At 39.4% G+C, this 246,407-nt stretch overlaps 4 protein-coding genes, 2 non-coding genes and 2 pseudogenes across 13 annotated transcripts; 2 read left to right on the top strand and 6 right to left on the bottom strand.

Moving 5' to 3' along the window:
- Positions 1-13,601: 13,601 nt before the first annotated feature.
- Positions 13,602-33,958, bottom strand: Mtch2 (mitochondrial carrier 2). The gene is made up of 13 exons (XM_027936559.2): positions 33,770-33,958; positions 31,441-31,525; positions 31,180-31,286; positions 25,658-25,684; positions 25,426-25,488; positions 22,719-22,776; positions 22,409-22,460; positions 21,950-22,009; positions 20,444-20,537; positions 19,055-19,102; positions 18,200-18,267; positions 15,937-16,012; positions 13,602-13,811 (listed from the first exon to the last, which is right to left on the bottom strand). Exons 1-13 carry the CDS (start codon positions 33,854-33,856, stop codon positions 13,725-13,727), a joined length of 912 nt encoding a protein of 303 aa, XP_027792360.1. The 5' UTR covers positions 33,857-33,958; the 3' UTR covers positions 13,602-13,724.
- Positions 20,963-21,035, top strand: Trnat-agu (transfer RNA threonine (anticodon AGU)). The gene has a single exon. It is a non-coding gene; the product is annotated as a tRNA-Thr (tRNA).
- Positions 29,090-30,434, bottom strand: LOC114093823 (sepiapterin reductase pseudogene; annotated as a pseudogene).
- A 1,616-nt stretch (positions 33,959-35,574) lies between the features above and the next one.
- On the bottom strand, positions 35,575-89,827 carry Agbl2 (AGBL carboxypeptidase 2). 6 transcript variants are annotated; one of them, XM_071616167.1, is made up of 18 exons: positions 89,292-89,827; positions 88,995-89,092; positions 88,669-88,732; positions 87,524-87,658; positions 84,838-85,023; positions 81,763-81,870; positions 75,259-75,412; positions 71,900-72,682; positions 69,253-69,409; positions 67,926-68,052; positions 67,527-67,627; positions 66,081-66,211; positions 62,109-62,175; positions 60,734-60,856; positions 60,137-60,244; positions 58,090-58,167; positions 56,085-56,157; positions 35,575-35,738 (listed from the first exon to the last, which is right to left on the bottom strand). In XM_071616167.1, exons 2-18 carry the CDS (start codon positions 89,028-89,030, stop codon positions 35,602-35,604), a joined length of 2,568 nt encoding a protein of 855 aa, XP_071472268.1. In that variant the 5' UTR covers positions 89,031-89,092; positions 89,292-89,827; the 3' UTR covers positions 35,575-35,601. The 6 variants fall into 6 exon arrangements, with proteins under 6 accessions (XP_071472268.1, XP_071472269.1, XP_071472271.1 ...); XM_071616168.1 differs by lacking the exon at positions 81,763-81,870; XM_071616170.1 differs by lacking the exon at positions 87,524-87,658.
- A 9,320-nt stretch (positions 89,828-99,147) lies between these two features.
- Fnbp4 (formin binding protein 4) lies at positions 99,148-140,210 on the bottom strand. 2 transcript variants are annotated; one of them, XM_027936467.2, is made up of 17 exons: positions 139,944-140,210; positions 138,864-138,956; positions 133,630-133,766; positions 133,117-133,303; positions 131,487-131,634; positions 131,273-131,393; positions 129,177-129,518; positions 127,555-127,765; positions 121,811-121,935; positions 119,507-119,611; positions 116,039-116,172; positions 114,881-115,068; positions 107,787-108,100; positions 107,519-107,663; positions 106,844-107,193; positions 100,433-100,590; positions 99,148-100,188 (listed from the first exon to the last, which is right to left on the bottom strand). In XM_027936467.2, the coding sequence occupies exons 1-17, from the start codon at positions 140,167-140,169 to the stop codon at positions 100,098-100,100; spliced, it is 3,075 nt and encodes a 1,024-aa protein (XP_027792268.2). In that variant the 5' UTR covers positions 140,170-140,210; the 3' UTR covers positions 99,148-100,097. The 2 variants fall into 2 exon arrangements, with proteins under 2 accessions (XP_027792268.2, XP_071472267.1); XM_071616166.1 differs by having other exon boundaries at positions 121,811-121,932.
- Positions 126,641-126,750, top strand: LOC114093849 (U6 spliceosomal RNA). Its single transcript, XR_003582938.1, has one exon. It is a non-coding gene; the product is annotated as a U6 spliceosomal RNA (small nuclear RNA).
- Positions 140,211-140,246: 36 nt separating the features above from the next.
- Positions 140,247-162,481, bottom strand: LOC114093529 (glutamine synthetase-like; annotated as a pseudogene).
- A 1,121-nt stretch (positions 162,482-163,602) lies between these two features.
- Positions 163,603-221,983, bottom strand: Nup160 (nucleoporin 160). 2 transcript variants are annotated; one of them, XM_027936650.2, is made up of 36 exons: positions 221,854-221,983; positions 221,474-221,585; positions 216,087-216,297; positions 215,158-215,380; positions 213,330-213,408; positions 212,664-212,778; positions 211,928-212,086; positions 201,755-201,832; positions 201,090-201,187; positions 199,274-199,358; positions 197,508-197,576; positions 195,549-195,644; positions 195,119-195,289; positions 193,637-193,736; positions 192,741-192,906; positions 191,859-191,986; positions 191,616-191,776; positions 188,847-188,980; positions 187,625-187,695; positions 186,764-186,923; positions 185,298-185,367; positions 183,933-184,031; positions 183,127-183,246; positions 179,153-179,248; positions 178,955-179,049; positions 178,765-178,861; positions 178,566-178,671; positions 175,070-175,230; positions 173,984-174,044; positions 173,168-173,278; positions 172,880-173,003; positions 171,417-171,518; positions 169,208-169,349; positions 166,513-166,638; positions 164,653-164,757; positions 163,603-164,244 (listed from the first exon to the last, which is right to left on the bottom strand). In XM_027936650.2, exons 1-36 carry the CDS (start codon positions 221,951-221,953, stop codon positions 164,155-164,157), a joined length of 4,221 nt encoding a protein of 1,406 aa, XP_027792451.2. In that variant the 5' UTR covers positions 221,954-221,983; the 3' UTR covers positions 163,603-164,154. The 2 variants fall into 2 exon arrangements, with proteins under 2 accessions (XP_027792451.2, XP_071472266.1); XM_071616165.1 differs by having other exon boundaries at positions 195,561-195,644; positions 221,854-221,966.
- Positions 221,984-246,407: the final 24,424 nt, after the last annotated feature.

Here is a 246,407-nt window from a genome sequence, read left to right as displayed (position 1 = left end):
AAATTACTGAGGTTGACTCCTGTCTCAGCCTTTTGAGTCACTCGGATTACAGGCCTGCACCACCACACCTGGCAGAGAAAATGCTTTTAAAGGGAACAACTCAGTTGGGAGACCCATTCTTTTTGCCCTCACTTCTCTTTTCCCTCTTTCTGGAATGTGGATATGAAGGCTGAAGCTCCATTTTCCACCTTGGGTCAGGAGACAACAATGAAGTCTTCTAATGCACAGTGCTAGGTAGGTGCTCTTGAAGAAGCTGAGATGAACAAGCCCCAGACCTTGCCCTTTGGAGCTGATCATTTAGTGAAGGCACTAGGGTTGGGCTGGGGTTGTGGCTCAGTGGTAGAGCACTCACCTAGCAGGTGCGAGGCCCTGGGTTTGCTCCACAGCACTGTTATAACTTTAAAATAATTTTTTTTAAAGGCAGTAGGATGTGGACATAAAGAACATATGGTGGCGCATACCTGTAATCCTAGTGGCTCTGGAGCCTGAGGCAGGAGGATCACAGGTTCAAAGCCAGCACTCAACAACTTAGTGAGTCCCTGAGCAACTCTGTGAGACTGTGAGACCCTGTCTCTACATAAAATTTTAAAAGGGCTGGGGAGGGCTGGGGTTGTAGCTCAGTGGTAGAGCGCTTGCCTTGCACATGTGAGGCACTGGGTTTGATCGCTGCCAGCACCACATAAAAATAAATAAACTAAAGACATGCTGTCCATCTACAACTACAAAAAAAAAAAAAAAAAAAAAAAAAAAAAAGTGTGGCTCAGTGGTTAAGTGCCCTTGGGTTCAATCTCTGGTACAAAAAAAAAAAGCAAATAAAAAAACTGAAATATCTGAAAAAGGCATCAGTGCCAGTAGCAGTAAGCCACAAAATACCAGGAGAACTCAAAGAGGGAGCAGTTTCAGCTGGGGGAGATCAGGGAAAGTGGCAAAAATAGGCTATTTCTAAGTAATGAGTAGGGTTTTGACATGAGGAGATGGGGGTGGAGATGGAAGAGTGAGCGGGGTATAAGGTCCAATTAAAGGTAAGAATATGAAGAGAAATGCGGAGATGGCATAGACAGGGACTTGGGGAGGGGCACTGTTCATGGCTCATTTCCCAAGAGAAGGGTTTGTGAAGGGAAGTTATGGCAGAGAAGATGTGTGGAGTTTCAAAGCAAGCTAAAGAGCTTTTATCTTGCAGCAGAGAGAAAGCAATGCTCAGAGCTGTATTTTCAGATTACTCTAGTTGCAGATTAAAAGATAGAAGACTGAAGAAGAGAGGAGAAGAAGGCAGATTAAGGAGAAGACAATAAAAAATGTCCAAACGAATCTGGACTCTGCAGGGACAGTCACAAAGAAAAAGAAGGGAAGAGACACGGGAGACTAAGAGATTTGGAGACTGTGACTGCACAAGCTCACAATTTAATTAGCCTCCTGGTTTGCCAGAGGATTACAGGGGAATTAGCAGAGCTCAGAGTCTAGGGACCTTGCTGAGAGTTGAGGGGAAGTTAATGAGAAAGACAACAACATGCCCCAGGGAGAAACGAAAGAGGAGGAATCTTTAGTCAAGCAGAGAAGCCAGCGGGAGAAACAGATGTCCAGGCAGAGTCTGCCTTCCCCAGAGATTCCAATCCTCCAGGAGAGCAGACGTTTTAGGCACCTGGGTCAGGCTCTTGGTCCCATTGCCCCAGGTTCTGATCCCACTGGGCTCCTTATAAATGACCCAGGAGCGGAAGAGCTGGAAGTGGCTGTGAAGATCAAATTCCCAACTCTCCGTGGGCCCTTTTCTCAGCAGGGGTTAGAGGTCCTGACACCAGCCCTTCTAGAAGGCAAGGCTGAAATGAATCCTTCCAGTCCCTTCTGCAGCTGGATGGGGAGGTGACCTAGTCATGACTGCATGTGGCAAATTTAATCTTCCAAAGATTGTAATAGTATCTCCCATTCCTCCTTGCTCTTCTTACAGTGTGACCTTGCCATTCCCCATAAAGGTTAGGTTAGGTCATCACTTCTTTTGCCTGGATCTCTCTCCACACAGAAAATCCAGACCACACGGAAAGGCCCTGTGGAGATAGATGTTGAGGTCAACAACACCAGTTAAATAATTTGAAGTTCGGTTCAAAATGAAATTATGGGGATTCTTGTTCAAAAACTCAGAAGGAGGCAACACAGCATTAAATCAATCATGGTAGCTGGTGAGTAGAGTGTTCCCAGCATGTGTGAGGCCCTGGGTTAGATTCCCAGAACTAATTTCAAAAATGCAGTGCTGGGGGTGAAACCCAGGGCTTCTTGCATGCTAGACAAGCATTCTACCACTGAACCACACCTGCAGCCCCATGGGGCCTGAGATGCCCAGTACATCTGTACAAGTTGCATGACCATGACGCTGGGCCTGGCTCCAGCTGAGTCCCAGCATCATTGCCAGCAATGTGAAGGAAGAAGACTTCTCGAACGTGGAGACCTCTGCGACAGCCATTGCCTTCTGATTCTGATGGGTGGGGTGGCAGTGGAGGGCTTGAATTACTTTGCCCATGTTTAGTCCAGGGAAGTCCCTGCCGGCAGGAGGAGTACTGAGTGAGGGGCAGAGCTTGGCATGGAAAGTAATACATAATCCAGTTGAGTAATCTCTGGAGCAGGAGAGGAGGGGACAGGGAGAGGACAGGAAGAGCATGAAATATATCTGGTAGTTTCTCATTGTCTCCTCAGATTTTCACTTTTATTTTTTTTCACTTTTATTTTTTGCAGTGCTGGGGATTGAGCCCAGGACCTCACACATGCCTGGCAAGTGCTCTATCACTGAGCCACATCATTTAGCCCATACTCAGATTTTTAAGGAATATCTATAAATAAAACCATAGGTAAAGTGCAATGAGAAATAGGAAAGGAAATTCATCCTGAGTGGAGGGCGAGAAAGAGGAGCTACCTAAAGAAAGTTGTGAATGCTGTGCTGGACTTTGTCAGGCACAATAGAAGGACCAGGGGCAGGTGTCCTTAGGGAGGTAATACAGAATTTTGGTTAAGAGCTGAGGCTGCCATTGGAGTGCTCTGGTTTGAATCCCAGCTTCGTCATTAATTGCATGATTTCAGTTTCCTCACATGTAAAACAGAGATAATTAAAGGATCCATGCCTCATGGGTTTGTTACAAGTGTTCATAGACATAATTGATGTATGTGTTGGTTACTATTACTGTTTGGTATGCTTGAAAAATGTGTAGGACTGAGGATGTAGCTCAGTGGTAGAGCAGTTGTCTAGCATGTGAGTTCTTCAGTTCTATCCCAGTAACACACATACACACACATTCATACATACACACAAATGAATATAATGAGCTGTGTGATATTAATCTATAATGAAATAATCATTATTATAATGAAATATTTGAGATAAGCACACTTTATTTAAAAAAGAGGCTTATTTAAAATAACTTTCATTGATTTATTTTATTTATTTTCATGGGGTGCTGAGAATCAAACCCAGTACCTCAAACATGCTAGATGAGCTACAACCACTGAGATACAACCCCACCCAAGAGGCTTATTTTAGCTCATAGTTTAGCTAAAGGGTATGTGATATCAGCATCAGGTCAGCTCTGGTGAAGACCTCATGGTACAGGGTATCACAATGGTGGGAGTAAGTGATCACATCAGAAATAGGAAGCCAGAGAGTCATTCAGGGGTCCAGCTCTTTCATTATAACTTGTTTTCTCAAGAGCCACCTGTGAGAACTACCTTAATCCCTTTCAAGAAAATATTTATTTTTCTCTGTACAATTTTTTTTCTTGTGGTAATGGAGTTCAAACCCAGGACCTTATGCATGCTAGACAAGAACTCTGAGTAGTAACTGAGCTACATCCTCAGCCCCTTTCTTAAAAATTTCATTTTGAGACATAGTTTTGCTAAGTTGCTGAGGCTGGGCTTGAACTTGCCATCCTCCTGCTTCAGCCTCCTGCTTCAGCTGGAATTACAGGTGTTTGCCACTGTGCCTGGCTCTGTGTAACTTTTTATATTTCCCAGACTTTGAACTTTGAATGTGTATTTATCACTTTCATTTGAAAATTAATTTAAGTATCAATAAAAACTATAATTCATTCAAATGTATCAAAAGAAGTGGATCAATCGAACAGAAAATAAAATATAGTATCAGATCCAAATACATACTGGAATTAGTAAAAGTCAGAGAGGAATAAAGATAAATGACTTAATAGATTATATAGGGACAATGAAATAGCCATCTGGAAAAAAACAAAGTTGGATCCATACATCACACCTTATCCAAAACAAATTCTGAAGAGATGGATCAAATATTTAATATAAAAATGAAACAACAACAACAGAACACCAAAAGAAATCAGGCAATTTAAAAAGCATTTTAGAATACGCACGCCTGCAATCCCAGCAACTCAAGGCTGAGGCAGAAGCATTACAAGTTCAAGACCTGCCTCAGCAGCTTGGCAAGACCCTCAGAAACTAAGTGAGACACCATCTCAAAATAAAACAAATAAAAGGGCTGTGGATGTAGCTCAGAGGTAGATCACCCCTGAATTCTATCCCTGGTACTCAAAACATATATAAAATAAAATAAATATATAAATAAAATAAGAAAGGATCTTAAATTATGACATAAAACAGAAATCATAAAAAATTAATGGATTAATTTAACTACTACTTAAAAGGAGAATATATTTACATGATAAAATTGCCAGAAATAGCTGGGTGTAGTGGCGCATGCCTGTAATCTCAGAGGCTCAGTAGGCTGAGGCAGGAGGATCATGAGTTCAAAGCCATCCTCAGCAAAAGCGAGGCTCTAAGCAACTCAGTGAGACCCTGTCTGTAAATAAAATAGAAAAATAGGGTTGGGGATGTGGTTTAGTGTCTGGGTGCCTTTGAATTCAATCCCCAGCACCGCCCCCAGAAAAAAATTGCCAGAAACAAATAGAAGACAAACTACAACATGGAAAACATATCTGTAACTCATACCACAAACTGCAAATTTTTTTTAATATATAAAGAGCTCTAACTAAAAAAGACAACTCAACAGAAAAATGGTACAAGATACATTTAATTTAAAAAAAAAAAAAGAGGGTCTGGGGTTGTGGCTCAGCAGTAGAGGACTCACCTACCACATGCGAGGCGCTGGGTTTGATCCTCAGCACCACACACAAATAAATAAATAAAGGTTTAAAAAAGAAGAAGAAAATAACTGTCAGAATAAGAAAATTACAATATTATCATTATTATTATTTTTTCACCTCACCAATTTTCAAAGATGAGTAAGATTTATAACACATTCTACTGGTGAGGATGCACAGAAACAGTCATTAGTGGTTAACTGATGCGATTGGGCAATTGTACGACACCTATTGAATTGAAAAATGTGTATGTCCTTCAATTTAGTGATTCAAAGATGTCCTTCAGATACATGCCCATGTGTTTAAAATTACATGTTACTAATTTTAGCATTGCTTTTAATAGCAACTGTTTGTAATAGCAAAAAGACACGTCATTCATTGCAGCATTGTCTGTAATAGTAAAATACTGAAAACAGCCTTTGCATCTAGCCATAGAGGGCCAATTATATAAATTATGATACATATATACAATAGCATATTATGCATCTTTTATAAAAGCATGAGGAATCACTTTATACCCTGAAATGAGATAATCTCTAAGAAACACTGTTAGGTGGAAAAAATACCAAGGTGTATAATATGCAAGCATTTATATGAACAAGAAAAATGCTCATATGTATAGATTCCTCTAGAAGGATCTACTAGAAACTGTTAACAGCAGTTGCCTCTTGGGAAGGGGAGTGATTATGGAAGACTTATTTTCACTATTTTCCCCCTTTATACTCAAAATAAAAAGGGGTGGGGAGAAGCACTATCTGTTAAAACAGCTGCTCTGTTCCTAGGGTTTCTATTCAACCTGAAGTCATTTTTGCATGCAACACTGTCAAGCCAAATTTCTTTCATCCTGGGCTTGTGCAGCTGATTTAAAAAAAAATCTAAATGCAGGTCTTTCCATTTATTTCTTTTAAATTTCATCCTGCTGGTTTCAGCCCACAGTTTTAAGTTATTTTAGAAGCTTGATTCTGACATTCAAATATTAGCTTTTCCCCCTAACAGTGACACTGTGTACAAACATGGTGAGTGTGAAGGCCATTGATGACGAGGGAACTGACCAAACAAGAGACTAGGAGCATGAACCTAAGATCTGTACTGACTGAACAGCCCACTGGAGTACAGGGGCATAACAGTCAAACAGGCTATAAATCCACCCGACTGGGCAATCTCTGAGCTCATTGTCTAGCTGTCCCATCAATCATGAGGAATTCAATGTTACTTGGAAACAAGGAACTGTGGTCCAAGGAATTCTCCTAGATTTAAAAAAAATACAGGTCTTTCCACTTATTTCTTTTAAATTACATCCTGCTGTTTTCAGCAACACAGAAAATAATAAATTCTAAACAATAATCATTGGCAGTATTTTCACCATATCTTGCTCTTTGTGAAAGCACTACTTCTTTTTCTAGGTCTTCTCAAACCCTTAGTTTGATATTGTATTCTAGAATAATTCTGGGGGAGGGGGGGATTCTCCTCAAATGTACCCGGCAAGAGACTTGAGAATCTACCTTTTTATCCTGGATGTCAGGACATTTGCAGTCAGTCAGCATTATGGCCCCTTTCCTTTTCACTCTGGCTTTCTCAACTCACTCACAAGGATTCCTGGATGTTATCTCTAAAGAATTATCAACACCTCGGGATTTGCTGCTCATTTTGAAGGGCTAGGTGCTTAGGTCCTCAGCCAACTCCAGCTGGGTGGAACCCAGGGCCTTGTGTATGCTAGGCAAGGGCTCTACCTCTGAGCTACACCCCTAGTCCAGGTTTTCTCTTATCTCTTCTATTCGAGGTTTCAGTTTCCTCTTTAAACCACATTTTAATTCTTTTCAGCTTAGCAATGTTTTTCCTTGGGGAAAAATGAAAAAAAGGGCTGAGTATTTTGCTTACCTTGATAACTGCCAACCAAACTCATTCCTAAGTGGAACTCTGTCCTCTCTTACTTCTCTTGCTCTGAATATAATCAGCAGTCTTTGCACCAATTCCAAGCCTTCAAGGACCTTACCTTTCCTCCCATCTCTTATGCCCCTGCTTTTTAAATTCTGAGCTTGTCAGAAACTCTACAGAGCTACACTGGTTTCTTCAACTGTATCCTTTTTTTCCACATTTTCTGCAAACAGGGTGTCTTCTTAGTTTCCATGTGCCATGTTCCTATCTAGTCTCTCTAAACTTGAGATCTTTTCTTGTTCTTAATTCATTTTTCTAGGGTTTTTATTTATTCAACCATCCATTCATTCTATACCCAACATGTCCTTCCCTCTCAATCCAGCTTTCTCCTGTGATTCCTGCCTTCCTGAAGACACCAGGTGATTCTTCCCTTGATCAGAAGCAAGGATAGGGGGAGCAGGCTTTGGTAGTGTTTTCGTCCCACTGTGAAGAAACTATCATTGACACATGTGAAGTTTGTCAGTTGCCCAGCTGGTAGCTGTGCAAGACTGCAGTAGCCAAGGCATGGGCGGTTTCCCAGTGTGGTGCGGCGCTGCCCTTAGAGCTTTCAGAGCCGTCTTCCCACAGGGATATGGCTTCCAAGGGCTCATCTATCAGTTTCAACCTCCACGTCTGGCTCCTCCCGCATGGGCAGTGTGCTGAGATACAAAGCTCCAAGGATTCGGAGTCCAACATCCAGGTTTGGATTCCAGCTCTGGCACTTACTAGCAAACTGACTGAATCTGAACTTCAGTTTTCCTCATTTGGAAAATAGGGCTATTACCTGCCTCATGGGGTGACCGAGTATCTTGTGTATAGAAGGTTCCAAGTATATCAACTCTCGTGCCAATTTTAGTTCATGGATTCTCATGTGTTCCCTACATATTCTTGGTAAACTGTTTTCTTTCCCCTCTAATCAAGTTGGGTTTTTTTTTGGACAGGGTAAAATGACACTGTCCAGGGAATTTTCCTTCGAGGAGCCATGCCCTTCCTGTTAGAAAACAGTCCAGCTCAATATGTATTGTTCTAGAGGGGCTGCTTAGCCCCTTCAGAATGGATCTGTGACTCAGGCCTGGCCAGCAGGGTACTAGACTAGTTCATCTCCCAGGCACACCAAATGGTTTACAGATGGGTGTGGGTTTCAAGCCAGAGTCCTCCTAAGGAATTTTCCTGGAGCACTTCAAGGAGATATTTGTTCTTTCTCTGGAATTACAAGCTCTAAGAAGCCATTAGTGCAGTTGCCAGTTGACATCTTCTAGCCACGTGGAAATGCCTGTCTGGATGGGGAAACCCCAATAGAGATGGGAAGACCCAAGGGATGCAGAAAATGAGAGTCCTGATGCCCTTGTTTGAACCACTGGATTAACCACTGACCATTGGTTATTTGAGCCAGCAAATTCCTTTTGTTAAATAATTAAGCCAGTTTGATTGGGCTTGAGTATGCAACAGTATCATACAATGTTGACCATTTCACTGTTACAATAAAATCATGTGTTCTCTCTCATGGTTTCATATTAACTCTTCATTAAAATCAATTCTCCTAATTATATAGAAAAACTCCTAAAACTCAATGCATGTACATGGCATGTTAGAAATTTTACAAATTTGGAGACCATGTCTAAGTTCTGGCTTTGCCATTTACATCTTGGGCAAATGAGTCAACCCTTCTGAGCTTCATTTCCCTACCACTAAAATGGGGGGTGATATTTTGTTTATATGGCTGTTTTATGGGTTGGAGCTAAGGGAAATACAGGAGAGGCATACAGTGGGCCATTAGCAAGTATTTTATTCTCAGGTAGTATCTCAATAGCATTTACTCTCTATCATTGTCTCTGGATGCTGAATTTTATGAATTTCCCACTTCATTTCGTGTTACATCTTTTAGCCCCCATGGTATTCAGGATTGTGGCTCTGACCAAGGACAGGACAGGAACTTACAGGCTTTGGGGAAAGATGGGAGATGAGGGGGTGGACAGGAATTTCAAAGCTTAAATGGGGGAAGAGGTGAAATTAGCCTTATTTAAAACATTTGTAACTGCAGAACTTTACACCCACTTTCCATTTATAAATATCCCTGTCTCTCAGCTTGACTCCTCCAGCACAAGACTTCAGTGGAAGATAACAGACACAGATCGCAGCTGCCACAGAAGCACAAATGTGCACAGCAGAGGAGGTTGCAAAAGAATTGAGACTATGTGGCTTGGGCTCGGGGTGAAAGGATTAGGATGTTAAGGCAAGAAATCTTAAGAAACTTGGGTCAGAAAAGGTTTTTGTCCTTTGCCAGCATAGGCAGATGAAAGTTGAAGACATCATCCATACCTTGGTCCCCTATAGAGCTCTGGCTTTATCTATTGCCAACTGACTGTCCTGCCCTGGTGGCAGGAAGACCAGATAGAAGGCTGTTGCCACAGCTGAGCAGAGATGATGCACCAAGGTGGTGGGGATGCAAGGGAGGTGACAAATTCAAGAGACATTTCTGAGAATCTAGCAGTGAGTTTTTAGAATCAGGGGGAGAGAAAGAGGCTTTTTTAAATTTTTATTTATTTATTTATTTTTATTTTGGTGGTGCTGGGGACTGAACCCAGGGCCTTGTGCATGTAAGGCAAGCACTCTACCAACTGAGCTATACCCCAGCCTGATCTTCAGGGTTTCTAATTTGAGATACAGGATTGGTGTCTGGGAGAAAGGTTTGGGAGAGATGCCTTCGATTTTGCCCATGTTATTGCTAATCTGTAAAATAACCTCTCAAGACTCTAACAATAATAGCTGCCACATACTAAATAATTACCATGCCAGAAAACTGTACTAAATTTAATACTTCCACATGTATCATTTCTCATTTTAGAGATAAGAGCATGATGAGTAAGGGGCCACACACAGTGGTACATGTCTGTAATCCCAGTGGCTCAGGAGTCTTGAGATAAAAGGTTTGCCAAGTTCAAAGCCAGAAAGCCAGCTTCAACTTTGGCCCTCAGCAACTTAATGATACCCTGTCTCAAAAAAAAAAAAAAAAAGAGTGTAAGGCTTTATATAGCTCTGGGTTTCATTCCCAGCACTGAAAACACAATTAAAGAAAACAAGAAAACTGAAAATTAAGTATCCTGCCCAGGGTCCCACAGCTAATAAGCAAAAGGGATAGAATTATTCCCATTCTACCATCCTGCCTCCCAAGGTCCTCACTATCCTTAGAACTTAGAAGACTAACTCAAGGGGTGGGGATATAGCTCAGTTGGTAGAGTGCTTGCCTCCGTTCACAAGGCCTTGGGTTCAATCACCAGCACACACACACACAAAGAAAAAAAAAAAAAAAAGACTAAATACCACTCTTTCATGATGTCTTCAGTGATTCCCCAACAAAACAGGAGATTTACCTCTTGACCCGACGGTGCTTAGTTTCAATATGTCCTGGCATATGCTGCTTCCTACAAGCAGGAAGTAATCACAGCAAGTTTCTCAGAGCTTCAGTGAGCATCCTTTTTCAGTGACTGTTTTGCATGTGATTACATGCAACTTCTCCAATACTCTGGTTTCTGTTTTGGGTACTAAAGCCAGGGGCTAAATCCACTGAGCAACATCTGTAGTCCTTTCTATTTTTTTATGTTGAGATGCCTAGGCTGGCCTCCAACACTCAGTTTTTAAATCTGTTTCTCAGTGGATAATAAGGGCCACGGAGGACAGGGATATTTATCACAGGCCTCTGTGTCCTCCATTGCCCCTAGCACTGGGACTTTGCCCAAACTACTTACTTAATAATTGACAGATGCATTTTTAAACTCTCAATGTGGGATCCTGGGGGAAGGAAAAGCATGAGACATTGAATTCCAGTGGAGGCGAGCAGTATGGAGCGAGGCGTGCTTCTGTTTCCTTTTTCACCCTCCTCTTTTGTTTTCAGCCAAAGGACATTCTTACCACTTTCTGACGCCAGCTGGGCAGGGCCCTGACTGGATAGAACGGTTCTTGTCTTTAATCTAACCTCTGACTTTTCATGACACTCTGGAAAGAAAAGTAATATCTAATAGATTTTCCATGGAAATATGGAATTACCAGCGATAAGTCCATTTTTTTTTGCTACCTTCATGAGGCAGAGGTTGGTACTACAAAATTTCCTGTCACCCATGTATCATCTTGGACTTGGAGAAGGGAAAGATAAATGTCAAGATTTACCCCTTCTCAGGAAGCTGGGAGTCTTCAAGAGCAGCCCCAGGTCCCTGTCCTTCTCCTTGCCTTGGTGCTCTTTAAAGTAGCCCTTTACTCACATTTTGGTATGTGATACTGATCAGAATCTAAGTGAAGAAATTCTTTCACGCTGCAACAAGTTGGTTCTGGAACAATACCAATTTCAATTAAAAATGTGCTTAACTATTTCTAGACAAGAGATCTGGGGCCCTGACAGCAGAGAAGTTCTCTTGTGAGACATGGCATAATAGGCTCTTCAAGACTTTGTCTCTTGGCCATGGGATAATGGCAGTTGAGAACATTGTGGAGACTTAACTCATATACATTGCTAGGGCCTCCCCAAGACATTTGTCTAGGCAGCAAGCGATGAGGAAGCTCTCATATGGACAAGATGGTTGGGAGAAAAACTTTCTCACTTGCTTTGGAAAAGTAATCCCCATTTGAGATACCTGAAAAACAGTTATGTTTGGTTAGGAGCAAAAGAACCTCTTACTTGCAACTTTCCCTCCAAGACAAAAATCAGGATGTAAGATTCTCTCTTAAAAACTAGGCAAGTGCCCAACTACTGAGCTGTTTCCCCAGTCCTCTTAAGTGCTTGCGTGTGTGTTTGGGGACTGAACCAGGGCTGCTTAATCACTGAGCCACATCCCCAGCCCTTTTTTTTACTTTGAAGTTGCTGAGGTTGACCCTGAACTTGCAATCCTCCTGCCTTGGCCTCCCTAGTCACTGGGATTATAGACATGTGCTACCACACCCGGCTTGCATGAGTGTATAAAGAGTATCTAGTTGCATTTACTAACCTATGAATAAACTTCAGTTATGTTAAAATTATTTTATGGAGGACCATAGCTACCGGGCCCTAATGAATCTATAACTTGGATGCAGCAAAAATGAAATGACTCAAATATTTTGACTGAGCATTTCCAGACATTGGTGAATTCAGCTGGCTATATCATTCAATTCACACAGACAAAACCAAAGCCTTGGTGCCCTCTGCTGGTGGTGGGTTATTACAGTCAGACATGCTTCTCAGAAAGAGGGAGACGTATATGTACACAGAAGCCACAGGATAAACATGGCAAAGTTTTCCTAGATCAGCTTTACTTGAAGATTTTTTTTGCGGGGGGAGGGGGGAGAAAAAAGTAGGTAATGTAAAACATTTTTATATTAAAACAAATTCTGATAATATCGAATAAAATATAAAACTTACATTACTTTTTAAGACAGAATATTTGACATCAAAGACATTTCGAGCTAAGCTAGTCTCATGAGCTTCAGGTTGTAGCCTAAACCCTGCAGGAGGGAGAAGACCCCTATGTGCCCCAGTTACCTAATATTATGGGTGCTGCTACTTTGATAGACAAATCTAGAAGCAGCAAATTAAGTGCTTACTCATTTGGCAAAGTCCCAGTAGATTAAATAAGTGAAACCATAGGCTTTCTCACTTTAGGGCATAACCTGTTTTCAAAAGCCCTGAATAAATAGGAGCTTTATGCTTGAGTTGAATTTTATTTCCTTTGAAAGTGATTTTTCTTCCAAATATTTATTAACATGCCTGAGGGTATGATATGCGAGGTGATAAATATCCTAAGAACCCTGTGGACTTACGTCCATATTCCCAGATACAAATACGCTTTCTGAGGGTGTCATCAGGAATTAAAACAAATTACTCACCTTTTGCAAAAATAACAAAAAGGAAACAAAACAAAAAACTTAGGAACAAAAGATCGAATATAATGAGAACCATATAGTGATGGAATTTAGGGACTGGCCAATACCTAGCTCTTAGAGAAGGGGGCTACTGCCACACTATTTGCTTTTCATATTTTAGGTAAAAACAAAAACTTCTTTACGTGGGGGAAAAAAATGTCATCATACTTTCTTTCCAAATCTTATTCTTTACAATCATTCTTTCTCTTTGTTGTTGGTGACATTTTTTTTTTTCCTCTACAATAGACATGGATGGCTCATGTAGAGATTTTTCTACGGTAATTTAGCAACATACTGTCTGTCCTTTCTTTGAAGTATAAAAGACAAGGTTTTAATTAAATGCTTAGAAGCATATAATGGGAGGCCAACTCTAATAGTTGTTGACTTATTATGGTCTATGCCAGAAAAAGTAATTCATGACCTCCTATATAATATGCCTTTTTAATTCCTTAAATTTTATAGAAGTATTTCTTCTTGGGATTCTACTCTTCATTTTACAAAGCCTTAAATTGAGACTCAAATCAACAACAACCTGCCGGTACCTTTAGGAAAATATAAGTTTTTTTTTTTTCCTTTAGTTTACATAATACAAGAATCTGGAGCAATAAATGTCCCATTTCAGAATAACTAATGGGGGAATATCAGTGGTAAATGATGTGCTAGGAAAAAGAACAAAAAAGGCAGACACCAGTCACCTCCATTTTCCCAAGATTAAATGATTATTAAAAAAGCGCGCCACACTGTATAGAAATCAACATTCTCTCCCATAATTCTGTGCGTCTGGGACTATAGAAATGTCACTGTCCCTGCCCCACATCTTCAAATTAACATTCTCAGGTCACAACAATAAGTCTTCCCAAAAGGGACCTTCCGGAAAAACAAGCTATTTCCTCGGCTCATATTTCCCTGGGGAAAAAAAAAAACAAAACACAAATATAGAATGAAGATGGAATAAGTCAAACGAAATCAGCAGAGATCCAATTGGACATGTTTCTTGAAGACACAACTAAAATGACCAGGACAAAACTGGGATCATCACTACCAAACAGGGCTCCCCCATTACCCCCAGTGGTGCTAGGTATCAAACTGAGAGCCTTGTTCAGGCTCCACAAGTATTCTACCACTGAGTTACAACCCTAGACTGCCAAAGGAATTCTCTTCTCTGACAGCCTGAGCTACAGTAGAACTGACTTCAACTTCTCCTCATCGATAAGGCAAAAATTTCTTATAGAGAATGTTCAGTTATGATTTGGATTATTAAAATAGTTATTAATAGCTGTTATTAAATTATTCAATCATGAAGAGCACTTAGAACAATGTTAAACACTCAGTTAAGTACTTTTCTTTTTCAGTGCTAAGGATTGAACCTAAGGCCTCACACATGCTGGGCAAGCACCCTACCATTTATCTTTTTAATGAAATGGTCAAGGTTCTAAATTTGGGGGTGGAGTGGTACTGGAAATTGAACTCAGGGGCACTTGATCACTGAGCCACATCCTTGGCCCTTGTATTTTATTTAGAGACAGGGTCTCGCTCAGTTGCTTAGCACCTCGATTTTGCTGAGGCAGGCTTTGAGTTTGTGATCCTTCTGCCTCAGCCTCCCAAGCTGCTGGGATTACAGACATGTACCACTGTGCATGGCTCAAATTTCTAATTAAAAGAAAAAACTTCATATGTGAAAAGGAATCATAATGAACAGTACCTATCCTGGTCTGGTTATTTTGAGAATTCCGTGGAAATTCCAAGTCTAATGTCTGATATATAGTGAATGCCCAATCCAGATGATCTGTTGTTAAGCATCTGTAGGATAACTGTTCCCTAGGTGTGTGTCTTGATACCCTAGTCCATTTTCTTTTATTTATTTATTTATTTTAGTTTTCGGCAGGCACAACATCTTTGTTTGTATGTGGTGCTGAGGATCGAACCCAGGCCGCACGCATGCCAGGCGAGCGCGCTACCGCTTGAGCCACATCCCCAGCCCACCTAGTCCATTTTCAACCTTCTTTCTATAGTAGGAAGTTAGTTAAAAGTGGGGAAAGAAAGGCCATATTTTGAAATGGGGACTATCCAATAAAGAAAATTCATGATTGGTCTGTATGAAAATAACTCGAGGGTTCTAGTGTGGCATATAGCGTATGCACGCTGAGCAAAACCAACCACAGCAACCCTTAGGCCTTTTCATCAATGCTCAGCTGTGAACAAAGGCCTTTCTTATAAGTATCACTGGAGTCATAAAATAATGCAACAAAGAGTGTCTTTATACACTTTCTTCTACAATCCTTTAAAAAGTGCCTCCCACTCAAAAACAGCCTTAAACTGATGGCAATTTTAAGTGTTCCATGCTGAATTTACTCCTCAGCTATATAAAATTTTAGTTTCTGACAGAGTTTGATTTAGACTGATGAAAAATATTTGGTTGCAAATGACATGCCTCCCAGTAAGTGAAAATCATAAACTGGAGTCTGGACAAAATCATTCACTAAGATTTTAACAAATGTTAAAAACAGTAACCAGCCCATTTTTAACATTTGTGACAAAATTTTTTCATAAACAGTAATTTCTTGTTTTTTAGTCTCCTCATCCCAACTGTGGGAAAAGACTTAAATATATAAGGAGATTCTGAGGAGTGAAAAAAAATGTGAATTTGAGGAGCTGGAGTATAGCTCAGTGGCAGAACATGTGTTTAGCATGCAAATGGCCCTGAGTTCAATCCCCAACACCAAAAAAGGCAAGTTTGAAACTGTCTGAAATGGAGGCGATCATTTGAATAATTAGGATAATTATCTATCTGGATCCTATTTGTAACTTGAATGTTATCACTCAAATGGCTTCCAGTTCACATCTAGGGATTCTTACTTCTTCCTTTCCCCTGCTGATGATTTCTAAGCATTACATTTTATAATTATGCTAGAGTGGTACATAGAACACTGTAAAGGGTATGCTAATTAGTAGTTACAGAGTGAGCTACAAGAATTAACCTAGAATTCCAGAGATGTTAAGAAAACAAAACAAGAGAGTGGGAAAGAAATACCTCTTTCTGTAGCGTGCACCAGCAATCTATCCAAGAACTATATATTGGGGAATAAGGAGGGCATCCACCAGCAAGCCTGAAACAGAAAAAAAAAAAAAAAAAAAAAAAAAGATTAGGTATTCACACTAATTTTACAAAACATCCTCAAGAGTCTGACAAATCTTTTACAAAATTTCTTTTTATGTAGAAGATTCTCTCCCAGGTAGTTTTTGTTGTATGAAACATATTATACTAGAGGAGAAGAAAAATCAACCCCAGAATTAGACTCCATATCAACAAATAGTAGGCCAAACTTCAACCTAATTTTCTACATTTGAGTTTCACAATACAGTTTGATTTAACTCTAGAACACAGAAACTGCATGGTAAAGAACCGGGAAGGGATTTAAAAACTGATTTTCACAAAGAACCTAAATATGACAATGGATATAAATACTGATGACTATGTGCTCCTACTCAAATATAATCCATAATCCACTTCTTGAAAAAATTATAAGAAATAATACATTAAACTCATTTTTCAAGTATGCTCTGGGCAAAAATGAAGTAGGTGCTCCAAAAATCAGAAAACAGAAGGTAACATGATAGTCTGTTCAAAACTCTACACAGCTAATGACATATTATGTCAGCTACCATAATGTAACGGTTTTGAATCAAAACAAAAGGCAAAACTTCTGCCCAACTTGGTACAATCACTTGGTATCTAGAAGTTGGAAATCAAGCCAGGCAAGGTGGTTCATGCCTATAATCCCAGCTGCTCGGGCTGAGGCAGGGTGATCACAAGTTCAAAGCCAGCCTCAGCAACTTAACGTCTCAAAATAAAACACAAAAAGGGTTGGGGATGTGGCTCAGTGGTTAAGCACCCCTGGATTCAATCTCTGGAACCAAAAAAAAAAAAAAGAAAGTACAATAATTTTATTTTTGGTACTGGTGATTGAACCCCGGGGCTCTTAACCACTGAGCCACATCTCCAGCCCTTTTTATGCTTCTTTTTTAAAATATTTTTTTAGTTGTTGATGGATCTTTATTTATTTAATATGTGGTGCTGAGAATCGAACCCAATGCCTTGCACATGCTCACAAGTGCTCTACCACTGAGCTACAACCCTGGGTCCCTTTTTATGTTTTATTTTGAGACAGGATCTCAATAAATTGCTGAGGGCCTCACTCAGTCCCTGAGGCTGGCTTTGAACTTGGAATCCCCCTGCCTCAGCCTTCTGAGCTGCTGGGATTACAGGCATGCACCACCATTCCCTGCTGTAAGTAGAATAATCTAATACTTGACCTTTTGAGGATAGGACCTATATAGTTTGTAAATGCACATCAATTTTTAAAAATTTATAAATATACAGGGTATTGTGGTACAGGCCTGTAATCCCAGCTATTTTGGGAGCCTGAGGCAGGAGGATCACATGTTCAAGACCAACCTGAACAACTTAGTGATATCCTGTCTCAAAGAAAAAATAAAAAGAACTGGAGATACAGCTCAATGGTAGAGTCCTCTTGGGTTCCACTGCCAGTAATGGAAAAATAAATAAATGTTTAAGAAATACTATTTATGCCTTTCTGTATTCCAAAAAAAGGATATGAGGTAGTTGCTTACAAATATAAATTAACACTGCTGCATGAGGGCATATAGAGAAAAAATTACAAATCTAATACTAGCATTAAGTACATTTTTACTTCCCAAATTCCCACCAGTACTGCCCTGTCAGGCATACAGGCAGCCAATTATCAGATAAGAAATGCAAAGTATAGGGGCAGGAGTTGTGGCTCAGCAGCAGAGCGCTCGTTTCACATATGTGAGGCACTGGGTTCGATCCTCAGCACCACATAAAAATAAAATAAAGATGTGTGTCCACCGAAAACTAAAATAAATACATACATACATACATACATACACAAAATAAAGGTATTAAAAAATTCTCTTAGGGGCTGGGGATATGGCTCAAGCGGTAGTGCGCTTGCCTGGCATGCGTGCGGCCCGGGTTCGATCCTCAGCACCACATACAAACAAAGATGTTGTGTCCGCCGAAAACTAAAAAATAAATATTAAAAATTCTTTCTCTCTCTCTCACTCTCTCTTTAAAATTTAAAAAAAAAAAATTCTCTTAAAAAAAAAAAAAGAAAGAAAGAAATGTAAAGTATAGGGGTTGGGGTATATAGCTCAGTGGCGGAGCACTTTCCTAGTATGCGTAATGTCCTAGGTTTTATCCCCAGAAATGGAACAAACAAACAACAACAAAAGGAATGCAAAGTACTTACCCACAGTTGTTGACAGCCATAAGGTTAGATACAAGCACAAAGGGATACGTCAACATACTGGCAAAAAACTGCAAAATGGCAAAAAGATAGCTAAATTATTAGGCCATTCCTGCTCTTCATTCTCTTCTTTTCTCTTAAAGGCCTAGTGCTATAATAATCAACTACTTCAGTTTCTCAGTATCCCCAAAGAGACCAAGTTACACAATTTTTAGCTTCTTCCTCCTAATATATCATTACAACCATTATTTTAACAAAGGCCACAAAATCTGCTTATCCTGAGACTAAGTTCTCATTCAAATAAAAATGAACTACATTATTTAAGAGAAAAAAATAAATATAATTCTACATCTATATACAGTACAAAGGAAGCATTTCAAACACCCTTGAGGAAAATAAGAGCTCTTTCCAAAGACTATGCAAACTAAAGGCCTGCTATTAGCTGGGTGTGGTGTGTGCCTATCATCCCAGCTATTCCAGGAGGCTGAGGATCACTTAGAGCCCAGGAGTTTGAGACCAGCCTGGTAACACAGGGAGACATCATCATACATACATACATATATAAAGGTCAATATTCCAAGACCCCACAGTGATTAAAGAGGGTAAAGTTCTCTAGTGTTGGATGAACAGGACACAGTATCTACCCTTTGAAAGCTGAATAGCACCAAACTATGTGGGCTGTTATTACTGTTGCTATGAGGCAGCAACTGCATCATTTCTTACATTTGACAAACATCAAATCTGAGGGAGATTTCCCAGTGAGACATCTCGTGGTTTTAAAGCAGTGATCAAACAGGCCAAATTTAAAAGAAAAACAAAACTATTCTTAGAAGGTTAATAGGATTAAACAAAACTCACTCCTGTGACAGCTTGGGAATAACTTTTCATTTCATTCATGGTGGAAACCTAGAACAAGAAAAGAGCCTCTATTAGAATGAATCAGAATATTAAGCTGATATTAAGATAACTGCCTCCAACATATCAATATATTTTATATCTAAATTATCAGTTTCTTTGACAACATGAAAATTCATTTTGAGAATAAAAACACAAAATATTGAGTACAAATATTAAAAAACAGCAGTCAGAATGATCAATCTGATTCAAGACTGACAAAGGCCTATTACATTAGGATGGTTTAAGAACAAATGTAATAGCCTCAATATTCCAAAAACAAAGGAGAACGAGATCAGTAAACTATCTTTCCATGTCCCAGTAATACAGTTCCTGAAAAACTTTGTTTATATAGCCAAGAGACAATTCACTACCTCTATATACAGATTTGGACCAGGCACCTTGGAGAAGCTCCATCCCTATAGACAAGAACCTTACAATGCTGGGCGCAATGGTGCAAGCCTATAATCCCAGCAGCTCTGGAGGCTGAGGCAGGAGGATAGTGAGTTCAAAGACTGTCTCAGCAACTCAGTGAGGCCCTAAGCAACTCAGTGAGATCCTGTCTCTAAATACAATATGAAAAAGGGCTGGGGATGTGGCTCAGTGGTTAAGTGCCCCTGGATTCAATCCCTAGTACCAAAATAAATAAAATAAAATTAGATATTGCTGGGCAAGGTGGCAGATGCCTATAATCAAAATGGCTCAGGAAACTGAGGCAGGGGGATCCCAAGTTCAAAGCCAGCCTTAGCAATTTAGCAAGGCCTTATGTCTAAATTAAAAAAAAAAAAAAAAAAAGGCTGGGGATGTGACTAAGTGGTTAAGAGAAGGGCCTCTGTGTTCAATCCCTGGTACTCAAAAAAAAAAAAAAAAAAAAATTTAGGTATCAATGAAGAGGTGATCTTAGCTGGGCACAGTAGTACATGCCTGTAATCTCAACTACTAGGGAGGCTGAGGCAGGAAGATTTCAAGTTTAAGGCTGCCTGGGTAACTTAGTAAGATCCTGTCTTAAGACACAAAATAAAATGGGCTTGGTATATAACTCAGAGGGAAAATGCTTGGCTAGCATGTACGAGGCCCTGGTTCAATCCCCACTACTAACCCTCTGCAAAAAAGTGATCTCTTTATAAACAACATGAAATAATGACAGGACTGGATCTCTCAGGAAAACTCTGTCATACCTCAGAGACTTTTTTAGGTGCATCTCTGTTAGCCTTGGAAAACTCACCTGATCATTTTTTTCTATATGTTTAGTTTGTCATATTAACAAACTCCTATCTTGCTTTAAAGCTAAAGGAGCTATCAGGTAAGTGGAAAAAGCCCACACCAGCACAAGTCACCAAGGTTACAACCTACCCCGCTATCCAGTGCATAGGTATTGACGAGGTAGGCCAGTGAGTTACAGAGCCACAAAGAAATGATGTCACCTAGGAGGCGAGGAATTAGACCCCTACATGAAGAAACAATAAAAATAAGAACCAAAAAATGTGATCAGTGAAAAGAAAATCCACTCAAACACTTCTCAAAACGTTCTAGGGGATTGAAGACATCAATTCCAGAATCTAGACCTCTCAGCTAGTTCAGTCTATCTGATACACTTGCACTTAGGCTAACCTCCAATGACTTTTGATCCCATTTTTAAAATGCAGGTCAGCCTTGCCCTTCTCAACTATGGCCAATGGCTCACTTTACTATTAATAACTGTAAGCAGGGAAGCCAAATATTTGTGAGCTACTTTGAAGAAAAGACTTAAATAAGGTTTTACTAAACAATTTGATATTCAATTTGGAGGGAAAGAAAGGAGAAAAATTGCCAAGTGAGAGAATGTCCAAATATATACAGATGAGAGACATCAAAAAACTTATTTCCAGGGGCTGGGGTTGTGGCTCAGTGGTAGAGCACTTGCCTAGTATGCATGAGGCACTGGGTTCGATCCCCGGCACCACATGAAAATAAACAAATAAAATAATAAAGGTATTATGTCCATTTACAACTAAAAAAAAAGTTTCCAGGGTCTGGGTGACCTAAGTGAGGTGGCATGGATCGGTGGGAAGAAAATTATTCTGTAGACTGAAGACCAGGGTTCAAATGCCAGCTTCATCCTTCATTAGCAGGTCATAGGCAGCAAATGAATGCTCTTTAGCATGAGTGCTTTTTCAGTTTTGAAAATATGACTAATGATGGCTGTCTGCCTATTTTCTAGAGTATTGATGATAATTAACAAACAAACAAATGAACAAATTGGGACTGGGAGTAGAGCTCAGTGGCTCAGTAGTAGAGTGCATGCTTAGAATATGCAAAGCCCTAGATTCAATCCCAATCAATCAATCAATCAAGTAGTGGAAACTCTCTGAAAATTCAAAAGGATCATTTAGTTATTAACATAAAGTTTTTCTTAATAGAAGAATACATGTAGTAGTCTAAATTCTTCCAAAGTAAGTTCAAGCTTTGCAAAAACTTACTCTTAGGACAGGGAAAATACATGGTAAAACAATCTTCCTGTTTTTCAAAAATTAATTTTCCTGCTGGGTGTGGTGGCACATGCCTGTAATCCCAGCAACTCAGGAGGCTGAGGGAGGAGGATCACAAGCTTGAGGCCTGCCCAGCAACTTGCTGAGATGCTATCTCAAAATAAAAAATTAAAAGGGCTGGGATGTAGCTCAGTGGTAGAGCACCCAAGGATTCAAGGGTTCAATCCCCAGTACCAAAAAAAAAAAAAAATTCAGAGAAGGCTAAATGGAGATTAACATGATCCAGGAAGTACCTTTTCCATAGGAATTAAAAAAGACTCACTGTCTTCATTCTCAAAAAAAGCTTTTCTACTACACAAAAATCACATATAGACAAATAGCATTTACTCACGCAAAAAATCCTAGAATGCCCTCTTCCCGATAGATGGTTACTATGGAGTCACAAAGTCCACTAGGTACAGAAGAAGGAAAGATAAAGTATGTTAAGATCATGTTGGAGCTATAAAAAAGCAATTTCAATGATCACTTGTGACAAAGTCAAATTTACAACCATCCCTAGCACTTTCCTAGCACCTTCTCACTCTGCAAAGATAGTTAAATTTAAAGAAAAAAGTGTAGATATCAACTATAAAGGGTGTAGGATACAGAGCTCGGGGTGAACTGGGTTTCAGTGGCTCTGCAATTTACCGTTCAGTCCTCAGGAGACTTCTAGCCCTGCCTGCCTGGGCCTATTTTGTCTTATTTTATTGCTTTTTGTACATATCAAATGATGCATTCACATATGAATTTGTTCTACAAATGCTAAGGAATCATAAAAATGTAAAGTAGCAAAGCTAAACAAAATACTTACCAGTACTTGGATTCTCTGCCAATGAACTGTACCATAGATCTCAGAGTGATCACTGTAGAACACAGAGAAAAGATTCTTAAAACTATGTTGAGATAGATTTTGATAGCCCTGAAAAAAAAAAAAAAGGTTTTCCACCTAAAGATACTTTGCTCTCTGGAAAAATCAGAGAAAAGCTAAAACAAACAAACAAAATACATGCATGTAAAGCACTTTGGTCAACTCCTATGTCAACCTATTTCAGTGGTCAGGAGAGATCAAGTTGTAAAAGAAAGATCAGAAATCAGATTTCAGTTATCAACTGCAAACATACCGTGGAAGGGATGTGTGATGAGGGTAGCAGCAGAACGAGCGATCATCTCTCGAGTTGTCTAGAAACAATCAACATACAACTTCTGAAATCTAAATAAACAATACTTGAATTCTTGTGAGAAGGAATGTGGGTAATATTACAATACAGGATTTTAAAAAGGGGGACCACAGCCCTCCTGCCCGGTATATGGATAATACTCATTTCATCACATCTCTCACTGATGGATTTCAATGTTATAGTTACTTAAAATCTCGCTGCAAACCAGATTTCTCAAACTGAATACTTAAAAAAATTTCACTCATAGAAAAAGAAACAGAAAGGGCCACCAGCTAAAATATTCTATGAGGCCTGTATTTAGACTGAATTGGTCTCTCATTGTGAGTGATTTCAGGGAGACTATATCTATGCTAGACAAATGTCAGACTGCTCTATGAAATCTGCACCAACATCTCAATGAGAATAGAAGAGCTTTGATTTTTAATCATAACCCTGTAACTGTGCAGTCTGAGAGCTGCTGTGATTATCCCAATTTATCTTTTTAGTTTAGGACTCTGTAAAAGGAGATGATAAGGAAAGTTAAATTACAACACATGGAGGTAGGGCCTGGTGTCATAAAGCAAATTTGTCATTTTTTTTTGGGGGGGTGGGGTGGGTAAATAACATGCACAGGGCCTGATTCTTATTTTAGTACTTCTGCACTATAAGTTTTCAACACTATTAGAAGACTTTCAGTAAAAAAAAAAAAAAAAAATCTTGTTGAGGGGCTAGGAGGCAAAAAGGAGGAAATAAAGAAGCACAGAAGAGGACAATGAGATATGACATCCTTAGCAGAAGGCAAGATTTCACTATTGCCAGAAAAAACTCTGTTACTCATTTTTGCATTTAATCATTCCCTTCAGTTATGGAGTTGACATTCTTCACCTCTATACTAAAGGTAGTTCTGAGAAGATCCTATGGGACAGGATGGCTAACTAAAATTAAGCAAATATCCCTACATTTTATTTATTTATTTATTTATTTTTGGTTACTAGGGATTGAACCCAGGGGTAGTTTACCACTGAGTTATATCCCTAGCCCTTTTTCTTTGCCATATTCCCAGCATTTTAAAATTTATTTTATTTTATTTTTTGAGACAGGGTCTCACCAAGTTGCTTAGGGCCTTGCTCAATTGCTGAGGCTGGCTTTGCACTTGTGATCCTCCTGCCTCCTGAGCTGGTGGGATTACAGATGAACCCAATACTCGCACATGCAATTACTTTATCACTGAGCCAGACCCCCCCAACCCACTATATCCCTACTTTTAAACAAACTGATCTCACAAAAAGTTTCAGAAGACATCTGATTTATCTGATATCTAGACCTTTAGAAATGTCTGTTTTAGAATAAATATTTTAGAAGGTAGTAATTATTGAAAAGTTGTTACATCATAGAAGACAAGACAATGTGATGTCTAAGAATTAAAAGTGGTTCTGAGCCGGGCGTGGTGGTGCACGCCTATAATCCCAGCGGCTCGAGAGGCTGAGGCAGGAAGATCATGAGTTCAAAGCCAGTCATAGCAAAAGTGAGGCACTAAGCACTACAAAATAGGGCTCAGTGGTCAAGTGCCCCTGAGTTCAATCCCTGGTACCAAAAAAAAAAAAAAAAAAAAAAGTGGTTCTGAAAGCCAAGCATGAAATAAACCTCAATGGGGGGTGGGGAGGGGGGAGACTGGAGGAACTTTGATTGGGCAAAGGGGAGGGAGGGAAGGAGACGGCGCGAGGGGGCATGGTAGAATGAGATGAACATCATTACCCTAGGTACCTGTATGAATGCACCTGTGGTGTGATGCTACATCGGGAGTAACCAGAGAAATGAAAAATTGTGTTCCATTTGTGTACATGAATCCAAATGCATTCTGCTATCATATATAACTAATTAAAACAAATTAAAAAAAGAAACCTCAATGACAGAAGATGGAGGTGGGAAATGAGTGATAAGACACCCTTCAGAGTCAGAATAACACAGAAGCATCTCTGAATAAATAAAACCCAATACATACAGGGTCTGACCCCAATTTTAACACTTCCGTATCATAAGTTTTCAACTCTATTAGAAGACTTTCAGTAAAACCTCTTTGATTTTTTTTTTTTTAATTAGAGCTTTATGGGGAGAGGGGGGGTGTAAATAATTCCAACACATAGTAGTTGGAATCACCCCAACAAATTCATACATGCACGGAAGTTAATTTCAGTTCATGATCCCCCCTTTTCTATCCTGTGCTTTCAGCAAAAACCTCTTCAATGTTAAATAGGAAATGAGTGGACATGCTGGGTGTGGTGGCGCACTCCTATAATCCCAGCAGCTTTGGAGTCTGACACGGAGAATTGAGAGTTCAAAGCCAGGCTCAGCAACTGTGAGGCACTGTCTCTAAATAAAACACAAAATAGGGCGGGGGATGTGGCTCGGTGGTGGAGTACCCCTGAGTTTAATCCCTGGTACCAACCAACAAACAAACAACAACAACAAAAAAAAAACAAGTGGGCAAAACAAGTTCCCTTGACTCGCTAAGCAGCAAGCACTCACTGCTCCTCTCTTATTTATGTCATGCATGTAGGAAAGCCCAATTTAAACTGAAGGTTTAATTTCATTTGGAAACACAGGTCATGTGATGCCACACCACTTACAGTTTGAGCTACGTAAATAGCAAGAAATATTATTCATCTCTTACCTCTTTGATAACTCGGTCAAAGGAAGATGAACCTTCTTTTTGTACATTTGCAGGTCCTAACTCCTACAAATTAAACAAACAAACAAAAAATCTTGGAGATCTTGGAGGTTTTAAATAGAATTTCAACCAAGATAAAAATGAAACTACTTGGCTTTTCCCCCAAAGAAGCCCAAATGGCAATAATAACTTGAAAGGGAAAGGGGATCACACATAGAAATCAGCTTCAACATACCTCAACCTTGTCGAATTCCTGGTAATGCTACAGAAGAAATGCAAAGAAAGAATAATTAGGCTGTTAACATGTCATGTGAGAGACGACAAATGAAAATTCTACTGGCATAAAATAGGTGATTTTTTTTGTGGGGGGGAGGGAGACTACAAATCTATTGATTTCTACTTCTAATTAATCAACTGGAAATAAAAGTCTCCAAGATGATATTATTGCTAAGTTTAATCTATTAGTCTACTGGAAAAACAAGCAAATGATCATGAAAAAGCTATTTTTCTTGTGGTACTGAGGCCTGAACCCAGGGGCACTCTACACTGAACTACATCACCAGCCTTTTATTTTAAGACAAGGTCTTGCCTAGGCTGGCTTGAACTAACAATCCTTCTGCTTCAGTCTCCTGTGAAAATTTATTTTTAAAAAATTTAACCTTTATTCATTTGTTGTTTTGTTTTTATGTGGTGCTGAGGATTGTACCCAGGGCCTCACCTGTCCTAGGCAGGCGCTCTACCACTGAGCCACAACCCCAGCCAGAAAACTAAACAAAACAAATCCAAGGATGGTGGAGCACACCTGAAGCCCCAGCACAGGAGGGTTCCTAGAGTCCTGGAGATCAACACTAACCTGAGCAACATGGAAACCCTCCCACCCACCCTCATGGTCTCAAAGAAAACAAAAAATAGGAAGCCAAAAAGAACATTATTTACTAAATATACAAGTTCAACAGAAAATAAGTTGGTAAAAACACAGTTCCCAGGCTGGGGCAGTAGCTCAGTGGCAGAGCACTTGCTTCACTTGTGTTTGATCCTTAGCACCACATAAAAATCAAACAAATAAAATAAAGGCATTCTGTCCCTCTACTACTACTACAAAACAAAAACAAACAAACAAAAACCATAAAACAAAACAAAACAAAAAAAAACACAGCTCAAGGTTCCAAACCCTCTCATGGAAAAAAGCAGAATCAATACCACATTAGGACAAAACTCTTTTCTTCACTACACAAAAGAACAGAGAACTGGTGCTAAGTTGAATAGCTGAAATCATCTCAGTTTTCCTTTAGTATCTGACTTTCTAAAATAGGCAAGTGAGATTTTTCTTCCTCTTCTGGAGAAGACAATATGAACACCACTAAAGCCCAGACTATATCAGATGAGGAAATATTGTTTGTGGGATATTACAGAAATAGAAAGTGGGCTAGGTGACAAGAAAAGAATCAGACAATTGAGTTTCTTATTATATGACAATAAGTTTTCTTTTCTTTTTTTTTTTTTTTTTTTTAATATTTTTATTTTTTAGTTTTCGGCGGACACAACATCTTTGTTTGTATGTGGTGCTGAGGATCGAACCCGGGCTGCACGCATGCCAGGCGAGCGCGCTACCACTTGAGCCACATCCCCAGCCTCAAGTTTTATTTTCTAGTCATATCAGATTTTAAAAGAGATATTTTGTAAAAAGAATTACTTAAAAAAAAAAAATCAAGGGCTGGAGTTATGGCTCAGTGGTAAAGTGCTCACCTAGCAAGCACAGGGCACTGGGTTCAATCCTCAGCACCACTTAAATAGAAAATAAAGATATTGTGTTCACCTAAAACTAAAAAAATAAATATTAAAAAAAAAAAAAAATCAGAGGCAAGAGCTGGGGGTATAGCTCAGTGGTAGAGCACTTGCCTAGCTCTGGGTTCAACCCCTAGCACTGCAAAACAAACGAAAGCAAGAGAAGAAATGTTAATATTAAGCAAAATTATGTGCTTTGGCAAAATTTTGGGTTTGTGGCTAGAATTAATTCTAATGGTTTCAGATCTCTTTAAACATTTTCACTCATTTCCAGATTTTGTTTTTTACCTCATTGATAAAATTGTCTACTTCATCTCTTCTATATTATCATGAACAAAATAAAATTCTTATTCAGATATACAGAACACTCCTTGTAAAGATTACTAGTTTTCTTCATCCTGAATAGGTCTTTCTTCAAACTGCATAAGTGGCTTTTGATACTAGTGCTATTATATTTCTTCTTTTCCACATTTAAAAAATTGATATATTATAGTTTTACATAATGATGGAATCTGTTATGTATTTGTACATGCACACAATATAAAAATGCAATTTGGCCAATATCACTCCCCAGTAAGTACTGTTACATTTCACTGCACTGTACATGTGAAACATCTTCAGGGTACCTGGCTACCTCAAGTTTGTCTTAGTTTTCCTGTACATAAAGAAACTTGTTCTCAAGCATTAATTTTGCTTTTAGTTAGGTCTATACATAAACCTCTATGAATAGATAACAACTGCCTTTCCGTATGTAAATCTCACTGAGGTGAGAACACTTTCACTGAGCCCAGAGCAGGGTGTTGTTGGAAAGGATAGAGTGTAAACACCCACCCAAACACGGGCCCATTAACACTCTGGCACTCGGCCTGGTGGTCACCTGAAATGATGCTTCTAGATTGAGCAAAACAAATGAAGGGTAAAAGAGCCTCTGTGTGAGGAAAACTAAAAAACCTCTCAAGGTCAACAAAGCCTGCACAGAATTAAAAATCTGAGTCAACTAAGTAATGAAACTGACCAATAAAATCATGATTTGTTTATCAGATGATAAAACCATAGAACTGGGGGCAACTCTAATGGCTTAAAAAATACACTGAGCCGGGAGCAGTGGTACACGAACGGAATCCCATCAGCTCAGGAAGCTGAGGCAGGAGGATTGTGAGTTCAAAGTCAGCCTAAGCAATTTAGTGAGGTTGTAAGGAATTTAGTGAGACTCTAAGCAACTTAACAAGACCTTGTCTAAATAAAATATTTAGGGGATTGGGATAATGGCTCAGTGGTTAAGAAACCCTGGGTTCAATCCTCATATCAAAAAAAAAAAAAAAATACACCGAAGATTGTATGAAGTACTATTTAAATGAGCAGTTAGTAAACACATTTTAATGTGATATATATACTATATAGTTTGAAAATATTATAGAGATTTAGTGAGCATATATCTGCTTGTGCACATGCCCTCTCTCTATTGCTTGTTTTGTTTGGTGTAGGGGGTTGAACCTATGGTTTCCCGCATGGTTAGGATGCACTCTTATCACTGAGCTTCAGCCCTGCTGCTACACTTTTTTAAGAGTTACAGTAAAGAAGATAACTTACCCCTGGTGCTAGTAGGAGACAGAATAACCAACTAGAAAAACCCATGTTTATATTCTCAACCATATTCATGCTGTACAACCTTCTTTTGTACTGTTTTGATACAGAATTTTCATTCATAACACCTTTATAAATATAGCAAAGGACAATTGTGCCTGCAGAAGCACTTTCTAAACACTAAGGCTGCCTTTAAAGTTAATTCAGCTTGAGCTACACTATACTAGGTGCCACTGAGAAATCAGTACAATCAAAATGATAATACAAGCTTTCCTATTAAAAGTAAAAAGCTGGCAAAACAAAAGGATCACTAAGAAAGAAACAAATGTAACTGATGTTTGTAACTTTTGACTTTTCTTCCCTTTTGGGGAAGGATAATCCACATTTTACTTGTATATGCCTTTGCCATGTTTATAGACTCCCTATGGAGGAAGAGGAGGATATAACCTTCAACAGAAGGAGCAAGGAAGGGGCATACACATGGGCTGGAACTAGTACTGTCCTCCCTTCCTTTCAAGCCATGTGCGAACCTACATGGGTTTTTTGACGCTAGATTGCTCCCTCCCGTCCCCAAACTGACCACAGACAGAGACCCAAACTTCTCTCTTTGATGCTTTAGCTCCTTTTGTTTTTCTTTCTTTTTTTTTTTTTTTTTTTGCTCCTTTTGTTTTTCCATCCCAAAATTCTATTCCTGAAGTGAGAGAGAACACCAAGACACCCTGACCCAACCTCTCTTCCAAGCCTTCTGTAGAAGCCACCTCATCACCCAGGCTGACAACACAGACTCCTAACAACTGGTGACACCATCCACCCTGAGACCAAGACAGTGGGCATGAGTGCCTTATGTGTGTTAGGCAGGGCCACTATGGCAGGATGTGGAAAGTCACAGGGCTCCTGGGGTGTGCCTGAAAGTGGGGGCCAAAAGGTCCAAGAAGCCAAGGACATACATTTATTTGCCATGGAAGTCCACATGGGCTCCAGACTTGAACACTTCTTTTGCAGAAAGCTCCATAATTTCTGGGCAGACATTCTGCACTCCACCAGCTCCCTCTTTGTCTTCAACTCCTGCAGTCTTTTTTCTAAGTATGGGTCTCTGGAGGTTTCCCAGGCCAATTGCTGCATATCTGTGTCCAGGGAACCTAGGGCATAGCTCAGTCTCCTCAAGCTAGGTTTCTCGGTGGCAAGACTGGAACATTATGTCACAGGCAATCTTCCATGCACAGTACAATGTCCAGCCCTTGAAAGACTACAGGGCACAGAGGTATGAGATGTTAACTGCAGTCCTGCTGAGAACAGGACTGTCAAGGAAGGCCTTCAGGATGCTGGTCCAGAGCCCAGTAGCTATTCACTTTAGCTAGGTCATCCAGGTTCATGGAGCCTTTGGAAACGCTGCCAAGAGTGCCCATATTGTTGATGAGCAGCACTCACGGCAGCCTCTCAGGCTTGAGGAGCTCCTAAAAGGTTGCCTATCGGCCAAGAAGCTCAGGTTGGCAAGCACCTAGGCCACATGCAAGCCAGGTGATCACAGGTCTAGCTTGGCCTCCAGCTGCCATAGCACCTCATCACTGTGAGAACTTAGGAGGAACACCAGGTTCAAGGCTGGGCCAGTGACTTGCTGAAGCCACTCTTCTTGCCATTGCCATTTTTCAGGTCATTGACCTCTGCCTGTTGGCACTGGGAATTAAGATCTAGCACTAACCACACAGTTGTAGTAGAAGCCTTGAGTGATATGATAGCATGGGCCAGGGTGGGAACCTAAAATTTAGGGGGCTCAGCCCTGGGAGTTGATGTTTTTAAAAATATTTAATGGGCTGGGGGTAGCCCAGAGGTAAAATCCATGCCTAGCATGTGTGAGGCACTAGCATAATTAAACAAACAAACAAAAAAGAAAACCACACATCTCAAATATAGGGAAAAAATTTAAAATACACTTACTTATATTTCCATCACCAGGGAACCATGACTTTCAAGGAACCTAGTATGAGGGTGCTGAGCTATGCCTCAGATCCCTTGGGGGGAACCCTAAACACTTTGCTCAAGATCTGTTACCTTCTTAAAGTGCCACAGATATAGCTGAAGTTCTACCACTCATCCCTTTCCCCTTCCCCAAAACAGGTACCATGCATTAATGTACAGTTTGATAAGTTTTTAAAGAACTTTAAAAATTAATGCATACACAGAAAAATGCATAGAACACCAATGTACAATATAATAATCAAAAGGCCAATGTCCATATAGCCATGTCCATAGTGATTAAAATCCAATGTCCATATAACTCTTATAGCTAGAGTTATAAATGTTACATTGAAATTGAAATTTTAATTAGTAGAATAAATTGCATAAAAGGCAACTAAAACCTGTAGGAAGATTAGTTGATTTACCTCTTACCTGTAAAACTTTACCATGGACAACAGTTCCAAGGACTCCTGAACACAGTCTTGGAGTTAAGCCTGTGAACAACCCACGCCTCCCATCGATACTTGCAATGTGCTGAGCTAGGAACACAAGTTAAGAGATTTAAGTTCTAGTTCAAAGAAATGATTACATAGAAATTTCAAGACAACATGCCTTCCACATATTTTCTTTTAGTAACTTTTGTCTACCACAGTCTCAATGTCACCCATTTCCCAATAAATCAAAGTTACTTACCGTAACAAAAGAGACCAGGAAGCTGACATACTTGCCGCCCAAAAATATTTCGTCCTATTGTTGGGGCAAGAGGCTCATATCCCACCTTTAAAAGTAAGGGAATAAATACATTAATACTAAGCAATATTCCCAGAATGCTTTGGCTGCAAGGTCTTGAACAAAGAATAAAATCAGGGTCATAATTTTTAACACGCTTTACGTTTTCCAAAGCAGTGATGAATTGTCATCTCTGTCAGTTTTTTGTTCTGTCAAACTGATTAAGACTGGGTTCAATAAACTACAAGTTGCTTTTTAGTTCAAAAGTCTTTAAAGTAAAAACCAGGTAGCCAAGATAGACTAATGTCAGGGTTGTTTTTGTTTTTGTTTTTTTAGTGCTGGGGATTAAACCTAGGGGAGCTCTACCACTGACAAACACTTCCTAGCCCTTTTTATTTTGAGACAGGATTTTGCTAAATTGCATACGCTAGCCTTGAATTTGTGATGTTTCTGCCTCAGCCTCCCCAGTAGCTGGGATTACAGACCAATACAATAATATCAGTTTTTTGAGAACTGAAAATAGAATAAGGAAACTTTTGTGTTAGGAACATTTTACTGAAGAGGCTCAAAAAATATATTCTAGAGAAAATCTAGGGCATTTAAAATATTTGAACAAAATAAGATAATATCCATCAACTGCCATTTGGCTAACTAGACAAAACACTCAAAAGACAAAAGCAGACATACCTGAGTAACTGACTTAGGAAAAAAATTACAAGTTAGGTTCATATTAAATGAACACACTCATTAACAGTCTAAGGAAAGTCATTTATACAATTAATGACTGACATTTTATTTGTACAATATATGTAGAATTTCTAGTGCTATGAGGATATTTGAGAGAATAATGCTATAGGACTCAATTTTGGCTCTCGTTGCTGTTATTCCTTACAATTAAATAATTCCAGAGAGTGCTGCCATGTAACTATTTTTGAAACCAGTATTTGGGAATTTCACCAAAACCCCTGAGATACTTGGCAACCCATAGATGTTACGAAATCAGAATTAAGGCTATTCAAGTTATTGAGGTAAGACTTCTGAATGTCACTAAAAAACGTCTCCTGAAGATCTATTGAGTGGTGGGTTCACATTAGGTATACTAGAGAATGCTGTCATCTCATGCTATCTAGCCTGAAAGGTGTCAATTCTCTATTTTAGACATCACAGTACATTTCAATCAGTCTTTGTCCTAGTTCAAATAATTTATTTTACAATATCCTTTTACATATGGAATCTGAATCTACAGGAGTCAACTGAGCAACAAATAATTTGGATTAATAACATCTCAAGAATAATATATATCCCTGGTGAACTGTATATTTTTTAGGGAAAGGTAGAGGACAGGGATTCTAAAATCTGTTTCCCTCCTTATTACAGCACAAGATAATTAGTCAATGCTCAATGAAATTTAAAAAGAAAAAAGAATGACCTGGCCATACAGAGGAAATTTGGAAAAGCAATTGAAAATACTATCTATCATCAGCTAAAATCTGGCCTACCGGCCTGTGAGTAAAAAATACCATTTAATAAATATTTAAGGTAGATGAAAAACTAAGGACAGGCAAGAGAAGACATCAGGAATTTAATGCTCATGTTTAAACTCGCCAAAACTCTTTTAACTGAACTGATTTCCAGCTCTGGCAAACGTGATTTTCATTGTCATGAACCACATGGGCTGCTGCAGGACAGCACTCAATGGATTCTTTCGAAATTTGACTTCATTATCACTTCTGAAAGAACTCCTTGTGTTTATCTGAGTATCTGGTGTTAAAATCTCTGAACAGAATAGCAGCAGTAACAGTAGCAAGGAAAAAAGGAAGAAAAGCGAATAAAAATAATAAAATGTCGGGTTCCCTCTGATTTCAAATTTGTCTTCAACAAATACTTCCTGTCCTGCATTTGGGAATTTTTTGCCGGGGTGGGGGGAGAGAGCCAGGTAAGGTGAATGTTAATCTCAGAGGGGTGAAGGGGAGAGTCTGGGATCCCTAGGTGGCGACCCGACAGGATTAACCTCGGGGAAGGTAAAAAACAAAGTTCAGAGGTGCCACTGAGCAGGACAGGGTGGCAGTTGGCTGTGGGAGGAGGAGTGGGCCTCACCGCCTGGAGGGGAGGCGAGACCTCGGAGAGGCCCAAGAGAGAGGCTCCGCGGGTCGGTGGAGAGGGAAGAGGGCAACAGAGAAGGGGCAGCATCCCGGAGGTGGAAGGCCAAGGCAAGGCTGGAGCCGATCCGCAGCCGCCCTGCGCAGGGGCGACCCGGCGGGCGCTGGAGGGGAAGGGAGTGGACGACTCATACCTGGATGAGCACTTTCACGTACATGAGCGGCTGAGACAGGATGGTGAGACCGGAGCCCAGGAGAACCTGACTGGCCGCGTCCGCCATGATGGCACCCGCGGACGGACAGACAGACCAAGCCACCAAGCGACAGAGCCGGTCACAGATCACGTGCCGGGGCCGCCGGCTCCACTGGCCCGCCCGCGGCGCGCGCGCACGCACGCACCGGCGCGCCCCGTCCCAGGCCCCGCCCACCACCCCTCCCAGGCCCCGCCCACCACCCCTCCCTGAGAAACGGCAGGCGCTCGCGAACGGGCTCTGGGGGCGGGGCGGGGCTTAGGGGCGGGGGGCGCACGCGTAGTGTAGTGGGACCCACGCCCTCCACGGGGAGTGACAGTTTCTCTTGCGCATGCGTGTGTGGAACTGTCCGGAAAGAGAAGCAAGGGTGTGGCAATGGGGTGTGTGTGACCCTGACAGCAAAGGCAAGGTCAGAGGAATAAAAAGCATTGAATGGGATTCTGCGATTTGCTTCCTCGGTGCCTGCCCGTGGGCGTCAACTACGTAGGATGCCAGGGGTATTCGGCGTGATTCTTAAAGACTGGCCAACCAACGCCAAATAAGGCTGACGTCGAATAATGAGTGGTCTGCGGGTTGCTCCTCTTGCACGCATGCACTCCTTCCTTCTATTAATGTATCTTCTCAGAACCACCTGTGACCACTCTAGTAAATTCACCTCCCCGTCTCCTGTCCCCTCGGCTGGAATGCGAGCTTCTTGAGTGGGGGAACCCGACGGCCTTCGCTCCCAGTTGTTATTTCCAGTTTCTGGCACACATTACGTGCTCATTAAACATTAATTACAGCAGTGAACGACCATTTCAGTGCCGACGGGCTGCAAACTGTTAGAAGCAAAACTGAAAGAAAAAAAAAACCTGTCCCTACCCTTCAGTCCTCAGCTTACATGTTCTATATCAAAGAACACTGAGGCAGAGCAGCACCAAGAATGAGGAATTAAGACTCTTTTGAATCCAGGCTTTTCCTTTATATCTGTCAGTTTATACTTTGCTTTTGAGAGTGTAGCTAAGTCTAAGGTTAACACTGCTACTTACCTCCCAGGGTTATTATGAGTATTAATTGTGCATTGAAATTGTACATAGAAAAGGAGGTTTTCAAAACTGTATTGAAATATAAATACAATAAAACTGTATTGAAATATAAATATAAATTTAACATCACCCTGTACTACCCCCAGAGCTAGGTGATACTGGGAGGCAGTTTGTAGAGCAGAGGGTACATGGGCTTTGAAGTCTAATGGACCTGGTCCAAATTCTACCTCTGCCAGTTAACTGTGTGACCTTAGATCACATTACCTCCTTGAACCTTAAACAGATGAGTTTAGTAATAATGTTGTGGGGAATGAATTATATAATATGTCTACCTAGCCTGGCACACACACAAAAAGCAATATAAAAAAGAAGAAGGAAAAGGAGAAGAAGAAAAGTAAAGAAATCAAATGGTAGGTTTTAGAATTACAAGAAATTTCCAAATTGCCTTTCACTAAATCCAGAAACATTAATTTTGGTGGTTATAGGGATTGAACCTAGGGGTGCTCTACTACTAAGCTACACTCCAGCTCTTTTTACTTTTTATTTTGAGTCAGGTTTTCACTAAATTGTCCAGGCTGGCCTCAAACTTTCGATCCTCCTGCCTCAATCTCCTGAGTTCCTGGGATTAGGCATGCGTTATTAGGCCTGGCTTCCAGAAACTTTTAGACATCAATCAGAAGCAGAGAGACAATTTAGTAAGGGGACTCTTTATTTATAGGTTTGTGCATTAATACTGTCAAAATATATCCATTACCTCTGTCCCACTGAAGCCTGTGGGCAACGAGAGGCACAGTGTAATTTGCAAGGGGAGATGGTTAATTCAGGCTGCTCCACTACATTCTCCAATGGTGCAGGGCGGAAGCTGCACAAGAAGTTTTGGGAAGACTCTGCAGAGGGGAGGGAAACGAAGACAGTATTATAGATAAGAGAAGTGCAGCAGGTACAGAACTGCTATGTTCAGCTGCTCAGGCTGTGCACTGCACAACTCCAAATGGGGCCATTCGTAAAAACTATGATCTGAATGGCATTCCCTGATATAGTTCAATATGGTGATCCTACAATGGCTTCTATCGGGTGACTCAAGTGGTGAGAAGAAAAGCCAAAAAGTAGCAGAACTAATTGGGAAGGGAAAGAACTAGGACAATATAATGTTACTGAAGTCAAGACAATTCCAGGTGTTTGTGGTGGCACATGCCTGTCATCTCAGCAACTCGTGACTGAGTTAGGAGGATCACAAATTTGAGGCCAGCTTCTGCAACTTAGCGAGACCTTGTCTCAAAATAAAATAAAATGGCTGATGGTGTAGCTCAGTGGTACAGCACCCTTGGGTTCAATCCCCAGTACCACAAAACAAATAAACAAACCCAAAATAAAACAAAACTTCCAAAAGGTCATTAATAGTGAAGCCCAGGAAAGATAAAGTGAGTTTACCAGTTAAGAGATTCCTGGCCTGGGAGGAAGTATGACTTGGGCGAGGTCAAAAGACCTCCCATTTTTCAATTCTGGTTCTTCTACTTGCTAGATGACCTTGTTGTTGTTGTTTTTTATATTAATACATTCATTTATTTATTCATTCATTTATTTATTTTTATGTGGTATTGAGGATGGAACCCAGTACCTCATACATACATGCAAGGCAAGTGCTCTACCACTGAGCTACAATCCCAGCCCCATGACCTTATTTTTAATCTCTTTGAGCTGAAGTTGGGTGAACAAACCCTCCTTCACTTTAAAAAAATTTAGAAATAACTTGGCATTCCCTGTACTCCTTCCTTTTTATTCTCCTTAGCCTTTATCATCTTTTGATGGACTGTATCATTCATTTTAAAAAAGGGTTTTAGCAGTACTGGGTGTTAAATTTTTTATTTTGAATCTCGCTAAGTTTCTGAGGCTGGCCTTGAATTTGGGATCCTCCTGACTCAGCCTCCCTAATAGCTGAGATTATAGGTATCTGCCACAGATCCCAGCTAAAATAGTTTTTTTTCCTACTAAAAAGTCTATGAATTTTATTATTTATGGGCTTAATTAGGACTATTATTTATTGACTTAATCAGGACTTTCTGGGTACAAATTCTTACCCAAACTGGTTGGGAGTAAAAGTGGGAAGAAGGGAATTTATTGACTCGCAGAAGTGCACTGGCTTCAGACATGGCTGGATCCAGGGTCTTAAAAAAAAAATGATACCTGGATTGAGTCTTTCTCAATTCTGCTTTCTCCTCAAGGGAGCCTCCTTGTATCTCTCACCTTACACTGTTACAGTCTAGGACCAGACAAAGGAACCACTTTCAACCCAAAAGGCCTATCAAACATCCTGATTGAATTGCACACACGCTCCATAACTACTGGGTATGATAAGGCAGAAGAAATGTGCAGCTCAGTTGGGGCATGGGTCACATGTTTTCCCTTGGAACTGGAACAGAATATGAAATTGAGAGTGGAACAATTTTCTCCAAAGTTGGGCTTATGATATGTGTGTGTGTGTGTGTATGTGTGTGTGTGTGTGTATACATACATATACACACACACATACACACACACATGACCAATGATCACCGAGAAGATAAAGTTAGTATTGATTTCTTAACTAAAATACTGCTATGAGAGTTAACTTATGCCTGAATTTGGTAGATCTTCAAAGAGTTGGTTCATGATTCTTTAATCAGTCCACACAGTTGAGCCTATGATAAGACCCCTGTGTCACATTTTCAGAACAGGTTGCAATTCCTAGTGCTTCTTCACACATGCTATTATTCTACTGGATTGTTATAACAACCTTGTGAAGTGGGCTGGCAGGTGACTCTCTGTTTTTATTTTTTTTCTTAATTGAATTCATGTTTAATAATTACAGGCACTGTGCCCCCCCTTCCCCCTGACCAGGCAGCAGCAGGGGTGGTGCAGGGGCTGGGGCATATGCCCCCAGCAGCGAGGACGGCAGTCCCAAGAATGATTTTCAGAAAATAAAAAAGGACCCCAGGGGCATGTTTTTATTTTTATTTATTATTTATTTTGCAGTACTGGAGATTGAGCCCAGGGTTTTAAGCATACTAGGCAAGGGCTCTATCACTGAGCTACACCTCCAGCCCTTCCTCTTTATTTTTATTTATTTTTTTGGTACTGGGGATTGAATCCAGGGGCGCTTTACCACTGAGCTATATCCTCAGCCATTTTTATTTTTTATTTTGAGACAAGATCTCACTAAGTTGGTTAGGGCCTTGCTAAATTGCTGATGTTGGCCTCAAACTTGAGATCCTCCCGACTCAGCCTCCTGGGTTGCTGGGATTACAAGGGTGTACCACTGCACCCTGCTTCTCTTTGTTGAAAAAGATGCAAAAATGATTTTGGAAAGATCAATGACTCTTCCAGGGTCACAAAGCTACTCAGTGTGGTCTTGCAACTAGACATAGGTCTTCCAACACAGGGCTGGGAGCTGAATTTCAGGAAATTATATTTCATTTGGGGCCTGCAGAATTTGCAGTCCAGTTAGGGACACCAAGCTGTTGAGGACTACATCTTGTTGTAAATGCTTGCATGCAGCGAACAGAGAAATCCCTAAGGACTAGAGTTTGGAACTGATAGTGCTTGTGTCAGAACTGAACTGAGAATTGAAGGAGAGAAAAGTGATCATTCACTCACTCAACCAACCAATATTCAGTGAGAGTCTCCTAGTTGCTGGTCCAGGCTAGAGAAAACTGCATGAGCAATGCTGTGTGGCTTCAGTGGAAGGAAATTTGTGTAGCAGGGAGGGTTTGGAATTAAGGCAGGATAGCTGAGGAAGAAAGGTTCTGGACATGTTGGTTATGAGCCCTAAAGGTGTTTTCTTTGTTTTGTTTTGTTTTGTTTTGCTGTGCTGGGGGTTGAATCCAGGGTCTCCAGCATGCCAGGAAAGCCCTCTACCACTGAGCCACATCCCCAGCCCTTTTTATATTTTACTTGGAGACGGGGTCTCTCTAAGTCGCTTAGGGCCTCTCTAAATTGCTGAGGCTGGCTTTGAACTCGTGATCCTCCTGCCTCAGCCTGCTGGGATTACAGGTGTGCACTGCCACACCCAGCCCCCCATAGTTTTTTTTTAATATTTATATTTTAGTTATTTGTAGTTGCACACAATACCTTTATTTATATGTGGTGCTGAGGATCGAACCCCGGGGCCTCCCACATGCTAGGCAAGCGCTCCACCACTGAGCCACAACTCCAGCCTCCCCACCCCCATAGGTTTTTAAACAGGGAATAGATAGTAGAAATGGGAAGGCCGCCTGGCTGGAAGTCAGAAACCCAGAAGTTTTGCTCTTGTTTGCTTTATGACCTTAGGTCCCTGCACCTCTCCAAGCCTCAGTTTCTCCAATTTGATCAAATAGGGAGGCTGAGGAGCTCCAGAGCACCATGCAGGGGGAGATCTGTGGGTTTACAGGGCTTCAGCAGTAGGCTGGTCCTGGGTTTGTCACAAGGATGAACTGAACAATGAAAATGCTATTTGCTTCTTTCCTGCCAGGCCTCACCTACAAGCCTGCTCCTCACCCCTCTCCTCCCTGGGTCACACAGGGACCATCTTCTCCTTCGTGTTCAACCTACCACTTCCCCCACCCCTCTCTCTCATTCTCTTCTGTGTTCTGTAGGCTTTCTCTAGGCCTTGGCATTGTGCTTTCCGTCTTAAGTAATTAAATCTACTCCAAATGAGCTTCAAGAATAGAGCATATGTTTTGTATTACAGGAATTCAGGAGTTCAGGTGGCCTTCTGAGTTGGATTAGTCTGTGACTAAAGGATGTTATCAAGGGCTGGGAATATACTTCAGTAGTTGAGTGCTTGCTAGCATACCCAAGGCCATGGGTTCAATCCCAAGAAGTGCAACAGAAAAAAAAAAAATGTTATTGAAGTCTGCCATGGAACATTTGGCAATACCTGGAGATATCAGTAGTGTGGTTGTTAAGAAATTCTAGGATCAGGGTTGCTGAGGCACCAACTAAAATGTTCACTGCAGTGACCCAAGTCATGCCAGCGGGGGTCTTGAATTAAGTCTAAGAAGGACCACAAGGGGGCTGGGATTGTCGCTCAGTGGTAGAGCGCTTGCCTAGCATGCCTTGGATTCTCAGTACCATGTATAAATAAATAAATTAAATAAATAAAGGTCCATCGACAACTGAAAAAAATTTTTTTTAAATGACCACAGGGGTCTTCTAGCTAATGGGACAGGGAAACTCTCTGCTGGACTAGCACCTTCCTCCTTCTATAAGCTTCCTAAGGCATATCTAAAACTTATCTCACGCCTCTGAAGACCCTTTAATAGAGCAGCCTTTGCAAAGCGTCCATGACGGCTCCTCTCCATTACACTAAGTTCATGTGCTTTAGAAATTTATTTTCAGATCTAAGAGGGGCACAAGGCCATTCAGCAACTCAGGAGGCTGAGGCAGGAGGATCACAAGTTCAAGGTCAGCCTGGGCAACTCCGGGAGACCCTGTCTTAAAATTAAAAATGCAAAGAGATGGAAGTGTAGCACGGTGGTAGAGCACTGCTAGATTCAATCCCCTGCACTGAAAAAAAAAAAATGTTATTTTCAGATCTCTGATGATGGAAGGTGTATTTATACTATATTCTCCCTTTCCTTCCTTTCTTTTTTTTTACAGTTATATAAGTTTTATTTACTTTTAGATATTCATTTATCCAGCAACCATACTGAGGAATGCAATTCTTTTTTTAAATTATTTGTTTTTTACATACATGACAATAATGGAGTGCCTTATACTCATTCCTTTCTTATTATAAGACAAGGATTCACTAAATTGCTGAGAGTCTCACTAAATTGCTGAAGCTGGCTTCACTTGTGATCCTCTTGCCTTTCCAGTAAATGGAACTACAGATGTGCACCATGCAACCAGCAAAATATTTACATCTTCTAAAATGGTTCATAGCTTAAAAACAAACTTTTACTCTGTGAACTGTTTGCTTTATGTTTGTGTTTTGAAAGACCACACTTTATATTATTCTCTTATTCTCTATTTTTTACACAGTATCTATTGATTTCCTACTCTGAGCAATGTTAAAATAAATTTACATTCACTTCTTTCTTTTTCCTAGCTCCAATGGTTTCCCACTTCAAAATTTCACATAATTGATTTTTGTGTGTGTGTGTGTATGGACGTGGTACTGGGAATGAAACCTAGCGCCTCATACATGCTAGGCAGGCATTCTACCCTTGAGCCACATCCTCACACCCTAATTTCATGTTTTGAGTAGATGGATATTCTATTTACAAGACTGAAAAATGCAAATACAAAAGGTAAAGACTTAAAGCAGGTTAAAAAATAGCCCATACAACATGCAAAAAATACATTGGTATTTATATTAAAATATTTGGAAATATTTTAAAATATTTAGTGGCGTTTCCCTGTAATCCCAGTGGCTTGGGAGGCTGAGGCAGGAGGATCGTGAGTTCAAAGCCAGCCCAGGCAAAATCGAGGTGCTAAGAAACTCAATGAGTTATACAAAATTACATATAAGAGGTTGTGAGGGGAATGGGAAAATAAACAAGGAGAGAAATGAATTACAGTAGATGGGGTAGAGAGAGAAGATGGGAGGGGAGGGGAGGGGGGATAGTAGAGGATAGGAAAGGTAGCAGAATACAACAGTTACTAATAGGGCATTATGTAAAAATGTGGATGTGTAACTGATGTGATTCTGCAATCTGTATTTGGGGTAAAATTGGGAGTTCATAACCAACTTGAATCTAATGTATGAAATATGATATGTCAAGAGCTTTGTAATGTTTTGAACAACCAATAAAAAAAAAAAGAGATCAGTCTCTAAAAAGAAAGAAAAGAAACTCAATGAGACCCTGTCTCTAAATAAGATACAAAAAAGGGCTGAAACCCAAAAGACTTTAAAACAGCATTCTACAGGGACACAGTCACGTCAATGTTTATAGCAGCACAATTCACAATAGCTAGACTGTGGAGCCAACCTAGATGCCCTTCAATAGATGAATGGATAAAAAAAAATGTGGCATAGGGGCTGGGGATGTGGCTCAAGTGGTAGCGCGCTCGCCTGGCATGCGTGTGGCCCGGGTTTGATCCTCAGCATGGCATACAAACAAAGATGTTGTGTCCGCCAAAAACTAAAAAATAAATATCAAAAAAATTCTCTCTCTCTCTCTTTAATAAAAAAATGTCCTTTCAGCATATTTCAAACATTGGTCAAAATGCTGTTCCTTCCATATCTGAAAAGTGTAAGAAAAGCAAATCTTTAAAAAAAAATGTGGCATATATTCACAATGGAATATTACTCAGTAATAAAAGAGAATAAAATCATGGCATTTGCAGGTAAATGGAGAAGATAATGCTAAGTGAAGTTAGCCAATCCCCCAAAACCAAATGCCAAATGTTTTCTTTGATATAAGGAGGCTGATTCATAGTGGGGTAGGGAGGGGGAGCATGGGAGGAATAGACAAATTCTAGATAGGACAGAGGGGTGGGAGGGGAAGGAAGGGGGCAATGGGTTAGAAATGATGGTGGAATGTGATGATCATTATTATCCAAAGTACATGTATAGAGACACGAAGAAAAAAAAGATAAACTAAAAAAAAATCAAGTTTAATTTTATAATTAATAATTTTTAAAGCATGTATTTACCTATATTAAATATTTTAGCAACATGCTAAAAAAAAAAAGGCTGGGAAATGTGGCTTGGTGGTTAAGTACCCCTGGATTCAAACCCCAGAACCCCCACTGAAAAAAAACCTGGAATGATTAAAAATTAGTTTACTATGATTAATATTGGAAATTAAATAATTCACTTTTTTGTTTGTTTTTGAAGTGCTAGGGATTAAACCCAGTGCCTCACAAACACTAGGCAAGTGCTTTACAACTGAGCCACATCCCCAGTCCCCAAATAATTATAAACATCCAATGATAAGTAACCCAGTTATAAAGAAAAACCATAAAGGAAACTAGAAAATATCTCTAACTGAATGAAAGCAAAAATTCCAACATATCAAAATTTGAGATGCAGCTGAAGTGGTGTGTAAAGAAAAATCTATAGCTTTAAATATTTATTTTATTGAGAGGAACAGCGATTCAAAATCAATAGGCTTCCATTTCAAGAATCTACAAAAAGAAGATCAAATCAAATTCAAAGTAAATACTAGGGAGGAAATAATAAAAATCAGAGATCAAACAGAAAGCAGAAATAATAGAGAAAATCAATGAAACCAAAAGTTGGCTCTTTGAAAATGAAAATGATAAAAAAAGCTGATGAATATTTGTTTAGAGTCATCAAGAAAAGAAAAAAGAGACAAACTCCCCAAATAAAAAATTTAAGACCTTGTAGAAATGAAAAAGTATCATAAAAAACTTTATGCCAAGAAATTAGATAATTTGGATGAAATACACAAATTTCTATAAAGATACAAATTATCAAAACTGACTCTCATGTAGGGGCTGGGATTGTGGATTAGCAGTAGATCGCTCGTCTAGCACGTGCGAGGCGCTCAGTTCAATCCTCAGCACCACATAAAAATAAATAAATAAAATAAAGGTATTCGGTCCAATTACAAATATATATGTCTCATGGAGAAATTGAAAAGCTGACCAGGGTATAACAAGCAAATTATCTGAATTATAATTAAAAATATTTCCACAAAGGAAAACCCAGACCCAAACAGCTTCACTTTTGATTCTATCAAATATTTAGGGGGAAAAATTAATATAGAAATCAGAGAAGGAATGAATATTTCTCAACTTACTTTACTAGATTTGTATTACCTTGAAACTCAAGCCAAAAATATTACAAGAAAAGGAAACTAAGGACAAATATCCCTAAACAAACATAGATCTAAAAATCCTAACAAAGTACTAGCAAGTTGAATCCTGCAGGTATTATACAACATGACCAACTTGGATTTATCACATAAATCCAAGGTTGATTTAACATCTGAAAAATCAATTCATGTGATACACCATCTTAATAAACAACAAAACCATACAATCACTTGGCATGGTGGTGTATGCCTGTGATTCCAGCTACTCAGGAGGCTGAGGCAGGAGGATCACAAGTTCAAGGCCAGCCTGAGCAACTTAGTGAGAACCTGTCTCAAAATAAAAAATGAGGGCTGGGTTGTAGCTCAGTCATAAGGCGCTTGTCTCACACGCAAGGCCCTGGGTTCAATCCTCAGCACCACATAAAGACAAATAAATAAAAATAAAGGTATTGTATCCATCCACAACTAAAAGAATAAAAATAAAAGAATAATAAAAAATGAAAAGGGCTTGGGATATAGCTCAGTGGTAGAGTGCCCCTAGGTTCAATCCCCAGTTCAAAAACAAATACCCTCTACATAATAATCATCTCAATAGATGAGAAAATTGTTTGACAAAGTTCAATACTCATTCATGAAACACATTCAAAATAACTATGGGGCTGGGATGTAGCTCAGTGGTAGAGCCCTTGCCAAGCATGCATGAGAGCCACAGGGTCCAATCCAGAGAACCATGAAGCAAACATACTAGGGAGAGAATGGATTATCCTCAACATGAAAAAGGGCATCCATGAAAAAACTTTAGCTAATAAAGATACATGATATAGGATCAATATACAAAATTCAACTGTATTTTTATATACTAGCAATAAAAAAATCAGAAAATGAAATTAAAGAAATAATTCACAATAGCATAAAATAAATACATAGGAATAAATTTAACAAAAGAAGTGTAAAACTGGTACACTGAAATTTACATAAGATTGTTGAGAGTTTTAAAGATCTAACTAAATGGTGAGACATACCATATTCATGAATTGGAAGAACTGAAAATGATAAAATGGTAGTTCTCCCCAATTTATCAATAGATTCAATTCAACCCTTATGAAAATTCTGGCAGGCATTTTATTGTAGAAATTGACAATTCGATCCTCAAATGTATACGAAAATGCAAATGACCTAGAATAGCCAAAACAATTTTCCAAAAGTAGAACAACTTGGAGGGTTTACATTACCTTATCTGAAAACTAAAGATACAGTTTAGGGCTGGGGATGTGGCTCAAGCGGTAGCACGCTCGCCTGGCATGCGTGCGGCCTGGGTTCGATCCTCAGCACCACATACAAACAAAGATGTTGTGCCTGCTGAAAACTAAAAAATAAATATTAAAAAATTCTTTCTCTCTCTCTCTTTAAAAAAATAAAAAAAAAATAAAGATACAGTTTAAATAATGTCAAGATGGACATAATATTGGTGTCATGGAACAGAATTGAGAGTCCATTAAAATGTTTAATTTTTATTTATTTGTTTGTTTGTTATTTATTTATTTATGGTGCTGGGGATTGAACTCAAGGCCTTATACATGCAAAGCAAGCAGTCTAACAAATAAACTATGTCCCCAGACCCATTAATGTTCAATTAATTTTTAACAAAGGTGCCAACAGAATTCAGTTGGGAAAAAGATAAACTTTTCACAAAATGATGCTGGGACAATTGGCTACTAATATATAAAAATATGAACTTATACAAATAATTAACTCTACTATATACAAATACTGTACTATATACTATATACAAATAATAACTCATACTATATGTGTGTGTGTGTGTGTGTGTGCTGGGTAAGGCAAGCACTTTACCAACCGAGCTATATCACCAGCCTCCTAGCTGTATTTCTGCAGTGTTATTGGGGCCATGTTTGAAGGTGTCCACATGCTTTCACAGAAGGGGAAGGGACAGATTAGACAAGTGTGTCAAGAACCATGTCAGTAGTTTCTGTCCTTTCTGGAAAACAAAGTATAGCAGATAGCAGATACTTCTGGGTCATTTGGCTTCCAAGTGAGGCAGATAAGAGAAGAATCTGCTCTGTAGGTCCAATCTTAATTTTTTTTTTGTGCCAGAGATTAAACCCCAAGGTGCTTAAACTGAGCCACATCCCCAGTCCTTTTTAAAAGTATTTTTATCTTTTTTTTTTTTAAAGAATTTTAATATTTATTTTTTAGTTATCAGCGGACACAACATCTCTATTTGTATGTGGTGCTGAGGATCAAACCCAGGCCGCATGCATGCCAGGCGAGCGTGCTACCGCTTGAGCCACAACCCCAGCCCAACTTGGTAGCTTTTGAAAATACCATATATAATTACTAATGAAATATGTGTCCTGGTTGGGCACTGAGCAACTTCATTTGGCTACCAAATTGGACAGTTCTGGACTGAGGTAGATCTAAATTCAAATCTTCTCTGAGCTGGGTATGGTGGCACAGATCCATTAGGCCAGTTACTCTGGGAAACTGAGGCAGCAGGATCAGAAGTTGGAGGCCAGCCTGGGGAACATAGAGAGACCCTGTGCTAAAATAGAAAGGGCTGTGCATGTATCTCAGTGGTAAAGTGCTGACCTAGCATGCACAAGGCCATGGCTTCAGTCCCCAGTACTACAACAAACACACACAAAATAAACAAAACAAAATTATCTGAATCCAAGGTTTCTTATCTGTGGAAAAAGGGGCATAATAGCTATCTTCCAAAGGAAAATAAAGTTCTTGAGAAATAGTGGGCCTACTATCAATGGTGGCTATTATTAAGGGAGGTGAAAACTAAAAAGGGAGGAAATGAAGACACTAAGGAATGGAAGCTTTACAGGAACTTGGTTAAGGGTTTCCTGCTTTCTTTAAAGACAGGAAAAGGTTGACATGTTTTTAGCACTCACAGAAGTTGCTGGTGGAGAGGGACAGAGACAGAAGAGGGAATAAGGCAATGAGGAAAGCTTGGGAAGATAACGTGGGGACATGGAATCGAAGCATGAGATAGAGAGATTAGACTTAACCCCAAGTTGGGCATGTTTATTCTGTAAGAACAAAGGAAAGGGAGGCAACTGAATGCTGTCCACTCGCCATCCCTGAGTGATTCTGTGAGCCAGGCACTCCACTGAGTGTAATGCAAGCATTCTCTCCTCCATTCCACCCAACCTGGAAAGGAGGGTCCTGCTAGTGTTTCCATTGTGCTGAGGAGGAAATTCAGTCTTTGGGAGAGTAACTTGCCCAACATCACAGAGCTGGTAGAACCTAACATCACAGAGCCTTTCAACATGGGCACCCCGATGCCAGAATGTAAATTCTTCTTGGTAGAATGTTCCTTCTTTGCCATTGTCTGATGTTTCCTTATGATTAGATTCAGGGCATGCATTTCCAACCAGAATACTGCATAAGTTATGTGTCCTTCTCAGGCTTCACATCAAAACATATAGGATGTCCATTAGCTTCTCACTGATCGCCTGGGTAAGGTGCTGTCCAATTTGTCTATTATATATACTCATTATTTTTCCCTTTCCAACTAATAAGCAATCTGAGGAGACACTTTAAAACCATATAAATATCCTTCTCCTCATATTTCCTCCTAAATTTAGCATTGTTAGAGGATTCTTGCCTGACCCATTTTAATATGAGAGTTGCAAAATGAAGAATTCCTGACTCTAGAACTCCCTCCACACTGACCATTGACCCCCAGATTCATTCTCCTTGATGAAGAGCTCTCCCCCACCTTCTCTCCCTTTCTCATCAATATGAACTCGTTGATACCCAACTTTTTCAATAGGCTACAATTTATTAATGTCCTTAATCTTCTTGGCGCCTAATGATACAGATTTGGCTGGTAGAAGCCCCTTTAGGGTCGTTCCTTATTCTGTGACATGCCTCCTGTTTTTAAGTTCTTTTATATCTTTTGGCATAACAACATGTTTCAGGCTCCTCATCTCATATCTATAATGCTCTAGTCCCAGAATCAATCAGTTCTCTAATGAACCCTGATTCTTTTCAGTGGGAATGGTATTAAAAACCAAGATCTCAGTGCAAAATGTGCTTATTACTAACAGGATGTATTTGATTTATAGGCCCTTTTAGCAGACAAAGCTGAATATATATACATACATACATATATATACACACACATATACATATATATATATATATATATGTATATAAATTCAAAAACACATATGCACATATATACTTGTATGTGCATACATCTGTATATTCATACATATACAACTAACCTTCCAAATTCATGGGTTCCACATCTGTAGAGTCAACCAACTGCACACTGAAAATACTCAGGGAAAAATCTGCTTCTATACTAAATATGTTCAGAATTTTTCTTGTTATTATTTTTTTAATATTTATTTTTTAGTTGCAGTAGGACATATACCTTTCTTTTTATTTATTTACTTATATATGGTGCTGAGGATCGAACCCAGGGCCTCACACTTGTTAGGCCAGTGCTCTACTGCTGAGCCACAACCCCAGCCCTTTCTTATTATTATTTCCTAAACAATATGGTATAGCAAACATTTACATAGCATTTATATTGCATTAGATATAAAGTAATCTAGAGATTATTTAAAGTATATGGAAGGGTGTGGGTAGAGTATAGGGAAATACTGTATCATGGGTTCAGTCCCCAGTACTGCAACAAACACACACAAAATAAACAAAACAAAATAAAATTATCTGAATCCAAGGTTTCTTATCTGTGGAAAAAGGGGCGTAATAGCTATCTTTTTTTTTTTTTTTTTTTTGGTGGGGATACTAGGGATTGAACCCAGAGCCAACTGCATGCTAAGAACACTCTCTACCACTGAGCTACACCCCCAGCCTACACCATTTTATGTAAGGACTTGAGCATACTTGGACTTTGGTATATACAGAGGGTCCTAGATTCGACCCCTCACAGACATGGAGGGATAGATGCATACATTTTGGAAATCATGAGTTCATACAGATACCTCTAATTCCACTGAATCCATTCTCATAGTGGTTTTTTCGTTTGTTACCCTCTGTACATTTTTTATTAACAACATCAACACATTTATTTATTTGTTCCATCATATAATACATGTAAAACAGTTTTGGAATAATTTTGCCAACATCACAACAAAAACAAACTTGCATGGGCTGGGGATGTGGATCAAGCGGTAGCGCGCTCGCCTGGCATGCGTGCGGCCCGGGTTCGATCCTTAACACTACATACAAAGATGTTGTGTCCACCGAAAACTAAAAAATAAATATTAAAATTCTCTCTCTCCCTCTGTCTTTAAAAAAAAAAAAAACCTTGCCAAAGAGAGTTCTGCAGTTTACTCCTCCCCCCCCCCCCCCACTCAAGCCTGGTTGTGAACCACCACCTCCTAGCAGGGCTAAGCTGGAGGAAGGTGGGAGCAGAGAGGAAGCAGGGGACTTGAAGCAAGGGAGAAAGTGTGACCTAACCATGGAGGAGGAAAAGCAAGGGAATTTCAGTTTTAGAAAAATAGGAGACATTTCAGAGCTGGAGGAGATATGTGTGCCGTGGCCCTGGTCCACTCAATAGCATGTTTTCCTGCAGCCATCTTGGCAGCCTAGGCATGAAAGTAGAGAAGACAGATGGTTGGGAAGCTGGCTGATCCAAAGCTGGGGAACTACCAGGTGGATGTGGCAGAAGGGCAGAAGGTGAGGACACTGGGATGCTGGCAAGTGAGTGACTGATGTCATGAATCCTGGAGTCTGGGCTGAATGGGGGAGGAAGTGAAGCCACCGGGGAGAAAGGGGAATGAATGGGGCTGTGAAGAGGATTGCTGGACTGGCTCTGGTCACTGAATCCAATGATCTAGGACTGGCCAGTCCAGGGGGCTATGAGATGAAGTGACTTGTAACAAAATTAGTTGGGGATAACATGGCAATGGGTGTACTCAGTGGATACTATTTTTTCTTTTTCTTTTTTTTTTTTTTTTGTGATGCTAGAGATTGAACCCAGGGCCTTGTGCTATATCCTCAGCCTGGGGGTGTACTCAGAACAATCAAAGAGACCTTGTTCCCTCAGGAACCAGAGATTGAGTGTTAGTAGATCTAGGTGGTCTAGGCTGAAGAGGGACTCCTATTAAAGGCACATTATTGCAGTGTTATGACCAGTAGCTGATGAGTGTTCAAATACACACTCTTTTTTTTTTAAATTATTTTTGTAGTTGTTAATGGACAGCATGCCTTTGTTTTTTTTATGTGGTGCTAAGGATTGAACCCAGTGCTCACACATGCTACAGTTAAGCTACAGCCCCAGCCCCATACACAAAGTTTTGTGAAAACAAAGAGACCTTAGAGATTGGTGACCTGCATAGTCACTTTACTTTATTTTTATTTATTTATTTAGGTACCAGGGATTGAACCCAGGAACACTTAACCACTAAGCCACATAAAGAACTTTTTATTTTTTATTTCGAGTTGCTTAGGGCCTAAATTGCTGAGGCTGGGTTTGAACTCACAATCCTCCTGCCTCAGCCTCCAGAACCTTTGAGATTACAGGTGTGCACCACCACACCTGGATGTTACTTCACTTTAAAAGGTCAGGAAGTGAGGGGCTGGGGTTGTGGCTCAGCGGTAGAGCGCTTGCCTGGCACATGCGATACCCTAGGTTCCTTCCTCAGCACCACGTGAAAATATATGAATAAAATAAAGGTATTGTGTCCAACTACAACTAAAAAATAAATATTTTTTTTAAAAAAGGTCAAGAAGTGAAGATCCAGAGCAGTTAAGCAACTGTCCTACCTCTCCCCACCCCAATCTGGGGGGATTCAAACCCAGGGGTTCTAACTGCTAAATTGGTAGCTCTTTAACCCACTGCTGCATTCTGAAGCTCGCAAAATGTCTGATGGGCTTGTTTTGTATGCTAGTTTTGATTCTCCACTTGGACTTGAAGCACAGGGGCAGGAATGGAAGCTATGCATCACTGTTCTCTCCATAGTTCCCGAATCAGTCCCTGTTCCGATTCTTTTATTTTTTGGTACTGGGATGGCACCAAGGAGTATTCTACCACTGAGCTGTATCACCAGACTGTTTTTTATTTTATTTTGAGACAGGGTCTCACTGAGTTGCCCAGGCTGGTCTCAAACTTGCTATCCTCTTGTCTCAGCCTCCCATGTAGCTGGGACTACATGGGAGTGTCACTGCGCCCAGCTCCACACATTCTTTTTGGTTCATGAATTAGTGGGAATAGCCGGTATCTTAGGGTAGAAGTGCCAGCAAGGAGTCAGAATTTGTAAGCAGCATTACAGATTATCTGAAATGTTTGGGGCCAAAGTGTTCTGGACTTTATTTGTTTGAATTTTGTATATGTACATATACAGAAGGAGGTATCTTGGGGATGGAAACCAAATCCAAACATGAAGTTCATTTATTCTCATATATACCTTATGCACATAACAAGAAGGTACTTTTATACACCATTTTTCTTTTTCTTCTTTCTTTTTGGCAGTGCTAAGGATTGAACCTGGGGTCTTGTGCTTAGAGTTTATTGCTACTGAGCTACATCCCTAGCCCTTCTTTCTTTATTTTTTAAACAGGGTCTCACTATATTGTCCAGGTGGATCTCAAACTCCTGGGCTCAAGTGGCTCCTGTTCTCAGCCTCCTGAGTAGCTGGTACTACAAGTGCATGCCACTGCACATGACATTACACTATTTTTAATAATTATGTACAGGAAACAAAACTTTATGCTGGGGATGTGGCTTAGTGGTGCAGTGCTTGCCTAGCATGCATGAGTCTCCTGGGTTCAATCCCCAGCATCACATACACATACACACAAGTTTGTGTATTGCAGCAAGAGGGGCTGAGAGGATCTCTTCCCCCTTGGGGACACTGAATAAACTTGATCACAACCCATAACATGAGGTCAGGCACAGAATTTTCTACCTGTGGTATCATGCTAATGCTCCAAAAATTTCAGATTTGGGAGCATTTCAGATTTCACACTTTGGGATTAGGGATGCTTAACCTATATTTCTTTCTGTATTCTTAGGGGATTTTCCTTTCTTCTGACCCTAATTAAACTCTGGACATGTGGTGTGCAGTTTGTCACTAGAGCTTTATAAACATACACATTAAAACAATGCCTCTCAGAACCTGCTTTCATGAGGAAGCTTGTTTTTCACAGAGCACATGACTCAGCTGCACAGTGCCAAGGTAGAACCCATTCAACAGGGGAAATAAATACGGGGTTTCTTACTAGTTGATCACACAGTATGAGGGTGAAGAAAAAGGGATAAAGATGTTGGACTTTGGCAACAGAGGTGAGCTTGCCCTCCCCAGAATAATCTGCTATGAAATGGACATAAATGATACTGGTTAATTTAATTTAACAAACCCTCGCCAAGTTGCACAGTTTGTCTTTGTAATTTAAAGAACAGCGTAGAGGGCTGGGGTTGTCGCTTAGTGGTAGAGCACCACATAAAAATAAACAAAATAAAGGTGTTACATCCATCTACAACCAAAACAATTAAAAAAAAAAAAAAAGGACAGAGTAGGCTCTGTAGCTTCAAAGTCATCTTATGCAGAAGGTGCCAAATCTCTGTGACCTGGAAACATCTCTGCTATTCTACATAATGAAACCAGAATTAGTCTGAGAACAGCTTGGAAAAACAGAAGTTTGTAGTTCTATTTCTGCAAAGCAGAGCATTTTGTGGAGTATTCTTGCCAATACTTGCTTCTATGGTTTAACTGTGTGCACCAAATCTCATGCATTAGAAATTGGGTCCCCAGGGAAGCAGCATTAATGGCACTGAGAGGTGGATCAAGGGAGTGGCTTTGTTATAAAAGCAAGCTCTCTCTGGCGTGCTTGCTCTACCTTTCCATGCGAAGCCCTGCACCACTCTGGGACTCTGCTAAGTCCCCATCAGCAACAAGGCCCTCACCAGAGCTGGGGATGTAGCTTAGTCATAGAGTGTTTCCCTGGAACATGCAAGATTTTAGGTTTGATCTCTAGCACTGAATAAAACAAATAAATAAACAAACATAAAAAGGCAACCCTCACCAAATGTGGTCACTAGACCTTGGACTTCCCAACCTCCCAAACCATAATACATTTCCTTTTCATAAATTACCCAATCTATGGTATTCATTTATGGCAACAGAAAATAGAATAATATAGCTGTGATCAAATTTGGTGACAATATAACTAAAGCCAGTGATGATGGTCATTTCAGAGTGGCTAGGTATCCAGAAAATCTCCAGATCTCCAAAACCCTTGCACTTAATGACAAATGGGGGGAAAAAAAAAACCTAGAATTTTTGTTCTCAAAATAGCCTCTATGTCTTTTCCTATGGTTAATGTTTCACCAAAAACATCTTAAGTGTAATGCTTACTGTCATTGCCTTACCTATTTATATTTATGGCACTTTCAAGAGGTGTTGTCACTTCTCCCAAAATAGAAAAGGGGCCAGTCTGGCGCATGACTGTAATCACAGCAGCTCAGGAGGCTGAGGCAGGAGGATCACGAGTTCAAAGCCAGCCTCTGCAATTTAGTGAGGCCCTAAGCAACTTAGCGAGATTCTATCTCCAAATAAAATAGAAAAAAAGGACCGAGGATGTGGCTCAGTGGTTCCCTGAGTTCAATACTTGGCACCAAAAAAAAAAAAAGGATGTGCTGCCACTAGATGGTCAAATGACACCCATTAGTCCACATGGTTCAAAAAGTTGACCTGAGGGCTGGGATTGTGGCTCAGTGGTACAGAGCTTGCCTAGCCTGCACGAGGCACTGGGTTTGATCCTCGTACCACATAATTGTAAAATAAAAATATTGTGTCCACCTAAAACTAAAAAATAAATATTAAAAAAAGTGTTGACCTGAAATCCATTTTGAATCTTAAGAAATTACTTCTATTAGTGAATACACAGTTGGTTTATAAAGAAAACAAAGCACCAAATATATTCATGGTTCTTCCCCTATGCCCTTGACCTTCATCAAAAACTGTTGAATATAAGTTGTCCTTATATATCTGAAGACCTGATTAAAATGCTTATTTTCTGATTTACTCTAGTTTCCTTCTCCTAGCTCATACTCAGTGTGATGAAGATGCGTCAAGCTGTTTCTCCAGCATCCTGAGGTGGATTTACACTGTGCAGGCCCACCTGTTAGAATGCTATCAAAGCCTTTTTTTTTTTTTTTTTTTTTTGGTACCAAGGATTGAAGCCAGGGCATTTAACTACTGAGTCACATTCTCAGACCTTTTACATTTTTATTTTGAGACAGGGTTTCTCTAAATTGCTTAGGGCCTCACTAAGTTGCTGAGGCTGACCTCGAACTTGCAATTCTGCCTCAGCCACCTCTTACAGGTGTGGACCACCACGCGCAGCTGCTGTTCAAAATTTTTTGTGTGGGTTTAGTACTGGGCATTGAATCCATGGGTGGTCTACCACTGAGCTTATATCTCCAATCCTTTTTTTCTTAACATTTTGAGACAGGGTCTCGCTAAATTGCTAAGAGCCTTGCTAAAGTGTTGAGACTGATCGTGAACTTGCAATCATCCTGCCTTAGTCTCCTCAGATGCTGGGGTTATAGGTATATGCCACTGTGCCCAAGTGACATTCAAAAATTTCTAGCCAGAGTCACTCCTTTAGCCTCCTACTAAAGCTTAAGGAGAAATGACAGGCACATTGGCTCCTAGATACCATAGCATGAAAATTCCTATGTGGTACTTCTTCCTCATCTGAGGAGGAAAACTTGCCACACTCTTCTGAGAACAAACAAACAAATATCAATCCTTTAGAACAAATGCCACTTCAAATGAGCTGAACAGAGCTAGAAATTTACTATAATGGTCTTTTAGAAGTTACTATTGTTGTTGTTATTATTATGTATGTGTGTGTGTGTGTGTGTGTGTGTGTGTTGCTGGGAATTTAACCCATGGGCTCAGGCATACTAGTCTTTTAGCAATTATTTGATGTGATGCTTCTCCTGAGTTTCATAGGATTATCTTCTTTTTAACCCTTCAACACACATGCAAGCCACATATTTAGGAAGTTTAGTGTTCAAAACACTTTCTGTGCGTGTGTGTGTGTGTGTGTGTGTGTGTGTTGCTGGGGATTGAACCCAGGGCCTTGTGCATGCAAGGCAAGCATTCTACCAACTGAGCTATATCCCTAGCCTCAAAACTTTTTTTTTTTTGAGATGGGGGTCTATATTGCCCAGGCTGGTCTGGAACTCTTGGATTCAAGTGATTTTCCTGTCTCAGTCTCTCCAGCAGACACAATCATTCCTGGCTTCATAAAGCTCACATGATCAGTGATAAAAACAACTGATCATGTGTTCTGATATTTGATTCCAAAAATAATATCATCATACTGGGATGCTTTTTACAAATTTCTTCCAAATTTATTTGGAGCAAAAACAAGTATTTCTGAACAACTTTCAAACAAAGTTTGTCTCCAGCATTTTATAATTCTTGTTTTTTTGGTACAAGGGATCAAACCCAGGGGCCCTTAACCACTGGGCAACATCCCTAGCCTTTTTATATTTTATTTAGAGACAGGGTCTCTCAAGTTACTGAGGCTGGCTTTGAACTTGAGATTCTCCTGCCTCAGCCTCCAGAGGCAGTGGGATTCTAGGTGTGTGCCACTGCACACTGCCAGAAAACTTTTAATCCAAAGTGATAGGTAAAAGGAAAAGTCAAAACTAGAGGTAGCCTGTTATAAGCTATAGTGACTCCTCTTTAATATGACTCTAGCATGCTGAGACAACATGCTGAAAACAGCAGACTATGCTTGGTGTTCATGAGGGACCATTGCACAAAAACTGCTACAATAAGATATCTGTTCACATAAGATTATGCAGTTAACCAATCAAAGGAAACAAGTGGTTAGAGAGAAAGTACTTTAATCATCGAGTTAAAAATTTACATAACCTTGTTGAACATAATATATGCAATATTAAATTTTGAGTAAAACATGAATTGTTATCTTTCTGTGGGAATAACTCACTTTGAGCAAACCTGATATATATATATAGTCTGATTGTTTATCACTTGAAAGCTTTGACACAAGGCTTATTTTAACATAGCACACTCCCCAAACATGTTTATAACAGAATTTGATCTATTAAAATTGATTTGTAGCTAATTTTAGAGAGCATATCTATTAGTTAAAAATGAGGTTTATCTGTGTGGTAGTTCCATGAGCACAGATGTCATCACAATAAAAATCTTAGGAAAAAATAACTGAATGCATAAACGATGCATCTGAGGACATGCATGTGGTGTAAGTAAGTACAAAGTGTAAGGTCATCATGGTGTGATGAATGCACAGCACAACATACCACAACCCCTTACAGAATGCATAGGACCCAAAGACTCTGAGGAAGTGCCTGTGTGGCACAGCCAAGGCACATCTACGGGTATGTGTTTACGTGCAAGGATGGGTATGCTGCCATAGCAGTGGTGCTTCTTTTTGTGACAGGATATCTGTTCCTAGGCCAGTTTGGCTTCATACCTGGAGCTGACTCTTGGCTGGAGTCTGTGCTTCCTCTTTGGGGGCATGATGGTGTAAAACCTGGCCTCTTACTCTGTGCAAACAAGATAGAAGAGTTGAACTCACTTTCTTTTGCAAATTCTACAGTTACAATTAGGACTCAGGTTGGCCTTACTAGGAATTAGTGGCGAGTATTTGTGTTTTCTCCCCCATGCCCAAGTGGTCAACATTGTTACAGGACAGAGGTAAATTAAGCATTTGTCCTAGTCTCTCAGATACCCAAGTCAAGGTCCAGAAGCAACACTTGAATTGCCCCAAGAAGCAGAGGGACTGTATTTCATAAGTTGTCTAGAAACATCACACAAAGAGAAAAACTTGATCCATCAAGATGGCTGCCCCACATATTCAATTGGTTATCTGATATGCCCATATCCCCGTTAGAGAAATATTCCACTAGAAATTTTAAGCAAATTAAGTAAAGATTAAAGTTTGGATGGCTTTCATCCAGTATATTGTATTTAATTTAATCCATGGTTACTTGTCACAATCTAACTAGTATGTTTCATTTTTGGAATATGGATTTAGTTACCTACAGACCTTGTGAAATGAATGCTAAATGAGGAAAAAGGACAAGTTCCTCATTTACCAGTTTCTTTACGTCCAGCCCTTTTTACTTTTTATTTTGGGACAGGGTCTTGCTAAGTTGTTCAGGCTGGCCTCAAAGCTGCAAGCCTCCTGTTTAGTTTAGGCATGTATCATAGCACTTGGAAAATTTTCTGATTTGACTTCATTGAAACCTCTTTTCTTTGCTCTTCAGTTTCTGTCACTCATAGAGGATCTTGTCTTTATAGTTCTTTAGGAGCCCCACACATAGAAGCAGGTTCTCCAGAAGACCCTGATAGGTAAATGAGAGCATCAACCCAGGAATTCCCAAACAACAGACTTTGGAAAACAGCAGGGTCACCCTGGAGGACTGTCCACTCTGTGTCTAATATGCCTAAGTTAACCTGGTGATTCTCAACCTTTGAGTCAGACTCGTGTGAGCCACACCTTCCCACAGGTATACCCAGGGCTATGTGAAAGGACAGCTTACTAGCTGATGCCCTCTTCCTTCTCCTCCCTCTTAGAATATGCACGTGTAAATGTGCATGAGAGATTGTGAAAGGGACCAGGTTAATTCTGATGAGACTGGACTGGTTACCACAAAAGCAGGTTGTAATAAAGTGAGGCTGCCTCCTGTGCTTTGCATTTTTTGCTTGTCCCACTTGCCATTCCATTTTTCTGTTATGTCATGATGCAGCACAAGGCACTTGCCAGAGGTATTGCACCCAATCTTGGACTTCTGGCCTTCAGAACTGTGAGCTAAACAAACTTCTTTCATTTATAAATCACACAGTCTCAGGTCTTATAATAACGGAAATGGAGTAAGACATTCACAAACCTCAGATTGAGTGACCAGTGGTAACACTGGCTGTGAGGTATACCTCGCAACTGATGGTGACATCCCATGTGTTGCTGACATCTCCTTGGGCTGAGAACTGCTACATTATGTATTCTCTATCGCTATCTAAACTGACATGTTGCCATACAATTACAAAACAACGGCAGCCTAACAAATGTTTGTTAAAATAAAATTAAATTCTTGTTAGCATGCTTTCAGATTTGGGTGCTCTTTCTCAGTTCTTTAGTACCATGTGGACTAAGTCCCAGGGTGGCCACGTGATGTGTAGCCTAAGGGCATAAACTGCCTTAGATGTTCACCCGGGCAGAACAAATCTGGGAAGGTCAGTAGTATCATTCCTCCAAATCACATAATACATTTGAAAACTAATATTAATTGCTCATTTAATTGCTGGTATATGTACACATATATGTATGTATGTACATATATATATATATATATATATATATATATATATATGCACCATATATATGCCAGCAATTTATACACGCGCGCGCACACACACACACACAGTATGTGAATATACATATACATGTATATGCACATATATATTATGTGAAGTACCTGCATTTTCTCTTTATTCTTACGTAGAATCAGTGTCATTTTGGAGTCCATGGAGGTGCTTCTCTCTCCTCCATTTAACTGTGTTTAAAATAAATGAACATATCCTCACTAAATTTTCCATGTGAATGTGATTTTATTGAATATATATTACTTGTGTGCATTTTATTCATGCATGTTTACTCATGATGATATTCTAACACAAAAAGAAAGGCAAGACACAAATGAGTAACAAGTCAATGAAAAGAAGGAAAGGGGACCCAATGTTTATTGGGTGGCTACCGCATGCCAGGTACTTTATAGCTTCACTTCTAATGCTCACAATAAGTGATGATTAAGATATCATTATCCCAATATTTTAAATGCAAAAACTGAGTCCTTGGCTGGTTATGTAACTCACAGAATATAGACTGAGCATTCCTTATCAGAAATGCTTGGAACCAAGAAGCCAGGAACAGTGGCACACGCCTGTAATCCCAGTTGGCTCAAGAGGCTGAGGCAGGAGGATTACGAGTTCAAAGCCAACCTCAGCAAAAGCGAGGCACTAAGCACCTCAGTGAGACCCTGTTTCTAAATAAAATACAAAATAGGGCTGGGGATGTGGCTCAGTGGTCGAGTGCCTGTTAGTTCAATCCAAAAACAGAAAAAAATAAATGCTTGGGACCAGAAGTGTTTCAGATTTAAGATTTTTTTTTTCCGATTTTGGAATATATGCATATACATAATGCGACAGATATCTTAGGGGAGGTGACCCAAATCTAAAAATGAAGTTAAGCCAGGAGTGGTGAGCACACCTGTAATCCCAGTGGCTCAGAAGGCTGAGGCAGGAGGATTGCAAATTCAAAACCAGCCTCAGAAAGTTAGAGAAGTCTCAAGCAACTTATTAAGCCCTGTCTCTAAATAAATTTTAAAAGGCTAGGGATGTAGCACCCCTGGGTTCAATTCCTGACACCAAAAAAAGAAAAAGAAAAATTAAGTTCTTTTATGTTTCATATGCACCTTATACACATACCCCTACTAAGGTAATTTTATGAAATACTTTTAAATATTAGAAATTTTGCATGAAACAAGTTTTGTTGATACAGAATTTCCCCTTGTGGTGTCACGCTGACCCTTAAAAAGTTTCAGATTGTACAGTATTTCAGATGATGGATGCTCAACCTGTATTAAATTGTGGGGATGGAAGAGGAATTTAATACAGACCCAAAACCTGTGCTCTTGCCACCATTAAACTAGACATCAAATCATCCTCAATACTGAACAGGAATGGCTATGCTCTGTGGAGGTTCCCCAGTATAGTGTGATGAGATCTCACTGTACCACTCACTGTTAACTATAGGGTGGCATTCCATGCAAGGGCTTTTGCACCATATCCACTAAGAATTAGCTACTATTGTACCAAAACCTATTTTTATATATAAAAGAACCAAGGATTTTATAGTCATAAAACTTTCAAGTACTAAAAATTGGGTGCCTCTCTTCTGTTTTTTGCCACTGCATACAACTGATATAAATTCCTGATTCGTTATTAATATCACCCCCAGACTTGAAGGCTCCTGGTATTTTATTCAATGTTGAATTCTCAGCATTCAGTAAAGGGCCTGTTGTGTAGTATGCACATAATGAAATCTGTTAAGTGGGGTGGATAGATGGTGAATTCACAGCCTGTTCTTATGTTATTGGTATGAAATCACAAGTCACCAGTATTTTATATTAGAATTCAGGGGCTGGGGATATAGCTCAGTTGGTGGAGTGCTTGCCTTGCATGCACAAAGCCCTGAGTTCAATCCGCAGCAATACACACATACATACACACACACACACACACACACACACAAACACACACACAGAATTCAGCAGTGTCCAAACAAAGCAGTGTCAATGTTGTCCTCCTACCACCACACACACACCAAATTTTATGTTCCCTGCTTCCAGTGGCACTAACAGGTACAGGTAACAGAAATGGCTATTGCATTCTTTACCCTGTGAGAGACATGCTAACTGGAGACATAAGAGAATCTGTGTGACAGAGTCAAACAAAAAATATTACCTCACTGAGGCTTAGTTTTTCATTTTTCATTGCTGAAGATCTGAAATTCTCCAAAGTTTTGTAAAATGTAGACTGCTTTTGCAGAGTAGGAGCAAGTTCTGCCCTGTCCTAGAAAAATTAAGTGAAAAGAGAATATTTTTCAATCAATTCATTGATAATTGACCCAATGCACACAATAACAAAACTCCCACCTCTGAAAGCATTTTTGTTTTTGGAGAGCAGAGGGTTGGAGGTGGGTGTGGCATCTAGAAGCAGAATAGAGAAGGAGCTGTCCAGTGTCCTTATCCTGGACCAGGCCTAATCCCTCAGCTACCCAGCCACTCTGGACTAGCTCTAGCCACCTCTTTTCCAGTACCACCTCTTTCCTCTGGAAATCTAGACTTGGTCAAAATCCAGACTTGCTATACCAGACTGTAGGAAATGATCAGTGGGCCATGGCTGAAACCTACTCAAAATAGTTAGAGGACCCAAAATACAAAGTCCCCCCACTTGCTACACCCTACTCTTTCTGGATTATAGTAAACTTTAGATTTTTTCCTGCTCCCTCTGTGGAACATCAGGAACCAGACAGCAGAGTAGACATTGGGGCTTTCTTACGGAGGCATCTTCTGTTAACTTGAACTCTGGCATCAACTTATTTTTCTGATGCAGCTCATTTCGCTGTTTCCTAGTTTGAAGTGGCTTCTTTTTTTTCTTCTTAGACATCATCTTTTGATTCAACTGTTCCAGAAAGTACAGAGAAACTGCTCACTGGGGGTTCCAGAATTATGCTTACCCTTACATGGCACTCTTCACACAACGGTCAAAATAAAATGTGGGGGCTGAGTGCAGTGGCACATGCCTGTAATCCCCAGCAATTCAGAGGAGGCTGAGGCAGGAGGATTGTAAGTTTAAGGCTAGCTTCATCAACTAAGCAAGACCCTAAGTAGCTCATGGTAGAATGCTTGCCTAGCATGTGTGAGGCACTGGGTTTGATCCTCAGCACCATATAAAAATATAAATATAAGTAAAATAAAGTTATTGTGTCCATCCACAACTAAAAATATATTTTTAAAAAATTAAAAAGGGCTCATGATTCATCTCGGTGGTAGAGCATCCCTCAGTTCAATTTTGGGTACCAAAGAAACAAAACAACAACAAAAACTCAAAACCCAAAAATGTTGTGGCCCTCATGTTGTTGGCTTGGAGAATAAGCAAATGGTTATCTTCTTACCAAAGGCTATTCTTTACTTAACACACCTGAATTCCACTATTACAGGTATACTGCCAAAGGGGCATTTATATCAATAACCAAATATCTATTATTTACAAGATAAAATCAGATGACTATGGCAATATGTCAGGTCTGGATCATTAGACGTGTGGTGGAAAGATTCAGTTTTATTGTTACCAAAAAGTGGCTTTAATAATTAAGCATAAAAAATTATGAAGGGGGCTGGGGCTCAGTGGCAGAGTGATTGCCTAGCACGTGTAAAGCACTGGGTTTGATCATTAGCACCACATAAAAATAAACAAAGGCATTTTTTTCATCTACAACTCCATTTTTTTTAAATTATAATAAAGGCAGGGTTTGTGGCTCAGTGACAGAGCACTGGCCTAGTATATGCATGGCCCTGGGTTCAATCCTCAGCAACACATAAAAACAAACAAATAAAATAAAGGTATTGTGATCAACTACAACTAAAAAATAAATATTTTAAAAAAAGTTATAAAGGACAAAACAAAAGACTCTAGGGCAGGGTGACCCAGTTAGAACCCTATTGCTCTTTCTTTTTTTTTGCAGTTCAGGAGATGGAACCCAGGGCTTTGCCCATGTTAGGTATGGCAAAGCCATTGAGCCACACCCCTAGCCCTATTGCTATATTTTCTGTAGATATTAAGACTTTTGGAAAACTCGCGAAATTATGCAGGAATGGCATGATTTTTTTTAAAGATTGCTAGTTCCTAGGTATAAAACTCAACATAATCTTACCTCATCTACTATGTTCAGTAGGTGAACAGGGAGACCATCTGAGAGGGAGCTGTCAGAACCACTGGTGCTAGTTCCAGAGAGAAAGAAGAAAGGGAAATAGCTGTTATTAACATATGCAGGATGTCTAAGATTTACCAGACCAGCCACGTGGGATTAGATGTCTAGTCCACTATTTGCTGAATTGTCTATGCACCAGTTATAAAATCTTCTTGACAAACACATTCATTTATTCCTTCTGAACACCTGCTGTATGCCAGGCAGTATGTTTAGCACAGAGGAGTCAGAGGAGTGAAGCAGAGCCCCTACTAGACCAAGGAGTTCACAATCCATGTGACAAAGGGATACTGGTCCAAAGCGCAAAGTTGCAGAGGGTGTGAGGCCACAGGATTCTCAATGTGCAGCCCCAGAGAACAGCAGAGGCTTTTCCTCATTCATTCCTGTCTAGCTGGTACTAGTTTTGAAAGTCAGGATCCTACCAGGAACTCTGTAAAAATGTGTTGAATATATAGAAAAGTAAATCTAACAGTTTACTGACCACAGACCAGGAAATACTTTTTCTCCCCCCTTGGGTAGAGAACCAGGGCCTCGTGCAGCTAAGCAGGCACTCTTTCACTGATGACCCCCAGCTCCAGGGCAGTATTCTCCCTTCAAAAGTTTTAGACACATATCTAGACTAAAGTCTTCTCCAGAAACTGTCCCCTCCTCTCTTTTACAGGTGCTAGAATGAATGGGGTCTCAGATAATCAATTCTTCCTTCCTTCATCATGTCCTTTACTTGAATGTCACATTATATTTTGCCTTTCCTGGGGTTTGATTGGTTAGAACTGATAGCTCTGATAAAGGCTCCAAATATTAAGTGTCTTAGGGACAAAAGTCAGACCTCATTGGAAGACAAGATTTGAAATCATTCTTTTGCCCAGCCTTTCATTCTTTTAGCACCTCCTCCCACCCTACCCCCCAATACACCTGAGGAGCCCTATGGCAAGACAGCAGGAAGAAAGCCCTGTCTTCTGTGATCTACTTTCTAATTCCCTGTTCTCATGAGGCTTTTCCAATCCAGTCAAGCCTTTGCTCTATTAATAATCTGAAGTTCCTTTTGGAGATAATAGAAAATTTTAACGAAATAGTATATCCCAAAGAGCGTCAAAAATCATGTATGTACACATATAGACAGTAAACTCAAACTGGGCTTGTACCCTCCCAGGCTGCCTGTCTGCACAGTCATAAGAATGGACAGGTGGCGCCCTCTGGAGGCTTGTGTTATCTGGCTTCCTGCCAAAGAAGCCAGCAAATTGTTTTCAATAATTTTTTTTTTCTTTTTTCTGAACCTGGGGATTGAACCCAGGGGCACTATACCACTGACTTATATCTCTAGCCCTTTTCTAGTTCTTATTTTAAGACTGGGTCTTGTTAAGTTGCTGAAGCTGACCTCAAATTTGTGATCCTTTTGCCTCAGCCTCTCAAGTCTGTGGGATTACAGGTGTGCACCATTGAGCCGAGCTGTTTTCAATACTTCTTAACTTCATCAGTTTCCCTACTGAGCCAACAAGAGTGGAGAGTCTGGCTCTTTCTGAGCTGATTCCCCTGGGCTCTATATGCATGTGTTGACATGCAAAGAACATTTTGTTTTTGAGGCTAAAAGTGGAGAGGGGTTGTTGCAGTGGGTTTGGAGAGTTTGGCAAAGGACTGAGGAAGAGTGGAAGGGGTGATGTGATTAATGGGGAACCCTACCTGGCTGACGGTCTGGTTTAAGGTTTCTAAGAAAACATTTATGAGACTCAGCCAAACCTGCTTTAGGGTCCAGATCTCAATGTGCCACATAGAACGAACCGATAGAAAGCCAGCCCTTTCCTCTGTGCTCCATGGGCCAGAGTGCAGACTCCAGCAGAACTCCAAACCCAGCCTAGCAATCTTTTATTTCTTTATTTTTTATTGTTTAGTTATAGGTGGACACAATATCTTTATTTTATTTTTATGTGGTAAGGAGGATTGAGCCCAGCACCTAATGCATGCTGAGCCACAACCCCAGCCCTCAGCCCAGCAATCTTTTAAAGGAGCTGGGGCAGCCTAAGGCACCCTGGCAGGTAAGGTGGAGTAGAAGGTATTCTTGCACACTGTGAGATACTCACCCACAGAGGGCTTCTTGAAAGAGCTGGGGATACTATAGGGTAGAAGTGAGATCCTGCATCCTAAATTAATTCAACAAATATTCACTGAACTCTCCCTCTGCTAGGTACAGAACAGGCCTCATTCCAGGCACATGAGACACATGTGAACAAAATAAAGATCTCCACTGCCTACTAGGGAGAAAGACAAGAAACAACTGACACAATAAAGATTTTAAAATGATAAATGACAGGAGGTGATAAATGCTATATATATATAAAAAGGTAGAGCACGGAAGTGGGAATAGGGGTAGCAAGTTGCAGGATGAGAGTAAGGAATGTGGGCCACGTTGAGAATGGTAACATTAAGTGAAGACCTGAAAGAGGTGAAGGGATTAGTCATGTGGATATCCGGGGAATTAGGCATAATAAATTATTAGTTCAGGGGCTGGGGTTGTGGCTCAGTGGTAGAGCACTCGCCTAGCATGCTTGAGGCACTGAGTTTAATCCTCAGAACCACATAAATGTAAAATAAAGATATTCAGTCCATTTAAAACTAAAAAATAAATATTAAAAAAATTAATTATTAGTTCAGTCTCTGAAGCTGGAGAGGGCCTGGCAAGCCTGAGGAAGAGTGAGAAAGCCAGTGTGGCAGTAGCAGAGTGTAAAAGGGAGGGTGGAAACCATGGCGGCATGGCTCAGTGGTACAGTGCTTGCCAAGCATGTGCAAGACGCTGGGTTTAATCCTCAGCACAACCAAAAAGAAAAAGAAATACGTGTGTGAGAGTGTGTGTGTGTGTGTGTATGTGTGTGTGTGTGGTTGGTTAGTTAGAAGCACTATCTTTCATGGAGGTTAGACTGAGTGTCCACGTTTGCTGGGAATCCAGCTCCTCCAGAGCTATGGTTGTCCCATCTGCTTCAGTGAGAAAGAGGACACCAGAAATAACCACACACTGGCGGGAGGACCCAGATCCTGAGGACAAAAACCTCTATGAGAAGAATCCAGACTCCCATAGTTTTATGACAAAGGTCCTGCTGTGAGTCTCTGGAACACTCAGGTGATCTTCTCTGGCTTCTCTATCATCCTGGTCTTTGTCAGTTCCTTTGTGACTTATCTGCCTGACTATGGGTTGCAAGAGTGGGCCTGCTGGGAAACTGAGAGGCTTGTGAAACACCAAGAGGCCAACAGCCTCCCAATCTTGGAAGAGGAAGAATATTGTTGCTTTGGCCCCAATGATATTCAGCTACTGGAGGATGGGACTGACTAGCCCCCAGAGGGGTGGCTCTGGAAGCACCACCTTCCCTATTCACTACTGCCATTCTGCCCTCTCCTAAGAGCATCAAATTAAAGTGACTGCAAACTTGGGTGGGGGGAATCATGAGCAAATTCTAATGTTTGTAATTTCAATCTAGAATCCCAGTACAGTCACGATTCACACACCTCTCCCTCAACCACACTACTGCCTTGGTCTAAGCCACCATCACCTTTCACCTATATTGTTGCAAGAGAGCGTCACAGTCCATTTTTCACAGAGCAGTCAGTGTTCCTGTTGAAACTAAAACCTAAGTCAGATCATGACACTCCTCTACTCAAAACCTTCTGAAGACTTCCTATATCCCATGGAGTCAAGAGCAAAGGCTTTACGATTGCTCCAACGCCCTCCATAAACTGTGTGCTCAACTCCCTGTTTATTTCTAGGGCCCAGAACAGAGGCTGGCATGGACATGTGCTCAGTTTGTAACTGCCAAAGAAATAAAGTGTATTTAAGTGTGCCATGAACTGAGGATATGATTTCCTCTGTTATTATTGAAGCTCAAAATCAACTAAATATATATATAAAACTTATTTTTCTTTGAAATTTATTACCTGGACTCAATATCAGACAAAGAGATGTCACTCCAACTTCCTTCTAAATTCACTTCTTCTCCACATTCATTGAATTTCTTGTGGATTTCCTGTTGTAAGAGTTCCTTGAGTTCTGCTAGACACTGAGTAAACTGTGACAGTGAAAAAAGAACTATTTTTGATCATCTATGTATTTATTCATCAAATACTTCCTGAGTATATGCTGAAAGGGGGAAAAGATGAGTTAAATTGCAACCTCTACTACTAAAGACAGGTTAACAGATAAATTCCATAAGCTATAGAAATAGAAGTATTTTTAGGGCAGAAAATACAAGCACTCCTTTAGCCTCTTTTCTCTGGCTATGGCCAACTTCTTAAATAATGCAATGGTCTGACTTATTTCATTTTTTCTGAGCAGCAAAGAAGAAAAAGTTTGAATGGAGTTGTTTAGATTTTGGCATATGGTAAGGATGACTTGGCTGGGGGCATAGCCAAGTACACTTGCCTAACTTGTGGAGGCTCTAGAATCAATCTCCAGCATAGCAAGCAAACAAACAAAAAAACCAATCAAAAAGAAAAGTTAAAGCCAGGCACAGTGGTGCATGCCTGTAATCCCAGCAACTCAGGAGACTGAGGCAGGAGGATGGGAAGTTTGAGGCCAGCCTCAGCAATTTAGCAAGACTATATCTCAAAATAAAAACAAAATGGGCTGATTTAGCTCAGTGCTAGAGCACCCCTGGGTTCAATTCTCAGCACCAAAAAAAAAAAAAAAAAAGGAGAGAGATTAAAATAGGCCATGCTGTGGACAAATTTTACTTTTCTTTTACAGTGCTGGGGGTTAAACCCAAAGCCTTGTGCATGAGAAGCAAGTAGCACTCCATCACAGAGCTGCACCCTTAACCCCCAGATTTTCCTTTTATTTTTTATTAAACAATTGTATCCAGAATGGTGCACACCAAGCCAACATTTCAGAAGGGGTATGAGAGATGAGTTAGGGAGATAGAAATAACCCACTGGCGAAACATGGCCAAAGAAAGTCTTTGTGTTTTAGAAGGGGGCTGCTTGAGAACACCCACAGTTGAGGGGAGAGGAAGAAGAGGATAAAGTCCACCCACGCACAAAAGACGGATTACTTTGGGAGAAGAGCAAGGACACTGATTTTCTGAAATACCTGTACCAAGTTGCTCTTTTTCTAAAATAGGAGAAAGGAAAGTAAGAACTGGTGCTGCCATGGGCAAGGCCAGAAGTGAGGGAAAGGGGTGCCAAAGGACAGTCTCCAACTCTAGAGGATGATGAGGTCTTACCATTTGTTGACAACACTGCAGGCTGGGGCTTTTAAATTTTCCTTAAATATAAAAGCTTCAAAAAATATTAAGATGAAAATAAAGAACACATGTAATCCCACTGTACTGACTTTGAAACTGATCACAGTAAAAGCACCATGTTTCTTGAAAAAAACATTTTTACCTTTGTTTTATCAGGATCACAAAAATCCAGAAGGGTGTCACAGACATGATAACCCAGGGACTTCAGGTCCTCAATAGTAAAGTGAATGTTTCTTTTACTGCCTGGAGAAAAATCCACAAACATTTCTTATTATATCTTAAGGATTGAATGGAAATCTAATTTATGAATAACTTTAAAAAATACCACCTCTGATTCTAGATCAATATGCTTCTAAACAATACAATACTTTCAAATATTGTATTGCGCATTCACATGCAGAGTACTCAAACTCAGTAGAGGGCCAGACAAGGAAATCCTCTAAATCACTATCTCCCCAGCAATCCCAGGCCTTTCATCTCCCCAGGTGCTGTGTGTGGCTTCCCCCTGTGGGTGACTCATGATCTACAAAGGAGAGCTCACCTAGGGTAGACCCACTGAAGGTAGACTCCATGGTATAGCTGTTTAGGATTCCCATTCGCCACATCACTACTCTTCCTGTTCCTTCTTTGCACTTTTGGACCTTAAAATTACAACTATGAAAAGAAAACTAAAGAGAAATCCAAATTCTCTGTTAATAATAAACTGACAAATATTCATTAACATCAAAAATTCATTTTTTAAACAAGAATGGCTTCCTTGGTTGTCTATATACATTATTTCCTAAAGTATGTTCAATAAAACATTAATTCTGGGAGATGTCAATAGTCTTAAGGGGGTGGGGGAGGAGGAGTTCTGTGGTCATGTCAGTCAGGGAGGTGAGGGTGAACAAAACTGAACAGAATTCCTCTGCAGGACCACTCAGAGCACTGCACATGGACTGTGATCCTCCAAAGGCTAGAGAGCGCATTTTTTTTGTTTTCAGTCTTAATTGCCCATTCCTCCCTTTCTTCTTCCCCTCCACCAATGTGCATTTTGCTGGACTAGGGTTCCTAGGACAACTGGGAATACTGGCTTACTTCACCAACCACAGGATTAAAGGTGATAGATAACTTTGCCCACAAGAGTTTCAACTAATGCCCAGGTGGAATAATCAAGAGCAAATTTCAAAAACTGAGCTTGGGCTGGGGGTGTAGCTTAGTGGTACAGCATAAGCTTAGCATGAATGAGGCCCCGAGTTGTTGCCAGCACCAAAAGCTAAAAAAAATCATTTTTATTAAGATATAACTCACACATCATAAAATTCATTCATTTAATGTGCACAGTTCAATGTTTTATGGAGTTGTGTAACCATTACCATAATTGAAGTTTATAACATTTTCATTACCTCAAAGGTAAACTCAAGGGCTGAGGATGTAGCTCAGTAGTAGAGCGAAGCCCTGAGTTCAATCCCCAGCATTGCATGCACACACACACATGCACAAAAGAAAATCACTACTCAATGGCGGTCATGCCCCATTCCACCCTCCTCCAGCAGCCCTGCTGAACCACTTTCTGTCTCTAAATTTGCCTCTTCTGAACACTGCATAGAATGGAATCATATGTTAAGTGGCTTCTTGTGTCTGGCTTCTTTCACTTAGCTTAATGTGTTCAAGGTTCTTCCTTACCCTAGAGTATCAGCACCTTAATCTTTTTATTGCTAAATAACATTCCCCTGTGTGGATATATCACATTTTTTCCTCCATTGACTGATGGACACAGAGCAATTCCTAAATCTATTTTGCTGGGATTTACCAAACGCTACTTCTAGGAAGCAATAAGCGCCCTTGTACCTAAGTCTAATGGACAGAAAATTACCTCATGTGCTTACCTTATCTGGTGCATTTTTGCTTAACATTAAAGGAAAGACTCGCTCATGAAGCCAGTACTTCCGGTCGTTGTTATTGCAGCCATACAGGAAGATATTATTCTTACGGCTGTGACCATGAAAATCACAATATAAAAGAACCTCTCTTTCTTCAAGAAGTCTGGTGAGAGGGCAAACAAAGGACTCAGGGGACCTCCAAATGCATGCAAACAATCCAGGATCATCTGGATTCTTTTAGGAGTATGGCTGTTGATACCTTCCCTCCTCAGAAAATGTCAGTTGCTAGTGGCCTCCAATGGACACTATCCCCATCCATTGCTGAAAACATGCTCTCAGGCCAGGTGTGGTAGCACATGCCTGTAATCCCAGCAACTCAGGAGGCTGAGGCAGGAGGATTCCAAGTTCAAGGCCAGCCTCAGCAACTTAGTGAGGCTCTAAACAACTCAGCTAGGCGCTGAGATGGTGGCTCAGCGGTAGAGCGCTCGCCTAGCACAGGCGGGACCCGGTTCGATCCTCAGCACCACATAAAAATAAAGGCATTGTGTTGTGTCCATCTACACCTAAAAAATAAATATTAAAAAAAAAAAACTCAGCGAGACTCTGTCTCAAAATAACTAACTAAATAAATAAAATAAAAAGGGTTGGGGATGTATCTCATTGGTAAAGCAACTCTGGGTTCAATTCCTCTTATGGAAAAAGAATAAAATAAAAATAATATATGCCCTTGCTAGAAGGACTCATAATGGAAAAGTAGTGGGTAGACCTGGATAAGTGGACAATAAGTGGAGAAAACCTATTAAAAGAAGCCCACTGTGAAGAACGTGAGGAAGGGAGAGAGACTGCAGTTGTAGGGAATCACAGATTGCCTTTGCTTTCGACTTTCTAGGGCCCGTTTCCTACAAGCCCTTCTTTGTCTCTGGATCACTCAGGACACTTATTCCAACTTCCCAAACATGCTCACTTTCTCCATGATGATGATGATTGGATGAAGAGGGTCATAACAATAATCGTACACATTTACAAGGTGCTTGTACTATGCTAAATAAATCACATGGATCATCTCATTTAATCCTAACAGTAACCACTCAATGCAGGTATTACTATGACCATTCTACAGATGAGAAAGCTAAAGCTCACTGAGGTTAAATCACCTGGCTAAGATCATAGATCCCATCAATAGTGAAACAATGTCTCAAACGCAGGCCAAGCTGACTCCCACACACATGCCCCTAGTTACTCTACCAGCCCAACACTACTCACACCTGTTCACACAGGTATGGTTAGAAGGTGTGCATTTACTTTTTTTTTTTGTACTAGGATTGACCACTGAGCTACATTCCTAGTCCTTTTTATTTTTATTTTGAGACAGCATCTCACTAAGTTGCTAAGGGCCTCACTAAGTTGCTGAGGCTGGCCTTGAACTTGTGATTCTTCTGCCTTGGACTCCCTAGTCACTGGGATTGTAGGAGTGTGCCACTGCACTCAGCTTCATTTGCACATTCTTATCCACTGCATTTTCACTCCTTTAAGGTGGGCACTATTACATTTTAACCTTTGACTGCTTTTACACAGGCCTGAAAAGTGCTGACTGATTTTTTATTCTTCATGAGAGGTAACATAAAATGGTAATAAGGGACTCGGACTGTGGAACCAGAGAGACTGTGTTCAAATATACACCCTGTCACTCACTAGCTGTATGATTTTGTTCAGGTCATTTAACATTTCTGGTCCTCAGTTTCCTCATTATATACAAGACAGGATATTAATCCTAAAGGATCTCATTAATGTGGAGATTAAACGGATCATATAAGTAAAGCACTAACATACTGTCACTTCATACATAAGCACTAATTATTAGCCGCTATTGTTACTATAAGTTTCTTTTTAATATTTTATTTTTGTTGTAGTTGGGCACAATACCTATTTTTTATTAATTTATTTTTATGTGGTGCTAAGGATCGAACCCAGGGCCTCACATGTGCTAGGTGAGCACTCTACTGCTGAGCCGCAACCGCAGCCCCTAATATACAAGTTTCATCATGAAGACCCACAACTTCCCTGACCTCTGATCTTTTCCACTCAGTTGTTTGACTTCTAAATGAAAAGACTCTAGCCAAAGTGTTGCATATTTAGTTTACATCCAAAGATCTGACAAAGCCATGTGACGTCAAAGGGACTGGTAAAAACCATCCAAAGCCATATCTAATGACAGAACAACAAAAGAGAGGAGTTGGGGTTGTGGCTCACTGGTAGAGTGCTCACCTAGCATGCATGAGGCACTGGGTTCAATCCTCAGAACCACATAAATGTAAAATAAAGATATTGTATCCACCTAAAACTAAAAAATAAATTTTTAAAAATATTTTTTAGTTGTAGTAGGACACAATACCTTTATTTCACTTATTTATTTTTCTAATTTATTTTTTAGTTGTAGTTTGACAGAATACCTTTATTTTATTTATTTATTTTTATATGGTGTTGAGGATTGAACCCAGGGCCTCACACATGCTAAGCGAGTGCTCTACCACTGAGCCACAACCCTAGACCCTAAATATTTTTTTTTTTAAAAAGAGACCTCATTCCCCATAAGACAGAGTATATGACAAAAGGCTCAGCACTCACAGAAAGACCAACGGATAAAAGGTCTCACCTTTTGATCATGTTCCTCGTGTGCCAGATGCAAGGAAAAGACTCCTTCAGGATGGTTTTATAATGCCTGTTCAAGTCCCTTCCAGCCAATGAACACCTATAATTCCCCACAATCACGCCATCTGGATTTAACATGGGAACTACCTTGAAGACAAAAATATCTCTAAGGAGCTGGGCATCTGGGGAGTTGCTAAGGATGAAATCCAAAAAGCCTTTCATAATCCAGGAGGCATTACTTTCCCCAGGGTGCACTCTGGCACTCAAGACCACAGCTTTCTTTGCAGCAGCTTCATGAGGGGTCGGGGATGGGTTGGTGATGGTGAGCAAGTAGACAGTATTTCCTGCTAAGCTCCTGCATAAAGTTCGGAGCTTGCAGAACTGAGACTGGATGGGGTTCTTTGCCACTGACAAGAGGTAGCACTGCAAATCAGTGTATGTATATGGGTAAAAGTGTGCAAAGAAGCAAGTGTCCTGGTCATGTGGAAACTGAATGGTCCACGTAAGACAGTAGAAAGACTGCTGCCCATTGTCTGTGTTATTCTTGTAGTACTTGATTTCATTTCCTTCTCTCCTCCAACCAATGTTGTAGATGTTGGCATCCAATTGGGAGTACATGAGTGGTTTCATGCCTACAGTATACAGGCTCTTAGGCTTCAGCAAGTTGACAATGGTGAAGCGATAGGTGACATCTTTTCTGGTGTTTTGAACTCGAAAATAAAACCACTGAGTGTGTTTATTGGTGTAGAGGTCAGTTCGCAAGGTGAGTTCATACTCGTAGGTGTCTCTGTAATGGAGAGAACAGAAGATTATCTCTATAATCTCACACTCCCTTCAAAAATAAATTTGAGAAAACATCGTATTACAACAGAAAAACCTTCTATATCATGTTTATTTTCTAATTTGCCTAACCCCAACCCACATAATTAGACAAGCAGAAACTTGGGGAAGGAAAGTTTGGTGTGAAGAAGGAAGAATTTCAAACTCACTGTTACTCAGGATTTTTTAAAATTCTTTTGGCTTTTTTCTTCTTTTTTTTTTTTTAGAGAGAGAAAGAATTTCAATATTTATTTTATTTATTTTTTAGTTTTCGGTGGACACAACATCCCTGTCTGCATGTGGTGATGAGGATCAAACCCGGGCCGCAGGCATGCCAGGCAAGCGTGCTACCGCTTGAGCCACATCCCCAGCCCCTCTTTTGGCTTGAGCCACATCCCCAGCCCCTCTTTTGGCTTCTTGATAGCTTTCTAGAGTGTCTACTAGCAGTTTCTAACTACTGCAGTACATTTCTCTGAAACATACTGAAAGGTAGGGGAGTCAGAGCCCGCTTTTGGTTACTAGCTGTTTATCCTAGAGCTCACACTTTGGAGAAGACCTATAAGCCTCGGTGTTATTTTTATCACTAGCCATCAATTATTTCAAGATGAGGGGGCACCTGTGGAATGCATTCACCTTGTATAAAAGATGCAAGACTAACTTGAAAAAGAGGAAATAAAAATGGCAAATAAAATTAAAAAATAAAAAGATATTCACACACATTGATAATAAAAGAAATGCAAATCAAAATAAGATGTGGTTTGGAGGTTAGTTCAGTGGTACGGTGTATTTTTAACACATGGGAGGCCCTTAATGCCTAGTACAAATTTTTTTTTATATAACTTTATTTTATTTATTTATTTATTTTTATGTGGTGTTGAGGTTCGAACCCAGGGCCTTGTACATGCAAGGCGAGCGCTCTACCACTGAGTCATAACCCCAGCCCCCCAAAATTTGTTCAAAGTTAAAAAAAAGATGCAATTTCCCCCTTTATCTGCTCATCATCCCAGCTTTGGAAAAGAAGCACTCTTATATATTGAAGATGAGAAACAGAATCATATTGGAGGGCAATTTGGCAAAAACTAGTGTTCAAACCCTTTGACCTCACAATTTTATTTCTAGAATTCATCACCTAAACCACCATAATTAAAAAGATAATGCGTAAATGTGTTAATTCTGCTAAGTGATTAAGCAAAACTATAAACATAATTCATACCAGTTTAGAGCAAAGTATGGAATATCCATACAATAGGATAATGTTCACTAGTTATATATTGGGATGAGTTCTCACTAGTTGTCCAGGCTAGTTCTGAACTCTTGGGCTCAAGTGATCTTCCTGCTTCAGCCCCCTGAGTAGCTGGGAATATAGGTGCATGTCACAGCTCCCAGCTGGCACTATTAAAAATAAGGAGGCAGGACTGCAGTTGTAGCTCAGTGATAGAGCACTTGCCTAGTACGTGAGGCCTTGGGTTCCATCCTTAGCACTTAAAAAAAAAAAAAAAAAATAGAACAAAAACAAAACCAAGGAGGCATATCTGTGATACTCCCCTAGAAAAATACCTAAAATTTATCAAATGGGAAAAAAAGCAATTTGTAAAACATTACACCATTATCCAATTTTTATTTTTAAAAATATACACTTTGTGTATATTATACACACACAAATATTAAGGTATATACACAAAACTAGTTACTGTATCCGGGAGGTCTGATTATAGGACTTTTGGTGGGGGGTACTGGGAATTTTGCCCAAGGGTGCTTTATTATTGAGCTACATCTCCAGTCCTTTTATTTTTTGAGACAGGGTCTTGCTAAATTGTTGAGGTTGGCTTTGAACTTGTAATCCTCCTTTCTCAGCTTCCTAAGTAGCTGGGATTACAAGTGTACACTACCATACCAGATTTAGAAGAAACAATTTAGATAAATGCTTTATTTTGGGGGGAAAACAGGAGTCATAATTATTATATTCTCTACAGGGAGCCACCCATGAATTACTTCACTGGGTATTGAGGCAGGGGGATTTAGGTTTGGCAGTGCAAACTAGTTTGTGGCTCCTCCCATTTAATGGATTGCCCAATGCATGTGACCTCTATTTCTGCTCTACTAGGAAGACCTCTCTCATAACTCTGGCATTGGGAGTAACCCGTTGGAAACTGGACAGCCCACCTCCTATCTTATTTGGCAATAAACATTCCATGGAAAACCTCTGATGTTCCCCCATATAAATAAAGCAAGCACAGGCTCCATTGCTCTTTTCAATGTGGAAAAGATCAGTTAGTCTGACCCACGCCTGCTTTTTTAAATTATTTTCGTGTTCTGTACTTTTTTTGCTGTTTTGTCTTTCTTAGCTTTTATTTCAAAGCTAGCCCATTCCACCAAGAGGAACCTCCATTCCATCGCCTGTGCAGGTCCCAGCGAGAATTCTCCACCCTTGTAACCATTTCTCATCACCCCTTTTAGCAAACATTCCTCACTCCAGAAATCATTCCTGAAGATACCTCTAAGGCTCTCAATCATCATTCTATTGGGAAATTCCTGGTTACTCACACTTGGACAGCTTTTTGCAGATTCCCACTCTCAAATCTTGACTCAAAGAGTAGAGTATCATCTTCTGGTCCTTCCAATGTGACAGCAAGTTCCTTGATAATTCCTTGTTTGCCTCCCACTCTTGAACTGGTGAAATAGGAACCTTCAGTGGGCACTGTAGATAAAGAGACATCTTTAAGTCAGGTTCCACTCAGAATCCATTCATTCAGCACATATTTACTGAACCCCTCTACCTGGTCAGCACTACCCTAGGTTAACAGCAATAATATTTAAATTTTCAACTGGGGACTCATCCTGGATAGAAACCATTGACTCAAAGAGACAATTAAACTTCAGATGGTGCTACAAATGGAGTCCCCAGTGGACATCCCTCTAGACTAGGATAGACCCCTTGATCAGCCTGCTGCTTCCCACTTGTCCTAAACCTTCCTCAGAAGAATATTCCAGTTATTTCAATGATACCTCTTGTCAGCCTTAAATGGCTAGGGTGGTTTTTGCCCCAACTCCCAACAGTAGCTGGGTATCCTCTGAGATGGGGGATTGAGAGAGATATAGAAGGACTTAGGCAGCCAGGGCAAGATGGCAAGTGAGGAGGATGGGGGCATGGCCAGAACAAAGGAGCATGAAGAGGGTCTTCTGATGAGATCAACTTTCTGCTTAATGAAAATACTCATGGACATAAGCTGGGGCCCAATCAGACAGACATTTCCATATTTATGCTCTGAAGTGGGACGTGGACACAAGAGGGGACCCAATCAGACAGATACTTCTGTACCTATGCTCCTAAGTGGGAATCCAAAAGAAAAACTAAAACAGACACATGGACAGAGGGGGCACCAATCAATAATAGTGAGGAGACCATGGAAAGGAGAGGAGATAAGGAAAGGAAGAAATTCCAGAGACCATAAATAGAACAGGCCAAAACTCCCCTGCAGATTCCCAGTTCTGGGGCCCTTTCTCTTTGGAGAATTGAGTCTCTGTGGCTTGCTTGCTTAAAAAAAAAAAAAGGTACAATTAATGTCAAGCATGGTGTCATACTCTTGTAATTCCAGGTACTACTCAGGAGATTGAGTAGGAAGATTGTAAGCTGGAAGTCAGCCTGGGCAATTTAGCAAGGCTCTGTCTCAAAATAAAAAATTAAAAGGGTTGGGGAATATAGCTAAGTGGTAGACTGTCACTGAGTTCAATTCCTGGTGCCCTAAAAGAAACAAAAGAAGTTGATTTGCAACTATTTTTGTCCTATCATTTTTTTTTAAGTTGTAGGTGGGCACAATTCCTTTATTTCATTTATTTATGGTGCTGAAGATCAAACCCAGGGCCTCACACATGCTAGGTGAGTGCTCTACTACTGAGCCACAACCTAGTCCATCCTGCCTATCATTTTTTTTAAATTTATTTTTTAGATGTAGATGGACACAATACAATGCCTTTATTTTTATGTGGTGCTGAGGATGGAACCCAGGTCCCGCCGGTGGGAGGCGAGTGCTCTACTGCTGAGCCACAATCCTAGCCCCTGCCTTTCATTTTTAATGATATCTTTTTTTGTTTGTTAGAACAACTCAGCAAAATAAAATTCTGGTTTATTGTTGGACAACATTGTTTCACAGGCCAAAAATAAGTAAATAAATAAACAGCAACTTCATAGACAAAAAAAAGAAAAAAAGAAAAGAAACCTTTTTATCTTTGGCTTTTTTAACCATCTCATACAAACCAACTACTTATAGTACAGCTAAAGTAAATACACAAAGTTATTGGAATGCTCGGAATAAGAATTTTTTGTTGTTGTTTTTGCAAGGTTTTTTTTTTTCTCCTTTGAGATTATAATGAACATGGTCACACCACAGGTAAAGTCAGAAGTAGGACAGAGAACGCTCCAAAGGCTGGTTTGGTCATCCGAGATCATTAAAAATGGCTGACCCCTAACAATATGTACAAAAATATAAAATGTAAATTAAAAATACAAATTTTCCTTTTTAAAAGTACTTTTAAGAAAAAAAGTAAGGCCTTGGAAGTTTTGGTTCTTTTTTTCCTCCCCTGTTGCAAACTCACGTTGTGGTTTTGGTTGGGTGGTGAAGAGCGCGTGTCACTGTGGGTGTCACTGCCCGCGGTGGGCGGGCCCGTGGGCCTCTCCAAGGTGACCACGTTTAGATTCTGAGATGGGAAGTGGAGGGTGAATAGGTCACGGTGGCCTCTTATTTTTAGTTTGACTTTTCTTTTTGGTGTCTAGTCATCCTCCTCGGTCTTCTGCTTCTTGGTATCAACATCATCATCCTCTCATCTTCAGCTGCCCTTTTGCCCGTAGCTGCCTCAGCCTCCTCATCTTCATCTCCATCCTCTTCCTCACCATCACCTTCCTCCTCTTCCTCCCCACCGTCTTCCTCTTCCTCATCTACCTCATTGTCAGCCTCCTGCTCCTCCTTTTCCTCATTAGCATCCCCATTAGCAGGGGCGTCTCTTCCATTCTCTGCCTCCTCCACAACTTCCTTCTCCTTTAAGTCCTTGGTGTCCACAGCCGCGTCTGACATGGTGGGGCATGCTGGTGATCCGATGCAGAGGGTTAAAAAGGAAACTAGTTCAGGGACTCTGGCGATAAAGCTGCGGAGTCCGCAGCCCGGGAAGGTGGTTGTGGCGAGTGGGGCGCTGGACCCAGGAACAATGCAAGATGGCTTTTCAGAGCAGCCAGTGGGGGCTTAATAATATCTTTTTTTTAATATTTATTTTTTAGTTGTAGTTGGATACAATACCTTTATTTTATTTATTTATTTTTATGTGATACTGAAGATTGAACCCAGGGCCTCACACATGTTAGGTGAGCACTCTACCTTTGAGCCACGACCCCAGCCCTAGTAATATCTTTTAAATAGTGAAAAGTTGGGGCTGGGGTCTTGGTTCAGTGGTAGAATGCTCATCTAGCATGCATGAGGCACTGGGTTCAATCCTCAGCACCACATAAAAATAAATAAAGATATTGTGTCCATCTAAAACTAAAAAACAAATATTAAAAAATAAATAAATAGTAAAAAGTTCTTAATTTAGATAAAGTTCAATTTATCAATTTTCCTTTTATGAATCATGCCCCTTTTTTTCAGTGTTTGGGATCAAACCCTGGGCCTTGCCCTGCTAGTCAATACTCTTACCACTCTGAGCTACATCCCCAACCCTCTGAATGTCTTTGGTGTTACATTTAGAATGTGTTGCCAAATCCAAGGTGAAGTTTACATCTGCTTTTTGCAGTACTGGGAATTGAACCCAAGGGCTTCCTGCGTGCTAGTCAACTGCTCTACTACCAAGCTACATTCTCAGCCTTACACTGTTTTCTTAAAATATTTATAATTTTAGCACTTCCTCTTAAGTCATAAGATTCATTTTAATTTTTTTACATGTATGAAGGAGAGATCCAACTTCATCCTTTTGCATGTGCATATCCAATTGTTTCAGAATCAACAATTAAAGAGATTATTCTTTCCCTTATTGAAAAGCAACTGACCATTTATGTATAGATTTATTTCTGGGCTCTCAATTCAAGTTCATTGATCTATATGCTAATCCTGTGCCTTTACTATACAGTTTTGTAGCATATTACAAAATTAGGAAGTGTGAGTCCTCCAACTTTTCATTTCTTTTTTAATACAGACTCCTGCAATTCCATATGAATTTGAGGGTCACCTTTTCCATTTTTGCATAAGAGGCCATTGGAAATTTTTCTTTAAAGTTATTGAAATTCTGATAAGGATTTTTATGTGTAGATGTTTGAGTAATACTGCCATTTTAACAAATTTAAATCTTCCAATCTGTGAACATGGAATGCCTTTCCATTTTTTAGGTTTTTTTTTTTTTCCCGCTGATCTAATTGTTTCTAGAACTTCCAATACAATTTTGAATAGAAGTAGTAAACTGGGCATATTTTCATCTTTTTCCTGATCCTAGAGGGAACGCTTCTAGTCTTTCACCATTGAGAATGATGTTACTCCTTGCTATGTGTAGTCACTAAATCTTTTTTTTTTTAATTTTTTTTTAGTTATACATAGGCACAATATCCTTATTTTATTCATTTTTTATGTGGTGTTGAGGATCCGAACCCAGGGTCTCACACGTGAGAGGCGAGTGCTCTACCACTGAGCCACAACCGCAGCTCGTCACTAAATCTTTGATTCATTCAATCAGTGGTCAGCCATGATCTGACAGAGATATCCTTAAATACCTAGAGTTAAAAAACAAAACACAGAAAAACTAGGTGTGTGGTGGGACATGCCTGTAATCCCAGCAGTTCAGGAGGCTGAAACAGTAGGATCTTAAGTTTGAGGTCAGCCTCAGAAACTTAACAAGACCCTGTCTCAAAAAAAAAAAAAGAAGGGTATGGGAGGTGGGGTAGAGTGCCCCTGGATTCAATCCATAGTACTGTAAACAAACAAACAAGTTTTAAAAAAATTAAAATCATAAATCTTTCCTAGTCTTTCCAGATTGGCTCTGAGGCAGTACACTCCTCAATACTAACCCAGCCTGTAACCTCAGGCTTTACCTCCTTCCCACACAAAGCCCAAAGCCCAACCAGAGGTGCAAGTCCAAGGATCTTCTCAGGTCTTTTCCGAATGGGTTGAGCCTATGCACATCACATTCTTTGACTTATGTGGTAACACTTCCAGAACTTCATCTCTCCCCAAAATCTTCCTCCTCATCTCTTCCTCCCCAGGCTTTTGGGCCTGTTTGTTGCTTGCCCCATCTGCCATCCCTTGCCTCAAGAGGCAATAGGCAGTTGTATGTCTTTAAATGTTTTGTCAGATGCCACTTGGTAAAACTGTTTCAACCAAAGGAGAGAAATAAAAGCCAGTCTTTGCTCTGGGTCCTCACAGAGTTTAAGACAGACAAAAGAAATCACAACCACAGAGTTTTGAGGATGAGGCCCATGTTGCTCTCCCCAGTACCACCATGAGCATGCCAAACCACGAACGAGGACTTCTGTCCTCATGGTCTCCACCAACCGGGGATGGGGACAGTAGATGGGTAAACAAACTGGCGTGCTTTACCACTGAGATACATCCCTAGAGTCTCACTAAGTTGCGGAGGCTGGCTTCGAACTTGTGATCTTCTGGCCTCAGTCTCCCAAGTTGCTGGGATCACATGTTTACAACAGTGCACCTGAATCTTGTGATTCCTTTATCACATAGATTATTTAGAAATATGTATTTCCAGCTGGGCGCTGTGGCACATGCCTGTTAATCCCAGTGGCTCGGGAGGCTGAGACAGGAGGATAGTGAGTTCAAAGCCAGCTTCAGCAAAAGCAAGGTGCTAAGCAACTCAGTGAGACACTGTCTCTAAATAAAATACAAAATGAGACAGGGGATGTGGCTCAGTGGTTAAGTGCCCCTAAATTCAATCCCCAGCATGCCCCCCCCAAAAAACGTAGTTCAATTTCCAAATATTTGTGGGTTTCCCAGATTTTATTATGTTGTTGATTTCTAACTTAATTTTGTTGTAGTCAGAAAATATAGGATATTGTATTATTTTACTCTTTTAAAATGTATTAAGACCTGCTTTGTAGCTTAGATTATGTCTATCCTGGGAAATCTAACAGGTGTTCTTGAAAAGAAAAGGTATTTTTTTGTTGTTGGTTATAATCTTCTGCTTTCCTTTTCCATCTTCTCCTTTTTTTCTTTTTTTTTTTCCTTTCAGTGCTGGGGATTGAATCCAGGATCACCATACCACTGAGTTACATCCCAGCCATTCTTTATTTTTTGGTACTGGGGATTAAACCCAGGGATGCTTAACCACTGAGCCACATCCCCAGCCCTTTTATATTTTTTTATTTAAAGACAGGGTCTCACTAAGTTGCTTAGGCCTTAAATTGCTGAGGCTGGCTTTTAACTGGTGATCCTCCTGCCTCTGCCTCCAGAGCTGCTGGAATTACAAGCGTGAGCCACTGTGGCCAGTTCTCAGCTTTTTCTTTTTTATTTTAAGACAGGGTCTTCCTGAGTTGCCTTAGGACCTTGCTAAGTTGCAGAGGCTGGCTTTGAACTCGCTATCTTCTTGCCTCAGACTCCCCAGCTGCTGGGATTACAGACCTGCATCATTGCGCCCAGCAGATATTCTTCATATTTTTATGAAGGACATGGATTCTGTCCTTAGAAGCCTACAACTTATGTAGGCAACCACATCTTAAGTGACAGTCACATACACAAAGCAACAAAATACTCACTAAAGTATACTCAGGAAGTAGAGAAAAGAAGGGCAAGCTCCCCATAATGTAATTCAGTGTCTGATTTCCAGGGGGAATAAGAGAGAAACTATAAAATGGACTTCAAGCTACTAAGAAAAATGTACAATGTGCCATCATTTCAAAAAAACTATTGAAATTTTAAAACTGAGTCATGACTATTGGGGCTCCCACTTACATTGGTCTGGTAAAGACAGTTTATCCATTAGTAAACTAGGATTTTAAAATCACTTCAATTATGGGAAATAAGTTTATTATAACTTTGTCATGATTAATCATTCACTTTTCAATACCTGGATTTAAATGGTAGACAACTGTGCCTTTTTCCTCTCCTACAATTTCTGGTACCTTTTCATTTCCTGTAGGTTGATAGAAATATTCTGGCTGAGGTGGAACCCACTCTGAAAGAAGGCATTTTAAAAAGCACAAAATAAGAAATATACAAGGTATTATCAGAACTAATAAAAAATATCAATTATTCAAATGACTAGTTTGATCAAATCAAACCAAATTCTTATCCCAAATTTCCAGCTTATCTGTAAATTAATTATGTCTTGCTTCTTTCCATAAAAATATATGAGGAAACTTTTCACAAAAAAGCATATACAATGAAATAATAAATTTTAAATAGAATACTTAAGCCTGAAAGGTCAATACAGTTGCTACAACAACTCTTCAAAATAGCTCTGTACTTCCTTGAAATCAGGAAAATGGGGCCAGCTATATCCTTTTTATTACTATAAAGGAACAACTCTATTATTTGTTTCAGAAGAAACAAAGCATTTACATTAGCACTGAATTAGAAAGATTTCTCACATGGGATGAAAGCTAGAAACATTAAAAAAAAAAGAAAAGAAAAGAAAAAGAACTCAGTAAAAGATGATGCTAATTTCTTTCTTCTTTTTTTTTTCTTTTGTGTGTGTGTGTGTGTGTGTGTGTGTATGTGTGTTAGGTACATTCAGGATTGGACTAAGGGGTGTTTTATCACTGAGCTTCATCCCCAAGCCTTTTGAAAAATTTAAATTTTGAGAAGGGGTCTTGCTAAATTGCCCACACTGGCCTTGAACTTGCAATTCTCTTGTTCAGTCTCTAGTCACTGGGATTGCAGGCATATACCACTGCACCCAGCAGATGATAATTTCTTTGAGGCTTTGGCAATTCAGTTTAACTATAAGGTACTTGGTAATAAATTTCCTTTGGAAAAAAATTGAGGTGGGTGGATACTGGGGATTGAACCTAAGAGCACTTTACCACTGAGCCATATCCCTAGTCCTTTTTATTTTGAGATGGAGTCTTGCCTCAGTAGGATCACTGATGCTGGCCTTAAACTTGTGATCCTCCTGCCTTGGCCTCCTGCGTTGCTGGGATTGTAGTCATGTGCCACCAAACCTGGCTGCTAGGATTTTTTTTTTTTAAGAATTGCTTCACCTGTAATCCCAGCATCTTAGGAGGCTGAGACAAGAGGATTACAAGTTCAAAGCCAGCCTCAGCATCTTAGTGAGGCTCTAAGCAACTCAGAGAGACCCTGTCTCTACATAAAAATATAAAAAGGTCTGGGGTTGTTGCTAAATGGTTAAGCGCACCTGGGTTCAATCCTTGGTACCAAAATAAATAAATAAATAAATAAATATGAATTGTTAGCACTGCAATAATGTGATTATTAAATTCTAGTTTCCCAGTTTTTTTTTTTTTTTTCTGTACTTCTTACAGTCAAGTTCCAAATTCCCATATGAAGGCTGGGGATGTGGCTTAGTCGTAGAACACGTGCTTACCATTCATTAAGTTCTGGGTTCAATATCCAGCACTGGGGGAAAAAAAATCTTAGGAATTCTATCTTTGTTTAGTACCCACTCATTTTTGCTTTTTATATATGGAATAGCAAAATCCTATTGTCTGGTCAGATCAAATTGAACTTGTATATAAAAACTACAGAGTACATGATGATTTTAGCTCTCTTAGTTGTTGTACCAAATCAAAATGCCCTCTTCCATTCCCAAACACCCCAAGAGCAGTGCTATCCCTAGTTGAGAATACTGAGTGGGTCCCTGCAAGTATTTTCAGCTTCTCATCTCTTGTCTCTCATGCTCAGTGCCCCACGGTTCCTAAAACATGCCATGTTCTTTGTGTTTCTTCCACATGTACTACTTTTATCTAACTCTCTCCAGTTAAAAGGGTCACTTCTAAATCATCTTTCAGATTTCAGCTTTCATGTGCACTCCTTTTGGAAACCTGAAGTGATCTCCAGGCTGGTAGGTGTCCCTAGAGGGACATAACTCCATACAATTACCTAGTAAATGCTCAATGTCCCCACTAGTCTATAAGCTCTCGGTACCTCCACTTGCTCATCATTGTAGTTCTAGCACCAAGCACTTAGGTTAGCATATGGTGAATGCTAACATGCATTAATCGAATGAATATTATAAGGAGACAGTGAGAAAATATGAAACAACCAATTATTTATCCAGAAGTTTAAAGCACAGATTTATTGTTTGGTAGATTAAATATTCTAGTAGTTAGAAGTCTCCTTTTTCACGCAAGCCACTTCTGTAAATGCTTCATAAAATAGAGGCAAAAGATTGTGGGTTGAGGGTAGAGTTCAGTAGTAGAACATTTAACTAGCATGCATGAGACCCTGAGTTCAATCCCCAGTATCACACACACAAGAAAAGACTGTGCTTGGTATGGGGTTGTAGCTCAGTGGTAGAGCGCTTGCCTAGCATGTGGCATGCATTAGGTTCGATTCTCAGCACCATGCACAAATAAAAGTCCATTGATGGGGTTGGGCTTGTGGCTCAGTGGTAGAGTGCTCGCCTAGCATGTACGAGGCCCTGAGTTCGATCCTCAGCACTACATTAAAAATAAACAAATAAAACAAAGGTATAAAAAAAAAAGTCCATTGACAACTAAAAAAATATAAAAAAAGAAAAGATTGTGCTTACATCATCTTTATGGTTACTAATATCATAAAAAGACCCTATCATTCCCCCCAAAACTCAAATAAACTCAAAATATATTTAAAAACAGTAAAAACTATTCTGGAGTATATATCTTTCATCAATTATATCTATTCCACTCTAGTTTACAATTTGATGTAACTTTTTTTTTCTTAAATCTTCATTTATTTTTATGTGGTACTGAGGATCAAACCCAGAGGGGCAAGCACTCTACCAAACGAGCTACATCTCCAGCCCTTGATGTAAGTTTTTAATGGTGAAATATATCAGTTTCCCAGAGCTTAACCATTTCAGGGTAAGTTATAGATGTTGACTCTGTCCTGTCTCATACTTCAGCGTATAGGACTTTAAATTCTAAGGCCTTGAAATAAAGTCAGGCAAAACAGCAAGACCACCACACATAAATCATATTACCAATATGATGAATGCTTTCTTTGATGACCTCACATTCTATTGGCCATCTTGGAGCCTGAAGTGTCCCTTTGCTAGAGAAAAAGGCAAAGAGTTCTCGAGGTTCTCGAAGACGTGGGTTTACTTGGTCCAACTCATCAAAAAGAAGCTGTCTGCTCCTAAGAAGTGGTGAACTCAACATAAGTGAATCTGTCAAAGGGAAGAGGAAATGCATGAACAACTTTCTTTTTCTCTTTGGAAACCTTATTGCTCATCTATACCAGCTAAGTAATTCTAAGCACTATATTAAAATATTAGCATATATGTCTAGTGCTAATGATAATATTTATCCTTTAAGAAGGAGACTTAATCCAGGATGATAGATTTGAAATTATAAAATGTTATATTAAAATTCTGCATAATCCTTTAAATGTTTTAATATAAAGCTTCAGAGTAAGTTAGAAAAAATTTTAATTATTAAGTCCAAGACATTTCAACAGTAGGTTACACAAATAAAAGGATATTTAATATGTCATATTATTTTATTTTGTTTGGAATGACAGAATTTTCAATTCACCGACTAGCATAAAACTTTATTAATTACAGTGAAACAACCTATAAATTAAGTTTCAGGCCCATGATGTATTCATCTGAAAGTTCAAAGTGGCTTAGAAAATAAAGAGGATGGAAAGGAGCAGAAGAGAGAAGAGCTTGTAGGGAGAGGTGGTGAGAAAAATGAGAGTAAAAAAGCTTTCAGGAAGGCCGGGGAGGAAAAGAGACAAAGAAAGAAAAGAAGAGGAAAGCAGAAACTGCAGTCTGAAGGCCTCTCAGTTCACAGCAGATGTGAATTCCAGGCCTGGCTTAGGCAGGGAGAGCAGGAGGTGAAGACACATTCCCACCAGAGAGTCTGAAATTCCTGGTCTGGAAGGACATGAAACACCTCTGCTTATAGCCTCTATCTGAATATGCAAGCTGAAGATAAACAGGCCATAGAAAGAGAAAGAAGGCACAACTTGTCCTAAGGTCTTTGTCCTTCTCTTTTTTGCCCACTGTCCCTCACCTCATTCCTTCTCACCCAAATGTTGGGCTTCCACGTTTCTTTCTTTTTATCTTTTTTTTTTTTTTTTTTTTGGTATTGGGGATTGATCCCAAGGACACTTAACCACTGAGCCACATCCCCAGTCGTCCTTTATATTTTTTTTAGACAGGGTCTCACTAAGTTGCTTAGGGCCTCACTTTGAGTTGCTAAGGTTGGCTCTGAACTCATGATTCTCCTGTCCCTGCTTCCCAAGCCACTGGGATTACAGGCATGCGCCACCCTGGCCAGCTACATTTCTTAACTGTATCATAATTTAATGGGGGAGAAAAGGCAATGAAAAAGTGGTAATAGCTGCTGGATTTCACTCATAATTATAGAAATGTAAATCAAAGTGGGCTGGGGACATAGCTCAGTTGGTAGAATGCTTGCCTTGCATGCACAACGCCCTGGGTTCAATCCTCAGCACCACAAAAAAAAAAAAAAAAAAAAAAAAAGAAGAAAGAAATACAAATCAAAGTCACAAAGAGATCCTTTTTTTTACCTAATGGGCAAGACTTTACATTCATCCCAGCAAAACAGTACTCTCAGAACTTGCTGAAGGGCTGGGGAAATAGCTCAGTTAGTAGAGTGCTTACTTCACATGCACAAAACCCTGAGTTCAATCCCTAGCATCACAAAAAAAAATGGATGGATGGATGGATTGGGAGGGTGCAGCATGGAATGAGGAGGAGCCAGGAGGCAATTTGTAGGCTGTTTCAATAGTGAAAAATGATGGCAGCTTGGACTGATATGTACAGTTGAAAGGGAGCTTATGAAGGGCTAGGATTGTGGCTCAGTGGCAGAGTACTTGTGTAGCATATGTGAGGCACTGGGTTCGATTCTTGGCACCACATATAAATAAATAAAATAAAGGCCTGTTGACAACTAAAAAAAAATATATTTAAAAAAAAGAAAGAAAGAAAAACAAGGTAGCTTATGAAGAAGACAAGTTGCAGTTGGACACAATACCTTTGTTTTATTAATTCATTTTTATGTGGTGCTGAGGATCAACCCAGTGCCTTACATGTGCTAGGCAAGTGCTCTACCACTGAGCTACAACCCCAGCCCTGGCTGGATATATATTGAGAGAAAAATTCAACTGCATTTTGGACCTTAGATTTAAGATGAAAATACCCCCTAAAAAATTGCTTTTACTTAAGCTAGCTGGAATTGGTTTCCTCTACTCTTATGCACAGAGCCTTATAAGCACACTCACCAAAACTGTGTGCAAAAATTAATATATTCTCTTGATAAAAGAATCTTAATACATTTTTGACATTTTAAGAAAATTTAGAACATACAGCATTTTATTTTTTTAAAAATATTTATTTTTTAGTTGTAGTTGGACACAATACCTTTATTTTATTTATTTATTTTTATGTGGTGCTGAGGATCAAACACAAGGCCTTTCACAGCTACCGCTGAGCCACAACCTCAGCCCCAACATACAGCTTTTTAATTTAAATCTGTAAACCAAAGAAGATCTAGAGAACATTTTTGAGTGAGGTCAGAAATAGGAGCCAAAGCCCCTTCCTTGGCCTCTCCCCACATAAGGCCACATTTTCCTGAATTTCTGGAGGAGTTGTCAAGGCAGAAACATTCTGGGGACCACCCACACTGTTTACTACTCACACAGAAGTTTCTCCTTTTGCAGAGTATCTGGTATCAAATCATTTCTTTCTCCAAAAGAGACATTCAGTAGGTAGTGAGGATTATTCTTCTGAACATGCTGATGTGTAGCTGAGTTTGGTAAACTGCCTTTCTGGGCTAAGAATAAATGGTTTAATTAAAGTTGTTAGCAGGCTGGCTCATCACCTCTAACATCAAGGTCAATACCTAAACCACCACTACTATTATTGCTGCCTATTACCTTGGGCCTTTATTTATTCCATTTTTAAAAGAGCTTTCACATTCCAATTTATGTGAATTAAGCAAGATTATCTCTATTTACCACAGAGGAAATGAGAGAGTGAGGAGACTAAAGAAGCATTATGGTATAGTGGAATGAGAAAGGACTTGGGAGGGAGAAAGAACAGTGGCTGCAAAAGTTGCCAAGAGAGCCAAATCCAAGTGAAGGCAGGTTAACATGATGGAAGCAAAGCACTGAAGCCAGAAGACACTTGCCCTGAGGGCATTATGTTCTGAATCTGGTAAACCAGAAATTCAGTTTGACAAATGAATAATCACTTAGAAAATGAAACAGTCAAGCCAGGCATGGTAGGGCACACCTGTAATCCCAGCAACTTGAAAGGCCGAGGCAGGAGGATTGCAAGTTCAAGGACAACTTAGTGAGAGCCTGTCTCAAAATTAAAAAGAGTTGGGGATGTGGCTCAGTGGTTAAGTGTCCCTGGGTTCAATCCTCAGTTAAAAAAAAAAAAAGGAGGAGGAGGAGGAGAAGAAGATAGGAGGAAGAAAGAAGAAGAAGAATTGTGGTTGTCAAGACACTTCTGAAGAATAAGTAAGTACAAGGGGCAAGGTGGGAGAACATGCCTTTCCAGATATCAGGAGTATTTTAACTTCACATAGTAATTAAGAGATGGTGGAATTGGTGGCAAGGATAGACAAATACACCAATGAAAGAGAAAGCTTAAAATAGACCTTTGTATAAAGCAAGTCTCTCACTTGATAGAGGTATCATAGAAGATCATTGGGGGAGGACTTTTCACTAGTGGACTGGAAAAACGACTTACTAGTCTATCCAAGCACAACTCTTCCAATTAATGAAACAATTCACCTCCTGAACCCAGGAAAGGTGATGTTGGATGGGAACGTATTACCTTTAAAGTAGCCATAGTATTGGAGGTGACGGTACATAAAGTCCTCATAGGGATCAGGAAGAGTCTGTGAAAGGAAAAGCCATCTAAGTCAGGAAAGCCCTTTCAAATGACACTGAATTCCTCACGGAAAGCTCACAAGCCTTGTTGCATAGGACAGTGTACTTGAGGGCCTTTGTAAACAAACCAAGTGAAATCCATGCTACTTATTCTACCTTGAGGACCAAGATCTTCAGCTGGACAAAGGTATCACCAGAATATACCTTCTGATCTAGGGTTGGATTTCTGTGGAGTTTTGCGGGGATGGGTTGGAGGGGGCGTGTACCGACCTCTTGCTTTCGCTCGGTTTCCAATGCCGGGAACATGTTACTTCTGCATGGTATGCTGAAAGCCAGTCAGTGGCATCGCATGCAGCCGCAACCCCTGCCTAATTTCCAAAAGAGCAGCTGATTACACAGGAGAAGCTAAAAACCAGAACAGGAAAAGTCAAAGCACTGTGCTTACTGCCGGGTCACACGCTCCTCCCCCTCTCCGGCTCCCACTGGGACCGACTTCAGGAACCCCAACCAACCCAGCCTCTCAAACAAGAACCAGGCGACGTTCCCACCCGAGGCCGGGCGGCGCACCTGAGCAGTCAGGGGCGACCGCATATCTTCCCGCCTCCTCTTCCGGAGGCACCGGGACCCCGGCGGGCCCCATGCTTCAGTCTCCCTGATAGGGGAGATCCTCCACCAGGACCCCCCAGGCAACTGAAAGAAACGGGGACAGGGGACGCGGCGCAGGAGTCTCGGAGCGGTTGAAAAAGTAAGGTCAGGGGTCGAGAGTGGGTCCTGAGAACGGAGCAGAGGTTCAGAGCCACCTGGTCAGGGGCCTCCTGAAAGGTCGAGGAGGGAAGCAGGACAAAGTTCGCGGCAGGAGCCTGGGTGAGGCGGAAGCCCACCGCTCGCAAGGCAAGAAGCTCGGCAGTCCCAGCAACCGGGTTCACCTGCCACCGCTTTCTGCGCGGGCGCGCGTAGCTTAGCAACCGCCAGCGGCAACCGGAAGGACTGAGTGCCGGCATTTCCGGAAGCTAGGCCCCGCCCGAAAGCGCCCGCGGGAAACCCGAGAAGGTGGGCCGCTGGCAAGGCAGACACCAGAGACATTCATTCTTCCTCTCTCCTACTTTACACCTTGTAAGGAAAATGGAGTCGATCAGCCTCGCTCACCCGGATAACTAGGAAGAAATGGTTGAGATGCCTCCTGTAAGGCAGGAAAACGGCGCATGCGCATTCTTATACAAGCGCAGGGTGGCTTGTTTGACCCGCCGCCGGCTTTGTTGTAATTCTGTCTGTAAACTGAACAGGGCTTTCCTCTCAGTGGATTGCCCACCCATCGAATAAAGGCATGTCAGATCTCCCTGTGGCTCGGCCTTTGGACTTCGGCGTACGCACATCTTCAGTCAGCCTGCCTGGGGTTGAGCGGTTGCACTACAGTTGAGCCTAGTTGGCAGGACTAGCAGCAGCCGGGTATGGAACCCGCTCCACCTATGGAGGAAGGTGTAGATGGGTGGCCAGCCACGAGCATGTGGTATTCTGTGGCCGAAGCTCCTTGTGGTAAAGATTTTCTCAGAGCAAAGAAAAAGATAACATGGAGCTGTTAGGTAGTAACTAGTAGTGAGCGGTGGAATGCAGGCAAGGTCGCAAGTGTTCTTTAAATCACTTTAGGGTCTTTAAACAACTTACAAAGTGCCGGGGTCCAGCCCCATCAGGGCAGGGATCCAGGGGTTCTGAAGAATGAGTGGCATCGGCCAAAGAAGAGATAGGACAATAGGTTGCAAGTTAGGAGCAGCCTCCAGAAGGATCTGCTGCCCTTAGAGGGGCCTTTATTTTTATATCTTTTGCAGGTATTTTTTCAGGTAGTTAATGGATAGCCTCAAAGCCCGAAACTTCTTTGATTTACATAATTTTCAAGAGTTACAATCTTTTATGGCACATATTGATTACCTAAGATATTGAGTACATTGTTTAAAATATTTTTCTATAACCTTTGCCAATCATAATTAAGCTTTTACATTTTCACCTCAACCACTAGGTGCTAGGCTATGCAACTAGACTACATGTCTCCTGATCTATTATTAACTTTTAACTTTAAAGCATACCTATATTTTTTTTCATTAACCTTTAACTTTAAAGCATATCTATGATTATTGGTAAGCTTTCTTCTAATCTAAAGTCCCAGTAAAACACACTTAAAATAGTGAAAGTCTATTACTTAAAAGCCTACTACTCTGAAGTGCCGCTAAAATATATCTCTTAATTTTACATTATTCTATTTTTACTTTCCAAGGTAATTTCCTTTTTTCATATCATCTATTTAACTGCTTTCTTAAAGAGTTACTTTGATCCTTTGTCAAAGTACACCAATTCTTCTGTCTTTGTAATCTTTAACTAAAGGGCAGGCTCTGCACCTCAACCTATTTGCCATTAATTTTAACTATGTGTTTCCCATTCGCATCATGAATTCCTGGGTAAGGCAAAGGAGGGTCTGTTGGTGGGGAAAATGTGTGTTGCACAGGTTGTGGCTTTAGAACAGGGAGATTAGTGTAAGTTGTTAAGCTTTTCTCAGGAACCTCGATTTGCAATCAGTTCCCTGTGAATTTCTTGAGGAATAACACTATTGTTTGTATCCTGAGAGATATTGAAACACACCTGAGGCATGTCTTAATTGTATCCTAGTCTCATTCTGGGAATTTTCCTGCAATCTCAGGCAGTATATACTTTTATTATTGATTGACATATGCCCTATTATCCATATCATGAGTCTCATAAACAAAACACTTAACATTCCCCATGGTTCAGGTTTCCAGATGGTGCGGCCCTGCTGCAGCATCCCCCATGCTGTGACCCTGTCAGACAGTGGGTGCAGGAAAGCAAAGGGTGGTAGTTAATTTGTATAAAATAAACAGAAGCAAGGGAGCTAGTTGGAAATCATGTCAAGAGAAAAGAATTGATGGGAGTAACTCTTGGGGTGTTTTGTTTTGGTGCCAGGATTGAACTCCTGTGCCACCACTCCCGGCTGATGGGACTAACTCTTGACAGGGTCCATTGATGTTGATGTAAAACTAGGAATTATAGCTATAAGTGTCTCAAATTGTCTGGGAAGGAAGATTCCTTCAGTGCAGGCTCATGAAGGTAATGTCTGACCAGCTATTGACCCCAGCACCCACAGTAACATGGCCCCCCTAACTAGCATGGCCACCATGACAGTTCCAGAGAGGACCAACTAAGGCCCCCAAACTCCACTGTCCAACATGATAGAGGAGTTGAACACCCGATTGACAAAGAATACACAAGGTGGTTCCCAGTTCTGGTAAACATGAACCAGTGATAAATGGAGATGGCATTGTCTCCTTTGTCATTCTCTGGAGATGGCCCATTCTCTCTCTTGCCGGTGCCTTCTGCTTAAGTCTCACTTTGCTTTTACTTTACTTTCACCTATAATAAAGTTCTCTTGCATGACTTTTGGTGTCTGACTTGAAATTTTCTTTTCATCAGAACACAAGAACTGATGTCTGGAGTTTCAGCTCCCTGATTTCCTGTGTCAGAACTATCAGATTCAATGTGAGCCTTCCTGGACTCAGTTATAACATTGTTGCTACTCTGTAGTATAGAAATAGAATGCCCAAGTAGGAATGTATATTACCTTATATGGGAGACAAAGAACTAGTATGTAAAGGAAAACTAACAAGACTAAGACTATGCCCTCCTGCACTAAAGGTTCAGCCTTTGAATAAGGATCTGCTGAGCCAGTGCTGACACAAGTGCTGTTTCCTGCTGATAGACCTGGTCTCTGAGTAGCCTACAACATCCTGGCTACCTGGGCCCCTCCACAGGAATGGGCAGAGGTTGATGGTACCCCCGTAGGGTTGAAAAAGGTCTTACACCAGGTGGGAGAGAGCATGGGAAAATGTAATGTGTTTGACTGCTGGGCCCATTGGATGGTTGTTCCTTACAGTCTATGGGAGGTTACCAAGAAGATGCAAGACTTACAGGATAAAAAAGAAACCATGGAATCTATAATGCAATCAATAGAAGAGAACCTCTGTACCTTGGAAAAATAACCCTCAGCCTTCCCCATAGTGTTGGTGGAGCTAAAGGAGTAAGAAGAGGGGGATCCAACCATTGGTAATGCAGAAAACAAAACAATAACAGCAGGTGGCTTCGGGTTAACAGCCAGAAGAGCTGGCCCAGGTAACCAAGTTCACCATGTACCAACCATTTATTCAAGCAGAGTTGGCAGACTTGGGAAAGCAATTTAGACAGACGCCAGGAAAACCCTTGGCCACTTGGTTATTAATGCCTCTGGGATTTAGGAGGGGATAGTATTATGTTTAGTGCCTTGGAAATGGAGAAATTACCATCCATAATTACTCACGCCTCCTTGCAGCAGAGATTACATAAGTCAATGCCACAGGGGTGAACAAGGATACCACTCTTTATTTGATTGGGTAATGACTGCTATCTTCACTGTTTGGTCAAATGTGGGGGATGTCCCAGAGACCATAAGTAAATGGTAATCATGTGCATACCTGGTCCAGGCACTGCGAGTGTTGGGGATGAGATGGGCCATGTTTAACTTGAATACTCATGGGCCAAATGATGAACAGTTTATAGCTGGCATGAGGACCTTATATCACAGAATGCCCCATTGTCATCTTTTGGGACCTTATGTCCATCTTAATTCCTTATGTGGGTCACCTATTAATGAGGAAACCATTATTGTGGTCATCCTGGGGAAAGTGAAGGATTGATGCCAACAAAAGGGGGTCCAAACCACTGCTAAGACTACCCCTTCAGTACCTCTTCTGATGAGAAAAAGACCCATTAAGGTAACAAGAGCCCATTTAAAAAAAAAAAAAATGTTGAGCTGGGGCTGTGACTCAGCAGTAGGTAGCACACTTGCCTGGCATGTGTGAAGCACTGGTTCGATTCTCAACACCACATATAAATTTAAAAAATAAATGTCTGGACTGGGAATGTGGCTCAAGTGGTAGCGCGCTTACCTAGCATGCGTGAGGCACTGGGTTCGATTCTCAGCACCACATAAAAACAAAATAAAGATGTTGTGTCCACCTAAAACTAAAAAAAAATATATATATATTAAGAAAGAAAAAAATGTCTATCAACAACTAAAAAGTAAATTTAAAAAAAAAAAGGAACAAGAACCCAAATGTGGATAGAACTTTTGGAAGCAGGAAGTCAATAGAGACAAAATAGATGGCAAGCCAAATACATATTTGCTACAATTATGAAAATAGTTGAATAGGGACCAGCAGTTCCTCCATGTAAAGAAGCAAAATCCAAAGGTGGACCTGGAGCTGAATGCAGTGGCAAATGCTTATAATCCCAGCGGCTTGGAAAGCTGAGACAAAAAAATCGTGAGTTCAAAGCCAGCCTCAGCAATGGTGAGGCACTAAGCAACTCAGTGAGACCCTGTCTCTAAATAAAATACAAAATAGGGCTGGGGATGTGGCTTAGGGGTCAAATGCCCCTGAGTTCAATCCCCAGTACAAAAAAAAAATGCACCTACAGAGGCATGTCCCCTACATCTAGAGGATTATCTAGTCTCCCAAGGTTTTTTGGAGGAAGGGGACTATACCTTCTTCAAGTTTAAATAGGGGGGGGGTAACATACCCATTGGCCCCACATGGAACTGGTTATCCACTGGTCCCCCACTAATGTACAAGTATTATTAGTTCTGGTAGATACCCGGGCCAAATATACTCTGTTGTGCGGTAACCTGGGTAAGTTCCAGGGGCTGATTACATATATAGAATGGATGCAGAGGCCATAGTATAAAAGAGCAAGCCATTGGCTGCTTGCCCCCACATGAACATCCAGTCTATGTATCTCCAATCATGAGCACATTTTATGTGTGGACATCCTCCAGACAACAGCAAGAGAGTTTCACCTATGTATCTGTGCCATAAAGACAATGGTGAGGGGACATGTGAAGCAGCCCCCAATGGTGCTGCTGCCGCCACAAGCCTCACCAATTCCAAGCAACATAAACTGCCTGAAGGACATGAAGAGAGAATCACATATGCTGGGAATAATGTGACCTGCCTGTCGTCCCTTCAACTCCCTGGTATGACCAGTGAAGAAAAAAGATGGATCCTAGAGAATGACTGTAGACTCAATATTATGTCCTCCAATACATGCTGCTGTCCCTTTGGTGGCTGACTGTGGCTTCTGTCCCGGTGGCTTAAGCACTCAGACTTTTTTGCCCACCCAGGGACGCCAATTGCCAGGTTTTGTTCGAGACTAAAACACTCAGAGGTCACTCCTGGGGAACTGGGCTACGTGAAATAACCACACAAGAGACAGAAATACCTTTTTCTTGGGGTTGCTGTGATGGCTCCTCTGACCTTAAGGGTCCGCAGAAAGAGAGAGAGCGAGAGAGCCCGCAAATGCTGACGACCCCTTTTATTGAGGAGAAGCCATTCAAATGAGGCAAGGGGTCAGGTTTCAGGGGGTTGAGTCTAGCTTCATGATGTCTGCTGTCAGCAGGTTGACTGACATCTAGGAAGGCCACACCCAAGGGCACAGTAAAATAAGGGGACACACACAAAAGGCACTTCCATGGAACATTCTATCCCAAACAGGGCAAGACGTAATATTACAAAGGAACAGGTGAGCATAGCTCCACCCATGGGGCTATAGGAAGGCACATGCCCATGTCCCTTGAACCCAAAGGGCGGGGCAGTCTAGCGGCATGGCTGCTGCCTGACTGCCTCAGTCACCCAGTCAGGGAGTGACTTAGTCACGTGCAAGGTTGGTCTCCCACAGCTGACTTGATGGATTGACTAATGACTTTTGTAGCTGATTTGGCGAATGCCTTCTTTTCCATAGATTTTTTTTTGTTCTTTTCCATAGATTCATAGATATTCCTGCTGATAGCGAAGTCTAATTTGCTTCTGTTAGACCAGGACTCAAGAAAAGACCACTGACTCCAATTAAAATCAAATTAAAGCAAGCTTATTATTTCGACCGGCCGGGCTGCCTCTCCCTCCCAAAACCTCGGGAACAAGACAGCAGCCACAGCTTTCCTGTAGCCTAGCTTTATAGCCCAGAAAGTTACACAAAGTGGGGTTACAGATAACAATACTCTGAGGAGCATAACACTAATGGTAGTTTACATTTTTGTTGGCCCCAACATCAGAATTTATGAAGGTCATTAGAGCCTCAAAAAGGGTTGTTATCTGGCCAGGGAAGGCCAAGATTTGTGAGGCGTCACTAAAGTTTCAGAGAAGGCTGTTATCTGGTCAGAGAGCCAGGCATGGGTGAGTTCAAGGCAAGGGCAGGCATTCCAAGCAGGTTCAGAATTTATAGTAATTTATAGTAAAGCCAAAATTATTTTTTCATGGCTTTGTGGTGAGATGGCTCCCAATTTTAAGAAAAGATCAGGTTGGGTCTATCACTTCCCCTTGGGATGGGCAACAATGAACATTTACCATGCTGCCTCAGGGTTATTGCATTGTCCAGCTGTATCATAGCCTAGTAGCCTCTGATGTGGCCTGGTGGCCAAAACCATCCACTGTATGTCTATTTCACATTGTTGATGATATTTTGTTAACCAGTGATTCTCTTGCAGATTTAGAGATACTGTGCTGAAATTGCTAGCACAACCTTAAAATTCAGATATCCCATGTCTCCTTCCAATGATATTATATTGAGAAGTACTTTTCCCATGTCTCCTTCCAATGATATTATATTGAGAAGTACTTTTGTACTGTCCCTCTGGTCAATTATGAATGCCCTCTTACTAACACATATTGAATCTGAGAAGCTCATAAAAGCACTTCTTTTTTGGTACCAGGGATTGAACCCAGGGGCACATTAATCACTGAGCCACATCCCCAGAATTTTTTGTATTTTATTTAGAGACAGAGTCTTGCTGTGTTGCTCAGGGCCTCGCTAAATTGCTGAGGTTGGCTTTGAACTCATTATCCTCCTGCCTAAGCCTCCTGAGCTGTGCCACCCTGTCTGGCGTATGAAAGCTCTTCTAAAGGTGTGGTACCACCAGACAGCTCAGCCATTGCTGCCTACAATATTGTCCATGGACTCAAAATTGGCCTGTATTTTGCCAGAAGGACAATTGCCTTTTTTAGTACCTGTAACTGCCTTGCCTTTTTGCTCTTAGGTACATATGGGCCAATATGCTGACTCACTGCCATGGCAAATCAGTCCAGCAACAACCTCTAACTGGATTTGGTTGCAAACATGGAACACAACTGACCCTCAGTGGAATCATATAAAGGGCCATATTAAAAAAATTTGTTTTCTAGTTGTAGATGGACACAGTCTGTTTTATTTTTGTGTGGTGCTGAGGATCGAACCCACTGGTTCAAATGCTAGGCAAGTGCTCTACCACTGAGCCTCATTTTTGAAGAGTGTAACAGTAGGTCAATCTTTCATGACACATTATTCAATACGGGATGGCTTTAGATGGCTCCCTACCGAAGCTGTAGAGCTTAACCAAGAAGCACCCTATATGTTGAAAATAGAGGGCCAAAAGAACTCTGGGGTGGACCCTGCAAGCCTAATGCACTATAATAGTTAAAGGTTCTAACATGAAACGGTATTCGTGCCTAACTTGTCCCTCAGGATATTTATGGATATGTGGACAACATGGATGTTCATATTTACCTACCAAATAGACTGGCCAAAGCACTTGGGGAAGGTCATACCTCCCTCCCAGCAAAGGTTGAAAAGACCTTATTTGAGTGGTGATCCAGCTGGGACACTTTCAAGAAATGGCATCATATGAAATGTACTCCATGGTAGAGTAACCTCATTTTCACCCTAAGGGGCCACCATTGTTAATGAGAGAGATTACAGTACTGGCACTGCATACAGAAAGTCCCAGGAGAGAGAGCCTTCAATGCCATCCACAAGTCCCTTAGCTTCTTTTTAAAGGAAGAAGTGTACCAAATGAGTGAGGAAAGTAGTGTTGAAAAATCAGATGGCTTTTGATACACTGCTTCCCAAGGTGAAGTATGTCCTCTTGTAGACAGTGAATTTTGACTATATATACCACATGAGTGCCATAATGTAAGCAGGCACTGCAAACCCTAGCCCTTGAACTCAGCAAATTGAATATCTAACAATGGATCTCCTTCAAGAACCGTGGGCTTCCCTGGCTGCCCCATGGAGATGGGTCTAATCTTTGCAAGGAACAACTTGTGTTATTAGTAACTTGCTGTTGACTTAAATTGCTGCTGTGGGTTAAGGGAGCAGTGCTCTGCCCTCCTTGCCAAGGGACCTTCACAGAAGACACCTGTGGAACCCTGAAGGGGTGAAATGTTAAGGTTCCCTCACCTGGGTATCTAGGAAGCAATGATTAAGATGTCTTATGCAAGTCAGAAACAGCACTTGTGCACTCTTATTGACCCACTGCAGGCTTTGTTGCAATTGTAATAAGCTGAATGGGACTTTCTGCTGCAGATTGTTCACCCATAGAATAAGGGCAAGACAGATCTCCTATGGATCCACATATCTTCTTCAGGATGCCTAGGACTGAACAGTTGCACTACACAGCCTCAACCTGGGGACTGAAACTGGATTTATGAGTGCAGTAGTAATAGTCCTCAAAGTCTTTCTATGCTTTGCTGGTAGTTTAGGAAACTTAATTCATTGCTCTAGGGAACCTATTTACCCTGTCGTTTCATTTTGTATTCTCTCCACTATCTAGCCAGAAATGAAAAATTATCTTCTACATTGAAAACCAAAGAGAGTTAGAAAACTCAAACCATACCCAACTTGGCAAATTTAAAATTTTAAATGCTGCAATTTGTAGGATGTGAGGAAGGCACTGGTGCTCTGCAATTCCTTGAAGTTTGAAAAACTGTTAGGCAGTTAAGACAAAAGTTTTAACAGCTAGTTGATAGCCTTTATTTGCAGAAATTTACTCTATGCAAATAAAATAGAAATTTACTCTATGCAAATAAAACAAATTTATATACAAAAATGCACCCCAACATTAGCATAATGGTAAATTAATCCAACACACTATCACACATGACTGGGTAAAAATTTTAATTATATGCATAGTAATATACTGGAATAAACTTCAAACTACTATTCTTTGGTTAACTTTATAGGAATATAACCATAAGTATATATTATATACTTTTGTAATCAGGTATTATTTAATGTAAAAAAGCAATAAAGCACCTTTTTCATTTTGGTCAAAACTTCATCCACATTACATTGTTTCCAGGACTGAGGCCTCACAGCACTATTGGGTGTCAGAGGCCTTTGTCTAACCCTGTCCCCCATCCTCAAGATCCTGCTACTTTTTCCTGAAAGTCATTCAACATTTTTACATGCCTTGCACCATATCTGATTCTGATTAGGAAAAAACACTTAGGAACTGATGTAAAATTAAATTCTGGTTACATAATTATGGAATGAAAGGCTTAGAAGAGCAAAAGATAACCAATCACAAGTATAAAAAGAGCTTTATTAGTGCATATATACAAATTTACAAGGTCAGAAACTGGAGAAATACAAACAGCTTTAAAACACAATTTGCCTTTTCTTCAGTTTAAAGTGACTTTACCTGATTGTGACACAATAGAAAATACAGAACAGTAAACTGCTTTTTAAATACTGGAATTTTATGGAGAATACATTCACACATAGAAGGGAGGTGGATTTTGGAACACGGTAAGACCATGGAGACGCATTAACACAAAGTGGCTTTGTGAAACTTACTGCCACATACTTCGGGGGAAATTTCTGAAAATCAAGGATATGAACACCGGCTGCTACTGCTGCCTGCATTAAAATTTAAATATGCCACCTAGAGTGTAAGATGACTATCAATTCTAGGATTATTGAGAAAGGGCTACTCTTTATATAAAGAGTGTGGCCACCAGCACAAGGTATATCACTCTACAGATCTCAACACTTCAGGGGTGGCAGCCTGGAGGAAGAGTTCAGAAAGAGCTCCTGATGATTGCAGTCAAGCAAGGTAGAACACAGAGCTTCCTTCTTAATTGCACTTGTTCTTGAGTAGAAATCAGAGAATGTGCCACATTAGGAATGAAAGAAGCCTCTATTAGGCAGGATAATCCTTCACTTTATCAGCAAGCCCTCTACAGGAGCCATACTCATGAGCCACATGTTCTTCAAGATTGATCGACTGATACCTAACATGCTAAATTTGCCAGTGTGAGAATAAAGGTAGTCAGGTCAAAGCAATTCCAATTGCCTCACCCTTCAGCAAAACAGAAAAATTACATTTCACAAATGGACAACTTTGTACATGTATGCTCTTGCCCAGGAAATGCATATGCTCACCCCCATTACATTTATAGTTTATTTGACAATAGTAAAACTGGCTAAGACTCTGAACTGAACACAAAACAATTAAAAATTTTTTTTCAACTATGTGTTTGGAGCCATTTTCCTTCTCTTTAGTCTTGCTCTCCAATCCTCAGGAAGGGCTTCAAAATTAGCATTTCTCTCTGCCATGCCACTGTGAAAACAACACACATATTACTTCACTGGAAAGAAAAAGAACAAAACTGTTCAAACAAAACAAAAACATCTAATTTAAACTAAAAACCTGAACATCAGGAAGTTTAGAGTTTCTCAGCCAGACAGTACATTCTCCTTTGAGGTCTATGATTTCAAGAATATGACCGTCCTAAGATAAGACCAACACCATTACTCCCACAACCCATGTGCCCAACTAAAAAATTTTTTTTGTTTGTTTTTACCTAACCAGCTGCTGCTGTTTCCACTCTTCAATTCGCTTCTGTGCAGTTGATTCCCGATCCTCTTCACTGGAACTTGAGTTCTCTTCTTCATCTAATTCACGCTGGATACTCTGCCACTTCTTTACTAAAGACGGCATTTTGGTTTTACTTTTCTTTGCCTGTAATAAATGTTAAAGATCAAAAGGAATATAATCCATAAAATAAGGAAATAGGACCTCTATAAGGAGATCAAGATCTTTCCCTGATTCTAATGAATAAGTGGACTTCATAGCATAGGTATGATATATTTTTTTGGTATTGGGGATTGAAGTCAGGGGCACTCAACCACTGAGCCACATCCCTTGCCCTTTTTATATTTTATTTAGAGACAAGGTCTCACTGTGTTGCTTAGGGCCTCACCATTGCCGAGCCTGGCTTTGAACCCACAATCCTCCTGTCTTAGCCATCCAAGTTGCTGGAATAACAGGCATGAACCATTGTGCCCAGCAGGGTATGATATTTTATTAAAGCACGGCAGAAATGTTTCCCTTACCATTCCTATTCTATATCCTGGCCCCCTCCAGAGGTGGGGAAAGAACCCAGGGCCCCATGCTAATAAGTGCTCTCTTGTGAGATGCTATGGGTGCATGCCTGCAATCCAGCAACTTGGAAAGCTGAGGCCTTAGGCAACTTTGCAAAAACTTGTCTCAAAAAATAAAAAGGGCTAGGAATGTAGCTGAGTGGTAATGCACTCATGGATTCAGTCCCCAGTATATATATATATATATATATATATATATATATGTGTGTGTGTGTGTGTGTGTGTGTGTATAAAGTGCTCTACCATTGAGCTACACCCCCAGTCTCTTTAATAGGTATCAACTGGTTTTGTTGTTCTTTTCAGAAAAGCTGGATCTTTATTTTTCAGCTCTATTGTTTATCACTTAAAATGAACACTGAGGAAACAAGAACAACAATTTTGAATTTTACAGAATTGGAAGGTTAAAGTCAGGGAAACACAGCTCAATGAGTACTTGCCTCTTGCCTAGTATATTCAAGGCGCTGGGTGGGACCCCCAGCTTGGTGGTTGGGGGAAGCTATGACATAAAAGTATTAATGATAAATTACTTCCGAAATATGGTATTATATTTTTTTCTTTTGGCTTACCTTCATTTACTAAAAATTTTCATAATAAAACACGTACTTGGCAAAGTAGAAATAAATATTCAAAATGGCCCGTTCTTTCATTATTATTTTGTGGTATTGGGAATTGATGCACAAGGACCTGGGTTCAATCCCCAGCACCACCAAAAAAAAAAAAAAAAAAAAAAAGGAGAGAGAGAGAATTAAACCCAAGGTCTCACACATGCTAGGCAAGTGCTCCATCACTGAGTCATATTCTCAAGCCGCTGGCTTGCTCTTTTATTACATTCAGGCTTATGATCATTGTCACACCAGCACAGAAGCCACTGCCTTCTGAGAGCAGCACCTTCCAAAGATCACATCTTACACTGCTTATTTTTCTTGATGGTTTAATTTAAAATATCTACTAGGTTTTATTTATTTATTTATAAATCGATTACATGAATAAAGTCTCCACAAATGTGAAAGAATAAGCTTAATATTTTCAGTCTTTTTATATTTATGTGGTTTTCTGCTCCATACCCTACTTTTTTCGGGGGGCCTGAAACGGGGGAACCAAGGATTGAACTTAGGGGTACTTGGTCACTGAGCCACATCCCTGGCCCTATTTTGTATTTTATTTAGAAACAGGGTCTCACTGAGTTGCTTATGCCTCAATTTTGCTGAGGCTGGCTTTGAACTCGTGACCCTTCTGTCTCAGCCTCCTGAGCCACTGGGATTACAGGCGTGAGCCACCACGCCTGGCCTTCACATCCTGCTTTGACTGTCATTGATAGTTCCTATTTTCTGGGAAAAGGAGTGCACATCTATTGTGCTCAGCCTTAAGCTCCCTCTATATACATTCTCACATTCCATTCTGTCACTTCATCTGTGGCACAAACCATCCTACTACAAACATCCTTCCAACAAGCTCAAACACGGTTCATTCTGGGAAAGCATGAAGCTAACCAAATAAAAAGTAAGATGGATTAATAATGATCCCAAGAAGCTCATGGGATTAAAATCTCTCAACCTCTGCAAACTAATTTAAAAACCACAGACCTAAGTATAATCCTGGTGTTTCACTTTGAATTCTATAGAATTCAACAAATTTCTAGTATATCTGATTTCATCTGTCATGGGAAAATAAATTTTAGAAGTCATGTATGCCCTATTAAACTTGAAACTTTGGGTCCAAAGAGTTGCAGTGGCTATTTGAGTACACTTTAAATAGGAGAACATGGCAGTCAGAAAAACAAAGAGTAAATGGTCAGAACTCCTTTGTTCTACTTTATTTTTTCTTTTGTGGTACTAGAGACTGAAGTAGGGCCTCACACATGGTAGGCAAGTGCTCTACAACTAAGCTACATTGCTGGCCCTTTTTGAGAAAGGGTCTAAGTTGCCCAGACTGGCCTCAAACTTGCAATCCCCCTCCTGCCTCAGACTCCCAAGTAGCTGGGATTACTGGCACATGCGACCATATCTGGCCTTTAAACTAATTTCCTATTAAGCTGCCCATAAAACTCTTCAGGAAAGACTGAGATGTTAATAATATAGAAAAACTGCCTGTCAACAAGGAGATAGGTCATTATTTATTTTTAGATATCAGGTATATAAAAATGAAGTACTTTCTTAACATTCTAGAATTTTACAGAATTATAAGACAGTGAAAACAAGACTGGCTAAAAATATTACTTGTTGAATAAACGGAGGAAAAGTAAGTTATCTTTATTGGAGGATTGGGAGAATCCTCAGAAGACTTCATAAAGGAAGTAATTCCAAACATTTGATTGTGTAAAAAATGAACTGTAGTGGAACTGGTGGACAAAGGCATGGAAAGTGGTAAATGATATGGTGGCTCAGGAGAATACGTTATAGATTAGCATAGCAGATGAGATAGCAATTTGTTTACAACACTGTTTAAATTGTCATTCTTGATTTTTTAAAAATATTTTTTTTAGTTGTCAATGGACCTTTATTTATTGACATTCGGTACTGAGAATCAAACCCAGTGCCTCACACATGTGAGGCAAGCGCTCTGCCACTGAGCTATAACCCTAGCCCTCATTCTTGAGTTTTATAACATTTACTTTACTTCCAGATAATTTCTGGAGCCATGTCAACACCATGTCAACAAATACAGAATGACTAGAATAGCATTGTGGGAACTCTGGAAACCAGTCAAAGATCTGCAACAGCCACTGAAAACTGAATTTAAAAAATGCCACACTCAAAATGATAAGGAGACTTTGAGACACTTTTCTTGCCTCAGTTGCATTCCCTCCCCAGTGTGGCTGGAAGGAAGTGGAAATCTCCCAGTTCCCTCCCTTATGAATAAAGGAAAAGAATGATGTGCTTGCAATCTTCTAGCCTGTCTGTGGCTGCCTGAGGGACTGATCTTTGTACTGCCTGCATTGGACTTCAGATGGAGGCCAAGACAGGTAGTGATGGACACTGTGAAAACTGGAGAGGGGCTAATAAACTGGCAAATGCCCAAGTTTAAAATGGTCTCTAGGTGACATTATTCAATAGTAGAAAATCCTAAAGAATTCACACACACACAAATACACAAATACTACTAGAACTAACAAATTTGGCAAAGTCACAGTGTATAAAATCAATACACAAAAATCACTTCTGTGTCTACATACTAGCAAAAAGGAATCTGAAATCCTGGTGATACTGCCCAAAAGAATGAAATAACTAGGATAAATGAAACCAAGAAAGCAAAAAACTTGTATTCTGAAAACTACAAAACACTGCTGAAAAAAATGAGAAGGCCTAAATACATGGAAAGGAATCCTATGTTCACATGTCAGGAAGTTGACGAACAATATACCAATTATGTGTGCAATCCCTACCAAAATTCCAATGGCCTTAAAAATTGTAATGGCTTTTTTAAGGCTTTATTAAATTTCTTTTTTAAGTTGTAGGTGGACACAATATACTTTTATTTAGTTAATTAATTAATTTATTTTTATGTGGTGCTGAAGATTGAACCCAGTGTCTCACATGTTGTCAGGCAAGCACTCTACCACTTAGCTACGTCCCTGGACTGTCTTATGGCTTTTTTAATGCAGCAATGAAAAAAGTGATTCTCTGTATGGAATTGTAAGGTGTCCCAAATAGCTAATATTGACTCATACTTTCCAATACAAAGCTATAAGCTATACTAATCAATATGGTCAGCTGATTTCCAGCAATAGTGCCAAAAATATTCAATGGAGGTAGGAATAGTCTGACAACTGGTGCTAGACAACTGATTATACACATGCAAAATGAAGCCGGAATTTTACTTTGTATCTTAATAAAAAACAAAGTTGGGTGTGGTGGCTTGGGAGGCTGAGATAGGAGAATCCCTAGTTCAAAGCCAGCCTCAGCAATGGGGAGGCACTAAGCAACTCCATGAGACCCTGTCTCTTAAATAAAATACAAAAAATAAGGCTGAGGATGTGGTTCAGTGGTCAAGTGTCCTTGAGTTCAATCCACAGTATACATATATATATATATATTAAAAAAAAAACAAAAAAAAAAAACCAAAAAAACCCCACCACCACCAACAAAAAAACCAGAAACCCCCCAAATCTATGGTCAATTATAAATTCTAAAACCATAACTCTTTTAACTTTTTAAAATTTTCTTTTGAGACAGGGTCTTCCTACTAAATTACCCAGGCTAGCCCTGAACTTGTAGTCATCCTGCTTCAGCTTCCCAAATACTTGGGGTTATAGACAAACACCAATGTACCTGGTTATAGAACACTTAAAACAGGAAAAAATCTTCATGACCTTATATTTAGCAATGGATTCTAGACATGACAACAAAGACATAATTCAGGCTGGGTACAGTGGCACATGCCTGTAATCCCAGTGGTTCGGGAGGCTGAGATAGGAGGACCACGAGTTCAAAGTCAGCCTCAGCAATGGCAAGGCGCTTAGCAACTCAGTGAGATCCTGGCTCTAAATAAAATACAAAATAGGGCTAGGGGTGTGGCTCAGTGGCTAAGTGCCCTGGTTAAATTCAATCCCTGGTACAAAAAAGAAAAAGGAAAAAAAAAAAAAAGAAACTGAGAAAATGAACTCTATTTAAGAATTTGCTCTTCAGGGTTGGGGCTGTAGCTCAGTGGCACAGTGCTTGCATGATACATTGGGTTCAATCCTCAGCACCACATAAAAATAAACAAATAAAATAAAGGCATTCTGTCTACAGCTACAAAAAAAATAAGAAAAAAAAAATAATTTGCTCTTCAAAAGATATCATTAAGCCAGGTGTGGTGGCGCATACCTGTAATTAGCCACTTATGAGGCTGAGGCAGAAGGATCTTGAGTTCAAAGCCAGCCTCAGTAACTTATCAAGGCCCCAAGCCAGTTAGTGAGACTCTGGTCTCAAAATAAAAAATAAAAAAGGCTGGGGATATAGCACAGTGGTAGAGCACTCCTGTGTTCAGTCCCTAGAACCAAAAATGATAAAAGGACAAAGGTTCCAAAGAATCATTTCTTCAAAGAAAATAAACAAATGGTTAATAATAACCTAATCTGGGCACAGTGGTGCATGCCTGTAATCCCAATGGCTTGGGACACTGAGGCAGGAGGATTGAGTTCAAAGCCAACCTCCAAAACTTAGTGAGGTACTTAGCAACTCAGCAAGATCCTATCTCTAATAAAATATTAAAAAAGAGCTGGGGATGTGGCTCAATGGTTAAGCATCCCTGGGTTCAATCCTCATTACCAATAGTAATAATAATGACAACAACCTGAAAAAATATGCAACATCATTAGTCACTAGAGAAATGGAAATCAAACTATGATAAAATACCACTTCATATCTACTAGGATGGACATTATCACTCAAAAGATAGAAACAATCCAAATGTCCATTAAGTAATAAATGGGTAATTGTGGTATATATGCACAATGGAATTATTAATTTAGTCACAAGAAGGAATGAAGCACTGATACATGCTATGTACATGAACCTTGAAATCATGATGCTAAGCAAAGAAAGTCAGACACAAAAAGTCACAAACTGCATGGCTCTATTTACAAGAACTATTCAGAATGATAAATTCACTGACAGAAAGCAGATTGGTGGTTCCCATGGGAAGCAGAAGGGAATAAAGGGAAGAAATTGCCTAATGGGTAGAGATGAGGTAGTGTTTTGGGGAAATTAAAATATTTTGTAACTAAATAGAGATGGTGGTTTCAAAACATTGTGCATGTATTAAATGCTAAAGCACTGTTAATTTTATGTTATATTAATATCATCTTAATAAAAGTGTTTTGAAATAAAAAGAAATTTTTTGGTATTTACCTTTTCTTTCTTTCCTTTTTTTGTCTTTTCTGGTGGTGGCATTTTGGGAGCTGGTGGTGGTGGTGGTGTAGGTGGAGGAGGAGGAGGTGGAGGTGGTGGTGGTTCTATAATGGCAGTGGCTGGCACAGCACCTCGGGCTTGAACTGGCTGTAGAGAGGCAGAAGTCACTCCAATAGGGACAGAACATTCAGCATAACTCATAATTGTGGATGCTGCTGCAAGTCCAAGGTAATTTGACTGGAGGCTCATTCCTCTGGCCTGATGACCCATTCCTGCTGCTGGATGGCTAACTGATATTGCCTGGTGTCCAATCCCAGTAGCCTGGTGTCCAATCCCTGTTGTCTGGTGACCTAACACAGAAAACAAAATACTATTTGATAAATCTTTTCCTTAAAAAACAGCCATATTTGCTGGTAGCAAAATAGTAATTTCTAAATATCTTAAAGTACTTAAACACATAAATCACTGATGTATGCAAATGCACACACACAAAAAAAACAATCTGGAAGGCTACACCAAACCATTTCAATGGTGGCTTTTAGGAACTAGAAGAAATACATATAAGCAGTCTTTGCAATCCAAAAAGTCTTTACAGTTTCTTCAAGTTATGGTATCTAATACTGGAAACAAAGAAACACTACACTGAGAAAAATGCACTTTAATCATGATGCTTACCTGCAGCTATAGCTGCCTGGCTGTAGAGAACAGGAGAACTACCAATAGTAGCAGATCTCTGAACTACTGCAGTACTAATTTCTGTAGCTTTTCTCTTTATTGCTTTAGTGGAAGGAGAACTAGAGATCGTAGCATCAACTGAACTCTGAAACACAAATATTCTGGTTAGTGACAGGTGGCCATGGTTAAACATAGTCTTCTAAAATAATATGGTTCCAATCATGCTGTAGTCCCCACAACCAGCCAGAATGCTAAGGACATTACTTACCTGGTTAGTTACAACAGTGGGTTGGGCTGCTGAAGGCTTCAAAGGAGTGTCCTCCTCTGTTCCTGGGGCAGGAGGCTCCTCACTTCCCTCATCTTCCATCTCTACCTCCTGGATCTCACCATCTTCTACAGGAGGAGGTGGTGGCGGAGGGGGAGGAGGGGACTCGGGGGGTGGGGGAGGAGGTGGTGGCATTTCCAAGGGTAATGGAGGTTGAAGCACAGGCACATTTGACTGAAGGAGAGTCCAGAATGGAGTAAGTGGCATCAGTGAAGAGGAAGAAACTTGGCCAGAAAAGGATTCTTTACAAAGAGAACCTATGAAAACAGATAGGAGTCAGGGGAAAAAAGCAAGACAAATTTTCCATTGGTAATATTCAGAGTAATATCCAGCTGATTGGTGAGACAAATATCAATATCAACCTAGGATAGTATGGTCAGTAGTTTCAAGGACTGGCTTCCCGTTTCCTAACAGAATCTGATCCCTCTACACACCTATTGTACTTTGGTTTCACTGAAATAGTAAAACAACTTAGTCCAGAAATAACTTTCACAGGAAAGTTAAATGGACGGATATCATAGCACTTTCCCCAGCTGTTATATTCTTCTCTGGGTCCATATTTATGAGTAAGTAAATGAAAAGCATCAATAACTCAATGAGAAATTTGGTGATCTAATCAGCAGGTTTTTTTTGTGTGTGTGTGTGCGCGTCAGGGATTGAATCCAGGGGTGTTATCACTAAGCCATATCCCCAACCATTTTTTAAAAAGTACTTTTTATTTTGAGATAAGGTCTTGCCAAGTTCCTTAGGGCCTTGCTAAATTGCTGAGGCTGGTCTCAAACTTGTGATCCTCCTGCCTTAGCTTCCCAAGTCACTGGGATTACAACAATGTGCCACTTGCCTGGCTGGAATTTTGTATTTCAAACACTATTTCAACATACATAAGAAGACAATCCTGGAGTCTATTTTTGGTACTGGGGATTGAACCCAGGGGCACTTTACCACTGAGCTACATCTCCAGCCCTTTTTTTATTTTTAATTTTGAGAGAGGGTCTTACCAAGTTGCTCAGGGACTTGCTAAATTGCTGAGGCTGGCCTTGAACTTGTGATACTCCTGCTTCAGCTTTCTGAGTTGCTGGGATTATAGGCATATATCATGGCACCAGGCTTGATTTAGTAGGTTTAAAAATTCTTTTTAAGGTGTTACTGTTGACTCCTATTCTTTCATATCTCTGTGTAAATCATTTTCATTTGCTAAATCACAGCAACATAAGTGAGGTAATTTTTAGTTCTGTGACAATAAGGGGAAATTCAGGAGGATATGTCTTCAAAGTAAATGGTAACTCAGATTTCTGAAGAAAGTATCTGAAGATGCAGAGGATTTGAAATTGCTATAGCTGAAGTTTGAGTTAAACTGTTCCAGAGGTGAACATGGTGGCACACAACTGTAATCCTAGCTACTCAGAAGGCTGAGGCAGAAGGATCACAAGTTCCAAGGCAGCATGGGCAACTTAGTGGCAAAAGCACCCCTGGGTTCAACCCTTTGTACCCAAACCAAACCAAATCAAAAAAAACAAAAACAAAAACCACCCACAAACAACTACTACTACTGAAAAGCTGCAGGATCAGCTTTTTCTCAAATTTTGCAAAGCCACCACTGAATGCTGTGGTTTTCTCTGTTGGGAAACACTTTTAGAGATTAGAGAAAATAGTAGGATATACTTACTTGTAGCCTTCCCCATCCCTCTTTATCGTCAATAGGAAAGTTTCACAATATATGGGACTATTAGATATATATCCCAGGAATGTTGAGGGGATTTTCTCCCTAAAAACCATAGAATTTAGGAGTAGAAGAAACATGAAAAATCATCTAGTTCAACTTCCTCATTTTTAAAAGGTAATGAAACCCAGGCAGGAACTGACTTGCCCAAGATCACATGGCCATTAGCAGCCAGACCAGAGACAGAACTGACTTCTAGCCTAGTGTTTTCTGTTTTATCAAGATCCCTGATGAAATATCAAGAGTTCAAGAACCTTAGAAATCTCTGTCAAATACTCTCACTTCTCATAGATATTCAGATGTAGTCTCTTGTCAAATTTCATGGTCAAAAGTAGATTAACTAAGGGCTCTATTGAAAAGAAGGTCATTTAAAATATACTGCTTTCGTACTTGACAAGGTAAATCCAGGTGACCAAATTTACTTTTTAAAGATACAGCACATGGTACAGTGTATAAATACTTTAACAGTTTTCCAGCTAAAGGAATTCAAATGATTCATTAAATTTTTGTACTTGGAATTAGGTAATACTAATTTATACACTAACTTTCAGACAAATGAAGTCTGGGTAAGATCAGGAAGCCTACATTATAAAACAGGACATCAAGATTACATCAGAACTAAGGCAATAAACATGGAAGATTAATGACTTAATTAGTATTAAAATTAAACATCCCTGCACTAAACACGACAAATGGTGGACAAATAAATATGTCAGATTTGATGATATTGTATGTTTATGATGGTGACATGCTGCAATGCAGAGGAACTCAAGGAAACAAAGTGGGTTCAGGGTTAATAATGTGGTTTATTTTGGTTTATTTTATCACCTCCAGCAAAGCTAGGGAGAATTAATTAAACCTTGTGTAAATACAAGATTAAACCACATTTGATAAATTCAGCCATAAACAAGGAGCATTTTTAGAATATGTAAATCCCAAAGTAAGTTTACTCAAATCATACAAGCTGTATCTAATACACTGATAATTACCTCTTCTAGTTTAAGTACAAAGAACTTCAAGAAATCCCAGGTGGGAGTACTGCAAATGTCTATTAAAATGATGCTTATATTTGTTTCTAAATTTATTCTAGTTGGTGTTTTTCCTATTTTGAGAGGAATGGTGGCATAGGCCCATAATCCCAGCAATTTAGGAAGCTGAGACTGCAGGATCACAAGTTCAAGATGAACTTCAGTAACTTAGTGAGAACCTGTCTAAATAAATAAATATGGCTGACAATGTGGCTCAGTGGTAGGGCAGCCCTGGGTACAATCTCCAGTATCACTAAGAAAAACAAGAGAAACAAGAAAGCATTTAATTCTGATGTTCAAGGAGAGATTAAAATGGCACAAAGCATTTACCATGTGCTAAAACTTTTAAATAACTAATGCTTAGTGTTTTGAATTAAGAAGAGGTTAGCAATATAAAGCAAGAAATTATACAAAAATAGTTTCACAGATTAAAAAGACAGCTAAATTTAACTAAGTGAAATAAATTTATTAAGGTTAAGGATAGAATAGTGTGAGGATACAAATTTTTAATTCTAGCCTTTTTTTTTTTGGGTGGTGGTGGTGGTGGTACTGAGGATTGAACCTAGTGGTGCTTCAGTACTAAGTCACATCCCCAGCCCCCCTTTTTGGGGCATTTTTAATTTAGAGACAGATTCTTGCTGAGTTGCTTAGGGCCTACTAATTAAGTTGCTGAGACTGGCTTTGAACTTGAGATCCTCCTGCCTCAGCCTCCTGAGCCACTGGGATTACAGGTGTGTGTCACTGCACCCAGGCTAGGTATTTTAATTTCTATTTATAGGCAGTCTTCTTTTATTTACCCCCAAAGAATAACTAATGCTTAGTGTTTTGAATCAAGAAGACAGTTTAGCAATATAAGTCAAGACACTATAGTTTCACAGATTAAAAAGACAGCTAAATTTAATCTAAGTGAAATAAGCCCAGCAAGAAAGACATGTCAGATACCTTGAAATATCATCCAATCTTTAGAAACATGATATTAAATTCAAATAGTGAAATGATGAGCAAGGATTAAAAATGAAATAAAACTTAAAATATCCTTGGCTCCTTAGAATGCAGTAATTTCTCTTTTTATTTTGTGATGCAGAAGATTGAACTCTGGGCTTCAAACATAATTACTAATTATTCTACCACTGAGCTACACCTATAGGCCCCAATTTTTCTTTTTTAAAAGCAGTACTGCTGTAGTATCCAGCAGAACCTCACACATGCTGGGTAAGCACTCTACCACTAAGCTACCACCCAGCCACCAATTTTTTCTTTTAAATTTTTTGAGACAGAACCTGTAAGCACCTGTTTATGCTGAGGTGCACATGAGTGGAAGAGGACCCAGTGTAGAAAATAATATGTTAACACATCACAGATTTGCGTGCCATCCTTGTACACAGTGATCTCTCTATTGTTCCGTTGTTCTAATGTTCTAGTTTATGTGCTAGTTTGTTCTACTGTTCTAGTTTATGTGCTACTGAAGCAAGTACCCAATTTTGCTTTTATAAAGGGTGGTATTATTCACTGCTAAGCCAACAAAGAGCAAATGTATATTAAATACTCTTTAGAGACTTACAGCAATAGTAATCAGTATTGCTTTAAAATTCTATAGACCTTGTATAAGATTTGATTTTTTTTAAGATAAAGTTTATCATACTAGATCTACCTTTTACCAGATAATACCAACAGATGTATTATACATGAACAAGGAAGAAAACCAGCTTAGAACCCAACTTTAATGTGTACACATTTCAAGAGTTGGTAATTGTGAAGTATTTAACTTTGGAACATATAAAAAAAGGACATTAGACCATGATCAGGAATGGAACCACCAGTAGAACTATCAACTCTCTTCAGTCCATTAATTACTAAAAAGCAAAGGAAAAAAACAAACACTACACCAAGCATGTCTATCACTGTTATCAAAAGAGGGGCAAAGTATGCATAAGAAAATCTCATCATGAAAAAAGGGAAGTGAAATATTCTGTAACATGAGAAACCACACTTTGAAATGTGAAGTAGAATAAAACCATTTTAAAATGACCACTGAAGTCTTATGTGGCTTCGATATGTTATTTAAGAAGTTAATAAAATCAACCTGGGATTGTAGCTCAGTGGTAGAGCACTTGCCTAACATGTGTGAGGTACTGGGTTTGATCCTCAGCACCACATAAAAATAAGTAAGTAAAAATATAGGTAGCGTGACCATCTACAACTTAAAAAAAAAAAAAAAAAAAAAAAAAATCAGCTCTTCACTTCCTAAGTCACCAACAAATTCCATCTCTTTTTATTTTCAAAGGACTATTACTTTAGAAACCATTCCATAGCCTCTTGCATTCATATGACACTTTAACACACAAACACTAGTTGCTTACGATCAAAAGGTTATTATCATCGTTTTGTCTCTATTTCACTATTCATTTTTGTCATTCAAGAAAAATTCACTTGAGGGAAAAACAAATCTTCTTTTGTAAAGCACCAATCAAATTTATAGCTCTTGAGCTGGGCACGGTGGTATGCACCTGTAATTCTAGTGGCTCAGGAAGCTGAGGCAGGAGATCAGGAGTTCAAAGCCAGCCTGAGCAAAAGCAAGGCACTAAGCAACCCAGTGAAGACCTTATCTCTAAATAAAATAGAAAAAAAGGCTGCGAATGTGGCTCAGTGGTTAAATGTCCCTGGGGTTCAATCCCTGGTACGAAAAAACAAAAATTATAGCTCTTCTTAAGAGCTAATTAAAGGGGCTGGGGGTCATTGCTTAGTGGTAGATCTACGTGTAAGGCACTGGGTTTGATCCTCAGCACCATATAAAAAAATAAATAATTAAAAAAATGGTATTGTGTCCATCTATAATAAAAATACTTTTTTTTAAAAAACAGCAAATTAGGGGGCTGGGGATGTAGCTCAAGCGGTAGCGCGCTTGCCTGGCATGCGTGCGGCCCGGGTTCGATCCTCAGCACCACATAAAAACAAAGATGTTGTGTCCGCCAAAAACTAAAAAAATAAATATTAAAAAATTCTCTCTCTCTCTCACACTCTTTCTTTAAAAAAACAAAACAGCAAATTAGAGCTGCAGACTAATTGAGGAACTATGAAAATCTACTTATTAAGAAGAAAAGAAGTACAAGGGCTGGGGTTACAGCTCAGTATTAGAGCGCTTACCTAGCTGTGCAGAGAGCCCTGGGTGCAATCCCCAGCAATGGGGGGGGGGAAGTATATATATATAACTAACCAAACTTCTTGGAAGGTACCTTTACTGGGAAGAGTCATCCTATTTGATTGTTTAGAATATGGTTTGCACTTTTTCATTATCAAAAATTTTGCTTTTCTGATTCTAATACAGTACTAGTTTCATAGCATTTCTTCCTACCATTTTGATTTGTACCAATGATACCTAATAAGACTACTGGAGTTGAGAAATGAGTTGCAAAATCAATAGACTAGGTGATCTGCTGGAATGTAGAACAAATCTCATATCACCATACTACACAGACATTGACAGTTTAATTATCTAGTTCCTTGTCATTACCATTCCTGTTTTTGGAGAAGCACAGCTTTCTCTGGGGTATGACAGAATGATTATAGGAAAATTTTTAATGTGTATTTTAAAAATATTGTTATTTAACAGGTAAATGAAATTGTACTTAATTAATTGAAGGGATAACATGTCATGTTTGATATGTGGGTTCTTTTAAAATTCAATTATAATAGTTCATTTTTTCATTTGGGGGCATCTAATATATAGTATTCTCATCTGCAACTAGTCACTGCCTTAATTTCTTTTCTTGGTACAAGGGATTGAACCTAGGAGTGATTGAACCTAGGAGTGCTTAACCATGGAAGCACATCCCAGCCCTCTTTTATATTTTTATTTTGAGACAGGGTATCAATGAGTTGCTTAGGGCCTTGCTAAATTGCTGAGGTTAACTTTGAACTTATAATCCTTTCCCAGCCTTCCCAACCACTAGGATTAAAAGCATGCACCACCACACCTGGCTCAGACCTTTTTGTATTTTATTTAGAGACACGGTCTTGCTGAGATGCTTTAGGACCTCACTAAGTTGCTGAAGCTGGCTCTGAACTTGAGATCCTCTTGCCTCAACCTCCTGAGCCGCTGGGATTTCAGGTGTGTGCCACCGCACCTGGCTGCTGTAATTTCTTTCAGTATAATACATGCATTATTTAAATATAATTTTCACTTTTTTTTTTCAATTTGCGATATTATGGTACAAATTAATTTCCTTTATAATATTTGTCTTTTTGTCTAAAATCATTGTGTCCAAGTAGTATAGAGTAAATCAGCCCACCTGCTGAATTCTCAGAGGATTCTGTAGAATTTGAATCAGTGCCAGTTTTGTCTTTCAAGGCTGGTTTAGGAAGAGTCTCGTCTCTATTTTCTTGTGCTTGGCTTTCTTCCTCCTCCTCCTCACCATCTGGGAACTCCCACTGAGACTCGCCCGACTGTTCGTTTACATAGAAATATCGTCTATGATCCCTAAATCACAAGAAAGAAAACACATGTTTTAAAATCCATTCTCCTACAAAGACACATTCATTTGGTCCTGTCCCAGGACAGCAGTCTGCTCTCACCGGGACGAACCTCTTCTTATGGACTGCTATTCACAAAGGCAACAAAGAGCTTTGACAACTGAGGATGGAGAACCAAGGATAATTCAAAGCTTTTTGCACTGCCAGCAGCTCTGTGAATACAGCCCTGAGCCCTCTCACTCCAACAGATGACTTAGAAAACATCTTTTTTTGTTTTTTTTGCCAATACATAACAGGGTTCCAAGTTTCATTAATGAAGGGACTCAATCGCCTAGAACACTAATTTCCCTTCCAAAGAAGAGAACAACGAAGTTTGTGAAAGGTGACTCTTCCCCTCTTGGACCGTGGAATTCACATTTCATATTCTTGATATCAAACACAGTGAAAGCTAAAGAGAGGGAGAGGATCTGGGAGCTGAAAAATAAAAGAGCAAAGATTTCAAATAATGAAAAAAAAAAATCAAGAAAAGCCAAATATAAAAAGAAATGTTTTCATCTGACCTGCTGGCAGAGGATAGTAATCTTGTTCTTCATTCACATCTTCAGCCACGAAGTTTTCCTTAACTTCACCGAGGTTAATCAGGAGTAGTTGCTTCCAGAGGTCCTGTAAAGCGCACAGAGCTCTCGCATGCGCTTAACCCCCAAGCCCGCCCTACTCCGTGCAACACTCTGGAGTAAAAACCGGCTTTGTCCAATCTTGGGAAAAAATCCGTTACATGGAACACTTTAAACATTGCTTTTTGTTTCTCCAATGTGTGGCTGGCCCAGACTCTGCTTGCGATGCTTTGCCTGCCCAGCATCGCTAACTGCAGCTGCTTTCAGTCTCCAGACAGGCTGTCATGTCGTCAGGTGGTGGTGATCACAAATCATGTCTGAGATGTCAAAGGTGAAAGGTGAAAAGGGGAGAAGAGTGCGTACCTGTCCCAGTGGCAGGACCAGCCTTTAGGAGTGGCGTTTATTTCATACTGTTTTAGTTGTTCTGCTGCATCCTGAAGTTTTCGTTTAAGGTAGTTTCCATTAAGAGCCCCTTCCCGCCAGTCTGCAATTCGAGTCTAGAATCAATGGAGGAAAAAAAAAACATTATGTCAGGAGACAGAGGTAAAAGGAACATAAATATTCTACTCTGAGACAGTATTGCTACACTCCAGACCAAAGAAAATAAGAAATCCCATCTTTTGTTGTTGTTGTCATACTAGGGATCAAACATAGGGGAACTTTATCACTGAGCTACATCCTTAAGACACCCCCTACCCCCCTTTTGAGAAAAGGTCTAAGTTGTCCGATTTGGTATCAAACTCTTATTTGCACTGTAGTGTTCTGGAAAAAAAAAAAAGGGACCTGATTCTATTTTTTAAAAATATTTTTTAGTTGTAGTTGAGAACAATACATTTTATTCATTTATTTATTCACTCATTTATTCATTCATTTATTTTTATGTGGTGCAGAGGATCGAACCCAGGGCCTCACAAGTTCTAGGTGAGCACTCTACTGCTGCGTCACAACCCCAGCCCTTCTAATTTTATTTTTAAATTCATTTTTTTCCCTTTTCTATTTTTGTGGTGCTGGGAATTGAACCCAGGGCCTTGTGCATGTGAAGCAAGCACTCTACCAACTGAACTATATCCCCAGCCCCATTTGTTTTTTAAAACCTTAATTTTATTTGCTTACTTTTATGTGGTGCCGGGGATCGAACCCAGTGCCTCATGCATGCCAGGCACTCTACCACTGAGTCACAACCCCGGCCCCTCTAGTTTATTTTTTGTTTATTTATTTATTTATTAAGCATTTTTTTAAATTGATTTTTTAGATGTAGATGGACACAACACAATGCCTTTATTTTTATGTGGTGCTGAGGATCGAACCTGGGTCCTGCCTGTGCTAGGCGAGCGCTCTACCGCTGAGCCACAATCCCAGCCCCCTCTAGTTTATTTTTATACTGCTAACTTTTTATTATCTTTAAAAATGAGTAGTTCTGTCTTCCTCTCTGGATTTTATTAAGACTGATTACCCCAATGATTTGAATTTTTATTTTATTTTTGTGATTTGGGGATGAACCCAGGGATGCTGTACATCTCAGCTAAATCCCCATCCCATTTTATTTTGAGACAGGAACTCACTAAATTGCCCAGGCCATTCTGGAACTTACAATCCTCCTGCCTCATCTGCCCAAGCACCACCATGCCCAGCACATTAACTTTTCTTTTTAAAAATTGTTTTAACTTTATTTTATGTGTTTTATTGGTTTTTTTCTTTATATGATGCTAAGAATCAAACCCAGTGCCTCACATGTGCTAGGCAAGTGCTCTACTGAGCCACAACCCCAGCCCCAGCACGTTAACTCCCACCCACCTTAATAGATGATTCTTTCAATTTAATGTAACTTAGTAATCAAAATTAAAGGTTCAGTTATTGGCTGGGGGAGACCAGAGGCAGAGAGAAGTCGGGGAAGGAAAGGGAAGAGAAGAAGAGAGAAGATATATGAGGAGAGGAGACAGGAAAGGATAAGAGCAGAGCAGAACAGATTCAGGCTTAAGAAAATCAGTCAGTTTCCTTAGGAATTCCTTCCCTAATTTTACCCTACCATCATGAAAAGTATGCAGGTAACAAATATGACTCAATTTTTATTTTGAAAGATTTATATGCTTTAATGATTATGAAGTACTTTCTTTTTTTCTGCAGTACTGGGAATCGATCCCAGGACCTCAACATGCCAGGCAAGCACTCTACTACTGAGTCACATTCCCAGTTTTTTAATAAAGTATTTTTAATATGGACTTAGAGCTGGGGCTATAGCTCAGTGGCAGAGTGCTTCCCTAGGACATGTGAGGCACTGGGTTGGATTCTTAGCATCACAAAAAAAATATTAACTACACACACACACACACACACACACAAAAAAAAAACTTTAAAAAAATTACAAGGCCCCATCTAACCATTATAAATATAATTTTTATTTGCTGGAAAAATCTTTTTAGTGAGATTTAGTGAGAGCTGGGGGGTCTGGGGCTGGAGCACAACCTTAGCGCACTTGCCTGGCATGTGTAAGGCACTGGGTTTGATTTTAAGTACCGCATATAAATAAAAAAAGGTCTATCAACAACTAAAAAAAAAATGTTTTAAAAATAGTGGGGAGCTGGGGATGTGGCTCAGTGGTGAAGATGCCCCTAGGTTCACACTCCTTAGTACCAACCAAAGGGCTGAGGATGTGGTTCATTGGTAAAGCATCCCTGGGTTCTATCCCTGGTACCAAACAAAAAGCATATGCCCACTGATGGTGCTCCAAGTATCATAATTATGAACAAACTCTTAGTATTCACATTCTAATTACATTTTTTTAAAAAAAGTTTGTTTTTTAGTTGTAGGTGGACACAATATTTATTTCATTTTTATATGGTGCTGAGGATCCAACCCAGTGCCTCATGTATGCTAGGTGAATGCTCTATCACTGAGCCACAACCCTAGACCCTCTAATTACATTTTTGCCTAGAAATAAACTATTTCTAGGGTTGATGAATACAAATCAAGGTTAAACTATAAATTTAAGGTTTGGGAAGTAGCTCAATGGTACAGCATGCACAGGCCCTGGGTTTACTCCCTCCCACCACAGGAAAAACAGCAATAACAACAACAACAACAAGACACTAAAATTTAGGAATTACACAGGATTACAGTGAATTCTTGGTTATCAAAAAACTCATGTAGCTTTGGGATTGTCAACTGGTTAATATTTATGATGTGTGGAAAAGCACAAAACACACTACAATCTCAAATCACACCAAATGGAATGCTGTATAAGCAGGATCTTATACTACATGATCAACTAAGCTACTTGTGACTGGATGACTTTGTTCTTTGCTTTTGGTTTTGTTTCCTATAGTGCACATATTAACTTTTAAAAAGCAGAAGCTGTTTTTTGTTTCTGTTGTTTTCTTTTTTCTTTGGTACTAAGGACTGAGGACAGAACTAAGGGGTACTCGACTAGTGAGCCATATCACCAGCCCTATTTTGTATTTTATTTAGAGATAGGGTCTCACTGAGTTGCTTAGTGCCTTGCGGTTGCTAAGGCTAGCTTTGACTTTGAATTCTCCTCTCTCAGCCTCCTAAGCCACATGTGCCACCATTCCTGGCCAGAAGCCATTAAAAAAAAAAAAAAAAAAAATCAACAAAATCCCTTTAGGGGCTGGGGAATGTGGCTCAAGTGGTAGAGCGCTCACCTGGCATGCGTGAGGCACTGGGTTCGATAATAAAATAAAGATATTGTGTCCACCTTCAACTAAAAAATAAATATTAAAAAAAAAGCCCTTTAGGATTTAAAAAAAAACTAGAGAGATTCCTAACACAGAATTATCATTCAAACACTGTTGAAACCAAAAACATTGAAATTACCTCAGTCTGTAAGAGCAGCACGTGAAAGTTGGAGATGGACTGTCTATTAATGCCTAGGAATTCAAATTTACTTGTCAGGGTATTTGCCAGTTCTCCAATTTGAAACTGCAATGCAGGAAGGAAAGGGGGGAAAAAAAGGAAAAAAAAATAGAATCAGCATTATTTCTTTTATCATGTGAAATCTTATTTCCTTACTTCTTAAAGAAATTCCGATAATTTGTACCACTAAGCTACATCCCTAATCTTTGAACAGCAGCTTCTAGTTGTACAGAAGATAAAATTCTAATTTATAGTAAAAAAAATCATATTAACAGTTATATTATAATGACAGGTCTATAGAAATCAAATACTAACCTACTCACACTTCATAATACATACTAATACAACAAGGAATTCAATAATTGAAAATAGATCCTAATCTTAATAACAGATGAAATCATAGAAAGAATTAGAATTGTGGTTATCAGAGGCTGAAGCAACAGGGAAATGGAGATATTGGTCAAAGAATATAAACTTTCAGGCATAAATCAGTTCTGGGAATCTAATAATACAGCATGGTGAGTACAGTTAATACTGTATTATTAGGCAGGTGCAGTGGTGCATAACCATAATCTCAGTGCCTCCTAAGGTAGGAGGATCACAAGTTTGAGGCCTAAGCAACTCAAAAGATAAAACAAAAAACAGAAACCTGTATTATTTAATTGAAATTTGTTGAGAGAATCTAAAATGTTCTTACCACTCAACCCTCAAAAATAAAGAAACCTCGGGACTGGGGTTGTGGCTTAGTGGTAGAGCACTTGCCCAGCATGTGTGAGGCACTGAGTTCAATCCTCAGCACCACATAAAAATAAATAAATAAAATAAAGGTATGTGTTCATCTACAACAACAAAATTGTTTTAAATAAAATAAAGAAAGAAACCTATGCTGGGGTTATGGTTCAGTGGTAGAGTCCTTGCCTAAGATGAGTGAGGCCCTGGGTTTGATCCTCAGCACCACTTTAAAAACTATTTAAATAAATGGTAAATTCTTTAAAAAAAATAAAAAGAGAAATCCGTGAGGTAATGGGTAGGTTACTTAGTTGCTTTGTGGTAATCATATCACACTGTATACATTTAACATAACATTGCACTATAATACCTATAAATATGTAACAGATGTAAATACATAATTTTTGTCATTTATATCGAGAAGTCTAAGAAAAAGATACTGAATGATATAATTCTATTATCCAAATTTTCATTTATTCATTACTAACTGCTTATACTAGCCACAGAATAAAACCTTAAATAGAGGCTGAGGCAGGAGGATTGCGAGTGCAAAGCTGGTCTCAGCAATGGCAAGACACTAAGCAACTCTGTGAGACACTGTCTCTAAATAAAATATTAAAAAATGGGGCTGCTGAGTGCCCGAGTTCAACCCCCAGTACTCCCCCAAAATTTATTAGTTGTTCATTCATTCATTCATTCATTTATTTATGTGTGGTGCTGAGAATTGAACCCATGGCCTCACACATGCTAGGCAAGTGATCTACCACTGAGCTGCAACCCTAACCTCTCAAATAAATTCTTAAACATCTTCTACATGGTTGAACACTAACTGGTGATTAAACTCTTTATAAAAAGACAAAAGAATACACTAAATGGTTTTTCCAACACACTACACTTAAAGCACCAATATAGTGGGCCCTCCATATCTATATTCAACCAATTATAGAATTAGAAGCAAATGTGCCTTTGTTTAAAAACAAGTCTTTCATGCATAGATTAAATTTGACATTTAGTGTTTTAAGAACTTCCAAAGAGGGACTGGGGTTGTGGCTCAGTGGTAAGGTGCTCGCCTAGCATGCATGAAGCACTGGGTTCGATCCTCAGCACCACATAAATATAAGAGATTGTTTCCACCCAAAGCTAAAAAAAAAAAAGAATTTCCAAAGACACATATATACATTTGTTTTTCAGTATTGGGAGTGAAACTCAGCACCTTCAACATGCTAGGCAAGCACTGTACCACTAACCTACATCCCTAATCCTGAGAACTACTGAGAACCGAGAAGCCAACACTGATAAGCTGCTACTTCCTTTTATAGAAGGATTAGCTACAAACTAATTAAGCGCTTTGAATTTTCAGATAAGTTCTCAGCACCACACCAATCCTGTAATTCCTTATAGCCTTATGACTTTTTAACCAAATAAAGTGAAAAATTTAGGTTTAGAGATAGTAAAGCTTTGTTACTTGATAATACAAAGTAGTTTAATCATTGACTTAAAAAAAATTTGTTAAATTACATTAAGAAATATACCTACTTTCAAATCTTGTTCTTCTTCTACTTTAGGTGCGGTTTGTACTTTTATTTTCTCTGAGGATTCTTCCATTTCTATCTCTTTGTCTGAATTTTCATCTATTTTTTCTGAATTTTCAGCACCAACTGCTAAAAAAGAAAATATGAAATTAAACCAAAAGAACCAACGCCAAAGAGCGCCATAACACATTTATTTCTCCCTGTAGCAGAAATAACTCAAAGAATTGATTTTCTGTTCTTTGCCCATTTTCCTTACTTGTTGAAATTCCAATAATTTGTCACTATCTTTATATAACCTACTGCCTTTATAAAGCCAAAACTTTATCTTTTCTTAAAAAGTGTCTATGAATAAAATATGTTCTACCACATTAGCCTATAGTTTCTTCTTTCCCTTTCTCCTTACCTATCTTTTCTAATATTTTCTTTCAGTACTCTATTGCTTACAAAAGATGAATAACAAACCTGGGATACATAAGAATTCTTTACCAACTTGGGTAGGGCAGGGAGAAGCTTTCAAAATTAAAGCAGAAAAAAAATTTTATGTTTATTTTTTAGTTTTCGGTGGATACAATATCTCTATTTTATATATTTATTTATTTTCAATATTTATTTTTCAGTTTTCGGTGGACACAACATCTTTGTTTGTATGTGGTGCTGAGGATCGAACCCGGGCCGCACGCATGCCAGGCGAGCGCGCCACTGCTTGAGCCACATCCCCAGCCCCCACAACATCTTTATTTTATTTTTATGTGGTGCTGAGAATTGAACCCAGTGCCTCACACATGCAAGGCAAGTGCTCTACCACTGACCCACAACCCCAGCCCCCTAAAGCAAATTAATTGTCAACCACTCATTTTCCTTCCTGAGCCACTTAAGACCTGTAGATAAATTAGTCAGGAGCAGGGGTGTCCACCTAGTCCCACAGCTACTTGGGAGGCTAAGGCAGGAAAATCACTTGAGTTTTGAGTTTCAGACAGTCTGGGCAATATAGTAAGATTGTGTCAATGTAAGAACAAACAAAAACAAAACACACTGAGAAGCAAACCAACTCCTACAGAAGACCTATTGGACCCACCTATTCTGGTTGGTGTTGCTGTCTGTTGATAGCAGAAAATCTTCAAAACAGAACAGATTTATCACCAACTTAAATGAAGTAGAAAATATGAATTCTCTTATCTTTGCTTTGTAACATCTGTACCCACAAATCTATATCCATACATATAATATTTTACTTTTTGGGTACTGGGGATTTAATTTAACCCAGGGGCAATTTACCACTGGGCTGTATCTCTAGCCCATTTTATTTTGAGATAAGATCTCAAAAATTGCTTAGGGCCTGGGCTGGGGATGTGGCTCAAGCGGTAGTGCGCTCGCCTGGCATGTGTGCGGCCCAGGTTCAATCCTCAGCACCACATACAAAGATGTTGTGTCCGCCGAAAACTAAAAAAAAATAAATATTAAAATTCTCTCTGCCCCCCCCCCTCAAATAAAAAAAAAAAAGAAGAAAGCTAGGCATAAAGCTACTCTAGGGACTGAGGGAGGAGAATCACCAGTTCAAGTGCAGCCCGGGCAACTTATGAGACCCTGTCTTAAAATGAAAATAAATGTACTACCAAAAAAGAAAACAGCTTTAAAACTTAATATTTGGCTCCTCTTGGGTATTTTTCTTTCTAACTAAGCTTTGTAATTTTTAAAAATATTTAACACAGGGAAGATCTGTGGATATATGTGTCTATAATCCCAGCAAATCCAAAGCCTGAGACAGGAAGATTGCAAATTCAAACCCAGCCTCAGCAACTTATGAAGATCTTGCTTCAAAACACAAAATTTCAAAAAAGGCTGGGAATGTAGCTCAGTTGTAAATCACTGCAGGGTTCAATCAAACTAAAACAAAGACAAATAACAAAAAAACTCATCATTTTGAATAGCTTTTAAGAGACTAAAACATGCCAGGTACAGTGGTGCACCACTATGCCCAGTTTCATTTTCAAATCAAAACAAAACCTTTCTACTAGTCCCACTTATTAACTTATAATACAATCACATTTTAGAAATCTTACATCTAGTGGCAGGTACAAGAATTGAACAATTCTAGGCACCACTATAAGACTGGAATGTTTCTGAGGGCAGTTAGGCAGGATCTATTGCATTAAAATGGACACATGCCTTGACCTAGCAATACACAACGTTATCTATGTTGTAGTGACACTAAAATATACTAGAATGCTTACTGTGAAAGCCCTTAGTAAATGTGTATAACACATACAATTTAAAGAACAAGGGGCTGGGGTTGTGGCTCAGCAGTAGAGTGCTCACGTAGCATAGGCGCTGGGTTCAATCCTCAGGACCACATAAAAAATAACAAGTAAAATAAAAGTATTGTGCCCAACTATAACTAAAAAATAAATAAACAAATAAAATAAATAAAGTGGGCAAGGCCAGGCATAAAGCCACTCAGGAGACTGAAGCAGGAGAATTGTACATTCAAGTACAGCCTGGGCAACTTATGAGACCCTATCTCAAAAATAAATGATTTTAGGGCTGGGGATATAGCTCAATTGGTAGAGTACTTGCTTTGCACGCACAAGGCCCTGGGTTCAATAACTACCACCACCACACACACAAAAAAAGGTTTTGCTGGGTGCGGTGGTACATGCCTGTAATCCCAGCAGCTGAGAAGGCGAAGATAGAAGGATTGCCAGTTCAAAGCCAGCCTCAGCAAGAGCGAGGCACTAAGCAACTCAGTGAGACCCTGTTTCTAAACAAAATACAAAATAGGACTGGGGATGTGGCTCAGTGGTCGAGTGCCCCTGAGTTCAATCTCTGCCATGCAATCAATCAATGACTTTGATCCCCAGTACTACCAAACAACACTCAAGTAACTACAACCCAGCTTAATAGAACACTGCTAGCACCGCTGAAGCTCCCTATGTCCATCACCTCCATGAGCAACATAACCTCTACCCTGATGGTATCAGTTGTTACCTTCTTTAATTTCATCATAAACAAATAATTAAGAAAAACATTTTTTTGCGTATTTTCTGACTTTATACACAAAATATCAACATTTGCATTATTCTGTGGTTTTTTTTGGTTCAAATTATTTTTAAGTTGAATCAGTGTTGCTAAAAAGAATGAACTGCATGGTTCATTTTTCATTGCTGTTTAGTATTCCACTCTAAAAATACAAAATTTCCCCTTCTACCTTTTTCTTGGGGGTACTGAGGATTGAACTCAGGGGCACTCAACCACTGAGCCACATCACCAGCCCTATTCTATATTTTATTTATTTAGAGACATGATCTCACTGAGTGGCTTAGCTCCTTGCTACTGCTAAGGCTAGCTTTGTACTTGATTCTCCTGCCTCAGCCCCCAGAGCCACATTATTACAGGCATGCACCATAACACCTGGCTCATAATTTTACCTTTGATGGTTATTTGAATAGCCTGTAGGGATTTTTGACAACACAAATATGCCATTATTCTTTAGCAGTGCTCGAGATCACACAAAGCTTTGAATCTGCTATGCACGGGCTCTGTCTAGGAGCTACAACCCTAGTCCTTTTTATTTTTGGGGGGTGCCAGGGATAACTCAGGGGCACTCAACCACTGAGCCACATCCCACAGCCCTATTTTGTATTTTATTTAGAGACAGGGTCTCAACCAGTGGCTTAGTGCCTCACTTTTGCTGAGGCTAGCTTTGAACTCACGATTCTCCTGCCACCACACCTGGCTTATTTTTTATTTTGAGACAGGGTCTTGCTAAGTTGCCCAGTTTGGCTAGAACTTTCAATCCTCCTACTTTAGTCCCACCTCCCTGTATCTGTTATCACAGGTATGCACCACCACATTTGGCCCAGAATTATTTTTTTAAGAAAAAAATACACGGGCTGGGGATGTGGCTCAAGCGGTAGCGCGCTCGCCTGGCATGCGTGCGGCCCGGGTTCGATCCTCAGCACCACATACAAACAAAGATGTTGTGTCCGCCGAAAACTAAAAAATAAATATTAATAATTCTCTCTCTCTCTTTAAAAAAAAAAAAAATTAAAGAAAAAAATATGGAGGCTGGGATTGTGGCTCAGTGGTATAGCACTGAGCTAAACCCAATGTGAGGCATTGGGTTTGACACTCAGCACCACATAAAAATAAATAAATAAAATAAAAGTGTTGTGTCCATCTACCCCCTGCCAAAAAAAGGTAAAACATCAACACAAATACAGATAAGGAAAATTTATGAACACAATTATAGCACTCGGTGGTTAAAAACAATGGTTTTTAAGACCTTAAGTGAAACAAGTATTGCCTAAAAATCTATATGACATAGTCCCATATATGGTGAAATGTACATATGCAAACATGAACATATTCATACATATACAACTATGAATGTGTATATAAAGGAAGAGGAAAAAGTCTAAAAAGAAATATATACATAAAATAAACTATCGCAGGATAGGGGATGAGAATAAAGGAAATTACTTTAGAAATTTACTTCATGTTCTTTTATACTGATGACTAGCAAAAAAAAAAGTCAAATAAGAATGTCCACATTTGTTATCACCGGCGATTAAACACTGAGCAATATCACCAGTTCTTTTATTTTTTAAGATAGGGTTTTGCTATGTTCCTTAGGGCCTAAGTTGCTAATGCTGGCCTTGAACTTGTGATCCTCTTGCCTCAGCCTCCCAAGCCACTGGGATTACAGGAGTGTGCCACTGTGTTGGGCATCAGTGTTTTTATTTTTTTTTAACCATGATCTATAATTGGTGTTCAGATCATACCACTAAATTGTACTGCAGAATTATGGGTCAAATGGACATTAAAACATTAACTTGTGCTAACTTCAGCTGCACATATACTAAAATTGGAACAATACAGAGAAGGTTAGCATGGCCCTTGTACAAGGATGACAAGCAAATTGGTAAAGAAAAGAAAAAAAATTAACTTTATTCAAAGCTATCAACATGGAAAAATGTAGTAGAACTTCTTCCACCCTACATGGAATAAAGATAACTTCCTAATGACAGGATCAAACTATCTACTTAACTGCACACAGGCTGGGCAAGAGGTAGTCCTATCTTCCTTGCTTATCAACTAGAAAGAGTAAGCAAAGGAGAACCTAGGGCCTCCAATTTTTATGACAACGAATAAAAAAAAAAAAAAAAAGGCGGGGGGGGGGGGGTCAGCCTTATTTTATGCTTTTGAGGGAGAAGTAACTCCCACTCAATGGATGACAGCCTCAGATTCTTAATGAGACATGGAAGGAGATTACTTCCCAGCACTTTCTTTTTTTTTTAAATATTTATTCTTTAGTTTTGGGCGGACACAACATCTTTGTTTGTATGTGGTGCTGAGGATCGAACCCAGGCCGCACGCATGCCAGGCGAGCGCACTACCGCTTGAGCCACATCCCCAGCCCAACAGCACTTTCACTAAAGCATAAAAAATGCTATTTCGCGGCCTGGGGATATAGCTCAGTTAGTAGAGTGCTTGCCTTGCATGCTTAAGGCCCTGGGTTCAATCCCTAGCACAACAACAACAACAAAATCTCCACTTTTTGGCTAAAGAGGAAGGGGGGGGAGATTAAAAAAGGGATTCCCCTCAAAGCTGTTAAATTGTGAAGTTTAATGTGGGCGGGGATATAGCTCAGTAATAGAGTGTATGTCTTATGTGCACATGCCCTGGGTTTGATTCCCAACACCACAAAAACAATTAAATAAATAAAGTTGAACATGAAGCATAAATTACCGTTTTCTCCATTTTCTGGAGTCTCTCGTCCAGTTTTGCTAGAACTCCGGCTGGTAGATTCTGGACTGGTAGCGCGAACAAACATCTTCCATTTTCCTCTTTTAGACATAAGTCTACGCATTCCATCCTGAGATGCTGGCTGGCTGATATCAGAACGTGGACTAGACCCTGACACACTACCATCTCCTTCCTCCAAGGCTCGTAATTCTGCCTACAAAGTGTATGATGATAAAATTAGCATCATTAATGCATTACCAACATTTAAGCATTTGTAAGTCGTGAAAGTGATAGCCTTGACTACATTCTTTTTTTTTTTTGCAGTTCTGAGGATTGAACCCAGGGGAGTTCTAACACTGAGCTACATTCCTAGTCCTTTTAAAATTTCATTTTGAGGGCTGGGATTGTGGCTCAGTGGTAGCGCTTGCCTAGCACATGTGAGGCCCTGGGTTCGATCCTCAGCACCACATAAAAATGAAGTAAAGATATTGTGTTCAGGGCTGGGGATATGGCTCAAGCGGTAGTGCGCTCGCCTGGCATGCGTGCGGCCTGGGTTCGATCCTCAGCACCACATACAAACAAAGATGTTGTGTCTGCAGAAAACTAATAAATAAATAAATATTAAAAAAATTCTCTCTCAAAAAAAAAAAAAAAGATATTGTGTTCATCTACAACTAAAAAAATAAATATTAAAAACATAATGAAAAATAAAATAAAATTTCATTTTGGAAATGGTCTCACTAAGTTGCAAAGACTGGCCTTGAACTTATGATCTTCCTGCTCTAATCCTCCAGAGTCACTGGGATTACAGACATGTGCCACTTTACCTGGCTTTTCTTGGAATTTAAAACTTTTTAAGAAACGGAAGAATTTCTCAATACTGTTTTCTATCACAACTGAACATTATGCCCCATATCCTACTGCTAATTAGTAAATGCATGTTCACAATTATAGTAGCAAGCATTGATTGGGGGGATTGGCTTTAGAGAACCACAAATATATTAATTTTCACAAATGCATACCCAAAATAGAAAAAGCTCAACATATTTTTATTATTATTTTTGAAAAAGCTTAACTAGTTCTTTCCCATAAACTATTATAAATCCTGCTAAGCTCTTGCTTCTCACTGGATCTCTTAAGGCAGCAGATTAAATTGTCCAAAAGACAAAGAACGCAGAAAAGAGGTAAAAATGAACTTCTCAATGAAAACCGTTTCTGAGAAGCATCTTTAAAAAAAGAAAAGTACCATGGGACTAGGGTGGTGGCTCAGCAGTAGAGCACTTGCCTAGCAAATGCAAGGCCCTGGGTTCCATCCTCAGCACCACATAGAAAGAAAGAAAGAAAGAAAGAAAGAATTTTGTCCAACTACAACTAACAAAGATTAAAAAAAAAAAAAAAAAAAGTAAAGTACCATAAATTTAAAAAACTTCTCTCAATTCTGCTATTTTACAAAGATCATTTATTGTTTGTTAAAACTAAAGTTTTTACTGCAATAATTTAACCTAACATACTAGATACAGTGAGAAAAATAAACATACCAATCCACCCAGTAATGGCTATTGAGTATAATGATCCCCAAATCTGATATTAAGGGGAAAAATGTATTTTAAACCTTTGAATCTTACTTTCTTCCGTTCCAAAACGAGCTCCAACTCAAGGGTATCTTGTTCCTCCTCTTCTTCGCTTTCTCCAGATTGAACAACACTACAAAGATCCTCCTGAGAAGGGTCTTCTATACTGTCCAACATAACTTCCTGTGGCTTTACCGTTGTCACCGCTTCTTCTACTATTGTACTAGCTTCTTTCACCTCTGAAATTGGCTCAACTTCTTTACAAATTACTTTTCTTCTCCATCTTTCTTCTTCCTCTTTTATTCCTTCAGGCAATAAAGGAGCAAGCAGGGAGGCTGCCACCCCTTTCTTTTCCTCCTCACTATTTGAGAGAGCCTGGATTCCTTCATTTACTTCCTATGAAGAATAAAATCATTTAGTCTCAATTCTCAAGAAATCTCTCCAGGTATATAATCAACAGTTCACAATAATTTTATTTTTGTTCACTGGATACTCATAAAAAGCACTTATATCCAATAGATTAATGTACATAATGGAAACATTGTTACTTTAAAAAGGCAATGGTTGAACTAGAAACCTATTCTAAGTAGGACTCAAATATATCCTACCCCTAATTCTCAGATAGTCAAAGGACAAATATGAAGCACAGGCAGACTTAATAAGATCAGTATTTTGTTAGCTCAACACATAACTGAATAAATCTTCACCTTGCTCTTCTGTAAGATGAGAAAACCTCACAGGTATGCTGTGAAAGCCAATTCAGAAAAACGTGAAATATTTCCAAAGTGAAATGTGTAATTATGCTTAAAACTGTTGATTTCTGATCAGGAAAATACTTGTTCTACACCTCTGTCCTAGAGTTATAAAGATTACAAATATTATTATTTACTATCTTTAATTCCTTGCAGTGCTGAGGATGGAACCCAGGGTCTCATACACGAGGCAAGTGCTCTACTACTGAGCTATATCCCTACCCATTAAAGTATTTTTTTTGTTGTTTTTGGGTTTTTTGGGTACTGGGGATTGAACTCAGGGGCACTCAACCACTGAGCCACATTCCCAGTCTTTTCTATTTCATTTATAAATAGGGTCTCACTGAGTTGCTCAGTGCCTCACCGTTGGTGAGGCTGGCTTTGAACTCGCAATCCTCCTGCCTAAGGCTCCGGAGCGGTTGGGATTACAGGTCTGCGCCACCATGCCTAGCAAAAGTATTTTTTGAGTCGGGATTGGTGGTGCACACCTGGCCGAATCATGAAGATCACAAGTTTGATGTCAGCCTCAGCAACTCAGCAAGACCTTACCTCAAAATAAAAAATAGAGCTCAGTGGTAAATACCCCCGGGTTCAATCTTCATTATCAAAAGGTACTTGTCATACAAAAAAAAAATAAAAAAATCACCATTTTAAAATTTGAGCTTAGTTGTAACTGAACACACTTTCACTCTAAAAAATACAACTCCCTTTTCTTCCTGATGGTGATTTAAAATACTTAGGTTTCACTAGTACAGGCTAGGCATCCCTAACTTCTGCTCCCAAATCTGAAAATTTGAGTGCTATGATGCCACAAACAGAAACTACACACCTGACTTCAAGTGGTGTTAGTCAAAACACAGGCACATAAATATTGTGTAAAATTACTTTTAAGGCTATTACATAAGGTATACACGAAACATAAATGAACTGAGTTTAGACTTGGGTTCGATAACCAAGATATCTCCTTATTTATATGTGAAAACCACAAAATCAAAAAATACTCTTAAATCTGTTATGCTTCTAGTTCCAGCCATTTTGGATAAGAAATACTCAATCTGCAGTAGTTTTTAATTTGTAAAATAATTGATCTTTCCATTAAAAAAAAAAAATCCTACATGGAATCCTAAATTAATAGAACAATTCTATCTGAAGTGGGGATGGAGACTGCAGCCCTGCCTCCCTGGCTGGTCCTGAATTCTTCTTAAAGACCCAAGGAGCTTCAATGGCACACTAACACCCTGAAAGAAGCACTGAACTGAATTAACTGCTGTAAATGCTAAATAATACACAGAAAGAGATTTAAGTAAAACTAAAACAACGCATTTGTGTTGTAAATATAATCCACATCAAGTTTATCAGACTAGAAGAAAAGGAAACAGGCTAAGTTACAACACTGACCTTTTTAACTTCTCGTTTAGCTATGCCTGGTCCACTTTTACTACTGGAAACAGGAATTGTTTTCTCCTTTGTATACGTGTCTGTATTTACCACAAAACTACCTTCAGCACCTGTTACAGAACTGTAAAAATAAAAAAAAATAAAAATTTAGCAAGAGAAAGAGAAGGCAAAAACAAGACTAATTTCCTTCAAGGTAATTTAAGTTTCCTCTTACCTGGGCTGGTAATGTTGTAATCCCTGAACCTGGGTGGCAAGATATTGGGGTAACTCCCAAGTTACTTCATTTGTTTGTGTGTTCCAATAATAATAGCATCCTGTGTTCTCATCCCAAACTTCTTGCCAGTCTCCCATCTCAATTCCCACTAAAGGAAAATAAAACAAATTTTAAGAAATACAAACCTCTCCACAGATCTGACTTACATCAAGTTAGTTCTAAAGCCATAACAATCTAATAGTTTAAGTTTTCAAACTTGGTACTACTAGGGGCTGGGATGGTGACTCAGTGGTAGAGTGCTTGCCTAGCATGCATGAGGGACTGGGTTTGATCCTCAGCACCACATAAAACTAAAAAATGAAGATATCATGACCACCTAAAACTAAAAAAATAAATTAAAAAAAAAAAAGCTTGGTATTTTCAGTTGCTAGGTCTTTGTTGTGTGGGCAGTCCTAGGTAGATGATTTAGCAGCATCCTGGGCTCTGATAACCAAAGCTATTTCCAGGCACTGTCAATTGTCCCTTGGGTGCAATATCACACACACATAACTGAGAACCACTGGTCTAACATCAAGTTATTATTTCCTCAGTAAGATGGAGGCAATGATGTACACCTGTAATCCCAGTGATTTGTGAGGCTGGGCAAGATAATTATTAAATTTGAGGCCATCCCAGGCAACTTTGTGAGACCCTATCACTGGGTATGTAGCTCAAAGACACAGCGCTCTTGGGTTTAATCCCTAGTGGTGATGGGGACTGAACCAAAGAGCACTTACCACTGAGCTACGTCCCCAGCTCCCTTTTCTTTTCTTCTTCACTAAATCACTAAAGCCAACCTTGAACTTTCAATCCTCCTGCCTCAGCCTCCTGAGTAGCTGGGATTACAGAAGTGTGCCACTGCATTCAGTCTTTAGAATTATTTTCTCAACAAACATTTAGCTAGCTACCTTTGCATAAAAAAGTTAAAAAAAAAAAAAGTCACTTTGCTACTTCAAAAATGTATTCTGAACCGGGCACGGTGGCACACACCTATAATCCTAGTTGCTCAAGAGGCTGAGACAGGAGGATTGCAAGTTCAAAGCCAGCAAAAGCAAGATGATAAGCAACTCATTGAGACTCTGTCTCTAAATAAAATACAAAATAAGGCTAAGATATGGCTCAGTGATCGAGTGCCCCCGGGTTCAATCCCCAGTATCAAAACAAAACAAAAAATATATTCTGAGGTCTGGGGTTATAGCTCAGGGGTGGAATGTTTGCCTTGCCCCTATGAGACACTGGATTTGATCCTCAGTACCACATAAAAATAAATAAGGGAATTGTGTCCATCTACAACTTAAAAAAAAAGTACTCTGAACCCCCAAATATTCTAAAATGACTTATTATTCTCCTGGCATAATATGCTACTGGTTAAAAGGGCAAACAATTACCAAGTTAGAAATTAGATCTGACAAATTCTCAGAGATCACTATCCTCTATCTATTATTATCTTGCAAATACTGTATTTAAAAGGCCAGAATCCTACAATCTGGGCCTAAGGATCTGGGCATTCAGTCTTAGGAATGCTAATGTCTAGAACACTTTAAAGACTACACTTAAAGATTTCTGCAAACAAAGGGTTAGTCGCATTTACCTCCGGCTAGTGAACACTGGGTATCATATTGCCACCCTGGTGTTTGGGTTGAGTCCGTTCCATTTGATGTAGTAGAAGAAAGGGTAGATGTTGCTGCTTCCTTTGGCTCTGGTCGAGGTGGAGTTGGAGGTGGAACAGAAGCTCCCACAGGAGCTGCAGGCTGAGGAGCTGTTATGGCATCAATCTCCTGCATAATGAAAAGAGCAACAAGTACATCAATGACATGGAAACCAGAAACTTGAAAAAATGGTGAACAGTGGAAAAAAAAAATCCTACATGCACATTATCAGCTCAAAACTGCTTCTAATTACTCAAGCTCCTCAAACCCTTACATTCTCCTTCCTTCCCACTCTACTGAAAGCTTCTTATTGAGAAAGATAGGGAGGGAGAGAGCAAGACAGAGGTAAAGAAGGAGAAAGGAGAGGGAAACACCAAGACTGACAAGAATGCTGACCATACTTGGTCCCAGAATGCCTTTAATAACTAAAAAAATCAAGCAAAAGCACCACTAACCGCTAGGAAATTGGCCAGCGTACTATCAATATCAGCTGACTGGTTTCCGTTTGCTTCTTTGGATTGTGCTGGTTTTTCAGAAACATCACTCTCATCATCATCACTGTCAGCATAAGCACCAAGTAAGCATAGACCACCTAAAAACAAAAAAGAAAATCTCAGTAACCAAAATGCCAATATGTACCTAGGAAGTATCTAAAAAAATACACGATACATCTTTAGCCAGAATTTAGGCCAGGGTATAGTAGCGTACTCCAGAGGCTGAGGCAGGAGGACCCCAGGCTAAGAAACTCAGCACGACCTTGTCTCAAAATTTTAAAAATTAAAAAAAAAAAGGGGGGGCTGGGGTTGTGGCTCAGTGGTAGAGTGCTTGCCTAGCATGTGTGAGGCATTGGGTTCGATTCTCAGCACCACACATAAATAAATGAATAAAGATCCATAATAAATAAATAAAGATCCATCAACATCTAAAAAAAAATTTTTTTTTAAATTTTTAAGGTGGCAGGCTAGGAATATATTGCTCAGCAGTAGAATACTTGACTATTATGCCTGAGGGCCTTGGGTTCAGTATCTAGTACTGTCCGCTCCCCAAAACATCCAAGTCATAAATGCATGTACATTCTAATTAAACCTTTGAAAATTAAGCACATGCACTGATAAGGAAGAGACATGGATTTAAAATAACACCAGGGCTAGGGCTATAGCTCAGTGGTAGAACGCCTGCCTTGCATGAGTGAGGCACTGGGTTTGATCCTCAGCACCACATAAAATGAATAAATAAAGATGTTGTATTCATCTACAACTAAATAAATATTTTTTAAAAATAAAATAAAACCAAAGATACACGCTCACAATATTGCCGTGTAACATTGCTTCATCCTAGAAAAATAAAACTCTCATAAGAATAAGTGTTAAGACTGCTATTGAGATTTGTTGCTACTTAAAATCTTAGAAAGCAGGGCCATTATTCAGAACCACAGTGCTTAGCAGTTTTTTCCTGAGAAGACTGCTGACTCCTCAAACCTCAACCTGCTTACCTTTTAATAAACAGAGGCTGAGCAAAACTCAGGAGGGAGTATAGGAATAAACACTCGGTTTCTCCCATTACACTCTCAAATCATGCTTTTGACATCAGATGTATTGTGTTTCCCCACACATCAAGCAAGCAATCAATTCTGTGGCAAGTGTCCTCGAATTAATTCAATTAAACTCAAGACACTGTACCTATAAGTAATAACATGAGACTCCCCAGGTTCAGAGTTCCATCCCAAAACTGACCCTCATATTTTCAAAGCCAACCACAAGCCCCAGATGGTTTTACCTAAAACTTTGGTTCAATTTTTGTGCAGGAACAGCTCCCAGAACTGGTTTATCACACAAAATATGCTTATTACAAAGCATAATGGACATAAATGAAGAGCTACACAGAGTGATGTAGGGGAAAAGGGGCCCAGGGTTTCCACTCTCCAGAAACCTCCACAAGTTGGACTATCTGGAAACTCTCTTTTACCTTTTCTCTAGCGCCACCCCCCTACCCCATTGAACCTAGTACTTATGCCTGTTAGATAAGTGCTCTACCATGGAAGTACACCCCCAGCCCTTCCTTATTTTTTCAGACAGATTCTCCCTAAATTGCATAGGCTAGCCTCAAGTTTGCAATCCTCCTGCTTCAGCCTTCTGAGACTTCTAGACTTGCTCTAGTTCTTCCGGGCTTTTATGGAGGCTTCTTCACATAGGTATGATTAAATCATACCATTGGTGATCAACTTAGCCTTCAGACCATATCCCTTCTCTATAAGTTGGTGGTTGGCCCCACTTTTCCTGAAGCTATCTAAGGCCTGTCACCCCCATTAATAAACTCGTTAACATACAAAAACACTTTATCAGGGCTAGGGACATAGCTCAGTTGGTAGAGTGCTTGCCTTGCATGCATAGGCCCTGGGTTCAATCCCCAGCACAGCAAAAAAACAAAAAAACAACACTTTATCACTTTGAAGATTCCAAGAATTTTAAAAGTTTTATGCCAGCAAAGGGAAACAAAGACAAAATACATAGGCCTAGAGATGTAGCTCAGTGGCAGACCATTTGCCTCCCAGGTAAAGCCCCTAGGTTCAATCCCCAAACAAAGCAAAAATCAAAATAAGCTAGGGGCACCTGAAAGCCTATAATCCCAGGCATGTGAGATGCTGAGGCAAAAGAAATGGCAAGTTTGAGACCAGCCTCAGCAATTTAGGGACACTTTGTTTTAAAATAAAAAGGGCTGTAGGTTGGTATAAAGCAAAAGCTGTGCGAGACCCTGGGTTCAATCCCCAATACCAAGAAAAACAAAAGAAAATAAACAAAAACCCAAATGTATATTCACAAAATCACAGTGCCACCCAATTTGCAAATCCAATAACTATAGCAGATAGTAAATTACTTCTCAGGTACATACCCTTCCTTCTAGATAGGCTTCAAATAGTAACTATGCCTTATATTTTCATAATTACCATTTCCTTGCTTTCTCAGTGCTTTGTAACTCCTGAGTCATAGAAACTTAACAGCAACATACCGTTACAGAACCTCTCTTAAAAAACATACTTGGTAGGCTGGGGTTGTGGCTCAGTGGTAGAGCACTTGCCCAGCTTGTGCAAGGCACTGGGTTTGAGAATCAACATCACATTAAAAAATAATAACAACAAGTAAATAAGTAAAGGTATTGTGTCCAACTTTAAATTAAAAAATTAAAAAAAAAAAAAAAAAAGGCAGGAGGATCACAAGTTCAAAGCCAGCATCAGCATTTTAGCAAGACCCTATCTCAAAATAAAAAATAAAAAAGGTTCAGGATGTAGCTCAGTGGTTAAGTGCCTCTGGATTCAATCCCTGGTACCAAAAAACAAAACAAAAAACGAAAAAAAAAAAAAAACCAACAACAACATCCCCCCCCACTCTTGAGTATGCAATTTCGGAGAATTCATGGACCCCTGCAGATCATCTGTAGAACCACGTTAAATACCCCTTTCTCAAAGATGCTTGATACTATTGACTACCATAGTGGTCTACTGACCTAATTTAATAGAGATCATTCCAAATTTTTTCCTGGGTAATTTCCCATGCATATACTGTAGTTTTCAGTGTGAAAGTACCAGACTCCCTTCCCAAATGTAAATATATATAAAATATACAAATATATATGTAATGGGACTGGAGATGTAGCTCTGTGGTAGAGCACCTCTAGGTTTAATTCCCAGTACCACAAAAAAATAAATAATAAAATTTAACCAAAATCATCTTGGGGGAAAAAAAAAATAGGGCACACGCCTGTAATCCCAGCAGCTCAGGAGACAGGAAGATGGAAAGTTCAAAGCCAGCCTCAGCAAAGGGTTAGGCGTTAAGCAACTCAGTGAGACCATCTCTAAATAAAATACAAAATAGGGCTGGGGATGTGGCTCAGTGGTTAAGTGCCCCTGAGTTTAGTCTCCAGTAGCCCTGCCCGCCACCAAAAAAAAAAGTAAGCTCGGTGCCTAGATGGCTCCTAGGGAAAAAATTAAATTCTATACATCTTCACAATTCTTAGAAGCCTTGAATGACTGTGACAAAAAGGTAATTTTTCACATGAAACATTCAGTGGATGAAACAACCAGACTATACGATGGCAAGAAAGTCTGGTGGTTTGAGAATAGGATGGAAAAGGAAGCCCAGAACAGAGGTAGGAGGACCAGAGACACAAACTTTGCAATTTCAAAACTGTTCAGGACAAGTCCTGTCCTTTAGAAAAATTCTTGTTTGCCTGGCCTGGTGGCCACACCTATAATTAATAAGGAGATGGTATGGCAGAAGGATCCTAAGTTCAAGGCAAGCCTCAGCAAATTAGTGAAAACCTGTGTCAAAATAAAAAGGGGGTTAGGGAGAATGGTATTACATGGCTCTGAAATTTCATAACCAAGTTTTAGCTTTTCCAACCCACAATGTTGTTCTCTTTCAATTTTTTTTTTTTAGTTTTAGTTTTAGATGGACACAATATCTTTTATTTATTTGTTTGTTTGTTTGTATGTGGTACTGAGGATCAAAGCCAGTGCCTCACAGGTGTAAGGTAAGTGCTCCACCACTGAGCTACAACCCCAACCCCCACACTGTTTTCTTAAGTGACAGATGGTATGAGGGAGGCATAAATATCTATTATTTTAGGTGTCAAATAGTACAAGACATATTCCAAACTAAAAAATATAATTACTACCAATTATAGATTTTTTTTTGAGATAATGAATATTTATCCCAGGGTTGTACACATGGTAAACAAGTGCTCTACACACATGCCACATCCCCAGCCCTTTTTAATTTCGATAGGGTCTTGCTAAGTTGCCTAGGCTCGCCTCCAGTCTGTGATGATATACTACTTCAGCCTTCCAGAGGGATTACAGGTATGTGCTGCCATGCATGGCTCTAAAGAATATTTGATAGTAAACATGTTTTAATCTCTCAAACTATATAAGGTAGAAAAAACTAACATCTTTGCACTTATAGGGTACCAATTTTATATACATTATTCAGTTTGATACTCAAAATAACTCATGATTATAAGATCCATTTATACATGAATGATGTTGGGCCCAATTAATTGTCTCAAAAGTCTTACAACGAATGCTACCATGAAAGTTTGTTTATGAAACCACTGCAGCAAATATTCCTTGTGCTTAAAAAATATTTAATACAAACCATTTTCAGATCCACAGAGTAGATGCTAGAATACCAATCAAGGCAGTGTTAGGAAAGGAACAATATGAAAATGTTTGGTGTCTAAATGTCCCTAAAGAACACCAAGTTAATAGAAGGGCTAGAAAACTAACTACAAAAAAACATTCGAAGAAAAAGTAGTACAAATTATCTGGGTACAGAGATAAAACATAAATTTTGCATTGCTTAAGATATATTTACCAGGTTGGGGATGTGACTTAGTGGTAGAGTGCTTGCCTAGCATGCACTAAGCCCTGGGATAGAGGCCCAACACAGCAAAAGAAAAAGAGTAGTAGCCAATAAGCCCTCACAAACAGAAAGGGTTTGTTTGTGACACCAAGGATTAAACCCAGGGCTTTGCAAATGTTAGGCAAGCCCTCGACTACTAAGCTACACCCCAGACCCAGAAAGATTTTAAATTACACTTTATGGGAGAAATAGAAATTAGCAACAAAGAATTCAGTAAAGCATTCTAACTTAAGATATTCTACAGATGCAAAACAAAACAAAACAATTTATACCTGTTGCTTTAACAGCTGTGGGTCTGGTAGTCATGACTGGTTTGGGAGGGTTCTGAGCAACTCTGGGAACCTCCACCACCACTTCCTGTTCATCTGTATTTTAAAAAGGAACAAAAGGAAAACAACTGCAGTTAGCCTGTGGAACAGAAAAACACCAGAGATGACAAATCAATCATAGGTCTGCCATTTCTGGTCTAGATTCCATCAACTTAAAAACAGGGTGCATCAATGACCCAAATAAGTGGCAGATGAAAAACAGTCATTACTAGAACCTTCCATATGCCTAGTGACTTCAACTTTAAGAATGTGAATACTGCATATAAAAATTACATCCGCAATACTTCAAAATTCAGACACAAAGACAATAAATAAATCTCCAGCCTTTCATGAGGTTTTTGCAACATACATCGCTACTCAATGTCCTGCACGAGTTTTTTTAACGTGATTTATTAATACCTGAATGGTCGGCTTCTTCGGCGCCTTCCTGTGTGCCGACGTCATACAGTTACTCTTAATCTAAGTACCATTCCAGGGAGAATCACACAAGTACTTGGGAACCCACTTCTCCAGGAATTTTTGGGATACCTGTTAGTTTGGGGATACTAACGCTTTGTTTGGCATAATAAAAAGGGCGTATTCATTTCTAAAGAGTCTCTATCTCAATTAAAAAAAAAAAAAAAACAACCAAAGGCCGCAGGTAACGTGTAGAAAAGGCCAGGTTCCACCGTCACTAGCCTAGGACGCCGAAACTCCTATCTACCCTTTTACGTAATCAAAACCCAACCCGGGACATCTGGGAGCCCAGGGTGCCTAGGCCTCAGTCGGATTTCAAACGTTCCCGGGGAAAGCCCTCCGCCAGCCACATACAATGGCGCCTTGGGATGGGCCCGGGCTGATCACGCACAGCTCTGCCGGCCTCTTCCGCCGCCCTTCCCGCAGTCCCCGAACAGGCGGGCCTAGAGAGGGTGGACTCGCCCGCCCGGGCTTCTCTCCCTTACGGGGTCCAGGAAGCGCCCCTAGAAGCCTAGGCCGCAAGCCCCGCGCTCGAGTTTCGGACGTGCCAAATAGGCGCACCCTTACCTTCTGAAGGCGAGTCGTCCGCGGCCGCGGAGGCAGTCACCGCGGGTGTCGTCGACGTCGTTGCCGCCGCCGGCGGGGCTGGCTGGTTAGAAGCCGCCGCCGTCGAATCCGGTTCGGTGTCAGGTTCCGGCTCCGGATCCCGGCCCGGCGTGCTGCTGCGGGGACCTGGAGGAGAGAGCTGCAGGATGGGCCTGCGGCCGGGTACCGCCCGGGACTTCTTCCCCATCGCGAGCCCGAGCGCGAGCTGCGAGCGTCGGCAGCCTAAAGGGGCGGGCGTTCGGCGCGGCGATGCGTAATCAATATTCATGTACCGCGGCACCGCCTTCGGCCAGGATCCGCTTTTAACCGGCGGGGCGCGCGCCTGCGCAAGCGCCCCCGGTCGTTCTTTTGGCTCCTCCTCCCCAGCGAATAGGACGAGCTTTTTGTACGGAGCGAGGCGATTGGCTGTTTTGACCCAGGTCAGAAACCGGTAGCCAATGGAAAAAGAAAAAGAGTGGGAGTCGAGCCAATAGTGCAGAAGGGCCTACATTTAGAGTGACTTCCCCACAGAGGTAGGGTTCTATCCGTATGCTTTTGCGGAGTCTTTTCTTCACTCTATTGTCCTCCATCTTGTGACTGTTCTCGGCTACCTGTTCATTGTTTGTCCTTTAGAAAACTGTGTTGCTTTTTGGATTCGTTTCAAGTTTTCCTCTGGTTACTGTGGTAACCAGATATAGCAGTGAACATTAAATATGATAATGGGTCTCTTAGGTTTTTGCAAATTCTTAAGACCACAAAGATGGTGTCTTGTATTGTGTTGCTTATCAGCTGGAAAGAACGACCTTGTCCTCCCTGGAAGCAAATCACCGAAACAGTTCTTATGGGTTGAAGGAGCCTTATCAATCTGGTTCCATTAGTAACCTCATCCTCTTAACTAATCTTACATTAATACTCCTGCCTCCCTTACCTCCAGATCCAGATGCTTGGATCTCTTTGAAATACCCTCACAATATCAGGCACATTGAGTTTTTTTTTCCCTTCCTCCCTCTCTAGGGATCAAACCCAGTGGTGCTCAACTCTACCACCGCACTGCATCATTTGACCTGATCCAGCTTCAAGTTGCTTCCATCATACTCCCATATCCTTAGTATATCTATTCCACACGTTTGTTATTTCTTTTTTTTTTTTCTTTAAGGTGAGGGCAGGGATGTCTTGCTAATTTGCTCAGGATGGTCTCAAACTTGTGATCTTCCTGCCTTAGCCTTAGTTGCTTGGATTACAGACGTATGCCACCAGGCTGGGCTCCATTGAATCGCGTTTGCCTGCAAAAGTTGTTACCGCTGTTGACCAGTGCGGTTGTCTCCCCTTTTTATAGTTTTGGTGATGGAATATAAGGGGGAACGGTTGGGACACAGGTGGGCCAAACAAGTAATCTGGGCAGGAAGGACTTCATTATCACTTCTTTGGGATGGGCTATCTCCAAATCTGTTGGGGGCTGTTTCCTGGGTTCCATTAACATTTCTTTGGGGTGGACTTTGGCCAAGGGCCTTTCTGGGACTTCATTAACATTCCATGAGTTGTCCTGTGCTTCCTGGAATCATTATCAGCATGGCCTCCATTTTAGATTTCACTCAATATGATATTAGACCCGATTTACCTAACTACACTGACTACCTAATTTTAAATCTGGCTTCATTCCCCCCTCTAATTTGGGGAACTCCTTACTGCTGTAAGGAAAGGGGGCGAAGATCCTTCTGGCTTCTTCAGGCTGAAAAGGGACGGTGTGGGGCAAGCAGTTTGGAGTCCCCCTTTAAAAATTGGCTCTATCGAATGGTCCATGATAGAAGTCCGATTGAGAAGTAATAGGCTGGAAGGCCATTTGAGTGATGGGTAGTCTATAAGAGAAACAAGAATTTATTAGTACTGGAACCAGATTGATGCAACAATAAATGCCACAGCACAGGAATATGCCAATGAGTATGATGACAAAGACAAAGACCAACAATGTTTTCCACCAGGAAGTACCAGAGAACCAGGAGCTAAGATATTGTTTCCATGACAAAGTTGCTGAGGACATGGCTTTTATCTGAGCATGTAAATCTTTAAGGATATTTGTCACATTGTCAGAATTGTCAGGGATGTAAACACAACATTTAACTTTTAGGGTTACAGTTGTCCTTCCCTTAAGATACAGTTTAATAATTTAATGTCATCTGATCTTGCAAAATCCTTTTACTAGTATGACCTCTGTGTCTAATAGAGAAATCTTTAATTCTGTTAATTAGGGCTGGATAACCATACTAGTAAACACTAAGCCTACCTGTGTAGGTTAGAAATAGCTGTAGGCTTTAAACTAAAAACTATTCTGGCAGTTCTTTTTGATAGTTATCAGGCATTCCTGTCTGAGAATCTCTTTTGCAGCCTCCAGTTTACTTATTCTTGGAAGTTACATTTAACTATTATTATCATTTAAAATGCCCAGGAATAGCTGTGTTTTGGCTTTGACTGTCTTTGCTAAGTGTTTAAGATGAAGCAAGTCAAACTGACTTTTGTTTCTATCTATTGTTCACAGTCAGCTGAGTTTCCCTGGGAGTCCTGGGGGAACTTTACAGCAGCTTCTCAGTTCCGCTAGTGCCATTTGCACTAGGATGGGTCCAGGCCTTGCTTGACCATGTGGCTTCCTTTGGAAGTATCAGGGATGTCTCCCTTTTCCGATGACCCTCCTCTTCACAGCAAATGCACTGATTGGCTTTCTGTCCTCCACTGGTCTCATTAATCTCCCTGATCGGGAGGTTATGTGGCCCAGAGTTGCAAAGCTCTTTGGAGAAGTCTCCTGTTCCCTGGATTTAGACTGACTCAGAGGGCAAGAGCCAAATATTGGTTTTCTTGGCCCTTTTAATTTAACTTTAATTTTAAAACTTAATCTTAAACATCCAGCAAATAAGTTTCAACAGCCTTATATTAAGAGTACTGGGCTTTAATGTCTATCTCTCTATCCTGTAGGTGATAACTCCTTATCTTAAATTAACCCAGGTTGTGTGTTCTTAAATCAGTACGTCTGCAAAACATTAACAGGCAATCTTTAGACCATTTATAAGAAAACTACAAGATAAAATTATCAAGAGTAAAAACATATTTAGTTCATGCAATAGCTACCTTGAATTTTGGTAGAGTTATACATTATAATCCTCTGTTTGAGATCCTAGTAATCTTGACAAAAACCAACTTTTGGACACAACTTTAAATGTACTGAAATCTGGCCTACTTCTTTCATAGTCACTTTCACATGTAGTGAGATGGGACACAGAGCCTTATCTCAGGTAAGGCGGGGTTCTTCATAAATCTTAAGTATTATAGTTCTGAAGCTGATCTTTGTTTTTTAAACATCATTTTATAAAGCCTACATAAATTGTTGCTCAAGTTCACATGAATTTTAGCTAACACAATATAATATCACACCTAAAACATGAATTAAAGAAAAGCTGAAAGCTTTTAACCTTTTGTAGAAAAGTAGCAAAGTACTTTTGTGTTTTGCAATAAAACCTTTACATAGATTAGGCTCTCATTAACTTAAAAATACATTTAAATTGTATCTCAGTGTAAAAAGTAACATAGAACTTTACATAACTTATTGATAACAAGTCCAGTTATAGAACACAAATGATATAAATAAATCTCCAACATGTTTCTTTTAATCCTAAAATTACCATATAACTTTAGAACACAGCTTGATATAATGCTCTTTCTAAAGCTTCTACCTTACAGACTTGTATACCTGGAAGATATGAACACATTAATAGCACCACAATTACATTGATGTTTTTATATTAACCAAGTTTAGCTTTTAAAGAAATAACATAGCACAATTCTCTAAAACAACAGCACTTGTTTAACCAGCTGTTTAATTTCTTTAAGATTACTTGCTCAAAAACTTACACTTATAACCAACTTACACAGACCTTCTTTATATCACTTACTTAAACCCTCTTAATTACTTAATCATATAGACTCTTATCCAGAAACACATTTTCCCTCTATTAAATCCATACCTAGAAACTTTTAATTTCTCTTTTTCATCTGTTAATCTCCTTCTGTTCACATTTTGAAACAATACTTGTAAATTTTTGAATTTAGGCAGATTATTTCATAGACATCAACATTTTATTAGGGCCTTTTTTGAACACCTAGAAAAACTTATAAGATTAATTTTAAAGACGTCTTTACTTTTATCTGTTTACCTCATTTAAATTGAACCATTTGAATCATGTGAATCAAAGATATTTGGATCCATTTTTTTTTAATTTTTCATGAGTGCTCCTTATATCTATCAGTTGTCATATCACTGCATGATATATGGACATACACACATACAGACATACCAACATACAACACGTAACCAAGTGTAACACATAACACAATAGTAAAGGCCTTGTAGCTTTTCTCAGGTGAAATCTCATTGCAATGTTTAAAAAAAACTCCAGTTGATCAAAAATAGAACTTATCAGAAAAACATTAACTTGTCTGTAGGATCAAAATCGTGAGCTCAAAAAAAAATACAGAATCTAAGAAAAGGCAAAAGTCCTAGGAAAAAATTGACCAGCCAGTAATTAGTAAATGCCATACAATTTACTCTTTGGTTTAATCTAGTTTGAGTTCAGATAAAAGACACCTTTACTTTTTTTTTCCTTGGGCCTCAGATCTGTCTCCTTCTGAGCTCCAGGCTTCTTCTATTTGCATTTCAACTTAAATCCTGCCTGAGGTCTGGAAGGAGCAAGAAAAGCTGGAATTTCGAGGAGAAGCCTCATGGCCATAAGGCACAATTTTCAGGTTTGGATGCTGAAAATTATGATACAAGTTTAAGATACAATTCTCAAAATGTCATACCTTTACATCTTCCTACACTAGAAAAACTTGCTCACACAAAACTGAAAATAGGATCTTATTTAATGATATAAAGGCTACCATCAGAAGAAATTTCTTCAGGATCATTAAACCACTTTCTTTGTTCTGAAGTTCCTAAAGTAGTATTAAGTTACATTAAATCACCTGAAAAAAATTTTAAAAGAGAACCACACACTACCATGTATATCCAAAATTAAGCTTTGAAAATTCCCAAGACTGTTGCTATTCAATGTCATTTCAATAAGCCAGACCAACGTTCCAATTCAACACTTTTTTCCTAAATCTTGCACACTGAGAGGAACAGATACCAAATCATAATTTACTATCCTTGCCCAAATTAATGCACTGGTACACCTAGTGAAATCTTCTCAGGCTACCCAGTTCAAAAATTGATGAAAAAAATAAAACTAAATGATTGGGAGTTACTTGCCAACTTGGAAGTAGAGTTCGTTAATTTTCCATCCTAAGTATTTAAGTTTCTAGCATGAACTATCTGAAATCACAAAGTAAACAATTGCCTAAACCCAACTTTTAACTGCAAGATTATGCAATGCTTCAAACTCATTTAGATACCAGATGTTACAATGAAACATCATCTTTTAGACACACATTTAGCCTAGATTATCCCCAGAAAACAATCTATAATAACCTTTAAAACAGACCAGATAAGAAAAAAATCTCTCCAGGTTTTTAACTCCCATTTAATTATGACTTCTACATCAGTGGCACCATAGATTTCCCAACGAGTGGACCAGATGTTCTCACATAGGGGCAACTATAGGTGTAAAATCAAGGGTCTCAATGTGACGACTTTACTGCATTCAGTGTCCCTTCTTCTTCTTTTTTTTTTTTTTAAGTAGACAGAGGTGGAGTAATCCTTACAGTGCAGGGAAGGAATGAGGAGGTTCCCCAAAGTGAAATGGCTTTGGCAGCTACTGGGAGTCCCTCAGTCTCTCCTTTTACTTATAGGATTAGCTCCTTTGGTTAGGTCCAAACCCAGGCAATCTGGCATATCTCCTAACTTTCCAGTAGTCAGTTTTTATCTGCCTTAGGTCTTGAAGGGAGAAGGGGGTATGTACTTTGATCTGCCCAAATTCTCCTGGCATCTCCTGGAGAGGTAATATATTTGGTTTGCCTGTTGGGGCAGACGCAGAGAGGCCAGCAGATGGAGATTTTGTGGGTCCTCCTGATTCTTTTTCCTCAGTGAGTCCCCAAGATTTTTTCTCTTCATGGCAGACATCATAGGTAAGTCTACTTTACACTGTTGGCATAATTTAGGATTTTCCCTTAGAGCAAAGAAAACCTGAACATACGGCACCTCACACCATTTCCTTTTTTTGTAAATTTTATCAAACTGTAAAATTGTATTAAAATTGATATTTCCCTCTGGTGGCCAGGTTTCTCCAGAGAGTTTGTATTGAGGCCAGGCCAAGAAAATGAGGCGCTTTTTCTTGAGCGTCTGAGGGTCAAATCTATCCCAATTTTTCAATACGCAGGCTAGTGGTGCACCTGGCGTATTGGAGAGAGAGAAGCTCCCGTCTGAGTGAGAAGAAAACAGGACTCAGGCGCCCGCGCTGCGCCGGAGAAAACTGTTCTCATTAGGGACGTCTCCCTAAGCTTGAGCTTCCTAAACGGTCCAGAAACCCCATCTCTCACCTTGCTTGGCCAAGGGGTTTCTGGTCCCCTTTAGCAAAGTGCTAGGGTCTCAGTTTGCCCTGTGCCAGAGACCCTGGGAGGATTCAGACGTAAGGGCATTACTGCTTATCCTCCCAGCCACTAAAAACCCATTGCAAAAGAGAATCATGCACTCTTTTGTTGCCTTTGCTCCGTAGACTAAAGGAATCGCCTAAGGGTTAAGGGATATCTACTGGTTGTAAGGTAGCACTTTCTATCAGAGAGATTACCAGAGGAGTTGATTCTAAAAATGCCTCTCTAGCAGCTTAAAGAACACAGCACATTTTAAACATTGGGTGGTAAAACAGACTAGTGAAAGTTACCTATGCACCTTAGGGAACCTGGGCAGATTTTACTAATTATCCCATGCCTTTCTCTCAGTCCTACAACCTGAATTGCTAACATTTCTGACCTGCGAAGGAAGGGGAGCATCCAGGAGGGAATGGATGCGGATTTGGGAGTGTTGCGTAGCCCATATGGAAGCAAATGTAATTGGGGCTTTCCCTCAGTGCCATTCATCTACCGACCACCTTAGATACCCCTGAGGGCTGTCGGGAGGGGGCTCAAGAGAAAGGAACCTTAGGAATATGTCTGAGTGTAGCCCAGACCGGAATTCCGCAGTTGTTCCAAACTCCTTCCTCCACCTCCACGTATCCGAGGCAGATCGGGATTCGGGACACTGTGTACTCACGCCAATTGCTCTCCGGGCCCAGACAGAAAAGTTGGAAGCGGCTTTGGCAGAACCCAACATGCCTGCTCTGTGTTGAACAGGTGATTGAGAGCTGCCTAGGCCAGGAAACCTCTCACCCGAGTCTTGAAGAGTGGCGGCTACACTAATTGCATTTAAGTAGCCGTCGGGTGCCCACATCACCCTCCAGAAAGAAAGAGAAAGATGCACCTCAGACAGACATGGGGTGCGTGGAGAAGGCTTACCTCAGTGTAGAAGAATCTCGGTGGGACCTCCAATATGTTACCGCTGTTGACCGGTGACGAGTCCTTGCTTCCCCAATGTTGAAGAATAACACCAAAGAAGCACGCCGAGGCAAGGTCAGAGTAGAAATTAGAAGTTTATTAAAGGACAGCAGAAAAGACTTCTCCTGGAGGAAGAAGGGGACCCAAGAGGTGGAATCCATGGAAGTGCGGTCGTCTCCCCTTTTTATAGTTTTGGTGATGGAGTGTAAGGGGGAAGGGTTGGGACACAGGTGGGCCAAACAAGTAATCTGGGCAGGAAGGACTTCATTATCACTTCTTTGGGATGGGCTATCTCTAAATCTGTTGGGGGCTGTTTCCTGGGTTCCATTAACATTTCTTTGGGGTGGACTTTGGCCTAGGGCCTTTCTGGGACTTCATTAACATTCCATGAGTTGTCCTGTGCTTCCTGGAATCATTATCAGCATGGCCTCCATTTTAGATTTCACTCGATATGATATTAGACCCGATTTACCTAACTACACTGACTACCTAATTTTAAATCTGGCTTCAAAGTGACCTCCCCACCCTAGAAGCTTTGGCATCCCGAAAGTGTAATGGCTTCCTATGAAGCAGTTGCCAAGCAAGAAAGTGCTGATGCCTCTGAGGACCCATCCCTAACACCCTCACTGCTTTTAGACCTCTACTATCCCCAGCAGACCTCTAAAGTTCAGGTATAAAATATGACTGTCGGACATGGTAGCACCACCTGTAATCCAGGCAGCTTAGGAGGCTGAGTCAGGAGGATCATGAGTTCAAAGTCAGTCTCAGCAATTGAGCAAGGCAATAAGCAACTCAGTGAGACCCTGTCTCTAAATAAAATGTTTAAACAGGACTGGGTTAAGAGCCCCTGGGTTCAATCCCCAGTACCAAATAAAATATAACAGGGAGGAGGTGCACTATACTGCAAAAGAACTGCTTAAGTTTTCTCATGAATATCAGCAGAAATTTGGGGAATATGAATATTAAAGCTATGGGATAATGTGGAAGCATATTGAAGTTGGTTTAGGTCAAATTTGTTGCTATGAGTGCATTAAACAGATTCTGCATTTAAAGTTGCAACAAAAGGAGCTAGGAAAACTGCTAAGTTTGGTTAGTTGGCTGAAACAGGAATCAAAGGATGGCCCACTGTGAATGAGTTGGAAAAACTTAATCTCTGCTGAGGGCCATTGCTAAGTAAGAATGACGCATGGCATGACCCAGGTCATTTGCAGTGTCATTGCATGTAAGGTGACCTTGCTCAAGGACCAGGGCGGATCCGGGTTTAGGGCGGATCGGGGTTTAGGGCGTTCCCGGTTTAGGACAATCCGGGTTTAGGGCGGTTCCAGGTTTAAGGTGTACCCTGCTGGGAATAGGGCATATCCTGCTGCCTCAGGCGCGCCTGCTCATTGAGTTCCCGTTGAGTTCTCGTGGGATTCAGAGAGGATTTTTGGGGTTTTGCCCAGAACGTGATTTGGGCCCGGAACGTGAATTCCCCCAGAACGTGTTTGTAGAGTGCTGGTGTGAGCTCGGGAATAAAGAGTTGCTGTTTGAATCTACAAGGCTGTGAGTGGCTCGTGATTTTGTGCCCAGCCAGACTGCGGCAAATCTCCTTTGGGTTACCATACTGGAAAGAATTTTTTTCCCCCTGTGATACTAGGGATTGAACCCAGGGATGCCCTACTGCTGAGCTACATCCCAGCCCCCTCTTTTTTTTCTATAATTTTTTGTTATTGTTGTTTGTTATGGGGGATTGAACCCAGGAGCCTTTAACCACTGAGTCAAAATATGTTTTATTGTGAGGCAGGGTCTTGCCAAGTTGCTTGGAGCCTTTCTAAATTGCTGAGGCTAACTTTGAACACTCCATCCTCCTGCCTCAGCCTCCCCAGACTTTCTTAACCATAGTGGAAGGCATTTAAAGGTTTAAGGAAGTGGAACTCCAGAGACTGAGAGATTGCAAGATCAAGGATAGCTGGAGCAATTAGTGAGAGACCCTGTCCCAAAATAAAATTTTTAAAAAAGGGTTGGGTGGCCCATTGGGTGGCACACACAAGTAATTGTGGTTCAGGAGGCTGAGGCAAGAGGATTTTGAGTTCAAAGCCAGCCTTAGCAACATCGAGGCCCTAAGCAATTCAGTGAGACTCTGTCTCTAAATAAAATACAAAATAGGGCTGGGGATGTGGCTCAGTGGTCAAGTGCCCCTGAGTTCAATCCTTGTTACTCCCCCGCCCCCCAAAAAAAGTGGAGGCTGGGGCAGAATGTGATAGCATAGACTTATAGTCCCAGTGACTCAGGAGGCTGAGGCAGGAAGATGACAAATTTCAGGCCAGCCTATGAGACTTAAAAAGATCCCTTTCAAAATAAATAGAAAGGGTTAGAGTGTGCTCAGTGGTAAAGCACCCCTGGTCTCAGTCCTCAGGGGGCATGGGGCAGCATTCCTGTAATCCCAGCAATTTGGGAGGGGTACAAGTTTGAGGCTGGCCTCAGCAAGTTAGTGAGGCCCTAAGCAACAAAGTGAGATGTCTCAAAAAAAAGGGGGGGAGGGGGCTGGGTATGTGCATCTGTGGTTAAGCACCCCTAGGTTCAGTCTCTGGTACCATTTAAACAAACAAACCAAAACTTCCTTACCCATATTAAAGGATCCAGAAGATTGACAAATAGATTTGCCAGAGAAGCCCCAACATCCCTAAAGAGCTCCATGTTTGCTCTTTGTAGGTTGGTTCTTACAGGGGAACAACAATCCCTCACTTGGAAAAATTATTAAAGACAATATGGGGGCTGGAGTTGTGGCTCAGTGGTAGAACACTTGCCTAGCATGTGTGAGGCACTGGGTTTAATCTTTAGCATCACATAAAAATAAAATAAAGATATTATGATCACCTACAACTAAAAAATATATATTAAAAAAAAAAACAGTGTGAATAATTGAATCTTGGAATGGCAGGGCCTAAATGGTGGCATTCAGCTGTTAGAGACAAGGTTGGTGTAGACACTATAATGAACAGCAGAGGCCAAGCAACAATCAGAGTATCATAACTCATCTAGTTCTTTGGCATTGGCTAGTTAATCACTGTGTTCCTGGAATTGAGATAGTAGGAAGCCTACTAAATTCTTACTTGATCTGTAGAAGCAGAAAGCTTTCAGGTCAAGTGACTAAAAGGCCAACTTGAATCATAAAAACACAGTTGTGGCCCTTCTATCAATTCCCTGATCTCTGTCCTCTCTGGAGAAGGCTACTGAATAAACTTCCCACCTACCTCTCTCTGAGCAATTAGAAGTTGCCATGGCAAGAGAAAAACCAGAGCTGGCCTGCTGTGACCAGCACAAAAACCAGGGAACAGTAGGGAAAATGAAAGATAGAGGTGGGGTTTGTTTATTATAAAAGAAAAAAGGAATAACCCCCCTAAGAAATCTTAACAAAGAAAGGAATATTCTACACTGGGAGAAAAGACACTAGGATACAACATATCAAGTATTTTTACTCCAGCCCTGCCCCCAACTCCCCCAAGAGAAGAGTAGAAGGAGACAGCTAAAGTGAAGGAGAAAATTTTGAAGAATTAAACTTAAAAACCCTATAAACCTGATTAAAATCTAACTTCTGTTTTGCTTTTAAAAAATGTAATGTATTGGAGCTGAGATTGTAGCTCAGGGGTAGAGTACTTTTCCAGCATGCATGAGGCACTGGGTTCGATTCTCAGCACCACATATAAATGAATAAATAAAAAATAAAGATCGGAAGGGCTGGGATTGATCTCAGCGGTAGAGCACTCGCCTAGCACAGGCGGGACCCGGGTTCGATCCTCAGCACCACATACAAATAAAGCCATTGTGTTGTGTCCATCTACACCTAAAAAATAAATATTAAAAAAATAAATAAAGGTCCATCAACAACTAAAAACATAATAATAATATATCAAAAGGCCTACACACCTGTAATCCCGCAGCTCAGGACACTGAGGCAGGAGGATCACCAGTTCAAAGCCAGCCTCAGCAATGGCAAGGCATTAAGCAACTCAGTGAGACCCTGTCTCTAAATAAAATACAAAATAAGGCTGGGAATATGGCTCAATGGTTGAGTGGCCCTGAGTTCAATCCCCGATACCAAAAAAAAAAAAGCCCACTTTAGTGACATGCTAGTTTCACCAGAAAATAACCCAACACCTCCTGTCAGGAACATGTTTATATAGGCCAGCCAACTCGCTCCCCAAAACCCAAGTGGACAACTACATGTATCTTAAACCTCGCCACTGGGCTCAGGTGACCACCAATAATGTGCATCCACTTGGTAGCTGTCCAGGGTCACCTCCTAAAGAAGGGTGGACAGGGCAGGGCAACTCTTAAGTGGTAATGAAGCTAAGAGCTCCTAGTAACCAACTTTTCCAGTACAACACTCCCCACCCCTGCTGTAAAGAATTTCCTTTATTTCTAAACCAAAATATTTGCCTCAAGTTTAACACCCAGGGACCAGGAAAAAAAACCCACGCACCCATAATTTTTTTGGTTTTATATTTAAATATAAAAATACTGCTCTGTTTTGTGTTATAAATGAAGGACCAATCACTATGAACTTTTTATTTTAAGATAGAGTGAGCTATCAGTTTACTGAGCCTTGTGTCCCTGGGAGGACATGCAGCCCCAAGCAAGGGAAGTGCTGCAGTTGGTTTATACCTTAAGAAATAGAGCTTTCCACCACAAGGGGGAATATTAACCTAACCTCTCCAGGCCTCCTCTTTCAGCTACCTTGAAGAAAAAGTACCCCCACCCAGCCTCCCACCCATTCCCCCCAAACATGCTGCATCTCACAACCATGCCTATCAGACACGCCTGAGGAGGAGGAGCATGGCTCTGTTTCCCACTAGCAAGTTAAAAAGCTTCAGTGAGATAGAGCCCTAATATCCAGAGTATACAAAGAACTCAAAAAATTAAACAATAAGATAACAAATAACCCAATCAACAAATGGGCCAAAGACCTGAACAGACACTTCTCAGAGGACGACATACAATCAATCAACAAATACATGAAAAAATGCTCACCATCTCTAGCAGTCAGAGAAATGCAAATCAAAACCACCCTAGGATACCATCTCACTCCAGTAAGATTAGCAGCCATTATGAAGTCAAACAACAACAAGTGCTGGAGAGGATGTGGGGAAAAGGGTACTCTTGTACATTGCTGGTGGGACTGCAAATTGGTGCGGCCAATTTGGAAAGCAGTATGGAGATTCCTGGGAAAGCTGGGAATGGAACCACCATTTGACCCAGCTATTGCCCTTCTCAGACTATTCCCTGAAGACCTTAAAAGAGCGTACTACCGGGATACTGCCACATCGATGTTCATAGCAGCACAATTCACAATAGCTAGACTGTGGAACCAACCCAGATGCCCTTCAATAGATGAATGGATAAAAAAAAAATGTGGCATTTATACACAATGGAGTATTACGCAGCACTTAAAAATGACAAAATCATGGAATTTGCAGGGAAATGGATGGCATTAGAGCAGATTATGCTAAGTGAAGCTAGCCAATCCCTAAAAAACAAATGCCAAATGTCTTCTTTGATATAATGAGAGAAACTAAGAACAGAGCAGGGAGGAAGAGCAGGAGGAAAAGATTAACATTAAACAGAGACATGAGGTGGGAGGGAAAGGGAGAGAAAAGGGAAATTGCATGGAAATGGAAGAGAGACCCTCATTGTTATACAAAATTACATATAAGAGGTTGTGAGGGGGAAGGGAAAAAAAAACAAGGGAAAGAATTAAATTACAACAGATGGGGTAGAGAGAGAAGATGGGAGGGAAGGGGAGGGGGGATAGTAGAGGATAGGAAAGGTAGCAGAATACAACAGTTACTAATAGGGCATTATGTAAAAATGTGGATGTGTAATCGATTTGATTCTGCAATCTGTATTTGGGGTAAAAATGGGAGTTCATAACCCACTTGAATCGAATGTATGAAATATGATATGTCAAGAGTTTTGTAATGTTTTGAACAACCAATAAAAAAAAAAGAAAAAAAAAGCTTCAGTGAGGTGGGGGGATATAGCTCAGTTGGTAGAATGCTTGCCTTTCAAGGCCCTGGGTTCAAAAAAAAAAAAAAAAAGAAAAAAGAAAAAACACCTCTGTCCTGGCCAAAGAAAGCAAGATTAACTGGGCACAAGGAATTAAAAAACAAAACAAAACAAAAAAACCTTGCCCGGACAAGCAGGACAAGAGATGAGGGTGGAGAGCTGGAGTAGGCTCCAGAACGAGGAGAGGCTTGATGGCTGAGGTCTAGTCCCTTTAGTTTTGTACTGGAAGGGCTCATCACCGGTTTCATTGAGAAGACACATGCTGATGAGGGCTTCTGTCACCGAAGAGGGGTCGCACTTGGCAGAGAGGCCACTGTCTTCAAAGTTACCCTTCTTCTTCTGCTGACAGCGAGGGGAATGCAGATGCTGGCACTATGGTTGGTCATGCCAGCAGAGAAGTCATTGATGTGGGAAGTTTTGTGGAATCCAGTTAGACGCCAGGCATTGTCCAGGCCCCCTTGGGAGCTCAGGCATGAATGTGGTACTGGCGCCGCTTGCTTAGTTTCTTGATGGCCTCCTCCATGTACTTGAGAACAATCTCTCCCTCATGGCCTTTGGTACTAAAGTTGGTGTGGGAGCCTGAATCATGCCAGATCCCAGGAATGGGCTTGGGATCAAAAGTAACTATCATTCTAAAGTCTTCACATGAAACGGGCCACCCAGAGATGATCTCCCATGTGGATTCCTTCACAAGGTCCTATTTGGAATTCCCACTGGGCAGGCATGACCTCAGCATTTGTCCCCGTAATCTTTTTTTTTTTTTTTAAAGAGAGAGTGAGAGAGAGAGAATTTTTTTTTTTAATATTTTATTTTTTAGTTTTCAGCGGACACAACATCTTTGCATGTGGTGCTGAGGATCGATCCCGGGCCGCACGCATCCCAGGCGAGCGTGCTACCACTTGAGCCACATCCCCAGCCCTGTCCCCGTAATCTTGACTCCAGCATACAAGCAGGCCTGGTAACAAGCCTCCACGATATCCCTGAAGTAGGCGTTGTCTGCTGCCACACCCAGTAATAAGGACCTTGGGGACCAGAAAAGCCATTGGAAGACCAACAGAAAGGGTGGCCATCTGTGCCCTTGAGAGTGTATTCCTGCTCCATTCCAAACCAAGGATGCTAGTTGCTCACCATATCCATTATCAGTTTATGGGTGTGCCTTAAATTGGTCTCTGCAGGCTTTCGGTTATACTTGAAAACTTCACAGAACACCAGTGTGTTGGGATCCTTGGGGAAAGGGTCCTGAAACATGGTAGCAGGTACAAGATACATGTCATTATTGGAGCCTTTAGACCGAAAAGTACTATAGCCATCAAAATTCCACTCAGGCAACTCTCTACACTCTTGGGCTCAGAGTCCAGGGTGTGGGTCTTACAGTGAAGTCCTTCTCCAGGGCCATCAATCCAGATATATATAGCTTGGGCTTTCTTACTTGAGGGAGGGACATATACCCCTACTTGATGCCTTTGTTCAAGTGGGAACTGGGGGGGTGGCCATGGTGGAAGGTGTTCTGGGTGGCAAGCAGGTGGTGGGTGGGCCTTGAGAGAGAGGAGAGGAGTTGGCTGTGCCGCTCAGCCTCTCCACTCTTCTCCCATTCTCAGCTCTCAACTTTCACACTTTAATGAGTTGGAATAATTAGTGCATCACATAAGAAAATTGTCTTCATTCCTCAAGATCCAGTGCAGATAAAACCTTCTGAACTTACATCTCTGGGCTTCAGTGTCAGGCTTCCCCTTCCTAGCATTGATACCCTGCTGTTGATACTGGTCTCGCCCTCTAAATTGATCTTAAGAAACACCAGTGGTGTTTGCTTTTTATATCCCCAGCAGCTCAGCTTCTACTCATACTAAAATCATCTGTCATTTATTGAGCATTTACTACATAAACTCTGTCAGTCACTAAGCACTTTAGCATTTTACAACTTTTTTTTTGGGGGGGGGCACTGGGGATTGAACCCAGAGGCACTTTGTTGCTAAGCTACATCCCCAAAATATATTTTATTTTTTATTTTGAGGCAGAGTCTTAGGGCCTTACTGAATTGCTGAGGCTAGACTCCAACCCAATCCTTCTGCCTCAACCTCCTAAATCACTGGGATCATAGGTGTCTGTTATCACAACCTTATAGGGTAGATACTGTTATAAGGTCTCACAACCTTATAGGGTAGATACTGTTAACCCAAATTGGTTGTTGAATGCAAAATCCAACTTTTGCATCTGACTTTTCTAGTTTTTTTCCTTGTGTATGAAATATACATTTTGGAACATAAGAAGCACCAGCAAATGTTTTTGGTTTTTTTTTTTTTTTTTTTTTAAGTTTCAGGTGAACACAATATCTTTATTCTACATTTATGTGGTGCTGAGGATCGAACCCAGTGCCTCGTGCATGCTAGGCGAGCACTCTACCACTGAGCCACAACCCCAACCCACAGGCAATTGTTTTTAAACAAATATATGCAAACTTGAAATCAAGTTTCAAGACTGTTTTCCTTTTCTCACCTATGGGAGGGATTATCTGGGTTATTAGGGTGTCCTGAGATTACAGACTTGAAAGATTTCTAAAAACAATTAGCAGCAAGACAGAATTTGCTATTTTGAAGCTGTTAGTCAGCAATTTTTAAATTTATTTCTTGAAGAGAAAGGAAGTAAAATCATGTAACTTTGCAGGAATTCTGAAGCCAAACATCTGGATTCAAATTTGGCTCCAGGACCTTCCAGATGCTGTCTTGGACAAATCTCTTAACATCTCTAAAATTGTTTCTGCCACTTCAAAGTGTGTTGGTAATAGTATCCACGCTGAATGTGGTGGCTTATAGCCTGTAATCTCAGCCACTTGGGAGGCTGAGGCAAGGAGGATCACTTGATTGAGACCAGCCTCAGGACCTTATCGAGGACCCGTCTCAAAATAAAAACTAAAAAAGGCTGGGGATGTGGCTCAGTGGTTGAGTGCCCTTGGGTTCAATCCCAGGTAACAAAAAACAAAAAACAACATTATCCATAGAGTTATTGTAGGGTTTAAATTAGGTCATAGCTTTAGCTCTTTGCATTGTGCCTGAAAGAAAATAAACAGTGGGGAACTATTACTACTTAATTGAGTTTATGTTTATGCGAATATCCAGATACTATTGGATACCTAGAACCAAATTGAAATTGTACTAAACTAAAATGTATAGATTCGTGAAAATCTGTTTTCCTTGGTGAAAACAGACATTTTTGGACATGACTGGTATGTGTATAACAGGGGCTCTAAACCCTGACTAATTAATAGATACATCTGGAGAACATTAAAGCAATAAAAGAATTTGAATAAGATGGGCTAGGATTGTGGGGGATGCAGGGTCCACTATTTTTTTTTTTTTTAATTCTTTAGCCTTTAGCTGGGTGTGGTGGTGCACCTGTAATCCCATTACTTGGGAAGCTGAGGGAGGAAGGCAAGTTCAAGATCAGCCTGGACAACTTGGTGAGACCTTGTTGCTTAGAAGTAGAGTGTCCCTGGGTTCAATCCCCAGAACAACACACACACTGTTGGGGCAAGCCCCCAAATGGCTGTAGTTAGGCTCCCTCACAGAGACTTTTGGCAGGCTATGTTTTTAGTGTGTGGCCAGAGCTGGGAACTGTTATGGTTAGTCAAGGCCAGAAACACTGTGATTCAGTGTACAGTCTCAAGGTCATAAATATTAACTCGTGAGCATGTGTGCCTCTGCCCCTTACGTATACCCTCTTGGCAGTGTGCCTTCTTTGTTTGGCCTGCATATAAAAAGCGCCAAGGGGAGGGAAGGAGGGGAGCTAAAATGGAACTGGCTGGGGGCTGGCTAATGGCTATGGCCACAAGTAAAACATGTCTACCAGCCTGCATCTTGCATCTGCTTTACCTGCTGAACCCTGAATCTGTTTCCTGGGTCAGAGCCCCTGCATCTCACACACACAACTGGAAGAAAAATGGGGCTCTGGAATTACTAAGGTTCTCCCTCCGCATCTTTGTTTTTTTGATTGTTATGATGTTTCAGTAAAACCAAGTTATCCTGGCTGACATTTGACAAGTGAAACCTGGGAAGATCATTTGAATAAACATGTATTTTCTTTTTATTTAAATGTATTTTTAAAGTTGTCAATGGACCTTTATTTTTATTTATTTATATCCAGTGCTGACAATCGAACCCAGTGCCTCACACATGCTAGGCAAGCGTTCTACCACTGAGCCACCACCCCAGCCCCTAAATGTATTTCTTTTTTTATGGTTTTTTTTTTTTTTTAGTTGTTGATGGACACTATGCCTTTATTTTGTTTTATTTGTTTTTATGTGGTGCTGAGGATTGAACCTAGTGCCTCACATGTGCAAGGTAGGTGCTCTACCACTGAGCCACAACCCCACCTAAACATGTATTTTCAAACATACTTAGTCACACTCATATTTTGATATCCACAGCTGAACTTCCTAAACCCAAATGAAAACTCTGGCTTTTGAAACTTCAGCAAAAGATCACCCCGATGGTGAAATATGCACGTAAGTCTCAACTGTAGAATGAAACTTTGTGGTTGTTGTATCTAAATCTTATCATTTATTTGGTTTCACCACAAATAGGTGCACTTCAGTGCAATTCAATTCTGACTTTAACTACCTGGAGTGAGAGAAGGACTCCGTAGGTTTAAGGACTTGTTGTTAGGCCACCCCACACTTTTTTTTTTTAAATTTTTTTTTTGAGAGGGAGAGAGAATTTTTTAATATTTATTTTTCAGTTTTTGGCAGACACAACATCCTTGTTTGTATGTGGTGCTGAGGATCGAACCCGGGCCGCACGCATGCCAGGCGAGCGCACTACCGCTTGAGCCACATCCCCAGCCCAACCACCCCACACATTTTGAAATTAAAAAAAAAAAAAAAAAAAGTGAAATAAAAATTCTGTGAATTTTGAATTCAGTGAAATAAAAATTCTGACTGGTATAAATTTTGGAGCTTCCAAGACTTCCTTAGTTTCCATAACTCACTAGAACCACTTGCAGAACTCAGAAAAGTGCTAAGAAGTCTGACTTCAGACAAATCCTTTCATCTTTTTGCTATTTGGTTAACCAAATAAATAGGGTTGATAGTATCGATCTTGTAAAGGATTATTTGAGTATTAAAGGGAATAATTTTGAGAACATTTCTTGAAACAGAGACAGTGTCTGGCTCACAAAAAGTGCTTAATAAATAACTGATTAAAAAATTTTAAGTTGTTGACACCTTTATTTTATTCATTTATTTATACGCAGTGCTGAGAATTGAACCCAGTGCCTCACATATGCAAGGCAAGTGCTCTACCACTGAGCCACAACCCCAGCCCCTAAATAATTGCTTTTATTTCAAACATGTTTGTTAATTTAGTCTGCAGTGTTTTTAAAGGACACAAACTTTTGAGGTTTTTCCACCACACTGATGAGTCACATATGCTCAGTTCCTTGTGTTGTATAGTTCCTGCATTTATTGGCTGTTGCCAAGGATTTTCAGTAGGGACTATAACTTTGGAACTAAGGAAAGCCATGTGACTTATATAGAGGTCAAATCCATGTCCTTGGGCTCAGTAATGCTTGTAGTAAGGTGAGCCAGCTTGGTAGATGACTCCATTTCTTTGACAGCCACAGCACCTGTGGAAGAAGAGCTGTGCTGGGTGAAGTAAAAATAATTTCTATGGAAAGGATGATAAATAGGGCAAGCTGTAGGAGTGTGGCTTCCATGTCGCCTCCCTGAGGAGTCAGGGTGTGTCACCCTCCCAGCCCATCAATGTGTTCACTAAGTTGAAAGTTTACACTACAGTATGGTGTTCAGAGTTTTTAACGGGACTTTATTGCATAAGCGTGATTGAATTCATTGGCTACAAGACTGGACTCAATCCCCAGCTCTCCTGTCCTCCCAGAGGTTGGCCTAACCCAAAGTTCCACCTTTTAATCTCGCAGTTGGTCTTCAGGGGACCAGCCCCAATTTTCAAGTTAGTCAGGGGCTCACCAGGAGTCACTTTATTAGCTTAATAAATTCCCATCATTCAGGAAATTCCAAAGGTTTTTGAAGTTCTGTGCCAGGAACCAGTGACAAAGACCAGATTTATTACACCACATTATGTGACCTCATGTGTTTTATGGAAATTCATTTAAACCATGAAGCCTGATTTACTGAAAGAAATACCTATTTTTATTCCATAGGTTATTTGAACAATAAATTGGCCTTTAGCTGGAGCTATTTGTACACACAAAAAAGGATTAATGAGTTACCTATATTAAGGTCTCTCCTTAATTTGAGCAAAAAGCCATAATACATGACTATGTTTTTAGGTACTATGCATATAATTGGAGAGAACTGTGACAATTAAAGGAAAATAGCTGGGCGTGGTGGTGCATGCCTACAATCCCACAGACTCAGGAGGCTAAGGCAGGAGGTCACAAGTTCAATTGCTAGCTTCAGCAATTTAGTAATTTAGGGAGATCCTGTCTTAAAATTTAAAAAGAAAATGAAAAGGGCTGGGGATATCCCTTAATAGTTGAGTGCTTCTGGATTTAATCTCTAGTATCATAAATGGGGGGGGGAGATCAAAGGACATTATGACTTCCTATAATATAAACTATATACTAGTGGTAAAAGTGTTCCAGAGTGAGGTAAATCAGCTTAACTATGTTTTCTAGAATGTGTTACCAATAGACTATAAGTTCCATTTACTTTCTCATTAGTGACAGGAATGTGGTTATCTGCCAAAGGTTGGTAGATACTAAAGGAGGGAGGTGGCTAACAGCAGAATCAAGCAGTAGTCAGTTTTTTTTTTTTTTTTTTTGCAGAGCTGGTGATTGTAGCCAGGTTTTAAGATTTTGTTCTGTTAAAAAATATTTATAGGAGAGCTGGGCACGGTGGCACACACCTGAAATCCCAGAGGCTCAGGAGGCTGAGGCAGGAAGATCCCGAGTTTAAAGCCAGCCTCAGCAATGGTGATGCGCTAAGCAACTAAATAAAATACAAAAAAGGGCTGGGGATGTGTCTCCGTGGCTGAGTGCCCCTGAGTTCAATCCCCAGTACCAAAAAAACAACAACAAAAAACCAACAACAACAAAAAAAATTATAGGAGATCATTGGACTGAGTGTAGGCCCACAGGAAGACCCAACCCAAATGGAGTTACCCATCCTAATGTTACAGTTACCAATCCCAAACGAAGTTCTTTTTAATATTTTTTAGTTGTCAATGGACCTTTATTTTATTTATTTATATGCGGTGCTGAGAATCGAACCCAGTGACTCAAACATGATAGGAAAATGCTCTACCACTGAGGCACAACCCCAGCACCCTTTCTTTATCTGACTTTAGGGAGAAATCTAGAGAATGAGATAATAACCAAACCCAGAAGCAAACATTTTAGCTGGAATAAAGAGGTTTCCTTTTTTTTTAATTTGGTGGTGGTAGGTATCAGAGATTGAACACAGGGGCACTCAACCATTGAGCCACATCCTCAGCCTTATTTCGTATTTTATTTAGAGACAGGGTCTCACTGAGCTGCTTAGTGACTTGCTGTTGCTGAGGCTGGCTTTGAAATCACTATCCTCCTGTCTCAGCCTCCAGAGCCGCTGGATTACAGGCGTGAACCACAACAACCGGCAGGTTCCCCCCTTTTAAAAAAAACATTTTATTTATTGTTTTTGGGGACAGGGTTTCACTAAGTTGTTCAGGGCTTCACCAAATCACTGGCCTTTTTTGGAGGAGGAGCAGGGATTGAACCCAGGGGCACTTAACCACTAAGTCACATCCCAGCCCTTTTAGAGACAGTGTCTTGCTAAATTCTTGAGGTTAGCCTCAAACATGCAATTCTCCTGCCTCAGCCTCCTGAGTCATTGGGATTACAGATGTGCACTTTTATACCCAGTGAGTAAAATAATGGAAGTATTTTTTTAAGTACTGGGAAATTGAACCCAGGGACTTTACTACTTTACTTTACTACTCAGCTATATCCCCACTTTTTTCCAAATATTTTAAAAATTGTTGATGAAGGGGGCTGGGGTTGTGGCTCAACGGTAGAGCACTTGCCTGGCGCATGCGAGATGTCAAGTTCGTTCCTCAGCATCATGTAAAAATAAATAAATAAATAATAAAGGTATTGTGTCCAACTACACCTAAAGAAAAGTTGATGAGCCTTTTATTTAGTTGAAAAGTATATTTATTTATATGTGGTGCCATGAATCGAACTCATTGCCTCACATCTGCTAAGCAAGTGCTCTACCACTGAGCTACAACCCCAGCCCACTATATCCCTTTATTGAGACAGTGTCATGCTAAACTGCTAAAATGTTGAGGCTAGCCTCGAACTTGAAATTCCCCTGCCTCAGCCTCTGGAGTCACTGGGATTACAGGTTTGTGTCACCATGCTCAGTTCTGAGGGCACTTTTTTTGTTATTATTATTATTATTTTTAGTTTTAAGACAGGGTCTCACTAAGTTGCTTAGGACCTTCCTAAATTGCTGAGGTTGGCCTCAAACTTGGGATCCTCAGGCCTCAGTCTCCAGAACCATTGAGTGCAGTGTTCCACTGCACCCAGCTCTGAGGCAGGAGGATCACAAGTTCAAAGCCAGCCTCAGCTACTTATCGAGGTCCTAAGTAACTCAGTGAAACACTGTCTCTAATACTTTATAAAAAAGGGCTGGGGATGTGGCTCAGTGGTTAAGTGCCCCTTGATTCACTCTTCCTGGCACCAGAAAAAAAAAAAAATCGCAAGGTCTAGCAAACAAAAACACAAACTCCAAAGGGTCAGAAAATTGGAATGGAGGTTGCATACACATTGTGCTCTGGTAGGAATCAAAATGAAAAAGAGAAGAAAATAGAAAAGCTAGACTGGCTCCAACATGGGTTTTAGGCCTTGAACTAAAAAAATATGGGGACAGGAAAAGTTGGTCGAGGTCTCATGAAGCCATACCTTCTTTGATCAGCAATCCACTGGATAGATTTCTGGAGCAGCCAGTCTCTCATTACTTGAAGCTCTCCACAGAGATGCTATGACAGGGTCCAATGTTTTTTAGGCCATGGGTTAAATATGTACATCTAGGTCAAAGTGTCTTACTATGGTTAAAAACCCTAAGTTTAGAGAGCTGGGAGTTCAAGGGCTCTCTCAATCCCTAATTGCACCAAATGCCTCATATTAATCATGATAGAATTAAAATGAAAAAAAGAAACACATCTCAGTTTACCAACAATACCATGCAAAAACTCACACAATTTAAGTATATAGCTGGGTGTGGTGGTGCAATTCAGGAGACTGAGGCAGGAGGATCACAAGTTCAAGGCCAGCTTGGGCAATTTAGACCCTGTCTTAAAATTTTATAGGCATGAAAGCTTCTCAATCCAGTACATTCTGGCCCTATACATTATTAGAATTTACTTGAAAAATCTATTGCTTTTTACATGGTTGACTTCCATTTGTTTTCTTAGCTAAAAGTCTACCCAACTTTAGCTTCAGAACCTGATTCAAAATATAATATTTTCTTTTTTTGCAGTACTGGGGACAGAATAAGGGATATTCTACCACTGAGCTATATCCCCAGCTACGCTTTCCATTTTTTTTTTTTAATATTTATTTTTTAGTTTTAGGTGGACACAATCAATATCTTTATTTTATTTTTTTAAGGGTTTTTTAAAAGACGTACACAATATCTTTACTTTATTTTATATTATTTTTATGTGGTGCTGAGGATTGAACCCAGTGTCTTACACGTGCTAGGCGAGTGCTCTACCACTTGAGCCACAACCCCAGCACCCCCACATTTTTTTCTTTATTGCAATCTAGTGCTTTAACTCAGGGGTACTCCACCACTGATCTATATTCTAGTCCCGTCCCCGCTTTTTATCCAGGGCTGAGGACCGAACTCAGGCCTTGCGAGTGCTAGGCAAACGCTCTGCCACTGAACTAAATCCCAAGCCCCATTCTAGTTCTTTTTATTTCTCATTTTGATGTAGGGTCTTGCTGGACTCCCAAATTGCAATCCTCCTGCCCCTGAGCCTCCCCAGGTGCTGGATTTATAGGCATGCACCACCACACCTGACTCAAAGTATGATACCTTCTTTAAACATCTGGTCGTAATTTTAGGCTTAACTAGGCAAATTATTTAATACTTTATTGAAGATCATACAAAAACTCCACAATAAATAATGAAAAGAGTACATAAAGTCATTAGCCTCCGTTTGCAATACAGAAAATACATGTCAGTTCTGGACCAAAATAATTCCATTGAAATACAAAAAGTGATAGGGAAGAATTAAAATATTTGCAGTGACTGCTTTTGGTGGTCAGCTATAACAAACCAACAACCATCAGCTATTTTGGAACGTGAGAGTAGGTCTTAATTTGCAGATAAAGAATGTCTTCAATAGTTTAAAAAAATATATAAACTCTAAAAAAGCTGTGAATCATATACAAAAGTAGCTGTTTGAGAGACCAAGGTTGAAAAGCAGAAATTGTGTTAGCACCACCAGCAAGCACAGGTCCTCTGACTCTTCTGCCCTCCTATTTTGTGCAGGATGCAGACTTGAGTGTTGTACACATCATTTACAGTTTGGAAAATCAGCCTTGAGTACAGGGTTCCTGGTAGAGTAGTCTTAAGCCCTAAGAGGCACCAAGTGGTTTCAAAGGCTAGTAACAATCCCCATCACAAGTTCCGGCGGTATAATAAATCACGTGTTGCCTTATCAACTTTTTGCTGGTAGTCCTCTAATTTGTCAAGTATTTTCTGGGACAGCTGTAAAGGAAAAGAAGAAAATCGTTACAGAGTGATTCCAGGATTAAAAAAGACTGATGTTAGATATGTGGTGCTGAGGATCAAACCCAGTGCCTCACATGTGCTAGGTGAGTGCTCTATCACTGGGCCACAACCCCAACCCTGTAAACTTCTTTAAAAATGGACTGAATGCAGTTTGTCTCTGTGTAATTAATGCATGGTTTCTCATTAGTTTATTTTTTATTTTTTTGGAAAAGTTGCTTAAATCATTGACCTTATTTATAAAGGGACTGGAACAGCATGTTAACAGGGATAAATATTTGGCTTTTGCTGTCCCTCTTAGTCCTTAGGAATTGAAGATCAACTTGTTAAGTATAGCTTGCTACTGCAGAAGTTCACAGAAGACAACTCATTAAAGAGTTTACATACTGCGATGTTGTGACTGTTGGCACTGTTCTCTCCCAGAGCCTGGAGAAGCTGATCAATAGAGGAGTATGGGAGCCACACCATTGGGGCTGTTGCAGACAGTGGAAACTGAAAGGAAAATGATATTATTTGAAAAAAATCTGAAAGTGCACTGCTTCTTCTGAATAATAGGTCCACAAGACTCTAAAAGAATTAAATACTTAATTCTTTTTACCAGTTAAGATCCTCCTATATTTCTTTTCAACTGGGGAAACTGTCCTTCTCAGTTAAATCAAATATATTTAAAAATTTATTTCAACTCAATCTTAAAGGAGCCCTAAGGTCTATTAAGGATAAATACACTTTAACAACTCTTCTCGAGATGGACAAATTGAAACTATTCTCTATTTCAGTGTGAAATTTAATTTAAAATTTTAAATTCAAATTATCTGAAAACAAAATACTAAAAGCAAAAACAAAACTGGAAAAGGACAGGAAAGCTCAACTTTCAAAGTTCTGAATACTTCCTTGATAATTTAAGAACTCATCTCTATAATAAGCCAGACCTGTTTAGACCTGGCTCATCTATTCATAATCTGTTTCAGATTTGGAATGTGTAACCTCTGGGCCTGTTTTCTGATTTACTGATGCTAGAGATGGAACCTGGGGTGTTCTACCACTGAGTTATATCCCCACCCTCTATTTTTTGGTACCAGAGATTGAACCCAGCAGCGCTTAACCATTTAGACATATCCCCAAGCCCCATCCACCCTTTGGTGGGCAGAGGTTTCTGGGTATTGAACTCAAGGGCACCCGACCACTGAGCCACATCTCCAGTCCTATTTTGTACTTTATTTAGAGATAGGGTCTCACTGAGTTGCTTTTCGCCTCATTTTTGCTGAGGCTGGCTTTGAACTCTTGATCCTCTTGCCTCAGCCTCCTGAGGCACTGGGATTACAGGCATGTTCCACCACGCCTGGCCTCAGCCCCCTTTTTAAAATATTTTATTTATAGACAGGGTCTCACTGAGTTGCTTAGGGCTTTGCTAAATTGCTGAGGCTAGCTTTGAACTTGTGATCCTCTGGCCTCAGCCTCTTGAGCCACTGAGAGTACAGTTGTGTGTCACCATGCCCAGATTCCCCACACCATTTAATTTTTTTATTTTGAGACAGGGTCTTGCTAAATTGCCTAGGCTGGCCTTGAACTTGGGATCTCCTGCCTCAGTTTCCAGAGTTGCTGGGATTACAAGTATGCACTACTGTGCCTGGTCCATCAGACGTTCTAAGAAATAAAGAATAAAACAGCCTCTTATCGATAAGGCTGTTGTAAGGATTAAATAAGAAAACCTTGTAGAGCTGGATATGTTGAGGCATGTCTGTAATCCCAGGCAGGATCAGCCTTAGCAACTTAGCAAGGACCTAAGCAACTTAGTCAGACTCTGTCTCAAAATAAAAAATAAAATGGGCTGGGGATGTGGCTCAGTGGTTAAGCATCCTGGGTTTAATCCCAAGTACCAGGTAAAAGAAAACCCTGTAGAGATGGCATAATCCCTCTACACAAAACACCAAATACTAACTAAAGCCACATTCTTTCCTTGCCCCCTTACTTCTATGGTGCTGGAGACTGAACCAGGGCTTTATGCATGCTAGGCAAGTGCTCTATCACTGAACTATACTCTTAGTGCAAAAGCCACATTCTTTTAATGGAGAAAAAAGAAATGTATCCCCATTTTATAAACAGGAAATTAGATATACCTACAGGGCCAATATTTATTTAACTGCAAACAATAAAGGTCAGACTAATATACATTGAATTTACTTTCAGATCCTTGTCTTACTTGATATGTTAATACAGAATTAAAAAGAAATATTTATATGTACCTACCTCAATCCCAAAGTACTGATGTCCTTTTCCCAATACAGCATCCACATACTCAGAGACCAAATCCACAGCTTCTTCCAAAAGGTCATAGTTCAAGTACAGACGAAGCAACTCAGCAGCATCAACTTTCTGTAAAAAGCCAGTGATATTTCCCTGCTGGCTAGTACTAGGACTGAATTCAAGGGTATTCTACCACTGAGCTACCCCAACCCTTTTTATTTTTCATTTTGCTAAATTGCTCATACTAGCCTCAGATTTGTGATCCTCTTACCTCAGCCTTTCGAGTTGCTGGGATTACAGGTATGTACCACCAGCCCAGCTAAAAATTCAGTGATTTAGAATGTATACCTCCTTCCATTTTACCCAAGCACAGAGCAAAGGATGCTGAGTGTCTGATTCCCTGGCACTTACTTTTTTTTTTTTTTTTGATACTAGGGATTGAAGTCAGGGTGCTTTTACCACCGAGACACATCAGACAGGAATCCTGCAAATTTGAGGCTAACTTCAGCAACTCAGTAGGACACCATCTCAAAAAAAAAAAGGGATGTAGCTCTGTGGTAAAGCACTCCTCTGAGTTCAATCTTAAGTACTACAAGAAAAAAAACAACAAAACATATATAAATGACAAATGCAAAAGTCGTTCAAAGAATCACCAGTTTAAATTTATACCTAATTGGTTCTGTCTCCTCTGAGAGAAGAATGAATATAGTCTCAGTTTGGAAGAATGCTATTAATTATGTTAAATGTTTTCTATGTTCTGATTTGATTACATTCTTTCTTTTATCATCTTATTTTCTCTATTTTTTAACTTAAAATCAGCTTTCCTTATTTTAGACTATAGATTATCTTTTTCAAAATACTTTTTTAAGTTGTTGATGGATCTTTATTTAATTTAATTAATTAATTTATTTATGGGCTGAGAATTGAACCCAGTGCCTCACACATGTGAGGCAAGCACTCTACCACTGAGCCACAACCTGAGCTCCTAAATTCTTCTTGATGCAGATAATCTGCTATGGTTGTCCCTCAAGAACTCATATGTTGGAGGCTTGGTCCCTAATGTGGTGACTTTGGGAAATGTTGGGATCTTTAAGAGATAGGGCCTCGGGGGTGGTCCTTAGATCAACAAGGGTGCTACCTAGAGGGATTACAGTAGTTCTTGAGAGAGTGAATTATTAAAAGTGAGCCCAGCCCTTTCACACCATGGCATATCTGCACGATGTGACACTGCCAAGAGGGCACTCATGGTGCCCTACAATGGATGGCACTACATATCCTTGGATTTTCAGCATCCCAAACTGTTAGCCAGATACATTTCTTTCTTTTTAATATTTATTTTTTAGTTTTAGGTGGACACAATCTTTATTTTATTTTTATGTGGTGCTGAGGATCGAACCCAGTGCCTAACGCATGCCAGGAGAGCGCGCTACCACTTGAGCCTCATCTCCAGCCCCCTAAACTTCTTTCTTTATAAAGTTTAGACTGCCTCAGGTTTTTCTTTTGTTTCTTCGTTTGAAGTACTGGGGATGGTGCTGCTAGGTGACAACTCTACCACCAAGGTACATCCCCAGCCCTAAGGTGATTTCTGTTTTTTTGGTACTAGGGAATTAACCCAGGGAGCACTTTATCACTGAGCTACATCCCTAGTCCTTTTTACTTTGAGACAGGGTCTCACTAAATTGCTTAGGGTCTTGCTAATTGCTGAGGCTGGCTTTGAAAGTGCAATCCTCCTGCCTCATCTTCCTGAGCTGCTGGGACCACAGGCGTGTGCCACTGTGTCTGGCAAGGTGATTTCTTTCTTTCCTTTTTTTGTGGTGCTGGGGATTGAACCCAGGGCCTTGTGATTGTGGGGCAAACACTCTACCAACTGAGCTCTATCCCCAGCCCAAAGTTATTTCTTTCTCATTTATTCATTTGTTTATTTTTAAAGTATTTTTTAGTTGTTGATGGACCTTTATTTTATTATTTGTATGTGGTGCTGAGAATCAAACCCAGTGCCTTACCCTTGCTAGGTAAGCTCTCCACCACTGAGCCACGATCCCAGCCTCTCTTTTATTTTTTAAAAATTAAATTAAATTTATTTATTTTTGGGTACAAGGGATTGAACTCAGGGGTACTTGATCACTGAGCCATATCCCCAGCCCTATTTTGTATTTTATTTAGAGAAAGGGTCTCACTGAGTTGCTTAGCACCTCACTGTTGCTTTGAACTTGCGATCTTCCTATCTCAGCTTCCCAAGCCACTGGGATTACAGGCATGTGCCTCTGCATCCGGCCAAAGGTTATTTCTTTATGGTAAGATAACCAGACTCAATAGATCATCCACAAACTCAATTTTGACAATACCAATTTAAACAAACTGTTGCATTTGAAACTACTCTACATACTGACATGAATGTTTTGAGTTAACAGTAGAAACTATGTCCTGCATATACTTATTATTCTGAACACATGCTCATTATTCATTTAGCATATAGGCAGGCATTTATCTAATTAGTAACCTGTGGAACTTTAAAAACCATGGTATGGCATTGTTGTTAGTGATTTTAGCTATGACTGAGAAACTGCCCACGGTATTTAATTCAGTATGTTTCCATAAATTATCAAACCTTTTTTTTTTTTTAAAAAATTATCTCATGAAGTTATTTAGAATGGTAAAGAGCAGGTTCTTAATCTCAAGAAGTTAAGATGTTACATACCTTGTAACTGTTTATAAGCCAATTGGGCAGAGGCACTCCATGGGACAAGAGCTTATTGATTACACAGTGGTGATATAAGTTATTCTGCACTTTGTACCTGTCTAGATAAGTAGACAATAGTCGCCATGCTTCATCTGTAGCACTTGAAAACATCAAAAAGGACAAATGAATTTCAGATTTTTTTTAAAAAAATATTTTTCAGTTGTAGATAAACACACAGTATATTTATTTATTTTTATGTGGTGCTGAGGATTGAACCCAGTGCCTTACATATGCAAGGGAGGCGCTCTACCACGAGCTACAGCCCCAGCCCGACTTTTTAAAAAAAATTTGAAGTCTATCCCTGGTTAGTGAAGAGTTTCAGATTATTATTATTAATATTATTTTTAAAACCAAGGAGTAAACCCAGGGGCACTCTACCGCTGCTATAACCCCAGCCCTTTTATTTTTTATTTATTTACATCCCCAGCCCTTTTTAATTTTTTTAACTTTTTAAGACAGGGTTGGGCTAAATTGCTAAAACTGGCCTGGTACTTCCAATCCTCTTGCCTCAGCCTCCCAAGCTGCTAAGATCACAAGCATAAATACTATGCTAGGCTTTATTTTTTATTTTAAGACAGAGTCTATATTTCCCAGGCTGGCCTTGAACTTGTGATCATCCTGCCTCAGCCTCCCCAGTCACATGGGATTACATGTGTGTACCACTGAGCCTGGCAAAAGTTTCATATTCTTAACAGTGATTTACAGTACTATTTATAGTATGTATTTACAAAGAAAGACCTTTAGAAGGGTAACTAATACACTTAGGTTCACTATGACTTGGAATAGTACTGGAACCTAGATGACTTAGATTTTGGTTCTTATGTTTTTCTCCTACTAATCACTTTTGCGGGGGGGGGGGCAGGGGGGAGAGGGGGTGCGGTACTGGGGTTTGAACTCAGGGGCACTCAACCATTGAACCACACCCCCAACCCAATTTTTGTATTTTATTTAGAGAAAGGGTCTCACTGAGTTGCTTAGTGCCTTGATGTTGCTGAGGCTGGCTTTGAACTCATGATCCTACTGCCTCAGTGTCCTGAGCTGCAGGATTACAGGTGTGCGCCACCGTGCCTGGCTCCACTAACCACATATTAATATTACTCTACAATTAATTTAATTTGTTTAAGGATTTCAGCAGAGGGAAGCAAACTGGCTCAGATTTTTTTTTTTTTAGTGGTTCCCAAACTTGAACAAACATTAGAATCATGTAGAAGTTCTGACTTAGAATAGGGTGCTATCTCATAATCTGTTTTAATAAGCAATTCTGATGTGCTAATTTAGGGGTTGAAAAGTAATATTAGAGAACTGCTGCTATGGATTGAACAGTCTCTCAAAGTTCATGTGTTGGGAACTCAATCCCCAATGGGATAGTATTGGGAGATGGGGCCTAATAAGAGGCTCTGTTCTCACATATGGAAAGGATTAATGTCCTTATTGTGGGAGTGGGTTAGTTATTGGGAGTGTATAATTTGCTGGAAAGGCACACTTAACCCTCTCTTGTCCTTCTACCTTCTGCCATGGAATGATGAAGAAAGAAGGCCCTGAGCAGATGCTGGCACCTTGACGTTGAACTTCCTAGGCTCCAGAACTGTGAGCCAAATAAAATTCTGCTGTTACATATACCCAGTCTCAGGTACTCTGTTAAAGCATCAGAAATTAAAACAATGTCCATATTCTCTACCATTCTAAAATGCCAAGATGCATAATACAAGTGTAAATGAATTTCAGAAAAGAGTTTACTGAGGGTTAGATTATTTGAGGATTGTGAAGAAGAAACTGATGTACATTCAGGTACATCACTGGGTGCACTGGAAAAGTACATGGAGAGAGAAGATCTAAAGAAGGTATAATAGACAATGGGGGTTGGCGGGGTTGCTAAAGATTAGCTAGAAACAAGTTATAAGGGGACACTGTGATGTCAGCAATGCAGTGTTAGCCCAATGGAAGGAATGGGGAAAAAAATGAACATGATGTTCTAAAGCCAAGTAAATATATAATTTTGCCTTAAAGAATACTTTCCTTTTTCAAGAGGGGGCCTTGCTATTTTGCCCAGACTGGTCCCTAACTTGTGAGCTCAAATGACCTTCCTAGTGCTTGGGACTATAGGTATGTGCCAACTTGCTGACTAAGAGTAAACCCAGCCAGAACCAGAAGAACACTAGGGATGTACCTTGATTCTTTAGTAGTGATGACGGAGGACAGCTGATTGGCTGCCAGCCAGGCCCAGGCTTCTGCTTGTGCTGCCTCTCCTCCAAACTGTAACTTGATGCATCTGCAGTGAAAATGGTTCCTCACCAGTAAACTAACTGCTGAAGTGCAACCACTTCACCTTGCTACTAAAACTAGAGATACGAAGACAACTTTAGCTCTAGTATATTGCTAAATTTACTACTGGAGTATTAGTTCTTCCTTCTCAAAGCCACATAACTGGATGACCCATAAGGGGCCACCAATTAGGTGTCAGAGATACTTTACTTCCAGGAGAAAATTAATGATGACAAATTCTGAATGTTTAAAAATATTTCTAATTCACAAACCACTTTACTAATAGGTATAAGGTCAATTAAATAAGAACTTTTCAAAATTTTTATTTTTGGGGTACTATGGATAGAACTCAGGTCCTTCTATAAGCTAGGCAAGCAATCCTACCACTGAGCTACACCTCAGCCCAGCAATACTGTATTTTACTGCACAATCATCACATTTTATGCCAATTTATTTTGCAGAAAATGGGGTGCAATCATTATGCAAAGCTATTTCTTTTTTTTTTTAAGTCACACTAATATGCTTACAATTCATTTATTACTAAACTGTCTTTGATACAAAATTAGGATGCATAGTACACTCATAAATGTGCCTTAATGGTATGGCAACAATTATGGTGAGATATGGTGCCTTATAATACACCGAAGAGGGGGTCAACAGATGTCTTAAAGGACCGAAAAGAATAAAAATATGCCTTATCTACAGTGGATACCATTACCTAACTCAGGCTGGTCTGCTCTTCTGACTTCTCATGAGAAGCTATAAATCAATATTAATTTTTTTTAACTTATATATGACAATGGAATACATTACAATTCATATTACACATACAGAACACAAACTTTTCATATCTCTGGTTGTATACAAAGTATATTCACACCAATTCATGTCTTTATACATGTACTTTGGATAATGATGTCCATCAATTCCACCATCATTTCTAACCCCATGCCCCAAGATTACATTAAAAAAAAAAACAAAACATATATATATTAGTTGTAGTTGAACACAATACCTTTATTTTATTTATTTATTTTTATGTGGTGCTGAGGATCGAACCCAGTGCCTCGCACTTGCTAGGGAAGTGCTCTACTGCTGAGCAGCCCCTCCAAGATTAATTAAAAAAAAGGTATTGTGCCCAACTGTAACTAAAAAAAAATTTTTAAAAAGTCACAGCAAAAACTTATTGCATAATTAAAAACAAAACAAAAAACTCACTTCTTTTAAACATAAATGGCTTACAGTACCAATCTAACTAACTGGCTTACAGGCAGGTTACTGGTTTGTGATCACTGCCTCACATTAAGTAATAGGATAATATCTCTGCATTAGAAAATCAAGTCCATTAAAATATAAGTTTTTACATACTTGAAAGCAAGCCCCTCAAAGACTGGTGTTAAGGGAAGCTTAAAAGTCTGACAGAGTGATATGGCGGTGTCAAAGAGGCCAGCCTGAACCAAGAGAGCAACCATCTCCTCTGCTGAAGAACTTCCTGTGGAAATGGAAAATGGCTAGTTAGTTCACCCAAGGGTATCTGCTTTGCTTTGTCGATGAATATCTCAGAGTTAACAACCCTTCACTCTGTACCTACCCAGCACACTGCCTAGCCCTACAGTGTACTACTGTACTGACACATTAGAGGTTTTAAATTATTACCTGCAACTGCAACTGCTGACGGATCATGCTGAGCCAGAGTGAGACGAATGCGAGCCAAGGAGCACTCTTTCTCCAGATCTTCCAGTTCTAAGATTTCAATTTGCCGATTGGCTAGAAATCAAAAGAAAATTACTTTCAATTCCCAAAGTACAAAAGATTTGTCTGTTAGATTAAGGTACCGTTGTCATTTTCCACTAAACATTAAGTGAACATTCAGTTGGGCCTCAGTAAAAGCTAATTTAAAAAATTAGCAACATCCTTGCTTCACTTGTACTGCTGAGTCAAGTCAAAGCACTCTAATCACCAGCTGTGGTCGGAGGTGCTTACCAGTTATTTACATGTAACTTTATTTAAGTCTTACAACTGTGAAATACTACCATCTCTATCAACAAGAAAGGAACATGGCCAAGGTGAGAGAGGCAGAATTAAAACCAGGTGTGTTCAAATCTACAGCACAGGCTCTTAATGAAAGACATCATGCCCCCCTGGTAATATTAAAGGAACCAGAGGAAAAAAATGGTATTAAGCTGATTTAAATACAACAGGCAACAAAAACACTGTCTCTTAAGCATTTTCATTTCTCATAGTATCATAGAGCATTTTCAAAGGGCTACCATACCAGATAACCTTCAGCAGATTAAAATGCTGAAAACAAATTAAAAAGAAGGAATTTTGCCATATTTTAATGTCACTATTGTATATTATTTATAGTATATAACATATAGTTATAACTGTCTATATTATATATAACCATCTATAGATCTACTGACAATATAACTACTGTTCAGCAAAGATCAGCATGAGACCTTGACTCACTTGGGGCAGCTGTGCACTCTCCATCATGATTCCTTTTAGGGGATGCTCCAGGGCGATCATACTGATAAGACAAAACAAAGATTAAACTGTGAAAATTGGTATTTTTATTTTGATATCATTAACAGTGATTTAGAGATTACATGCTTAAATCTTTTCAATAGAAATTATTTTTACTTCACCCAGCACAACTCTTCTTACACAGGTGCTGTGGCTATCAAATGGAGTCATCTGCCAAGCTGGCTCACTTTACTATAAGCATTACTGAGTCCAAAGACATGGACTTGATCTCCATATATGTCACATGGCTTTCCTTAGTTCCAAAGTTATAATTTCTATTGAAAATCCCAGGCAATAGCCAATAAATGCAGAAACTATACAACACAAGGATCTGGGCATATGTGACCCATGAGCATGGTGGGAAAAATTCAAAGGTTTGTATTCTTTAAAACAATTGCAAACTGAATTAATAAACATGTTTGAAATAAAAGCAATTGTTTATTAAACACTTTTTGTGGGCCAGACACTATCACTGTTTTAGGCAATGTACTCAAATTATCTTTTTTTTTTTTTTTGGTATTGGAGGTTGAATTCAGGGGAACTTGACCACTGAGCCACATCCTCAGGGCTATTTTGTGTTTTATTTAGAGACTGGGCCTTGCTTTTGCTGAGGCTGGTTTTGAACTTGCAATTCTCCTGTCTCAGCCTCCTAAGCACTGGGATAACAGGCATGTGCCACTGCCTGGATCAAATTATCTTTTAATACCCAAATAATCCTTTACAAGGTAGATACTATCAACCCTATTTTATGCAAGAGGTTAACCAAATAACAAAAAATTAAAGAACTTGCCTGAAGTTAGTCAAGGCTAACTCCAAAGCCACTCTACAATAAGTCTTCCTACAAAAATTCTGAACTTGGGAATTTAAGGGACAGTATTCTATTATAGTTGAATTGCTGCAAAGAGTTTAAGTTTACAAGTACCTCTGCAGAAATTTTAAATGAAATGATGCAAAATAAGATAATAGTTTTGCAAGGACAAAACTAAAGATTAAATGATCCCCAAATTCCAAAATGGAAAGTTCTCATACCACTGCACCAGATGCTGGCTGCACAATCCATGCATATTCTGGACGAATAAGCCGTAAACAATTGATAGCAGCCAGATAACAGTTGCCTTGCTTCTCAAGTCCCCGGAGAGTTCGAACTTCTCTGCCAAGACGCATTCCATATTCAAACATCACTGTGCCAGCTATGAGGCAATAATAAATTAGACATAAGAATTTAAAAAATGTTTCCTTAGAGATACACACAGAGGGCCAGGCATGGTGGTGTATACACATGAGAACACTTAACAAAAGGTTAAGATGGCAATTTTATGCTATGTGCATTTCAACACAGTTTGAAAAATATGGGAAATGTTATTGTTGATCTTATTTTTAAAATTTTCACATTTTAAAAAGTTTTATTTATTTAAAATTTTGTAGTTGCAGATGGACAGCATACATTTATTTTATGTTTATTTTTATGCAGTGCTAAGGATCAAACCCAGTGCCTCACACATGCTAGGCAAGGGCTCTGCCACTGAGCTACAGCCCAAGTTTTATTTTTAATTGACAATATTTATGGGGTATATTGTGATGTTTCCATACATGCATACATTGTAGAATGAGCAAATCAGGCAAATTAACATTATCTGTCACCTCAAGTATTTATCATTTCTTTGTGATGAATTTTTGGCTTTTAGATACACCCCCATACCAAATGTAGTCTAGCTTTTTTTTCGGGGCAGGGGACAGTAACAGGGATTGAACTTAGGGTCTCAAATATACTAGGTACGCATTGAACTATATACCATGTCTTTTTTTTTCTGGTGGAATTTCTTAATAACTTTATTTATTTATATATTTATTTTTATGTGGTGCTTAGGATTGAACCCAGTGCTTCATACATGCTAGGCAAGTGCGCTACCACTCAGCCACAACCTTAGCTCACATCCCATGTCTTTACTGAGCTACAAAACACCATTCATTACATTGAATGAGATACTAAAAAATACATTATTCTAGGATAGTGTGGGACTCCAGGGCATTTAAAAATCATACTTTTTTGTTTTCATTAAAGATACCCTATAAAAACCAAAACAAAAAGTTTTTTTTTTCTTTTTTTTGGTGGTGCTGGGGATTGAACTCAGGGCCTTGTGCATGCAAAGGCAATAGCAATAAATGCAGGAACTATACAACACAAGGAACTGGGCATATACGACCCATTAAATAAATGCATCTACCAACTGAGCTATATCCCCAGCCCTAAAAACTGCACTATTTAAGAAAAAAATTTTTACAGCAAATATTTTTTGAGCTCCTGTAATACATAGGACACTATGTTAGAAGTACAGTCTCTCTCTCATCAGGTGCAGTGATGCACGCCTGAGATCCCAGCAGCTGGGGAGGCTGAGACAGAAGGATCATGAGTTCAAAGCCAGCTTCAGCAATTTAGCAAGGCACTAAGCAACTCAGTGAGCCCCTGTCTCTAAATAAAATACAAAATGGGGCTGGGGATGTGGCTCAGTGGTTGAGTGCCCCTGAGTTCAATCCCTGGTACCACCAAAAAAAAAAAGAAAAGAAAAAGAAAGAAAGAAGTACAGTCTCTCTTCAGAAGACCTGAACATTAGTTAATCTTGCTAAATTGGTCCTAATCAGGTTTATACAATGGATATTACAATGCAAGCAGATAATGAGAGATCTTTAATTATTTCTTTTCCTGCATGATAAAAAAAAAATCTAAAGAATAGCAGTAATACATGTTTATAATTCCACTACTCAGGAGGCTGAGGCAGGAGGTTTCCAAGTTTGAGGCTGGTCAGGGCAATTACCAAGATTTTTGTCTCAAAAATAAAGAATAAAAAGGGCTGGAGAGGAGATGTAGCTTAGGAATAAAGTACTTGTTTGAGTCCCAGTACCACCAGAAAAACAAATAAATAAAACCAAACTAAATTAGTCACATTTTCTTAATTTGAGGATCGCATTAACATTATATGTAAAAGAATGTCTTTAGGAGAAATAGCTGGACTAATTATGTGTTAATAGACATGATATCCATAACTTACTCTCAAAGTGATAAGCAAAAAATAAACAAATAATTAAGTAAATAAGTAGAGAAAATGAGAGAAAGGAAATAAGGAAGGTAGGAAGATAGGAAAAAAGATGTGGCAAAATAGTAATAATTGTTGAATTTGGGTGAAGGATACATGGGTTGGTGATACTGTACTAATATTTAGTTTTTCTGTAGACTTGAAAGATCTTAAAAACTAAAAAGTTGAGGGGTTGCAGGTATAGCTCAGCTTGTATAAGTTTAGCATGTATGAGTCTGTGGATTCAATTACCAGCAAAAAAAGAAAGTGAAAAATAAGAATTCACTAGGATATCATTTAATTAAAAAGAGAGAGCCAGGCACGGTGGTGCACGCCTGTAATCCCAGCAACTTGGGAAGCTGAGGTAGGAGGATTGCGAGTTCAAAGCCAGCCTCAGCAACTTAATGAGGCACTTGCAACTAAGTGGGACCCTATCTCTAGATAAAATATTAAAAAGGGCTGGAAATTTGTCTTAGTGGTTAAAAACTCGTGGGTACAATTCCTGGTACCAAAAAAATTAAAATAAAATAGAGAGAGGAGAGAGAGAAGAATGCAGTAAGATCATTAATAAAAAAGTTCACTAGGAGATCACTCAGAATGCAGTAGGATATCATTAATAAAAAAATTTACTAGGAAATCATTCAATAACCTCTGTGAAATTTACAACTCTCTAAGGGTTTTGCATAAAATTGAAGAGATGTGAGATTTCAACCATCTATAATTAAGAATGCTATGTATTATATTTATTTATTTTTTTTAATTTATTTTTTAGTTGTAGTTGGACACAATATCTTTATTTTATTTATTTATTTTTATGTGGTGCTGAGGATCGAACCCAGGGCCTCACACGTGCTAGGCAAGTGCTATACCACTGAGCCACAACCGCAGCCCTATCGATTATATTTAGATGACCTAAGTAGCAGAATTTTACTCCAACAACTAAAATAAAGAGAGGAAGCCTCGGGTAAAATAGCCTACACACACAAAACTAGTTAAAAACAAAAACAAAAACAAAAACAAAAAAACCCCCAAACTATCTCTAGTGGAAAAGCTCAAGCTTCCTTTATTTTATTATTTTTTTTGTAGCTGTACACGATAACTTTATTTATTTATTTAATTTTTATGTGGTGCCGAGGATTGAACTCAGAGCCTTGAACATGCAAGGTGAGCGCTCTACCGCTGAGCCATAACCCAAGTCCCTCAAGCTTCCTTTATAACTGGAGAGAAAATGCACATAGAATGCCATCTCACTGGAAATAATCTGAGAATGTTCTAGAATGGGGTAAGTATATAAATACATCTTCAAAGCTAACAGGTAATCTTCAAAAGGATGAAGTGAAGCTTGTACTTAAACACAACTAAAACTTAGATAAGCCCAACACACATTTTTGATAAAATATTATTAAACTTATAAGGCAGCCTCCAATACCAAGTGTCTTTGTTCAGTTGCTCACCTTTGCGGTAATTGTGGCGATAGATGTGAAAGGCATAGAGAAGTTCATAGTAATTGTGAGTCATAAGGTCCACAGCTCTAGCACGAGATTCAATTATTGCCACAACCTAATGTAGGAAAAACAATGAGGCATCAATGTTAGTAGCAATCGTGACAACCAACAGAACTGTTTCTAGACATCAGCGGATACATAAAATTACCTCATTATGCAGATTCACATAAGGAAACTCTACAAGATCCTGTAGCTGTGAGCGTTCACAGAGAACTACCACTAGTTGCCGTAAACAATCTAACTGCCTGGAAGAAAAGAAAGGGTTATAAGGGTAAAATGCCATAGTGGGTTAAACAGGGCTGGTAAATTGCCTTGTGTTAAAAAGACTGTAAGATTACCTGCTGGAGTCAGGAATTTGGGTTAAGGCCTCATATGCTTGGCTGTTGTGACCCAAATCCAAATGATGTTTGAAAATGCATGTCCGTAAAGTAGCCTAAATATCAAATTTAGATCAAATATCAAAAAAGGGCAATGAAAATTAAAATACAATGTCCAGAACAACCTTCAAGAAAAATAAAGCAAATAATAGTTTTTACCTGACTTTTCCAGTCATCACCTGCTTCAGTTATTGCTGATGTAGCCAACTGAATAACCAGCTCAGGCAATCCAACAACATCTAGAAGACGTAAAACCTAAAGAGAAATTCAAGAAATTTTCATTAAAATTAATATGGCAGTGGTACTCCAAATTGAATTATTGTTCAAAATTAGTCAGAAACATCATTAGGTAAGTAAAGATTAAATTAAAGGCACTGATAAGGGGACTAGGGAGGTAGCTCAGTGGGAGAGCCTTGCCTAATAGGCTTGAGGCCCTGGGTTCCATCCTTAGAACCATTCAGAAAAAAGGTGCTGATAAAATGGACAGGATTATTTGGTTAATATTAAGATTTTTCTTTAGATTCGACTGTTATAAAGGCTTGTTATAAAATCTATTTGTTTTTCCAGATAATAACACTGGAATAATGGCTCACAAGTTACAGATAATTTTGATTGTGTTAGGTTGGAACAGAGAAAGATAAAGTTAAGAGAGATAGTCTTTTTTTTTTTTTTTAAAAGAGAGAGAGGAGGAGAGAAAGAGAGAAAGAGAGAGAGAGAGAGAGAGAGAGAGAGAGAGAGAGAGAGAGAGAGAGAGAATATTTTTTAATATTTATTTTTCAGTTTTCGGTGGACACAACATCTTTATTTTATTTGTATGTGGTGGTGAGGATCGAACCCTGCGCCCCGTGCATGCCAGGCAAGCACGTTACCGCTTGAGCCACATCCCCAGCCCAAGAGAGATAGTCTTAACATGTTCTTTATAGAACAAACCAACCACTATTAATAAATAATAGAGGGATTAAATATTGGGCTTTTTTTTTTTTTTTTGCATCAGTGATTGAACCCAAGGCTGTTTGTACCACTAAGCCACATTCCCAGCCTTCTTTTTATTTTTATTTTGAGACAGGGTCTTGCTAAGTTGCTTAGGGCCTCACTAAGTTGCTCAGACTGGCCTCGAGCTTGTGATTCTCCTGCCTCAGTCTCCCAAGTCCCTGAGATTATGGTCATAAACAACCACACCTGACTTGGGCTTTTTTTTTTAAGAGATGGGGTCTCATTATGGCACCCAGGCTGGCCCCAAACTCCAAAGCTCAAGTAATGTTCCTGCCTCAGGCTCTTGAGTACTTGGCCTATAGGACTGACTCCCCACCACATCCAGCTTTGTCCTTTTGTTTTGCCAGTGTGAGAAAGTAATGAAATATCCCCCAAAGATATGAATGTGTCTATATCCTTATATTCACATGCCTTCAATAAGAAGCTGGGGGTAGCTGGGCACAGTGGTACCTGCCTGTATTCCCAGCAACTCAAGAGGCTGAGGAAGGAGAATTGCAAGTTTGAGGCCAGCCTCAGCAACTTAGCAAGACACTTTCTCAAAATTAAAAAATAAAGGCCAGGCATGGTGGCTCATGTCTATAATCCCAGCCGCTAAGGAGGCTGAGGCAGGAGGATCTTGAGTTCAAGGCCAGCCTCAGCAACTCAGTGTGGCCCTAAGCAACTTAGCAAGACCCTATCTCTAAATAAAAAAAATATATAAAAAATGGAGGGGGATATGGCTCAGTAGTCAAGTGCCCCTGGGTTTAATCCCTAGTATCAAAAAAATAAAAAAGACTGGGGATGTAGCCTAGTGGTAAAGTACCACTGGATTAAGTCCCTAGTACCAACCAACTAACCAACCAACCAACCAAAAAACCTGGGGATACAAAAAGTACTTACTTGCCAGGAATAGCTTTACCCTTGGTAGGTATTAATCATGTTCACCCTCACAATAATTGAATGATTTTACAGATGAAGAACTTGTGTAAGGTCATACGTAGTCTAGAGATCTGGGACTTAAATCTTAGCATGTGGACCCGAGAGCCTACCACTATGGAGTTTCAAAGATATTCTCATAACAAACTGAACAATTCCTGGCCTACTGCGTTGATCTGCTTTACTTTTATTCAGAGCACGTATCACTGCCTGACATTATATTATTTGTCTAGTCTCTTTCCAACCTGTATTTTAAGTACCACGAGAACAGTGAATAGCGGACAGGGAGTAGCGGTGGTACTTAGAACCTTATCCTCAGTGCCTAAACCAGTGCCTTATACACAGTAGGCTCTCAATGAATATTTGTTAAATGAAAGAACAAACACAGTTTTACAATAGAACCAGCATCCCTAAGCCAAAACTCTGAAAATGCTCCAAAATCTGAAACTGAGGGCTGATAGGCCACCACAAATGGAAAATTCATCTAACCTCATGAGAGGGGCCACAGACAAAACACTAAAAATATTAAGTAAAATTACCTCAGGCTATATGTGTAAGGTATAATATGAAACATAAATAAATTTTGTGTTTGGACCTAGACTCCTCCCCAGGATATCTCATATGTATATGTAAACATTAAAAAAAAAAAAAAAAAAAAATCTGAGCTGGGCATGGTGGTGCTCGCTGTAATCCCAGTGGCTTGGGAGGCTGAGGCAGGAGGATCAATCAAAGCCAGCCTCAGCAACAGCGAGGTGCTGAGCAAGTTAGTGAGACCCTATCTCTAAATAAAACACAAAATAGGGTGGTGATGTGGCTCAGTGGTAAAGCACCCCTGAGTTAAATAAATCCCAGGTTACCCACCCCCCAAAAAAAACTGAAACACTTTTGTTTCCAAGCATTTTGGTTAAGGGATACTCAATCTGCATAAACTTTTCCTATAAACTGTTTATGTTGCTGATGAATTTAAAGCATAGTAAATGAACATCATAGTGTAACAAAGCCCTAAGGAGTTTTTTTTTTTTCCTTCTCTGTGGCACCGGGGATTGAACCCAAGGCCTACGCATGCTAGGCAAGCATTCTACCACTTAGCTACATCCCCAGCCCTTTTTATTTTAAGACAGAGTCTCCTGAAATTGCTTAGAACCTCCCTAAGTTGCTTTGGCTGGCCTCAAACCTTCCTTCCTTAGATTCCTGAGTCACTGGGATTACAGGTGTGCACCACCACGCCCAGCTTCCATGAATATTTTAAATCTACATTGTAAAGGTGAGTTTCATCAAAATTAAGCAATATATCATGTAAATCTATCCAACCAGGTAAATAACCTACTGAAATCAGATGGACAAGAGAAGGTGTTACACCCTCACCCCTGTTGTGATGCTCTCTCTTCCCTCTGATGCCTGCTTTAAGATGGACAAATGATCACCTGTAAAAGAGCCATAAGCTGGGCTTGGCAGCATACACTTGTAATCCCAGAGACTCAGGAGACTGAGGCAAAAATCCTCCTGTCTTAGCCTCCTGAGTTGCTGGGATTCCTTCCAGTCATGTGCTACTGTGCCCAGCAGGTTTTCTCAATTTGTCTAGGCAAGTCCATCTTCTTCTCACTTAGAAGTTCTGGGAACAATTAGGTTTTTTAGTATTTTTCTTAAAAAATATCAAAGCAGCTGGGCAGGTGTGGTGGCACATGCCTGTAATCCCAGCTGCTCTGGAGGCTGAGTCAGGAGGGTTGCCAGTTCAAAGTCAGCCTCAGCAAAAGTGAGGTGCTAAGCACACTAAGCAGGGGGCTGGGGTTGTAGCTCAGTGGTAGAGCTCTTGCCTCACACGTGTGAGGTACTGGGTTCGATCCTCAGCACCACATTAAAAAATAAATAAATAAAATAAAGATATTGTGTCCATCTACAACTAAAAAAAAAAAAAAAAAGCACACTAAGCAACTCAGTGAAACCATGACTCTACGTAAAATATTAAAAATGGCTCAGCGGGGGCTGGGGTTGTGGCTCAGCGGTAGAGTGCTTGCCTAACATGTGTGAGGCACTGGGTTCAAGTCTCAACACCACATATAAACAAATAAATATATATGTGTCCATCAATAACTAATAAAAATAAAAAAAAAAAAAAGGCTCCATAATCAAGTGTCGAGTTCAATCCCCGGTACAAAAAAAAAGCAATATATCTTAGATGCATTTCTATATAAGTATATAAGAAGAGCCAAACAACAGCACTGTACCTTATCATAATACTGCAGCCTGGGGGAGGATACAATGTCCCCATCCTCTGAGCGGATCAAGCGATCTAAGAATTCTTCTTTGCCCACTTCTGATGCTGCCTGACAGAAACATTCCAAAGCCTGGAAAAAATTTAAAAAATGCAAAGTGACCTATAAAGTTTTAGTGATATAAATCAGGTTCATATGCTAAGGAAAGCCAAAAGAGAAAGTATTTAAGATAGTATACTACTACTCAGTTTCTGCCACATACAAATTCTGATACATCATTTAATTTTCTCACTTTTAATTTAAATGCTATTAATTTAAAAGGTAAACTTTAATAAGAAGACCAATGGATAGATAAGTAATAAAGCAAACTGTAGCAGCATGTGAACAACTACAGAATTTGAGTGGTGGCTGTATAACTATTCACCGTGAAAGTCTTCAAACTTTTCTGCATGTTTAAAATCTACAAAATAGGATATCAGGGGAAAAAATTAAAAATATAAACATTATCTTAACAAAAAAAGATGAAAAAGCAAACAACAAACAAACAGATACATGAAAATGTGATTAATGAATAAATTTTATTTTGCTTTGGGGCAGAAAGGTCTTAATGTTTCGTCTTATTTTCCTAAACCCTAATAAAACCTGAGTGTAAGAAGCTAACCAGTCCTGATATTATGCCCTTCACTGGTACCAGTACAGTACTCATACGCTAAGGAACCCTTTTGTGGAGGACTCTGTGCTTCCCACCCCATAATCCAGATGAAAACTAAAACATTCTCCTTGCACTAGAGGTTATTCACCACTCAAATGCACTTTACCTTTTGTCCTTCGCCTGTAACTAGGTAACAACGTCCCAGCATAAATCGACAGGAACCAACATTGACTTGACACCAGGGATGTAGCAGTTGAATATAATCCTTAAGGACATAAAAGGTAGTTTTTGATTAGAAAATAAACACTACTTAAGGAGATAGTCATTTCTTCATAGAAGGAGAGAAGACACTATTTGATCAGTACAAAAGTTTTATTTCTAGAAATAATCTGGAGACTGAAGCCTAATTCTGTTAATGCATTCTTATATTAGGCTAGACACCTTAAGAAAGCATAGACAGCTGGGCATGGTGACTTGGAGCATTATAAGTTTGAAGCCAGCCTGGGCAATTTAGTGAGATTCTGTCTCAAAATAAAAAATTAAAAGGAATGGAGATGTAGCTTAGTGATAAAGTGACCCTAGGCTCAATCCTCAGCACCACACATACATATAAAAGAGCTGGGTGTGGTGGCACATACCTGTAGTCCTAGCTACTTGGGAGACTGAAATAGGAGGATTACCTGAGCCCGAGTTTGAGACCAACTTGGGCAACAGAAGAAGTTTCTGTCTTAAACAAAACAAAATAATAATAAAAATAAACAAATAAAAACAAGCAAAGAGGAGTCCAGTAACACACACATGTAAATATATACATGTTTCACATCTTAGAAATTTTCCAATTTTTAATATTTACTGGTTCAATGACTAAAGTACAATAAAGGATTTCTACTAAGACAGTGATATGCTTGTTTTATATAAAAAGAAACTAATAGAGAGGATTTTAAAAAACCAAAAAGATATGAGAAAAAATTATATTACCAATAATACTACCAAGAGAGAAGTAGAGAATATAATTTTGGAGTGAATATTAATGCAATCAAATTTAATTTTTGCTGGGTGCCAAGCCTTTGGGAGGCTGAAGCAGGAGGATCTCAAGTTGGAGGCCAGACCCTGCCTCAAAAAATAAAAAGGGCTGGTATGTAGCTCAGTGGTAGCCCTGAATTCGACTCCCAGTACCAAAAAAAAAATTTTTTTTTTCAAGTTTTGCAGGGCATTGTGGTGGACATCTGTAATCCCACATTTCAGGGAGCTGAGGCAGGTGGATCCCAAGTTTGAGGCTACCTTTAGCAACTTAGCCAGACTCTGTCTCAAAATAAAAAATAAAAAGGGCTGGGAATATAGTTCAGTGGTAAAGCACCTCTGAGTTCAATTCCCTGTACTGCAAAAAAAAAAAAAAAAAAACCAAAAATCAATTTTTGAGGTTCTTCCTAACAGTCCAATTAAAATGCAAACGACATTCACAAAGGAAAAAAATCCATTAATCCCATTCTTCAAAAGAGTGATTAAACCCGAAATGTTAAAATGAACTCACCTGCAATTGTACATACTGACAATTTCCCATCAAACATTCTAGAAAGAGACAACCAGGATTGCTAGGCCATCTAGTCACTGGATAAGGAGGTTTTTTTACTTTTTTGGTGAAATTTAACCATATATATTGGGCATCAAAAGTCATGAAAGTCCACAAAATAGTATAATTTTTTAAAAAGTGAGAGCTGGGGGATATAATTCAGTGGTATAATACTTGCTTAGGATTTATAAGGTCCCAAATTTTATCCCTAGCACCATAATACAAAAAACAAAACAACAAAAAACCCCTACAACCCAAACATGCAAAAAAGGAATGAGAACATACGCTTCTCCTACATTACCATGTAACATTAATATTTGACAAAAAGAAAAGATTATAAATAGCCATGCAGTATGAAAAGATATCTTGATCAGGTCAATGACAGACCACATATATGATGGTGGACCCATAAGATTTTACCATCTAGGGTGATATGTAGCTTTCTGAATTTTTCTAAGAACAAACGATGCTATTTATACAATGATGAAATTACCTAACAATGCTTTTCTCAGCACACAGACCCACTGTGAAGCAATACATGACTGTACAATATGAATCTTATCATTAGCTTAGAACTCAGTTTATTATAGGATAAGGGATGCAGTTTACTTTATCCCTGAACGGTGAACCGCAACTCAGCTGGTATATAGCAGACCAGTGGACACTTAGCACCTAAAATTGTGACTGGTATATGGAGTCACTCAACAAATATTTACCTGAGTGAATGTCTTAAAAGGGGCTGTGGCTGTGGCTCAGTGGTAGTGCACTTGCCTGGCATATGTGAGGCACTGGGTTCGATTCTCAGCACCGCGTATGAAGAAATAAAGGTCTATCAACAACTTAAAAAAAAAAGGGATCTAATGGGGCTGGAGTTGTGGCTCAGTGGTGGAGCACTTGCTTAGCGCGAGGCACCAGGTTCAATTCTCAGCACCACATATAAAGAAATAAAATAAAGGTCCAACTAAAAAGTATTAAAAAAAAAATGTGTGTGCACCAATAAAATCTCACTCAACTCCTGATCAAAAATATAAAACAAAAATGGGGATATCTCAAAATAAATATTATAATCTTGTGCTAGTAGGGTAAGTACTCAACCTCATTAAAATCATTCCAGGGAAGGGGATGTAGCTTAGTAGTAGTGACTGCCTAGCACACAAAAGGCCTTAGGTTCAATCACCAGTACTGCGAATCCCTTCCCTACTCTCCCACCCCAAAATAAAGTAAGACAAAAAAACTTGATGCTGGGCTGGGGATGTAGTTTAGTGACAGAGCTCTTCCCTAGTATAAGGCCCAGAGTTTAATTCCTACCACTGAAAAAAACAAAACAAAACAAAACAAAGAAACAAAACTAAAAGACTATTACACAGGCAGAAAAAGAGGCTTAAACCAGATAGAAGACAACTTTCAACTTTTAAAGAAAAGGATACAAAAGCTGCAATAAATAATTGGTAACTGCAATAATTATTTCAGGCCAATTTAATCCCGTTTGGTTCAGAGGTGCCTTTGGTTGAGAGAAGAGATGAGATATAATCTGTTTTCTTGCAACTTCTTGGAAGAATAACTCCACAATTGTCTGAGGGCTAGATACTTGAAAAGAAAATGCTACAATCGTAAACTTGTAATGGTAATATAAACTTTCAATTAAGATAGTCTATGAATTCACTATATATTTGTAACAAAGATTATTTATCATTTCAAAACAGAAAATGCACCATGGGTGTAATTGGTAGCAATATAAACAAAAACAATTTGTAAACTGAAATAATAAATAAAAGCAATGATAATGACTATTAAATCAACATTGCAAATTTTCATAGATCTCACCACCTGAAAGTGCCTTCCCTAGGACTTACATATAATAAACACAATCAGTCCTAAGATTTCAAGTTTTATTCCAAAACAGTACAAAATAAATTCTCTAGAGTAATGGTTTTCAAGGATGAGAGAGGACTCCTTTTAATTTGTTAACTAAGACTAGATTATAAAAGCTACCATTAACTTAGTAAATTTATAAACGATTAAATTAAGGGCTAATGCAAGTGAGAGAGTCTCTGGACAGGTGATCTTAAATTACCTTACTAAAATTTATTCTTATTTTTACCATGTATATCTATGGGATCAGAGCTTCATAGACTCTGCTACAACCAGGTCTTAGGCCACAGCTTCTCATGCCCTCTAGTGAAAGCAAAAAGCATGACCAACATTTCCATAGCAAAGATGGCAAAGAACACATTAATAAATATGCAATAAACCTCCAAACCCAAATCAAATGTATACACAGTTCTTACCAAACTTGTTTGTCATTAAAGTACCAGAGTCAGTTAGTTCCAGTACTGACAAGTGTTGGAGATTAGACTCCCTGTGAGAAAAGAAAAAAAGGACAGCTTAGTAATTCTCCCATGCTAAACATTATGTCCACAAGTTTTCCTAAAAGGGACACTGTAAATTGTATATAAAAGCTTCTTTGAAAGCACAAAGAAAAAGCGAAAAACCAAAGGATTTAGATTATTGTCCATTATATTATTCAACGATGAGCCACAGCAAGCAGGATGGTTCATCTTACCAAAAAACCGAATCTTTGGCCGGGGATGTAGCTCTGTGGTAGAATGCTTGCTTGGCACACCCAAGGCCCTGGGTTCAATGCCTGTACCACAGAGTGTTGAGTGGTGGGAGGACCAAAGGAAAAGTGAATCTTGTATTATTAGATTTTTTTTTTTCTTCCTTTGGTTATAAAAACGTTCAGCATAATGTTTCCATGTATGATCTAACTTTCCTTTTAGCTTCATCTCATTCCTTTGCCTTCAACATGATTTATCTGTATGTTACACATGCATTATTATAAAACACATATGTAATAAAGATGTGCATTTTTTATTTTCATCTTTTAAATTGCTTTCAACCTTTAGAAAATGGAGCATCTAAAAATTTTCTGAGTTGGGCAAGGTAGTGCATGCCTATAATCCCAGCTAACAAAGAATATTTGGGGGGCTGGGGCTGAGGCTCAGTGGTAGAGTGCTCGCCTAGCATGTGTGAGGCACTGGGTTTGATCCTCAGCACCATATAAAAATAAAAGTACAATGTCCACCTACAACTAAAAATATCTATATATTAAAAAAAAGAAAAAAAGAATATTTGGGAGACAAGGCAGGATAATTGCCAGTCCGAGGCCAGCCTAAACAACTTAGTGACAGCCTGTCTCAAAATAAAAAGTAAAAGGCTGGAGATGTAGTTCAGGGGTTCAATCTCCAGTACAGCAAAATAAAAAGTGAAAATTATCTTCAAGGCAAATTATTTGACAACATGTTTAAAAAAAAAAATTTGCAAGTGTTTGTTTGGCTTGGGAATGTGGCTTGGTTGTAGAGTATTTGCCTAGCAAACACTAGGCTTTGGGTTTGATCCCCAGCACTACCAAGGAAAACAAGAAAATAAACCAAACAAAATTAAAGAAAAACAGAAAAAATAATTAAACTCACAATTTTATTTTAAAATAATTAGGAAAAGGAAACTCACAGTGTGTCCACTGGAACATCAGTTGCCAAGCACTGACTTCCCCACTTAATGAGGTAATAGGATAACAGCAGGGGAGCCGTCCGATGAAGCAGGTCTTGCTGAGCTTGAAAGAGCTGGCCAGCTCCCAAAATCACCTATGCATAATGGATGAGATGGTCACCACACAATTAGTAATGGTAACTCTCAAGTTTCAGGTGGAGTAAAATAAAATAGCATACATAGCTACAAAGGGCACAATATTTTACCTATTACATTCTGGGATAGCAATGGAAAAACGCCTTCCCAGATATAAACAGACCCAAAATGATGATAATAATAATAATAATAATAATAATAATAATAATAAGCTTTTCCAAATTATGGGGGCTGATGATGAAAAGAAACTTTGATTAAATCTGTGGGCTCAGAATTACAGGGAACAGGGAAATCTAAATCTCCTTGTATGTTGCTGGTGTTAGGTAAAAATGGGTCTGATTAGTACAGGCAGATGTGGCAAAACTTCTAAAACCTAAAAGTGTGCATAGACTCTGACCAAACAATTCTAGTTCTTAGAATTCACTCTAGAGATAAAACCAAAGATGTACAGAAAGTTATACATATTGGGGAAAACCTGGCAGTAGTCATATAGAGAAATGGTTGAGTACATTAAAATTGCACTAAGTATAAATACAAAATAATGTGGGAAGACCGACGAGATTTACAAAAATGGAAAAATGAAAACAACTAGGTTACAAAAAATATTAAGGGACATATCCTAATTGCACAAATAAAACCAAAAAACTATTTGCATAGAAAAAAAGAGTATAAAAAATCAAAATGTCAATAGTGGTTATTACTGGGTAGAGGATACAGATGAATTTTTATTATTTTTGCTTATATATATTTTATAGGAAAAGGCTATTATTTCTTTCTTGTTTCAAATTGTTTAATTATTGGTTTTTAGCTACACATTAGGATTCATTTTGACATAATCATACAAACATGGGACATAATTTGTTCTATTTAAGTCTCCAGTACTTTCCCTCCCCTCTTCCCTCCCAATGGTTCCCTTCCCTCCACTCCATTGATCTGCTATTAATATTTTCTTTAACTAGTGTCTTGTTGATGTACATGATGGTTAGATTCACTGTGGTATATTCATATATGTACATAAGAAAGTAGGTTTAGATTCATTCTGTCTTTCCCTTATCCTATTTTTCCTCCCACTACTCTACTGATCATTCTTTTATTTTTTTAATTCTTCCCACCTCCTGCTTATTTTGAATTAGCTTCTGCATACCAGAGATAACATTCCATCTTTAACTTTTTGGGATTGGCTTATTTCACTTGGCATGATAGTTTCTAGTTCCAACCATTTACTGGCAAATGCCATAATGTCATATTTCTTTATGGCTGAGTAATATTCCATTGTGTAAATATACACTACATTTTATTTATCCATTCATCTGTTGACGGGCTCCACAGCCTGGCTATTGTGAATTGTGTTGCTATAAACATTGATGAGGCTGTGTCAATGTAGTATGCTGATTTTAAATCTTTTGGATATATACTGAGGAGAGGAACGGCTGAAGGTTATTATTATTATTTGTAGTAAACTGCAAGAGATTAGAAACCCAGAAATACACACACAAAAAAAAAAACACTGTGAAGAAATGCAAGTATTTACACAGATCACAAAGAACTTAATAAGGGTTAACCCAAGTGACATACTCTCAGGACAGGATCCTTTTTTTCCTTGGTGTTCTTAAAAGTTTCTGTTTTTTTTTTTTTTTTTTTTTTTGAGTGAGGGTACTGGGATTGAACTCAGGGGCACTCAACCACTGAGCCACATCCCCAGCCCTTATTTGTATTTTATTTAGAGACAGGGTCTCACTGAATTGCTTAGTGCCTTGCTTTTTGCTGAGGCTGGCTTTGAACTTGAGATCTTCCTGCCTCAACCTCCTGAGCCACTGTGCCGGCTAAAAGTTTGTTCTTATTTTTGCCTGAAATTTTAATAATAGCAATGTATTTGAGTTAATAAATTCTGATTTTAAAGTATATTACTTCGGGGAGACCTATTGGCTTTTTGGCTCTTTATTCATTAACATGGATAATTTTAATCAGATTGCCAGGCTCAAATGAGATTACTGACTCAGAAACAAATGGGGTGTGAGGTTCTGGGTTGGCTCCTCAGCACTGGGGTGGGCAGTGGGGACACATATACTTTACTATGGGCAGAAAAGTAATTTTTAGTTTAGAACATCCAGTAGGTGGAGCAATCAGGATTTGTGATAGCACTGAAATCTAGTAGTCTGAGAAGAATTAAGATGGAAAAGAAAGCACAGAATGGAGTTGGGAGGACCACAGAGGCAAACTTTACAACCTCAAAATTGTGCTTAGGGTAAGCCCTGGCCCAAAGAAAGAGAAAAATTGTTCTTCTTTTCTTCTTTCCTCCACACTAAAGGGTATTCTGCTATCACATCCAGGGTAATACTTATAATACCAGTTTTTGGGACCACCAATCTGAGAAAATTTTGTATTACTATATATTCAAAGGTTAATAACAAAGCAATCTGCTTCACATATATTCCTATTCTGTAACCTTAGATTATGACATTCATTTATACTTAACTCCACAAATATTTACAGAGCACCTAGTGAGGTCAACCATGGGAGATAAAGCAGTGAAGAAAGACAAGTCTCTACTTTTTAAGCTCAACAGCCTGCTGTATGCCTCCAGATCTCTGTCAGGTTTTAGATTTTGTAGGTGTTCCCTCAAACAGTACTTACTGCATCTCCTAGCCTCATCAGTAGTTGCTGTAAGATCAAGAGGTCTCGGCAGATCAGGAAGCGAGTACTAGCAATTCTATACACGCCTCTGCACACAATACACCCCGCTGAGCTACTACCATAGAGCTGGGAAAGATTCATTCGAACATTCAAAGGCTGAGCTATAATAAGAAGAAAAATGGAGTTAAATGTTATCACTCTTTTCTCGAAATCAAGAGACACATTTGTTGTTTTGTCATTTACCTGAATTGAATCCTTTTTCCATTTCCACTTCTGTTTCATAATCCATTTCCCGTATAAGAAGTCCAATGGCATGGACAGGGTTCCTAATCTCTTGCAGTTTACTACAGATATCTTCCATCACATTTTCTCTACAAGGACAATTAGAAAATTCCGATTAATACTGAGAAGACATAGACCTACACTCTGTATGTATGTATTGTAAGCTAAATGCTCTATGAAACAGGAAAACCAGCCCCATAATAAAGGAGTGGAGATCATCATTTTGGCTTACAAGATACTTCCACTTCACATATTAATTTTTCTTCACCTTTCTGCAAAACACAGATAAAATGAACATAAGGAAAATACTTTCTTTTTCATGAATATGTAGCTCACTTAACAGGTGCATCATATTTAATGAGTCTGTTCCTAGGACGAGTGCAGTGGCGCATGCTTGTAATCCCAGTGGCTTGGGAGGCTAGGGCAGGAAGATCATGAGTTCAAAACCAGGCTTAGCAACAGTGAGGTGCTAAGGAACTCAGTGAGACCTTGCCTCTATAAAACACAAAATAGAGCTCAGGATGTGGTTCAGCGATTAAGTGCCCCTGAGTTCAATTCCCAGTACCAAAAAAACAAAAGAAACAAACAAACAAACAAAACCCCCCTGAAAACAGGGGCTGCTGATGTAATGTAAGTCAGTGGTAGAGCACTTGCTTAGAGCATGTTCAAGGTCTTCAGTCAAACCCCAGCACTGCAAAGGGGATAATACCTGTTTGGAATTAAGTATAATCACTAACTTCAAGCCATTACTTTGTAGATACTTGAACATCTAAAACCTCATGTTGGCACTAAAAATTGCTGAATTTCCATTAGGAAATACACTTTAGCCTAAATTCTCCTTACACGTCATTAGTGATCAAATCTTCCAAAATCTGTTCTGCAGCCTTTTCTGGAGACTGTAGGTTGTAACAACTCATTTCCATCATAACTGACATATCCATAGTTACAGACTCTCCAATCAACCGGAGGCATTTTATAAGACATACGACATCCCGAGCGACATCCACATCTATGAAGAAGAGGAAGTTAATAAAAATAACATTCCTGCCTCAAGCCAAAGAATTATCAAAGACTGGGGTTGTGGCTCAGTGGTAGAGTGCTTGCCTAGCATGTGTGAGGCACTGGGTTTGATTCCCAGCACTGCATATAAATAAATGAATAAAATAAAGGTCCATCAACATCTTAAAAAATATAAGAACTATCAATAATATGTTAAAATCAGTATTAGTGGGCTCGAGCTATAGCTCGGTGGCAAAGCACCTGCCTAGTATGTGTGAGGCACTGGGTTCGACCCTTAACACCACATAAAAATAGACAAAATAAAGGCATTCTGTCCATCTACAACTACAAAAAATTTAAAAATCAGTATTAGCATTAGATGCCAAGGTATCTGAGGTCTAAATGCCAAGGTATCTGAGGTCAAGATGCCTTGACCCCTTCTACTTTTTAAAAAATTCTTAAAAGTTTTTTAATTAAAAATTTTTTTTTGTAATTGTAGATGGACAGAATGCCTTTGTTTATTTTTATGTGGTGCTAAGAATCAAACCCAGTATCTCACACATGCTAGACAAGTGCTCTGCCACTGAGCTCCAGCCTGTCCATCCTCTTCAGTTTAAAACCTACTACGAGGTAAACTGACCAAGACAAGTCACAATGGCAATCGAATTTTGCATGCAGTGAAATAAAGGATAGGGTTCACGTATGAAGGAATCAAATATAGACATAATAATTATTATTACCATCAGAAATGGTTGTCTCATCCTCTGTCACAAGGTTCTCATCAGACAGGAGATATAGATGATCCACTAAGGAGGAGGGCACAAGAAAAGACAGGTACCCCTGGAAACACAAATCTTTCAGTTATATTTGTTTCAGTGAATTTTGAATGAATAAAATAAGTGATAGTCTATAATGTATCATGTGGAGCAACAAATCATGTTGTACATGGTACATATGTATAATTTTATCTGTCAATTTAAAACATTGAAAGGAGCTTGGGTATAATTCAGTGGTAAAGTGCTTGCCTAGCATGCATGAGGCACTGAATTTGATTCCCAGCATTGCAACAGGAACAAAAATTGAGATATGAAGTGTGACTCTTGTGAGAAAACACCAGACAAATTCAAGTTGAAGGACACTATAAAACAACAAAAGGTATTGCCTTCAAAAAAATGTCAGTGGAGGAGCTGGGATTGTGGCTCCGTGGTGAAGCACTTGCCTAACATGTATGAGGTACTGGGTTTGATTCCCAGCACCATATATAAAAATAAATAAAACAAAGGTATCGTGTCCATCTACAACTAAAAAAAAAAAAAAAAAAAAGTCAGAGGGCTGGGGCTGTAGTTCAATGGGAGGGTACTTTGGTCAGCATGTGTGAGGCACTTGGTTTGATTCTCAGTACGATATGTAAATAAAATAAAGGCCCATCAACAACTAAAAAATTTTTTTAAAATAAGTAAATGGAATGAAAGACAAAGACTGATAAGAGGTCTAAGATTAAGCTAAAGAAATACAACTAAATACATGTAAGATCTTGGATTGGACTTTGACTCAAAAACAATTATGGGCACAATTGGCAAAAGTTGAATATAAACTATATAATATTATATTAATATCAAACTGCCTAAGTTTTAAATTTTATCATAGTTAATTTAAAAGAATATCCTTGTTCTTAGATACACACCAAAGTATTAAGGATAAGGAGACATGATTTCTACAATTCTCAAGTGGCTCAGGAAGAAAAAAATATAAAATATAAAATGAAGAGCAAATGGCAGCAGATGTAGCCCAGTATAGAACACATGCTTAGCATGATTAATCTAGGTGAAAGGTATGAAGAAATTCTTTGTTATTATTATAACTCTTAAGTTTGCAATTACTTCAATGTAAACAAATAAGGGGGGAGGGAAAGTTAAAGTACTGAAGATTGAAATGAAGCAAACTGTATTACCTACAAGCATGAATGTCAAAATGAACCTCAATACATAACTACAAAGCATAAGAAAAACATTTAAAAAGTAAATAAATAAAATAGAAAAAGCAAACAAAACACAAAAAGTATAGTTAATAATGAAGAAGACTATTAAATACAAATGAAGTATAATTTAAGGAAAAAAAATTACAAACACAAAATCCTAAAAGATAAATACACTTAACAAATATTCTGAAGACCCACTAAACTATCTAAAAAAGAGCTCTTGTGTATGCTTCAGCTCTCTTACTTTTTTCAGTAGGCACACCATATTTGTGTGAGGATTCAAATGTAGGGCAAGAGGCTGGGAGAGAGCTTCTTGGTACTGAAGACAGCAGGCGTAGAATTTGCACCAGAATTCCTGTTGTAAATTTCGAAATGCCTCCCGGGAGAATTCATACTCTGTTACACTTCCTTGGAGCTGGCAAAGTAGAAACAAAATTAAACTCTTGGTACCATTTGGGATCAAACAACATAATCGTCCAATATGATTTTACTAGCTATAGCCAAAGGAATATTCTTTATACATCAAATGCCAGAGACTATACAACTATACATCTAATTCTCTAATTATAAGGTTTAGACATTTATACTTTCTACTAAACAAGGTCAAGTGAACAATTCTGACAACTCCTCAGTGCCCTTCTTATATAAAGACGAAAAAAAATTTTTTTATTTACCGGAAATCTCACCTCACTTTCGACAGCTAATGTAACTTCTTTTTTTAGTTCACTCCATGAAAGATCCAAATTCCTCTCAGTTCCTCGGCAGAAAATCTAAAATTAATAGACATTTTAGAGTATTACAGTCAAAAATAGATGAAAAATACTCCAGCACAAAAATACTGAAGCAATGTACAACTATATAATAGAGAAAAGGCATGCCTAGAGTATTCTTTACATTTAACACCAGGCACATAATTTCTGAAAAGACATTATAGCAATTGTGAAATTGTTTCTAGAATAAACTAGAAAAATACATGAATCTTCTAGGCAAGATTTAATCCCAGTAACACAGGAAGCTGAGTCAGGAGGATCACCAAGTTTGAGGCCAGCCTCAGCAACTTAGCAAGGCCCCTGTCTCAAAATAAAAAGGGATAGGGATGTGGCTCAGTGGTTAAGCATCCCTGGGTTCAATCCCCAGTGCCAAAAAAAAGACTGGCACAAGGTGAGCTAGAATAGTGAGTGTGACTCTACAGGACTGATTCGATAAATGACTTAAAGATGGCTTAATGTCTCATTGTCTAAGAGATAACAAGAGAAGTGGTTGAGTTTTTAATATATGCAAAGCAAAAAAGAATAATTATTAATTATACAATATAGTAGTAATAAAATCATAAAGTTTATTAATGAAGAAGGAGTGCTAATGAGATGAAAGAAAAAACACCTGAGGAGAAAGTAACTGTGTCATCCTCAAGTTTTATCAGAGATAGAAGAAAACTCTTAATGAATATACCTAGAAGAAAAGTCAAGGGCCTAGAAATAGTATCACCTGAGCTAAAGTTAATATGTTGTGTTTAGTCTAAAGAAAGATGACATGTCAAGGTTCTTTTTCTTTTTTCTTGGTACTAGTGATGGAACCCAGAGGTGTTTTACCACTCGGCTACATCCTCAGTCCTTTTTATTTTTTATTTTGAGGCAGGATCTCATTAAGTTGCTGAGGATCTCTCTAGGTGGCTGAGACTGGCCTTGAATTTGAAATCCTCCTGCTTCAGTCTTCTGAGTCACTGGAATTACAGGTGTGTGTGCACGCATTCTACTGAGTTTCCTTCTTAGTTGTCGATGAACTTTTTTTAAATTTATTTATATGTGGTGCTGAGAATTGAACCCAGTGCCTCACTCATGCTAGGCAACGCTCTCCCACTGAGCCACAACCCCCGACCCTCATTCTAAGTTTCAAAATAAAGAACCCACTAAAAGGATGGAAAACAAATTCAATCCAATTCTTGGAAGAACTTTTAGAAGACAGTTTGGGAATAATAACTCACATAAGAACTAGTAAGAAACTTGTCAAGGGAGGAAGACAATCAGAGGCCTTTCAAAGAAGTCTCAGGCATTTATGCTTCAAGTAGAAAGTCAGAGTAGGACACTCTAAGGTTATCTTTCAATCCTATGAGTGATTATTGTTTTTTAAATCCATAAAGTTAAACCTCAATTGAAGGAAGCTATGTAACTTTAAAGAATGCTTTTTAAAGCATTAAGCAGCTTTTTAATCTTGTGAGGCTGAAGTTAAAATTTTTTGAGTCTTCTTGAAATGCACCAAGTCACACCTTTTCTATAGTAACAAAAGGGTAACAACAGAGCGTAATTGAAACTAACTAAAAACCACTTTGAATTTCTTTCAAGTATAGAGATTACATGCAGTGTAGGAGGTACCTTTTTACAATAGTGTGGGTCCAAATATCTCTTTAGACCTCTGGTATGATTCACTAGTTTTTGGGAAAGCGCTTCCTATTCCCACCTCTCTGCTAGAAGTCTTATTTAATGGAAAGAACATTTAAAAAAAATTACAGTAGTATTTACAAAAAATGTTGAGTTTTTAATATATGCAAAGCAAAAAAGAATAATTATTAATTATACAATATAAGTAGTAATAAAATCATAAAGTTTTAAGTAAACATTAAACACTTTCTTGCCAACCTGTAAAGCTTTACATAAAGCTGCATTTATGAATCGTCCTGGTGTAAATAGACTCCGCAAATACATTTCCTGTTAGAACATTAAAAAAAAAAAAATTAACATCATTCTGAAAAAGATAAAATTTGCAAAATGTTGTAGAATCCAAAATATTTACAGCAAAGTCTAAATTTCCAGTATACGAAATGGACATTTGGCCCTTCTCCCTGAAGGGCACTAAAGTGAAAATGACAACATTTTTGGGTCAAACATGGCATATTATACTGAAAATGGTGTGCCCTTGTATAGTTCTTCATTGGGTTTCATTGGAAAACAAGGCATGTCAAGTGCCAATCTTAAATGAAAGAGGCAAATCCAATTTATTGGCGATATGCATTGGTAAGAGAACAATTAAACTAGGTTGATTTCTGCACCATCTATAAAAGTACTTTTTTTTATGACTCACATATAAAAAAAACTATAATAATAGGCATTATATATAAATAAAACAAACTGTAAAAAGCTCACAGAAATGGGACAATGAAGTAGAGAGAATAAATGGAAAAATTTCATGTTGCTTGATATTTTGACTCAGTCTCATGAACCACATTTACTCAGAAGAGGTGAATCTGATTGACCTTCATTCGTTTCTTTCCTTCTACTGAGCTTCAGGTAGATAAAATGACCAAAATGAAGGAGAAAAATAAAGATAACAAAAATCAGCATGTGACTTTGACTTTCTGACAAAGTCAAATACTAGTAGTTAACAGGAATAATTAATAACTTTTTGGAATTAAAAATTTAGTGATGTTCAATTTCAGATAGTTAAAGTGGGTGTCTTCACTTCTACACAATAGTCATTGTTTCAGACTTAGGTCCATAGGCTTTAATGACATTTTAACACTAAGGCAGCAACAAAAAGCTTTTTCCTTCATTTATCCTGGGGGTATCTTTGAAAAATGGGGAGACTCTTGTGTTCTTTATTGTTTTATCTTCTAAAATTATTATTTTCCTAGTGAACAGTTCTATCAGAATTTATCTTATTTCTAAATAAATGGTAAATATTTAAGGAGGTAGAAATGCTAATTACACATTATATAAACGTATCATTATCACAATGTCTTCCACAAATATGTAGAATTGGTGTCAATTAAAAATACTCCAAATTAAAAGAAAAATTATCTTATTATCTTAATCCTAGGTTACGTGCACATAAAATGACAGATGTAATAAACCTACCATTTGTGCCCATGCAGAATCCTTTCCCCTCAATTTATTAACAAATCTCTTTATCTTTTTTGGGGGGAACCATTCCTCCCCTGCCCATACTCAACTGACCTCACCAGTCCTGCAATGGCAAAGCCCAGGCTGGACTTGTGTCCCATTGTAGGCCAGAACATCTTACTGCTTCTGATCATAGTGACTACATCAGGAAGTAGCACACAACTTAAGCTAGACCAGAGTTTCACCCCAAGAATATAGTCTGTAGAACTGAGACGCTGCTCTTTCCCCTGGGGCTGCTAAGTTCACAGAATGCAAGCCCACTCAGGAGAGGGAGCATACTGAGAATATACCCAACCAGGAGGGAAGCAGAATAAAGAAGGGAGACCAAGGCTTGAAGTCACGGAAACCTGGTTGTTCTCAACTTTTAGCTGCACAAGTCAATCCTTTCTCTTTTTAGCTTTAGTCAGTTCAAGTCACCTGCAGCTGAAAGAGCTCTAATACAATTGGTTCTTCTTAAAATAATAAGGATAAATCATTCCCTAACATTACACTTTAGTGTTACTTACCCTGGGGTCTTGATCATCTCTGATGACAATTTCTTCCTCTGGCAAAGGCTGCATAAAAACTGGATTCCACTGACCTGCAACATTACTACAGACAAAAATCCAAGTTTACACAAAAATAAATTTATGCTGTTGGCAACATCTGGGCAAGGAAGGCCTCATCAATGGAATCCCTGCAATCAACCATTCTGCCCGATCAATTCTATTAACAATAAGTATGTTTTGCCACAAAGAGGAGGAGGAGGAATTCTTAGCAGAATCTGGGTTTTAATTTTTTTTTTCCTAAAAATACTTTTTAGTTGTCCGTGGACCTTTATTTAATTTATTTATTTATATGTGGTGCTGAGAATCAAACCCAGTGCCTCACACACACTAGGCGAGTGCTCTACCACTGAGCCACAACCCCAACCCCTGAAAATGTGTTCTTAATTACTTTTAATAGGCACCTTCCTGAAATTAAAATTCTAAACACAAATCTACAAATAATAGCCAGAATTTGTTCTTTGCTAGATATTATGCTAGATGCAGTTCTAGATATTTCTCATGTATGCCTTATGATCTTGTTCTTTTTGCTACTAAGGATTGAAGCCAAGGGCATTTTTATCATTGAGCTATTTGCCCACCCCTTTTTTATTTTGAGACAAGGTGTCACTAAGTTGCTGAGGCTGGCCTCCAACTGGGAGTCAAGATGTGATGCCTTATCACTGCTACTAAGTTGTACAATCAAGGTTCTAACTCTGTTCTGGCTCTACAGCCTGTGGTTTTTTTACTACTCTGAATGCCATTTACAAGGACTACTCTCATATTTTTGAGTGGTCAATCTGGGGGCAACCATTCCAAAATTAGTCTTGAGGGACCTGGAGTGTTCAATTAGTTCAGTGGTCTTCAAACTGTGTTCCAGGGAATCCTCCAAAGTGTTTCAGGGGTTACATAAGTGTTTGCTTAAAACTTATTTTCTAAAATGTATTTATAATCACAATTTAATTTATAAAATTTTAAACTTATGTCACATACATTAAAAATATTAACTGTCAAATAAAAAAACAATAAACATTAAAATATTAGATGCCAAATATATTTAATATTAGAGATTATTAATACTAAGTTATATTAATATTAACTTTATATTCATAAAATACCAGTTTTGCATTATATATTAGAATTCTTTTTTTCTGAGGAAAAAGTTTTTTTTGTTTTAAAAAGTTTGGGAAATACTCTGCTTGTCCAATCTATTTCTCATCTCATGATGAGGAAATTGAGTGCACAAAGAACAACAAAGAAGTACTGGCCATAGCAAGGTTAGCTGGTGAGCCCTTGCTTTGAAGTACACTTCCTGATGAATTGGGCATGGTGGTGCATACCTATTAATCCCAGCTGCTCAGGAGGCTGAGGCAAGAGGCCTGCAAGTTCAAAGCCAGCCTCAGCAACTTAGTGAGGCCGTAGGTAACTTAGAAAGACTCTGTCTCAAAATAAAAAGTAGAAAGGGATGGGGATGTGGCGCAAAGATTAAGCACTCCTGGGTTAAATTCCCATACCCTCCAAAAAAGAAAATTTCCAGATGAGAAGTATTTTGGGAATGTGTTCTCTCTTCCAAGAAATATGATATTTTCTTTATCTTAGTCCAACCCAAAGTATCCCTATTTTGTCCTAAAGCCAAAAGTAACAAAATAAAACAAAATGCAAAAGAAAGTACTTCAGAAAATAAGAACAACAGGCAAACCAAGGTCAGAATCCTTCAAATGTAGACTTAAACAGCTCTCTTGTCCTAGCATGAAAGTACTTGTGGTGAGGAAGGATGACAGAGTTAAGGGACTCATACTGTTCAAAGTTGATGTATTTCACAATTGTTTGGTTCTCTACATCATGCCACAGGGCCCAGATATCCGTGGAGGTTAAGGCAAAGTCAATCAATGTCTCCTAGAAAGAAACAGGAAGAAAATGGAAATAGGAAATAAGAAAGAAAAGGCAGTAGTTCACAATAACTTAAATTGGTACTGTTAAAGAGAGATCAATGCATAAAAACAAAACATGGTACCCACTACATGAATTTGATAAACCCTAATCAAAATTTGTTTCTATACATCATAAAATTTTCCATTTTAAGATTACAATCCCATTGACACACAGTAGGGTCAGCCAATATCTCTTCGTTTTGTTTTTTTGGTACCAGGGTCTTGCTAAGTTGCTTAGGGCCTTGCTAAATTGTGGAGGTTGGTCTTGAACTTGCCTCAGCCTCCTCAGTCACTGGGATTATAGATGTATGCCAGTGTGGCACTAAGCCTGGCATTTCTTTCTTTTTTTGGGTGGGGAGATGAGGTCTAATTATGCTGACCAAGCTGGTCCTGAACTCCTTGATTCAAGTGATCCTACAGCCTCAGCTTCTCGAGCAGCTGGGACTCAGGTATATACCACCTTGCCCAACTACGCTTAAGTTAATACTTCTTTGTTGTACTTGGAAAATACGGAAAAGATGAATCAACCTACCTGAGAAGTGAATAATGAGGAAATGTGATCTAGACTATAGCGGTTATTCTCAGTGCTCACCAACTGGAAAATGCAGAACTGAAAAATACAAGTTGGTAAAAAAAAAAAAAAATCAATATGCTACTTTTCTAAAGCAAAGGTTATCAGTGTTCAAACAATTTATTGAAAAAAATGTGGTTAAAATATATGTAACATAAAATTTATCATCTTAATATTTTTAAAATTTACTTTTTATTGTTTCTTTTTAATTATACATGACAACAAGATTTTGATATAATTATAAAAGCATGCAATATAATCTGTTCTAATTCAGTCCCCAGCACTTCCCCTTTCCTTCCCTCTACTGATCTTTCTGCTACTTACTGATAAGTTTCTTTCTTTTCTTTTTTTTTTTAATTAGTGTTTTATGGGGCTGGGGGTGTGGCTCAAGTGGTAGCGTGCTCGCCTGACATGTGTGAGGCACTGGGTTCGATTTTCAGCACCACATAAAAATAAAATAAAGATATTGTGTCCACCCAAAAAAAACTAAAAAATAAATATAAAATAAATAAATAAAAATAAATTAGTGTTTTGTGGATGTACATGATGGCGAGATTCACTGTGGAATATTCATATATGTCTTTCTCTATCCCATCCCTCCTCCCTTTTCTTCATCCCCCTTTGTCTATTCCATGGTTAACCTATTTTTTGTGGGTGTTTTTTGTGGTGCTGGGGATTAGACCTGGAATTTCACATATGCTAGGCAAGTGTTCAATGACTGAGCCATGTCCTTAGCCCACATCTTAACCATTTTTAAATTATAGTTTAGTAGTGTCACATACATTTACACAGTTGTGCAACCAATCTCTGGAACTCTTCTCACCTTGAAGAAATGAAACTCTATACCCATTAAACAATAACCTCCCCATCCCCTCCATCCCTCAGCCCTCAGAAACCACCACTTTTTGATTGTATGAATACAACAACTTTTGCTATCTCACAGTCATGTAGTATTTGTCTTAATCCTTCCTTTCAAAAGCTGTAATACTCCATAGTAGGTATACACCAGATTTTGTTTATCCATTCATCCACTGACAGACATTTGGGTTGGTTGACTTTGCCTTTTGGTTATTGTGAATAATTTGTGCTTTGTCTATGGTTGTAAAAACCTCTCTCTTTTAAGACCCTGCTTTCAATTCTTCTGTTTATAATTTTATGGGTTTTTGTTTTTTTGAGTAACTACCACAGTTTTTCACAATGGCTGCAGCACTTCAATTACCACTAGCCTCTTACAGTATTTCAGTTTCTCTGCATCCTTGCCAACACTTGTTATTCTGTTTCCTATAATAGCCATCATAAATAAGTATGGTATCTTATTATGACCAGAAGCTTATTAAGTTTATATTTTTATCAAAGTACCAGAAAGAATTTTAAATATGCAAATAACACAAAGCAAAACTAGTGAGTTAATCTTTATTAAAAATAAATCCTACTGAGCATGATCATGCATGTCTATAATCCCAGCAGCTCAAGAGGCTGAGGAAGGAGGATAGCAAATTGAAAACCAGCCTCAGAACTCAGCGAGGCCCTAAGCAACTCAGCAAGACCAGTGTCCCTAAATAAAATATAAAAAATAACTGGGGATTTGTCTCAGTGGTTAAGCACCACTGGATTCAAACTCTGGTATCAATCAATCTGGTATCAATCAATCAATTAAAAAATAAATAAATATAAAAAAATCCTACGGCTTGAGGTGTGGCCATTCATGAAATCCTAGTTTTAATCCCTAGCCCCCTCAAAGAAAAAAATACTATGAAATAATTCATGTTTAGTAGTTAACTTTGCTGCCAAAAAAAAAATTTCAAAATCAAAAATAATATTCAATGAGTAATTTTAGATACGTATTTTTTACCGTGCACTAACAGTGATGATGACCCTTTCATTTTAACATAGGCAACTGGTCACAAGAAAGTATTAAAAATAAACAAGAAAATTGCTTTTTGAGAAAAAATGAGTATATGAAATATGAAAAATATACAGGTACAGCTCAGTGGTAGAAAACATGCTTTAGCATGCAAGAGATCCTGGATTTTATCCCTAGCACCAAACAATAAAAATAAAAACACAAATAAGCCAAACAATCAAAAAGCCCCAAATTATTAGAGTTCATTAGTTCATCAATTGTAGTGTCATAGTAATGGTAAATATGTTTCATGAAAATCTTTTCCTGCTATGTCTTGTTATGAATACATATATCAGGTAGCAATGAAACCCTTTTTCCTTTCTTCTTCTTCTTTTTTTGGTGGTACTTGGAGCTAGGACCCAGATGCACTCTAAAACTGAGCTACATTCTCAGCTCCTTTTATCTTAATGAGACAGGGTCTCATTAAGTTGCCCAGGCTAGCCTTGAAGTTGTGGTCTTCCTGCTTCAGCCTCCAAAATATTTCTTATAGATTTTAGCCACACACACACACAAAATGATGGAAAATGCTGACTCAGTGCAGTGCTTCTCAAACTTGAAAGAACTGTGGGAAAGAATGAGTCTGTTTTTTAATTTCTGAAGTTATAACTAACTTCAAGTATGCATGTCTGAAAAATTTCTAACCACATAAATTTCTAAATGCTGGGTGAGGTGGTGTACCCCTGTACTCCCTGCTACTCAAGAACCTGAGGCAGGAGGGCCCAAAAGTTCAAGGTCAGCTTCAGCAACATAGCAAGACCCTGTCTCAAAAAATAAAAAGGTCTGGGGGTATAACTGAGTGAGATAAAGTGCCCCTGGGTTCAATCCCCAATACTGAAAAACATCCATTTTCTAAATACTTCCTCTCACTTCCTATATTTATTTCACTGCAAAAAGGTAACAAAGAATTTGTGGCCCAGAACTGTTTCATGAACCACACCATAGTGCTGCAGGGCTCCTATCTGAGATGTTTATTACTGTCTTAGAAGACACAATGCTGGGAGGGACTAAATTAATTCTTATTATCAGAATCAGGATTCAAAGAAAAACAACCAGAAACAAATGAAATGAACAGGAATGGATGTAAAATAACAGATAAAAAAAAATAAATACAAACTATGCAAATAAGAGAGGAAACAAACCACTGACTACCAGCTTTTGTGAAAAGGAAGAAGAAAGAAAAAAATTATAGCCAGGCGTGGTGGCACATGCCTGAAATCCTAGTGACTGGGAGGCCGAAGCAGGAGGATCGAAAATTTGAAGCCAGCCTCAGCAACTAAGGGAGAAGCCTCACTAATTCTGAGGCTGTCTTAAAATAAAAAAATAGAACAGACTGGACATGTGACTCAGTGAAGTGCTTCAGGGTTCACCTCCAGTATCCACTCCCAAAATTGCAAATTTACTATAATCTGAATAGATTAGTTCTGCTATGTGGCTGCCAAAAAACCTACTCTAATTTTAGGCTTCATTAATTTAAGAACTATACTGCTCAAAGTAAAAGAGGCAATGGCTCAGCTCTATTTGATATACTCCTGGTATACTACATTCAAATCTGAGTTTAACTCCATTAGAGCAGTGGTTCTCAAAATACGGTCCACAGGTTCCTAAGGGTCCCTGAGACCCTTCAGGGGGTTGGTGAAGTTAAACCCCTTTTCAAAATAATACTTCATTACTTGCCTTTTCACTGTGTCAGTATTTGCACTGACGATGCAAAAGCAATAGTGGGTACATTTACTGGTTTCTTTTTCTACTTCACAGTACTGGGGATTGAATTAAGGACTCTGAGTACACCAGGCAAGTGCTCTACCACTGAACTACACTCCCAGCCCAAATTACTGGTTTCTTAACATGAATCAAAGTTGTGGCACCAGACTGAACCCCCTGGCGTGATAAAAACACTATCAACAGGAATGGTAAAGGGCATTTATGAAAAGTTCATAGTTAACGTAACAAATTTTACACCTTAGCAATAAAAATCAGGACTAAGACAAACATACCAGCTCTTACCACTTTTTTCAACATTGTACTGGAGTATTTAGACAAAACCAAAACAAAATAGAAAGACAAGACAAAAAAGGAAAAAAAAAAAAAGGAAATAAAAGGCATCCATATTGTAAAGGAAATAAAGTAGTGAAACTTTCTTTATTTGCAAGTGACATTACCTAATATATAGAAAATTCCACCATAAATCTTTCAGAACTAATAAATGAGTTCAGTAAGGTTGCAGGATACAGGGACTGGGATTGTGGCTCAGCAGTAGAGCGCTTGCCTAGCACGCATCAGGCATGGGTTCAATCCTCGCCATCACATAAAAATAAATAAATAAAATAAAGGTACTGTGTCCATTTACAACTGAAAAAAAAAAAAAAAAAGGTTGCAGGATACAATATCAGTATACAAAAATGTTATATTTCTAAAAACTTCCAAAGAGCAGCCTGAAAATGAAATTAAGAAAATAATTTCATTTACAGCAGCATCCAAAAGTATAAAATACATGGTCAAAGATACCTAAAACTTACATTCTGAAAATTTAGAACATTATAAAAAGAAACTAAAGATGACTTAGACAAATGGAAAAACATCCCATGCTCATGACATCAGAAAACAGTATTGCTAGGATGACAAAATCTTCAATCTCCTACAGAGCCAACACAAGCCCTATCAGAATTTCAGCTGACATTTTTGTAGAAAGTGACAAGCTAATTCTAAAACTCATGTGGAATCGAAAGGAACTCATAAACAGCCAAACCACCTTGAAAAAGAAGAACAATGTAGAACCCAAGACTTTCTGATGCCAAAACTGACTACAAAATAGCAACAGTAATCAAGACAGTAGATACTGGCACAAAGACAAATAGATCAATGGACTAGAATCAAGTCTAAGAATAAAACCTTATGTCTTGGGTTAAGCAATTTTGACAACAGTGCCAAGACCATTTGATGGGAAAAGGATGGACCATCTTTTCAAATGAATGGTGATGGGAAAACTGGATATCCACATGCAAAACAATTGAATGCATGCAACTGGATCCTCACACACACACAACACACACATACACACGCATACATGTATGTGTGTGTGTATGTATATATATATGTGTGTGTGTGTGTATATGTATAAAACACAAATGGATCAAAATCATAAATGTAAAAGCTAAAACTATGAAACTCTAAGAGGAAAACAGGAGTAAATCTTTATGACCTTGGATTTGGCAAAGGCCTCTTAAGGTATCACACTAAGAGCACAAGCAATAACAAAAAAATACTTTGGACCTCATTGAAGTTAAAAACTTGTGCTTCAAAGAATACCATCAAGAAAGTAAATAAGAGGGGCTTGGATTGTGGCTCAGCGGTAGAGTGCTCGCCTAGCACGGGCGGGACCCGGGTTCGATCCTCAGCACCACATAAAAATAAAGGCATTGTGTTGTGTCCATCTACACCTAAAAAGTAAATATTAAAAAAAAAAAAAAAAAAAAAGAAAGTAAAAAGAGGAGCTGGGGGTGTGTAGCAAGGCCCTGGGTTCAATCCTAACCCCAAAATCAATATCTCTATTTAATAAATGGGCAAATGCTCTGAATAGACATGTTTCCAAGGAAGATATATAAATAATAGTACTTGAAGATGCTTAGAAATGCAAAAAACCACAATGAGATGACACTTCATACCCACCAGGATGGACGGATTGAAAAACCCAGATAATAGTGTTGATGAGAATATGAAGAAATCAGAACCCTCATACACTACCTGTGACAATGTAAAATGGTACAGCCACTTTGGAAAACATTCTGGTTGTTCCTCAGAAAATTAAACATAGAGTTACATAAGATCCAGCAATTGAGCCAGGTATGGTGGCCCACACTTGGAATACCAGCTTCTCAGGAGGCTGAGACCGAAAGATTGCAAGTTTGAGGCCAGCCTTGCCAACTTAGGGACACCATGTTTCAAAATAAAAAATAAAAAGGGCTGGGATGTTGTTTAGTGGTTGAGTGACCCTTGGGTTCAATACCCAGTATTACAAAGGAAAAAAAAAGTCCAGCAATTCCACTATTCCTGGGTATATATCAAAAAGAAATGAAAATATACATCTATATAAACACTTAATCAAACACGTTTATAGCAGCATTGTTCATAAAGCCAAAAGGCAGAAACAACACAAAAGTCCATCAACTGACAGATTTTTTTTGTGACATATTCACATGATTAAGAATGCTTCAGCCATAAAAACGGAACAAAGCGCTGATACACGCTACAACATGAATTAGTCTTGAAAACATTACACTCAGTTAATAAGAAGCCAGTCACAAAACCACATATTATATGCTTCTAATGATAAGATGGTCCAGAATAAGGAAATCTGTAAGACAGAAAACAGATTAGCAGATGTGTAAAGATACAAGGAGAAGGGAAATAAAGGAATGAGGGCTAAAAGGCTATGGGGTTTCTTTTGATGTGATAAAAATGTTTGAAAGTTCCCTATGGTACCGGTTGCTCCTATTGGTGAAGAAAAGATTCCCAAAACTAGTGCATTGTTTGTATGCATGTATGTATGTGCGTGTATGTATTTTTATATATACACATATAAATACTGGGGATTAAACCCAGGGATGCTCTACCACTGAGCTATATCATTAAGCCTTTTGCTAAGTTGCTGAGGTTGGCCTTGAACTTGCAATCTTCCTGTCTTAGCCTCCTGAGTTTTTGAGATTACAGATAAGCATCTTGTCTGGTGAGTTGTGTACTTTAATGGGTGAATTGTACAGTATGGCAACTGTATCTCGATAAAGCTATTTAAAGAATAAAGTGAGCCTATCACTTCAAGGAAAACAACTGACAATATTTGTTGCCAATGATACATTTCAAGTTTTAAGATGAAAATTACAAATTCAGAAAATTCAGAAAAATGAGGCCTTTTAGCCCTCATTCCCTTATCTCCTTTCTCCTCCTAACTTCATGTTTCCACCACAATAAGCTTGAGAGCCTCCCAGGGTGATATTAATTGTACCAAAAAGGCTTAACATAGCAGGCCTGAAGCTGATCTCCTTAGAAAGACTTGCTTGCAAAGTTAGCTGTATCTTGGAACCTGCATTTTGAGTGTACCCATGGTTCTCAAACTGGTAAGGATGGATGCATTTCTGAGCCTAGACTTTTTGCACAATGTCTGTTTTCCTTCCAGGAGCCTGGAATTTTAGTATATTAGGCAGAGGGTACCTACATGATCAATCCTCAGTGAGCTCCCTGGCCAATGCTTCACATATGTTATGATGACTTGGCGCTGGGGGACTGAAGTGCATCCTGTGAGACTCCATGGGGTAGTACTCTTAGAAGCTGGTGACTTTTCCTTTGCTGGTTTTGCCCTGTATCCTTTCACTATAATAAGTCCTAGCCACGAGTTCAACTATATATTGAGCTCTGTGAGTCCTTCTGGAGTATAACTGAGCCTGGAGGTAACCTGGGGAAATCACCTCTCAACATAGTAACTTATATACTGTAGAATAAAATGTGGCACTATTATAGGATTAGTATTAACTCAGTCAACACACACCAAACAACCAATGAATGATATTACAAAGTCATGCACAGGTTATTTTCATCCAGGGTGCAAAACAACGATTTAAAAGTAGATTTTAAAATGAAAAACTTAAAAGTTTTGGATATCATACTGCAACTAATCTTTCAAAATCTATCACTTCAGAGAGTATCCAAGACAGGCATGGTGACACACGCCTGTAATCCCAGCAGCTTGGGAGGCTGAGGCAGGAAGATTGAGTTCAAAGCCAGTCTCAGCAACTTAGCAAGGCCCTAAAACAACTTATAAGACTCTGTCTCTAAATAAAAAATAAAAAGGGCTAGGGATGTGGCTCAGTGGTTAAGTGCCCCTGGGTTCAATTCCTGGTCAAAAATAAAGAGTATCCACAATGATCTGAAAAGAACATTAAACTATTGCTTGTTTTTCCAACTATGCATCTGTGTGAGGCCAGGTTTTCTTCAAATACTTCAGCCAAAATAAAATACCACAATAATCTGAAGGCAGGAAGTGATAAGAGAACCCAGTGGCCTTCGATTAAATGAGACATCAAAGAGATTTGCAAAAATGTACGATGCCATTCTTAGAAATTTTTATTCTTTTTTTGGTTTGGGAAAACATGTTTGTTTTTTTTTTCATAAAATGTTATTTATATTAACATGAAGTTGTTTATTTTTTTGGGGGGTGGTACTGCATATTGAAACCTGAAGTGCTCTATCAGTGAACCACGTCTCCAACCCCTTTTAAATTTTGAGACAGGGTCTCACTAAGTTGCCTAGGCTGGTTTCGAACTTATAAGCCTCCTGTAAAGCCTGTAATCCCAGCTCCCACATAGCTGGGATTACAGGCATGTGCCACTGCCCCTAGCTACTATTGATATTTTTAAACAAATATGTGCATGTTTTAAAATTTTTCTTTTAGTTTCTAACAAAGGCATATATTTATAGATATAAGCCACTTAAATAAAAGCTTGTTCTGATTCTCAAGTAATTTTTAAGGGTATAATTGGGTTCCAAGAACAAAAAAATTGAGAACCACGATTTTACAATGACAAACTAATTGGAATAGAACATGGTGAAGATAGTGATCAAGACAATGTTACATGAATAACAATTGAAGGATCAATACTCCCACTACCCCCAATCTACATACAAAGACTATACTTAGGGGAGACAGAGAAGTGTGTTCTTCTTCTTTTTGCAGTACTTGGGATTAAAGCCAGGGGCATTCTACCATTGAGCTACAGCTCTTTTTACTCTTTATTTTTTAAAAATTTGAGACAGGGTGTTGCTAGTTTGTCAGGCTGGCCTTGAACTCATGATGCTCCTGCCTCAGCCTTCTAAATCACTAGGATAACAAGCATGTACCATCATGCACAGTCTAAAATTTGAAAGGCTGTCTTCCGGAAGACAGAACAGATTAATGGTATATGATTCAGATAAACATGTCAGCAACATGATACCTTTAGGCTTCAACATCAGAAAACAATTTTAAGAATGAGGACATCCTCTTTCCTTTCATTTTGTTCCTCAACAATCAGTCTTAAAACCATTAGGTGCCCAGAGTAAAGTAGGTGTTCTTGCTGGCCTAGGGGTGACGTGGAGTGGAGGGGTTTGGCATGGGGAGTCAGCCTAAAGAGGTTGAAAGGAACACCTATGCAGGCATGTCCCAGCACAGGGAGTGAGGACACCAGCAGGCGAAAGGCAGGCATGAAGAGGGCGATATGGCCTGGTGTGATGAATCAAGAGCCTAAGGAATGACTGGAGATGTAGCTCATCAATAGAGCACTTGTCTAGCATGCATGAGGTCCTGGGTTCAATCCTCAGCATCAAAAACAAAAAACAAAAAAAAACCCACAACAAAAAACAAAACAACAACAACAAACAAAAAAAAAAAACCACAAAACCCATATACCTAAAGAAGTAACAGGCATCTACATTTGGGACTGGACTGGCTTGGCTTGGGTTAGAGCAGCAGGAGCAGGGTAAGATGGCTTCTACTATATGCTGGGAAAGTCTGATGCAGGGTGGAAAGTAGGGTAGAGTAGTGAGGGTGTCCTCTGCACAGGAGTGGCACAGCAGCATCAAAGGGTCTGAGCCCAAATAGGACTGAGGAGACACTGGGGCAGGGCAGTGACCTAGTATGGGGAAATAAAGCTCCAGCAGCAAGGAAGGTAAACCCTAACTCACTGGAATGTTATTAGGAATAAATGGATAACACACACAGTGAGCCCACAGTAAGCTCAGTCTGAGTGTTTGCTTTTATTAATGTATGAACATCCAGGGCCTGGCACGGTGCCAAACACACAATACCCAACAAACAGCTGCTTATTTATATTACACTATTGCTTTACATCCTACATACAACAATTGGCATCTGGTTGATGAGCAAAATTATTTTTAAAAGTTAACTTTCCCATAACTACTTGATAATACTAAACTTCCTTATTAGTAATTGCATTCTCTTTTTTTACCCATACTTCCAAATGTGAGCTTTCTTGTTTAGTTTTGGTTAACTTTTCCTTTCCTATTCCTTTAAACTCTACTTCCTTTCATTCTGACCCTTCAAGATCTTCTAAATCACACAATAACCCAAAACCACCATTACCTCAATTTAACACTTGAAACACCTAGGTTGGTACAACGAGCCCAGTTACTTTCCACATCAGTACATATAGAATAACTTGATACATATCTTATTTGTTCCATACCTGTCCTCGTTTTGGAGCATGCATGTATATTCCTAGGTAGAGTCCCATGGAAGGGGAATAAGCAAGTCGCAATTTATGCCCAGTTCCAGCAGTGAGCCGAAGGTCTTTGTTCACAGGGACATACTCCAGCATGTCAGCTATCATCAGACACATTTGGTCCTGCCCAAGGTAAGAGTTAATAGACCATATTCAAAGAATATACAGGCTAGAAAAACGCATTCTATAAAACATTTTTTTGGTACTGCCGATCTAACCTAGGATTGTGTACATGAGCGCTTTACTTTTGAGAGAGGGTTTCACTAAGCTGCCCAGGCTGGCTTCGAATTTGCAATCCTCCTTCTTCAGCCCCCCAGGTACCTGGGATTATAAGTGCGCACCATCATGCTGAGCTGTAGATTTTTTGTTTTTAATGAGTTAAGATAAAATGTACCTCTTCAGCCTGATAGATAAAATCACTAGCTGTTTGTTTTGTTTTGGTAAATCTTAAAAATTATTTTATCAATATGCATTTTTAAAACACTTTTGTTGCTCTTAAGTGAAGGGTATATTTTGTATTACTCTTTCAACTTTCTTGTAGGGTTCATAATTTTCAAAATCAAAAGACAAAGAAAAAAGGGAGGCAAAGCTAAATGAACTGTCTGAATCTGGAAATGACCATAATTTCCAAGCCAAATGATCTTCTCTCAAAATTCACAATCCCATTTTAACTAACTGTAATTATAAGTGTTGAATTTACCTTATAAGACCACATTCGTAGTTTGTGGTCCTGACACAGGGCAAAGATGAAGGCATCGTGCTCCACACAATGAACAGCAAGACTGAGTGCACGGTCTGAAGGCCCCTGATCACCCCTAAAAACATGAGGCCCAATTTTAGAATTTTATTGTTGTAAATAATCTGATCATTAGAATCTGCAATTCAGGAGATATAATAAAATTATAAACACATGCTCTCAGCAGAAGGAGAAAGACAACTGAAATAAGACAACTACACTTCTCTTTGGCTTACACCAATCACTATAGTAAATTTTAAAAGGGTCTACATAACAAATTAAAAACTTTTCCTTTTATATTGTTTCAGTTTATATTGTTTCCTTTATAAAGTTTCAAAAACCTTCTACTTCAGCAATTTTACACAAAATTGGTTTTGGTTAAATTAGGGCAGAGCACCAAACCGAATATTGTAGGAATATAAACAGCCAGTTTCTGCTATCAAAGTCCAATCACAGATAAAACAGACACTGCAGTCTGATTTTTCTTCAGATAGAATGTGCTGGTATGTAGACTCTTCTCTCCAGTGCAGTGTGTGCCTTGGAATAAGACTATAAACACCAGGAGGTGCTGACCAGTGCAAAAAGATTATATCCCCAGGCCCTCTGATTTACCTGCTAGACACCACTTACCTGATAGCTGTTGGCATCCACCCTGTGAGCAATCGCTGCATCACTGAACTCTGTTTTAGTTCCACAACGGACACTATACCTGCAATAACAGCCAAAGTATCTCTTGATCATACTTAAGAGAAACCCAAAGGCAAGATGACATAACAAAACAAGGCTTTATAATAGGTGACAGGCTTCTACATTTTTGTACTGATAGTTTTAGGATGCACCTTTTCTACATATCACCCTAAAATATAATAAATTATTATTGCATCAAAAAATAGATATTGGGCTGGGGTTCTAGCTCAGTACTTGTAGAGCACTTGTCTAGCACAGGTGAAGCACTGGGTTTGATCCTCAGTACCACATAAAAATAAAATAAAATGTATTATGTTCACTTACTATAAAAATATTTTTAAAAATAGATATGAATTCCCAAAATGTTTTGTTAATTTTTGCTTACGTGCCCCACTGCTGTCACTCTAACCTCACCTTTAGGAACATGTTGCCATTTACAGACAGTAACCTTTGCTACCACTCAGCAGAATCATTTCACTGTTGCTAAAACAAAGTGCCCTTCAAGTGCTGGGTAGTTCTAGGTGCTAGAGACAGCAGCAAACAAAATAAACTACTCATGGAATTTACATTTCATTGGGGGGAGTTAGATTAAGTTAAATTAAGAAGAGTGGTAACAAGTACAGAAAAAAAAAAATAAGAAAAGAGTATAGAAGACTGCTGGTGAGTTTCTGGGGAGGAGAGTTTGAATGTTAAAAGGTAGTGAGGGAAGGCCTCACTGAGGTGACACTGAGCTGGTAGCTGGCTATCCCAGGCAAATGCCCCAAGTACGCCTGAGTGTTTTAAGGAGTTGTAAGAAAGCATGTGGCTACGGGAGAGATGAAGGGAAAGCACAAAAAGACAAGGTCAGAGTGGCAGCAGCAGAGCACTGTAAGTCAATCTAAGGACTCAATTTATTCAGAGTGGAGATAAACACCCTCATTGGACAGCTCTGAGCAGTGCAGTGACATGTATCAACTAATGTTTTAAATGCATCAGTCTGCCTGAGAAACTCCTGAAGAGAGGTAAAGAAATCTGTTGAAACATTTAGGAAGCTAATTCAACACTCCAGGCAAGAGATAGTGGTGACTTGGATATCAGTAGATAACCTTCCTTTCTACTAGAGGACTTAGAATTGGCTGTCTTATATTTATCTATGTTTTCTGTAATCCAATATGTTTTATTGTTCCTCACCCACTGTCCAAAACCCCTTGGGTAAAAGTAAAGCATCAAGAACTCATTGGGTAAACAATGAACAACCAATGCAGGGGCAGTATAGAAGCAATTCTTGTGTTGATGGTGGTGTCAAACTTTTATAAGGTCTGTTTTTTGCACCCGTGGGTACTAGGAATTGAATCCACCGTACTCAGGATGTAGCTATACCATTGAGGTATAATATCCCCATCCCCTTTTTAAAACTTCTGGGATAGGATCTTGCTTAGTTGTAAGGCTGACCTCAAACTTGTGATCCTCCTGCCTAAGCCTGCCTTCTGAGTCACTGGGATTACAGGTGTGTACCCTCACGAGTAGCCAAAGGTCTGTTTTCATGACAATATCTCTTTTTTCTTTCTTTTTGTTATAGTATTGAGGATTGAACCCAGGGCCTCATGAATGTAAACACGCTACAAATGAGCTTACCCAGACCCAGTATTTCTTTCTTTTTTGTTTTGTAGTGCTGAGGATTGAACCCAGGTCCTTATGTATGACAGGCAGACACTCTACCATTAAGCTATATCCCCAGCCTCCCCAATATTTCTTGATTAAAGTTGAATCCATACTCAATTCCCATTCTTACCAGAAATGTCATGAGGAGGTAGTTTAAGAACAAAGATGCCCCCAGAAGCAGATGGGAGAGCAAACAGCGCCTCCCCATCACTGCTAAGCCAGGCTGCTGAGGTGGTAGAATTAGGGCATAGTCCAGGTACTGTTGGAATTAATTGATAGTTGCAAGGATCCCTGAAATCAACTTTTCCAATGTCAGTGAATATTGACTGCATCTGACTTTCGATTACCAACTCCTATGAGTAATGAAAAAGAAAAATCTTTTAAAGTCACAATAACTTTGAATTTTGCTTAGTTTCTCTCAATTACTTAAAAAAAAAAAAAAACAACTTTTAAAATAAAAAAAAATTGGGGCTGGGGATGTGGCTCAAGCGGTAGAGCGCTCGCCTGGCATGCGTGCGACCCGGGTTCGATCCTCAGCACCACATACAAACAACGATGTTGTATCCGCCAAAAAAAAAACTAAAAAATAAAATATTAAAATAAAATAAAAAATAAATTAAGATTCAGAAGAAAGTAATTTTTTTTTCTTTTTTTTGGTGTCAGGGATTGAATCCAGAGGTGCTTAACCACTGGGCTGTATAATCTTTTCAATTTTTTGTTTTTTAATTTTGAGACAGGGTTGCTCAGTTGCTTAGGAACTAACTAAATTGCTAAAGCTAGCTTTGCATTTGCAATCCTCCTGCCTCAGCCTCCTGAGCTGCTGTGATTACAGGAGTGCCCATCATGCCTATAGCAAAAAACTTTCTTTTTAAAGAACACTATTTTGTGAACTTAAAATGTGTATCTGATTATCTAAAATTGTAACTACCAAAGTATCCTTGTTGAGGACTAACAACAAATCTCCAAATTTCCCCAACTCCAAAAAAATATTGTTCCTGGACTTAATTTTTGAGAGCTAGAATAATTTGAGAAGTAAGACACTATAATTAACCAACTTACACTCCTATACATCCGGGAAGGGTGTGGTAAAAGTAACCTGTGCACTGTTTGATTGGTTAATATTAAGATTATCACATGATTCTGGGTCTCTGAGACATAAACCCCTCCAGGTAAGATGTTACAATTCTGGAATTTTAGGCGAACTGCATTATTCAACAGATTTAGGTCCAGTGACTCCTCCACCAGCTCCAATATATCTGCGGAGATCTTCCTGTGGGGGGAAAAAAAAGACATTTTTTTTTAAAAAAAGTTTATGCTTTTCTCAACAACTGCTACACTGAAACACACACACACACATACACACACACCCACACCAAAGTGAATGCTTCAAATTTGGAAATTTTGGATAAAATTCAGACCACTTGCCAGGCATGGTGGCACATACCTGTAATCCCAGCAATGTGGGAGACTGAGGCAGGAAGATTGCCAAGTTCAAGGCCAACCTCAGCAACTTAGGCCCTAAGCAACTTAGTGAGACCCTATCCCAAAAGAAAAATTTTAAAAAAGGGCTGGGATGTGTCTCACTGGTAAAGTGCTTTTGGGTTCATCCCTAGTACCACCCCCCTAAAAAAAATTCAAACCACTCTTACATTCCATATTAAAATATACCATATTAAATTACCACCATATTAAAATACATAAAAACTGAGAGCCACGGTGCATGTCTATAATCCCGGCAGCTTGGAGGCTGAGGCAGGAAGATTGCAAGTTCAAAGCCAGCCTCAACAACACAGCAAGGCCTAAGGTAACTTAATGAAATCCTGCTCAAAATAAAATATAAGAAGGGAGAGAATGTGGCTAGTGGTAAAGTGCCCCTACGTTCAATCCCTGGTACAAACAAAACAAACTAACAAAAAAGCAAAACAAAATTCAAGCATCAATATAATTCTATTAAATCTTCCAAACTTGACAGCCCATCTATTTAGGCCAACATCCAATGCAATTAAATTCTACTATGATAAAAATTAATACCACATATCCATTACTAAAGAGTAGAATGTGGCTTCCCCATACACTACAGTACCAAACAAAATTGATTGCATATGTGAGTATTCTCTTCTACTACTCCTTAATATATAAAGTCCAACAAAAATAGTAATTATTTATTTTTTTTGGGGGGGTGTACCAGGAATTAAACCCAGAGGTACTTTACCCCTGAGCTACATGCCCATCCCTTTTTAAAAAAATTTTTGAGACTGGGTCTCACTAAATTGCTTAGGATCTTGCTAGATTACTAAGGTTGGTCTGGGACTTGCGATCCTTCTGCCTCAGCCTCTCAAGTTGCTGGGACTACAGGTATGCGCCGCTGTATCTGACTATATATTAGAGAAATATTTTGAAAACACAAGAATAACTACACGTTGAACATATCAAAGTAAGTTTTTTTTTCTGATTTACTCCTCAAAATAAGTTTGCTTTTTAAAAAAAATATTTACTTTTTAGTTGTAGTTGTCAATACCTTTATTTTATTTATTTTTATGTGGTGCAGAGGATCGAACCCAGGGCCTCACATGTACTAGGCAAGCGCTCTACCACTGAGCCCCAGCCCCAGACCAGGAGTTGCTTTTTAATAAACAATGGTAAGCTCTGTGGTGCGGACATATCTGCCATGTGCAGTTGGACATCGTAGACACAGGAAAGTTACCCGGGACAGAGCCAGCATTCAATATCTTTTTTTCTTTTTTTAATAAAATGCACGTATATTTGAAGAAAAAAAGTTTATTCAAACTAAAGTTGCAACAGGGAAGACAAACTATTTTGTCTAAAAGACTAATTTGGTTTTAAATTTAGATTAAAAACTACAACCCTCATTGCCTGTGCCTAGCTTTGTACCCACCACAGCAGCTGTCATATCATCTTATTCTAAAGAAGACATTTCTTTCTCTTAACTTCTACATATACTTCATCTTTAAACATCGTGAACATGTCTACTGGTCTGTGTCCTTCATTCTGCATGTGATGTTGATTTAGATCTTGAATGTCTTCCAAAGACCCAGGTGTTGAAAGCTTGGTCCTCAGAGAGCCATTACTGGGATGCAGCAGAACCTCTATGAGGTGGGATCCAGTGGGAGGTCTTCAAGCCACTGGAAGCAAGCCCTTGAAGGGGAGAGTGAGACCTGGCCCCTCTTTTTCTCTTCTGCTTCCCGGCCATTGGTGAACAGTTTTGCTCCTGCCATGATGTGCTGCTGTGCCATAGGCCCCAAAGCCCCAAAGCCAACTGATCCTGGATTGGAATCTCTAAAATTGTGAGCCATATTAAACCGTTTATAAGTTGATAATCTCAAGCCCTTACAGTGATAGAAAACTGACTAAAACTTGTGATTTGTTAAATCATATTGCTTTCCTCCTCCTGACATTGTTCCTTCTCTTCCATTTCCACAAACTGGTCACCCTTGTGAAACTATAGCTATACCTTCAATCCATGGACTCTGCATCTGCAGACTCAACCAACTAAGAACTGAAAATTTTTCTTTTTTGGTGGGGGGTGAGGAGGACTGCATCTGTACTGAATACGCATAGCCCTTCTTCCCTAAGTAATGCAGTGTAACAGTTTTTATATAGCATTTCTATTTTATTAGGTATCATGAGTGATCCAGAGATGATCTAGAGAGCTTATACATAGATTATATGTATACTGGCAAATACTCTGCCATTTTATATGAGGGATGAAAGTAAGCATCTGCAGATTTTGGCATCCACAGAGTTCCTGGAACCAATTCCCCAAGAACAGATGGTCAAATGTCCTGTAGCTTTATCCTTGGTACCTTCTTCTCAGCAGCACCAGTGACTGTTAAAGGCTTCTCTATCTCTTGCAATGGCCACATCTATCTCAGAATAATGAAATGGACCCTTTCTTGAAGCAAAAATGTCTTCATTGTCCTACAGTTACCATTTGATTTCTCTGCTTCCCTTAGAGCAAAACTCCTTGAAAGAGCTGTCCTATACCCACTCACTTAAGCCTCTATTATTGGAGCAGATCCCAACAAGGTCACCAAAAACATCCATAATGCAAAGGTCAATTTTCTTTTCTATCGTTACCTGAATTATATAGCATCTGACAACTTTTTACTCTCCTCCTTTTTGAAATATTTCCTTTAGCTTCTGGGACATTACTCTCTGTGATTTTTATTTTTATTTTTGGTACTAGAGATTGAACCCAGTGACACTCTACCACCGAGCTACACCCCCAAGTCCTTTTTATTTTGAGACAGGGTCTCACTAAGTTGCTAAGGTTGGCCTCAAACTTGCGATTCTCCTGCTTCAGCCCACTTCACTCTGACTCTCACCTTGGCAGCTACTCTCTTTCACAGGTTCCTGATCATCCTAACTGTTGGAATGCCATAGATTCAGTCCTCAGATCATTTCTACACAAGTATTCTCGACTGGGGTTGATTCTACCGCATTCCCAAGGACTTAGCATTACCTAGAGAGATGGTTGTTACAACTGGGGAGGTAAGGTGGGGGTGGGGTTGGACATGTTATTGGTTTGTAGTAGACAAAGGCCAGGATAATGCTCAACACCCTACACCCTACAACAATTACTTATCTGGCTTCAAATGCCAATAGTTCAGAAGCCTGATTTATTCACTCTCTAGGTGAGCACGCTCATTATAAAGCTCTAAGTGCCATCTAATGACAACAATTTCCAAATCTGTATCTTTAGTTCAAACCCTCTATGAAATTACTGACTATTGCTTCAATACTTTTTCTTGGCTACCTACTAGGCATTTTAAATTAAACCTGTCCAAAAGAGGATTCCCAGGCCCAACAAATTAGGGGTAAAATAAAAAATAAAACCCACTTGTTGCATTTTATCTACACTCTTTTAATCAACTCAATTAGAAGTGTCTCTAAAATGTCCAGATGCTTTAGCCAAAAATCTGGGGTATACGCTGTATAGGATGCAAAATGATTCTAATGGGGCTGGGGTTGTGGTTCAGAGGTAGAGAGCATGCCTAGCATGCGTGAGGCACTAGGTTCGATCCTCAGCACCACATTAAAAAAAATAAAATAAAATAAAGGTATTGTGTCAACCTACAACTAAAAAAATAAATGTTTAAAAAAAACAAATTCTAACAAATTCACCTTGAAAACATATTCACAATCAGAACATTACTCACAGACTACCACCACCATCTGAGTGATCATCAACTCTTATCTGGATTGTGTCTTCCCACTCCCACCTTTCCCCCTTTCCTACTCTCTTTTGAGCACAGTAACTGCAGCAATACTTTAAATCATGACATTCATCCATTTAAAACACTCCAGTGGCTACCTCTTGTCTCAGAGAAAAAGACTTAAATAACCAACTAAGCCTTGATCTGGTCCGTGGCTATCTCTTTCTTATTATTAACCCTTTGTTCATGCAGCTGCAGACTCTTGGTCTCTTATTCTTTTTTGAGACAAGGTCTGATCTCAGTAAGTTAGTAGGGCCTTGCTAAGTTGCTGGGGCTGGCTTTGAATTTGTGATCCTCCTGCCTTAGCCTTCCAAGTTGCTGGGATTATAGGTGTGCACCACGGCACCTGGCTAGACTGATCAGTTTTTAAGTATAAAAATCCAAAAATTCTTAAAAGTGGCCTCAGTGTTCCTCACAGTCTAAGTCCTGCCTCTCCCTTCAGCCTTGGCATTCCCACATCACTTTATTTTACCATAGCACTTATGCCACACAGACTTTTGGTCAGTTGCTCAAATCTGCCAAGTTCTTTCCACTTTATGGTTTTTGCATAGAGTGATCATGCTTGCTGAACTGCTCTTTCCCACTCCCTGGAAGTGCCTGGCTAACTTTTCATCCTTCAAATCTCAGTTTAAATATGACTTTCTACATCCTTCCCTGCACTGCCAATGTTCAGTGTTCCCACTGGCCTCTCATAGCCATTACACTTTTCCTCTAGAGCAAGTATGAAAATGTGCATTTACTTATCTATGTTGAGGTCATTAGTTTAATGTCTTTTTTCTTTCATGAAATTGTGGCACACAAAGTGAGTCTACACCTATTCTTCCACAAGTATGACATATTGCATGATGAAAATAATAGTTTTTGTTCATCATTTCATCCCAGTACCTCACATGTAAAAAGCTCAACCGCACATCAGCAGAATGAAGCTATAAAGACTATAAAAACATAATAGACTCGTGATTATGAAATTGGTCTTCAGGGCTTTAGCCCTTAAGCTATATTCCCTGTTTTTACCACTGTCAGGCAGGTGCCTCTCTTAGAACTCTGTACGTCAAATTTTCCCGATTCTAATATGAACTGAAAACAGTCTTTCTCTTTTCCTAAGTGTCGATTACTACTCGACAGGAATGCCGCTTCGGGAACTGTCGCGATTATCCGTACACCAGACAATTCTACCTTCCAATGGGGTTTGGAGAACACAGCACTTACCAATGAATGAATCTGTTTCTGGTGACGGATAACAACTTGCCGCTTTCCACATAGAAAAAGCCCCCTGCACTCTCACTGTATTTAACCGTTCCAGCCACGGGATTTGTAGTCCCTGCAAAATGAACCTGGTCAGCCTGTACACGTGGTACGAAGGATGACAAATACTGAGGACGCTGAGGAAGCAGAGTGTGACGAACTGACAATCCATACAAAGGGAAGGGGAAAGGAGGGAGAAGTTAGATGCCAAGGAAGCTCTGATCCAGAGGCTGTGGGCATGTGGACCTAAGATGATGAACCGGGAGAGGGTTACCGATCTAGGGACCCATTGGAGGAGAACGAGGGGAAGGATCGGATCGCGCCCTCCCTGGCCACCTCCGTACCAACGCCGCAGACTGTGAATTCCCGAAAGCGCCTTGGCCTTTCGCGCTCGGTCCCGCTTAGCTCCACGAAGCTCCGTTCCAGGGATCCCGCCGCCGCCATCTTCCCGCCGCCGCCGCGAGGCCCGACGGGACACTGGCGGGCCGCGCAGCCGTCGTCACTTCCGGGGGCGGGGCGAGCGGAGCGGCAGACAGGTGCTGCGACCTGAAGCGGGGGAGGCGGGTACCTGGATTCTTTGTGGGTCTTCCACCCGGAGAGTGAGGGTGGGCGCTGAGGAAGCCGCCTCTTCCCGCTGGACCTCCGAGCGCCGGGCAGGGAGGCGTGCAGAGGACGCCTCAGGGCAGGGCGGGGCAAGGCTTGTTTCCATTTTAAAAATCCAACCTGGGCGGGCAGCTGGGCTGAACCGACCCGAAAGACCACCTCTGGGGAGCCCGGGCCTCTCGGTTACTCTGCGAGAACCCGAGTTTGCTCTTGCCTCTCCGCCGTTAGGTGTCCATCTGCAAATCTTCCCCCGCTGTCTTTATCTTTACCCTTCAGCGACACGTGTGGTGGTGGAAGGAGAGAAAGACTTTTTTCTGTTGGATTTTTTCCGAAAGGAATGTGTAGTGTAGTGAAGATTAACGCGTTCAGTTTGACGTTGATGCTGCAGCCTGCTGAGGTCACCTAAATGATACTCACTTGCAAATGTGAAAAGGAATTTGCCTTTCGTTTCCCCGCTTAGTTTTTGAAGGAGTAGAAAGTGCTCGATATTGAGGAAAATACTAATTTCCTCTTTCCCCCCTTTCCTTAATGATGGCCAATTTTAAGCACTTATGTAACCTTATTACCAGTGACGGCAACTAGCTGCTACCATTCTCATTCATCCTATTCTGACCATCATTCCACCTCACTTGCTGAAGACACCAACTCCAGCAAAGCATTCCCTTCATTCCGCCTGCAATCCTTTGTTCTACCACCTTGCCACAATCTCTAGCTTCCTTGGTGTTTCCTTCTTGTCCTACTTAACTTCCATTAAATTACTCCTTTACCTAACTCTCATCGTATTCCAGTAAAAACTACAATTTCGATTCAATCCAAATCTGTAGTTGAACGTGGATGTATACATCCTACTAACATGCCTCTCCCTTCATCAGGACTGAGTCTCAGTTGGGTCCTTGATGCTTCCCAGAAAACGAATTCTATTTTCCTTGTCCATTTATTGCCTTAGATGAGTATTTCTTAACTCCTCTAACTGCCAACACTTCCTCTTTCATCCTTGCTCTCAGCTTGCTTCTTCATTTAGAAAATTAAAGCTATCAAAAGAGATCTATCACTTCTCCCCAGTACCAATATCTGTACCCATACACTTTGCCTTCCTTTCCTGTTGCTATATAGTGAATTGACCCCCAGTTTATGGAGAGGCAACCTTTCTAATTCTTTCTTAGATCACCTCACCTGCTCAAGGACGTTGCCCTAGCAATTCTCTTGTCCATCTACATCTTTGATATCTCCCAAGTTGTTTCTCTAAGTATATAAACATGCCATTATTTCTCCACTTCAAACAAGCCTTCAATTGGCCTCCATTCTCTTCTTGTACCCATATTTCTGCTCCTCATTACTCAACAAAATTTAAGATCACTTTTCTCTCATTCTCAGTTAAACCTGCTTTTATCAGGTTTTGGCTCCTTGTGCCCTACTGTAACTGCTTTTTTCAAGATTACCAAACATATCATGTTACTATATCTAAGACCAAATTAATTCTCTTTGTTTGTGTGTGTGTTGCACTTGTGCATTGAACAAACCTACCAGGGCTTCTTGCATGCTAAGCAAGCACTTTACCATTGAGTTACATCCCCAGTCTCATTTTAAAATGTTTTGTTTTGAGATAGGGTCTCCGTAAGTTGCCCAGGTTGGCTTTGAACTTTTATTTTTTATTTGTATATGACAGCAGAATGCATTACAATTCTTATTACATATATACAGCACAATTTTTCATATCCCTGGTTATATACATAGTACATTCACACCAATTCGTGTCTTCATACATGTGCTTTGTATAATAATGATCATCGCATTCCACCATCATTAATAATACCATGCCCCCTCCCTTCCACTCCAATCCTTCTGCCCTTTCTAGAGTTCATCTATTCCTCCCATGCTCCCACTCTCTATCCCACTATGAATCAGCCTCCTTATATCAATGAAAACATTCGGCATTTGTTTTTTGGGATTGGCTAACTTCACTTAGCATTATCTTCACTAACTCCATCCATTTACCTGCAAATGCCATGATTTTATTCTCTTTTATTGCTGAGTAATATTCCATTGTGTATATATGCCACATTTTTTTTTGTCCATTCATCTATTGAGGGGCATCTAGGTTGGTTCCACAGTTTAGCTATTGTGAATTGTGCTGTTATAAACATTGATGTGGCTGTGTCCCTGTAGTATACTGTTTTTAAGTCCTTTGGGTATAGACTGAGGAGAGGGATAGGTGGGTCAAATGGTGGTTCCAGTCCCAGTTTTCCAAGAAATCTCCATACTGCTTTCCATATTGCAATCCAGTTTGCAATCCCACCAGCAGTGTATGAGTGTACCTTTTCCCCTCCATCCTTGCCAACACTTATTGTTGTTTGTATGCATAACAGTGGCTTTGAACTTTTTGATCTTCCTGCTTTAACCTTCCGAGTAGCTGGGATTACAGACGTTATAGACATGCAACAGGAGCTCTGACTCTGGGAATACTTTCTTCATGTGGCTTCAGTACTCTCTTAACTTTTTTCTATTTCACTGACTTTCTTTTTTAGACTCCTTTCCCAGTTGCTTCTTTTTTCCCTTCCTTGATGTTGGGGTGTCCCAGAGTTCCGTTTTTGGTCTTCTTTTCTGTCTACGTAGCCCCTTGGGAACTCATCTAGTCTTCTGGTTTTAAATGACAGATTGCCATATGCTGATAATTCCCAAATATATGTTTCCAGTCCAAACCTTTCCTCCAAATTCTACATTTATATATCCAACTGCCTATTTTGTATCTGAGATTTAACTAAGACTGAAGTTCTGGTATTTACAAAGCTGAAGTCCTAATGTCTTCCCCAACACTTATTCCTAACTTATTCCTCCTATCTCAGTTACCAACATCTTTCCAATTGCTCAAGCCAAAATCCTTAGAGTCATCTTTGAATCTTATTTTTCTCTTATCTAATATCCAGTCAGTCAAAAAATTATATTGACTCTGCCTGTGAAATATAGCTAAAATCTAGTTAGGCTTGGTGGCGCATGCCTGCAGTCCCTGCTACGTGGGAGGCTGAGGCTAGCCTGGTAACTCAGAGAGACTCTATCTCAAAAAACGAAAAGATTTGGGATATAGTGGTAGAGGGCCCCTGAATTCAATTCCTAGTACCAAAAAACTAAACAAAGAAAAACCAAAAAACTAAAATCCAGCCATTTTTTAACCTTCTCACCTGCCGTCATCTTGGTCCAAACTGCCACACTCTCATCTGGATTATTTTAACAGCATCCCAAATTGCCTCCCTGCTTTCTATTCCTCATCTCTTACTTCTCTACTAGACTCTACACTCCAAGAATCATACCTGACTCATAGGAGGCTTTCAGCAAATATGTTGTTTATGAATGAATGAATAAATGAATGAGGAGTAGTCCAGGCAAGAATTGATGAGACCCTGAGTGGAATGCAGAAGAAGGAATTCGGTTTTTTCTTTTTTTTTAAATATTTATTTTTTAGTTGTAGTTGGACACAATATACTTACTTTATTTATTTGTATGTGGTGCTGAGGATCGAACCCAGGGCCTTGCACACACGAGGCAAGCGCTCTACTGCTGAGCCACAACCTCAGCCCCAGATTTTTTCTTTTTTATTATTGAAAATTTTGTTATTTATTTGACAGATTACTTCTGAACTAATACAAAAAAATGATAATAACTTGTGTATTCATTTATTTAAAACATTTTCATTAAGCACCCAGTAGAACAGTTTCCAATCTTTTCACCAAAAACACTTTTATCATTGAAAGAGTTCCTCAAACTTAGTTTATTTGGGAGGGGGAGGTACCAGGGATTGAACTCAGGGGCACTCCACCACTGAGCCACATCCCCAGCCCTATTTTGTATTTTATTTAGAGACAGGGTCTCACTGAGTTGCTTGGTGCCTTGCTTTTGCTGAAGCTGGCTTTGAACTTGCAATCCTCCTGCCTCAGGGCCTCAGCTTCCTGAGCCATTGAGATTTTAAAAAAATATATTATGCTTACATCTTTTTAAATACCTTTATTTTATTTATTTTTATGTGGTGCTGAGGATGGAACCCAGGGTCTTGCACGAGCTAGGTGAGTGCTCTACTGCTGAGCCATAGGCCCCAACCCCATGAGCCATTGAGATTACAGGCATGCACCTCTAAGCTGGGCATTTATTTAGGTTTTTAATCAAGAAACCTAAAGCTGCCCATCAGAGCTTCTAACTAACGTGAGATGACTAGGTTAAACCCTTATGAGTAAAAAATAACTTTTAAGTTTTGACCTATACATTCCAACCAAGGGGATATGCTGGCCTCAGGCTGGTCATCACAGGTCACAGGTCCACAGGGCAAGTATCATCCTCACATCTCACAAACAAAACGAGTAATACATATATGCAAAGTGAGTACAAAATATCACATAAAATCAATTTCATTTATATTCCAGGGGAGTAATGCCTAGTTCCCATGAGCATACAATACAGCAAGGGGCACTAACCCACAAGACAGTGGAAGGAATTAAAGTCCTGTGCTCTGGAATGGAGTGGAGGCTTCATGGACAGGTGGCATCCAGGCCAGGCCTGGAACATGAGTGGATATTGAGGCATGTGGGGAGGGATCTTCAAGTATGGAGAGGACAAATGAACCAAGTCTCAGCCACACACCTACTGAGTATTCAGAAGACAGAGGAGTGTTTGTACCGGCTGAAAGAATGTAAACTAAGAGATGCATAAAATAGAAATAAGAAAACCTCTTCAGACAAGAGGATCCACATGCTTTCTCTGGAGGTGAAGTAGCTGAGGATCACTCTGCAGGTTACCCTCCACACCAAGACCCTAATCTCTAGGAATCAAATCCATGAGCAAGAACCTTCTTCCTTCATGTAAACTGCCTTTTCTCCAAAAAGTAAAATAAAAATGCAAGCAAAACAAAAAGAAGAATCAGACCATGCTTTGACCCATCGTACTTCACTTGTGTCCCAGTCATCACGCTAGGGAGACTGGGTCCGCTCTGTTACTCACACTGGTTCATTATTGTGAGGCCTCCAGTATGTCATGCTCTTAATACAGCTCCCTCAAAACAGCCAACACCACGCAACACATAAACTTACCCCAACTAAAGGCAGCATCAACTTAAGGATCTACTGTAATATTACCACACTAACCTAGCATATTTTAACCCTTTTTCTGACACATTTGCAAAATATCTGTCCTCTGTACTGCTGTGGAAGCATTACAAATGTTGCTTTAGATTCCTCTTCTTGAGGTAGTTCAAAGTCTTGAGACAGCAAGTTTACATATTTTTCTCTACTACCATGGATGGGTAGTAATCATAAAAGGCCTAAAACCAAACTCCTTCACCCCTGATTCTCGGAGTATTTTAATTTTCCCTCTCAGGTCATAACAACTGGAAAAAAAAAACTATAAAAGTCACACAAAATTTAAAAAACAAGAAAAAAATCTGTGGCGTCAAACTAATAGTCTAAACTTTGCAGACAAAACAAACAAAACAAAACCTCACTTCGTTTACCAAACTATAGGTACTCGAGTAATTAACAGCTCATAAAAAATGGAGAAATTTTTAGGTAGAAACAAAATTAACCCCAACTCATTCTCTGGCAACTAGTTCTTCTAAAATGCTATGTCCACAGAGAGACAGGTTTGGAGAATCTGTCTGCCAGAGGCTACCTAGTAGGCCAGACCCCTCTCAGGCCTGCTTCAGAGGCACCTGGATATTGGCAGATGCCTGCTTCAGGTAGGCCAAGGAGCCCTGAAGGATTCTGGCCAGCTTTTTGTGCTGCACATTGATGTCCTGCTGCCACTGATGGCATCACCAAGGTGCTGCTAGAAGTTCTTGGTGTGCTAGGCACTGCCTGAAGGAGCGAAGCCTGGCCCAGGAGTCCTGGTGACAGTTGGGGTTTGGGGGAGCAGTGGCTGCCTGGAGAACATAACACCCAGTGGAGCCACCATGTCTGGGATGGTGGGCCTTGGCAAAGGAGTAGGTTTGAAGGAATATTTTGTAGGTAAAATCGGAAGGATCTGATGAGGGTGAGAGTGATAGGACCAAGACTAAGATGACTCCTGTCTCTTTCTTGACAACTGATGCCATTAACAGGGTGGGAACAGTAGAAGAGTAGTGGGTCCTTGTAGGAACAATCAATATTTAGGGTAAGATACTAATGTTGATTGCTGTGTTGCATGCCTGTAATCCCAGCAGATTGGGAAGCTGAGGGAGAAGGATCGTAAGTTTAAAGCCAGCCTCAGCAACTTAGGGAGGTCCTAAGCAGCTTAGCAAGACTATCTCAAAAAATAAAAAGGACTGGGGATGTGGCTCAGTGATAAAGCACCCCTGGGTTAAATACCTAGTATTAAAAAAAAAAACTCATATTGCTGAAATGAAAATACTGTATTATTGATGGAAACTACCATATAAAACATTTTTTCATCAATCAGAATTTTAACCTCCTAACTCTACCATTGCTCTTTCACCAAAAAAATTCTATATACTCCCAACATCCAGATCTCATGTGTCTATGTAGCAGATTAAAAGTAGCCACAAATATTTTAACATTGTTCCCATTGAGAGCATCCTCTTGGATCTAGAAGGCTCTGTGACTGCTATAAGTAATAGCCTTATAGCAAAAGCAATGCTGTATTCTATTACTTATAATAGACTCACTTTCAATGTCAACTGCTTCTCTTTTGGAACATGACTATGGGGGAAACCGGCTGCCATGTAAGAAATTCAGTTGCTCCTGGGAGATTTTAGGGAGAGACCACACAGACTCTTACCACATGAAGGCAAGCATGCCTGGGGAGGCTCCAACTGTTCCAGCACCAAGCACTGATCAGAGATGTGTAACCACCTCTGATCCCCAGTTCAAGATTCGTGAGCAAAATACATGATTGCTATTTTAAACCACCAAGTTGTTTGGTAGTTAGACAGCAATGGATACCAGGAACATTCTTTTCCTTTCCATTCATACTTTCCTGTAGAGCCTTCCACATTTCATTCTTAGATGACTGAAACAACTCCCTCATCAACTCTACTTTCGCTCTCCCTACCTCTCTACTTTACAAGTACAATATGAGGTAAATGTTCCTAAACATCACTGATACCATTGTGTTTATTCTTAAAATCTTTTAGGGCTCCTTGTTGTCCTGACTTTCAAGACCTTTATTCCAAGTCAACTAATCATATAGTACTTAAAAGCAGAGGATATTCTCCTGCTGAGGTCATGAAAAAATATATGAGGACATAAGAATAGTCAAAGATATGACATTGCTGGCATTTAAGATGGAGAAAGGTGATCATGAGCCAAGGAGTATGGTCAACCTCTAGAAGCTACAAAGGATGTAGAAACAAATTTTCCCCTATGGCCCTGCTAAGAACTTGACTTCTGCTCTTGGCTTACCTATGATTATGCCCTCTGCTTTCAATGGTGTGTCAGTGTGGAAGTATTAGGGTCTAGCCCCCATGCTCCCCCCTGAAAAAAAAAAACACAAAACCACACAGATGTGCTCTATCACTGAGCTACATCCCCAGTCATTTCTATTTGGAGAGTCTTACAAAATTGCTGAGGTTGACCTTGAACTTGTGATCCTCCTTCTATCTCAGCTTTCCAAGTAGCTGGGATTATAGGCACATACCACCACTCTGGTTCATCCCTTTGCTTTTATCTAGGACAGGTCTGAAGGACCATCTAACCTCCACAGTGCTGTGTAGGATTGGCTTAGGTCCCCTTGCAACTGCATTTTAGTTCAATTTCTCTCTGCCCAGTCCTGTCTCTCTCAGTTTCATAGAAGTGCTGCTCCTGAGAGCACTCCCCAGCAAGCCTCCCACATGCAAACCACTGCCTCAGAGTCTGTTTCCTGGGGAATCAAATACACATACAAAAACTCCCCTTGCCTAAGGATAGGTAGCTGGGAAGCAGCACAGAAGCTCCCCAGGACTAAGAATGTCTTCCCTGAGTCAAAACTGACTTCTGGGTACACACAACCTGTGTCCTTTGAGCCAGTATATCATGATACTTTCTTAGATACATGTCTAGCACAATGCTTTCCATACAGAGTATTTTCTCAGTTCTGAAATGTACCTTACGGTTTTTCTTTTTAAATGACTGGAGGTGTAGCTCAGTGGGTGGTAGAGATTTTGCCTAGTGTGTATGGAGGCACTGGATTCAAATCCAGGGACCCCCCAAAAAATAAAGTTTAAAATTTCTTTAAAAAGAAGAACGTGCAAGCCACCCGGCGCCAGCCAAGCCAGACCAGAGGAGGAAGCCCGGCCCCGCCCCCGGCCCTGCCCCGTGTGCTAGTCTGGAGGAAGCCCATCAACCCTTAAAACCCATCAAAGGGGGTGTGGCTACCAGCACGGTTCTGCAGCTGATCTAGGTACCCGGTTTCCAACTCCCCCACCCTTAGCTGTGATAACTCAAAATAGTTCCCACAAGCTTTTGGGGGGTGTAGCTATCAATGCAAAACAACAACTGTACAGGCACCTGGTTTCTACCTCAGAGACTAGAGTAGGGAAGATACAGGTAGAAGCTCATTTCCTTTCACACTGGCTATACCCACCACCCTGAATACAGAGGCTCAAGCTAGGAATAGACAACGCCACCTACTGGAAGCAAGGAAAACAGTGTTCTGAGAGACTTTTTTTTCTCTTTCTTTCTCTCTTTTCTTCTCTCTCTTCCACAACTTCAACATATGTGAAACCAAGAATTGTGCATGAACAACTGAATTACCAAAGTAATATAATATAGAGGAATTGCATATACCCCACCTTCCCCCATTTTTTTCCTTATTTCTATCTTACTTTACTTTTCCTTCTCTTATTTCTCTTTTCTTCCTTGTTATTTTTTTTCTTTTTTTTTCATTCGTATTCTCTCTATCCCACTTTCAATCTCCTAACTTTTGCTATCTATACATAGGGTAACTATCTAAATACAGATAAGAGGTTGAGTCTATACATTCTTCCATAAATTACCAGTCTATTGGTTAGAGTTCTCCAAAGGTGCTAAGTTAGTTTAACCTCATACCCTCACTCCTTTCCCTCTAAGTATAACATCCTTCGTCTGAAATTAAGTTTTCTATATGCCACCAGATATGGTATGCCTTTTATGAAACTAATGAATATATTCTTAAGTAATAATTAAAACCAATATCTATAGACTTAGAATCTAACTATAAATGTATTAATAATGAAAACTTGTGCTTAGATTATGTACTGTTGATATTGGGAACTGTTAACATTGTCTTTCTCCGCAAAAGAGGGATTTTGGAGCTATACAAGAACAATACAAATATATAAGGGGAGAAACATTAACACAACAGTTTCACAAAGCTAGAAAGAATCATGAGCAGTATGAAAAGACAAGGAAAGAAAGGACCACAAACAATACAGGTCAATTCAACATTAGATGAGGTAATATCTGCAGCTGATGGAATGTCAGACAAAGAGTTCAGGATATACATGCTTCAGATGATCTGGAGTCAAGGAAGACATTATACAGCAAATTCAGACAATGAAAGATCACTTTGACAATGAATTACATAAACAAATCCAAGAAGCAAAAGACCAACTCTATAGGGAGATAGAGGATATAAAAAACAAACAAACAGAAATCCTGGAAATGCAGGAAACAATAAACCAAATTAAAAACTCAAATGAGAGTATTACCAGCAGAGTAGAACACTTAGAAGATAGAACTTCAGGCAATGAAGACAAAGTTTTTCAACTTGAAAAGAACATAGACAGCTCAGCGAGACTGTTAAGAAATCATGAGCAGAACATCCAAGAATTATGGGATAACATAAAGAAACCAAACCTAAGAGTTATTGGGATACAAGAGGGTATAGAGGTCCAAACCAAGGGAATGAGCAATCTACTCAATGAAATAATACTAGAAAACTTCCCAGACTTAAAGAATGAAAAAGAAATCCAAATACTAGAAGCCTACAGGACACTGAATGTACAAAATCATAAGAGACCCACACCTAGACACATAATAATGAAGATGCCCAACATACAGAATAAGGAGAGAATCTTAAAAGCCACAAGAGAGAGGAAGCAGATTACATTTAGGGGTAAGCCAATCAGGATAACAGCTGATCTTTCAACACAGACTCTGAAAGCTAGAAGATCCTGGAACAACATATTTCAAACACTGAAAGAAAAAGGGTTCCAACCAAGAATCATGTATCCAGCGAAATTAAGTTTCAGGATTGAAGATGAAATAAAAATCTTCCATGATAAACAAAAGTTAAAAGAATTTGCAGCTAGAAAACCAGCTCTTCAAAACATCCTTGGCAAAACATTACAGAAAGAGGAAATGAAAAATAACAATGAAAACCAACAGCGGGAGGTAGTACAGTAAAGGAAAAACTAATCATAGAGGAAAACCAAATCATGTTAAGTAACATACATAATCAAATATGGCTGGAAATACAAACCATATCTCAATAGTAACCCTAAATGTTAATGGCTTAAATGCACCAATCAAAAGACAAAAGGCTAGTAGAATGGATTTAAAAAAAAGATCCAACAATATGCTGCCTACAGGAGACTCATCTGATAGGAAAAGACATACACAGACTGAAGGCGAAAGGTTGGGAAAAATCATATCACTCATACGGACCCCAGAAGCAAGCAGGGGTGTCCATACTTGTATCAAATAAAATAGACTTCAAGCCAAAGTTAATCAAAAGGGATAAACAAGGACACTACATACTGCTCAAGGGAACCATACACCAACAAGACTTGACAATCATTAATATATATGCCCCAAACAATGGTGCAGCTACGTTCATCAAACAAACTCTTCTCAAGTTCAAGAGTCAAATAGACCACAACACAATAATCATGGGAGATTTTAACACACCTCTCTCACCACTGGACAGATCTTCCAAACAAAAGTTGAATAAAGAAACCATAGAGCTCAATAATACAATTAATAATTTAGACTTAATTGATATATACAGAATATACCACCCAACATCAAGCGGATACACTTTCTTCTCAGCAGCACATGGATCCTTCTCAAAAATAGACCATATATTATGTCACAGGGCAAATCGTAGCAATTACAAAGGAGTAGAGATACTACCATGCATTTTATCTGATCATAATGGAATGAAATTGGAAATCAATAATAAAATGAGAAAGGAAAAATCCTACATCACATGGAGATTAAACAATATGCTACTGAATGAACAAAGGGTTACAGAAGACATCAAAGAGGAAATTAAAAAATTCTTAGAGGTAAATGAAAACTCAGACACAACATATCGCTATTTCTGGGACACTATGAAAGCAGTACTAAGAGGAAAATTCATTTCATGGAGTTCATTCCTTAAAAGAAGGAAAAGCCAACAAATAAATGACCTCACACTATACCTCGAAGCCTTAGAAAAAGAAGAACAAATCAGCAGCAAATACAGTAGAAGGCAAGAAATAATTAAAATTAGAGCTGAAATCAATGAAATCGAAACAAAAGAAACAATCGAAAAAATTGACAAAACTAAAAGTTGGTTCTTTGAAAAAATAAATAAGATTGATAGACCACTAGCCACGCTAACAAAGAGAAGAAGAGAGAGAACCCAAATTACTAGCTTACGGGATGAAAAAGGCAACATCACAACAGACAATTCAGAAATACAGAAGATAATTAGAAATTATTTTGAAACCCTATACTCTAATAAAATAGAAGATAGTGAAGGCATCAATAAATTCCTTAAGACATATGAACGGGCTGGGGATGTGGCTCAAGCAGTAGCGCGCTCGCCTGGCATGCGTGCGGCCCGGGTTCGATCCTCGGCACCACATACAAAACAAAGATGTTGTGTCCACCAAGAACTAAAAAAAATAAAAATAAATATTAAAAAAAAAAAACAAGACATATGAACTACCCAGATTGAGTCAGGATGATATAAACAACCTAAACAGACCAATATCAAGTGAGGAAATAGAAGAAGCCATCAAAAGACTACCAACCAAGAAAAGCCCAGGACCGGATGGATATGCAGCAGAGTTTTACAAGAACTTTAAAGAGGAACTAATACCAATACTCTACAATCTATTTCAGGAGATAGAAAAAGAGGGAGAACTTCCAAATTCATTCTATGAGGCCAATATCACCCTGATTCCCAAACCAGATAAAGACACCTTAAAGAAAGAGAACTACAGACCAATATCCCTAATGAATTTAGATGCAAAAATTCTCAATAAAATTCTGGCAAATCGGATACAAAAACATATCAAAAAGATCGTGCGCCATGATCAAGTAGGATTCATCCCTGGGATGCAAGGCTGGTTCAATATATAGAAATCAATAAACGTTATTCACCACATCAATAGACTTAAAGATAAGAACCATATGATCATCTCGATAGACGCAGAAAAAGCATTCGACAAAGTACAGCATCCCTTTATGTTCAAAACACTAGAAAAACTAGGGATAACAGGAACTTACCTCAACATTGTAAAAGCTATATATGCTAAGCCTCAGGCTAGCATCATTCTAAATGGAGAAAAACTGAAGGCATTCCCTCTAAAATTTGGAACAAGACAGGGATGCCCTCTCTCACCACTTCTATTCAATATAATTCTCAAAATAGTGGCCAGAGCAATTAGACAGACAAAAGAAATTAAAGGCATTAAGATAGGAAAAGAAGAACTTAAATTATCACTATTTGCGGATGATATGATCCTATACCTAGAAGACACAAAAGGGTCTACAAAGAAACTACTAGAGCTAATAAATGAATTCAGCAAAGTAGCAGGATATAAAATCAACACGCATAAATCAAAGGCATTCCTGTATATCAGCGACAAATCTTCTGAACTGGAAATGAGGAAAACCACCCCATTCACAATATCCTCAAAAAAAATAAAATACTTGGGAATCAACCTAACAAAAGAGGTGAAAGATTCATACAATGAAAACTACAGAACCCTAAAGAGAGAAATAAAAGAAGATCTTAGAAGATGGAAAAATATACCCTGTTCATGGATAGGCAGAACTAACATCATCAAAATGGGATATTACCAAAAGTTCTCTGTAGGTTCAATGCAATGCCAATCAAAATCCCAATGGCATTTCTTGTAGAAATAGATAAAGCAATCATGAAATTCATATGGAAAAATAAAAGACCCAGAATAGCAAAAGCAATTCTAAGCAGGAAGTGTGAATCAGGAGGTATAGCGATACCAAATTTCAAACTGTACTACAGAGCAATAGTAGCAAAAACAGCATGGTACTGGTATCAAAACAGGCGGGTGGACCAATGGTACAGAATAGAGGACACAGAAACCAATCCACAAAATTACAACTATCTGATATTCTATAAAGGGGCTAAAAGCATGCAATGGAGGAAGGATAGCATCTTCAACAAATGGTGCTGGGAAAACTGGAAATCCATATGCAACAAAAAGAATCTGAATCCCTTTCTCTCACCATGTACAAAAGTTAACTCAAAATGGATCAAGGAGCTTGATATCAAATCAGAGACTCTGCGTCTGATAGAAGAAAAAGTTGGCTCCGATCTACATATTGTGGGGTCGGGCTCCAAATTCCTTAATAGGATACCCATAGCACAAGAGTTAATAACAAGAATCAACAAATGGGACTCACTCAAACTAAAAAGTTTTTTCTCAGCAAGAGAAACAATAAGAGAGGTAAATAGGGAGCCTACATCCTGGGAACAAATCTTTACTCCTCACACTTCAGATAGAGCCCTAATATCCAGAGTATACAAAGAACTCAAAAAATTAAGCAATAAGAAAACAAATAACCCAATCAACAAATGGGCCAAGGACCTGAACAGACACTTCTCAGAGGAGGATATACAATCAATCAACAAGTACATGAAAAAATGCTCACCATCACTAGCAGTCAGAGAAATGCAAATCAAAACCACCCTAAGATACCATCTCACTCCAGTAAGATTGGCAGCCATTATGAAGTCAAACAACAAGTGCTGGCGAGGATGTGGGGAAAAGGGTACACTTGTACATTGCTGGTGGGATTGCAAATTGGTGCGGCCAATTTGGAAAGCAGTATGGAGATTCCTGGGAAAGCTGGGAATGGAACCACCATTTGACCCAGCTATTGCCCTTCTCGGACTATTCCCTGAAGACCTTAAAAGAGCATACTATAGGGATACTGCTACATCGATGTTCATAGCAGCACAATTCACAATAGCAAGACTGTGGAACCAACTTAGATGCCCTTCAATAGATGAATGGATTTAAAGTGTGGCATTTATACACAATGGAGCATTACTCAGCACTAAAAAATGACAAAATCATAGAATTTGCATGGAAATGGATGGCATTAGAGCAGATTATGCTAAGTGAAGCTAGCCAATCCCTAAAAAACAAATGCCAAATGTCCTCTTTGATATAAGGAGAGCAACTAAAAACAGAGCAGGGAGGAAGAGCATAAGAAAAAGATTAACATTAAACAGGGATGAGAGGTGGGAGGGAAAGGGAGAGAGAAGGGAAATTGCATGGAAATGGAAGGAGACCCTCATTGTTATACAAAATTACATACAAGAGGAAGTGAGGGGTAAGGGAAAAAAAATCAAGGGAGAGAAATGAATTACAGTAGATGGGGTAGAGAGAGAAGATGGGAGGGGAAGGGAGGGGGGATAGTAGAGGATAGGAAAGATAGCAGAATACAACAGTCACTAGTATGGCAATATGTAAAAACGTGGATGTGTAACCGATGTGATTCTGCAATCCGTATACGGGGTAAAAATGGGAGTTCATAACCCACTTGAATCAAATGTATGAAATATGATATGTCAAGAGCTTTGTAATGTTTTTAACACCAATAAAAAATAAATTAAAAAAAAGAAGAATGTGCCATAAAATCAACATATATTTTTAATGTAGTCGCCTTTCTTTTGTTTCTCAGAGAAATGGTTGTGAAATAGATGGAACATCTTTCAATTCTTAGGAATCTAGGAAATTTTATTTTGGTGAGCTCTTTTAGGTTTGTTTCACAGTCTCATTTTCCTTCTCTCCAAAATCCATCAGAGTTCTTGAAACTTAGAGGTACCCAATAAGTGTTTGAGAAATGTCTAAATAATCAAATGTAAGCATGTATGCATTTTTAGAAGACTCAAATACCTCTTGAACTATTAATAAGCTGTGGTGTGGCTATAACATGAACTGGTTCACATTGCCATCTAGTGGTTAGGTGGTGAATTCATTTACAAACTGCAGAATGTTTCCAAGATGATTGAGCAAGTTTTATTTACAGATACTTTCTTAAGAAAAAAACATTTTAAAAAATTATCTGACACTGGGGGCTGGGATTGTGGCTCAGTGTCAGAGTGCTTGCCTCGAATGTCTGAGGCACTGGGTTTGATCCTCAGCACCACATAAAATGAATAAATAAAAATAAAGATATTTTGTCCATCTACAACTAAAAAAAAAAATTATCTGACCATGTATTCTAAGAATTCCTTGGACTTCTGGATCACCACTAATGGGTAAGTATAAGTGAAAGGTACTATAACTGAACTTTAAAGCAGATTTTTTCTGAATTAACTTAATAACTACTCCTTAAAAGAAGAAATTGGTAATTTAAATAACTATGGAAATGATGATGAATAAAGTTAAACATATTTCCTGAAGAACTTTGAAAACATGTTAATAGAATACTATGCTTTTTTTTTTTTCTGATTGAACCTAGAGCCATTTAACCACTGAGCCACATCCCCACCCCTTTTTAGATATTTTAAATTTTGAGACAGGGTCTTGCTGAGTTGTCTAGGCCTCATTAAATTGCTAAGGCTGGCTTTAGCAATTGTGATCCTCCTGCCTTAGCCTCCCGGGCCACTGGGATTACAGGTGTGCACCACTGTGTCCAGCTGATAGGATGATATGCTGAATACTCTTCTCATTGGACCATGATTCTATGGGCATACATTTTGGGAAAATGGCTTTAATGTCACTTTCCCCATTTCTTAAAAATATCAATTAAAGCACAATGTTTTTCTGACTACTGAGCCTTCTTTGACTTTATATCCCTTTTCTAGAAACATTGAATTCAAGGAGCATTGTAATAACTCAGTAGTACAATCTTATATTTATATGAAGCTTAGTTAATTTTTAGGTGATAATTTGTTTCATTGAAATTAAGGTTATTTCACAGTGAACATCTTCTACTTCTATATAATCTAATTTCTTTTGTGTTTGGAAATGTGATCTCTTGCCATTTTGACATTGAGTCTTTTTTTTTTTTTTGGTTCCAGGGATTGAACTCGGGGGCACTCCACCACTGAGCCACATCCCCAGTCCTATTTTATATTTTATCTAGAGACAGGGTCTCACTGAATTTTTTAGAGCCTCAATTTTGCTGAAGCTGACTTCGAATTCACAATCCTCCTGCCTCAGCCTCCCAAGCTGCTGGAATTATAGGCATGGGCCACTGAGCCCAGTGACAATGACTTTTTTTCAAGATGTTGATGGATTTTTTTATTCATTTATTTATATGTGGGCTGAGAATCGAACCCAGTGCCTTGCACATGCTACGCAAGTGCTCTACCACTGAACCACAACCCCAGCCCCTGATAGTGACTTTTAATAATTAGTGATAGCAGCAATGACTTGAGATACAGGCATAATGCAAGAGTTAAGATTTTCTGTTTCTTTTTTCAATTTTTTATTTTTAGGTGATGCTGTGGACCAAAACCAGGACCTCATATATGCTAGACAAGCATTCTACCACTGAGCCATGTCCCAGTCTAAGATTATCTTTTTTTTTTTTAATATTGATCTTTACCTATGTGTTGCTCTATTAGACATAGCAACTTGACCAGTTGTGATGACACATGCTTGTAATCCCAGCTACGCAGGAGGCTGAGGCAGGAGGATTGCAAGTTTGAGGCCAGTCTGGGCAACTTCATGAGACTGAGACCCTGCTTCAGAATAAAAAGGGCTGAGGATATGGCTCAGGCGTAAAGTGCTCTTAGGTTCAATCTGTAGTACTAAGAAACAAAAATCTTAGCAACTAAATTTCAAATTCCTGGCAGGATCTTAATTTATCCCATATTTACTCTTTCAGTCTTGATTACACACCTCCTACATGCAAGGCACTGGGTTTTAAAGATCCCTCAGAGGCTCTATGCAGCCAGGGACCTTCTCTTCCTTGTTCTCTGTTCTATCTCTGGTGCCTGAGAGGGAGGTTAGTATTTACCAGTATTTTTAGTTTATATATATATATATATATATATATATATATATATATATATATATTTTTTTTTTTTTTTTTTTTTTTTTTTGGTGTGGGTATTAAACCCATTGGTACTCTATTGAGCTACACCCCCAGCCCTTTTTATTTTTTATTTTGAGATAGCATCTCTCTAAGTTTCAGAGGTTGGCCTCTAACTTGTGATCCTTCTGCTTCAGCCTTGGAGTAGCTGCACCTGTCTAAATATCTGTTGACAGAATAAAAATTTCATATTTCCTGCCTGTGAGGTCCTCCCAGTTTAATGGGGAGACAAAGAAGAAATAGAGATAATAGTAATGTATGGTAATTGTTATGAAAGGTGTATGCAAAGGGTGAATGAGCATCCAAGCACAAAGACTTTAAGCAGAAAAGGGATAACAGGGCCAGGAGTAGTGGAGAAAGTTGAGGTCATGTTACAGAGCTTTTCCTTTCTTGCTGACAAGTTCAATTTACTTAACTGTTTTTTTCTTACAACTCCGTGCTTAGAGTACTAAATAAATTCTTTTTGTATATTTCATATAAGAATTTTATTTTAGGGTTGGGCTTGGTGGTTCATGCCTGTAATCCCAAAGGGTCAGGAGGTTGGGGTAGGAGGATTTCGAGTTCAGTCAGCCTCAGCAATTTAGCACAGCTGTACGCAACCTCATGAGACCCTGTCTCAAAATAAAAAATAAAAAGGGCTGGGGATGTAGTTCAGTAGTAGAGCACTTCTGGGTTCAACCCCTAGTACTGCCAAAAAAAAAAATTTGGGGGGACGGGGGGTAAAGCTCTCCTACCTCAATATAGAAGCCCTCAACGTTTGTGAACTTGGGAGAATGTTGTTTTAATAGACTTCACAACAAGGTTGATAAGTGATGGGGAAGCCAGCATGACACTGAAGGAACTTCATAGTTGCCCTTACATGGTGTCTGGCATTTTCATGGTGTCTAGCATTTTCAAAATATCTCCAAGAAACCCCTAGAGCAGCGCCTTGCAAAAGGAGCTTCTTTAAAAAGCAAGGTTGTAAATTAAGTGAAGCGTGTCAGTGACTTCTCACTTCCCTTTTCAGTATTTTTTCACCAAGAGTTTGTGTGTGTGTGTGTGTATGAGTGTGTGTGTGTGTCTGTGTGTAGGTGGTGTGGTACTAGGGATTCACTACAAGGGCACTTGACCACTGAGCTACATTTCCAGCCCCTTATATTATTAATTTTAATACAGGATCTCACTGAAGTGGGCTGGCCTTTTCCTGAGATCCTCTCGCCTCAGCCTTCTGAGCAGCTGGGATTCTAGATGTAGTAGTAGTATTACTATTTTTTCACCTTTCATATAATATTTTCCATAAATTTCTACATGTTGTGATTTATTACGTGATTAACTAAATGTTATTTTTGTATCTTTGAAAAAGCTTGCACATAATTTAATTCACAAAATCAGAAAAAAAGTCCTTGCTTGAATCATATGTCCTGAGTTTTCTTCTAAAAATATAAATGCTGTACCCATCAAACTGAGATCTTGTATCATTGGAAATGACCTGACATTAATTCACACCGAGGTGCTGATGACATATAAAAATGTGGCACACACATAGTCTTAAGCAATAAAGCACTGCTTCTCTTACTCATCTTGCTAATCAGTTGCCTGATCCTTTCCTACTGAGTGTTGGTATCATTTCAACACAGTGATTCAGACAGCTGCTATCAGTTGACTGGAACCAGCATGTGATACATATAAGGCATTTACCATTTAATTCAAAGGAGTGGAAAGAACTCCGAGGATGGAATTGGAGGCAATAAGGAAATAGATGTGTGGGTCGCCTCACTAGGGGCAATTAGGCTGTTTCAGTAAAATAGGATTAATATTAACCTTAAAGACCAAGATCAAAGCAATCCAGTAAGAAAGTTTTATTTGTATGTATAGAGATTAGAATTTCTCTTTCATGTCAAAGCACACAATCAAGGAGCTAGAGATTCTCATTTAGATCCAGACTTTCAGAGGTTGCATCTACTTTAAACACTCCCTTCTCATCCTGATCAATCTTAAAACTTCAGGGCTGTCATTTTCTTTTTTTGGTGGGGTGGGGGGCTACTGGGGATTGAGCTCAAGGACACTCAACCACTGAGCCCCGTCCCCAGCCCTATTTTGTATTTTTTTTAAGCAAGTTCTTTTTTTAAAATATCTTTATTATATTTACTTATTTTTATGTGGAGCTGAGGATCGAACCCAGTGCCCCATGTGTGTGAGGCAAGCACTCTGCCACTGAGCCGCAACTCCAGCCCCACTATTTTGTATTTTATATACAGACAGGGTCTCACTGAGTTACTTAGAGCCTCGATTTTGCTGAGGCTGGCTTTGAACTAGCAATCCTCCTGCCTCAGCCTCCAGAGCTGCTGGGATTATAGACGTTTGCCACCGTGCCCAGAAGGGCTATCACTTTCTTTGTTATTGCACCGTCATGGGCAGTGCCAATTAACCTGCCGCATCTGTGTTGTCCTCTGCAAAATAATGATGGCAATAAATATCAGAAAGATTTTTGCGATCTGTTTAAGTTTTCTCATTTTTCTTCTGTTCCTGAAAGTTCTTTAACATCTTTCTCCACTTCTAACCCTTCAAAGAGTAAAAAGGTTCAGATCATAAAAATAGGATGCATAGGAGAGGAGGGAAAGAGAAGATACTGGGGAATGAGATTGATCAAAATTCTGTTATATGCATGCATTAATGTAACATAATGAATCCCACTATCATGTATAATGAAAATGCACCAATAAAAATGAACAGATTTTTAAAAATAAAGATTCTAGAAGTATTACTCTGTCCTCATTTTGCCTGCTAAGTTTCAATTTGGTACAGGTGCTGAAAGATGTTTACAGAAAAATAAAATAAGACACTTCCATACCTCAGAGCAAACATGCTCATTGGCCTGAGCAGGGTTTAGGACTTTGGTCAGAGGTCAGAGGCCAATGCTCTCCTAAATCCCAGACTTTAGTTTGGTCTCAGTTTGCCTTTGTTATGCCCAAATCCTGCAAAAATGTCTGGGAGTTAAAAAAGTCAAAATGTATGACAGCAATTTTAAGCCTGGCAAAGCTTCTGTAGGCAATCGCAGGTCCACACCCAGCGATTGTTTACATTTCTCTGCACCCTCCAGGATCCTGCTTACGCACCAGTTTCTCTAGGGTAACAGCGCGTGGAGCCAAGGCAGTAACGGTAATGTTCCTTGTCTGACTTCTTGGGCTGGTTCTGACGCTGGCCCAACAATGCCAGGCTCGGGAACTATTTGTTTCTGAATTCCAGCCAAGAAGTCTAACAATCCTCTCCCTTCCTTTCCATTGCCCTCTTCTTCCTTACCCATGCCAAGTCTGGGATTTTCCTTGTCTAGGGACCATACAAGCAAGGAAACGAACTTTCTGGGGATAAGACAGACCACTTAACAGAAAATGTGCCCTTTGTTCTCACTCAAATGCCTTTTCCTTAAATGACATTGCTGTCTAAAGCTTCCGCAGATATATCTGCACTAGCTACTAATTTCTCCAAGGTCTCCGACAGAAGTAGGTACTGGAATTCTAAATTTTCTGATTGGAAAGAAAGGAAAAATGACTGGCCCCAGCACTTAGTAAAGCAGTTCTTAGTTGTATCTCAATCCATTCTTTAAATGTACTTAAATATCCTTTCAATTCCTATCAACCGTGTCCAAAACACAGGAAGTAAACCCTAGCGTCTACCTCCAGAAAAAAGACACTAGATTGGTTGTTGATCACTGATTCCACTGTGAGCCAGGAAATTGGCCACACCCAGAGATGTTTCAGCAGAGATGAGTTCTACTTCTTTCTGGTAATTAGCTGTGTGGCCTTGGGCAACTCACTTCACTTCTTGGGCTTCAGTTTCCTGAACTGTAGAACAAGGCATCTAGGCTCCATGATCTTCTAGGTTTCCTTCCACTTTCAGGAATCTACAACAAAGAAAATGCAGAGATACAGACGTAGGTGGAACTATCTTTTAAGAGTCGGCAAAACCCCTGGAACAGTAAAGAAGAATCTCTGGTGGATAAAGATGTGTATACGGTTTGACTCAGCCATTTCACCCTCAGGATTTTAATCTAAGGAAAGAATCAAAGACAAACGTCAGACAAAAAAAAATGACTATCATGGTGTTTGTTTTAAAATAAGCTCTGAATTTTAGAATAATTTTAGGTTTATGTGGTTGCAAAGATAGCAGAGTTCCCATATGCTGCTTCATCTACCCCCCCCCTTCTCATTTCCCCTATGGTTAACAGCTTATATTATCAGGATAAATTTGTTACAATTTGTAAGCCAATGTTAATACACTATTATTAACTAAAGTTCGAGTTTTGTACTTGTTTTCTTGCTTTTTAACCTACTGTCCTTTTTTGATTCCAGGATTCTATCCAGGATACTAGTTTACATTTAGCTGTTATGTCTCCTTTGCTTCTGCAAGACCGTGAGAGGTTCTCAAAGTTGCTGGTTGGGTATTTTGTAGATTGCCTCTCAAATTGGGTTTGTCTGGCTTTTTTTTTTTTTTTTTTTTTGTGGTACTAGGCCAGTACCAGGACTTTGAATCCAGGACTTTGCAATGTTAGGCAAGTACTCTGCAACTGAGCTATATCCCCAGTCCTTATTTTTAAAGGGTTGAGTCAAGCTCTTGTTAAGTTGCCCAAACTAACCTTGAATTTGCCATCTCCTGCCTCAGCCTCCTGAGAAGCTAGGATTATAGGCGTGCTCCACTGTGTCCGGCTAATGTTTTGATTTTCTGGTACTGGTGATGGAATCCAGGGCCTCATACAAGCGGGGCAAGAACTCTACCACTGAACTATACCCCAATCCTTGTCTAAGGTTTTAAAATCATGATTAGACTGGTGTTATGGAAGGATGACCACAGAGGTATTGTGCCACCTTGTCCCATCATATCAGGGGTATATACTGTCTACATGACTTCTCATGGATGATGTTAAGCTTATCACATAGCTGAAGCAGTGTTTGCCAGATTGTACTAAGCTATTTCTTTCTTTCTCTCCCTCCCTCCGTCCCTCCCCCCCTTCCGTCCTCCCTTCCTTCCTTTCTTCCTTCCTTCATTTTCTTTCTTTCTTTGGGTTCTGGAGATTTAACTCAGAGGTGCTTTACCACTGAGCTACATCCCCAACCCCTTTTGTTCTTTATTTTTAGAAGGGGTCTCACTAAGTTGCTAAGGCTAGCCTTGAACTTGTGATCCTCCTGCCTCAGCCTCCAGAGTAGTTGGGATTATAGGACAACCCCACCACACTGGGCTGTACATCCCATTTCCTAAGATGATGATGATGATGATGATGATGATGATGATGATGATGTGTGTGTGTGTGTGTGTCTGTGTGTGTGTAGAAAAAGAACTAGAAGACTTGTCATGATGTTAACCCCAGACATTGGTTATTGTTGGGTAGACGGATTAGAAGGGATTTTTTATTTTCTTCTGTGTTCAGTGTCTTACTTATTTATTTAGTGGTGCTGGGAACTGAACCCAAGGTCTAGCATATGCAAAGTATGTGCTCTACCACCACCCTGTTTGGGATTTTAAATTTTTTTAATATTTATTTTTTAGTTGCAGTTGGACACAATACCTTTATCTCACTTATTTATTTTTATGTGGTGCTGAGGATCGAACCATGGTCTCGCATGTGTGAGGCAAGTGCTGTACCACTGAGCCACAACCCCAGACCCGGATTTTAAAATTTTTTAACAACAAAAAGGAATTGCTTTTGAAAACAGAAAAAAAAAATGCAATAAAAATGGAGAAAAGTTTTAACCTTCAAAAAGATTCTCGAGCAAGAAAAGCAGATGTTCCAATACCATGCTCAGCAACTGCATTATTTAGCCGTGTATTAGTATCTGTGAAGGAACTGAAATCAGTGGTGTGGTGCAGAGAGAGTGTTGTCCTCAAAATTCTGCAGTTTCTAGGAAACTAAGCACCATCTGTTTCTGATTTAGAGCATTAGCGTTGCAAGATCATGAGCTGTATCTTTGTTAACTCTCATAACAAATTGTTTAAAGTTTAAAAAAAAAAGAAGTAAAAGAGCAAAACCAAATGCACAGGATGCCAGAGTGAATGGCAGTATTGTATCCTTCGAGCTCTCCTCCCTGGGGCTTTGCATTTTAAAAACACATGTTGTGGTTTTCTATGATTATCTTTCCACTTCCTGTGTTGTCTCTCCCTTACTGTAAATATCCTTTTGTAGAGTCATATTTTTCTTTCCTTGTGTCTTGCTTGTGTGTCTTTCTTGATAGTCATTAACTTTCTCTATCTTCCATGGCACATTTTTCCCAATACTAATTTATGGGTCCAACAGTATTTTCATTCTCCAGTGAGATTTTTAGAATCCTTGGTTTCAAATCCTACTTTTGTCTTTTATGAGCTGTGTGATCTGGGTAAAATTCCACAGCTTCTCTGAGTGCCTCCTCTGAAAATGAGGACACTATTATGTACCCAGTGGGAGTGCTGCGAGGATTAAGTGAGATTTGATGTAAATGTGTAAAGGATCTATCCTGGTGCTTGGCACAGACGATGCACTTAACCTTCGGTATCTTTGCTTCCTTCTCTCCTTTTATGCATCCTCTAATATCGTGTCTCATGTTGTCTTTTCTAAAACACTGACACATAGAAAAGGATCAAACCTAAACTTAGCAGGCTTTCAGGAACCCTCTCCAATGGGCCCCAACCAATCTTTGTGGTCTCACTACCTTCCGGCACATTCCATATATACATTACTCTCCAGTCACACCAAATTACTAGTTCTGGTCTAAAAACACATTACTCTTTCTTCTCTCCAAGCCTTTACAAAGGCTATTTTCTGTGTTTGTAAGTCTTTCCTGCTCCTACCTGACAAACGTCTTTGCAAGGCCTACCCAGACCTAGCTTGAGGCCCAAGCGTCCCTCTGACTATAGTAATTTGTTCAGGCCTTTATGAATGTAGTTCCTTATTCTAGAGTCTGTATCATTCACTCATGGATTTGATAAACTGGTATCCAATCATTGCAATCTGCCAGGCACTGTGAGATCTGCAAGGGCAAGCATCCTGTCTTATTTTTATCTCCAGGGATTAGCACAGGGGAAAATTGACCAATGGATATTTGCTT

The sequence above is a fragment of the Marmota flaviventris genome, chromosome 9 (assembly GCF_047511675.1).
Source record: "Marmota flaviventris isolate mMarFla1 chromosome 9, mMarFla1.hap1, whole genome shotgun sequence".
NCBI lineage: Eukaryota > Metazoa > Chordata > Mammalia > Rodentia > Sciuridae > Marmota > Marmota flaviventris.
Note: the sequence above shows the minus strand (reverse complement) of the source record. Positions and strands in the feature narration are given on the sequence as shown.

Coding starts and splice junctions, on each gene's coding strand:
- Nup160 (XM_027936650.2), bottom strand. CDS start 221,953: ATGGCGGCGGCGGGATCCCTGGAACGGAGCTTCGTGGAGCTAAGCGGG. Junction 212,779..213,329: donor TGGATGCCAACAGCTATCAG/GTAAGTGGTGTC, acceptor TCATGTTTTTAG/GGGTGATCAGGGGCCTTCAG. Junction 185,368..186,763: donor AATTATTTATTGCAGCTTTT/GTATCCTTTTCT, acceptor TCCAGTGACTAG/ATGGCCTAGCAATCCTGGTT.
- Mtch2 (XM_027936559.2), bottom strand. CDS start 33,856: ATGGCGGACGCGGCCAGTCAGGTTCTCCTGGGCTCCGGTCTCACCATC. Junction 22,461..22,718: donor CATCACACATCCCTTCCACG/GTATGTTTGCAG, acceptor TGTGTTCTACAG/TGATCACTCTGAGATCTATG. Junction 22,010..22,408: donor GGCAGAGAATCCAAGTACTG/GTAAGTATTTTG, acceptor TTCTGTACCTAG/TGGACTTTGTGACTCCATAG.
- Fnbp4 (XM_027936467.2), bottom strand. CDS start 140,169: ATGGGGAAGAAGTCCCGGGCGGTACCCGGCCGCAGGCCCATCCTGCAG. Junction 107,664..107,786: donor CCACTGTTGTAACTAACCAG/GTAAGTAATGTC, acceptor TTTGTGTTTCAG/AGTTCAGTTGATGCTACGAT. Junction 100,591..106,843: donor AAAAAGGAAAGAAAGAAAAG/GTAAATACCAAA, acceptor CATTTATTACAG/GCAAAGAAAAGTAAAACCAA.
- Agbl2 (XM_071616167.1), bottom strand. CDS start 89,030: ATGTTCCCGGCATTGGAAACCGAGCGAAAGCAAGAG. Junction 68,053..69,252: donor GCAAAAATGCACCAGATAAG/GTAAGCACATGA, acceptor ATTTCTCTTTAG/TTTTCTTTTCATAGTTGTAA. Junction 66,212..67,526: donor GTGATCCTGATAAAACAAAG/GTAAAAATGTTT, acceptor TCACTGTCACAG/TTTACTCAGTGTCTAGCAGA.